Raw genomic sequence first — 203,764 nt, 5'->3', positions numbered from 1 at the left:
AACATTTCACTAGAGGGACTGCTCATTGTTATTAATAAAACCTCAGAGTAAAAAACATAGATAGAGGGAGCATTTGTCGTTTTCAGTAAGCAAGTTTTGTCCCCAACATGAACTATCAAATTTGACATAAAGCGCCGAAAATGAAAACATATCAGTCATACGATATTTCACTCAATTCGCGAGTTTCTCCACAAAAAACTCACTTTTTATATCCCATAATGAATCAACATTTCATATCAACTCAAAATATATTGAGTTGAGATGAATACCTAAATATTTCAGAAAACAAACTTCAAGCGCGCCAAATGACGTGAAACAACGAATGACACTAGGAGAGCAATAGTTGCCAGACCTTGGATTTCAGCAGGTAGATACAGAAAATAATAAATATTCTGCATATTATAAATTGAACAATTAGGAAAAATATCGGATTCCAAATATTCAAATTGGCATATTCAATTCAGAATCTTTCAAATAAATATATTTCATTCAATATAATATAACGATATAGTAAAATTGTGGATTTGAAAATATATCACAATCCGACAACGTAATCTAACCATGTTGGGGACATGTAAAAATTGCGTATACTCTATCTATGTTTATTATACTCTATAAATGAAACCTTACCTAACGTCATTAGAGAAAATAAAGTCTGATCATGGCGATCAATTAAAAAGTTTTAATTTCATTTCATCAAATATGTTGAAAAAGTATTCCTGGTCTTAATGAGGTATTTTATTGATATAAAAAACTTTTTAGAATATAGGACATTTGAAAGATATATATGAAATCTGTCGCAAAAGATCAAAATAGGTAATTTAAATAAATAAGAAAAATTATGGGTTTGCAAATTCTGATAATATTAAAGATTTTCGTGGACTGAATATCCCATCGAACGTGGATGATAAATTCTGAATAAACAGTCCATACCTGATTATACAGACAATCATTGTCGTAATTTCTTCATCCGAGCTATTTTTATTTTAGAGGACTATATTTCTTGATTGGGTTATGAAACATGATATTTTATTCTGCATTCGTCCCTTCCCTATATCATTAAAATGAATAATTCGATTCCAAGAAATTCGACGATTAAATATGAAAGATGCGGATAGCTCAATTCCATTCTTTAAAGCCATCAATGAAAAAAATTATCATTTATTTCGTAGCATTCTCATTTTGCTCGAAATCGATCATAACTATATTTTTATTACGAGTGACATTCTCGGGGTAGTCAAGAATGAAATACAGGGTTAGAACTATTTGGAGGGCCACTACAGGGATATCGAAAACCGTAAGAAATACAGGGTTCCAGGGTGTGAACAGTTTCGAAATATCTCCATTGGTTCCCGACTTCCCGAGATATTTCGAAAAAACAGAACATCGCTATTTTTTTTATAACCTATTCGTTTTTGGGGATAACTTCTCGTTTGGTTTGTAGCCATTATCCACTAAAGAAATTCTAATGGTGACGTCAGATTTTTTTTTCCATTGTTTCAGAGACGCGACAGTCAAGTGATGATTTCACATAACGACTCTTCAAATTTGACTCGATATTTTTGTAGAGTGTGATACATTGTTGGATTCGTAATTTTTTTCTGGATTTTCAGTTTTTTCCAGATATCTCGGGAACCACTGGAAATATTTTGGATCTGTAAACACCAAATCACTTATCCCTAAATAACGCATTTTTTTGTAATTCAAGCCACCCTATATCTATAACGGTTTTCAATATCCCTGTTGTGCCCCTCCAAACATTTCTAACCCTGTATAATGATTCAAATTAATCTTGGATCTTTTGACTATGTTGGTAGCAAGCCTGAACCATAAGGAATCAAAACTAGACGCTGCATCAACGAAAATCGCCAGAGGTGTACAATACCGGTAGAATCTTATAAACTTTTATAAGATGTATTGATTTATCCAAAATCACCAAGGCTAAGCTCACAAGTAGGTACCAGTTCAATTCAAAAGTAGATCTGGAAGGTAGGTTTTATTTGGGTTATAGTGCTATTAGAGGATTCAATTGAAACTAGAATCGGAAGCATTCGCTTATGTCTATGTTTCAGTTGGTATCTAAGAATATTAGCTATTTTCTTGATTTTTGAGGGGATATTCATCCCCTTTGGAAGTCATCACGTATTTTGTTATGTAGAAGTATGGAGGTGTATAAGACAGGGAGTACTGATTAGCACTACCAAATTTTCTTTCAGATGTCTCAAAATGAAATAGAAGTAAGTGAGAATATTGGTTGAGAACTCCTCGAAGGATAATTGTTGTCTTGATATTGATGATGGACTATATGTTAGATAGTTATTTGGGCTGTTTCCATCATCTGTGCGGTTGGATGTTTCCGACGTTTCGGCAAGCATTCGCCTGCCGTCCTCAGGGTGGATAGATAGAATAGCTGCTAAGGGGACTTCAACGCTTCCTATGACTGAAATTTGTTTCTAATAAGTCAGACTACTAACAACTAATTCAAATCAGTGCAACCCGTCCAATGGGATCTGCGTATATTTAACTTTACCCCAGCAGTTGATCGGACTATAAAGTACTGACATTATTCAGCATAAGAAAAACTTATCACTTCAATCTACCTACTTTTCTGTCTTACTCTTATAGAGTAAGATCCCTTTCATCAGAACTATCAAAATTTAGTGTGTTTACAAGTGTTTTGCCCAATATTTGGCAGATTTAAGTTAAATCACATCCGATGGCTATTTTCATAACTTCTTTAAAGTACCATAACCTGTATTTCTATTACTAAAGTGAAAAGTCTGCTCATTTTGAACTGTCCACAAAATACTGAAATATGTGCCCATTGTGAAAATATTAACGGACCCACAAGAACGACCAAAAAATAATTAATATTCTGCCGTTAAGGATGTTCATGTTAGCACAACCTGTATATTTGTTTTTCTAAAAAAAATGAGGAATTATAAAATTGGAGTGAGTCAATCTTGAACAAGGGATATTTCAATTAGCTCATATAAACGTTGATATATGATTTTCTCTACAGCAAAATCAGGTTTTCCTGGTTTTCACCGGAAAACGTATTTTATTTAAATTAATTACACATTGAATGCTCGAATGCATATCAGGGCAACATTAAAGCTTTTATGAATGATTGAAAAATGAAACATTAACAGCATCAAATTTTTCGTAGGCATGGAAATCATTTATCTTCGTTATATTTGAACCAGTTACAACCCAAATTTGATTTATGTTCTATTATTTGTATACATCTGACACCAAGATGTTGTCTGGAAGAATTTCCTTCACTTAATGGCATGAAAGGAAAATTGGGGTGGTATTTCATCAGTTTAAATAGACATTGTGTAAAATACTGGAAGTACGTTTTCGAGATATATAGCTTAGGTAGAGAGCGAAATTTTCACTAACCAGAATGTCATAACAGACTCAAATTGCTTTTTTGTGATATTTTTCATTTTTTTTTATTTTTTTCGCTCAAATAATTCGAAGATTTTTATCAAGGATAGGTAGGTTATATTCGTTTATGAGGAATTCAATTAATATAGGACATATTGTTTACTATCAAATAGTAGGTACCTAATTAAATTGTATGTAGAATGAATATACCCATAGTTTGTCAAGCGATGAGCAAAATGCTACAGAATTCTGGAATTGAGGATTCATTTTAATCGATTTGATTTCAATTTTCTCCATTATAAGCTTTTGGAGTCGTTCAAGGTAAATTTTGTTTTCAAGAAATTTTAATAATTTTATGTCTTGGGAAGTGTATAGAATCCAAAAATTCCAATCCAATGTATATTCACAAACATAACAATCCAAGAAATAAAACGTTTAAAAGTAAAAAAGTGACCTCCAACAGGTTATAAAGGTTTTTAATAGTAGAAATGTTGAATGTCCAAAAAAGCTAGCATTATGAAATTTCCATGAAATTCTTCTAGCCTTTGCGAAAAGAAAAAGAAAAAAACAGGTAAAGTAGTTCTAAAAAAATTGACTAGAAATTATTGATTGGATCGCTTATGCCCGTTGATTATATGATTAGTGAGGTAAAACAATCGAATCTTACATTCTAGTGATTATTTTACATCAACACACTGAACTTCGACATAGTCATTTCCAATTCCAAGGAAATATATTGTGAGATTTTTTCATTTTCTGCTTGAATCTTCTATGGTTCTGGTAACGTGATCAACACAAAATTTTGCATTGTGATTGAAATTAATATTGTAACTCCTCAAAGTTTGAACGCAGTCGCCTCTGAAATATCACGTATTTTACTCGATATTCTGTTTCTGTAAAAATTAATTTTCTATGGCGTGATGAAACGGAAAATTTTCAACGAATCTTGAACTTATCATTTATCATTCAAATACGAAATTTTATTTCAATCAAATCCTTATTTTTCAAAATTATCTGAAAACACTATTTGTATTCACGGAAATATTTTTTATTTAGTATTTTTTTCCAATAATTTTTTATGGATCCGATGAAGTGATCAACTTTTAAATATTATTTCAACATCCAAAATCTTAATTTCGTCAGTTTTGTGATCACGGAAATAAAAGGTGATTTTCTTTCGATATTCTTCTTCTATGGTTCTGGTTACGCGATCAACATGAAATTTATTATGCTATTACACACGAAGCTTTAAATTGCAATTCAACTTCCAAACCCAAACCTCGATAGAACTTGCAGATTTGAATTGTCATTAACACAAAATTTCAAAAAGGCTTATTCACGTATATCCCAATCTCATTTTGCCTACGCACCTCGAAAATTTGAAATTTCTATATTTTTCCCTTCGAGATTTATCGTGTTTACGGCCGGACGATCATAATGGAATTTGAAATGGATTCGCAATGAGGCCATACTCCGCTTAAAATTGAAAAAAACCAGAGATCTTGAAGAACATTTATAGCTCTCTGTTCAGGAAACGAGAGCTCAAAAATAGATATAAACAATCAGAAAGTATGGACAGTTATTCTACTTCTAGAAAACTTACAGGGCCTTCTTCCTCTCCAAACAATTTAGACCTAATCGTCCCACATGTTAATACCACCTCACTGATGCAAAAAATTATTTAGCTTATCACGTGTATCCATCCCCAAAACGCAGACTCCAAACGTTTCTATTCATCCCCCTTCAATTGGAGCATGTGGGGCGCTTAATTGGATCACGAAACATTCCTCATTGAGCGAAAGAAAAGGATAATTTTGTTGAGGAAATCAGGAAATAGGAATATCAATTAATTGAAAATTTATTAATAGTAGGCTGAAGGACCTTAGGTCGATGGCCATTTGTTTGTTTATGAACAATAAAGTACTGTTACTACTACTATTAAAAGTAATAACTCAGGTCAAGATGATATAATATAATAATAACTTAATGAAGATATACAGGGTGTCCCGGGAAGAATGCGACAAACGAATATCATAAATTAGAACTGAAAATATTTTATATTTGATTGATTGTTTCAAGATCAAATATTTTCAATTTTTTCTGTGTTTGTTCTATTCTTTATGAAGCTTGTTGATTGAAAGTTTTCCTAAATAATTTGAGGAAAATTTATAGGTGAGACATTCGTGAAGGGTGAAACAACTTCAATTTTCGAGATAATTCTACCGATAAATTCAAGATATCTTGAACAATGAAAATTTTTTCATGAAGAAATGTTTATTGATCACCCTGAATAATGGCGCCAAGCAGGAATTTGAAATCTTTATTATGAATTAATTCTTTGTGATTACGAAAACGAAAAAAAAACATGATATCAACATACATGGTGATTCAATATTCAAGAAAATAAAAAAGGTCTTAAATTTTCCTAGTTCTGATCTGATTTACTCGATTTCAGAAATATTGAAGGAAGGCGATAGTAAAGGGCGACAAAACTTCAAAAATTGAAATTATTCGGTGGATTTCTTGAAGAGTTATTGAACTAAAAAAGTTTCACTCATAAGGGAATTTTTATTGATCACCCTGTATGACCGTGCCAAGCCGAGATTTAGAATTTTTGTAATGAATTGATTCTTTGTGGTTCCGAAAACGGAAAAAAATCAAAATGTTCACGTACAGGGTGATCCAATATTCACGAAAATGGGAAAAGTCTGAAATTTTCCTAGTCCGGATCTGATTTACTCGAATTCAGAAATATTGAAGGAAGGCGATAGGAAAGGGTGACAAAACTTCAAAATTTGAAATTATTCGGTAGATTAGTTAAAGAGTTATTCAACAGTGAAATTTCACTCATAAGATGATCATCACCCTGTATATCCCAAACGAAGGCACTCAGGCGATTGAAACCTCTTGATACGGGTCCTCCTTGATGACTTTAATTCATGGTATTGGTTTGTCGCATTCTTCCCGGGACACCCTGTATAATTAGGCAGTTGATGAACAGAAGACAAAATAACAAACTAAGAAGGTTTTCAATTATTGGGAAAACAAAATATCGGTGATCCCCCCCTCCCAAAATTTAAGGCTAGGGCCACCCTTGATTAATATCCATAATGAAATAGAAATCAAGAGAAGAATATAAATAAAAAAATATATATATAAATACTACTTCGTTCACCAAATGGAAATGGAAAAAGTGGGTTTATACTCGTTCTTCTGATAGCAGCTATTTCCAAGATTAAAATGACATATCTTAACCTTGGAAAAACATCAGTATCCTTATTTCCGAATCGGAAAAATTGTAAAAGAAAAAAATATTGTTTTTTTGTCAACAATACAGTATGGTCCAACGAAAGCTTAACACCTTAACACGATTGATATTTTGAAGCGACATTTTTGGGTCAGATAGTACTCGATACGATCTTCAAAATTAGTATCGCAACACCCCTTTCCCTATTCGTTGGACCACCCTGTATGTACCTACAAGTCAAAGACTCACTCTGTAAGCATTTATTAAGGGTTTATTTTCAATTTTAGTTTCTTGTTACTATGAAATAAATTATAAGAAACTTTTGGTCACTACAGATGAAAACATCCTTGTCGAAACGTTTATTGAATGCTTATAAAGACTGTGGGTTAGATTGTGGCTACTACAACTTCAGCAATGATTTATTACATTACAATATGGCTATCTTCGTAAGAAATCGAAAAAATATAACACGTGTAAACTGAAACACTTTTCTGTTGTATTGATTTATTCAAGATACGTCTTATATCGGTTTCAGGTGCCCTTACACTCCAACTATGACACTTGACCTAAAACCAAACTTCTTTCTCTGATCCATCAAAGTTTTTGCCAGGGTCCTTTTGAAAGGGGGACACAAGAGGATGTATATAAATAAATTGGCTAGGCTGTTTAATGCCGGAACAAAACGGAAAATCTGAATAATAAAATCCACCATCTTCAACTCATTTGCATCCATATTTGAGGGTGCCATGCTGATAAAGTGAGATCTCACCGCGATGTAACCTGGAATTTGGACAACCACAAAAGTTAAAATAATAACGGTGGCTGTTATAGTGAGTGTGAAGTTCTTCTGAAAAAAAAAGCAGAAATGAAAAGAAACCCAAGTGATGTTTATTCATAGAATATACAAATTTGTATAACTTCATAGATACAGGATGGCGCAGTTAAGCCCAACGGGTTTTAAATGGTCGCCAAATCGTCAATTTCCAAGATATCGGTTCGAAATAAATTTTCTCTATTTCAGTATCGTAATGAGTTCATAACTGTTCTAAAAACTGCTGTATGAACTCATCACAGCATTGTATTCAGTTATATTTTTGGTTTTGTGGTTGTCTACACTGACTTCCGATCCTATCAAATTTCAACACACGTCAATTGTCAATATAATATAATTTGGATGTAGTGAAATGATTTGCAACATTATTCGCAATCTGTCTAAATTCTGGTGGTGTTAAATAGATTTCATCAGACATAATTCACGAATTTGATACGTAATTATAAATCATTTCAAAATTCGGAACCTACGATTCAAATTCCGTATCTAATCTGTCAATTTTACTGAGAATCACACCAACTGCCAAGATACAATAGAAAAGTCACTAGGATGTAAAATCTGAATTTTTCATTGAATTTCGATATATTTCACAAAAATGAAATAGAGAAAATATCGTCCAATACTCGTTGCAGAAGGCAATTCCAACACTCATTTTTTCGTAAATGGTGCTTCTAAAGTCTGAGATAATATTTAGAAACTCATCATAATTTATGCTTGATATTCCATTTTTGAATTCATATACAGGATGTAACATTGAACAAGTGTAACTTTGGTCTATATCTTTGTTTTCGAACACCCTGTATATATGAAGATAGTGTTCAATTGTGCGTCTACCCTATACACATCGTAAAAAAACAAATTATTATGAATTGCAGGCTAATTTCACAATTGACATTATGACAAGTAATCAATTGACTCACCCTCCTTGTCGCTTTGCCTTTAAGATGTTCTCTCTGCAGAGCACGCCTGAGCAATATTATCAACACCATGTTTCCAATTATAAGAAAAAAGCTAGGTATGAGATAAAATAAAGGGAAGTAAATCCAGTTGTAGGAAAAATAAAATCTGAAATAAATGTAGGGATGTAAATCAGATATGCAATTTATTTATCTTCCCAAACAAAGGTCTCTATAATATAAAACATTTGACTCACTGAGAATGCAAAAAAGAGATATCTGGGTCCAAAAATACATCCCCGCATTTGTACATCAACAAGTTCGGTAAATTGGCACAAATACACAGCACGAAAGTGATAATCATCACCACTCTTGCTCGCTTTTGGGAACTATGCTTTTTTGAATTGCGTAGCCCAAGTATCATCTCCAGATGAACTATACGATCTGAAAAAAAAATTAAAAAATTACAATATCCTCAGATTAGGTTCTGAATTCAACAAAAGGTTGAATAAGCTGGAGAATTACGCGATCCTCCCAACTATATTCTCATCAGGTCTTCAAAACAAAATAGTTATTTATAATACAAGTGCAGAAGGCATTGATATTCTTCCACGAGTTCAAAATTCAAAAACGAGCCACGAAGTGGCGAGTTTTGGAATGAACGAGTGGTAGAATGAGCCTTCTGTACGAGTATTATACATTATTTTCTCTAATTCATTGCATTTTCATTGAAATTAATGAAATATTTCCATAAATATATTTTAGTAATTTTTGCTATGTTGGTTGGCAGAACTGATTTCTTTAAGGCAAATTGATGATGAATTGACAGATCTTTATCTGTCCGTGGCGGAAAGTTCGGAGTACCAACATAGAATAATAAAATATAACCATGAAAACTGTGCGTTTCTGATATATTCTCGCAAGATTTTGTTCTACAAGATGTGGAAGAATGAACGGAATAACCACAGAATTAGAGAAATATATGTATACTATCATCTGGCAGAGAAACTGCAACACCCGGAAAGAGCTGTTTAAATTTTCTTTTTTTTTTTCTTTTGATAAAACAAAGATAGTATAGCAAGGAGTAAATAATTGAAATTTGGAGAAAAAACGAAGGGTTTACAATTTTTTTATTGAATTTGTGAATAATGTGTTTGTCCACCGCGATTATCTATATACTTTCCAATACATCCCGGCATTGATGCAATAAGATGGTCTATTTCATCTTAAGGTATAGGTATACTATCCCAAGCTACCTGTACTTCATGTCCCAGAGCCGCCAAAGTCTGTGGAGGCTGAGGTAAATTTCCAAGCCTTCTATCCATGATGTCTAAAACTAGCTCTATGGACGAAAGATCGGGGGATCTGGGCAGCCCTGGCAAAAGATTCAAATGGGTCGCTTTAAAAAAGTTTGAACTAATTCTGACAACATAAGGTCGGGCATTGTCTTGCTGAAATATTGGATTCTCTTAATAAGGGAGAACATATGGCTCCACTATTTCTTGAAGGTAACGCAGCATTGTCATGTTACCTCGAATAAAAATTAAAGATGACTTACTTGCATGTGCAATAGCACCCCATACCATAACTCCTACTGTCCGGTGTAGATGACTCTCAACATCAAACTGAGGTTTACGTCTTTCTTCCCGAGGTTGTCTAACCCTTCTTCGGAAATCATGTGCACCCAAGGAGAATCGAGATTCATCAGAAAAGATGACCTGATGCCATTCCACATCCAATGGTGACGTTCTCTGCACCACTGTAATCGTTGCCGGCGATGCTCAACCTTCAGAGGTAACACAAGTTGGGGTCGATAATGCTGCAGTCCAAAAGACCTTATCCGGCGGCAAACCGTTCGGACTAGGGCTGGGACTTTTTTACCTTTTTGTATTCGAATATTCATCCATAAATTTATTCGATTATTCGAATAATTCATTCAAACAACTATTCATGCTTGATTATTCATGAGTAGTCATGAATATTCAACTATTCGTTGATTATTCAGTGATTATTCAATGATTATTCAGTGATCATTCAATGAATATTCAGTCAATATTCAGTGATTGAACTCATGTTTTAATGAATCAATAAAATCCGACCGTTTTGATGAGTGAATATACCCTTTGCGACGTGGTATAATCGTTTTGGTGTTTTGCCTCTCGCCACATACGATCTATTAGTGTGACGTCACACACCGCCATTTTTGGTTCTCCTGTCAGTGTTCGGAATACAAACAAATAAATTGTCATTCAAATTAGTACGGTCTCGTTGAAGGAATTGGCTTATTTTCATAAATAAGAGTATTTGGGGAACGATTTCAGTATTAATTGATAGATCGAAGGAACGAGGTTAATACCAGTAACTTTGAATCCTGTATCATTCCCCAGATTTTGTAAAAAGCCGTGTTCATTAGTTGAACCTCAATTTCGAACTTACGGCATTGATCTCGTTTCTTCTGTCTATCAATTAATAGTAAAATCGTTCCTCAAATAATCTTATTTATCAAAATTAGCCAATTTCTTCAACGACAACGTTTAATTTGAATGACAATTTGTTTGTTTGGATTCCGAACACTGACAGGAGTTTATTTATAATTTTAATTCAATTGTATCTATCAATTTCAATATTATGTAATTTCCAGTAATTTTAATATTAATAAAACGATTTGTCCGTAGTGAATCACAAAACCTTGTTTTAATCATTCCTGAATAGTGAGTCAAGTGATCATTCAAACTTTCATTCGTAACTTCATAAATATCCAATTACTCACTGAATAGAAAACTATTCACTGAATAATCAGTGAATACTCAACTATTCACTGATTATTCATGAATAGAAAAGTAGTCATTGATTATTCAACTATTCAGTGAATACTCGACTATTCACTGATTATTCATGAATAGAAAAGTAGTCATTGATTATTCAACTATTCAGTGAATATTCATGATTATTCGAATAATGCAAAATGCAATTATTCGAATAATTATTCAATGATTATTCGAATATTCAAATCATTCATTCATGATTCCCAGCCCTAGTTCGGACCTCAGAGATTCGGGCAGTTACAGGATGGCCTTGTTCTCCTAACCACTCATCATCAGCCAAAGATCGAGTTGTCGCAAATCGGTTTCTAATGGCCATAACCACTTAACACTTAATATGCGTTTCAAGCAGACAATAGCAATGTACGAAATGGTCCCATCAAAAACCTTAAAGCCCATAACGGTGACCCCCCCTTAAAATTTAAGGCTAGGACCGCCCTTGCTTGTCTTCTTCGATTTTGGACATTATCAAACCACGCTTGACAACATCTCATAACTGTAGCTGGATTTCTGTTCGTACGTTTAGCGATTTCTCGAATTGACAAACGGGCCTCCCGTAAACCAATAATTCGACCTCTTTCAAATTCACTTAGATGGCGATAAATTCCGCGTACACGTGCTCTAGGCAACAACTGAACATCGACTTTGGATCTTCTCGAACAGCTGGTTTTTTATAAGATTTAAAAAACGACTACAATGTTTAAGTAACAAAAATTGTTCACATGAAAAAACCTTCACGATTTTTTTCTCCAAATTCAATCATTTACTGCTTGCTATACTATCTATGTTTTACCAAAAAATTAAAATTTGAACAACTCATTATGGGTGTTGCCGTTTTTTTGTAGGTCAGCACCTATTATTTAAAACTTGATTCAAAAGAAAACAATTTGTGCTTGATTATGATCGTGAAAAAAATAAATGAATATTGAAAGCCTTTGGAAATTATTGAAAAATTTGATAGCCTAGCTACTAGTGGAAAATGTGGTAGGTACCTATAACTGGCCACTGATCAGACTTGAATTGGACACAAACATTGAAAAACTCACCTAATGTGATGGAAAGCATCGCTATGATTCTTATTGTATTCAGTACCTCAGTGCAAAAGTTTTCTAATAATTCAACCAACCTGAATAATGATGTGTCTCTCAAATAAATGTAAACTATGACATAGAGACACAGGATTATGGTGTGCAGCAAATCCATCGCAGTATAAACTGAAAAAAAACACTGCCAGTCTTTACATTATAGTTTATTTCATTTTTTCCTGATAATAGTTATTTATAATACAAGTGCAGAAGGCATTGATATTCTTCCACGAGTTCAAAATTCAAAAACGAGCCACGAAGTGGCGAGTTTTGGAATGAACGAGTGGTAGAATGAGCCTTCTGTACGAGTATTATACATTATTTTCTCTAATTCATTGCATTTTCATTGAAATTAATGAAATATTTCCATAAATATAATTTAGTGATTTTTGCATTGAAAAATGTTGGTTGGCAGAACTGATTTCTTTAAGGCAAATTGATGAATTGACCATATTCAGCGTCGCCATATTGAATTGCGACAATACCAACTACCCAGGGTTCCCAACGGAGAAATATTGAGTTTACTAGAAAAATACCGTACCGATTATCAGTATGGTATGAGAGGTTATAAAAATTGGTGGTAAACTTTGGTTAAGTATTTTGTGTGTGTTTTTTTCAGAAAAATTGAACTGAAGATAAAATCCAGGAAATATGGGTAGATATCAATATAGTGGAGGCAGTCGTTGTTGTGTCAGTAATTGTTCAGCAAGAAATAGATGTAAAAATGAAAAAACTGACACCAAAATATTCTCTACAAAATGTAATGGCAAAATACTAAAATTCTGTCTGAAACATCTCCAAGGTAAGTGTGATCACATCTTCAGTATTGTGGGTGATTATTCCGGATAATTTCAGATTATCAGGCTCTAAAAAAAGAAGAGGTCAATTCATCCAATGATTCGACCAATGCTAGCTACAAGGTTGGAGGTAAATCCGTAGAAAACTCTTTTCAATAAGTACTTTTGACATATTGTCACCCCCAGTAAAACAATTGTAGCACCAATTATAAGGAATGAAATATGGAACTTCTGAGAGAGAAATAATTTTAAATAGTGGCTTACTGGAAAAGCTGGAACCAGGGGACTCAGTAATGGCTGATAAGGGGTTCATATTTCCAAAGAACTTGCAGATATTGATGTTGATTTGAATATACCACCATTTTCATATGGCAATAATCAACAATTCACTGACGCAGATGAAACTCTGACTAGGGATATTGCAAGTAAGGAGTGAGTTTTTTTAATATACATTTTATCAAATGATTGCAATTTTTAGGTGTTCGTGTTCATGTTGAGAGAATTATAAGAAATGTGAAATTAAACAGAATATTGCGCTGTAGCATTCCAAATACTATGGCTGACCAATTGAACCAAATTTGGGTGGTGTGTTGCCATCTGACAAATTTTAGAAAAAAACCCCTGTTGGATATAAAAATCAAGAAAAAATAGAAGAACAGGAGATTATAAGTTCATTTCAGATGTATATTATTTGTATTTTTGTTATAAAATATTTATGAAAATTCCTTTTTTTTTTTGGGTGTACATTCTTCATTATATCAATAAATTCATTTTTTATGATCATAAATAAAGCGAGTCTTTATTCATCAATTTTGAATTCAAAAAGTTGTTGTTTATTGCTGCAACCTCTTAAAACAGTTCTTAGTCTTGTGCAATGAACATTTTCATTGTACATTATAAATGTATATGTATAAAGATAAAATGAAATGAAACATCCTACTAAAAAAATCAAAACTTTAATCCCTCTCAAACAAAAACTCAACACTTTCTAACTAGTAATATTATTAAATAGAATTAATAAAAAAAATAAACAAAAACAATATGAAATAAATAAATAATTTTTCAGTCTTCTCATAAAATAAAATAAAAAGATATTCATAAAGTGAGGCAAACTAGAAAATGTGTATCAGCAGATATTTAGATAGATGCTTTAAAGTAAGTAAAATAAAATCTTATTAATTTTGGTAAATGTTCGTTAGCCCATAAATAATATATTAATAGTGATAATAATATTACTAAAATAATATATTAATAGTGATAATAATATTATTGAAAAATATAATTCAACTTATTCCCTCTCATCTGACATTTTTTCAGTTAACGACTTTGGAATGCATTTTACAAATATTCTCATTTAAACTTTCGCGGGGCTGAGAAATTTCTCTCAACATCGAATAACGAAAGTTACTAATTAGTAACTTTCGTTATTCGATGTTGAGAACCCTGGGTAGTTGGTATTGTCGCATTTCAATATGGCGACGCTGAATATGGTCAATTGACAGATAAAGCCGTGGCGGAAAGTTCGGAGTACCAACATTGAATAATAAAATATAACCATGAAAACTGTGCGTTTCTAATATATTCTCGCACGATTTTGTTCTACAAGATGTGGAAGAATGAACGGAATAACCACAGAATTAGAGAATAGTTATTTATAATACAAGTGCAGAAGGCATTGATATTCTTCCACGAGTTCAAAATTCAAAAACGAGCCACGAAGTGGCGAGTTTTGGAATGAACGAGTGGTAGAATGAGCCTTCTGTACGAGTATTATACATTATTTTCTCTAATTCATTGCATTTTCATTGAAATTAATGAAATATTTCCATTAATATAATTCAGTGATTTTTGTATTGAAAAATGTTGGTTGGCAGAACTGATTTCTTTAAGGCAAATTGATGAATTGACAGATAAAGCCGTGGCGGAAAGTTCAGAGAACCAACATAGAATAATAAAATATAACCATGAAAACTGTGCGTTTCTGATATATTCTCGCACGATTTTGTTCTACAAGATGTGGAAGAATGAACGGAATAACCACAGAATTAGAGAAATTATCTTACATCATTGAAAACGCGGTTATCAGAAAAAAAGTGAATACACTTTTTTTTGTAATTATTGTGATGATCATAATGGCCAAAAAAATGTCCGATTGAAATTTTAATAATTGAAATCCGAAAGTTTCAATGCTTATAGCATTCAATGTGTTCAATCTTCAATAGTTGAAGATTTCTGTTGATTCTACAGATTGTTTAAAGGGTGGCCCATCGATATACATATGCATGCAAGGAACGTACCTGTCAAATAAGTAAACACTGCTAATTTATGTTCCTTATCTATCAAAATCAGCAAAGACATCCAATTAAAAATTATACCAAAAAAACAAAAAACCAAAAACGTGCTATTGTAAAGGGCACCTAAAAAGATGAAACGTTAAAGTTTATTTTTAATTCAATCATAAGTTGTCTCACCATTATCATGAATTGAAGAACAAGTACATTCCGATGATTTTCCATTTCCTACAAAAAATAAAACGTTTTCGATTGGAAACATTTTTATTATTCCCTAAAAATGAAATGAAAGAAATAATATATTTTTGATGTGATACAGCGTATCATTTTGTAACGATACTATTACGAGAAAGCTCATATTAAGTGAAAATCATTGTTTTCGTGTTATTGATAATGTTCTTATTGGATGTTATGATAAGGACTTTCCCAACATTACTTTTTATCAAACTAACACAACTCCAAGTTATACAGGGTGTAATCATGAGTGGTTGGCCATAGGCTAGTGGTGAATGCAGGCCATCCAGACCTATCAGAAAAGTGGCTTGTATATCCTAAGACTGTTAGTTTCGGAGATACAGGGTGATTTATGAAAGTTGGCAACCATTTCTGATAATGATAACTTGGGAATAAGCAGTCCGACTTTGTTCAAATTTCCTGGGTTTTTTCATTTCATACAACCATTAAAAACGTTTCATGTTTCATGTGATTTTAATATATTCAGGACAGTACTCAGATCATTGAGTTTTTTCTTTTAGACTTCGTAATCTTTATTTTTCAGACGTTTTAGAGGAATAAATAAGAGAGATTTAAGAGAGATGTAAGAGAGATGATGAGTAGCAACCGAAGGAATTCATGTTTTATGTAACTTTTTCAAAATACGGGATTGTTTTTACTTCTGTGATAATATTTTGATGTTATCAGCTGAGATTTTTTATTTCATGGTTTCCTTATCAAATTTTCTTCATTATAGAACCCTCAGCTCCTACTGAGTGTTTTAACACGCTGTGCTTCATAAAATATTACTAAGTACTATGCATGATCTAACTTTGAATTCTTTTGAAACTGGAAATCAAATCGAAAATACAGAATGACTCAACTATCTCGGAAAATGTCAACTGTGTATTAGGGGTGTACTTGCTTCACAGCTAAAATAATGAAACACATTTTTTTGCTATTCAGCACATATATGTCGCTCAAATGGGTTAAGAGAAGAAATGATGGAAGAGGGGGTTCTGGAATTGGATGGAAAAAAATTCACATAATTGAGGGTTAAATCAATTTATGTTTTAGTCTTCGAGTTATCACTAATTTTTGTGTCTTTTGGTTTGTTAAGTATACTTACTACTGCCGGAACTTATATTCTCAAATGCTTATTATTTTTTAAGAACAACCATGATCTGTTTCGGGAATATGAGAATTCCAATAGAACAAGGCGCATCCACCCGTTTCACTTTCCCAGATATTCACTTTCACTGACGCAGAGAAATGTGGAATATATGTGCTTGAAGCTGTTTGACAAGCTCCCGAGGAGTTATCAAATACTAACAGGAAACTTTTTCAAACATCAAATCAAAAAATTATTGATAAATCTAGAACCATACAATGTCGAGGAGTACTTAATTTCTATTTTTCAAATCTGAACGTTTTAGTTTTGCATAGTTTCTTTAGTTTTATTGACGTATTTTCTTCTCAATGTATGTTTTTATTATGGAAATAAATATATTATTATTATTATTAATTCTTAGGTATTTGTTTTGAATTCGTTGAAGTTCATCATAGTTGGGAAATTTTACTCCAAATAGGATTAAAATGAAGGAGTAGTGGCCTTATATTTTGTATGAGTTTTGAGTTTTGCTTTATGGCTGAGAATGCTTTGTCCACAAATTAATGGGAAGACGCTATTAATCTGAGAAACACTTTCTCGGTAGATTTTATGGATTGAAGTTTAAATTTTTGTCAATAATTACACCTAAATATTTCAATTCATTTTTTTCCTTCATTGTTTGATTGTAGAATGTTACAATTTTGTAAATGATTACTCGACGTTTATCAGTGAAGTAGATTAGATTTTTTTTGGATGCATGCATTTTCTATAGGTGATATTTTTTTTACAAAAGGATAACATGTTTTATTTGAAGATATTTCGTGGTCTAAGGTTTGAACCAGAATTCAGAGGTATATACGTATCATCCGCGTAAAGGTAAATTTTGTGTCCTGCTATTTTGGTATAGGTATTATTTATATAATAATACAAACTTAACTTTGAACAAGTTTGGAGATAATAATCCTGGTTGGGGAAATCCAGTTGTTATTGGAATTTTCTTGGAAAAGATGTTTTCTACCTCTACTTGAAAGGTTAAAAAATAAAATGTCTGGGAGCAGTACCAAGCGGTACCGTTCTTTCGAGAGATGATGTGTCCACCACGCCATCTCATGGTCTAGAAGAGTGTCTCTTCCTATTAATCATTTTCTTTTCACAAGACTCAAATCTGATATTGCTTAAATCTACATTTCTTCTAGCCACTACATTTAAGAATATCACCACCTTCATTGCGAATTTCAGCTGAAGGCAAACTAAGTGAATCATTATATACCTGCTCTATACATGTTTTAAACTTCGGTTTGCCATGACACTGGGACTCTTATAATCCTTTGTAATATACACATATGATATAATATTTGAATTTTTTTTTTCGTAAACAAATTTGTATGAATTCGAATCTTCAAAACGTTCTATTGTAATATATCTCATCCTTTTCACAACGAGTTCGTGCGACCTCCGCCAGGAGGTTGATATCAAGAGTATGAAAAGGCATTATACCACATTCAAATTAAGTTTGGTTATTATATAATAACCAAACTTAATTTGAATGTGGTATAATGCAAAATCGGGCTGTAACCATTTTGTTGGCTCATTCAGTATATTTATGGAAAATTGGACTACTCTATGGTCGTTCCGGCTTACCACAGATTTGCCTAGTCATTGATGTGTAGAAGGATTCAATTCGAGGTTATATTATCATACTCTATGGTGTTTATGTTTGTCGGGATTCGGGCAATCCTACTACTACTCAAACGTCAAAAGTCATAACCGTTCATTACAAAGCACTTTTGAATAGTTTTTGAAATATAGTTGTATTTTACATTCAAAAGAAAATGGAATGTCTTATAGGAATAAGATGTAGAGATTTTGTCATGCTAGCTGCTGATATGACTAATGCTCATAGCATTATGGTAATGAAGACAGGTAAGCTGTCCCATGTATATCATATATGAATAGATTTCACACTCATGTTTTATAGATGAAAATAAATTGTTCAAACTATCGAACAAATTGGCATTAGCAGTATCGGGAGAACAAGGAGACTGTGTTCAATTCGCAGAATATATAGCTAAAAATATTCAGCTCTACAAAATGAGAAATACTCATGAACTGAGTCCCAAAGAAGCTGCTAATTTCACACGTAGAACAATGGCAGAAACCCTGAGAAGCAGGGTAAGCTAAAAACTGTTCATTTATTAATTCATAAAAAAGTAACGTTTTCACTTGTAGAGTCCCTATCATGTTAATCTACTAATGGGAGGATATGATGACGAAAAAGGAACTCAACTTTTCTATATGGATTATCTTGCATCCTGCTCTTCCTTGGATTATGCTGCTCATGGGTATGGTGGCTATTTCTCTATAGCAATTTTGGATAGGAACTATAAAGAAAATATGACCAAGGAAGAAGCCTATGATCTAATGAAGAAGTGTGTACAGGAAGTTCATAAAAGGTTAATCATTAACTTGCCCAACTTCAAGGTCCAAATTATCAATCAAAATGGAATTCAGGATTTACCTAATATCACCCCAAACAACCATAGTCTGAAGCGCAAGACAAAAACATATTTCCATGCCACCTGTTTCGCCTATTTTGTGGGATTAATGGCAACCATATTTGTAATGCACATTTTCAAGCATGCACAACCTGCCTTATTATATTTAGTACCAGCTTGTCTTGGAACGCCCATATTACTTGCGATTGTTAAAGGTGACCTGAAGACATTATTCAAGTATGTATTACAAATATTAATTCTTTAATTTTTTTTAATTTGTTTTATAATCTGCTTCTTATTCTTTCAGATATGAAGATACACCTGAGAATGAAAAGTCTGAACAAGATGATAAACAAGTAAAATCTGAAGTGAAAAAAGTAAAATAAAATGTCTATAGTTTGTATGAGGAACAAAATGCTTCTTCCTTAAAAATAAACTGTTCCATTTCGATCCTGATTAGCACAAACTTAATTTTATTTATTCTGTTAAAAGTAATTTGGATATATATATACATATAGGTATACACTCGATATGTGAAGGAATTATATACATTGTTTTATATATTTATTCAGGAACCATCTTTTTATTATATTTTTTTTAGATAAATGCAGAAATTCTTGTTATTAAACAGACAATTTGAAATTGTTTTCTATAATTTGCAAACCAATTGAATTGATTTCTCTTCTTATTGAAAATTTAAAGTGAACTAAAATCAAATCATTGAGATCTTATCACTTACGAAGCTTCGGATTTTTTCTTTAATTCGTTTCCATCCATCAAGTTGTCTTTATATTTCAACTCTTCGTTTTTTTCAATGTCTAGTTATTTTCTACAGAAGTTGTTCTTATCTTCGTGCAAAATAGAAAGTTGTCGCGTGTATTTCAATATTTCATGTGTCTTTAGGTTTCTTCAATTATACAGAAAAGAATTTTTTTAGCTGGATATTTATTGGAAATCGATTGTTGTAATGTATTGATAGTCTGAAAAATCGTATCATGAAAGTGCAAATAAATATTTATTAAAAGATGAGGATATCACTACTGAAAAACCGTGAGCCTTTTCTTATTCATGAAATTCGCATTTAGAATTTTCCCCCAATATTAGCCATTCAGTATTCTTAACATCAATTGTAAAAACTTCCTGATTTACGTCAAGTCATGAAAACACTCATTATACTGATGATTAAAAAGTAAAATAACTTATTTCCACTTTATATATTTATTTTCACAACAATTGTTTCGTCATAACATGACTTCGTCAGGTGAGCATGGTAACTAACTACATTAAGTGATACAGTTCTTTAAATAGTTGAAAAAATATGGTTTTTTCAACTATTTAAAGAACTGTATCCCAAATATGTAGTTAGTTACCATGCTCACTTGACGAAGTCATGTTATCATGACGAAACAATTGTTGTGAAAATAAATATATAAAGCGGAAATAAGTTATTTTACTTTTTAATCATCAAGATGAATTTCCGACAAGTAAAGACTAAGACAATCACACACTTATTATACTGTTTTGAAAAAAATATTCAAGGAAATGAAAATTATTCAAAATAATGAAACATGACTGGAAAGTTCGATTTTTCCCTTTAAATAATCTTCCATTGATACTATTTTCATTTTTGATTGATGATAAACACTATCAAATATTTAGGTTGTTAGAATTTATTAGATACATCTCAGAGATTTCATTGTGAATCTTCTTTCTTTTATTTGTCCAATTAATGAATCTTCACAATTAGAAAAAAGGTGATGAACTACTAATTTCGCATTGTGGTTAATTATATTCTTCAATATTTCAATTTGAAAAAATCTTATAAGAAACTGTGGTTTCTTATAAGACAAAGATTGTGATCTTTGATATATCCGTTTGGAATATCCCAGAAGGATGTCATTTTTACATGTTAGTAGTTTTATTATTGAAAATTATGCAGAAATATAGCCTTGTTTATATTTCCAAGAAAATTGTAACAGGATTTTTAATCATTTGAGAAAAGTTCTTCCATCTTTTTATACTTCTCACTTATTTCAATTCGTATCCATTATTAAATATCCTAAGAGAGCAGAGTACTCAATTATTTCAAAGTTTTATATGAAAAATACTAAAAATAATTGTATGTACAATTGGCTGGGAAAAAGTGATGAGTTTTTTGTTTTAATTATTGATTCATAACATTATCACGAAAGTAACACACTTTCAAACTAGAAATTAAATGAAAAATGGACCATATTAGCAAACGAAATTTTATTTTTCCAACTCATAATTATGAATTAATTCTATATAAATTTAGTTGTTTGGGGTGATATTAGGTAAATCCTGAATTCCATTTTGATTGATAATTTGGACCTTGAAGTTGGGCAAGTTAATGATTAACCTTTTATGAACTTCCTGTACACACTTCTTCATTAGATCATAGGCTTCTTCCTTGGTCATATTTTCTTTATAGTTCCTATCCAAAATTGCTATAGAGAAATAGCCACCATACCCATGAGCAGCATAATCCAAGGAAGAGCAGGATGCAAGATAATCCATATAGAAAAGTTGAGTTCCTTTTTCGTCATCATATCCTCCCATTAGTAGATTAACATGATAGGGACTCTACAAGTGAAAACGTTACTTTTTTATGAATTAATAAATGAACAGTTTTTAGCTTACCCTGCTTCTCAGGGTTTCTGCCATTGTTCTACGTGTGAAATTAGCAGCTTCTTTGGGACTCAGTTCATAAGTATTTCTCATTTTGTAGAGCTGAATATTTTTAGCTATATATTCTGCGAATTGAACACAGTCTCCTTGTTCTCCCGATACTGCTAATGCCAATTTGTTCGATAGTTTGAACAATTTATTTTCATCTATAAAACATGAGTGTGAAATCTATTCATATATGATATACATGGGACAGCTTACCTGTCTTCATTACCATAATGCTATGAGCATTAGTCATATCAGCAGCTAGCATGACAAAATCTCTACATCTTATTCCTATAAGACATTCCATTTTCTTTTGAATGTAAAATACAACTATATTTCAAAAACTATTCAAAAGTGCTTTGTAATGAACGGTTATGACTTTTGACGTTTGAGTAGTAGTAGGATTGCCCGAATCCCGACAAACATAAACACCATAGAGTATGATAATATAACCTCGAATTGAATCCTTCTACACATCAATGACTAGGCAAATCTGTGGTAAGCCGGAACGACCATAGAGTAGTCCAATTTTCCATAAATATACTGAATGAGCCAACAAAATGGTTACAGCCCGATTTTGCATTATACCACATTCAAATTAAGTTTGGTTATTATATAATAACCAAACTTAATTTGAATGTGGTATAATGCAAAATCGGGCTGTAACCATTTTGTTGGCTCATTCAGTATATTTATGGAAAATTGGACTACTCTATGGTCGTTCCGGCTTACCACAGATTTGCCTAGTCATTGATGTGTAGAAGGATTCAATTCGAGGTTATATTATCATACTCTATGGTGTTTATGTTTGTCGGGATTCGGGCAATCCTACTACTACTCAAACGTCAAAAGTCATAACCGTTCATTACAAAGCACTTTTGAATAGTTTTTGAAATATAGTTGTATTTTACATTCAAAAGAAAATGGAATGTCTTATAGGAATAAGATGTAGAGATTTTGTCATGCTAGCTGCTGATATGACTAATGCTCATAGCATTATGGTAATGAAGACAGGTAAGCTGTCCCATGTATATCATATATGAATAGATTTCACACTCATGTTTTATAGATGAAAATAAATTGTTCAAACTATCGAACAAATTGGCATTAGCAGTATCGGGAGAACAAGGAGACTGTGTTCAATTCGCAGAATATATAGCTAAAAATATTCAGCTCTACAAAATGAGAAATACTTATGAACTGAGTCCCAAAGAAGCTGCTAATTTCACACGTAGAACAATGGCAGAAACCCTGAGAAGCAGGGTAAGCTAAAAACTGTTCATTTATTAATTCATAAAAAAGTAACGTTTTCACTTGTAGAGTCCCTATCATGTTAATCTACTAATGGGAGGATATGATGACGAAAAAGGAACTCAACTTTTCTATATGGATTATCTTGCATCCTGCTCTTCCTTGGATTATGCTGCTCATGGGTATGGTGGCTATTTCTCTATAGCAATTTTGGATAGGAACTATAAAGAAAATATGACCAAGGAAGAAGCCTATGATCTAATGAAGAAGTGTGTACAGGAAGTTCATAAAAGGTTAATCATTAACTTGCCCAACTTCAAGGTCCAAATTATCAATCAAAATGGAATTCAGGATTTACCTAATATCACCCCAAACAACTAAATTTATATAGAATTAATTCATAATTATGAGTTGGAAAAATAAAATTTCGTTTGCTAATATGGTCCATTTTTCATTTAATTTCTAGTTTGAAAGTGTGTTACTTTCGTGATAATGTTATGAATCAATAATTAAAACAAAAAACTCATCACTTTTTCCCAGCCAATTGTACATACAATTATTTTTAGTATTTTTCATATAAAACTTTGAAATAATTGAGTACTCTGCTCTCTTAGGATATTTAATAATGGATACGAATTGAAATAAGTGAGAAGTATAAAAAGATGGAAGAACTTTTCTCAAATGATTAAAAATCCTGTTACAATTTTCTTGGAAATATAAACAAGGCTATATTTCTGCATAATTTTCAATAATAAAACTACTAACATGTAAAAATGACATCCTTCTGGGATATTCCAAACGGATATATCAAAGATCACAATCTTTGTCTTATAAGAAACCACAGTTTCTTATAAGATTTTTTCAAATTGAAATATTGAAGAATATAATTAACCACAATGCGAAATTAGTAGTTCATCACCTTTTTTCTAATTGTGAAGATTCATTAATTGGACAAATAAAAGAAAGAAGATTCACAATGAAATCTCTGAGATGTATCTAATAAATTCTAACAACCTAAATATTTGATAGTGTTTATCATCAATCAAAAATGAAAATAGTATCAATGGAAGATTATTTAAAGGGAAAAATCGAACTTTCCAGTCATGTTTCATTATTTTGAATAATTTTCATTTCCTTGAATATTTTTTTCAAAACAGTATAATAAGTGTGTGATTGTCTTAGTCTTTACTTGTCGGAAATTCATCTTGATGATTAAAAAGTAAAATAACTTATTTCCGCTTTATATATTTATTTTCACAACAATTGTTTCGTCATGATAACATGACTTCGTCAAGTGAGCATGGTAACTAACTACATATTTGGGATACAGTTCTTTAAATAGTTGAAAAAACCATATTTTTTCAACTATTTAAAGAACTGTATCACTTAATGTAGTTAGTTACCATGCTCACCTGACGAAGTCATGTTATGACGAAACAATTGTTGTGAAAATAAATATATAAAGTGGAAATAAGTTATTTTACTTTTTAATCATCAGTATAATGAGTGTTTTCATGACTTGACGTAAATCAGGAAGTTTTTACAATTGATGTTAAGAATACTGAATGGCTAATATTGGGGGAAAATTCTAAATGCGAATTTCATGAATAAGAAAAGGCTCACGGTTTTTCAGTAGTGATATCCTCATCTTTTAATAAATATTTATTTGCACTTTCATGATACGATTTTTCAGACTATCAATACATTACAACAATCGATTTCCAATAAATATCCAGCTAAAAAAATTCTTTTCTGTATAATTGAAGAAACCTAAAGACACATGAAATATTGAAATACACGCGACAACTTTCTATTTTGCACGAAGATAAGAACAATTTCTGTAGAAAATAACTAGACATTGAAAAAAACGAAGAGTTGAAATATAAAGACAACTTGATGGATGGAAACGAATTAAAGAAAAAATCCGAAGCTTCGTAAGTGATAAGATCTCAATGATTTGATTTTAGTTCACTTTAAATTTTCAATAAGAAGAGAAATCAATTCAATTGGTTTGCAAATTATAGAAAACAATTTCAAATTGTCTGTTTAATAACAAGAATTTCTGCATTTATCTAAAAAAAATATAATAAAAAGATGGTTCCTGAATAAATATATAAAACAATGTATATAATTCCTTCACATATCGAGTGTATACCTATATGTATATATATATCCAAATTACTTTTAACAGAATAAATAAAATTAAGTTTGTGCTAATCAGGATCGAAATGGAACAGTTTATTTTTAAGGAAGAAGCATTTTGTTCCTCATACAAACTATAGACATTTTATTTTACTTTTTTCACTTCAGATTTTACTTGTTTATCATCTTGTTCAGACTTTTCATTCTCAGGTGTATCTTCATATCTGAAAGAATAAGAAGCAGATTATAAAACAAATTAAAAAAAATTAAAGAATTAATATTTGTAATACATACTTGAATAATGTCTTCAGGTCACCTTTAACAATCGCAAGTAATATGGGCGTTCCAAGACAAGCTGGTACTAAATATAATAAGGCAGGTTGTGCATGCTTGAAAATGTGCATTACAAATATGGTTGCCATTAATCCCACAAAATAGGCGAAACAGGTGGCATGGAAATATGTTTTTGTCTTGCGCTTCAGACTATGGTCAAATCTGAGAAGTAGGGCGATAAAAATACCAGGTATTACAATATCACCTAATCCAAGCATGGCGAAATTATTAGCAGAAAAACCATTAGACAGAAGATCTTGGGGAAATACAACTGAAAAAAAAAAAACATCTTATTACTTCCAATATTTTTTGTGACATATATTTTTAAATCGTTGAGATGAAAAACTGCTTAGATATAATAATACTACATAAGTCATGAACATCTAGTGACAAATAAAGAACTAATAATTTACTGCAATTAACCATTGACAATTTGAAAATGTAAGACATTTTGTAGAATCAAATGTAAAAGTTCCATTCCATGTATTTAGAGAAATGTGATTTATCTTTATAAGCATACTTACGTTTGATTGGAGCTTCAAAGCTTTTAGCAACGGTGACCATAACATCTGTTCCGAATACCCAAAATATGTCATAAAAGAACAATCCACACAACAATATACATCCAGTAGCTACATTATTTATATGAAGTAGCTCTACAGCATTGACAGAAAATGCAAGACCAAATAGATTATTTGCAACCCAATGTTTCTGTAGTAGGTACCACGCTCCAACTAAAGAGCATGCAGATAAAGAGACTACATCGTAAGAACTAAATCTGTAATTAATTAAGTATTGCGTTGCGTCTCCATCACCTTGCTTGAACATTATATGGTATGGAATGTTTGGAATTGCTGCTGGAACTAATTTACTTACAACAGGACTGGAAATAAATGAATTTTCGTTATAAAATTGTAAGGAAAAATTTTTTCAATTCAAAGACTAGTTTCCTCTGATAATGGTTCGAACTACACAATTAGTTACCTCAATAGGTGCGTCAATGCAAGAACGCCCAGGAAGAAGAAATATCCAGTTAGAAGTAAGTTGATATATTCTTTTGAGAATAATTTGAACACAATATAAAGTACAAAAAGTGCCGCGGAAGCCATAATTGGGAACATTGCAGCTTCTTTTTTGGTCATTTTTTCTGATTTCTGAAATGAGAATAAGTTTCATTTAATATATCATCATTATAAGCTGTTTCCATCTGTTTTACCTGTTCCTTATGGTAGTTGACAGACCGATATGAACCAAAGAAAATTGGTAAAATAGCCATTATAACTAAACTTCCATAAGCCACTGCCATACCCTCTGGAGTACCTGGGGGTTTCCCTGTTGAATTTGTGGCATTTTCTGTTATATTCTCACTTGCCTGAGCCACGACTACATTTAACAGGTCTGCCATGTTTTGAATTTGAAAGAATGACTGTAACCTGCAACTTGTCATCAATTAAACCTTGTCTGACGCAGACACTTCTTGTCAGAACACTTTTCTTCTTGAGAAATATTTTTCCGGACCTAGTATTATTTTTTATTCAATTATAAAAAAATTACTTAATTATTGATTAAATTTGAGCAGATCACATATTCCATTCTTCTCAAAGCAGTGTACAGTGTTGGCACTAAATCGTAGAGGAAAACATATCAGATGAATTTATCATAGAATTTATTTAACAAGAGATATATCGTAATTCTATATCGTTTTTCAGAATCAAAAACCGAAAAGAGTTGGAAAATGTATCTTTATGCATATTAATAAATAATAATAAACACCTATTATTATTATTATGAAGCAGAAGTATGCCGGTTTCCACCTCTCACCAAAAACCAAAAAAACCAAGAAGACAATATTTAAATTCACAACAATCAATACCATTTTGGAGAGGCGTTCTGAGGCAGTTTCAAAGGAGTTCTCTCTATCACAGGATTGCGGTCTCGTATCTGGGGAACATTGACTGAATCATCAGTATGACATTCAGTGTTCCCTGCCATATACACCTTGCACATCTTCTGAGCGGAGCATGGTGACTTTGCCGTCCTCAGATCTTCTTTTTGTTCAATGATTTGAATTTTATTCCCTACGCCTCTACTTTAATTTCTCCTATTTCCTTCTGTTGACTGATCGGGAGACTTTCCTCCCTACTGCATGTCACTTTTTTTCTTCTATTTGGTTCTTTGAAAGAGGTATTTCCTCTTATCTGTCATTCTTATTTTGATTTGTAGTACTTTCTTAATTCCTTATTCTCATGCTCTTTCAGCATTTCCATTGTCTTCTATCTTTGTTAGTTGTTAACTATTTCCTCAATAGTTTCAATTTTCAGTTCTTCTCTGATTTGTTGGTTTGTTATATACCATACCATGGGGCGCCAACCGCTGTTCTGATTACTGTATTTAGCCTACTTTGCAACTGATCCTTACTATTGTCTTTCGTATTACCAGAGGTTAGTCCTGTATACGTAATGCTTGGTATTAGCACTATTTTTATTATCTTCAACTTGTTTTCTAGGGAAAGTTTTTTTATATTGCACCAGTATCTGTGGAGAGGTTCATTTGCTCCTTAATTTTTTCCGTTAGTCTTACCATTGATAGATCGTTGAATGCTCTTTGCGAAACCCACACTGGTGATCTGGAATAATTTTTTGTCTTTTACGAAATCTATTATTCTTCTGTGAATTAATTTCTCTACTACTTTACTGATTGCCGATAATAGGCTTATGGGTCGATAATTCTTTGGGTCATTTTTTTCTTTTCCTTCCTTCCAAAGTAAGATTGTATCCGCCATTTTTCATTTGTTTGGATAATAATTTTTAGTATGAATCTGGCTATTTCAACGTTTTTATCTCAGCAGAATTTTAGGGAGGTCCGGACCATTTGGGGGGAATGTCCTCCCAGTTCCTGGATCCATATAGGTACAGTTTTGTGGCCTCCAATAGAAAAGCTCAATTGGTTCATGAATTAACGAGTGCTCAGCAGCCCTGACGCCAAGTCAGAGGTTTATCGATTTTTTTTATTCCCCAATATAAGGGGCCTGTAGCGATCCTGGTACACCTGAGGATTCGAAAAATTTGGAGCAAATTTGGTACTTTTTAATTGAATATTGAAGGGATTTCTAAGGACAGGAGTGATTTATTTTGTCGACATTGGCCAAAGTCAATGAAGCGGTGGTCATCCTTCTTCAATAAACCCGCAAGGCAACTGAACAACAACTCCGTGCCTATTGAGTTATGTTGGTGCTCGGTCTTATTATGTTGGAAAATCATTACTTAGTTTTTGGCCTATAAATTTCGATATGATACTTTCTTATCCTTCAATTTATTGTGGTGATTTCAATTGTCATCATTCAATGTCTTATATGATAGAAACTATAACATTTATATTGCTCCTTTCTGGTTCTTTTCTTTTTTGTTTTCAGATTTAATCGTAATATATGCGTTGTCAACTTCTGGCGAAGAGGAAGGATGAAATGGTTTTATTTGGATGAAGAAGGAGCCCTTCAATATAAATATGTCAGCTTATTTTGTAAACAAATACATAAACCAATCACTACACCTATACGGGGAGGCAGAGTTTTTGTTCAGGTTTTTAACAGTTCTCATGCTTCATTGTTTGAAATTAACAATTTTATTGTATTTGTATTGTATTGTATTCCTCTACCTTCGCTAGACTGGAAAGCAAAGCAAACCAACATGTAGCAATACTCATAATGCCCAGATATCGTGATAAATTATAATGTTCAAATAATTATTAATCATACTGACAGATTTGATCGGACATTAATTATAATGATCTAGAATGAAGTGAGGAATTAGCCTGCTTGAAGCCATTCCAGATATTGGAGTTCATCAGAACTCTGAAACTGGAAGGCGGGCTGTAGATCATGTTATGGAGAGAATAGCTTTGATGGGGGGCACAATAGTCCATTAGGTCGCAGTAAAACGAAATCTCCAATTGAATCTGATCTAATCTAGAATTATGAAAATCACTTTGCCAATAGTGATGGCAAAGTGATTTTCACTTTGCCATCAATGATGGCAATTTGCATAACAAATTTAAAAGAAATGAATAATAAACCATATGTAATGACTCTCTGGTTTGCCTGACCTGCGCATTTATCGGAAGATCAGATCAGAAGATCAGGATATAAACCCTACCTTTGAATGGCAAAGTAACCGTGCTCCTATATGGAGATTAAAGGTGGCAAGGATCACTTACAGTGACTTGATGAAACACAGGCGATACAGTGGTCCTATTTTTGATCGACTACAGGCTCAGCCACCATTATTAGTATTAGGCTCAATTTCCTTGTTTACTTTCTCCGTTTACCTGCTTTTGGGGTATCTTTCAAAAAAAGTATAAGGCCCGAACAAGGTAGAAAGTTTGGGCATTGCAGGAGCGCCAGAGAGGAAATGAATGGGTACCAAAGTTACCCGCGTTACTGCGTATCATTGAAAATGATGGAATTTTACATTAAGTTTAAAATAAAAATTTTTCCATAAACCTTTTACCTAACAAAAAAAAACTGTTTCGAAAAACTTTTTCTTTTTGAAATTGTATCAAGAAATGTATGCCAAAACTTCTGAAACATACGTTATTTTATCCGTTCAACTTCGATTATTTATGCAGGCATTTCCTACAGTGTTGTTTAATAAACGACTTACGAAAAGAATTGTTTAGATCCATGATGAATTCGCCTTCTAATCTACAGGAAATGTGTCATCCGAAAAGGAAAACCTCATATTTGATACGCATCTCTTGTGGAGATATGGGGAAAAAGCTTTTTTGATGATAACTTTAGTGTGATGTTGAATGTGCAAAAGAAATATGTATTTTTTAAAGTGAGTATCATTAAATAACTAATTTAAGATTCCTTGTTATTGTCATTCTGTATAGCTTCTGTTCACGTCATAAATAGCACAAGATTAATATTATTTAGGAAACAGGTACCTAGGTACATACTACATACTAAGTGGACTGAATTCAAGATACGCTCGTATATTTCATTGACTGAAAGTGAAAATTTTATCCAACGATATAGGTATTATTCATTCTATGAAATTGTGCAAAAAATATTCATTTGGCGCGTTTGTACCAAAGAATCTGATAGATATCATTACGTATGTCAAAATGTGAGTACATGATTTTAGAATTTTGAGTGGATAATGATTTTGATTGATTGGTTCGACTCATTGATAAGAGATTCAATGTAAAAACCAATTCTGTTCGTCCGTGCGGCCGACTGGACGGTAGCTCTCAAACGGAATGTGGTTCCGTTATCTCGGTTGAAATCATTTATGGGCAAAACCAGAAGACGGCTCCAAAGTCATATCCATTTAACATTTTGTTTCCTCAGTAATAGAAAAATATAAATGATCACGCAAAATTTCGCAAGGATTATTATTATTTCATAAAATCTCGATATATCAGAACTCATCCGTAAGATAACCATGACATTTTGTATGTTTATAAGTTCAAAGATAAAATGAGTTAGGTATCCAAATATAAGGTGTAACTAGTAAAAAGAAATCCTTTATTTTTGCATGAAAAACAAGGCTTTAATTGCCATAATTAGAATGATTCGATTTAGGTCGCTGTTTTTTTCGATATTTTGTTGCCATTTTGAAGGTAATTAAGCCTAGAGAGGCTCAATTTTTGCCAAAAGGGACGAGGGCATCTATGAGCGCATAGAATTTTTCCATGAGCAGGAACAGATGCTAATCACTCGATGCCAGGTCCGGACTATGAGGTGGATGCATAAGAACCTCCCGAATAAGCTCCATGAGCTTCTGACGAGTCACTATCGATATGCGTATTCCTCTGCTATTGGCCAAAGCTGGCCCCTTCTGAGCGATTGCTTCCTTCAGATGGTCCATTTGTTGGCAGAACAGTTCCGAGTTAACAGTTGTGCCGTAGTGGAGCAGGTAATAGTAGATATCTCTAGAGATGAGCGATACCGTGATTTCTAGATCATGTTGTGAAACGTGAACGTTACTTTATAATATCAGTGAAATTAAAGTGTGACGTGATCACTGTTTAGGTTGCTTGTTATTAATATTTGTATGAAAACCTTAGTTCGTTTATCTTTGCAAGTCGAATTGGTCACTCTCTATAATTCAAAGCAAAGCAAAATTAATTAAAAATTATTATGAAAACATCCATTTTTCTTACATTTTCAACTCTTTTCCTTGTTTCAGCTTTAGTTAGGAACGTAACAGAAGAATATCGATTTTTCAAATGTTTCCTCAAATTTGAAGTGGTGGTTTTGAAAGATAATTTCAGCTTGCATAAATTACAAGTACCATAATTTATATCAACTTCTGTGAAGAAAGATTGCTGGTCTTTCGCCTGTTATTATTCTTTCGCCTGTTATTATTATGTCTCTGACGTGTTTTCGTTTATTTTTTATAATACAGTACCATTTATTGCTTCGGTCGGCAACTTCAATATAGAAAGAATTTCTTTGGGGTTGTTTATCAAAGATAAGCATAAAAATAGAATGTTATTGGCACCACCAATTATGCAGTAATTCAGTAGTTATTATTTGTTTGTAGCGAGTATTTATTGTTTACCTAGTCCTACAAATATACTTCCTAAAGCAGGCGAAGTTGCCTACGTTGCTGGGATTGTCTAAAAAATATGCAATTATGTTAGTCGAAAAAGGTTCCGAACCAATAAAAATATCAGGCTGCCTTCACAATTTACGATTGCAACGGACGATGATATGCCCTGAAAAGATCTGTGAAATGTGATCCCGTCACGCTCTGTATTCGTTTTTCGGAACCGTGACTACCTGTGACATTCTGATATCGCTGAAATATCGCTCATCTCTAGATGATTCCCTGCCAATCGCACCAAACAAACAGCAAAATCTTCGTGGTCGTCAATCTTAGCTTGGATGCAGTTTCCGCCGGCTCCCCGCGTTTCGACCTCGATCGTTTTCGCTTGACGTTGTCGTAAGATAGCCACTTTCCATCAACAGTTACCAATCTCTTCAAAAATGGATCGATTTTGTTGCGATTCAATAGCGATTGGCGGATAGACACGTGGTTTTTTTCGTTAACTCTTGTGTTACACATACTTCGAGCTTCTTCTTCAGACCAGCCTTATGAAAATGAAAATCAAACGGATTTTTGTGCAATCTTTAGCTCTTGGGCAGTCGAAACAGTGCTCACTTATCGGTAGGACTGGACTATGTCCATGACTTTATCGACATTTTCGACAATTGGCCTTCCAGTGCGTTGTGCATCTTTGACATCGAAATTACTGAAAGGGAATCGACGAAACCAAATTTGCGCGTGATTGGCTATTATAGGTCAATCCATAAACACTATTTACGTTTTCAGCTGGCTGGCTTGCATTCTTCCTTTTATCGAAGAGAAAATGTAGAATAAAGAGTATTTTCTCTTTGCTAGTGTCTATCTTTGACGCGCGCTCAAACTAAACTCAGTCAACTAATCACAAAACTATCATTGAAGTTTTTGTAGTATGAAATCCCATCTTTCTAACGTGATCTAGTGAAACCCGATTGGACTTATACAATGAGAGATACAGATAACTAAAGCCATTATTGGCAAAAAAAATTGAATTCTCTTTACCACACCTAATATTCAGCTATGTGGCTGCCATAAAGGTAAACTTAATCTAGTTTTATGATAATCCTTTGAGCCATGAAATGATGAAATGATACAATATAAGGGCATATATCGAAAGGGAAAAAATCGAACCTTTCGAGCATGCATTAATTGTTTTTGAATACTTTTTGTTTCCTCAAAGAATTCTTACAAGAAATTATACAATGACATTTGGATTTGAGGGATCGTTGCCCGAACAGATCAAGTTTCGGTCACCAAGGACTTCGGATTTAACCCCGTTAATTTTTATTTTTGTCACATTAAAGAACAACATTTATCAACAGTAAAAACACAAGAGCTTTTTTTTATCGAATAAATTTCTCTTTGCAACGAAACAGTTTTGCCAATCACTAATTTTACGAGAAAAACTGACATGATAAAATCGCGACACCGAAGGTGGGGAGATTTTATCTAATGTCAGTTTTTCGAGCAAATTTAGTGATTGGCAAGACTTTGAGTTAAAGAGAAATTTATCTGATAAAAGGAGAGCTTGAGTGTTTTTTGGCAAGATAAATTAACGACAGAATATATGGATGAACAACAACAATAATTATCTTTATTATTACATGAAAATTCGATTATTTGAAAGCACTATATGTTTAAAATTAAAAAATCTGACAGACTAATTGACAGATTTACTTGATATTGAGGAAGAGAAGATTTTATCCGATAAAAAAGGATGCACCTTTTTTATCGATGTCAAAGTGACAATAACATTCCCATTTCAACATTGGAGTTAATTTATCAATTTTAAAATATTTGAATGTTGAAAAAATCGAAATGTTTGAAAATCGAAGACCTTGGCGGCCACAGAATATTTTGAATATTTTGATCATCTGAAGTTTACAGATTATCATTGATAAGCACTTGGGTTGATTTCCGTGTAAATCTGATACTTTTGAAGATTTTCATAGTTTGATAAGAAATTTGTATATATGAAAAGGAAAATAAAATAAGCGATTTTATTTTTCACTGCAATTCGTATGATTTACATTTTGAAAAACACAAGTTAGTATTATAACTTCAAAATTGATGTAATAAAAAACAAATGATTACACCAATGGATTCTACTGAAAAAAGTGCATGTGAATGCTTTTAGTTTACCTTGATAGCACCAGTAATAGAAATGTTATGAGAACTTTTCATTTCACGCCATGTTCCAATTTTTTTTTAAAACTCGAAAACAGTTGAATTTATGAAGTTGTGGTTCCATTCTTTCAAAAATCGTGCCCCAAAATGTGACATTCATTTTTTTTTCTAGCTCAAAGGGATTCTGAGATCCCCTTACTAGAAAACGAATTTGGGATACCCAAGACTTCCTCGATAACTTCACGAATTCCATCTTTAAGGTCTTGTGGTGTATTATCAATGTGGACCTCTTGTTTCACGTAGTCCCGAAAAAAGTCTTAAGGTATTGAACCACAAGATCTCAGTGGCCAATTGTGATCATCTCTTCGAAAAATAACAGGGCCAGGAAACTTTTCTTGCAAAAATGCAATTTTTCCTTTGTTGGAGGACACGTAGCTCCGTCTTGTCTAGAGTAAACATCGTTCACATCGATATCCTCTAGTTCCATGAAAAATCATTAATCATAGCTCGGTAGATCAATTCATTGCCTAATTTCAAGATCTACACGACAATAAGTATTTTTGATAATATTGTTAATTTAACTAATAAACAATGTTACGCGTTACTTTATGAGCACACACAATTTTTGTCCACCCTGTACCAATTAGAAAGAACATGTGATACATTTTTGGAATCAGCTCAGCTAGAGTAATCGGAAAATTGAGACGAAATGGGGGTGTTCCATTAAAAAAAAAATGACGGTGACGTAATAACTCGAAAGTAATTCACCCTGTATATTAAATTATTATTTTAAAATACGGTAAATTAAAATAAAAAATCGACATGTTTCAGGATTATTTCATAAAATGGTCTGTTTAGCTAAAAATGAATTTGTTCCATACTTTACGGACACAGTGTATAGTCTAAGGTTTTCACCAAGACTACAGGTTACAGCAGCAATATTCTCAGTTGTTCTTGAACGATGCAAACGATCTTGATTCTTAATATGACTAACTTGTCCCAATCGATCAAATTTTCCCACCAGTTTAACTATTGCCGGCCAAGAAGGAGCTGCTTCATGACGAACCAAAAGTGCTTTAGTTTTGCGAACTGCGACTGCAAAATTTTCACCATTTTCGTGGTGAAATTGAACAATTTCATTACCGTATTGAAGCGTATACCGTTAAATTTTTAGTGATGGCGTAGTTTTTACTAGTCAAATGTCGAAAGATGACAGCTTTTATATAATATATATAATTTTTAATCGATGATATTTATTCCAGATGGTTGGCATCATTCCTCATCATTATATCATTCAAACCAGTAAAGAATAGTGACTTTATATCACTGATAAGTATCGAAAATGATAATTTCTGCATAACGAACAGTTCTTCTGCAATGATTTACAAAAGAAATAATAATATTCAAGAAAAAGGTAGGTTTCAGAGAATTATAGTTATTTCAATATTTCATGAGATATAATAACACAAAGAAATGAAATTTTTTGACGCTATGGCTTTCCTCATTATACCATAATGTCAGTGCTAAATGTCAATTCATAAGGCTACTAATGAGAAGGCGAAACAATATGTTGTTCTTTTGAAATGAGAATCCATCAGTTCAAAATTTATTTATGTAAACCTATTCATGTTAACCTATTTATGTAAAACGATTCAAGTAAAAAATTAATCTTCAAAACAAATCAATTCAACTTTAACGTGAATAACCTGAAGCATAGTTCTTTTTTTTTAATTCAGGTTTATATTTTGTATTACCCCCTGTAGCTCTTATAAATGCCTACATACATTGGTTCATACTGTCGATTAGTTTTCGAATAGCATCTTGAGGAAAATTTGTAAACCGTTGAGGCAAGTTCATTTCTCACTTAAAAATGAACTTGTAGGATTTCACATATGCCTACTTATGCGTTTCGTCCCTGGCACACACACCGGACTCATCAGTGTGACTTTGGTATATTTGTGTGTGCCGTGTCACAGACGCTTGGGGAATTTATTATTATCGGGAGCCGCCGGGATTCGAACCCGGCACCTTGTCGCATCTCGGTGGGGGTCTACAGTCTTTGCCACTAGGCTACCGAGTGCTGTGTTTATTGTTGCTATGTGGGCTTTATGAGAAGCCGCCACAAACTAGTACACTTAAGGCCATGAACCAAAAAACAAAATGTTGAAAAAAAAAAGGTTTTTGATGAAAATTGGTAATTTGAAAAAAATTGACCACGAAATTATTCCGCAGGATGTTACAAAATTAGGGTTTTACCTACAACAAACTTCTGATATGACTGTATGGTGACCAATAAGCCAGCATTTAGCAAATATGCAAGTTGAAATTAATAATTTTATCTACAATTAATACGAATAAATGATCGTTTCAACAAAAAATAAACTTGAGTGAACAGAATTTTATTTTCAATTGCAGAGACTGCCTTCCTTCCTAGAATTGGATATTTTTGTGATTTTGAAAATAACGATAATGGAAATTGCATTAATTCTTTCAAAGTGCATCCTTGGAATTTGGTAAATTATTTGAATTATGAAAGCACATTTCTCTTGGACCTTCGCTGGGAACGTAAGTAGTTGATGATCTTTTCCTCCTTATCTACTTTATATATAACAGAATATGTCCCAAAAGTGTTGACACAAATTTCAATTGTATAAAAAATTTTAAAAATTAAAATTGTCGAGTCGGCTTTGACAAGAACAGTTATTGAATGAATTGTCATTTTAATGACACCTCAGTTATCGCAACCTATTGCATCGTGAAGGATAATAAATTGGAGCTTAGAAAAAGTGTTGTCATTTCATTTAGGCAGATGCCTAAAGATCTTACAATAGCAGAATGTGAGGAAGGTTCACCATGCCTAAATCTTCCGAAAAGTGGAAAATTTAGACTTATTTTGTTCTGCATTACCACCAGGCTAGTGATAGTATGAGATGGTGAGGCACGTCAGAAAAAAAATGTAGTATTGTTGTAATATACTCACATATATATTTTAAGTTTACGGACAATAGTTATTTATGCAACAAGTGCAAAAAGTGAATGTTGTATGCAACTCGTGCAAAAATTGTTTGTTGCACTCGACGTGAAATTGTCACAATTGACAACACGTCGAGTGTTGCATAAAACATTTTTCCTACGTTCATGCAAAAAGCAAAAAAAATGATTTATTGAGTTGCGGCAGTTTGCTCTATGGAGGTAGACGGTTACAAATCGGATCAGTTTTGATTGAGGAATTGTTCTCGGGAAGGCATTGTTTGTTTATCTCTGGCTGCTAACATTAATACAAAATAATATAAAATATGTAACTGTTTAAAACGTATTGCCAATCTCACAGCATATCTGATAAATATGTAGTGGGTTTGAACGTTTATGTTTGTCATGATGACAGCACGTTGAAGTGAATGACAGATGAGTGCAATAAAAACTTTATTGCACTAGTGCAATAAAGAACTTCTTTTTTCACTAAATATAGTTCAATAAAATTTTGCTTTTTGCATGAATGTAGAAAAAGTTACATTACGAATTAATTTTGAATGCAAGGTGTCTCTAGTTCGAGTGCCTATTAGACTAGAGAACAGGGTTTATTTGAAATATGAAAACTGAAATTACGATATTATTCGATATTCTCTACTAAGTTGAAATATTTTACGACCTACATACTTTGAGTTATACAGAGAATGAAAACAATTTCTCAGAAAAAAAGTTTTCATTCTGAAATATTGTTTCAACTGTTACGTTATTCCAAATAGTTTTAAAAAAATCAATTGAAAAAACTGAAAAAAATGCGAAGCCAGTATTTTGTTCATTAGAATTATTCGTAATATCCTATACTTGATTAATTCGTAATATCCTAGACTTGAACCGTCTTGTAAATTTAAGAAGAATTTATAAATGTGGAATTTTTTAATACAAGAAATATCATCATTAGGCATTTCAAATATTGTCTAAAAAATTGTGAAAAAAATTCCACCATAACTTTTGTTTTTAAAGAAAAACATGTCGACTCATCAGTCAAAATTTAACCTGATGAAGTCAGTGTCGGCGAAACATTTGTCGCAAACATTAAAAGTTCACTTTGTTTTATTATTTTATCTATAACGAATATCCATCGAATTCGATACTTAGAATTCATCAAAAAAAATTTCATTTATAAAGATGCAGTGGCGTATCCAAGGGGGGGTATGGGGGATATATTCCCCAAGAAGGAATATGTATATATGTAACAACGTTATATATCACAATATTATTATGAGTAAGCACACTTCTTTGGGAAACTTCTTGAAAAGAAGGAACCTTTGATTTTTTTTTCTTTATTCCCCCTCAAGGCTTATGTCTGGGTACGCCACTGTAATAACGCATAGTGACCTCTAGCGATAAGGATTCGCGATCCCCTAGAGTTCACGTGGTACTGATATATCTACTAGCAGTCTAACATTTCAAAAGTATTATGAATTATTTTTCATAGAAAGATTCAAATTCCGTGGCTGAATATTTCATATGAGATTTTCAAACTCGTTTTGAAATGAATTGGTATGTTTTATGTGGTAGTAAATTTAAGACAAAAATACCAAAATGTAAAGTGGAAAAATTCATTTTTTCTCAAAAAGTTTATTATTGAAGATATAATTGTGATCAGGGCCGGCGCGAGCAATTTTGGCGCCCCGGCTAAAAAAGTTTCAATAACATGACCTCCTTCATTTCAGAAGTTTTTATTTTTGAATTTCTTTGAAATCACAATAATTGTACCTTTCTGGATTTAATTCTAGCCAAATCATCAATGATATCTTCAAAATCAATTTAGCTACTAATTACGAGATCAATAGAGATTATTGCCAGCCCAGAAAGTCTCCTCTGGTGCATCGCAGAGCGCAAATAATTTTTTATAATTTTTAATTTCAAAAAAGAACGTCCTCCGCCGCTAGCTACAGTTAACGGCATTATATAATTATAGTATCCGAAGAACAATAGCAATGTCAGGATAATTTTCTTAAGTAATTGCACAAGTGCATCAAAATTACCGATAATTTTGCATGACAGCGTGTTGTCATAAAAACTGCATGAGTTCATTTCCATTTTTGGAGAAAAATGAAAATGACCGAATGCAGTTTTTCAAAGAAAACTCGCTGGAATGCTGAATTATCCGGTCATTTTGATGCACGAGTGTAATTCGGGGGAATTTTTCCCGAATAAACTGTTACATTACTTGTCAAACTGATTTAGAATGGAATTGCCATAGATTCGAATTGTGTAAGATGCATAGAAACTGTGCATCTATGAACAGAACAATTATCGCAGTGCTGCTTCGCTTTCTAAAATGCAATTATCGCTGTAATTTTCGATAATTGTTCTCCATATACATAGAATTTTTGACAGGAGGGAAATATTCGCTGTAATTTTCGATAATTGTTCTCCATATACATATAATTTTTGACAGGGGGGAAATATTCAGATAAATTACCCGCCTCTAAACAATTCAGCAACTGGAAAATTGACATTTTGGATTCCAGCGTGCGGTTCAAAAGAAGCAATTCCGTGCTGAGATTTCTGGGCTCAATATCATTTCCTAATCGGTCGAAGAGTTCATTGCAATTATGCATTATAAACTCTGAAGATTTTGTATAATGCCTTTACGTCGTATATGAATTCAAATAATGAGCTATGTTCTTTCAATTGGAGGCAGCGTTAATTCAAAGAATTAACTTAAATGTCCAATAAATAATTGAAAAAATCAATCTGATTTTTTTTGAGTATGAGTTATCGGTGTATCCCTTCCTTCATATTGAAAAAGTCTTGTTTTTTTACGAATTCGTACTTCTCGCTCAGATTGGAATTCGGGTTCAATTTCCATATTTTCTACCATTTCTTCAGAAGAGCAAACCATTAGTTCTCAAATTTGTCAAATATTTTCTCAGCTCGCTAACACACATCAATTATCATACCGGGACTTCGCAACTCCTTAGTAACGTTATTGATGTGAACTAAAACCTTATACTAAGTGTCTATAAAACAAATGAATTTGAAGCATGAAATTTTCAAAGCTAAATTTTTGCTCTTACTTCTAGTATCATCTTCGTTCTCATCATTCGCTGCGATTTCACCAAGAGCATCATACATTTCTCTCAATTGTTACCGTAGCGGCGCCATAGCTTCAATTCTACTTTTCCATCTAGTGGTACTAATACCTTTGAGAGTTAGTGGAAAATTGTTTTTTTTCAAAACTTCCACCGATTAGTTGAACTTGAAATACGAAAAGATCTTGACCAAAAAAAATTGGATACCAGCTGCATCGTTAATTAATGATTTCAGCGAATGACAAGAACAAAGTACTAAGAAAGCTTCCGGGTTTTCATCAAGACTATTGGAGAAAAGTCAAATCGAATAAAACAAAATGTATGTCTATGTGTCTATTTACCTTATATTATCTACACTGTAGGTATTTTGATTAATTCCTGGATTTCTTCGATGCCGATGAATAATGCGTAAGTAATATATATCTGACTTTCACATTCACAAGACACTGCTTACGATCGATGAAATTTTACCTACACACCACAAGTTACAAAGGGCGGTAGGGCCTGCAAAGCTTCGGAAACTAAATGAGATTAAAAACATGTATTCCGCTGAAAACATTTGGCATTTTACGGAAACTAGTTCTGAATGCAAAATCGTAGGAATTTTCCAAATGTTGAATGTGTAAGCAACTTCCATATAATTCGAAACCGAAGGTAGTGTTGTTTTTCGTCTTTGTGAAATACATTTCATCGCTCTTTCAATTAGGGTAATAGGAAATGCTGTTTATATTGGTTGGGTTGTCATGTGTTATTTATTATATGAATCAAATAATTTGACAACTTTTTGTCTAATCCTTCACAATAATATATCTGTATGATATAATTAGTTTATTTTTGTCTTGGAATATATTCCAATTCCAAAAATGACAAATTTGATAATCAACCAAAAGTAAATTCAAAATAACTAAAACTATACAAATTGAGTAAACGGTTAACCAATTGAACAACTAAATTAACATAAAGACAGACGTACGTTTCGGAATTTTTGTATTTAATAATACAATTTTTCTTCATCAGTGCCTTATAGTTCAACGAAATTATTGAATTTACAAACTCACCACGTGTATATCCACTTCACCAAAATTTCAAGTAAGAAACTACAAACTAACTAAACGTACCGGTTGCTCTAGTAAGGATTCACAGAGCAAGCCATTACTGAAGGTAGTCACAGATTTCTTTCTTGTTATTCTTTTGAAATACATATACAAATCGACATTTACAATTGAATAACAATTTCAGAAATTTTAAATTTATCAATTGGTTGATACTGACTCTCTAATCAATAAATGATTACTTCTAATTATAAAAGTTTAATGAGTCTTCTTGATAAAGGATATTTAATATATAAATCAAATAATTCAACAACTATTTGTCTAATCCTTCACAATAATATATCTGTATGATATATTTAGTTTATTTTTGTCTTGGAATAGGTATATTCCAATTCTAAAAATGACAATTTTAATAATCAACCAAAAGTAAATTCAAAATGACTAAAACTGTACAAATTGGGTAAACGGTTAACCAATTGAACAACTAAATTAACATAGAGACAGACATACGTTTCGGAATTTTTGTATTTAATAATACAATTTTTCTTCATCAGTGCCTTATAGTACAACGAAATTATTGAATTTACAAACTACAAAATTGCAAGTAAGAACCTACAAACTAACTAAACGTACCGGTTGCTCTAGTAAGGATTCACAGATGTTATTTATTGTTATTTATTGAACATGCGGCTTAGTAAAGACGGTTTGGACATTTTTGTTGCAGGGAATATTGATAAACGCGGCGGAGCGGGCCAACCTCATGTTGCTTTTAAGAATCAAGGCCATATTTTTTTTTAGAAATATGAAAAGGCGGCCACAAACTGGGCTAATTCGCCGCCCTCGAATGGAGGCGCCTGAAACAGTCGCTTCACTGTTTCCCCCCTAATGCCGGCCCTGATTGCGATACAACATTGACGTTGATTCTTAATCCATTACTATTGAGCAAAATCAATATGGGAATATGCATCATAATGCATCTTTGTAAAATATCCCTTTTTTCTCAGGTTTGCCAGTACAAAAACTTCCTTTTAAAGACGATAATTATTTATCATTTCTCACTCTAGTAAAGTTGGGAGGATTGAGGGATTTCAAGGTGCCGATTTCTTTGAAAGGCGAAGAAATCCATCTACTTTTGTGTGATAAAGAAAAGGTTGAGGAAGCAAATTGCTATTGGTTCATACTCCAAGGCTGGTCCCGGAAGTATACAGTAATGAGAAAATGTAAAGTTGGCGGGATCCTCCCATGGAATCCTTATCCTAAAGGTGAAGATTGTGTCAAGAGGAAGGTGGAAAAAGTGGTGAGTTATTCAGTGAAATTATACAAAAACAGTATTGCAAATGAAAATATTCAATATTCGAAGGAAATCGAAGGCAGGTATATACATGGTGTTTCATTATAAACTGGACACTGGGAGCATCATTTATGACATATAGTCTATGAGCCAGTGGACAGCAGACCACACATATTTTAGGAAAGCCTAAAATTTCCTCAGTGAGTCTGTTGTACCTACCGACCATGATATGGGGGCTAGCAGTTGCGGTGGCTATTCTTCTATTCCATTATTTTTAAAGAAATAAAATACAGTGTGATTCACCGGGATGGCCTATTAGACGTTTATGGAAAACTGATCATAATTTTGAGATGAAAATTTGGATATTGGGGTTTTAGACAATGATCTTCCTCCCTAAAATATTTTCAGATTTCAAAACTGCCGATTATACCGGAAACAGACTACTACTTCCTCAAATGGCACACCTAGTATATTATTGCACCATTAGTTAGCTTTTTTGAAGACAATTTCGGCAAAATGCTATACCTTGGGTAAAAACTCGACGGTTCATGAGTTATTGGGATTCTTATAAAAAAAATGATGGCGATGAGGAATCACATTTTTTGGAATATTCCAGCAGAAAAAGCTTTTTTCGAAAAAATTTTTTTTTTCGATTCTGCAAATACGTAGTATTATAAGACTGTTTGCGGCTTGGTTTATAAGAAGATCATGAACTTGGACAACTCAAATCCATCAATACTCAAGATTTTCAAATTGGAACCTATATATTTTATTATTTTATTATTATTATTATTATTATTATAACGTGATACAGAGTTGAGGCTTAGCCTATAAACTCTAAAATATGTTAAAATAAGTAATGTTGTCACAAATTACAAGCTTACAAAAATACTGAAAAAAAATTATAAGAAGAAAGGGATGAAAACAAAATTCGTGCTATTGAATGAAAAAAGATCACAAAAAAAAAACAATTCAATTTCACAAACACAGGGCATTCTGTGAGGCCCACAAGTCAAGTTTGTTCTTGAAACTGTTCACACTAGGCGCACAAACTATCTCGGTCGGCAATCTGTTCCAAACCTCGAATACTCTGTTGGAGATGAAGTACTGCCTGGTGGTGGTAAAGAATCTCTCACGTGAGAGTTTGAACATATGTCCTCTGAGATTATTTGAGTTGAGCACAAAAAGATGACTGAGGTCACAACCGAAGAGACTATGTAGCGATCTATAAGTTATTATGAGATCGCCCCTCAACCTCCTCAACGAGAACCTGGAGATATTCATTAGGGCTAACCTACTTTCATAATCTGGACGCACAAAGCCATAGGGTATTCGGGTGGCCCTCCGCTGAACCGATTCTAGTAGAGTAGCATCCCTGATGAGGCAGGGATACCAGACAGGACCGGCGAACTCCAGAACTGGACGAATGTATGTCTTGTACAATTGCGCTGCAGTCATAGGATCGCAACCAGCAAAGGACCTCCCGAAGAGATAGAGAAGCTTTCTTGCTCTGCTCGTGCAGTGTGCTATATGCCGACTCCATGACAGATCCTCCGTCACAATCACACCCAGATCATTGTGAGCGGATACATTTTCAATCAGCTGCCCCTCAACATAATAAGAAAGTCTTGGATTCTTCTTTCCTAAATGTAACACCTTACACTTTTGAACATTTAACGGAAGCAGCCAGTCATCACACCACCTCGCCAGGGTGTTGAGATCCTCCTGTAGGACAGAACGATGGGTTGGACAACTGAACAGCTTTGTATCGTCCGCGTATGAACAACACTGAGAACTCATAGATGCCGGCAGATCCGAAATATATACAAGGAACAGAATGGGGCCCAGTACTGAACCCTGAGGCACGCCACTCAAAACATCCCTCATTGTAGACCTAGCTGAGCCCACTCTGACCAAAATCTTCCTGGTATTTCTTTCAATTCGACGTACAAAAATAGTGGGGGTTACTTAATCATACCCTATACCTGAAATGAATACTTTAAGAGTTATCGAGGAAAAACTTTTAATGAGGAAAAACCGCTATTTATAACTGTGTGGAGTAGTCTGTGACTTCCGAAAAACACAAAAAAAAAACTAAAATTCGATGTTTCCATAACAAAATTTTAGATATCAAGAATTGTAATGAATTATTCGTAATAGAAAATTGTATTGGTTAATTGGTTTATGGATTTCTTAACAATCCCAACGAAAAATCAATTAAAATTCATTAAATCATCGAATTTTAGTTTTTTTCTGTGTTTTCCGGTAACAGACAGTTATTCACACATTATAAATAGCGGTTTTTACTCATTTGAAGTTCTTCCTCGAAAACTATAAAAGTATTCATTTTATGTGAAGGGTTTGTTTGAGTAACCCCCACTATTTTTGTACATAGAATCGACTGAAATAATAAAAAATATAGGCTTTAATTTGAAAATCTTGCGTTTTGATGAATTTGAGTTGTCCAAGTTCATGATCTTCTTGTAAACACCCTGTACATTTTTGGTCCAAGCCGCAAGCAGTCTTATAATACTACCTATTTTCAGAATCGAAAAAAAAATTGTTTTCGAAAAAAGGTTTTTCTGCTGAAATATTCAAAGAAATGTGAGTCCTCATCGCCACCATTTTTGTTATAAGAATCCCAATTACTCATGAATCGTTGAGTTTTTATCCAAGGTATGGCATATTGCAGAAATTGCCATCGAAAGAACTATCTAATGCTGCAATAATATAATGAGTGTGCCATTTGAAATAAGGAAGTAGTAGTCTGTTTCCGGTATAACCGGAAGTTGTAGAGATCTGAAAATATTTTAGAGAGAAAGATAATTGTCTCAAATCCCAATATCCAAATTTTCAGCTCAACATTATGATTAGTTTTCCATAAACGTCTAATAGGCCATCCCGGTGAATCACCCTGTATATGAATATCATACTTTTGAAAAATTAAACAATCAACAATTTTTTTTACTGACTACGTCAGTTTGAGAGATTAATTCATTGGCCGGGGTTGGCTTGAGTGTAATTATTCTTTATATCGAATATAATAATAATAATAACAGTACTTTATTGCATATGCAATTGGCCATCGACCAAGGGTCCTTCAGCCTTCGAATATATATTTGGTGAATGTTTGAATAATTGAGAAATGTGTAGGAGAAGTGTCAGTATTAATTGTTGAATTCAACGAAAGAAACTTTAGGTAGATCCTTGATTCATTCGATGAGCAGCCAATTTTTAGTGACTGCCTTAATACTTCAGCCAGTTCTTTTTGTCATCTGCTATTCACGAAAAATGTAACCATAGAGCTTTAACATTTGTTTGATAATTTTGGAAATATACTTACATAGGTAAATCAAAAGTCGTGTTAATGTGATAATAACATTCCAAGAATTTTCAGAATTGAAATTGGATATTTTGTCTGTAAATATAATTGTTTATGTTTTTCAGCATTCGAAGAAATTCCCTCTTTATTCAAGTAAGGAGAAATGGAGTCATATAATGATAGAGAAAAAAGCAAATACAATATCTTTAAAACTTTACAATGAAAGGAAAGAAGAGGACATCATCGACTATACCGAGAAAGATGCGAAAATGTTTGAATTGAATTATATTTTAGGACATAGAAAGGATGAGGAAGTACTTTGCAAAGTACATGAGAGTAAGTTTATATCTTCTTTTTTAATTGGATAAGAATATGTTTTCGCAACGATGTTACAAGTTCGAATATAAATCGAACAACAACAAACTCGAATATACACAGGGTGTCCCAAAAAGACCATGTCAAACAAAAACGGAATGTAGATCAGAATGTGCTCTACCTGATGAGAAAAAATCGTTTCATCGAAAAGTCTCGCAGTTTTCGAGATATTTGATGTTTTACGAAAATGTTGAATTTTTTCACTTCAAATACTTCCTCTCATGTCATATTTCATCATTTTCTTATTGATGTGACACTACACGAAAAAACTGCTAAAAATCAAGTAGCTTGATATGATTCAAGTACTTGATAAATAAATACTTGACATGACTTGAGATGAAAAACTACTACTTGACTTGAGCTTGTCTCCAAATCAAGTCAAGCTCAAGCCAAGTAGCTTGAAAATCAAGCCTTGAATCCCCAAGCCCACTATCCACAGCATTTCCATGAGAATTCCATAGTTTTTTTTAGAGTGGTTGATATTTGCTCCAAATCATATATTTTACCTAGATTTTTCTAGAGAATCCTTAATGGTTTGGTCTTATTTTCACAAGCTCCAAACCTCTTTAACATTTTCTAGTTTGTATATTTTATGAGAAAATTTAAAAGTGTACTGAATATAAACATAATATTATGTATTGTTATATATTATACATATAACAAAAAAAATATGAGTTGAATTTTTGTTGTTCTTTGTTTTTATGAGGGTTTATTTTATACGATGTATAGTATGAATTATTTATCTCTAAACTATGTTTTGTTATGTTTCCACAAATCCAAAAATAAAGTTTGAATTTTCATTGAATCAATGAAATTATCTACTATACTATCATAATTTTGCAAGAAGTATAGGAAATGGCCGTCAAAGGTTCCTACTACTTTTATTTTGGATAAAATTATAAACCAACAATTTTATTAAAAATAAAGGAGTATGAACCTTTGATGACGATTTTCTCATCTTCTTGCAAAACCGAATAGTATTGATTCAATGAATACGTACGTCGAATTAAAGTACAAAGTTAGTTAATCCAATGAACTAATTTCATTCGGACAACGAAACTCATTCATTGGGCCAACGACCTCGTTCATTCCAATAATAAATATCGTACATTGATTCAACGAATTCGTACGTTGAATTAACGTACAACGTTCGTTAATCAAACGAACAAATTTCATTTCGACAACGGAACTGATTCATTCGGTCGACGAATTATTTATCATACGTTGCCGTGATGTATCATAGTACTAATATTTACGCACATTCGGTACAAACGATAATTCGTTAGGCCAATGGACGCGTCCACTGGCTTTATTTTGATGAATAAATAAATTGGCCCAATGTACTTTTTCTTTGTATTTACGTACTCTTTTCGTTCAGTGTAGGTATAATTGAATACTTTTCGAATCAGTTTTTTTCCTTGAATATTGTTAATGATTACTTTAATTTATGCACTGGAAAATAGAAAACATATTACACAGGAAATCTGAAAAAAATCTTTAAAATTCACGTTTTGGAACAAGTGTTTTTTTTGTACCGAATTCGATCTGAGATGGTGTAAAAAAACACTAGATCTTTTCTGCATATTAAGTTGAAAAATCCTGCCAATCCTGCTAGGATTTCGAAAAGGTAAACATTTCTATGATACACTGTTTTTGTCACTTTTTCCACAAAATCTTTCAGTTTGCACAACCTATTGAAAATAATCAATTAATCCATCAATGAAATGTTATTTAGGTGCCAATTCATTCACTGAGTTGATAATAACGGAGATTTTATTTACTACTTGTGATGAGCTGTCAAAAAAGAAATTAACCTTTTTTTTTTATCTCGCATTCTCGTTCACAAGTTTCAGTTGGAAATTAAGAAATGCGCAACAGATGTGTATTGTCTCTTACCATTTTTCCTTCTTTTTGTTCAGTTTTTTTTTCACTTACACTCTCGAACAGTAATATGATGTGATGCGATTCGATGGTTTAAAATCAAGTTATCTATGGAAACGTTCACTTTCATTGTTCTGATATTTATAAAGTGACTTTACATTCTTTACAAGAGACTTATTGATATTGAAGCTCCTGTGCGCATATCATTGCAATTAATGAATAATTTTACTTTATCATTAATTTAAGGAGTAACTATCATTTTTCAATGAAATTGATCAATAAGTTACAGAAAAATGTGCAAAATGGAAGGTTTTTTGGAAAAAGCGGCAAAATTAGATTTTCATAGAAATGTTCCATTATCGATAAACATTTGAATATCTTTTTTTCTGAAGAAGATTATACCTGTATTTTACTTTTTCAAAATCCTCACAGAATAGTCAACTCTTCAACTTGATATACAGAAAAGGTCCAGTGCTTTTTTTACACCACCCCAGATCGAATTCGGTACAAAAAAACACTTTCTCCTAAACGTGAACATTTTTTTCAGAATCCCTCTATAATATCCCTGTATGCTATTTTTTAACGCATAAATTGAAGCAATCGTCTAACAATATTCACGGAAAAAACTGATTCGAAAAGTATTTAATTTTACCAATGGCATGAGAGAAAGTATTCAAAGTGAAAATATTCAACATTTTCATAAAACATCAAATATCTCGAAAACTGTGAGACGTGGTCTTTTTGGGACACCGTACTTATATATAATATTTTGATGAAGGTACATTTAGTTGAAATCATATATGGAATGTCTATTAACCAAAGTAATTTTGGCCGAAAAAAACATGCATGATGGACATTCAATGTTTCTTGAAAGATTTAATAATTGTCTCTGATTTCAGATAATTACATGCGAAGCACTACGGTTTCTGAATTCAATCTGAAATATGCATTCTCTGGAAGTGAATCTTGTATTTCTTTTATCTTGAATACATGTTCATACTGTTCAACTACAGTAATATTTCTGAATGAAGGAAAAACAAAAGTGCTTTTGGAAAAGATTTTTCCACCGACTAATGTAAGTTGAGGAGATATTTTTCATAAAAACCAGATGAAAGGACTGTTTTTCAATATTTTGCTTAACATTAAAACATTAAAAACTACATCGATATCAACATAAATTTTCCAAAAGTTTATTTCTTTTAGTTCCGATAGTTCTCGAGATATTCATTTTTCATAAATAATTATCAAATTTAAATATATGTATTTGCAACTACTGTTTCTCGATTATTTTATGTCTATAATGTCTCTTTTAAAATAATGTTGGTTGCTCAAGCCTATAACAATTTTAAATATAGGTACCTAGTGTTGTTTTCATTTACTATAATTGTTTCATGAACAAGCTTCATTGATAGTTGATTTTTAGGGCATTTGGGAACACCACAAATCGGTTACGAATATTTCCAGCAGTGATTTTTTTTGGGTTAAATTGAAAACTATGTTAACTGATGGTTCATCTTCAACAGGATCTGAATTCTGGTCATTCGATGATTTCCGAATATGCCATAATGAAGGTAAGTTCATTGTATTTCGATATTGAATAATCCTCCAAGCCTTTTCAGTTTATGAATGAAATTTTTTCACGACAGAAAAAAAATTGAATCATTTTTGAACTCGTATAATCTATCACATAATTTGATTTCTCGGCAGCTGAATGAAAGAAGATTTCTTCATTCTAATAAGAAATTTTCAAACTTTTATATTATTGTTGGATTCATATCAAAACTTTCAATACTACCAAGAATTCTAAATAAAATTTTTCCATTTTCAGAATACAGAATAACACAAAAAGGAAGTTCGGATGATATTTCCGAATGTCAATTGCTCGAAGATAATAAGAAAGTGAAAAAGGGCGAAACTATCGATTCTGTAACAGGTAAGATATGAAATAGAAATCGTTCAGATGACTCGATTACCTGATCTATAAACAGTCATTGTGGGCATGAAAAATTCATTATTTCCCTGATTTTTACATTATATTCCAAAAAATTGAACAGTCTAATTGTGTTTTATGGAATTTATTCAATATTAGAAGTTTATTATTCATTAGAGTTTATGCAATTTATTATGTATTTATTATGTTGAATAAACTTATATTAGGACCTGCACAGGACAAAACTAAATCTCTCAACGAGTACAAGTTCCAAGCTCCTGAGAGGTGTCACAGTGGCCTAGGAGTGTCGTACTATGAAAAAACATTGAATATTGAACAAACATTGGTAGTGAGTAGTTGGTAGCTTACTTATAGGCATAATACTTATTATTATTATTGAAGAAATTACAGAGTAGAGGTAAAAGCCTATGAACTCAAAGAAAGGTGAAAAAAATAGTTGAACATACTATATATACAGACAACAGTAATAGAACTAAGAAACAGCAACAAACACAAAAATAAGAGCTTAAACATAATGTTCAGATGCGGAACCCATTTTCAAATCATCAAGTCTGTTCTTGAAGGTATTTACGAAAGGTGCATTCACGACGTCACCGGGGAGTCTATTCCATACACTGAACACTATAAGAAATGAAATATTCGCGGGACTTAGCTCGAAAACTTTCACGCTTGAGTTTTAAACTGAGACCACGTAGATTGTTTGTGTTCAGTTGGTATAAATGCGAGATATCGGTACCAAACATTCCATGGAGCACACGAAAGGTGATGATCAAATCCCTGCGCAGCCGTCGATCCTCCAGTGAAGACAGCCCCATCCTCTCCAACCTCTCCGGATACGATGGTCTTAAGACACCATAAGGCAGACGAGTCACTCTGCGCTGAAACCCCTCCAAGAGCATCAGATCGCCTCTGAGCCAAGGGTGCCAAACAGGACCGGCAAATTTTGAATCTGGCCTACGGTAGCGACATCACATCCCTGGAAAGATCTCTATATAATAAAGAGGAGTCTTCTCGCTTTATTCAGCGTTTTGGTTATGTGGCTTGACCAGGAGAGATCACTGGTGATGGTCACACCCAAGTCAACGTGCGTGGTACAACCCTCCACTCCAAGGCCATCAGTACAATAAGTGTGTCGGGGATTGTTTGCACCCAGATAGAGAACACGACACTTTGAATGGTTAAGAGGTATTAGCCAATGAGATGACCAGAGGGAAACTCTATTAAGATCCTCTTGGAGTTGTCTATAGCAAGTCTCAGCCTCTCCGAAAAACTTGATATCGTCTGCATAGGATGCACTTGGTGAGACAATAGAAGAAGTCAGATCACTTACAATAATTCCTAGTAAAGACACGTTTTCTTATGAAAAATTCGACTGTCTCCGTAGACATAGGCATCTTCAAGAGTGATGTATGTACTCCAATCAGATCTTCTAACTTTTCAATACCTTTTATGCAAAAACATTAGTCTTTACTGTCGAAATAGGCTTCAACCTCGGCAATCACTTCTTCATTATAGCCAATTATTCCCTGGAGCACGTTTTTAACGTTGTTCCCGATGCAGTCTGAATATCACTTTTCAAGATGTAACTTTGCTCGCACAGTGGGGTTTTCCATCAAAAAATACTCCCTCAATCTTCGATATCTCGATTCAGACTTAACTGTATGTTGATTTCTGCACTCAATCGATCCAATAACGTTATGAAATATTTGCTGGTGATAGTTTCACTTTTGTGAATGAAAAATATACCATGCACGTCCCAAAACACGGATGTCATAACCTTGCCAGCTAATGTTTGAGATTTTGTTGGCTTAGGACTGCTTTTCACTCAGCTGACGTTGTCTTTGACTCGGAAATGTAGTTATGAAGTTATGAATCGAGGGAAACAATCCTCTCTATTCCGCATAAACAGCTTCAAACAGTGGAACTTTGGATCAACTGTGAGCAATATCTACATTTTGAGCATTTCGAGCAAAGTTTTCTAATGGACAAATGTTCACGTAAAGAAGTGGAAACAAAGCTTTCTGATATTTTCAGCTCCACCGCCATCTCATCCAACTTCAATTTTACGATTGCTCAACACCATTTCGTTTTTTTTTTCGAATTTCCTAAAATAGCAGTCGAATTCGGGCGACCAGGGTCCGTATGGTTGACAAGTGTTCTTTTTGACGTACACGTTTCAGGAACCAGTTGTACACGTGCGAGCGGTTTTCCAAAATGGTATTCTTGACAACCGTTCGTTCCATTAAACGTACACTTTCAAAAACGTGTACTCCCAAGAGCCGGCATCATTGTAAAATTTCACAGATGAGATGAAATGTCATCAATTTATGTTCCGTCAATTCAAATTGAAAAAAATTTCGAAGAGAAATTGTTCACTAATATATTTAAACATGTTCAGCTAACAAACAACAAATCAAAAGAAGAATTCAAATAACTGATAGTCAAAAAATATTGTCTGATTGAGTTTAAAAAAAAAAACGTGGATCTTCAAGAGGGTAAATTGTCTAATCAATTCACTTACAAAGATGCATAAAGAAAATGGGCAGAAATTGGTAACATACTTGTATGCCGGGTGCATCTAGAGATTGGAAGAAGAGAAACAAGCTGCGGGCCTCCTATGTAAATCGAATTATCCAAAATAGAAGTGAATATAATTGATATTTTTGAAAAAGTATCTATTGAGAGACATAAAGGGACTTAATTCTTCTTTTCTTTATTAAATGTTCATATTATCAGCAGAAAACTGTTGTTCATGTTGTGCATTTGGTTGATTTACTTGTTATTTATTAGAATGTTTTTTACATAAATTTTCATACGAATTTGTTCATGTTAATTGGAACAAACGAAATAGTAATAATTTTTTAAGGATTTACAAGTTACATTTTACATCGAAGGATTCATATAAATCATTAAATTATATATTGATAAATTGTTTAACAAATTTTCAAATCACTCGGCTTGATGATTGCGAATAAAATAATGCATCTCAATTTTCGACCTACTGCCAATTCCGGATTTATCCTTTGCTTATTCACTTCTACTCGATCTCTACTATCGATGAGGAAGTCATATATTCCCAAATATATTTTTCGAGATGTCGAACGGTGCGGAAGTGTGTAGGAGTTGCTCCGATAACTTTATTGTAAATTCTAAATCAGTTAAATGTGACTTATGTAATGATAATTATCATGCAGCTCGTGTGTCGATTAAGGACACGTGTGTAAAAATAATTTTGGAAAACCCAAATTTAAGGTGGTTTTGTGATACCTGTAATAATAAATTAAACACGGTATTAAGTAATGCACCGGTGTTTTCCACCACGAAGGCCGATGTAACTATTCAAAAAACTGAAATAGAATGCCTTAATCGGGAGATTTCTCTGATGAAAAAATCAGTAGTAGATCTTGATTATACTGTAAGTTTGCAGAAATCATTGATTAAAAATTACGAGACTCAGCTCTCTTCAATTAATAAATATGTACCAGATGTTAATACTGCTATCAACCATCCTGATACAAAAAGTGCAAAACATAAAGATGCAAACAATCTGAATTTGAATGAAGAAGATGCTGGGTTGCCGGCTTGTGCTAACTTTCCTGCTCCTGAGCCTACTAAGGGTTTTCAACAACATAATCCCTCTAATGTGACTTTGAAGTACAGTGTTGCAAAAATACCATCTAATATACATCAAACTAATATTTCTCTCTGTGATAAAAACACTTCGAAGACTCATTTAAGTAAAGGTAGCTCTAAAAATGGAAAAATTATTGATAAAAAAATGGTGAATTCTGCAATAGAGTTTGCTCAACAAGCAACAATTAAACAGCTTCAAACTATTGATGTGGATAGTCAAAACAATGCGCCATCTGAGTTCAAATGGCAGCATGTCAAGAAACGAAGCAGACAAAGAAATAAAAATATTGTCATGGGTAATGCTTCATTCAGTTCAGGAGTAAAAACTGTTCCTAAGATCAGTTATCTACATGTGTCTAGGCTTCATCCAACAACTAAGCCAGATGATCTGAAGAATTTGCTTTTCAAGTCATTTCCTGAGGTTGAAGTTGAGCCCCTTCAATCTGAACATCCTCAAATCTACTCTTCTATGAAAGTTGCTATATATCAGGAACATTTCAAGGATGCCTGGCGTAAAGAAATCTGGCCCCAAGGGTCTCTAGTGTCTAAATATTTTTTATTCAAGAAGAAGGCACCCCCAGTAGAAGTAGGTGCTCCTCAAGAAAGAAGGGACTAAACCTATCAAGTTCTTTATCGCTTGTTTTGCAGAATGTGCAGTGTCTTCGCACCGCATTTAATAAATTGAATTTATTAGCTTCTGAACATGAAGTCGATATCCTAATGATTGTTGAACACTGGAAATCCTTAGATGAAATAAAATTATATCAGATTGAGGGCTATAAATTGGTTTCCCAATTTTGTCGTCAACATGGAAGGCATGGAGGTAGCGCCATTTATTGTCGTAAGTCCTTGAATGCTTTTGAAAGAACAGACTATGTGAAACTGAGTGTAGTTAACGTGATCGAGTGCTCAGCTATCCAAATAAACCTCAGTAAAAGTAGGTTAGTAATTGTTTGTATTTATAGACCAAATTCAAAACCATTAGCTGATATGGATATTTTTCTTGAAAAATGTAACAGTATACTTGTAAAATGTCGATCTGAAAATTGTAAGTTTATAATTGCTGGTGACTTCAATATTGACGTTCTGTCATACTCCCGCGACTCTAGAGAATTTTTTTCTTTAATTGAAATGTTTAATGTTAGCTTAAGTTTTGCATGTGTTACTCGTCCTGTATCAGGCTCATGCTTGGATAATATGTTATCCGATGTTAGCGGTATCTGTGAAACATTGCAGTACCATATCTCGGATCATGTTGCCTTGAAATTGACAGTTCCTGATATCTTAGTTGATAAGTGTCAGGTGCAAAAGTTTTCTATAAGACAAATGAATGAAGAAGTTGTAAATGACTTTCTTGAAGCATTGTCAACTGTTTCATGGGATAACATCTATGATTTATCAAAAGATGTCAATACGAAGTGGTCCTCTTTCATCTCTACTTTTCAGTTCATTTTTAATACTTATTGTCCCCTGAAGGAAGTCAAATACAGATCACGGAGTGATATTTGCAAATTAAGTCCGCATATTGTCGGGAAAAAGAAAATACTGGATAACCTTCTTGTTATTTCTGAATCACGACCAGAGTTCAGAAATCTATACCGATCTTTTAAGAGACAATATGACAACTCAATTATCCAAGCAATCAAATCTTATAACAGCAACTTCATAGTAAACTCTCAGAACAAATCAAAGGCGGCATGGAAGGTGATTCATTCACTATCAGGTAAAAGCACTGAAAAAAACTTGCCTTTTCAGTCAGGAAATCCTGTTGATCTTTGCAACAGTTTCAATGATATGTTCGTGGGAGATGTTGCCAACCAAACCAATATTAAGATTTCTGGAGCAATCTCATCCTTAAAAACTTCTCACGTTATGAGCAAGTCTTTTTATTTCTTTGATGTCACAGAGAGAGATGTAAGTGATGCCGTTAAGATGCTGAAAACCTCTAACTCTTCAGGTCATGATGGAATTCCGATTTCTATAATAAAAAAATCCATCCATATAATAGGAGGCCCTCTTGCTCATCTTATTAATTGCGCTTTCCGAGAGGGTTGTTTTCCTGACGAGCTGAAGGTTGCTCTGGTCAAACCACTCTTCAAGAAGGGAAATACCTGTGAGCTCAGTAGCTATCGACCTATAAGTATTTTATCTAGTTTTTCTAAGATATTTGAGAAGGTTTTTGCCGTCAGACTCATCAGTTTTTTTCGAAAATTCAATGTTCTTGCTGATAGTCAGCATGGTTTCACGAAAGATAAATATACCGAGACTGCTATATTTGAGTTGCTAAATTCTGTTCTTTTGGCGCTTGAGAATGATGAAGTTCCATTGGCTTTGATGTTCGATTTGACCAAGGCTTTTGATTCCATCGAGCATAGAACCTTATTGGCTAGACTGGAGTTATGTGGGATTAGGGATATCTCTTTGAAATTTATTGAGAGCTACCTAAGTAATCGACGTCAGAGGGTTGCCCTCACTCTAGATGGTGCAGTCCACTTCTCTGGGGAACGATCTCTTACTAGGGGCGTTCCTCAGGGAAGTGTACTGGGCCCTTTGCTTTTTATTGTTTTTGTGAATTCCCTTTGTTATATTAAGACCTCTGCTAATTGTAAGTCGATTCTTTATGCTGATGACAGCAATTTTTTGATTATATCAGGTGATGTCGAGTCCTGTAGAAGGGCTGGAATGGATACGGTTTTGTCTGTTGATAGATGGTGTAATGAGAGTGGTCTCATTCTAAATCATGGCAAGACTCAGGGTATTTTCTTTTATGACAGCCTGTCGGTGAAGAACTATCCACCTTTTTTGTGTCATGGTAACGGTCAAATTAAATTGGAGGATTCTGTTAATTTTCTGGGAGTTGCTCTAGATAAACACCTGCGGTGGGATCATCAGGTGTCTAAGTTGGGAAAGTCTCTCAACTCTTCGGCTTACTTGATTTTCATGATCAGGGACAAATTGGAGAGTGCAGTGTTGAGAGCTCTCTACTTTGCTAGTTTCCAGTCTGTGCTGGCATATGGAATTATTTTTTGGGGCAGTTCGTCTGGTGCTGATGAAATTTTTCTCATTCAGAAAAGAGTGATGAGAATAATGAGTAGGTTGGGCTTTCGTGAGTCCTGTCGCGGAGTTTTCAGATCCAATGGAATTCAAACCGTCTTTGATCTTTATATTTATCGCCTATTTATCTTTCTCAAGTTACGGAAAAGCTATTTTTTGCCATATGTCAATAAAAATAATACTCGGCAAGTTCATCCTTTCCTTCTTCCTATTCACAGTACTGCTAGGTTTGAAAGGGGACCACTTTATATGGCCATGCGTTTATTTAATTTGCTTCCTAAGCAATTACAGGTTGTTGAAGATATAACCTTGTTTAGAAGGCGCATTTACAATTTTATTTTGGATTGTGAACCTTATTCAGTTGATGAGTTTATTTCATTTTGTAGAAAATAAGCTCTTTTATGACTTGTCTCTATTTTATTCGTTTGCATTGATTTTGATGTTGTGAATAATTTTTGAGATCAATAAATATTATTGTTATTATTATTGTTATATTGTTAATCAACTTGTGATGTACCATCGTTCCGCTACATTATATTTTCAATGCAAATATTATGGAGCACTACACAAGCATTGACAATGTTACTTGCTGTCTATGAAGCATTTAGTATTTATTATTTATTTATTGTATAAATATTTTGGAACCTTCCACTGGTTCATTATCCAGAGGTGTCATCATCCATATTCTTTAAGGATTTCCAGAAACATTTAAACGAATTGTTTCTCACTCAAAACATTGAATCTCCGCTGATCCATTTGTTCCACATCATCCAATAGATCCATTAATAACAATTGTAATTACATTATCTTAAAAGAATAAATATGACTTATGAATATATCTCTATGGCATTCAGATTGTCAAAGAATCAAAACGAATGCCAAAAAGCGCTCGCAGTAAGCATTCACACTGAAAACGTGTACGTTTTCAAGTTCAGTAGTCAAGAATACCAAAACGTGTGACTTTTGGAAAGTACGTATACGTTTTGAAACATCACTTGTCGAGAATAGGGTCCCAGAGCTTTCAACTTCGTCGGTGGTTCTTCGACCACGTCTTAAACTGGCATAACAAGTTTTAACACATTTTCAACCATTGTGTTCGATGGAGCAGAGTCTGAACAACACTCATCAAGCCATTGCTTTGCTTGCACGAAACTCGTTTTTTAGATTTTCCGAACCACTGCAAATGTACCATTCAATATCTTGACCCAGACTTGACTCTATATATGTTTCGAAATTTCAATACGCATCTTTTGATGCTTGGTACTTTGAAAAAAAGAATGGCACTGGCTTTGTCACCTGTGTGTCAGGTCCAAAACTCATTTGGTAAAATGTGAAAATCTAAAATTGTTTGAAGATTGAAATATCATATTGTTATGCACCATGTAAAATTTAAATCCCAATTCTTTCAGATGACATAATATGTTCATATCCTGATGCCATAGGAAGTGCATGTATTTCATGCGATCTATTGAAGGAACGAATCAACAACAAAAAATGTGAAAAGTTGCAAATATGCGAAGAAAAAAATGGCGACACTCAATGTTTTTGCTCTTCGGGATATATGGGATCACAATGTAATAAAGGTAATGTATTAATTTCATGCAGGACTCGTTGAACATAAAAATCGTTTGATCGGATGATCAAATTATTCAAATTATACTATCTAGGTACCTGATCATTTTGCATGACAATTCATTTCATTCATAGATGTCGCAGAAAACTTTTATTGCTTTTATGGTGTCAACCATAGACTTATTATCCTATTATTTGATACGTCTATGGTGTCAACGCACTGGCGATTTATTAATAGCAGAAAAGAAACTATGACCATTACATCAAATGTGTGAGGGTAATCATTTGTGCAATGTTTATTCAGTATTTTTTTACATATACGTACAACTTTGCTTCCTCTGTTTTTTTCCAAAATTCGAATCTTTATTGTGAAAAACTGGTTATACATTTATTATTATTGTTTTTCATTTTTCCAGATATATGGTTATAACAATCAATTAATATATATTTTATTGTCCATCGCTGGCCACTAATTTCTCTCATCTTCCGGGCTCACGAATCCCGCGTTGAAAAAACTTGCAATCTTTTGAAGCGATCCACCAATCGATCCAAGTTTTTACTTCTTTATAAGGCCGGAAGTGTTGATCAGGCAGGTCGTGGAGAAAACGTTTTGAAATGTTTTTACGTCACTCCCAATGATCCTGCCAATTCTTATTGCGTTTGACACGAATCTTGTTCAAGTAATGCTTACAATTCTTCATCTTCAAAAACTTTCTCTCTTCCACCACCATGCTGGTCTTTGACTTCAAGATCGCCGTTCTTGAAGCGTTGAAACCTCACTCGGCACGTTCTTTTACTAATAGCGTCCTCATCATAGGTATTTGAGAGCATTCTATGAGCCTCAGCCGCAGATTTCTTCATATTAGAGCAGAAAATTGAAACCTACCGCGAATGACGAGAATTTGGCTAGTAAGCTGACATATTTAATCGAGATTTTATGACGCAGACATAAATCGACTAATATTTCGATGGCGTTTACAAATACCTAAGCTTGTTGTATGACATCTACGCGATCTATTTATTTCGACTACCACTTACCGCTACAGCCATCCATTGCAAAACGGCGGCAGCAAAGTTGTACACCTAATATTTCATGGCATCAATTAATTTCAAGAAGTACATAAATCATGTATTATTGAACAGCTATTATCCATAAACGATAAATGAAATTGGCATATAGTTTCAAAGTTATGTTGGTCCTTATTAACAAAAAATGTTTTTTCAGTGTGCCCAAAAGGAACGTATGGATACTTTTGTCAAAAACAATGCGCATTTTGCGATCCAGCGGGTCAATGTGATGCGATAAATGGCAACTGTGAATGCCATAATTTATTTGAAGGTCCAACATGTCAAGTTCGTAAGTAAAAAAATATTTATATGAATTATTGTCAATGTGTTGAACTGTCATACAAACGAAAAGAATGACTTTAAATGTATCTTTAAATTTCTCACACATCATTTTAATATATTGAATGAACAAAGCAACAAAAAAATATTGAAAAAAGCTACGCGTCATTAGCTTTTGGCCGCCTGTCCATTTATGCTCCAATTGGTTCTTTAGAGATCGTCAGTGTTGTCGGTTAGTTCAACTAGATGAAGTTTTTTTGTGATACTGTCCTCTCAAATTCAGCATGAACACTCGAGTAGTTATTATACATATACAAACGAAATTTCAACCATCTCAGAATCTTTGTCACGGAAATATTGGTAACCTATTATTTTTTGTTGATCCAAGTAGGTTATTTCGCTTCTGAGGAATAAGTACCTTCTCGATCGGGAATCGAACCCGCAACCTCCGAATTATTCAATTCTCGCCCGGAATTGAAAACTGTCAGTCATGCCAATATACAGGGTGTTCCAAATTAAGTCGGCACCATTGCCAACTCCGTTATTATTGATGCTACGATGTTGGTTAAATGGGCAAACTAGTATCACTTTTAGTGGTCTTCTCGATGCCGAAAACAAACAAAAAATTGACAGTCGCGTTGTCATAATATTTATTGCCATAACATCATTTATTACATTGTGTGTTTTATTTCATAAAATGATATTTTTTTCAATGGAACACAATGAACAACAAAGCTCATTTGAGTTTTTTTCGTAAAGGTGAAAATAAGACAGTCGTATTAATAGAAAACATTTATAACAAACAGATTTGATAAAGCGCTATAAAATAGCGAGTAAATGTTCGAAAACACCGCCTTCTTGTTGAACACATATTTGGGCCCTTCCATTGACACTATTGATTCACAAAATGAATGCAGATAGCGGAATGGCTTTAAGATAGAAATGATCGTTTTTGTATATCAATTCCAAATAGCTTAGTGGTGTCAATTGGGCGTTGCGACATGATGATCACGGGTTTCACGAGTTCACATCCCTGTGTACTTTTTTCTTTTTACTGTCTTATTTTGCTATTAGTAACAAAATACTGTCATTCGTATAAGTACCAAAATGGTTGTTTGGACAATCATGAGGTTTTATTCGCCAAAACAAATACATTTTTTGTACTAGTGAAAGAAATAAATATTTCAAAATAAGTCGCTCATTTTAGGAAGAAAGATGATATGAGCTTTGTTGTTGAGAATGCTATTACGAATCGAAATACATGAAAAAATATAAGGTGTTCCATTGAAAAAAATATCATTTCATGAAATATTATGACAACGCGACTGTCAATTTTTTTTTGATTTCTGCATCGAGAAGACCACTAAAAGTGCTACTAGTTTGCCCATTTAACCGACATCGTAGCATCAATAATAACGGAGTTGCAATGGTGCCGACTTAATTTGGAACAACCTGTATATTATTATTTTCATACGAAGAATCATTATTTCAAATTAATCTTGTCGCTATATGCCGACGACGACTAAGAGGAAAAGTGAAGTGAATCGTGATGATCACCGATAGTGAATAAGTTTCCTTTCAACATTAACTTTCTACTAACATTTGATTCTGGGGGGAGAAGCGGTTCCTCGATATGCGGTTGGAATTTTCCTCGGTAGCTCAGTTGATGAGAGCGTTGGACTCGTGGTTCGGAGGTTGAGGGTTCGGTTCCTGCTCTGTCATGCCAATATATATATTGTCTCAAATATTTCCAGACGAAAAATCATTATTTCATTACACTATAGTTCACCTAATAGGTGAACCTAGCCTCAAAACTGATTACATATAAACTGCTTCACAAGAGTTAGGGATATCGTATTCAATCTTTTTGAAAAGTATGTTATCGTCGAGAAAATCGCTGTAAAATCATTTAAAACTCAATAACAACTTGAATCGATCCAATGAAAATCAGTATGAGACATTTCGTCAATCTGGTCGCCTTTTTTCTGAAGTTTTGTTTCTTTGCATGTGCTTCATGAATGTTCTTATTTCGAAATGGAGTCAGTTTATCAACGGCTTCTATTTGAAATGAGTTTTCTGAAAATGCCAAGACGTAAATTAACAAATGCTGAGGCTAATAGGGCTATCGGAATGCAACAGGGTGGCCTAACTCAGGATGTTGTAGCGGAAAGGCTCCAAGTCAGCCAAAGTGTGATATCTCGACTTTGGAATAGGTTCCGTGTTGGAAAGACCAATGCTTGGTGGGCGACGAAAAACAACACCTGCTCAGGATCGTTTCATCACCGTTTCGGCGAGAAAAAACCCTTCATCTACGTGTAGAATACTCTTCAAAGTGCAGATGGGGTCCAAGTTTCCATCGAAATCAAAACAGAGAACAGATTATGGATTGATAAATTCAGCTTCTGGGGTAGCTACAAGTAGTGTGAAAGAACGTTTGGCTAAGTTGATGACACCACAATTGGCAACGCATAAGAAAAGATTTTTACATAGGAAGAAACCACCTTCAAAGGAAGGTGCGAGTGGGATGAAACTTCGGCAGAAGTCAACATTAGATAAGTGAAATTTCATTATGTAAAAAAAAAAAAAAAAAAAAAAAAGAAAAAATATATATATATACAAATAATAAACAATATATGTGTATTGAATTATATAATCAAAATTAGTTGTATTTGGGGTTTACATAGGAGTTTTTCTTTCCTTTTTTTGTGGGTATATCCAATTCGTCAAAGTTTGAATTATGGATGATTTCATCAGAAACTATCAAAATGAAGACTATCAAACTATCAACATTGATGGTATGAGGGAACTAGATAAGATGAATTTAATTGGTGAATTGAAGATTATAACGATGAACATACGGAGCATACAAAAAAATTTCGATGAATTCAGATTGTTACTTGAAATGTTTCCTGCAGATTTTGACATTGTTATACTAACTGAGACATACAAAGTAGAGGATCCGAAACTATTTAAGATGAGAGGGTACGCCCATATTTACAGTGAGGGTAAATATAACAAGAACGATGGGATAATTGTATACGTCAAAGAAGGTTTTGTTTTCGATCACAAAAATATCACACTGGGAAAGATAACAGCATTGGAATTGAATATTCAGAGTCAAGAGAAAAACTTAAAACTCACTGCGATATATAAGTCGCCACATTATCCTATCATGGAATTTAATAAAGAATTAACAGATTATCTAGAAAAACAGAAACATTGCTCCGATCATATTATTAGTGGTGATATAAATATAAATTTATTATCTCATGAATTTCTTGTGGAAGAATATAAAAATATATTGTGTACATATGGATTCATATCACTTATTAACGATGTCACACGGCCAGACAGCCGATCCTGCTTGGATCATTATTTTGTGAAAGGTATTATGCATCCAGAAAATTTAAATGTTAGTGGCATCATATTTCGCAATCTTATTACCGACCATTATCCTGTATTATTATATGCAAATAGAAAACTAAAAGAACATCACATTGGAAAAGAACCTATTAAAAAATATATTAATTACGACAAACTAAGAAATTTTTTGATTAATGAGGAATGGAATACGGTTTACGGTTGTGATGATGTCAATAGAATGATGGAAAACTTTATCAATATCTTGAAAGAATATATAGAAAAATGCACAAGCGTGATATCCGCGAAAAAGAAAAATCAGATCAGAAGGGATTATGTTACTCCAAGTATCATGAAAGTTATAGATGAAAAACAAAAATTGTTTAATAGGGTTAAAAGAGAACCAAACAATTCACAACTGAAGAGCGAGTATTCTAAATTAAAAAATAAATTACAAAGGCTCATAAAAGAAGCCAAAACGCATTTTTTTGAAAAGTGCATAAAAAATAATGAAAAAGACTCCAAGGCTTTATGGGACTGTGTGAAAAGGATTACCAATTACGAAAAACCGGATACAAATATAAAACACATAAAAAATGACGATGACGAAATCATAGAGAGCGGACAAGAAATGTGCGATCTTTTCAATGACTATTATAGTCGACTAGGGGAAAGTTATGCAAATGAAATAATTGCTCCTGCTGACTTCACAGAGGAGAGTGAACATTTTGATAAGTCTTTTTTTCTTTTTCCAACTGATTCTGAAGAAATAAAAAAAATTATTAATAGTTTGAAATCGAAAAAATCAGCTGGATATGACGGAATACGCGCAGAACATTTGAAGGAGATACGGCAGGAGATATCTAATCCTCTCACTTATATTATGAATAACTGCTTCGAAAAAGCCTGTTTTCCAGAAATATTAAAAGTACGAATAGTGAAACCACTCTATAAAGGAGGAGACAGGAGTCGCATGCAGAACTATAGACCGATAACTTTAGTTTCAAATCTGGGAAAGATCCTCGAAAAGTTGATTAAAGTTCGTATGGAGACATTTATAAATAAACATAAGATTATATCAGATAATCAGTTTGGTTTTCGAAAAGGCATGTCGACAGAAAATGCCATAAAAAAAGTCACAGACATCATATATAAAAATATTGACCGTAAAATTCCAACTTTGGCGGTAGTTGTCGATCTTGCAAAAGCTTTTGATACTGTCTGTCATGATCGTCTACTAGAAAAGCTTGAAAATTTTGGTTTCCGCGGCAAAGTGTTAAATCTGCTACGAAGCTATCTGTCAGATAGAATACAAATTGTACACCTAAATGGAAAATATAGTGAAAGTAATCAAATAAATTTCGGAGTACCACAGGGTACAGTTCTTGGGCCTCTTCTGTTCATATTGTATATAAACAGTCTCTTCAGGGTTAATAACAAAGGTGAAATTATCGGTTTCGCGGACGATACCATGATACTTTTTCATGATGTTACATGGAAGAATCTGAAAAAACAAGTATGCCAAGAATTTGAGACTCTGACAAAATGGTTTAGATTGAATAAACTTACGATAAATATCAGTAAGACCAAATATATAACCTTCGCCTCAAATAAAAAGGGAATTCCAGATTTAGGAGACTTGAATTTCGATGACCAGTTATATGTAGCGAAAACACATTCAACAAGGTATCTTGGCGTAGTCATCGATGAACATTTGAAGTGGGATGAACACATAACGTATGTTTCGAGAAAACTTAGAGGTATCTTATATAGATTTAAATATATAATGAATTATGTTAATTCTCCAAAACATCTACAGATGCTCTATGAGTCGCTGGTGCAGCCACAGCTTTCGTATGGTATAATAGGATGGGGAGGTGTTTTTGACACACACAAGAGAATCATTGATGTTCTCCAAAGAAATATCCTCAAAGTGATGTACAAAAAAAAAATTACATTCTCTAGTGACAGTATATACAGTTTAGCTAAAGTATTAGATATAAGACAAATTTTTGCTCAAAGGATTATCTCGCATATCAAACAAAATAAAATTTCCATCATACAAAAAGAACACAAATACCCTACGAGAGCTGGAGACGATAACGAAAATTATGAGAGACCCAGAGCAGAAAAAAGAATTGGACAGAGATGTAGTGAATATATAGCTGCAAGACTATACCCGATCGTACCAAAAGAAATAAAAGAAATTAATAATAAAAATAAATTCAACAAAGAACTAAAGAGATGGCTGATTGAACAAGACCGAACTGAGATACATAAGATTATAAATTCCACTTAAAGAAAAGAGAAAAAGATAGGGGAGAAAGGATGAGGAGAAAAAAATACACGCTAAAAAGGACAGGGGGGAAAGATCCGAAAAGGAAGAGTAACCGATGAAGACGAAATAAAAACTGATGAAGAGACGTACCTATACCGGCTGAGACAGGGATAACTTAGAGTTGGAACTTATTTATCATTTATTGTGTATAGTTGCTAGTTTTTTATTTTTTTTTGTTACCGTAAAATAAGGAATAAATAATAATTTGAATGCTGTACGCAGTTGTTACCTCAGGGTGAATAACTCACAGCTTTATTTTTCTGTAGTTTATTTTGTAATTTGTACTAAATAAACTCTATTCTATTCTATTCTATTCTTCTATTCTATCAGACGACGTTTGAGAGAGGTGAATCTAGGTTCTAGACGTCCATTAAGGGAGTGCCATAAACACGTGACCATAAGCGTCAAAGACTGGAAAGGGCAATTGGAACGATCATTATTCATTGGCTTAGTGTCCTTTTCACTGATGAATTCAGATATGGACGATTTTCAGATTCTCGAAGAATAAGGGTATGGACAATCCCAGGCATAACCCGTAATCGTCGCTATGTGCAAGTCCATCCATTGTGTTATGGTATGGGCCGGGATATGTTTCAACGGGCGCACAGATCTACACATTTGTCCTGGGAATATGACCGCCTTACACTATAGGGAGCATGTCATTGACAATGTTGAGCCAAATTTTCACACTGCTGTTGGTGAAACTTTTCAATTTCTAGACGATAACGCTAGACCGCACCGTGCAGCCATAGTTGAGAATTCGCGCGAGGAGCTTGGTATTCCACATTAACCAATACATCCGCACTCACCAGATTTGAATTACATAGAACATGCATGGGATATGCTCCAAAGAAGATTAGATAATCATCAACCTACCCCAGAATCCTTAAATGATCTGAGAAAGCTTCTGCCCCGTTTATGGAACCAAATTCATCAAGAAATGTTCAACAAGCTCGTGTGTAGTATGCAGAGAAGATGTCAAGCTGTTATTGATGCCCGTGGAGGCCAAACATTGTATTGATAGTCTTAAAATGCTTGAATTCTCTCAGAATGAAATTTCGTTATTTTACTCGATTTTTCTTAACCACCCTCACTCTGTATACGTTGCAGACCTACAGGCTAAAATGAATTTTATTTCCTGCAACTTGAAATCATATTAATATGAATTTTCATCACAATAATCTCATTTAAACTATATTTTATATCCCTAACTCATGTGGAGCAGTTTATTTTTTGATGTTAATGAATTTTCATTTAGCAGTGTTACCACAAAACCTAGTCGAGATTTTAAATAACCATGTAAAATAACAAGCTGATCAAAAAAGGAAAACCGAAGAAATTCAGGAACAATATTGGTAAAAAACTCAATATTTCTGTGACACTAGATCAGAGCTGTGCCAAAGTATTGTGCTTAGTGCTTTCGAAAGCAGTTGAAGCCTTTTTGTGCTCCCGAGCACTTTTTGAAATCAATGCTTAGTGCTTAGTAATCGAAGCACTTTCACAAAAGGCTTAGTGCTTAGTAATCCCAAAAGGGCTCCCGAGCACTGCAGTGCTCGCGAGCACTTTGGCGGATTACTAAGCACTAAGCACTTCCGAATTTTTGTCATAACACAAATATGCGCCGACGCTTTGGTAGCCTTTAATCGTTTTACATCAAATTCAATACAGTAACAAACATCTGACGCTGGCACTTCTGTGTGAATTTAATGCACAGTTGTATAGATCAGATCAGTTTTATTATGTACCTTGAAACATATAAATAAATAAATAAATACGTATTATGTTCATATTCATTCAGTTCTATGAAAAATTAATACATCTTTTAGAAAAAAGAGAATATGAAATTGAATTTTAGATCATTATTATCAAGATTTTGAAAATTAACATCTGATTACAATAATCTTAAAGGAAATGGAGGGACGACATGTTTCTGATAGAAAAATATCAAAAAGAATTTTAATATTTGCATGGTTGAGGGAAGTCTATTAGATTTCGATCAATACAGCGTAGTTAGCCAGAATGCAAACTATAAATGTTTCGGGAATTATATCTATAATACTTGGTCACAATTCCTTTATCTGAATCATATTCTTTTTATGGTTGCGTTGTATTAAACAATGAAACATAATACCTATATTCTACAATTTCAAGTTTCGTGCAAAATTTCGTTTCGACAGTAAAAACCATAGATAATTCATGTAGAATTGAGTAAAAAGTCAGTCAGCAGCTTTTGAGCGCTTGTTTATTCCTGCTCTATATATCCAAGCAATTAGAGCATGCATGAATGGTCGCACAAAATCTCTAAATTTCACGTCTGTGCTTTCGTGATTAAGACAATAAAATGATATTAAATATAAATTGGATGGACCAATCACTTTTCTTCCCTTAAGAAGGTTGAATATAGCAGTGGAAATGGTAAGAATTATTTGCATCCATGATGAGAATATCCTCCTGAGTATTGATCTATTTATAAATTCAAAATCAATTCAATTCAAACCGCTATTTCAGCTAAGAAAGGTCAATATTTGGAAATTGCACCAAAAGTGGTAGATCGAAAAGCAGACTCCTGTGAGATACAATGGGATAGTGAAAATTACATCGGAAAAAACAAGCCAAAATATTATCTGGTACAATATTCAGTAAGTGATATCATGTTTCTTCATTTAACTAGGTACAACAATAAGAGCAAGCTAACATATGAAGAAATTTTGTAATAAAAATATTTCTCCTCACATTATCATAATTAGTATCTGAATCCTAATTGATATTATATTCTATTGGAGTTGGTTTCTCTGATCCCTCTTGCTTGTGAACAATTCAAAGAGATCAATAGAGAAGATATCCGGATAAACGTTTTTCTTTCAAAGTCAAATAATTTGATAATTATTAACTAGTTTTTTATATTATTTTACCATAGAAATAAGGCCATTTCCTCTTAGAATTCTATATCAGAGTTTACACTTGATTGATCCCCATCAACATATAGAAGAATCTTCTAGGTTGACCAAATGGCTCTATTGCAAATAAGAGGAAGATCAGCCGATGAAATAATGCGTTTCAAGTGGGGCTATTGTGCTGAGTTGTTTGAGCCATTTGGTAGTCGATCATCTATACTTAATGATGATATTCGAACGCAACTATTTTTCCAATATTAATTTTTTAGAATGCCCGTTCTCAATGGTGGAATGATTATGGAGAAGTAGAAAATTTGGAAAAGAATGGAAATGTAGTAGTCGGAAATTTCGAATCAAACAAACAATATGCAATCAGAGTTCTTTTGAGTGATGAGAAAAGTGAAATAAAGAAATTACATTACACGAATCTTCCTGCTGCAATATGTATAACGACATGCAATGGTAAATATTTTTTCACCTCCTTTTTATGATTTCAAAATTTTGAAATTACTCCAAAATATCTATCGCACCAATTAATGCTTAATTAGTGCTAATTAGTGCTTTTACAACTATTCGAAAAAAATTAACCATCTTCAAAATATTATTGATCAGGTAGGGGGGGGCGGATTCCGATTTTTGAATAATACGAATTTTCATCATGATAATGAAGGATTTCATTTTCAACTTGAGATAATATCGAACGGATATTTATCCTGTTTGGAAATCTTTTAGTCGTTTTTACTGATATTGCAATAGTTTTTTTTAACAGAAGTCTGTAAAATTTCAGAGCGGAACAATCAACCCCGCTTTGGGGCGAGTTGTTCCTCTAAAATTCTGACAATATTTTGTTGAAATAATGAAGTTTTGTTTTTCAATCCTATATTTCTAGTTATTGCAATAATACTCCCATTTTGGTGCTAAATACTAACTTTGGTTAATTGTTTTTAAGTATTATAACCTGAAAATTGAATTGAACTTCAAAAATAAAAGAATAAGAAATTATTTTGACTTCTAACAAAATCCATTTTGTCCGAATACTAAGGACAAAATGACATACTAATAATAGACATAATGACAAACATACTATTTGAATGCAGAATTCGAAAATATGTAGGTTTTAGTTCTCGAGACAGTAGCATACGATTTATGAGCCCAGTGAAAACACTGCAAGCAACGCAGCCACTGCTCACCAGATATGAAACGAAAAAAAACGTCATTGCAATAAATGCAGGGGCAGTCATCGTCATCTTCATTTTTATTTTTGGTTTGAAACGGTTCAGTGTCAAATTCTTCTTTTTTATTATGCAACGGCCTTGTTTTTTACCAAAAGGTTTTTTTTATCATTTAATAATGTTTCAGTATTTCTTCTTGAGTGGATTGGTCGCAGCAGATTTAGCCTTTGTTTTGTCAAAATAAGGCGTTAACATTAAGTGACAATTGCAATTTTGAGCTTTTGGCTTTCCTATGCCTTGTCACTGAGGAAGTGGTGAAAGAATTTCAATAGGAAAGGATATCGTATTTTGTACAAGATACATACCAGAAATTCACGTAATATGAGTACAAAACAACAAGAAAATGAGCTCATTAGTTTCACGTGAAAATAAATCAACAAAATTTCATATTATTTACAAAAATATACTTTCTTGACATGTATCGGACAAAATGACATACTATGTCGTTTTGTCCATCAGGATAGTATGTCATTTTGTCCGATACATATCTTTTATGATATTTCAATTTCAAAACAAAACTAATATTCATCTTTAAACTTATACATATTATTACGTCATAACAGTACCAACAAGAATACATTAAAAAAACAAGGAATATTGTAATGACACTCTCCAAAAGCAAGTCAGAAATCAAGTGAACAAAAAAAATGCAACCGACCTAAACACATTTGTAGCTATTGCGCCAGTGAAACAGACAGTAGGATGTCAATTTCTTCGCAAGATTGCCATCAAAATTAGAATACGCGTCTATAATATGGTCTCCTTGCTACCAGGTCCATATTGAGAGAGTTGAGTCTGTGCAGCGGCGTTGTCTAAAACTTTTTTCATATAGAGCAGATGGTGTCTACCCGCCTATCGGTTTTCCTCAGAACCTGCTTTTGAGCAGACACTGCATGAGTAGTTTGAAATGTCGACGAGAATGTCATTCAGTTGTATTTACTCACAAACTAATAAACGGTGTCATTAAAGATCCTTGCATTCTCGAAAAACTCAATTTTGCTATGCCAAGACCAGCCTCTAGAGTTAGAAATACATTTTATATGCCGACACCTCGAACGAATACATTGAAGTATTCACCACTTTATAATTTGTGTGATGCCTGTAATACTATAAGTTCTCACTTGGATATTTTTAATTGTTCCATTTTAAATATCAGATCACATTATTTTGACTGACTGAGCATTTTTGTTATCGTTTTTTTTTTCTCAGAATATGTAATATTAGTGTATACTTTATTTTCATATGTTCCTTGTTCTGTAGTTGGGTTTAAACCTGTAGAACATTGTATATATATTAAATAAATAAATCACCACTAGCAGAAACTGAATCACTGTGAAACCCCGAACTATATGGCGCCACTTTTGAAAAAATCTAAAAGTTCATTTTGTACGCATATGTCGTTTGGTCTGCATTTCCCCTAATTAATTAATTTCGTTTCAGACCATACCAAGGATCCAAAATTTCTAAAATTGACAATTTTCTATAGCAAGTATCGAATAATTTTGTCGAATTTATGTATAGTGTGTATATGCAAAATATTGAATTTGTGTTTTTCTTTACTAAATTCTGCAACGTTGAATATATTATGCGGATAGTAATGAATGACGCCCTTATTGATGTGACGGAAGAACTTGAAGGATCATACTTACTTCATGATGTGGTTGGCCTGACCATATTGAATGTTGTTTACAGATTGTACTATTGAATCAATATCGATCGAAATTGAAAATAAACTGAATTGAATTTGGTTAAGGAACATTAAATCTATTTAAATGAGATATGGATATATTGAACAAGCGATTATTTCATTGAAATGAAAAATTTCCCAATTGAAATGTTTTTGAAAATTTATTTTGTTTGTTTGTTTTTTTTTAATATCAAACATTTTTATTTACTACGTTTGATCAGAACAGTTGGTTCAGTGCAAATTTAATGTAATTTCAAACTCGGTTCGAAATGAATTAAACAATGGTTATAAGGTATCAGTTATTCTCCTTCGCAAACATTACTAGGTACACTATATAGGAATCGAGTATTCGACAGGAAAAATAAAACTTCAATTGATCTTTATGATATATAATGTTAAAAAATTAAGTTCAGTTTATGATATGAATGACCAAATCAGGAAACAATCAAATATACCTACCCATCGACTTCATATACTTCAGACATTTAAATAAACAGCAATATTCATTTAATGGAAAATTTATATTCTTGATATTATATTTTAGATCCTTGATCCTGATTTAAATCTGCTTCTACTTACAGATTGGATTGAAGATGATATAGTAATCAAAACAACATCAATCCGAGTAGAAATTCATCTCAATGTAAGTATCGAAGCCTTCTTTTCATGATATTCCTGATATTTCATGTTATGTTATAAACAAAAAAATAAATAAATATTGCTTTTCTCGCCAATCCTTCAAAAATTAAGCGGAGGGTCAAGTTTTTGTTCTGAAACAAATGAAATGTGAAATATAAGTATCTAATTTGTTCTGAATAATCCTCAAGATTTTAACAGATTTTTTTAATGTGATTACGAACGAATATAATGATCGTCTTACAAAGACTGTGATTATCAACATCTCATGAAAATCTCCACACAAAAACAGTAAAAATCCTTTTTTTTTTCAGTTAACCCAAGATAAATGCCCATTTTCATCATACCAATATTTCATTGAAGATCAAAATAAGACTATCTCAAATGGAAGTGCACTTATTGATATCTCTCGAGGAAACCTATCTCCTTTCGAAAATTACAGTGTTACATTCAAATCCAAAACCCAGACAATAACAAAGGAGTTCAGAACTAAAGAAGGAGGTAAAATAATCTTTTTTTCTTCACCCGTACTATAATAATATACTAACTGACAGAGAAACTGCAACACCCAGAAGGAGCTGTTTAAATTGAAATTTTTTTTGGTAAAACATAGTTATTGTAGCAAGGAGAAAATGATTGAAATTTGGAGCAAAAAACGGAGGGTTTACAATTTTTTTTTAATAAATTTGTTAATAATGTGTTTTTCCACCGCCATTATCTACGCACTCCCCAACACGTCTCGGCATTGATGTAAAAAGATGGTCTATTTCTTCTTGAGGGATACTATTCCAGCCTACCTGTACTTCATGTCTCAGAGCCGCCAAAGTTCATGGGAGGCTGGAGTAAATTTCCAAGCCTTCTACCCATGATGTCCCAAACACTCTTTATGGGCGGAAGATCGGGGGATCTGGGCTGCCATGGCAAAAGATTCACATAGGTCGCTTCGAAAAAGTTTAAACTAACTCTGGCAACATGAGGTCGGGCATTATTTTGCTGAAATATTGGATTCTCGAGCCGGTTAAGGTAAAGGAGAACATATGGCTCCACTCTTTCTTGAAGGAAACGCAGCGCTATCATATTACCTCGAATAAAGACTAAAGGTGACCTACTTGCATGTGCAATAGCACCCCATACCATAACGCCTACTGTCCGGTGTACATGACGCTCAACATCAAGCTGAGGTTGCTGAATATGATTCTATCTGAACATATTGAGTATGATTTCACTCGGAATAATTCAATAAATTCCGAGAGAGGTTGAGGATTTTCAATTTTAAATTATTGTAATTGAAATTATTTTGAAAAGAGCAAGATCTTGCGAAAAATATTTTGATACCTAGTTTCACCTATTTATATTCAAAGGTGTAGTCATGGAAGGGTAGATCATGAATTTTAAGATTTTTCGATATTTCGAAAATCATTTGGGACTATCTACAATCAAAATAGGATAACCTATAACAAATTTCATTAAAATCGGCAAGAAATTGACTCTACGCGTATAGTATAACATAAATTCATGGAATCTCGAATTACTTTTTAATTATTGATTTTGGTAGCATAATCATGTTTGAACACTGCCCTTATTTTTCTCCGTAGAATCCAACGCAATCATAAAAAATAGGTTTCTAATTTGAAAATAGAAAGTTATGATGAAATTTTGATCACAATTTTTGGCATAATAGTTTGAACAGTGTGTGATGATATTTTTTCCAGATTCAAGAGATGCAAGATATTGCTCCATCATTTTACTTTGAGAATGTGAATCGAGTTCAGATATAGGATATTTCTGTTTCAAATATTTCGCTATATCTTGGTTTGTGGAAGAGATGTTCGAAAAATTCTAAAACGTTTTTTTCTGTAATTTTTATGGTTCATGTGATACTCATAACTGATCATAGAAATCAATTATCGTTGTACAGATGTAGATGAGGGTTGTTGTTTCTTAAATGGGACACCCTATATATTTTTCGACGCAGTTTTTTAGCAGCAGATTTGTCGAAAAGCATCTCGTTATCGGTTTTTCAAAAAACTCTCCTCGATATCCCTAAAACGCTAGGTAAATTATTTCTTTGATCTGTTATGAGTATCTATAATGAAAATCATATAAACGGTCTGTAACTCGACGAATTAAGATATCTAGGATCTGCTTTCTGATGTCTTATTATTCCGAAAATAGAGATCAGGGGTCCTTGAAGATTTTTCTCTAAGTCCGATAGTTCTCCAGATACTTTCAGTGAGCATCGAATTTGGGACACGCTGTACTTATTGTGGAATTTAATTTTGTTCTAAGGTGCAGCCTGTTTTTCCTTATGAGTTTTTCGGTTATTTTTGTGAAATTAGTAACCTAACTAAAAATGAAGAGTTCTTGGAAATGGACAAAACATTCTATGAAATAGTAATTTACGTAACAAGTCCGGAAAATAGGGTTTTTTTGGACGAATAGACAAGTCTGTGAGTCCAAAAAAACCATTTTCGGGCGTGTTGCGTACAATATTTTTTCGGCAACCATGTAAAATAACACTATCGCTGCTGCTTTCCATATTTTATTGCGATTGCGATCAAAAAACATGCAAATTTTTGACAACTAATTTCATATGAACTGTCAGCCGTTATTTCGGTTGCTATGGATTCTATGATTCTTTTCCGGCCTAGTCCGGGAAGTACGTACTTTCCGGACTAGGCCGGGAAATGCTACTTTCCCAGAGAAAAAGCGGCCGGGAAGTGAGCACTTCCCGGACGGTTGCCGAAAATAGTAATTTACGTAACAAGTCCGGAAAATAGGGTTTTTTTGGACGAATAGACAAAATTCCAGTCTGTGAGTCCAAAAAAACCATTTTCGGGCGTGTTGCGTACAATATTTTTTCGGCAACCATGTAGAATAACACTATCGCTGCTGCTTTCCATATTTTATTGCGATTGCGATCAAAAAACATGCAAATTTTTGACAACTAATTTCATATGAACTGTCAGCCGTTATCTCGGTTGCTATGGATTCTATGATTCTTTTCCGGCCTAGTCCGGGAAATGCTACTTTCTCAGAGAAAAAGCTTCCGGGAAGTGAGCACTTCCCGGACGGTTGCCGAAAAAAATTATTACGTACTGATTATCATACTGAAAATAAACTGCTCCACATGAGTTAGGGATATTGACTTAAATTGCAAAAAAATTTAGTTTAATTGAGATGTTTGTGATGAAAATCCATATTAATATGATTTCAAGAGTTGCAGGAAATAAAATTAATTTTAGCCTATAGGTCTGCAGCGTATACAGGGTGGTTAAGATAAATCGAGTAAAATAACGAAATTTTATTCTGAGAGAATTCAAGCATTTTAAGACTATCAATACAATGTTTGGCCTTCACGGGCATCAATAACAGCTTGACATCTTCGTTGCATACTACACACGAGGTTGTTGAACATTTATTGAGGAATTTGGTTCCATAAACGGGGCAGAAGCTCTCTCAGATCATTTAAGGATTCTGGGGTATGTTGATGATTATCTAATCTTCTTTGGAGCATATTCCATGCATGTTCTATGCCATTCAAATCTGGTGAGTGCGGAGGTACTGGTTAATGTGGAATACCAAGCTTCTCGCGCGCATTCTCAACTATGGCTCCACGGTGCGGTCTAGCGTTATCGTCTAGAAATTGAAAATTTTCACCAATAGCAGCGTGAAAATTTGGCACAACATTGTCAATGACATGCTTCCTATAGTGTAAGGCGGTCATATTCCCAGGACAAATATCCCGGCCCATACCATAACACTACCCCCTTGGAATGGATTGACTTCTTGGACATAGCGACGATTACGGGGTATGCGTGGGATTGTCCATACCCTTTTTCTTCGAGAATCTGAAAAATCGTCCATATCTGGATTCATCACTGAAAAGGACACTACGCCAATGATCGTTCCAATTGATATGATGCCTTGCCCATTCTAGTCTTTGACGCTTATGGTCACGTGTTAATGAAACTTCTCTTAATGGACGTATAGAACCTAGATTCACCTCTCAAACATCCTCTGATGGAAACTTGGACCCCATCTGCATTTTGAAGAGTAATCCGTAGCATTCTACACGTAGATGTAGGGTTTCTTCTCGCTGGAACGTTGATGAAACGATCCTGAGCAGGTGTTGTTTTTCGTCGCCCACCAAGCCTTGGTCTTTCCAACACGAAACCTGTCTCCCTGAACCTATTCCAAAGTCGAGATATCACACTTTGGCTGACTTGGAGCCTTTCCGCTACAACAACCTAAGTCAGGCCAACATGTAGCATTCCGATAGCCCTATTAGCTTCAGCGTTTGTTAATTTACGTCTTGGCATTCCCAGAAAATTCGTTTCAAATAGAAGCCGTTGATAAACTGACTCCATTTCAAAATAAGAACATTCATGAAGCACATGCAAAGAAACAAAACTTCAGAAAAAAGGCGACCAGATTGACGAAATGGCTCATACTGATTTTTATTGGATCGATTCAAATTGATATTGAGTTTTAAATGATTTTACAGCGATTTTCTCGAATATTATGATTGAATACGATATCCCTAACTCTTGTGGAGCAGTATATATACTTACTTACATATATTACTTATTTGAAGATGCTTAAAGTTGTTTCAAATATCGAACACCATTTAGGTAATCGTTAAATCATATATAAATGTCTCTCTTTTATTTTTCCAGTTCCTAGTGAAGTGAAAGACATACAAATGGACGAATCCACTCCAAATTCCACGAAAATACATTGGAAACAACCAGATTTTCCGAATGGTAATATTGTAGGATACAAAGTAACATATAAGGTGAGCTTCGATATCTGTTTTTGCTGATATTGTAATAGTCTTTCGCAATGGCGCAGCCAGGATTTTGTTGTGGGGGGCTCAACATCAAACGAAATATGTTTCTATTGCTTCGGAACGTTTTTCGAGAAGCACAAATACCTTTTTTTTTATGAGCTACCAATCCCAGCAACCGTCGGCTACTTCGTTGCCTTCAGGAAGTAATTTTGTGAGACGTTTTCAACCATGATACTTGATACAAAGAATAGTACATTGTGCAACAAGTGGAGAAAGTCCAACTTTTCTCGCGAGTGTGGAAGTTTGTGGTAAGAGCCTGAAAGGTGAATGCCGCAAACACACGAGCGAGAAAAGGACTTTCTCCACATGTTGCACACTATACTTTTTCTATAACTGCACAAATTTCAATAATTCAAGCAATGGACTTGATTCGAATCAAAATGGCCTTCGTTGACAGTATGTGCTATTTTATTGCGTTTCCATAGAAACGGCTCAAAAGCCCAATTTCATTGGTCTACCAAGCGAAGTGTGGACAAAGTGCCGTGCGGAATAATATTTCTCTAATTCTATGGTTATTCCCTTCATTCTTCCACATCTTGTAGAACAAAATCGTGCGAGAATATATCAGAAACGCACAGTTTTCATGGTTATATTTTCTTATTATATGTTGGTACTCCGAACTTTCCGCCACGGCTTTATCTGTCAATTCATCAATTTGCCTTAAAGAAATCAGTTCTGCCAACCAAAATTTTTCAATACGAAAATCACTAAAATATATTTATGGAAATATTTCATTAATTTCAATAAGAATGCAATGAATTAGAGAAAATAATGTATAATACTCGTACAGAAGGCTCATTCTACCACTCGTTCATTCAAAAACTTGCCACTTCGTGGCTCGTTTTTGAATTTTGAACTCGTGGAAGAATACCAATGTCTTCTGCACTTGTATTATAAATAAATATTCTCACAGTGTCAGCAATACATAGTTTTGAAGTTGAGTATGCTATGAAGAATACGCTACTTTCCATAGCAGTTGTATGAAAATAATAATTCTTTGTATCATGGTGTTCAACTACTCACCTACTACCTAGTGGCATTAAAATTTTAATTTTATGGTTATATCTTTGAGAAGAAAATCCCCAAAAAATGTTTTCTATATTGAAGTTGCCGATCGAAGCATCAAATGATTGATTTTAAATAATACACGAAAATCCATTGAAGACCTAATTTCCATTGGAAACTTTCTTTGAATTGTTATTTTTGGGGGCTGCAACCCCTTTCCTAGCTGCGCTAGTTGTCCTCCGTGAAAAGTGTTATAGATATTTTACAATATTTACACCATTTCCAATTTTGGCAGAAAGTTCGAAGAATTGCCTGTAAAATAAATATCAAGCCAATTCTCCAAACAGAATTAGAAATGAATACGACAATCAACAACATTGAACTGACCTCTTTGGAACCCTATTCTGAGTATCAAGTAAAAATATATGCCTTCAATGAGGTGAAAGTTGGCAAGGGAGCACAAGTATCCCTTCAAACTGAAGGAATAGGTGAGTATTTTATCAGCTAGAACCGTCTTTGAGAATACCTTAAATGAATTAAAAAAAAAAAAAGAATTATATATGTAAGTTAAAAGCTTGACGAAACCGTTATAAAGGTTTTTCCAATAGGAATGATATAGCTTAAAGTGTGTAGTATTTTTGACATTTGTTTTCTTATTCGTATTCGGTAGATTATGTCATTTAATCTTGGAATAATATACGCTTCAAGAACTTGCTCATTTGTGAATACATATAGAAATTTAAGAAAAATTAATTCAGTTGATGGACTCATTATTTGTCTACAATACAACGAACATTGAGTCGATTAACTGAAAATGTCGTCGTTGATGAAACACTTCAACAATTTCTTAACGTTGAAGAGTGTATCTTTCCATGAGAAAATAGCATAACCTACTGAACATAAATGACGTAAGAAATATAAAAAAAATGATACAGTGTTGCCATTATTACCTTTTGCAATTGTTATCATTCCAATCGGAAAACTCTATATAAAATTGTGGATATCTCGAAATTTTCGAGATACAAAATTTCATGTTGAACGTATGCCAGTAGGTACCATAGAAAATTAGACTAGAATATCAAAAAAATTTATATAATATTTCCGTCATGGCAGAACCGACGCAGTTGAGATTGCTTACATTTATATGAAATAACAATCTCAAACCCCGTGCAAAATTTTATGCAGATCACAAAATCACAATCAGGGAAAATTCGAGAATAATCGTTTCATACCGAAGAGAATTCAAGCACAATATCAATACGAAAAGATCATATTTATTTTAGTTACAGTACATTCGAGCTAGAAATTCTGCATGTATATAGATATAGAGTAAAAATTGCAAGCCTTGAGCTAAATTATTTGTTGTAGCGGCGTCAAAACCGTCGAATATCTTTGACAAAATTAGATCACTAAGTAGCTTTTGAGCGCTCGTTCATTCATGCGCCAATTGATCCTTGGAAACCACATAGTTCTATGGCCTTGAAGGGCGCAATAGGCTCATGAATAAACGAATGCTTTCACTATTGCATATTTAATGTTAATTTAATTTTTATGAATATAAAATAAAATATATTATAAATAAAATGAAAACAATATAATTTCACAAATATTTCAGTGGAAATCGCTCTTTTTAAATTTTATTTCAGTATTGAAATGAAATCACTAAATCTTCTGAAAACTTTTTTTCTTCAGAACTAAACCAATTTTTTTCGCTTTCCTAGATCGCATAATGATGTAGATAATTATGACTATATTTATGTAGTGCCTTATAATTCATAGATCATTTCGACGATTCGGAAGATTTCAAACAAGTGAAGATAACTCACGAAACAGTGGAAAAATCAGCCAACTTCAAATTCGAAAAGATAAAATGTCAGATGCTTCTTGGAGCCTTAAATTACAAAGTGAAATTTCGATGTATAAGCGAATGGTGTTTGGAAACTGAAGAGCGTAATGAAACTTCAACATTCTTGGTTGGAACCCTGGTATTGGGATCGTTGCAGGCCTATTGTAAATACAAATCTGAAATATACTTTTGTAGAAACGAGGAATGTAAATTAAAAGAAGAAAGGATGTTTGAAACGAAACCTTCAGGTAAAAACAGGGATTTTTTCCATTGGAGATTCAAATGTTGAAATCATTATTATTATTATAGTTCCAAATAAACTGAAGGAGATCATTGTGATAGCATCTGGATATGCTTTCATTTGGGTACGTTGGCTCCCACCTTATCCACCTACAGGAGAGATTTTTAATTATAAAATAACTTCTGTGTATTCAAGTCCGTTCAATACTTATGAAGAAGGAACAAGCACTTTTTACCCTCAAAATTGTGAAATCTGGCCAGAGTATCACTGTTATATAATTAAAGGAAAAGGAATATATTATGGTGAAAAAACAGCATTAGAGGTAAGTAATGTATTAGGCTAACTGAAAAGTCTCTGGTCTGATGCACAGATGGCGGTGCTAGTATTAAATCCATATGATTTTTAGTTGGTTCTAACCTTCAAACGATACGTATCAAAATTTGACAGCTGTCCGACCATTAGTTTGTGAGCTATTGCGTTGTGAGTGTAGCTACTTTTGTTATTTGAAAAAAGATGAAAAAAAAAATTTCGTGTGCTGATATAATATTGCTTTTTGAAGGGAAAAAATACAGTTTAAGCAAAATCTTGGCTTGATGAAGAGTATCCGGGGTCTGCACCAGGAAAATCAACCATCATTGATTGGTGTGCTGAGTTAAAACGTGGTGACATGAGCATCGAAGACGGCGAATGCAGTGGACGAACAGAAGAATCTGTTACTGACGAAAACATCAAAAAAGTTTTTTTTTTTTGAATGACCGTGAAGTAAAGTTGATCGAGATAGCAGACATTGCGAAGATATATTCTGAACGTGTACATCATATTATTCACGAATATTTGTACATAAGAAAGCTGTGTGCTAAATGGATGCCGCGCGAGCTCACAATCGATCAAAATCAACAACGTGTTAATGATTCTGAGCAGTGTTTAAAGCTGTTCAAGTGCAATGAACCTGAATTTTTGCGTCGATATGTACAATGGATGAAATATGGCTCCATAAATTTACCTCGGAGTCCTATCGATGGTCAGCTCATTGGACTGCACACGATGAACCGAATCCAAAGCGAGGAAAAACACAACAGCCAGCTAACAAGTTTAAGGCATCAGTATTCTGGGACGCGCAAGGTATAATATTCATTGATTACCTCCAAAAGGACCAGACCATCAACAGCGATTATTATATAGCGTTATTGAATCGTTTGAAGGATGAAATCGTTAAAAAACGGCCCCATTTGAAGAAAAAAAGGTGCTGTTTCATCAAGACAATGCGCCGTGTCACAAATCAATGAAAACAATGGCAGAATTTCATGAATTGGGCTTCAAATTGCTTCTGCATCCACTATATTCGCCAGAGACTTCTTCCTGTTCTCAGGTTTTTTTTGATATTAGGGGAAAAAGTTCGATCAAATTTTCACCCAGATATTCATGCACAATGTCCATCTTGTATGATGCCTTATGCCCTTATATGCGATGTACATCTATGAATCCACAAATCTGGCTCAACTGAATCATTCACAACTAAAGTCAAAACCGATTTTCCATTAGATATCCAACCATTGTGAAAATTGAAAAACGCTTTTGTTGAGATAAGTTTACGAAATTGAGCACAATAAACGAATAAATAAGATATATGGCGTTAATACTTTACATGCGTATAGATATAGTAGAGTACCTACTGCAAACTAAATTTGATCAATTTTCGGTACTTTTTTGATAGAATTCATACTATGTACTTGCATTCCATCGAATTCGTAAACAAAGAATAATAAATATCTGTGATAAAATATTTGTGTAGAACTTTGCTTCCGCTGTTTTGCAATAGATGGCTGTAGCGGTAAATGGTAGTAGAAAGAAATAGATTGTAAATGTCATACAATGAGCTTAGGTATTTTTAACATAACGTCATCGAAATAGTAGTCGACTTGTGTCTGCGTCATAAAATCTCGATTAAACATGTCAGCCTACGAGCCAAATTCTCGTCATTTACGGAAGGTTTTAATTTTCTGCTTTAATATGATGAAATCTGCAGCTGAGGCTCATCGAATGCTCCCAAAGACCTATGGCGAGGCCGCTATTAGTGGAAGAACGTGCCGAGAGTGGTTTCATCGCCTTCAAGGCTTCAAGAACGGTGATTTCGACGAAGAAGATCAGCATGACGGTGGAAGAGAGAAAGTTTTAGATGATTCAGAAATCAACGCAACAAGAATTGGCAGGATCATTGCGAGTGACGCAACAAGCCATTTCAAAACGCCTGAAAGTCATGGGAATGATTCAGAAACAAGGAAATTGGGCGCCGTACGAGTTGAAGCCGAGAGATGTTAAATAGCGTTTGTTTGCTTGTGAACAGCTGCTTGCAAGGCTCATACGGAAGGAATTTCTGCATCGCATTCTGACTGAAGACGAAAAATAAGTTCATTACTATAATCCCAAGCAAATAAAATTATGGGGATATCCCGGTTTCAAGGTCATGCTCAGTATTTAGTGAGACCAGCTCGGCGTAATGTATTATGAGAAAACAGACTGAAGCAATCACAAGCGATCGTTTCGAATGCAATTAATGCGTTTGAGCCGAGCATTGAAAGATAAACGGCTGAAATACAACGAGAGACATGATAAAGTGATTATAAAGCATGACAATGCTCGACCCCATGTTGTGAAAATGGTCAAGACATACTTGGAAACGTTGAAATGGGAAGTCCTACCCCACCCGCCGTATTCTCCAGACGTTTCTCCCTCGGTCTATCACTTGTTTCGATCAATGGCACACGACTTGGCTGAACAGCACTTTCGGTCTGAAGAAGAAAAAAATTGGGTCGATTCGTGGATGGCTTCAAAAGATGACCAGTTTTTTCAACACGGGATTGGAACGCTGCCCGAAAGATGGGAGAAAGTAGTGGCCAGCGATGGACTTTCATAAATCATAAATGCATAACCAGTTCTTTACAATAAAGTCTCGAAATTCGGAAAAAACGGCGAAAGCAAAGTTCTACGCCTATGTAATTCCCTATATATTTGAAAAGAAACCAGTGCCGGCACGATAATATTTACAAGGGTTCATTTATAATTTCTGCAAGTATCCATTTCACCATAAGTTAAGGGCGTTAAGGCATCTTTGTTGTAAGTATAATATCTGCAGTGCGATAAAAATTTCAAAACCTCCCTTAAAGATGTTCTCCAGAAATTAACAATGTCATAAAACTAATTTCTAAATACTAGGTACTTTGAAAATAATGCGAGACGAATTTTCAAGAATGAAATTCACCTCATTTATGATGAAGAATATTCATATGCCCAAACAGGCTGCTGATTTTAATTGGTATACTTATTTTTTTCACTTCAAGTTTTATAAACCATTCTGTGTAATTCATGAAAATATTCGAAAGATCCAAAACCAGTTTTTACGATTTCAGTGTATCATAGAATGAAAAGAATATCTATTTTCGTTAAATACGTTATATAAATTTCAAATTTTATTATTTTTATTTATTCAATATCAATAATTGATGATTCTGATTTTCAGATTGAAGCCACAAATAAGGAAAAATTTAAATATGTCAATATTGGTAGGGTGAACGATATTTTAGTTCAAGAGACAGGTGAGTAGATATAATTAATATTCAAAACCAACAACTACAACATTCTTCAAAATTTCAATAAGAATTAATCTTAAATTTTGTTTCCCTAAATTATTCAATAGAAGTTTTTATTCGATTACTTGATTACTATATCATTCACCAGGGCCGGCGTTAGGGGCGAAACAGTGAAGCGACTGTTTCAGGCGCCTCTATTCGAGGGGCGGCAATTAAGCCCAGTTTGTTGCCTCCTTTTCATATCTCTAAAAAAATATAGTCTTGATCCTCAAAAACAACATGATGTTGATCCGCTTCGCTGAGTTTATCAACATTCCCTGCAATAAAAATCTCCAAACCGTCTTTACTAAGCCGCATGTTCAATAAATAACTCGTGGCAACCCAACCAAAATCAGCAGCATTGCCTATTACCCTAATTGAAAGAGGGATGAAATGTATTTCACAAAGACGAAAAAAAAACACTATCTTCGCTTTCGAACTATTTTGAAGTTGTTTACACATTCAACATATGGAAAATTCCTACGATTCTGCATTCGAAACTAGTTACTGTTAAATGCCAAATGTTTTCAGCGGAACTAATTTTTTTAATCCCATTTATGTTTCGAAGCTTTGCATGCCCTACCACCCTTTATATCTTGTAATATGATAGGCAATCTTTCATCGATCGTACGCTGTGTATTGTGAGAGTAAATATCAGGTATATTACTCACGCAATTTTCATCGGCGTCGTAGAAATCCAGGAATAATTCAAGATACCTACAGCGTAATTAGCTGTTTTATTTCATTGGAGAGCCTCGAGAAACCCGGCATAATATTATACAGGGTGGCCATTTGAAAACGAAACAGACGAGATTACAGACGAAATAAAGTTTTTCGATAGGAATGCTCGGACAGGTCGATTTCTGTTTCGAGGGGGACAACTCAAGATGTAGGTTACGGACGCATAGCGCTTCAACCCTTGCTGCTACAACCCCCACCCCAATTTTTGAATAGGGAAGATGGGGTGAGTGATACCTCAATTTGAAGGTAATTTTATACTGATTTCAGCACAGTAATTGTTTTTTCATTTTATGCATTAGTTCTCGAAATATTCATGCGTTAGTTAGTTAGGAAGGAATCCACAGTCATGGTTGTTTTGAAGCTCAAAATGTCGATTTTTCACAAAACACTACAAGTGCCATGAAAACACTACTTCATTTTCAAATACTTAATTAAGAATATTTCGAGAACTAATGCATAAAATGAAAAAACAATGACTGTGCTGAAATCAGTATAAAAATACCTTTCAAATGAGGTATCACTCACCCCATCTTCCCTATTCAAAATTTGGGGGTGAGGGTTGTAGTAGCAAGGGTTGAAGCGCTATGCGTCCGTAACCTACATCTTAAGTTGTCCCCCTCGAAACAGAAATCGACCTGTCCGAGCATTTCTATCGAAAAACTTTATTTCGTCTGTAATCTCGTCTGTTTCGTTTTCAAATGGCCACCCTGTATATTGAAATATTTCAATGTTCTTCATTCACTAGACTTTAATATTCTTAAGCACGATTACTAGATTCTTCATCGGAAGTAGAAAGTTCTGTATTTTCATCGGAGCAGGTGATGTTTTTTTGGTAGGGGGGTTATGAAGGTGGTCAGGCTGGGGCGCCAAAAAATTCTTTGCTTCAGGCGCCAAAATTGCTCGCGCCGTCCCTGTCATTCACTTGCAATCAAACATAATATTCTCCATGAGTTGACCTAGCACTCAAATGCTCCCGGCATCTGATCAGTGTTTTCCTCATTTTTCAATATTGATTTCTATTAATTAAAAACAGTGAAAAAGAGGAATTAAGTATTTGTTGCAAACAAAAAATATATTCATTTGAAAGTGTGATATAATTATGGATTATGTGGCACTCAGGAAAACCGCGGATTATTATCAATTAATTTTTTTACAACTGTCAGTTTATTCATACTTCCGCATAGCTTTTAAATTTCTTATAATTTATTTTTTCTTATAGCTTCAGAACCCCCATACAACTTGTTCGTCAATTGGAATAATTTTACATCCATGGATGTGTTCTGGAATCATCCCAATAGGACAAATGGAATTCTACAATATTTCAAGATATCAATTACTTCTAATAATGGATTTTCCACGTATAAGTATCCACCACATAAATGGAATCTTACTTATAGTTTTAAGGTATACTAAAAGTAAAGTTATATTGAGCCAATTGTAAAGTCCTCGGTCTGATCCACAGAAGGCGGTGCTAGTATCAAATCCATATGATTTTTTTTTAGTTAGTACCAACTTCAAACGATGCGTGTCAAAATTTGACAGTAGTCTGACCATTAGTTTGTGAGATATTGCGTTGTGAGTGTAGCTACTTCTGTTATTTGAAAAGAGATGGAAAAAAAATAATTTCGTGTGCTGATAAAATATTGCTTTTTGAAAGGAAAAATGAGTTTGAAGCAAAATCCTGGCATGATGAAGAGTTTCCGGGGTTTGCACCAGGAAAATCAACCATCATTGATTGGTATGCTAAGTATGAACGTGGTGAAATGAGCACCGAAGACGGTGAATGCAGTGGACGTTCAAAAGAGGCTGTCACCGACGAAAAAATCAAAAAAGTTCACAAAATAATTTTGAATGACCGTAAAGTGAAGTTGATCGAGATAGCAGACATTGTGCAGATATCATCTGAACGTGTACATCATATCATTCAGGAATATTTGTACAGGGTGGGCAAATTTCGATGTTTTAGCACTACAACTTTTAAACCAGATGAAATAGACAAAATCTGATACCCCATTCTCGGTCTCTTTTTCTGAGAATCTAACAAGGGTAGTATTCATTTTTGGCCACCTTCTTTTGTTGTCGAGTTATAAGCGAAAATTGGAAAAATGGCGATATCGAAAAACATGTATATCTCCGCTAATACTGATGATAGAGCTCTGAAATTAAAACATTATCGAGGCACTTTTTTACGAAAAATCCAGTGGCGTGCTCATACTTTCGAAAGGGTTTCTAATTACGAAGCTATGATCCAAAGTTATGTTTTTTCAAATAGGAACACTCAATTTTTGTGCCATTTTCTGAAAGCTTAATTTTTCCTGATTTCAAAAATGTATAACATCGTATGATTTGAATTAATATAAATAATAGAAAATGGCCAAAAACCTCTTTTCACCTAAGAGTCTCAATATTTCTATGGTTTCAACTGTTGATGAACACAGAAAAATTGAGCTTTCTATAACAAGAGCAGTGTCCTTCCGTCAGTCTGATTATTTCTATGCTTTTCACTTATTTCTACAAAATTCGAATCTGGATTCTACGTAAAAAAGTGCCTGTATAATGTTTTAATGTCAGAGCTCTATCATCACTTTTTCCTGTTCTCAGACCTCGAATGCTCGCTGGAAAGGAATTCAGCGCCAGTGAAAAAGTAATCGCCGAAACTGAGGCCTATTTTCAAGCGAAAGACAAATAGTACTACAAAAATGGTATCGAAAATTTGGAAGATCGGTATAATCGCTGTATCGCCCTCGAAGGCAACTAGGTTGAATAATGAAATAGAATTTTGCCAAAAAAATGTGTTTTACTATGGTAGACCGGGGACTTTTCAATTGGCCTATCAATTCTTATTCTTATTGATTCTATTGAGTTTGCATCCATCATTTCTTAAACAAGAGATGACTCTGTATAGAAACACTCGATAAGGGATTTTATTCCCTATCCGGCAGAAACACTAAGTTACTAGGTACATTACATGTAGGAGGTGACTGAAAATTTATTTTAATGAAGCTGTAAGGTTATTATTCCTAGAGCCTTCACTTTTGTTCTTATGCATTTCAGGAACCTGACTATTATTTCTATGTTACATGATACATTTATTTTTCACAACATAGATCTTTTCTACCAAAGTTATCTTAAAATTAGTTGAAATTACTCAAAATTCAGCGAATTCTATAGGTGAAGGGTGAAGGTCGCAAAAAAAAAATTGTTGTATAATGTATGATATGATGAAACATATTGATAATCTAATAATGATACAAGGCGATTTTTCTTTGGCGAGTCTTTCTCGAGCCAAGTTACGAGGTGCGACCTCTCCCAGGGGTTTGGTATTTCGTCCCGAGATCGCTGGTGGACACTTCAGTTAGGCTTTCCAGCGATCTCTGCCTAAGACACACCCTGTCTCATCAACAAGTAGAGGTGACACTGTTGCGTTGCAACGACCCCTTCAAATCCGCAGGGGCCGAAGTGTGTGACATAGAGTAAGTATATATATACTTGTTCTATGGTGTGTGTGACGCGAAAATGCACAGCGTCATCTGCGAGCAGACAGAGTCACTACATTTCAATGGAAGGACCAATCGTTGAGAAATGGCTACTAAACAAAGGTCATTTTTCCTACAACTGCTATGAAAAGTAGCGTATTCTTCATAGCTTACTCAATTACAAAACTATGTATTACTCATACTGTGAGAAATATTATTTCTTACGGCACTTTGCCCACATCTCGCTTGGTCGACCAATGAAATTGGGCTTTTGAGCCGTTTTTATGAAAACGCAATAAATTAGCACATACTGTCAAGTGTTTTAGTATGTAGCCGTAACCCATATCCGGATGCTTCACTCAAATTGAACTGAAATCCCATTGAAAGGGTAAACCAATTCCTTTATTTGGGGTCTATAATTACAGACCAGCTGGATCCGGATATGGAGATTAAACGTAGAATAGCAATGGCCAAGACCACTTTTGTAAAAATGAAGACCTTTTTATGTAATGACCACCTTAACCTAGACTTGAGGCAGAGAATGGTCAAGTGTAATGTTTGCCCGGTGCTTTTGTATGGTGTCGAAACATGGACCTTCAAGCTGTCAACATTGAACCGCATTGAAGCATTCGAAATGTGGATACACAGACGTCTGCTCAAAATTCCCTGGACAGCACACAAAACAAATGAAGAAGTGTTAAGAAGAGCCAACAAGAATAGAGAATTGCTTAATGTCATCAAGCGTAGGAAGATATCCTATCTGGGCCATGTGATGACGGGAAGTCGCTATCGAATTCTGCAATTGATAATCAGCGGCAAAATAGAAGGAAAGAGGGGTGTAGGAATAAGGCAAGCCTCCTGGCTCGGAAATATTCAAGAATGGACCGGAATAAGAAATGCAGGTCATCTTTTGCATATGGCACAGGATCGAGAAGCATTCTCAATGGTGATCGCCAACGTCGGACAAAACTGACAGGGCACATGAAGAAGAAGAAGTCAACGAAGGCCATTTTGATTTGAATCAAGTCCATTACTTGAATTATTGAAATTTGTGCAGTTGTAGGAAAAGTATAGTGCGCAACAAGTGGAGAAAGTCCTTTTCTCGCTCGTTTGTGTTTGTCTCGCTCGTGTCGTGCTGCACGGACCCTAAGCGAGAGAAGGACTTTCTCTACTTGTTGCACACTATACTTTTCCTACAACTGCACAAATTTCAATAATTCAAGTAATGGACTTGATTCAAATCAAAATGGCCTTTGTTGACAGTATGTGCTAATTTATTGCGTTTTCATAAAAACGGCTCAAAAGCCCAATTTCATTAGTCTACCAAGTGAGGTGTGGGCAAAGTGCCGTAAAACATAATATTTCCCACAGTATGAGCAATACATAGTTTTGAGATTGAGTAAGCTATGAAGAATACTTTTCATAGCAGTTGTAGGAAAATTCCTTTTCTCGCTCGTGTATTTGCGGCACTCGCCTCTCTTGCTCGTGCCACAAACTTCCTCACTCGCGAGAAAAGTTGGTCTTTCCCCACTTGTTGCACAATATGCTATTATTTCATGTTGTCATGATAAGTCGCTTTCTTCCCTTATAAAAATTATAACTTCTTTTCCCAGTTCACAATCATGATTAACATTGGAGAATAGACTGAAAAGAATAATCGGAATTTTTTCTTTATCGATTTTCAGATTGCAAAAATTCCCGCTGCTGAGGATTTTACAATAAAAATTGTTGCAGTCAACAATATGTACGACAGTTATCCGGCAGTATTGAAAGACAGTTCTTACCCACCAAGTCCAGAATTGGATAATTCTACAATTTTTGTAACGAATTATACAAAGACAACAGTGAGCATAGCATTGTATACAAGCCAAACTGAAGTCAGTCATTCAAGTAATGTTGAGAAATATGTGTTAATTATTATCAATGACCAAGCTTCAGAGACAACAGATCCAAATCTAGTGAAACTTGAACAAATAGTGAACACAACGTTAGAATCAAGATCTCGTCTTAGAATTGTGGCAGCATTAGATGTAAAAAAAAATTCATCGAATATTCTGAATTTTACAATTGGAAATGGGGATGAGATAAAAAATAATTCAATTCTGAAAGTTGACATCGTCAACAAACCTTTGAAAGAAGCAGAATATTATAATGTTTTTATTGTTATGTTGAATAAGTATAGGACGAAATATCGACATTCAATATACAATATTTCAAATTTGACCCTAGGGGACCCAACAATGACTCCTCCTCCCACTAATTCTGGAAAAACAATTGAAGAAGACGATTCATCTGGAGGAAATGCCTTGTATGCCTTGTTCTTGCTTTTACTACTAATACCAATAATTGTGGGAATCATAATTAAGTGAGTATTCTATTTGATGTTTTCAAATAATTCTTGTCAACATTCTGGCCACTTAGAGCAAGTATGTCCATTGTAAAATGTAAACTTTATTCCATAATGATTCCATAATATGGAACGAAGAAAGTTTGTATTAACTATTTTTGTCTTATAATTAATAACAAAGAACAATTGAAATCGTTGGGAGAAAAGTATTAAGGAGATATAAATGAATAACAAAAAATAGTAATATATATGATATAAAATAATAATATAAATAATACATTAATCATGGTTTTCACGGCTGTGTGTTAAGACGTGAGAGTAATTTCATAACAAAAAAATAATGATATAAACAATATAAAAATAATAGAAGAAGAATATTGTCAGAAATAACGCCCAATCAATTCACCGATGTATCTGTTCGCAGCAGTAAAAATTTCAAATATCAGCATGCGGTGAGATTTTATTATCGCACTGTCAACTCATGTATGCGATAGAAAAAAATCAGAAAACAAACTAGTTTTCATTTCTGAGCAAGGTCATGTAACGGAACACAAAAACAAATGATTCAATGAGGAGTAACTTTGAGTACTTCAGGACCATCTTGTTAAATTATTCTGGTGTGTTGACGTGGACTGACGCGTCGACTGGGACGAATCGACGCGTCGATCGAATCTAGCCAACGTTGCGTTGCATCGACTGTAGTATGTTTCTATCTTCCGCTTTTTACTTATTGATTAATCCTAATTGCCATTTACTGATTTAAATATTGTTGTGTGTGTTCAACTGCATTACTTTTCTACTCATATTCAAATCTTTTATTGTTTCAGGCGGAAAAATATAGTGTTCATTAGACCTTCGACGTCCTTAGAGAAGATTGTGGATACCAGTTCTGGAAGTAAGAATTTTCACTAAATTGAAGAAAATCAATTAAGAAAATACCGAGAATTGAACAAAAACGATGTTTTAATATAAACTTGAAGCTTTCACTACACGCCACATAGAGTTAAAAAATTTCGATTCTTCTAGCCTTGCTCTAGTAGGCTTTTCATCCGACGTTTTGTCTACAACTGCGGTACGCATCTTCAGATTTTTATTGGTCGTCAATTATTTTCCGAAAATGAATGTCTCCGCACTGATTATTGCTAACCGGATACGGTGTTTAGACTTCTTCATTGGGTGGAGTGAGGTTATGTGATCCCCTCCTGTTTCGACTGGTTGAGTACAAGTACGATTTATTGCTGCTAACCAATTGCGAACAAGTTGTGTATCTTTCCTTCTATTTATGATGTTGAAACTTTTAATATTTCACTCCATATTCATTCTTGAGTAGCATCTCACGATGATTAAGAAAATTTCTGTCTGAAAAGATGTTGTTTGATTTAATCGGCAAAACGGTTCAATCGACGACAGCGCAAGTTTTTTCAATGTCTGCAGTTGTAGGTGAAACGAGGTAAAAAATGAGTATACTTTCACGAATGATCACTCCATAGTGCAATATAATACTTAAGTTATCAAAGATCCAAACAAAATATTCTGGAAATACCATATTCTGGTATAATTATACAGCTATATATACAGGGTGTCCCGTAAAGACCACGTCAAACCGAGGGAGAATGTAGATCAAAGGATAACCCACCTGCTATGACAAAATTCCCATTATAAAAGTCTTTCGAGATATATATTTTTTTTTAAATAATTAATTCTTGCCTCTTTCAATAGTTTTGCCCTTACGGTTGGTAAAATTTTACATCTTTCTGGTTAGTTTTTTCTGTGAAATATTGCTTGTTTTAGCCGTTTTTAAGTAATTATGATGTTTAGTTTTGGCAACGTCGCGCATTCTGGGAAATCGAGACGTATGTATTGTCAGATGAAAAAGATGTATCGGCGGTCGGAAAGAAAAGTTAAAGGTTGTTAGTATAAAGTTTTCGGTGTTTAATATAACGGTTTTGGTTTAATTGACGTACATTTTAAATATATTAGGATTACAGTCCATTAGAAGGTCAGTTTGCATTGTATAAGTCCCATTTTGTTCCATTTCAATCCTTATACCCTGTTCCTTTACATCCTTATACAGTGCGGTGCTGTGTGGACGCAGAGAGCAGTTTATATTGGTAAGATTATTTATTATAACATCATTTTATTGGTTCAAATATAGGGAAAATGCAACATTTTTTGGTTCTTCGAGCACGGGTTTTTTGAACTTTAATTCAAGTTTCGGTTACATTTATTTAGGTTTCAATCGGTATACAGAGTTTCGGAACTCATTTTCATTTCATTCCTAATTGTATTCGGAAATATTAATTCAGTTTATTTTGTTCGTTCATACGGTATTGAGCGAAGTAAAAACGTGCGGTAGTTTTTGTATTTTTTCAGCGGTTATCAAATACGATTCGAGTCCCAGAGTAAGCCTTGTTGCCAAGCGTACACAAAGGTATTCAATTCACAGTTTAGACTCGCGGGGTTAGTTTTCGAGTATTCTGCGCACTTGACTTTCAACACAATGGGTGGAACGTCAACTGAACGGAAAATTAAGATGCTTATTGCTAAGAAAGAATCTTTATTTTCGATACTGCAGAATTCATTGGATTTGTCAAAATCATTAACAAGTGAAGTAGCTAAAACTAAATTTTTAACAATGGTCAGTTCAATCAATTCAACAAAGAATGACCTACTGAAAATAATAGACGATATAACAGAGCTCAGTTTTGAAATTAATGATGAGTTCGAACCAGACTTTAATATATTTAGAACTATTGATGAAATGTGTTGTCACATTCAATTTTCAGCGGCTAAATTGGAACGAGAACAAATTCAGAAAGATGTTTCTTCGGTTAATGTTGAACCTCAGGGATTGATACGTAATCTTCCTACACTACCGAAGATTGAATTGCCGGAATTTTCGGGAAATATTAGAGAATGGGAAACCTTTTATTCAATATTCAAGAGTTTGATACATGAAAATAAGTTACTTACGGATACTGATAAAGTGAATTATTTGGTAGGTCGTTTGAAAGGATCTGCGTTGACTATTTGTTCTTCATTAGCTCCTACTGGAGAAAATTATGAAATCATTTGGAATTCGCTTGTGGAAAAATATCAGGATAAGCGCGCTCTTGCAACTAATTATCTACGCCAAATTTTAGAGTTCAAATCGATACAGGGTGAGTCATCTAAGGGTCTCAATATATTTTTGGAAAAATTTGATTGTGCGGTACAGGCTTTGAAAAAGCTTAAATTAGATGATATGTCGGACTTCATTTTAATGCATCAGGCCCTTTCTAAGCTTGATTCTGATACGGTGAGATCGTTTGAAATGACTATTAGGGGTAATGGAATACCTACCTATGAAAATTTGATTAAGTTTGTGAAGGAACAATCGAAAATTTTGGCTCTAAATCAGCAATCAACCACTAGTAGAGGTGATAGCTATAAAACTCGTAATTCGAAATCCTTTTTTGTACATCAAAATAATTCTTGCGTAGGAATGGATCGGTCGGATATATGTATTTTTTGTAATCGGAAAAATCATTCGTTGAGTAGATGTGATAAATTCAAACAACTATCGCCATCTAAACGATATGCTACAGTACGGGATAACAAATGGTGCTACAATTGCTTATCGCAAAATCACGGGGTAAGAGACTGTCCTTCAGAGAAATTATGTTCAGAGTGTTCCAGAAAACACCACTTCCTATTACATTTAGGACGTATACGGGGTGAACTGGAAAAATATCCAAATTCGAAATCGGATTCGAATACAAATACGTTGGTTTCAACAAATAACAATTTTTGTGCTACTGCTATGGGTGATCGGGATACTCATACGGTTTTATTGTCGACGGTTGTGGTAAATGTTTTGAACGGTTCGGGTAGTTTGAAGAAAGCTAGGTTTTTAGTAGATAGTGGCAGTCAAGTTAACTTACTTACTTATAGGTGTTGTAAGAAATTAGGATTGAAGTTTTCACAATGTTCAACGTCAATTCATGGGGTTGGATTCAGTTCAAATTCAATTAAAGGTTTTACAAGTATTATTGTTTCGTCTAGGTATGATCTTAATAAGAAATATTCTATTGAGGCATTTTTAGTAGATAAAATCACGGATAAACTTCCAATAGCCAAAATTGATCGCGGTGTTTTTAAAGAATTTTGGAAATATACAATTGGCAGATGAAAAATTTGACGAACCGGCTGAAGTTGATGGCATTATGGGGGCGGATCTTTTCTCGATTATTGTGGGTAATTCGGTACCATCAGCATCGGGATCTCCAGTGGCGGTACAAACGGTATTTGGTCATATGATTATGGGAAAGGTTCGTAAGTTAGAGTCAAAGGGAGAGTTCGGTGTATTCTTCAGTTTAAGGGAGGAGTGTCGGTTAAATGACTTGGTTAATAAATTTTGGGAGATGGAACAAGTTCCAAAGAATATTTTGCCGGACCCAGCAGAAGTAATATGCGAAAATTTGTTTTCTACATCTTTTAGTAGAGATTATGAGGGACGTTTCACGGTAGCGCTTCCTTTTAAGAATTCTCCGAATACTTTGGGTAATTCTAAGACAACGGCATTGATTCGGCTCTATTCATTAGAAAGAAGGTTGGCGAAATTTCCGGAGTTTCGTTTGAGTTATAATGAGATAATGAAAAAAGCAATTCAGTTAGGTTATATGCATTTGGTTGAGGATGAATATTTAAAAGATTCGGAACCTGCGTATTACATTCCTCATCATGCCATTGTTAAGCAAAGTAGTTCGAGTACACCAATTCGTGTAGTTTTAGATGCTAGTACATCATCCGATAATGATGTTTCGTTGAACGACATTTTACATGGTGGTCCAAAACTACAAACCGATTTATTTTCTTTATTGCTGAATTTTAGGTTGTTTCGAATAGCGATTACAGCGGATATTCGACGAATGTATCATCAAATAAAATTAGTTGATCATCAATGGAGGTTTCAAAGATTGCTTTGGCGTTTCAGTCCTGATGATCCGGTTCAGGTATTTGAATTTAATCGTTTAGCATTTGGGGTGAAATCAAGTCCATATTTAGCTCTTCGTACTATAAAGCAATTGATAAAAGAAAATGGATGTAGTTATCCTTTAGCAACGAAAATAGTTTCGACAGATGTTTACATAGATGATTTGGTTTGCAGCATTCCTTCGGAAGAGGAAGCATTCAATTTGTATTCACAATCAGTGTCATTATTCGCAGAAGGAAAATTCGAGTTAGTTAAGTGGTCTTCTAATTCTCTCGATCTATTGAAGTTGATTCCAAATGATCAACAACTTGTAAATTCGGTGACATTTATAACGGACACAAAAATTTTGGGTATGTACTGGAACCCGGAGACGGATTATTTAAAATTTTTCTTTCAAGTTCCAGATTCAAAATGTACGAAGCGTATAATATTGTCCACGGTGGCTCGATGTTATGATCCATTGGGACTTCTTGCACCATTTATATTACACTTAAAACTTTTGATAAAGCAATTGTGGAAACGGACTTTGGGTTGGGATGATGATGTAACGGAGGATATATCGAAAAGTTGGTCAATATTAAGAAAAGAATGGCCGATACTTGAGCATTTTCAGTTTGCACGACATTCTGGTGTTGTGACAACATCTCCGATTATGTTGATTGCTTTTGCAGATGCGAGTAAAGATGGATACGGTGCAGTTGTTTACGTGAGAACAATCGGAAATGATGGTAAAATCGTTGTCAATTTATTATGTGCAAAATCTAAAGTATCCCCGACTAAATTAATTACAATTCCTAGATTGGAATTAGCTGCGGCTGTACTTTTATCCCAATTAGTAAAACGTGTTACAGAAGAGTATGAAAAACGAATTATCATCTCGAAAATAATAGCCTTTTCAGATTCTTCGACGGTTATTCAATGGTTGAATACTGTATTTCTAAAAGACATATATGTGGCGAATCGGGTATGCCAAATAAAAGAAAATTGTCCAAAAGCACAATGGTTTCACATCTCCGGAGTAACAAATCCCGCTGATATTTTGTCTAGAGGTTGTATTCCCTCACAATTAATTGATAATCCTTTATGGATGTCCGGTCCAATTTGGTTACAATCTTCAGACAGAGATTGGCCTATCACTAGGGAGACTTGTTTAAGAGATTCTGAAGAAGAAATAGAGCAAACTGGGTGTTATGTATCTATTCAAAATGAAGCGAATGAGTCGTTTTATACAATGTTTTCGAGAGTTTCGTCGTGGATTTCTGTTTTGCGGATTACGGTTTGGGTACTTAGATTTTTGAAGAAGATTCCCAAGAGAAAATTTATTATAGCAGATGATTTGAAAAAAGCGGAGATCGTATTGATAAAAATTGTTCAGAATAAAGCATTCGGATCGGAAATAAGGTTATTGAATTTAGAAAAAGAGATCTATGGAAAATTACGCAAATTGACACCTTTCATCCAAGATGGAGTTCTCAGGGTGGGGGGGCGATTAGAAAATTCTTCACTCAAGTTTACTAGCCAACACCCTATTCTACTTCCAGGCAAAGATCCTTTTACGGTAAAATTAATTCAATACTATCATAAAATAAATCTCCATACAGGTTCATTTCTTTTAGAAGCGTTGTTGAGACAAAAATATTGGATAGTGGGTGGTCGTAATGTTATACGACAGCAAATACATGCCTGTAATCATTGTTTTAGGTTAAAGCCCAGAAATAATTATCCTCTGATGGCGAATTTGCCTGCTTCAAGAGTGAATCCTACAAAAGTGTTTTCTCAAACGGGGGTAGATTACTTTGGACCGTTCGAAATATCACTCGGTAAGAATAGGAAAACTCAAGTATATAAGGGATATGTTTGTTTGTTTATATGTATGAGCGTTAAAGCAGTTCATTTGGAACTCGTCAGTTCATTATCTACGGATCATTTTTTGCAAGCCTTCAAACGGTTTATATCTCGAAGGGGTACTTGTAATGTTCTGTATTCAGATAGGGGCACTAACTTTGTGGGTGCTAAAAAAGTTCTTCGCGAAATTAATGAGTTTATTAGTTCGGATCAATTCATAACTTCTTTTCAAAATGAATTAGCTTTGAATGGTATTGAGTGGAAATTTAATACAGCCGGGGCACCCCACATGGGCGGTTTGTGGGAGAGCAACGTTAAATCGGCTAAGAATCTGATCTATAAGGTAATAGGTACTCAGATACTAACTTTTGAAGAGTTCAGCACTCTTCTTACGCAGGTTGAAGCTTTATTGAATTCACGTCCGCTTTGTCGTCTGTCATCAGATTCAAGTGCAACGGAAGCATTAACACCTTCACATTTTTTGACAATGTCACCATTGAAATATATTCCATCGCATGATTTGTCGGATATCAAGTTGAATAGGCTTGATCGTTTTCAACTGATTGACCGGATGGTTCAGGATTTCTGGAAGCGCTGGAAATTAGAGTATCTAACGACCTTACAAACGCGGGAGAAATGGCATTTGAAATGTTCAAATATTGAAGTTGGCACGGTAGCCATATTAAAGTGTGAAAATTCGCCACCACTGCATTGGCCATTGGCGTTGGTCACAGCGGTCCATCCCGGAAAAGATGGTATAGTCCGTAATGTAACGCTGAAAACGAGTAAAGGTACCTATACACGACCTGTAGTAAAGGTATGTCCTTTACCGACCCAGTAGTCAGAAGAGTTGACTACTATATATATATTTTTTTTGGTAGGTTAGTTTTTGTTTCTTTTTTGGTGAATTTTTTTTAACAGTGGATGATTTTGACAAGTTCATTCATGATAGGTATTTGATTTCAAAGTGACTGAAATTGAGTTTTCAGGGCGGGGGGTATGTTTTAGCCCTTTTTAAGTAATTATGATGTTTAGTTTTGGCAACGTCGCGCATTCTGGGAAATCGAGACGTATGTATTGTCAGATGAAAAAGATGTATCGGCGGTCGGAAAGAAAAGTTAAAGGTTGTTAGTATAAAGTTTTCGGTGTTTAATATAACGGTTTTGGTTTAATTGACGGACATTTTAAATATATTAGGATTACAGTCCATTAGAAGGTCAGTTTGCATTGTATAAGTCCCATTTTGTTCCATTTCAATCCTTATACCCTGTTCCTTTACATCCTTATACAGTGCGGTGCTGTGTGGACGCAGAGAGCAGTTTATATTGGTAAGATTATTTATTATAACATCATTTTATTGGTTCAAATATAGGGAAAATGCAACATTGCTGAAGAATGATTTTAACGTTTCCATTGAAAACATCCTCCGAAAATTTTAAAGGGGGGCTATGAGAAATATTTTTATTGGAAATTTTGGTAGTGGATTATTTTGTTCATGACGTTTAGCCTATCGCAGTGGAAAAAAAAAGTACCGAGCTACTGCTGCACACTACACCAATAAATTGTCTATTTTATAGTGATTTCAAAGAGGTATCACACAAGTCATTTGTTATTCAAAGAAAAAAGATATGGCTGTTTTTATCCAAATGGGTACGTTTCTGACAAAATCAAGTTTGTCAATTTTGTCAAGAAATCTACGATGTTGTATTACTTAGTGAACAATGGCAATTGTTTACGTGCGAAAATATTACTCGCATAATTATTCACCTCAACTAAATTCAATTTTGCCGGTAAATTTTGGAAAACATCATGCAGATCCAGATTTTTTTAATAAGATCATTTGGAGCGACGAGTCTTCCTGTACCAAGGATGGGTACATGAATCTCCACAATTTGCATAGCTGAAATATCATAAACTACACGAGGTGAGAGAAGATAGATCACAGTATCGATTCAAGATCAATTTATGGACTGGAATATTTAATGGTGCAATTTTGGGCCCGATCGAACTGCCACCATCACTGGACGCAAACAATTATTTGGAATTTTTAACCAACCAGCCGCCATTTTATTGGAAGATGTGCCACTGGCGCTGCGACGTAGTCTTCAACATGATGGATGCCCAGGACATTACGGACTCGAAGTTACCGCACATTTGAATAGAACTTATCCCCACCGGTGGATTGGAAGAGAAGGTGAAATTTTGTGGCCTCCTCGCTCACCTGACCTAAATCCTATGGACTTTTATTATTGGGGCTCCTGAAAGACAAAGCATACGCAACACCCATACGTGATGAAGCCGAATTGAGAGAACGCATCCGCAATTCGGCTTCATCACGTATGAGTGTTGCGTATACTTTGTCTTTTAGGCAGCCCCGATATTAAAAGTCAAGAGGATTTAGGTCTTCATGTACCCATTCTTAGTACAGGCAAAATTGAATTTCGTTGAGGTGAATAATTATGCGAGTAATATTTTCGCACGTAAACAATTGCCATTGTTCACTAAGTAATGCAACATCGAAGATTTCTTAACAGAATTGACAAATTTGATTTTGTCAGAAACGTACCCATTTGGATAAAAACAGCCATATCTTTTTTCTTTGAATAACAAGTGACTTGTGTGATACCTCTTTGAAATCACTATAAAATAGACAATTTATTGGTGTAATGTGCAGCAGTAGCTCGGTACTTTTTTTTTCCACTACGATGGGCTAAACTTCATGAACAAAATAATCCACTACCAAAATTTCCAATAAAAAGATTTCTCATAGCCCCCCTCTAAAATTTACGGAGGATGTTTTTAATGTAAACGTTAAAATCATTCTTCAGCAATATTTTACAGAAAAAATTAACCAGAAAGATGTAAAATTGTACCAACCGTAAGGGCAAAACTATTGAAATGGGCAAAAATTCATTATTTTCAACAAAAAAAAAAATATCTCGAAAACGGTAAGACTTTTATAATGGGAATTTAGTCATAGCAGGTGGGTTATCCTTTGATCTACATTCTTCCTCGGTTTGACGTGGTCTTTACGGGATTCCCTGTATATAAGCTGGAAGGTGCCATTCCTAAGCTTTGTATGTTAAAATGGACCCATATGATCGATCACCTCTGGAAATACGTATTTTGAGTATGGGCCAAAACAAATTATGTTCGGGATATCGTTCAGTAACAAAGTTTCTCTCGTCTTTTATCTACCCTAAAAGTGATAAATGTAAATTTTTGTAGATTATATTTTCTTGATACCAAAAAGCTCGATTAACGTAAGTTAAGGAACGTCTATATAGGGTCGAATCTCTGGTCGACAAGGATCTATCACTATTTTTTGGCTGCACTCAATGCTTGATGCACAAATATCAATATTCGCACGCGAAAAAAAGCATAACGCTTCTTCCTTACGTAACTGTTTCTGCGATTCCTTCGAATTATCAATTCTCGATATTTTGCTTTGAATGTAAAGTAATGAAAATTAAGTCGCTGTACGAAGTACCTGTATGTTTATGAGATCTATTGTTTTTGCAGATTCGTCACCTAAAAATGTTGATGTCGAAGAAACTATTCCTCTGGGAATGAAGGAAACCGTCACTATATCTGCAAAACCCTCTATGAAAGTGAAAAATAAGTTATCGGTAAGCAAAAAAAAAATATGGCAAAATTTCACTATTTGGTATACCTTTTTGATAAACAGGGTGTAACATGAGTGACTGGCTATAGCCTTGTGGCGAACGCAGGTCATCCAGGCCTTTCAGAAAAGTAGCTTGTTTTGTATCCTAAGACTGTTAGTTTCGGAGATACAGGGTGATTCATGCAAATTGGCCCAAATTTCTAATCTCCATAACTTGGGAATCAGCAGTCCGATTTTGTTAAAATTTAGTGGATTTATTAACTTCATGCAACCCTTCAAAACGATTAATGTGATTTCAATATTTTCAAGGCAGTACTCAGATTATCGAGTTTTTTCCTTTAAACTTCGAAATCTGACCTGAATAACTTGCATTCACCACTAGGCTATGGCCAGTCACTCATGTTACACCCTGTACACTTTTTTGTCTAGAAATACAATTCCAACTGACAAAATATTCAAACCAACGAAAATAAAAATAAATTATCCAAAACTGTACAAATTGAGTAAACGGTTGTTAATAAATTAAATAATTGAATTAATATAATAGGCGATAGGATTATTCCTTATCAGTGTGTTATAGTTCGAAAAAATTACCTTATTCACAAATTTACAATATGTATATTCATTTCACAACCTAACTTCTCTAAAATTGATATTTTAATTATAAATCTTGATTTGTATATCCATTTCACAGAAGAGTAAGAGAAAGCATTTATGACTACCTATTGATATATACAGACCTGGTGTCCTTAAATGCAAGTTACTGAAAGGAATATACAAGTTGTAAGTTTGGAAATTCAGTATATTTTTGCAACTAAGGGACACTGATGAGGAAAAATTGTATTGAAAAATACAAAAATTCCTAAACGTTTGTCTGACCTTATATTAATTTATTCATTCAATCAATTAACCGTTCGCTCAATTTATTGTTTCGAATAATTCATTTTTCTTTTCGTTTTGATCAAGGGTGTAGATATTTTTTTTTGTTGGGGGTGCGTAATCGAAACAATTATTTTGACGACATTGTTCACTCATATCTATAATGTCAGAAAAGAGGTTTGATAACGAAGTTTGAACCAAATTACTGGTAATATTTTTTTTATTACAAAATCGATTGTTCTTATCATATACTGGGTGTTCCTAAATTGGAGTTAAGAAGGAAAATGAGAGATTCCTTGGATGATTTTGAAAGTAAAATGGCTCATAAACATGAGCCCGCAAACGCTTTGTTTTCGAGATACACGGTGTTTCTTGTAGTCTTACTGTTATGTGATGCTTAATCAGTTTATCGAATATTTATTAATCTTCGCTACAGAGTTGGTAAATGAGTACCAAAACTTATAATTAATTTATTCATCAAAGCAAGCTAACTGGCTCTTTATAATGATTTGGATTTTCCTGAGAATTACTATAGAGAGCTGTTTGAATTTTTTTCTCAAAATCGATTGCAGATACGACAAAACTGCAACAAACCAAAAAGTGCGGTACTGAACCAAAGTTTCTTATTAATTTTTCCTGAACTACCAGTGGTTCACAAAAAAATATATTGGAAGAAAGAAGCGAGCACCCTTCCACAAAAAATTCACCCTGTAGATTTTGAATCAAAATTAGGATATCACTTGATGAAAACTTTAAATTGAAATATTTGGAATATCTATGCCAATTTAAGTTAAATATCTTGTGAAGGCAAGCTGCTATGAGAAAAAAAACTTGAAATTTAACACCTGTATCTCAAAAACAAAGCGTTTGCGGACTCCTGTTATAGAACTTCTTTTTTTGAAACTATCCGACAAATATATCATTATCATTTGTACCTCCAATTTAGAAACACCCTGTAGATAAAGTCAATTCAAAGCTGATCCCTTCACAAATGAATTGCAATTTGAATGAAACACAATAAATTGTACAACACAGCCCAGACAATGTTTCGATGCGAATTACTGTTCAGTTCTTTGATAATTATTTATTGAAATTTTAGGACGAGAATGATACAAAACACTGAAAACAACCGATGACAAATTCAAAAATAACAGATGGCAAGTGAGGGGCGATGCCGAGAAAACAGATAGATAAAGGAAAACAATAAACTTCGGACAAAGACGAGCTCGTAGTTCAATGAATTAATCTTGAAAGCGAATATAAACTCTTATAAACCGCAAAGGGGTCCGATTTTTTACTGACGTGTCGATTTTAAAAGAAAGTAAAATTATTGGTTCATTTTATGGTGAAATTTTCGTTCTTTGTTTTTGCGAGTTTTCTGAAATTTTATATTTTGAAGATCTTGCGGGGGGGGGTGTAATTACCCCCAGTAGCCACCCTTTCTACGTCCTTGGTTTTGATACTTTGTCAGTTGAAAGTGAATTTCTAGACAAAATCGTATATATCACAAAAATATATCAGATAGTGATAGTTTTGATAAAATGATTCATAAGTTTCCCGAAATTTAAAATCATGAAAAAATCTAGTGAAAAGATCTTTACCTATAATAAAAATCCAAAAGATCGAGTGAAGATTCTGCCTAACTTCTTTCAATTATTCAATTCTTGATAACCCTTCTTAATTGCTGCTGTTCGTCAACATAAATATTTTCAGATAAGGAAATCAACCAATCCTCCAAACACACCCTCTGAATTATACTCGAGACCAGTAAAATTAGCAGACTTCGAAGAATACGTGAAGACATCTATAGAAAGCGGAGAACTAGAAAGACAACATGCAGTGAGTACTTTCAACTATTTTAATACGGGGTGAAATTTTCAGGGTTGAATATAAAAGTGTTTTGCAATGTCCATCAAATGTTGATAGTTATTGTTGTGTTTGATTTCATTACATTTTTCACTTTTCTCAAAAAAACAACAAAGTCTGAGGTTTTTTCACCTCATAAAATTTGACCCTACAGAGTGGACTATATAGAATAGTCTGGGTGAATATTTCCGGAAGCGTTTTTCCGAGAAACGCCAAGAAACATCCATTTTCATTATTTTATCTGGCCATCCGATATACATGATGGTGCACAGGGATCGGGTGTTTTTGAAACGGAGAGTGGAGAGGACTACAATGTCACTGACCTCATTCCCTTGAAGGGAGGATCAGAAGTTTCAGTCCTCATGACAACCTGTTCTGTTGAACATCGTGTTTCCGCCTTAGAGTCTATTGTTGCGGTCATGTATGCCTTCCGCCGTTATATCAACATCCCTCCACGTGATGTTGTTCACGTGTTTATGTGTTCCGACTTGACTCTGAAATGAACCACCAAAAGAAGAACACCAGAGAACGTGGAACAGAATTGTTGCTAGCACTCGTTGCTCAATCAAACGTCAGTTCCAAAACTCCCAACTCAGAATGGAAAATCCATTCCTACAAAATCATGGTGGCAGGACCGGCGCGAGCAATTTTGGCGCCTGAAGCAAAGAATTTTTTGCGCCCACCAACCGAAAAACATCATCTGCTCCGATGATAATACCGAACATTCTACCTCAGATCAAGAATTAAATTCTAGTGAATGAAGAACATTGGAATTGAATAAAACAGCTACTTACGTTGTAGGTATCTTGATTTATTCCTGGATTTCTTCGACGCCGATGAACAATGCGTAAGTAATATATCTGATTTTCACATTCACAAGACACAGCGTACGATAGATGAAAGATTTTCTATCACAATACAAGATACAGAAGGCGGTAGGCCATGCAAGGCTTCGAAAACTAAATGAGATTAAAAACATGTGTTTCGCTGTAAACATTTGGCATTTAACAGTAAATAGTTTCGAATGCAAAATCGTAAAAATTTTCCATATGTTGAATGTGTAAACAACTTCAAAATAGTTCGAAAGCGAAGATAGTGTTGTTTTTCGTCTTTGTGAAATACATTTCATCCCTCTTTCAATTAGGGTAATAGGCAATGCTGCTTATATTGGTTGGGTTGCCATATGTTATTTATTGAACATGCGGCTTAGTAAAGACGATTTGGAGATTTTTATTGCAGGGAATGTTGATAAACGCAGTGGAGCGGACCAACCTCATGTTGTTTTTAAGAATCAAGACTATATTTTATCATGAATTATGAAAAGGAGGCCACAAACTGGGCTAAATTACCGCCCCTCGAATAGAGACGCCTGAAACAGTCGCTTCACTGTTTCAACCCTAACGCTGGCCCAGCATGGTGGTTCAGAAACATTTGCCAACACTATCAAAAAAGAGTTCAGTTGAGCCATCGCATGTTGTTGAAACTACCAAAATCTACCAATAGATTTCATAGAAATGTGAGAAAACTACTGATAAAGTTACACTGGCGAATGCTTCAGTCTCTCACGGCGCTCGAGGAATCCCCTTATTTAGTCTAAGGGCGCACGAGATTGCAAAAATAAATGTCGTGCGATGCGTGCATATCAAGCTCAAGTAATATCAAGTAGCTTGATATCACGTGAAGCAATAAATATCTTAAATCAAGTCAAGCTCAGGTATGTAATTTTTCAGTAAGATGAAACACACAACAATAACATTCATGAAGGCTCTAAGCACTCTGTTCCCAGAGCATCTGATTTCTCGTAACTGAGATGTAGAATGGCCCTCCCGCTTGCCGGACCTCACAGTGTGTGATTATTATGATATTTTATGAGGAGTTTAAGGCTTCAATTGAGACGGAAATTCGATCCATTCCAACCGATTTGCTTGAGTGGGCGTGAGTAACGTGACTCAACATTTTTTATCGATTTGGGGACTAGTCGAAATTCACCAGACTAATCTGCGCCACCCTGTAGCTCAAATAAAAATAATGAAAATATTAATTTTTAGGGGTATATTTTAAATATAATCGAAATGAACCAACGTGCAAAAATCCAATAGGTTCATTGGGGAAGTATGTATTCAAGACTGGAAAAGAAGTCGATAAATTGTTTAAGGAAATAATATAAAAATATGTGAATTTTATTGAATGAATGAATGATCTCTTTATTCAGAGAAATGTATCGGATTTTATCCATTGATATATTTATTTATAGCATTTCCCCAGAGGCCAGAACCAACCTTGTCAATATGGATCCAGTAAAGTTAATAAGCCTAAAAACCGTTACAACAATCTTATAGCATGTAAGTTCTTCTCCCATGCTTGTTTTACAATTTCGAACAGCATTTTTCCTGGACTTGCACGGTTCATACTCTGGCCGCCAAGGTCACTGGATTTAATCCCAATCGCCTTTTTTTATTGTTACTCTGCTCAAAAATTAACATGAGTGGCCTGAAAATTCGGAACTCAAAATAAAGATATTCCATATAGCAAGATTGCTAACACCTGCAGAATGGTCGAACGTGAAGGCGGGGTCTTATGATCGTCTCAGTTATTGGGATGCTCACGCGGGACATGTTTTTGACCATATTCTTTGTTCAGATTATTCTAACTGATTTATTTATAATTTTCAAATTATGTTTGTTATGATGTGTTCGATTTCTAGAATAAAAATTTTAGGCTTACGGCTTAATTAATATTAAAATTTCAAATTTTGTTGGAAAGTATACTCGAATCAATATGATGGAATTACGATCATGATATCATCGTTAAAATACAAGAATACGTCATTCTCGTTTCCTACAAAATCCTTACACACAATGGACTAGTTTAGTGATATTGATAATACTATATTTGACACGATAGAATTAAAATATAGAGCAAAACTGATAAATCAGTGAAAACATTTTGAAAATCCATTAATAAATGACTGAGTAATAGATTATTCAAATTTACGTATTTTAGCGGGGAACGTCTTTGGTCTCCGACTCGTCTGTGACGTCACGCCACTTGCCTGTGATCTCTACACCATAAATTACGTTTAAATACTTAGCCGCGCCAAGTCTCTCACGCCGTTTGTAGTTGTACAGGGTAGTTTTAACTCGAGTTTTTATGTCACCATAATGAAAGAAGGCTTCGTGAAAGGACAAAGTGACAATTTCCCTAAAATAGATATATTCGCAGTGATGGAGTTTTTTCTTCAAATCCATCCTATGTCAGTGCAGAAATAAAAGGAGTTAAACTTTTCAAGTGAGTATCTACTTTTGAGTTTGCTTCATCATGGTTCAACTTATAACGATGATTTATTTGAAAAACGTTTCATAAACAGTTTGTAGTTGAGTACTGATTGTTGAAGTCTATCAATGGCAAAATATATTTATCTGAGGAGTAAAAAGTAAAAAGATGTATATAGTAAGTTATTTCAGCCATCGTGTAACGAACAAAACACGACACGAACGGCACAAGTGATTGTACACCAATGAATTCGTAAGCACTCTGCGAATACCAGTCGTCTTGTGTGTGACGTCACGACACTTACACGTACTATGAAATTATTCTTCCAAGCGCAACTTCAAAGTCCCATAACTTTTTCATTTCTAGAGATATTTCGAAGATTCTTCCACATTTTTGTTTCATTTTACTCAAATTTTTAGAATTAATCATTAACAAAAAAATGAAAACTAGTCCATTCAGATAATCTAGACCGAATCATCACGTCTACTCAGAGCCGCCGCCAGAAACTTTGGCGCGAAGAAAACTCAATGAAATAGGCAAAAATAACAAGGTCTTTTTAGTTTGGCTTCCTAAGGTCACTCGGGAATCAGGGGGAATGAAGAGGCAAACACACTTGGCGGACAAGGAGCACAAACTGCTTTCATCGACCCGGAATCTTTCTGTGGCGTAGACAAATGTACCTAGAAAGAAAGAGTTTCAGGTGAAGGAAAAACTGAAAGAGAAACACTGTGGCGGAATCTTCCTGGGTTGGATCACTCCAAAAAGTTTCTTCGAAACTTTGAAACTGCGAGATCCGACAAGTATCTGGATCTTAGCAAAAATATACTACACCTCCTCACTGGATTCCTTACAGGGCATTGTCGCCTTAGGAAACACCTCATGCTGATGAGTCTAACAGAAAATGACGAGTGCAGATTCTGTGGGGAGGAGGAAGAAACTCCGGACCACCTGGTGACGGAATGCCTCTCCATTACTAGCCAACATAAAATCTGCTTTGCAGACGAAACCTGTGGAAGTGAGGAATTAGCCTGCTTGAAGTCATCTCAGATACTGGAGTTCATTTGAACACTGGAACTGGAAGGCGAGCTATAGATCAAATATATAGCTAGCTATTGGAGGGCACAATAGACCGTTAGGTCGCAGTGAAACGGAACCTCCTTAATTGAATCTAAATCTAATACTAACAACATGGAGTTCTTAAAGGTGCATTTCTGTTCCTATTTGTATCCTATCAACTAATTGCGGGCGTCTATTCAATTTCAATTGAATTGGCGCTTGGCATTTTTGTTAATTTTTCTACAGAGAGTGGTATTTTCAAATTAAAAAAATATTTTGTATGAAAAAGTAGGTCTTGTTTTATTAATTGGCGGCCCTGCGTATAAAGCCTCTCTACCCTCAAAGCGATGTTGGAAAGGGAATTGTTCAAATAAGCGCATCCTACTAATATAAATTTATCATTGTTCCTCGCATTAGATATCTACTCAACATAGACTTATCTTTGCTAATACTGTATAAGAAACGAAGCCATAGTTAAAATCGAACTTATAAATATTGTAAACCAAATAATAATAGAGTAAACGGCATTAACGCACGGTCGTAGAGAAGAACGATTCCATAAAACGATTTCATATTTGGTTATCGAATTTCCTTTATCGATATTCATTCTATAATTTTGTTATTAATTTAAAATTCTTGATTTTAGGGATTATCTTCGATGTATTGAAAATATGTTTATGGGATAAGAAAAATCCTTTTGTTTATCAATATCTTAACTGCACATTAATATATCACAGCAAAATATAATTTGGAACACAAAATTACATCACAATAATTCTAGGAATGTTTGTTATAAGCTGTATAAACTAACAACTCTGTATAAACGTAGTCAAATTATTAAAATTTTTTGTTAAACCTCTTAGCTTAGTTTTTACGATTTTCCAGACGACCATTCCAGAGTTATATTGGAGAAAATTGAGGGAGACGAACACTCTGATTACATCAACGCTAATTATATTCATGTAAGTTTCTGTAAGATGTAAATAACTTCAGCATCTATCAGGAAGTAAATTTTGTAGGGATATAATCTGGAAAAGGCCTATATAGCAACTCAAGGACCAAAATCAACCACTCTTTTCGATTTCTGGAGAATGATATGGCAAGAAAATGTGAGACATATTGTGATGCTTGCAAATGTTTATGAAGGTGGAAAGGTAATAAATGTAAAATATTAAGATGAATAACATTTCAAGAGAAAAACTGAAGTGAAGTCTGGAACTTTTGTGCACTTGTCTATTCGCTCCTTTCTAGCAGATAAATCAAAAGAATAATTTCGATCAGAATGCTTTTGAATAACTCCTGTTAACGATGTTCTATATCTATTATATTTTATAGAATAAGAACAGCAATATCGTGGAATCAGGATATTTTGTCATTTTCTGAAAAAATTCGCATTCAGATTTTTGCTTCAATATTTTCCTATGGGAATGATACAATGAAAATGGTTACTATGGCAACACTGTGTATTTTTTTGAGATTTCGTCATTGGTGTTCAATAGGTTATGTCATTTAATCTTCGAAAGATACACGTTTCAACAACGTTCAGAAATTGTTCTATCAAAATCAGTTCTCATTTGTGATTATTGAAAAAATTTGAGAAGAATTCATGGAAGACATTATTCCATCAATCGACTCACTCTTTGACGTATTGTGGACACATTTGAGATTTTGTGACATGCCTTGATAACAGAATGACCCGATTCGTTAACATAGTGTCGTATATTTCTTTTTAAATTAATTTTCTCGACGAAAAAGTGTGGAAGTGAGCCCCCCAACCAGACAATAGCTTTCTATTCTTGTACCTAAGACTGTCGCAAAAGAGGTCTGAAAGAAGCACGTTTCACAGCATTACGGACAGTAGGCCAAGCTGAGATTCCTTGCCTGAGATCATACATCCAGGGGTCTCAACTGACATGAGAGTACCGTAATATCATAAAACAACTGGCCAAAGAGAATAAAGTAACTCTACTATGATAACTGGGGCATTGTGGTTTTGAAGGAAATGAAAAATCCGATGAACTTGCAGAAAGGGCATCAAGGTTGACACATGTTGGTCGTGAGCCCTTCTGTGGGCTTGGAACAGACCAATATAAAGCAGCGGTACAACAATAGGAGTGGGACAATAGAAAAACCTTCTGGAGTAACACTCCGGGTCTTGCTCAGGCAAAGAAATTTGTAGTGCTTTCACCGAACTATACCAGGAAGCTTCTGAAACCACCACGAGCAGAACTTCTGGTGGGACTGCTGACAGGACACTGTCGGTGCAAATATCTTTTGTATCGCATGGAAGGTCAGCAGATGAGATCTGCAGGCTCTGTGGAAAGAAGGTAGAAACAGCCGAACACATAGTGTGCAAATGTCCAGGGCTGACTGGCCTAAGAGCCTCTCACATGGGAAAGTCAGTTCAGGATACTCACGAAGTAATAGCTAAGGCTCCTAAGGATGTCATCGGTTTCATTAACAGTATCGACGGCCCCCCTTGGTTTGTATGAGTAACTAGGGTTAAGAAAAAAAGATCACATTGGTCGCAGTTCCCGGAAGGCTAACATAGCCGCAACGACCCCTGTATTCATAGGATATTATTGATAATAATAAGGAACTACTTAGCAGAATTTTTGAATACTTTCTTTATAGAGAACTAGACAAGTAATAATCACAAAATATTGCGACATCTGACTAATTTTTTTTTTTAATCTTTCAATGAAAGGATCATGATGAATATTTACATCATCCATTATGGAATTGAATTTTCATAAACTTAAATATGTTCTGATGTTTATTTTCTCATTTATTGAAAAATCAAATTTGTTGTGGGTTTAATTGAGAAACCATCAATGGATCCATTAACTATCGTATCCGAGATATTCGGACCCTCAAACTATCTGAAGCATTCTGTTCGAGATTTTTTTGGGCATGAATTTTTCATCAGTGAGTCAAACCCAATCGTTCGAAACTATTTTCGGCTGAATATTCGAATACTGTAGACAATTGAGCGCTCTGGAATAAGTGCACAAAAAGAAAATAAAGATTAAATGCGTTCCCAGCTGAATTTGCATGACATTGTAAATGAATGAATGAAAATCATATCAGTTCAATTTTCATTGCAGAAAAAAGTTGAGCAGTATTGGCCTAACATAAATGAAGAGCTCACCTTCCAAGATATAGTTGTGCAATATCATTCAATGGAATTATTCGCCAATTTTGAGTATAGAATTTTCCACGTAACAAGAGGAAATGAAAAGAGAGAGGTAATTTATGTTCATTATTTTAGGATTAATTTTTAAGGCAAAGTTTCAACTAAAGGTGCCCACCCAAATGAAAACTAATAAAAAAAAAATAATAAATATGCTGCACCTGAATCTGACAACTGAGAACTGACAATTGAAGAATTATGAATTTCCATATCCAACAAATCTCGTCCTTGCATTCAACTCAGGAAATAGGGATCTTGGCTTCAGGACTGCTAATAGGGTGAATAATACACTCAGTTTCAACTGTCAACGTTTCGATCCTATTTGGGATCTTCTTCAGGACTGTAAAAGTATTTATTAAGAATTATTGGACAAATGAACAATCTGGTTACAACAATATGAAAAACAATACACAAAATCATTAAAAAAAAAACGGTCTTATAAGCTTATACTATACTTCTATATACAATCATCAATAATAGTGAAAGACAAGAAATGACTAGGATTCAGGTGGAATTACGTTATTTTCTTTTCGATTTTTTATTATATTATTATTATGAAATGAATCATACTTTTTCCTCTACGGTACGAATAAATATAAACACTCACCAATTTAGTCGTATGTATTACGATGCGGGTGAAGTTGTTGAATTCCATTAGACCTATGTTGAGGTTTTTCAATTTCGTCAATTATCTTTTTTTTAATAGTTGGTTTTTGTCACGGAACTTATGCGGTTGTTCTCTTTGCTTGGCTGATATGATACTGGACGGTGGTGTTTTGTATTCGAGTCTAAATATCATTTATCAAATATCATAAGTTATCATTGTATGTATATCATTGTTATGTAGGATTATAGATTTTATTTTCGAATCGAGTTACTTTGTGTTTAATGGACAAATATATTTACAAGTTGAGGGCTCTGCGATGGGTAACCCAGCGAGTCCTACTTTAGCAAACATAGTGATGAATTACCTTATTTCTAAATGCGTTAAAAAACTTGCATTTGTGATACCAGTGTTGAAGTTATACGTAGATGACACGTTCATAGCTGTTCCAAATGACAAAATTGATGAATTTCTCGAGACATTCAATGCTTTCCATCCACGCATTCAATTCACTTTAGAAAAGGAAGTAGATAATTCAATAGCATTTTTAGATGTCCAGCTTATCAGAAAAAACGATGGAACAATCTTGACCAATTGGCATACCAAAGCAACCGAGTTCTCAATTACTTTTCACACCACCCACAAATACACAAAAACAATACCATGAAGAACCTATTTTTTAGATGTTACAGTCTCAGCAGTAAAGAATTTTGGCCAGTTAATGAGATGAAAATAAAAAATATTCTAAGAGAGAACAATTACCCCAGAAAGCTAATAAATAAAATTATGCATTCCTATAAACACAAATTTGTTGAGACCACAAGAATTAATACAGAAAGGAGGGAAAAAGATGGAATCATCTATTATAAATTTCCATACATTGAAGGTTTATCGGAAAAAGTTGGTAATTTGATAAAAAATCAAGCATCTAACATCAAGCTTGCTTTCTATCCACTCACAAAACTAGAGAACATATACACAAAATTAAAAGACTCTGTTCCGAAATTAATGACATCTAATTTGGTTTACCAAATTCCTTGTAAAGATTGCAACCTATCGTATATGGGCATGACTAAACAGTACCTAAAAAATCGTAAACGTCAACATAAGTACGATTGCCAGGGAAAGAATATAGACAAAAATGAGAAAACCGCTCTAGCTGTGCACCACTTCCAAGAAAATCATAATTTGGACTTTGATGAAGTGAAAATTTTGGATAAAGAATGCAATTATCATAAAAGATGTATCAGTGAAATGATACACATTTCCATACATGACACAATGAATATTAGAACAGATACTCAAAAATTAAGTATAATTTACAACAATTTATTAAGAGAAATCAAATAAATATAATGAATTCGTGTCAGTAAGAATATCATCAGAACATGTTTGAAAATCCAATGATAACATATTTATACTCGAATACAAAACACCACCGTCCAGTATCATATCAGCCAAGCAAAGAGAACAACCGCATAAGTTTCGTGACAAAAACCAACTATTAAAATAAAGATTATTGACGAAATTGAAAAACCTCAACATAGGTCTAATGGAATTCAACAACTTCACCCGCATCGTAATACATATGACTAAATTGGTGAGTGTTTATATTTATTCGTACCGTGGAGGAAAAAGTATGATTCATTTCATAATAATAATATAATAAAAAATCGAAAAGAAAATAACGTAATTCCACCTGAATCCTAGTCATTTCTTGTCTTTCACTATTATTGATGATTGTATATAGAAGTATAGTATAAGCTTATAAGACCGTTTTTTTTTAAATGATTTTGTGTATTGTTTTTCGTATTGTTGTAACCAGATTGTTCATTTGTCCAATAATTCTTAATAAATACTTTTACAGTCCTGAAGAAGATCCCAAATAGGATCGAAACGTTGACAGTTGAAACTGAGTGTATTATTCACCCTATTAGCAGTCCTGAAGCCAAGATCCCTATTTCCTGAGAATTATGAATGTCCCGTTCAGATATTGATGTTAAGTGAGGGATTTCTACCAGATCTGTCGCTATTCATCTAGCTACATGTATTCGAAGCAAACTTCGATCCAGACTAAAAAACACAACCTGACGATCATAGTAGCCAGTGGCGTACCCAGACATAAGTTTTGGGGGGGATAAAGAAAACAAATTTTCCTTCTTTTGAAGAAGTTTTCCAAAGAATTTTGCTTACTCATAATAAGATTGTGATATATAAGGTTGTTACAAATAATGGATATTACTTCTGGGGAGGGATATATCCCCCTTATCCCCTCCCTTGGGTACGCCACTGATAGTAGCGTGAGTAGTGCAGAAAAACTGACGATCTGTAATGTAAATCGAGATCTTTGATCGATAGCTATCCGGTAGGTGGGTAGGCAATATCTACGTCATACATGTGCGTACAACTTAGCTTCCGCCATTGTTTCCGAAATTCGAGGCTTTACTGTGAAAAACTGGATATACACTTATGATTCAAAGCATTGTCCATCGCTTTCTTCCATCTTTCGGACAGCGTACGAATCCCGTAGAAAAAACTGGTCATCTTTTGAAGCAATCCACGAATCGATGAAATTTTTACGTCTTGATAAGACCGGAAGTGCTGGGCATCCAGGCCATGTGCCATTGAGCGAAATAAGTGATGGTCCGAGGAGGCAACGTCTGGAGAATACGGCGGGTGGGATAGGACTGCCCATTTCAACATTTCCAAGTATGTCTTGACTACTTTCGCAACATGGGGTCGAGCATTGTCATGCTCTATAATCAATTCATCTTTTCTCTCGTTGTATTGCGACCGTTTGTCTTTCATCGCTTGGCTCGAACGCATTAATTGCGTTCGATAACGATCATCTGTGATAGTTTCAGTTGGTGTTAACAACTCAAATCACACTACGCCGAGCTGGTCCCATAAAATACTGAGCATGACCTTGGAACCGTGGATATTCGGTTTGGCCCACGACGTGGAAGCATGGACGGAATATACCCATGATTTTCTGCGCTTGGGACTATACATATTTTTCGTCTCCAGTCACAATGCGATGCAGATATCCCTTCCGTCTTTGCCTTGCAAGCAAACAAACGCCGTTCAACATCTTTCGGCTTCAACTCGTACGGCATCCAATTTTCTTGTTTCTTAATCATTGCCATGACTTTCAGGCGTTTTGAAATGGCTTGTTGCGTCACTCCTAATTATCCTGTCAATTCTTGTTGCGTTTGACAAGAGTCTTAATCAAGTTATGCCTCCAATTCTGCATCTTCAAAAACCTTCTCTCTTTCACCGCCATGCCGGTCTTCGACGTCAAAATCACCGTTCTTGAAGCGTTGAAACCACTTTTGACACATTATTTAACTAATTTCTTCATATTTAAGCTGAAAATTAAAACCTACCGCAAATGACGAGAATTTGGCTCCTAAGCTGACATGTTTAATCGAGAATAACTTCATGATGCAGGCACAAATCGACAAATATTTCGATGGTGCTAAGCGTATTCGTATGACATCTATGATTTATTCATTTCCACTAGGTACTCTTAACTCTACAGCCATCTATTGCGAAACTGCGGAACCAAAGTAGTACACAACTTAACAACAGTAATTTATACAAAAATCTGTCCTATTTTAACGTTACAATAGATCTTTTTGTAAATCAATTGTATTTTCTTCCAGATTGAACAACTTCACTTCACAACTTGGCCAGACCATGGTGTTCCGCTATATCCACAAAGCTTGGTACCATTCCTTCGTAAGCTTTTGAAAATTTCACTGTCATCATCTTCACCAGTCGTTGTTCATTGTAGGTCAGTTGTATTCTAGAATTTTTCAAAATATATTCAATATTCAAGAATAATATAAGAACTCGTCAGTGAGAGATTCACAAACGTTTTTCAATTTTGAAAAAAATGAAATATTAAAAAATGAAACTGGAATTAAAAGTACATAATAGGATTTTTATTTAGGCATGAAATGACGATTTCCAGTGTAGTTGTTAGATCATGAATTTTTTTTCAAATTCAACGTCATCAATTGGTTGTGGAAATATTTTCATGCTTTGATTTTTTAATTTTATATTTATAAATTTGCATGAAATTGTATACTGTTATATTATTCAAATCACCAAAATTAACCAAATTAAAAAAAAAGAAATGAAAATGTAAAATTTGAATTTCAAACAGAACGGCAACATCGGGAAATGATGGCAACAGTTGACTGAGCAAATATCCCCATATTTGTGAACACTTCAGCAGTATTTGGTTTATACCAAAATATCACTAAGAGTAACGCCATTTTATACTTAAGAAGGAATACCACCACATGGCTGCCCAGTTCAAAATCAAATTAGTGATATTTCTTCTTACAAATCACCGATTTTTATAGGGTTTTCACATAATTTTCTCAAACAGTAATTCACATTATAAAAAGTAAATTTAATTTGCTAATGAAAAAAAAATTGGTAACTTTTGGTTTTTAGCAAAAGTTATGATAATATGTATAATGTATAAAGCAGTGATATGTTTTTGAATATTCATGAAAAAACCTACCAAAAATCATTACAAAAAAATTAAAACTATAATTTCCTAAAAAAATAATCGACAGTCGAACATTGCTGCCCTCTACTTATTTGCTTCGGAAAGAGAAAGAAGATAAGGTGAATGTACAACTTCGTACATCGTACAAAGTTAGGTCATCGCAGGAGCGCCAGAGGAGAAATTAATGCGTACCAAAGTTTTACTGATACACGAAAAGCCACGATGGTGGTGATCCCCCTCAAAATGAAATAGTCTATAAGCTGGATTTAATTGGGACAATTTAACTATAGTGCTTCAGACTGAAAAATACCATAGCAACGGCTAATTTTCTAAAGAACATTTAATTCCCCTCATTTTTAATGAGATTTTTATATGAGGAAGGAAAACGGCGATAACTATAAAGAATCCAAAGTGAAATATACTAACTAACAAATAAACGGCAATATCCTGAAGAAGCTGTTTAAATTTCATTTTTTTTTCGATGAAACATAAATAGTTTAGCAAGGAGTAAATGATTGAATTTGAAGAAGGAATTCTTGAAGGTTTTTTCATGTAAACAATTTTTGTTACTTAAATATTGTAGTCCTTCCAGATCTCCCGATCTTTCGCCCATAAAGCATGTTTGGAATTGTATGTTTTACCAAAAACAAAATCAAATTTAAACAGCTTCTTCTGGGTGTTGCAGTTCCTTTGTTAGTTAGTATATTTATCTACTCCTATTGAATTATATATTCATTATTCAACTGCTTTTGAGCAATTAATAGTATCTATTAACAAACATCGTGAGTAATAACTCACTACTATAACTCACTATAATAAATCGGAAAATATGGATCTGTGCTGCTATACTTCTCTGCTTCTATTCGATTGGCCGAAAGGGAACATTCCATTATTGTTATTGAGGGGAGGAATGTCCGAGGGAATGTCACTTTAATAATTTTGACGTTTTCAAATTGAGTTGGTATCTAATTATTGTGAATATTTTGCTGAAAACGATCAATTCAGATAGTGAAGATGAAATATTATATAGGTATACATTTCCAAAAGACAAACAGCTAATGTTACCATACAGAATTACTTGCCCGAAAAAAATATAAAGGAGTTTGTAGCAGTAAGGTCATTAAGGGAATGTTTTTTGGTATATTTTAATGCATTTTTATAGGCAACTATTAAGGGTTTTCAATATAGTTCTATGTCTGTACACTGTACTGGATTCGAGTTAGCCGAAGCTAGTTCGATCTCTCTTGTAGTCGGGATCGAGCACATATGTTTATTTCCCGTTCTTTCTGTCTATATTCTAAGTCTGTATTTTTTTTCTTAGTATTTATTGATATAGTTGTAGATAAAGTATAGTATTCAACTTGCGGTAATGGTCATAACTCATTTGATGAATTACAGCACTCGCCTGCGGCTCGTGCTGCAAACTTCATCTGCGTGAGTTATGACCTACATTACCGCTCGTGGAATAATATACTATTATCCAAACAAAATATCGGAAAAATGTCTGTAACAGATCGAACCAGATTTGAATTTAGATTGTAAATGTCAAATTAACTCGCCATTTTGATGTGATAACTGACAACAATAACATCATAATTAATTTATTTATTTTTTTTATTTATTTATTTATTTATCTGATAATAATTAATTAATTATTAATTAATTAATAATTTAATAATGATTTAAGTTATATAATTCACAATTGTGTTTTACAATAGCCGCATGAATAAACAAAAAAAATCTCCTGACAGTGGATTTTGCATCAAACTTCTTGTGTTATTGTATCGTAGATTTCTTCATTTATTTTATTCGATGAAATTCCACTATCCATGTAAGATAAAATACTTACATATACGATTTTCTATTAAAAATTGCAGTGCAGGGGTCGGTAGAACCGGGACGGTATTGTTAGCGGACATCAGTTTAAGAATGGCCGCTAAGCAAGGTGTTGTTGATATGTTGAATGATCTTCAGAAATTGAGAGAACAGAGATCAAATATGGTGGACAACATCGAGCAGTACAAGTTGGCCCATCTGGTTGTCCTAGAATGCTTGATGGGTCTTCGAACCAGTATACCATGTAACGAGGAGATGGACAAAAATGTGCAGAGACTCATAGGTAACGGAGACTACAAAGTTCAAATGAATTACCTGAAGGAAGCAGAATGGCAAGATCAGGCGATGAAGAGTATTGCAGAAGTTGATGAGATGTTACCCAACTATCCAGAGAAAAATAGGATACAAGAAATAATTCCAGGTAATTATGAATAGTTTTTTGTTTTTTCTATATGTGGTGACTCCTTCATCATTATCTTTATCATAGCTAGGTCAATTGACTTGCAATAAAGCCTTCAATAACTGCAACCAATTCGATATGTTGTTCCTATACTATACTAACTACAAAGTACGATTTGTCTTTCGCTTCAAAATAGGCCTCAGTTTCGGTGACTATTTCTTCATTGGCGCTAAATTTCTTTCCAGCGAGCATTCTTTCGAGGTCTGAGAACAGGAAAAAGTCGCTGGGGGCCAGATCCGGCGAATACGGTGGATGCAGAAGCAATTCGAAGCCTAATTAATGCAAAATTGCACAATTTTGCCATTGTTTTCATTGATTTGTGACACGACGAATTTTATCTTCAAATGGGGCCGTTTCTTAACGATTTCATCCATATTGCGCATCCCAGAATACTGATGACATAAACTTGTCAGCTGGCTGTTGTGTTTTTCTTCGCTTTGGATTCGGTTCATCGTGTGCAGTCCACTCAGCTGACTGTCGATTGGACTCCGAGGCGAATTTATGGAGCCATGTTTCATCCATTGTCACATATCGACGCAAAAATTCAGGTTTATTGCACTCAAACAGCTTGAAACTGCTCATAATCATTAACACGTTGTTGCTTTCGATCGATTGTGAGCTCGCACGGCACCCATTTTGCACACAGCTTTCTCATGTACAAATATTCGTGAATTATATGATGTACACGTTCAGATGACATCTTCACAATATCTGCTACCTCGATCAACTTCAATTGACGGTCATTCAAAATTATTTTGTGAACTTTGTTGATTTTTTCGTCGGTGACAGCCTCTTTTGGACGAACACGTTCGCCGCCTTCGGTGCTCATTTCATCACGTTTAAACTTAACATTCATCATTATTCAATGATGGTTAATTTTCCTGGTGCAGACCCCCGAAACTCTCCATCAAGCCAAGATTTTGCGTTAAGGTTTTTTTTTTCCGTTCAAAGAGCAATATTTTATCAGCACACGAAATTCTTTTTTTTTCCATCATAACAAAAGTAGCTACACTCAAAACGCAATATCTCACAAACTTATGGTCGGACTGCTGTCAAATTTTGACACATATCATTTAAAGGTTGGTACTAACTAAAAATCATATGGATTTAATACTAGCACCGCCATCTGTGCATCAGACCGGGGACTTTTCAATTGGCATAGAAAACTTGAACTTTGAACTCTCCAGAACGTACGTAAATAATTAGATTTTAGTAAAAGTTCCACAGTTGGTTTATGAATAGGAGTTATCAGAGATTCCCTCAAATTTTGTGGTCCGAATGTTCCGAATTTTTTCTAACCTCTGTGAGAACTGATCTATTTCTCATGAACAGTACAAGAAAATGAGTTTCTCATTCCAGAAAACCAAGGACGCATTTTTATTTCAAGATATCCGCACGATGACGAATCTTCTTCTTATATAAATGCTGTCAGGGTTGATGGATTCAGATGTCCTGGCCGTTTCTTTGTAACCCAACAACCCATGCCCAATACTCTAGGAGATTTTTGGAGATTGGTGACAGAAAATAAAATTAAGGTTATTTTATCTTTGAACACAGTCAATGTTCAAGAAAAGGTAAGAAATCATAACAATACATCTGAATTATATTCCATCAACTACATTCTAAGAAATAATTTTGATTTAACAGTCTGTGTGTTCAGGTGATCTGTTGTGGTTTCAATTGTAATATCGAAAAATATTCGCCTTCTCCACATTATGGAATGTTGTTTATTTAATGTTAAGTCGATCACCTAAAACGTTTTCATTTATTTCCAAATGAGAAGAATGCCTGGCGCATCATTTAAGTGATGGAAACCTCGAATATTGATGACATTGTATCATGTTGTAGTCGCAGAATTACGATTTCTATAAAATTCATCCCGAAAACGCTCCATAATGACTAGATTTCTAAAGGTCGATTGACATATCCCTAACGCTTCTTAGAATCGTTGTTTTCACACAGTAAGCTAAATGGATATTTTACTTTTATTGAAATTCTTCTATTTTGGGATTGATACCATTCTTAATCTTGTTATTGAATAATAAATGTAAATATAAAACTGTAGCACAATAGTACTATTATTATTGGTGTACAACTTTGCTTCCGCCGTTCTGCACTAGATAGCTGTAGAGGTAAGTGGTGGTCGAAATAAATAGGTCGTAGATGTCATACAATAAGCTTAGGTATTTGTAAACATAACGCCATCGAAATAAGGTCGATTTGTGTCTGTATCATAAAGTTATCCTCGATAAAACATATCAGCTAACGGGCCAAATTCTCGTCATTTGCGGAAGGTTTTAATTTTCCTCTTTAATATAATTATGATTATCGATCCACGAAATTTGTTTTTAAAAAGAATTTTATTCTTTCAAATTACAAATCACAATCTTACGATTAAAGGATTTTTCCTACAACTGCTATGAAAAGTAGCGTATTCTCCACAGCTTACTCAATTCCAAAACTTTGTATTGTTCATACTGTGGGAAATATTATTCCCCACGGCACTTTGCCAACACCTCGCTTGGTAGACCAATGAAATTGGTCATTTGAGTCGTTTCTATAGAAACGCAATAAATTAGCACATACTGTCAACGAAGGCCATTTTGATTTGAATCAAGTCCATTACTTGAATTATTGAAATTTGTGCAGTTGTAGAAAAAGTATAGTGTACAACATGTGGAGAAAGTCCTTTTCTCTAATTCTGTGGTTATTCCGTTCATTCTTCCACATCTTGTAGAACAAAATCGTGCGAGAATATGTCAGAAACGCACAGTTTTCATGGTTATATTTTATTATTCTATGTTGGCACTCCGAACTTTCCGCTACGGCTTTATCTGTCAATTCATCAAATTGCCTTAAAGAAATCAGTTCTGCCAACCAACATTTTTCAATGCAAAAATCACTAAATTATATTTATGGAAATATTTCATTAATTTCAATGAAAATGCAATGAATTAGAGAAAATAATGTAAAATACTCGTACAGAAGGCTCATTCTACCACTCGTTCATTCCAAAACTCGCCACTTCGTGGCTCGTTTTTGAATTTTGAACTCGTGGAAGAATATCATTACCTTCTGCACTTGTATTATAAATAACTATTCTCGCTCGTGTGTTTGCGGCACTCGCCTTTCAGGCTCGTGCCACAAACTTCCACACTGGCGAGAAAAGTTGGACTTTCCCCACTTGTTGCACAATATACTATTATAATTTTGAACAAGGTGGAACGGAGTCCGAAAAGATTTATCTAACATATGTGTATGACTAAGGTCTAAACGAAACTTATAGCTAGATTGTGTCTATTTCACAAGTCACCTCGGATTCTGGAAAGAATCCATATCATCACATTTCGAACATTGCACTTTCCACGAACTTATTACGCTGTGTCAACTGCTCTGCACGAAGATGGTCTCGTAACAATATGAAAAAATTTTGAGGCCGCTTTTAGTGAAAGAACGTGCCGAGAGTGGTTTCAACGCTTCAAGAACGGTGATTTTGACGTCGAAGACCAGCCTGGCGGTGGAAGAGAGAAGGTTTTCGAAGATGCAGAATTAGAGGCATAACTTAATCAAGACTCATGTCAACGAAACAAGAATTGGCAGGATCATTGGAAGTGACGCAACAAGCCTTTTCAAACGCACGATAAGATAACCTTTAAAGTTTTGAATTTTTCAATATTTCCCTGTGGTAGTTGGCTTAAACTTTATTCTCGATCACTCTCTCACAGCCTAGTGTAATCTCGTTGCCACAAGATCTATTCCGAAGAGCAAGAATACTTTCTTAATAAGTAGCTTATCTTTGAAAAATCTTTGGAATTCGAATATTGCCCTACTTACAATCTGCAGCACTGCTTCTTACACACTTCAGAAGTAGGCACTGATATGAAATTTTTAAAATTTTCCATATTAAAACGAATAATACCAGATTTTGGTAACTAAAAAAAAATTCAGTAACTTGAAATTCAATTTAAAATTGATTGTAACTGTTCATAAAATTATAATAATCATTGTTGAACATTTTTCAGACATGTTGCCAATTTTGGCCAACAGCTGAAGAGCCTGAACTTCACCCAGTCGATTTTCTTCTAGTTAAGTTTGGTGATGTAACTGAATTAGAGTATTACGATATATTTTCTATACACGTGTGGACAAGAAACAAACGTCAGGTGAGTGTACTTGCCTAACCTTATTATTATTATATCATTCTATCTTCAGAAATAAAATTCAATCTTAAGAGCCATGTCACATTCTCGTGATATGTCGACATATTTCTCAGAGGAAAAAGGACAAAAATAATGTGCGGTGTTGCCAGAACAATTGAATGATCTTTAGAAGCTATGAATATTACATTAGTTCCAACTTTCCACGAAAGTTTTACGAGTCTTTTTTATAAATGTTCACAATGATGACATCAGTCAAAAAGCACCAGACACTATCTCTCGGCCAAGGAAAGAGGCACTACTATTAAATGCTTTTCTTCGTGTCATTACATAAAAACTGCACTCAGCTTTAATCAACTTCTTTACATTATTTGCAGAAGGAGAAACATGATGTTGAGATTGTTGCTTTCAAAAGTTGGCCTTCAAAAGCTATGCTACCATCTTGTTGTGAAGAACTTTTATCATTCTACGAAGAAGCCGATGCTATTTCTAGAGGTTCATCAAACGTAATTGTAACATGCTTGTGAGTCAATCACTTCTTCCGTGAGTTTGATAATTCTCCAAAATTTATTTTCAGCGACGGGGTGACTGCATCTGGTGTATATGTTGCTTTGTCTTTCATAATAGAACAAATGAAACTGGAACACGAATGTGATGTCTGCCTTGCTGTGAGCACCATCCGGCACAACAGAAAACAATTTGTAACTGATGAGGTAATTTGAGAATATATTAGCATCAATACAGGGTGAAAACCCTGAAAACTTCGTTTCATCATTCCTTATTTGGAATGGTTATCGCGAATCATTGAAATTTACAGGGAATATTGTGTTGAGTATCGAAGTATGGGAATCAACATATTCATAATTGTGAACATTCAAGTCCGGTTCTTAACATTTTCGTGATAAGTGTCGAAAATTTCACCCTGTGTAAGGTTTTTCTAAGATGTCTAAAAATATGGTGTATGTACTCGTCAATTTTTGAATGCAATGACATTCGACCAAACTTTATACATCAGATACAATATGTAACAAACAGAGCGTTCAAAATGCTCGGATTCGTGAAAAGAACAATGAAACATTTCAAAAATTTAAATGTTTTGAAAACAGTTTACTGTAGCAATGTCAGGAGTGTTCTAGAATATTCCACAATCGTTTGGTCACCGGCTTATGCTGTACACAGACAAAGTATCGAACGTGTTCAAAGAAAATTTTTAAAATGGATAGCCTTCAAATTAGATCTTCCCCTATCAACGGAGAGTTACGAAATTGTCCAAATCGAACTGAACTTAAGAACACTAGAAATGAGGCGAAAAAACTTCGACATAATGTTTGTATACAAAATGCTGAACAATTTTCTCGAAAGTAAATACCTATTGAATCAAATAGGACTAAACTGTAAGCCAACATCTTTGAGATCCACAGAAACGTTTCACGTAAGGTTCAACCCAACCAACTACACGATGAATGGTCCAATCGATAGAGCAGTTCGTTCAGCGAATGGTTGTGACATGGATCTATTCTCTACAACAATTTTTTCACTAAAACGATACTTCGAGTCCCAAGGCTTGATCGGTAGATGAAAATTCAAAGCTTGTAAAAAGTCATGTTTATTTTTGATATTATATTTTGAACACTGTTTCTTTTTATTGGAATTTGTTTTTATTGGTTTTTTAATATTATGTAAAATGGCTTGTCCGTATAAATAAATAAATAAATTGAGAATAGTTTTATTTCGTGGCGCCGCCGCAATGTCAAAACAGGCCAATTGAAAAGTCCCCGGTCGGCCCGGTCTACCACAGTACTATAGTTGCCTTCGAGGGCGACACAGCGATTATAGCGATCTTCCAACTTTTCGATACCATTTTTGTAGTACGATTTGTCTTTCGCTTCAAAATAGGCCTCAGTTACAGCGATTACTTCGTCATTGGCGCTAAATTTATTCCCAACGAGCATTTTTTTAGGTCTGAGAACAGGAAAAAGTCGCTGGGGGCCAGATATGGCGAATACAGTGGATGAAGGAGCTATTCGAAGCCCAACTCCTGCAATTTTGCCATTGTTTTTATTGATTTGTGACACGGCGCATTGTCTTGATGAAACGGCACCTTTTTTTCTTCAAATGGGGCCGTTTTTTAAAGATTTCATCCTTTAAACGATCCAATAACGCTATACAGGGTGTTTCATTGGAAAACGGAAATACTTCACAGGTGCATAGGTGGCACCAAGGCTGTTCTGGAGATACCCCATTTATTGATACTTACTGTCTTCGTAGCCGAGATACAGGGTGTTTTATGAATTTTGCCCGTTTCTTTCTGAGGCCATATTAAACGAACCACCAGTTATATTCTCTTCATATTTGGCAAATATGTTCCTAATTGCAAGCCCAAACATATCATGCAATAACCGCCTTGAAAATCCAGGTCCGGGTTAACAAAAAATTATGGATCGTTTGAATCTTAGAAACAACACCCTGTACATCGGAATTTTGAAAATCTGTTTCAATGTTCGGAAACACCACTAAAAACTTAACTGAGACGTGTACTTCAAATTTTCGCGCAGACAGTTTTACTCCACAAATTTTCAACGTAAAAGTGAAGTTTTTAAGAACTTGGATACCCGAAAGTGGTTTGAAGTGATTTTTAACAATGAATTATCCAAAAAAATGGAATCCATAATTATTTTATTATTAGATTACTTTGTAATTCATTTTTACATTGGTTTTCCTTTTTATAGCTGAATACTATTTCAGTTTCTATTTATTGAGAATTGAATTGCATTAGGTTGATATCGTATATTTTGAAATAATCATGAACAAAAAAATATAATAACAAAATAATTAATTAATCTGAATTATTTCAAACAACAATGGTCTTCTGTCATAGTGATGGTTGTCGAAATACTTGAATTGAATACGAAATTTTATGATTATTCGCAGTAGTGAAAAGCTCTGCTGAAAGAATCAATAGACTTCACACACGAAAGAGGACTATGATCTCAATAACTAACTCATAGATTAATCACTAAAAGTTACTTTAAACCACTTCCAGCAAACCAAATTATCAAAATCTCTCAATTAAGAACATATTTGCCAAATATGAAGAAAATATAACGGGTGGTTCGTTTGATATGGCCTCAGAAAGAAACGGGCAAAATTCATAAAAAAACCCTGTATCTTGGCTACGAAGACAGTAAGACCCAATAAGAAGGGTATCTCCAGAACTGCCTTGGTGCCACCTATGCACCTGTGAAGTATTTCCGTTTCCCAATGAAACACCCTGTATAATAATCGCTGTTGATGGTCTGACCCTTTTGGAGGTAATCAATGAATATTATACCTTGCGCATCCCAGAATACTGATGCCATAACCTTGCCAGCTGACTCTTGTGTTTATCTTCGCTTTGGATTCGATTCATCGTGTGCAGTCCACTCAGCTGACTGTCGATTGGACTCTGGAGTGAGATATTTCATCCATTATCACATATCGATTCAAAAATTCAGGTTCATTGCACCCAAACAGCTTCAAATACTGCTCAGAATCATTGGCACGTTGATACTTTAGATCAATTGTGAGCTCGCGCAGCACCCATTTTGCACACACTTTCTTATGTACAAATATTAGTGAATGATATGATGTACACGTTCAGATGATATCTTCACAATGTCTACTACCTCGATCAACTTCACTTTACGGTCATTCAAAATTATTTTGTGAACTTTTTTTATTTTTTCGCCGGTGACAGCCTCTTTTGGGCATTCATTGCGTTCGCCGTCTGAAGCAAATGTCATTCAATAAAATGAGTAGTGAAATTTTTCCATATACATATTTTTGAATAAACAAAAAAATTCATAAGTCAAAACTGTATTTGAATGTATCTAATATTAATTTTTTTTTTCCAGAACCAGTTCCTTTTCCTGTACGAGTGTGCTGTCAAATTCATAAACGGATTTCAGTCATATGCTAATTTTCAGAATCAAGCTTCTTAGCTCAAAGGAGGAGAAGAATGCATAAAAAACACAGTATTAAATAAATTAAATAACTTGTAGTTTTTATTTCAAATAAAAGATAATTAATAGAAGTTAGACTTCATTGAATATATGAAATTTCTTAAATGATTCGAAATTCAATTTTCATCATTAAAGTTGTTTGAAGGCAGGCCCTTATGCAAATGAAGCCTTGGTATGATTGATATAAAAATGAAAAATCTTAAAAACATACTAACATTTTATGCAGGTAACTTCGGAAAAGAAGCCATACTGAAGATAGTAAGAAGCAGCTGAAGAATTATATGATAAGTTGTTGAGGTGAAAAATTTGAATATTCTTCCAATAAGGTAGAACAAAAGTTCTAAGGCCATCAATCTTTCATTTGATATTATGTAGCATAGTAACCCAACACTATATTCGCATACAGGATGTTCCAAAAAAAAGTTTTGTAGAAACTTGGCTGTCGAAACTTTTTGTAATTGATATTGTTTGTTGGTGATTATCTCAATGAAAGAATCGACATCGAATTTCATTTTTTTCTTGAATAAACCGTCAAACAAATTTTTTCGATAAGGAATGAACCAATTTAGAATAAAATTCAAATATCAAAACTGATTTTATTGGATCTCTCATTCAATTATAATTATAGAAATTTTATATATTTTTTTCTTGGTTTATTCAATATATACAAGTAGAATATCAATTTAATGCTTCATGCCTAATTTTGAATAAGAATCATTGTCAGAATAATTGGAAATTCATGCAGAATATAAAAAAAAAATTACGGAAGCACTGCCGTGACATCAGGAGCTTTTGAGCTCTTATCCTTTCATGCGCCAATTACGACCTGGACAATTACATGCGTATATTCAATTGTGTGGTCTACAAGGGAGTAATTGGTAGGTGAATGACGGTCCCCCTGGTTCTCGTCGAACTTTGGTCCTCTCACACGCGATCCTTGGACCTGTCCGTCGCTTGCTAGGAATTTTCTCACGGACCTTGCAGTACCTAAAAGAACAGCTTTTTGCATTGTATCATATATACTCACTAAGTCCTAGTTGCGTAATATTTCTCTTTAGATGTTTGGATACTATTCCTATTGTTGAGATGATAATTGGAATAGTTCTCGTTTATATCATTCCCCACTGCTGCTTTATCTGAAATTCGAGATCCCTATATTTTGAAATTTTTTCGACCTCCTTTTGACGCATGTTGTTGTTATTTGGTATTGCTACATCGATGAGTATTGCTGTCTTTTGATGTTTATCGACTAGCAGTATATCTGACCTGTTGTGAGGGACTATTTTATCAGTCAAAACTGTACGATCCCAGTCCAGTTTATAGCGTTTGTGTTCCAGGATGGTTTCCGGTTGGTACTTGTAGTGTAGTATGGCACTTTTTGAGAATGAATAAGTTGCAATATGGTTGCCAATTCTTGGTGTATCTTTCCTACTGCATCGTCTCTCTTCATGTTCATTTCCTGAAACATTCGACATCCTCCCGTGATATGTTGGACTGTCTCATTCGTTGGACACCCATATCGGCATCGATCATCAGTAATAGTTCGATCATTTATGATATGTCTGCAGTAATTCTTCGTTGAGATCACTTGGTCTTGGATGGCTAAAAAAAAACCTTCCTTTTCTTGATACATTGCACCTGATGCGATTCAATAGTTCGAAGCTTCAATGTGGACATGATCATGGTTCACCTCATTGAAATGTCTTCTCTCTCTTCTTTTCAGTTTTTCTTGGTTTGTCTGGTGATTGTATAATAGTTGCTCCTTGTGAAGTTGTAATAGTGTTGATTCGTCTGCTCCACACAGTATTTTGTAGAACTCTGATGCTCTTGCTCGATCTCTGAAGTAATCCTATCTGCTCATTAGCAAGTTACATGATGTCCGTCAGACCCCTGACTTCTTTATTTCTCGGCAGTGTAGTCTTCTCAATGCTGCTTTTCGGATGGTGCATGTTTGCTTTTGCCATCAGCGTTCTCATTTTACGTTGCAAGTTTTTGATGCCTGTTCTGCTCCATGGAACTATTCTGAATGAGTATGTTAGAATTGAACATGCATATGTGTATCCGAATTCCATACCTACATCTTTTGAGGAACTTTCCACTAGTTTGACCTTATAAGCTTAGATTATGTGAAATTCTACAGCCTGAATTTTATCGTTTGACTCAAAGTAAACTATCAAATAAATTTATTTCAAGAGAGAGTATATGTATTCGAAAGTTGAAGTGAGTTCTCCAATAAATGAGTAGAACTATTAAATCGGTTCAGGTCACAGATAGTATTTCAATCGCTTTGTTGTTATTTCAATCATTTGACGGAATTGACAGTCAAAATTGATACGAGATGATATGGAATTAATGTTTCATATCTAGATATTATTTATTTCGTTGTAACTTAATATGAGAAAATAATGCTCTTCAAAGACTTCTCTTGCTCAAAGGTTGATTCAAAATTGAGCTGTAGTTTGGAGAATTTTTGACTGTTCATATCATTCCACCATTCAACATTAATATCTGTGTTATGAAGAAAGATAAGGAAAAGTTTGATTTTTTAAATGGGTAGTGTTGGGTTTCAGAAAACTTTTATCGTGGTAATTTACTCGTTCAAAACATTTCTGTGTTCAATTTCAGTTCATTTTAGACACTTTAATAGATTTAAAACTATAATCAACGAGTTGATCGATCAATCAATGTTTTATGAAACCCGTTGTATGTGTATAAGTTAAAGGAAACATTACACTAAAATGTATTTTATTCTGAATAATCATGAGGAAGCTACAAAGAATAGCTAAATTTCATTTCAAACTTCATCCGTCAGTATCTTTCAATCTTTCAACAATGATAAATTGAAAAAGTAATTTATTTGATGTTTCAATTCCATGTGAAGATTTAGCATGTATAGGTAGGTACACTGTGTCCTTAAAGTATGGAAAAAATTCATTTTTAGCTAAACAGACCATTTCAAGAAATAATCCTGAAACACGTCGATTTTTTATTTCAATTTACCGTATTTTAAAATAATAATCTAATATACAGGGTGAATTACTTTCGAGTAATGATGTCACCGTCATTTTTTTTAATGAAAAACCCCCATTTTGTCCCAATTTTCCGATAACTCTAGCTGAGCTGATTCCAAAAATGTATCACATGTTGATTACAATCGGTACATCAGGGTGGACAAAAATACAATAGTTTTGTGTGCTCATAAAGTAAAGCGTAACATTCTCTATTAGTTAAATTAACAATATTATCAAAAATACTTATTGTCTAGCAGCAATAAACAATAATCAGATTTCACAAAAAACTAGACGACTATGTTTTTTTTTAAATTGATAAGAAATAATTTCTTTCATATTCTGTCTGCTAGACTACAAGTACCAAACATGTTTGGAAACAGCTCATTTTCATTAATCTAAAAATGTAACAAACTACATTCAATTGCCGCTAGACAATAAGTATTTTTGATAATATTGTTAATTTAACTAATAAAGAATTTTACTTATTACTTTATGAGCACATACATTTTTCTTAAAATGGTCTGTTTAGCTAAAAATTAATTTGGTCCATAATTTACGGACACAGTGTATATTAAAGGATTTGTTTCATTTGGAAGAGAATCTCCTTTCATTTCAAGGGGTATCTCTTTATCAAAACTATGAAACAAGAAATTATAGTGCTGTTATTATTTGCAAACATTATTTTTGCTACACTTTGGGTAATTATTTCCTCGTATATTCATGATTTGCCTTGACTTGTTCTACACTGATCAACAATTGCTAGGGATCACTTATGAACTTCTCTTCATTTGAATTTTTTTCAAGTTATCTCGTGAATATCTGTACATTATATGTTGTCTAAGGAAAAAGTAAGATGTTTTGAGTTGATTATATCAAAGTCTTCCTCACTTCATCAGCTCATAATCGGACAATAATTGAAGAAATGAGAACAATATCAGCTTATCAGTCATGCCGAGAAGACGTTTGGCTCCTGTGCAACTGGACCAAATCATACGGTGGATACAGGAAGGTTTGTCCCAGCGAGAAGTGTCCCGGCGGTTGAATGTTTCGCAAAGTGTCGTGAGTCGGGCTTGGAATAGGTTCATCCAAAACGACTCAGTAGCTTATGTTCATGGGGGAGGTCGGCAGCGCAGTACAACAGCTGCCCAAGATCGTCTTTTGATCCTCAATGCTAGGAGAAATCCCACTTACCCGGCGTCGCGGCTCAATAGATCACTGAGAGTTGCAACAGGAGTTCTAATTTCGAACCAGACTGTAAGACGACGACTACATGTTCGTGGTTTGAGAGCACGTAGGAGGGTACAACATTCCCGTTTGAATAGGGAACACCGGGTTGATCGACGGCAATGGGCTGAGGAGCACCGCAATTGGACACTTGAAGATTGGAGCCGATGTTTATTTACGGATGAGTCTATATTTCGTTTGGTCAACTCCGATGGACGTATTCTTGCTTGGAGGGAAAGAGGTCGAAGGTATGCAGAACAGTTTATGGTACCCACAACAGCTTTTGGCGGAGGTTCTATATGTGTATGGGGAGGCATTTGTTTGAACCAACGCACAGAGTTGGTTGTTCTGCAGAACACCACCATGACCAGCCAGAGATATCACGATATGATTATTGAACCCATAATTGTTCCGTTTGCGGCTGCCATGGGCGAGAATTTCATTTTAATTGACGAAAATGCCCGTCCACACCGTAGTCGTCTGGTTAATGAAGCGCTAGAAACTCATGCTATTGTTAGGATGGACTGGCCAGCTCGCTCTCCAGACATGAATTGCATCGAACATGTCTGGTCTGAGATATCTAGACAATTGTCAACCTTAGAACAACCGATCAATAACCTGGAGGACCTTTCTAACGCTTTACGGGATATTTGGACGAATTTGCCCCGAAATTTTATAAATCGTTTGATTGATAGTATCCTCGTAGGGTAGAATGCTTGAAACGAGCTCGTGGGGGACCAACTAGGTACTAGCTTAACCGAAACTTCAGCCTTCTTGTGGTTTCATCATAAAATGTTTATGTTATTCAAACACAGAATTTTGAGTGTTCCTAATAAAGTCTTTTTTTCTCTCCAACTTTCCATTTTTTCATTCTTTTCTCAAGTGAACCATATTATCAACTGAAAATACTCTGATATCTGACTAAATTCATAATCTTGGAGCGAATATTTCAGAAATAAATTCAGAACAAGTAAGTGATCCCTATCAATTGTTGAGCAGTGTATTTGACTTATATTACCACAAGGATAAATGGAATTCATTTGTATGGTGATTCTATCTCAAATTCATAGATTTCTACAATGAGTTTCTTTTAAGCAACATATCATCTATGGTTTTCAGTGAATTTTTATGATTTGTTATCAACTCTTTGAGATGTTGAATTACTTGATCGTTACTTGGTGGAAATTCATTTAATTCATATTGAATTCGACTAAATCGAGTTAGTTAGATTTACTTGTATTCGATATCAAGAAATATAAAAAGTGGGTTTTTATATCACACAGTTTTGTAATCTTAATTTCTCCATCCTGACTTCCTTTTTTCCTGTCTTCCGAAACCTAAAGTGATGCAACATAATTTATTATACAACTATTTGATTGTTGTTCACTCTGGAAAAGTTCGAATTTAAAGTTAACGAATACGCTTGTTGTGAAACAAAGTGGTTAAATCTATGACAATATGTTTCTATAATCTTTGCATAGGAGAAACTCTTTCGTTTATACAAAAACTTTCAGCTTTTCAGTGACAACAAAAAAGTCTATAAGGTGTTTTAAAGTTGAAATATGTATTATGCTAAGTAAGTATTATTCTCTATTGATTATTGATCAATTACGATTTCCCTTTCTCAATTAATTTCTTAAATTAAAAAAGATAACCAAAATTAAAATCATCGTATTTTCCAAAGCCTATTCATCAAAGAGATAAGATTTGAAAATTCAAAATCCCGAATATGACTCCAAAGTCATATTGAATTTTTATTGTATTTTTTTGGAAAAATACCTATGATATATTTTTGGAATGGTTATTTTAAGCTCTATCGAAATATGTAGAAATATACATTTATAAAATGTTTCTTCGATAACTCTAAAACTATTCTTTTTATTGAAGGATTTGCTTATGTAACCCCTCTTGAATTGAATTGACTGGAATAATAAAAAATATTGATTCTAATTTGAAAATCTTGGGTTTTGATGAATTTGAGTTGTCCAAATTCAAGATCTTTTGATAAACACGCTGTTTATTTTTAGTCCAAACTGCAAACAGTCCTATAATACAAGATATTTGCAAAATCGAAGGTGAAAATACTTTTTCTGCAGAAATATTTCAGAAAATTTGGAGTTCTTGTCGTCGCCATTTTTTTCATAAGAACCCCATTAACTCATGAACCCTTGAGTTTTTGTCCAAGGTATGGCATATTGCTGAAATGGTCATCAAAAAAGCTTTATAAGGATGCAATCATATACCGGGTGTGTCATTTGAAATAAGGAAGTAGTAGTCTGTTTCCGGTATGCACCAACATGCAAATTTTCAGCACAAAATTATGATTTGTTTTCCATAGACGTCTAATAGGCTATCACGGTAAATCACCCTTTATAATTCCTATTGCAAAAATATATACACTCATCAGTTCTGTGGTCTCCAAAAGGCGTATGTATTGGCTGAATATGAATTGAAAGTTTTAGTTCTCAACCTGAGATACCTTCAATGCTTTTTTCAGATGGGTCATATATTTCCTCATTCTCATGCTGTACTTCTGGGAACCAGTAAAAAATAATGAATTGGTATCACTGATAAGCAATGGAAAAAACGATTACTGCATAACAAATAGTACTTCTGCAATGTATTTCAATAGTGGTCATAATAAAGGGGAAACAGAAGGTAGGTACTCAGACATAACATTTCAGTACTACATGTGTAAGTTTGAATATTGATGTCAAACTTAATCATGATGAGTCATGATTGGGATGTCATATTTAATTCAATTTATTTATGAAATATCGACATTTGTATCGATTTATAAGTCTCGAATTCAGAGACTCACAATTTGGAGATGATATCCAGATTCAAACAACATGTATCGATGTAGTTTTAATAACTGAAATGGAATAAGTATTTACAATAATTAACAATTAATAACTCTAACAAACTTCAAACCTGAATCGATACAGATGTCGATATTCCAAAAAAAAATTAAATCAAATATGATATTTCAATCATGACTTTTCATGATTAAGTTTAACATCAATATACAAACTTACACATGTTACACATACTTCGAATTATAATCTGAAATTCTTTGATACGTGTCTGGATGAATGTTTTTAGTTAATTTATTAATATTCATATTCATTAATAATTTGTATCACCGGGATCATAATAAAACGTACCTATGTATCAAAAGATTTGGCACAAATTTCAAATGAATGAAATTTTTTTGAGAACGCAAAATGTCGAGTCGGTTTTTTAAGAATAATCATTCAATGATTTGTCATTTTAATGACAGTTCACGAAACCGATTGTGTCGTAATTGCATATAATTTGCAGCTTAGAAATAGTATATTGTTCAACAAGGGGGGAAAGTCCAACTTTTCTCGCGAGTGTGGAAGTTTGCCTGAAAGGCGAGTGCCGCAAACACACGAGCGAGAAAATGACTTTCTCCTCATGTTACACTGTTACACACTATACTTTTCCTACAACTGCACAAATTTCAATAATTCAAGTAATGGATTTGATTCAAATCAAATTGGCCTTCGTTGATAGTATGTGCTAATGTATTGCGTTTCCAAAGAAACGAGTCAAAAGTCGAATTACATTGGTCCACCAAGCAAGGTGTGGGCAAAGTACCGTGAGAAATAATATTTCCCACAGTATGAGCAATACCTAGATTTGATATTGATTAAGCTATGAAGAATACGCTACTTTTCATAGCAGTTGTAGGAAAAAGTAATCATAATTCAGTTGGGCAGATGCCTAAAGCTCGAATAGTTTGAATCAAAATGCTACACTAATAACAATATGTCGAGCAATAGCAGAATGAGAGGAAGGTTTACTATGCCTCAATTTTCTGAAAAGTGGAAGACCTGGACTGTCAATTCGTCATAGGGTAAATCGAAAGTGCCAAGAATAAAATTGAAACGTTCTTGAGTGACGGCGTTACAATGTTCCTAAGGATACAATTGCTAGAGAACAGAAGATAAGATATGTAGAAAATCGTGAGGGTGCTTTAAGGCTCATTCAATCAAGTCATCATCGACGAAAAGTCCAAAATTGAAGAAAACGACGAATTTCCAACTGACAATATCGAAAATTATCCAGAAAATATAAAATTCAAGCAAAAATCTGAATTCGCTGATAAAGTTTTAGTTTTAGTGCGCAATATAAACTGGTGGGATTTTCAGGCCTTTTAAGCTGTTAGAGGCGAAACTATGAACAGTCAAAGGAACACTCACAAATGCTTAAAAGTGAAATATACTGCACCACAGGAGTTGGGGATATCGTATTCAAACGTTTTGAAAAGTATGTAATCTTCGAGAAAATCGCTGTAAATTCATTTAAAACTCAATAACAACTTGAATGGATCCAATAAAATCAGTATGAGACATTTCGTCAATCTGGTTGCCTTTTTTCTGAAGTTTGGTTCTTTGCATATGCTTCACGAATGTTCTTATTTTGAAATGGAGTCAGTTTATCAACGGCTTCTATTTGAAACGAGTTTTCTGAAAATGCCAAGACGTAAATTAACAAACGCTGAGGCTAATAGGGCTATCGGAATGCTACAGGGTGGCCTAACTCAGGTTGTTGTAGCGGAAAGGCTCCAAGTCAGCTAAAGTGTGATATCTCGACTTTGGAATAGGTTCAGGGAGACAGGTTCCATGTTGGAAACACCAAGGCTTGGTCGGTAACGAAAAACAACCATCAGACGACGTTTGAGAGAGGTTAGTCTAGATTCTAGACGTCCATTGAGAGGAGTTCCATCAACACGTGATCATTAGCGTCAAAGACTAGAATGGGCAAGGCAACATATCAATTGGAACTATCATTGGCGTAGTGTCCTTTTCACTGATGAATCCAGACATGGACGATTTTCAGATTATCGAAGAATAAGGGTATGGACAATCCCACGCATACCCGGTAATCGTCGCTATGTCCAAGAAGTACATCCATTCCGAGGGGGTAGTGTTATGGTATGGGCCGGGATATGTTTCAACGGGCGCACAGATCTACACATTTGTCCTGGGAATATGACTGCCTTACATTATAGGGAGCATGTCATTGACAATGTTGTGCCAAATTTTCACGCTGCTATTGGTGAAACTTTTCAATTTCTATAGACGATAACGCTAGACCGCAACGTGGAGCCATAGTGGAGAATGCGCGCGAGGAGCTTAGTATTCCACATTTACCAGTACCTCCGCACTCACCAGATTTGAATTGCATAGAACATGCATGGAATATGCTCCAAAGAAGATTAGATCAACCTACCCCAGAATCCTTAAATAACCTGAGAGAGCTTCTGCCCCGTTTATGGAACCAAATTCCTCAAGAAATGTTAAACAACCTCGTGTTTAGTATGCAAAGAAGATGTCAAGCTGTTATTGATGCCCGTGGAGGCCATACATTGTATTGATAGTCTTGAAATGCTTGAATTCTCCGAGAATAAAATTCCATTATTTTACTCGATTTTTCTTAACCACCCTGTACAGCTGCAGAGCTACAGGCTAAAATTAATTTTATTTCCTGCAATCCAAAATCATATTAATATGAATTTTCATCACAAAAATCTCATTTAAACTATATTTTGGAGCAGTATTTTTTAAATCACAAAACAAAATTTACTTTAACTTTTTCCCAAAAAAATTGATATGTACTTTGTACAAAGCACTGATATATTTTCAAAATATTCATGAAAAGAACCTACCAAAAATTATAACAAAAGAAGTAAAATTAAAATTTCGTTAAAAAAATAATCGACCGTCGTGCAGTGCAGATCCCTACTAATTTTCTTCGAAAGAAAAAAAAATTACGTTTTTCTACGAAAGTTTCATGAAATCGACTAGTGTTTCTTAAAATGATTCCACAAAACGAAATATATACAGAGTGAGCTATATATTGATTGCAACTTCATTTTTTAAAATGGAACACCCTGTATATTTTCTATATTTGACTAGCTCTTTTCCCCCTGATTTCGAACTGTTTATTATTATCCAATAAAAACCTTGATTAAGATAATAATATTATGTTTTGGCCGGACTTAGCTTCGTTTCATTATGCACGAGATGTTTATACAGGGTGGCCACTTTTTCAATGGGATTGTATTGGTAACTTTTGAACCATAAGAGTTAGAAGGTCGGTCAAATGGAGAAAAAGTTGCATGCATAGAAGCATTATCAAGCAGTTCAAACAAATCGAGATTATCAGGGCCGGTTATTGAAATATCATAAGAAAAGTAAATTCTGTCATTTTGATTTTTCATTTTTCCCACTTTATTTCAAATATTATCAAAAAATGTTACAGGATTTTTTTATTCGACAGTAAATTGTTCTCAATTTGACGTAATCAGATTTCGTATCCAACGTTTCGTGCTCTCTGGGCCACCCTCAACCTCATTTTTTTCGATACGGACCTGTATATTTCATGACACTTTTCGAAATAACTTTTAACGCTGAATTCAACGTTATATCATACAATGTCAGTAGGTGATTTTGACCCTTATCCAATTTTCTTTGGGTCGGATCTGTAGTGAATGCAATTTATCAAAAACTGCTGTTAATAAAATAGTCAAGAGACGCGAATACAATGATTTTAAATTTGAATACCAAGCCTTGCAAATCTTATATCGTAATGATATCAAAATAAAGTTCGATTCTGTAATTTGTTGAGCAAATGTATAAGAAGTATGGGTTCCAGAACCGTTAAGTGCATTTTACAAAATGGTGGACATTTCGAACACTTACTTCATTCATTTTCATTTACTTTCGAATAATCATTCGATTTTTCTTTCATTAAATGATAATACGTTTAATTATTATGAATTGAAATATGTAAATAATAATTACTTGTTTCTTGATTTGATTCTGATATGTTCCATTTAGTTCAAGATGAGTAAGTTGATTTTCTCATCGAAATGTATTGCATGTTGTTAATTAAACTAAAGGTACCTGAATGTAATACAGATCCGACCCAAAGAAATTTGGATAAGGTTCAAAATCACCTGAAAATCAACTTTGAATGACATTGTATGATATATCGTTGAATTCAGCGTTAAAAGTTATTTCGAAAAGTGTCATAAAATATACAGGTCCGTATTGAAAAAAATGATGCCCAGAGAGCACTAAACGTTGGATACGAAATCTGATTACGTCAAATTGAGAACAATTACTTTCGAACAAAAAATTCCTGTAACATTTTTTGATAATATTTGAAATAAAGTGGGAAAAAAGGAAAATCAAAATGACAGAATTTACTTTTCTTATGATATCTCAATAATCGGCCCTGATAATCTCGATTTGTTTGAACTGCTTGATAATGCTTCTATGCATGCAACTTTTTCTCCATTTGACCGACCTTCTTACTCTTATGGTTTAAAAGTTACCAATACAATCCCATTGAAAAAGTGGCCACCCTGTATCTACAGTTTCTTTCCTCAAGAAAGTAATATTATTATACACAAATTCGATACAAATCTAGATGCTCAGAATTCCACATCCAGCGTTCTACTAGACCGTATCGATGAATTTCAGTGTTTATATTCAGATCGAGTGCCGAATCTGTTTGAATTACAGTGACTACCTTCCTTCCTCCTCATGGATATGATTGTGACTTTGAAGATAACAAAAATAAACGTTGTAGAGACCACTTCAAGAAATATCCTTGGATCTTGTCGAATTCGATATCCAATGAGGGCACATTACTCCTGGATTATCGGTGGGAAGGTTAGTTCTTTTTTTTTCTGTTCTTTGCCTTCAAGACTACAAGTACAAATATTGCTTCATATAAGGTGTCCCCTTTCCCCCCTTGTATCAGGTGTGAATAAGTCTTTCCCGTTTTTTTTTCAAATTTTGAGCCTTTATTGTGAAAAAATGGTTACAAATGAATCATTGAAAGTATTGGCCATCGCTAGCTACAACTTTTCCCCATCTTTCTGGCAACATACGAATCCCGTTGCGAAAAAATTCGACCGGTTTGGCCTCTATCCAGTCATCCACCCATTTTTTGGCTTCCTCGTAGGAATGGAAGTGCTGGTCAGCCAGGCCATGCGTCATCGATCTGAAGAGATGGTAATCAGACGGAGCAATGTCTGGACTATACGGCGGGTGGGGTAGGACTTTCCATTTGAGCGTTTCTAAGTATGTTTTCACCGGCTGTGCAACATGTGGGCGAGCATTGTCATGTTGCAAAATAACTTTGTCGTGCCTGTCGGAGTATTGTGGCCGTTTTTCTCGCAGTGCGCGGCTCAAACGCATCAATTGTCGTCGATAGACCTCGCCTGTGATCCTTTCATTCGGTTTCAGAAGCTCATAGTAAACCACACCTAGCTGGTCCCACCATATACAGAGCATGAGCTTGGCGCCATGAATATTTGGCTTGGCCGTCGATGATGATGCATGGCCGGGTAGTCCCCATGATTTTCTTCGCTTCGGATTATCGTAACGGATCCACTTTTCATCGCCAGTCACGATACGATGCAGAAAACCCTTTCTTTTATGTCGCTGAAGCAGCTGTTCGCAAGTGAAAAAACGCCGTTCGACGTCTCTCAGCTTCAGTTCGTACGGCACCCAATTTCCTTGCTTTTGGATCATTCCCATGGCTTTCAAACGCTTGGAAATGGTTGTTCGGTCAACTCCCAATGCTTCAGCAAGTTCTTCTTGCGTTTGACACGAATCTTCATCAAGCAAAGTCGCCAATTCTTGATCTTCAAAGATTTGCGGCCGCCCGGAACGCTCCTTGTCTTCCACGTCGAAATCGCCACTTTTGAAGCGTCGAAACCATCCGCGAACACTTGAATCATCGACACAACCTTCTCCATAAGCTTCCTGAAGCAACCGATGCGCCTCGGCAGCAGATTTCTTCAAATTGAACCAATAAAGTGAAACTTCCCGCAAATGACGTCGACTCGGCTCAAATTTCGACATTTTCACGATTTCAAAAATTTATGATGCGAAAAAATTTCAACTAATGTGTTAGTGTGGAATTGTTGACAGATGAATAAGCTTTGATTATGACATATGTAACCATTAAATACTCGCACAGTATTGGTGGCGCCATCTCTTACAAAAAATGGGAAAGACTTATTCACACACCTGATAGTATTTCAGGTTCCGATTCACCAAGCTCACCCCCATCTTATTATTGAATCGGTGGCGCCCTTTCAGATCTCTCCCCAGCTATCCAGCGGTCTCAGTTGGGTCTGAAAAGAAGGAAGGTGATATAAGAACCAGTGTGACCAGATTTAGTAGAAAACTACTTTTTTAGTAGATTTTTCGCATTTTCATGGAGTTTTTAGTAGGAAGAAATCCTTTGGTAGATTTTAGTAGATTTTGGTAGTTTTAAAAAATATAACCGAGACGATTGGGAATATGGAAATTCGGATGTCTAGACTGTTTCTATGAATCAATTCATTGTTCATTCTCATTGAGGTTCTACGTTCTACGTGTTTCTAGAAGAACGTACCTACTTAAACATAATAAAATCATAAAACTTCTGTCGGCTGAGAATAAATACGAAGAATGATGGAATATCCGAAGGCTGCCTCATTGAAAACAGATGGTGTGTAAACTTCCGTTTACACGAAAACTTCCGTTATACGAAAATATACCATTATCTCACATTTGGTATTCTATTCAGTGGAAAAAAATATGTCTAACTGGAATTTCATCGACAAATTTGGGTGGCTGCATATTTCAGATTTCGAATGCCAAATGCAAGAGAATATTTTCGGCTATTAACCGCATCAAAACAAAAAATAGAAACAGATTTCTAAATAAAAATATAGCATTATTATAACATGCTAAAGAAGGACTTAAAGAGATAGGTGATTGTTGTCGTCTTCAACCTACAAAAAATATGCTCGATTCGATGGATAGTGAAAATTCATGTATGGATGTTAAAGACGATGATTTGACTGCAGATTGATACTGATTTTTCAATTATTTTTTTTATGTTCAACTGTAGTATTTCATTTCTTTATTTGATGTTATTTTTATCCGAAAGATTTTAGTTTTTTTTCTATTTATATCCTTTTGTTTATTTAAATATATAAATTTGTTTGTTTATATTTGCTATTTTGATCCTATTTATTTTTGTTCGGTTTTTTCCCCTTTTTTTTTTGTCGTTCAAGTTTTGAAATAAAATCTTGTTTTATTTTCGAATCTGAACACATCTGTACTGTATATCCTATTCATGAAGTAAAATTTAACCATAAGAGACATTAGAATAAAGTGTATTCTGAATAATGTTAAAATCTAATGCAGCGGCATCTGTGAAATTTTGTCAAAAAATATGTAGATTTTTAGTAGATTTCTGAACGGTGTTGGTAGATTTTTAGTAGATTTGCGGCAAGTTTAGTGGATTGACTATATTTCAACCTGGTCACGCTGATAAGAACAACTAACTTTAACTGAGCAGTAGAACGAACGGTAAATATCGGGCCTGACCAATACCTCCTAGACTAGGAGGTATTGGCCTGACGAGACAGAAACCGGGAGATCGGGACAGGGGCGGATCCAGGCGATGTTTGAGGGGGGGGGGCATAGAAAGTCACGGCTCATATAGATTAGCAAAATAGCGGAAATTTTTGTTGGTACCTACTGGGTCAAGTGTTTTTTTATAGAAAAATGGATTTTAGTAAATCATATCATATTCAGTTTCCAAAATGTTTGTAGGACTGAAACAAGTTCAAAAAATTTCCCATATTTCAAAAATGTGTGAATTTATTCCATTAGAAAACTCAGGCGCAAGAAAGTATAAGGTGTAGTAAAAATAAAACCATTATTTTTGCATGAAGAACAAGGCGTCAATTACCATAGAATGATCCAATTTAACAAGTTAACAATTGTGCCTTAGGGGAGCAGCTCTTCGTAGATAATTCCCTGCCAATCTCACTAAACACGCAGCCAAACCTTCCTGGCCGTTTCTGACGGCTCACCGCGTTTCGACCACGACCGTTTTTGCTTGACGTTGTCGTAAATGATCCACTTTTCATCACCAGTTGCCAATCGTTTCGAAAATGGGTCGATATGGTTGCGATTCTGCAGTGATTCGCATTGGAAATTAGGTCCATGCGGTTTTTTGCGTTAACTCGTGTGGTTCCCATACATCTGGAATCTTCTTGAGATCAGCCTTATGCTAACGGTTTACTGTGCAATTTTAAGCTCTTGAGCTATCGAAATAGGACTCGACAATGTCCATGATTCTGTCGATATTTTCGACAATCGTCCTTCCAGTGGTATATATGGTGTATATTTGACATTGAAACTACCCGAACGGAATCGACTGAACCAAAATTGCACGTGATTGGCTATTACAGTATCAAGTCCATAAACGCTGTTTACATTTTCAACCGCCTGGCTTGTTCTTTTGCCTTCAACTAAGAAAAACTATAAAATACTTTGTTTATCTTTTTGCTAGTGTCCATCTTTGTGGCGCACTGAAATTTGACTGAGTCAACTCATCACAAAACTTTTAGGAGGTTTTTGTAGTGCAAAATCTCATCTTACGCCATAGTGGAACCCGATCGGACTTGTACAACGCGAGATACAGATAACTAAAGCCATCTATTGGAAAAATAATGGATTCCTTTTCACTACAACTATTGAATGATCCAATATTAAACTTAATAATAAATTCTGGTCTCCTATTTTCTTGATTAGCTTATCTTTGGACATAGTATAAGGAAAGCCAGTGTAGTGCTTTTTTCAATTTTGTTTATGTTGAGCGCCATCTAGTTGTACTCACGTTTTACTCGAATTTTACTGTCAAAAATTGGTCCGTAAAGTGGAGCCCTCTGAAAAAATCGGTGTTATTTTGTAGAACTAAAATATTTGAAATAGAGTGGTCAGAAGATTTCTATATTTTGATATTTTTTCTGCTCTGTAATAAGCATTCACGCCAGTGGCGTGTATCTGTGATAACTTAATAATAACATAAAAATTGTTGGCAATGTCATGCGACCCCTTTTCAACCACGCCACTGAATGAATTATCGTATTATTTCTACGCCATCTATAGCTCATGATTCAGCGCTATCTATTATCGAGTTACCTCTCCAAATCCAACTACAGTAGCGACACCTGGTGACTATTTCCTTGCCGTCAAACGGCGGTTGGCTTACTATCCTTTCCTTATACTATGCTTTGGATAATGTTTTCAATATTAAGACAGCTGCAATTGGTCCTATGTTTAGATATGCATTAATGCCAATCCATTCAGCCTGTCTTCAACTATTAATAATAATAATAATAATACTCTTTATTTCATAGTATGTCTGTACAGTGTACATAAAAGAAATAGTGTCAAATTGCCAAAATCCACAAAAATACTAAAATTAACTCAAATAATCATAAAGAGAATAATATGGTTCCAAACAAATTAAATATTCTCTGACATTTTTCTTAAAATTCTTAAAATCATTCAACTGTTTAATCATATCAGGTAGTTCATTGTACAATTTAATACCCATCTAAGATGGGTGCTTTTCTGATAGAGATAACCTAGCACCATCTAGCGTCACAAAGGAAAACCAGACGGTAAACAGAAATCTACAAAAAACAGAAATCACAAATATAAACAATACTAACAGAACTACTCATAACAACATGGATTCTGTGGCAGCGATTCATAGACAGGGAACATCTAGAAATAACCTCCAAATCAGGGGAACAAACGAAAACATAAACAGCGCACTTCAATCAGCGGAACAAAAAGCATGGCTATATGTAGGGAAAATTAATATGAAATGTACAACAGAGGACGTCATGAAGTTCCTCTCGGATAAATTTCCAGGGAAAAAGTCACAGGTGGAATTAATTTCGAACGAAGGAAGTTCAAGCAGAGCCTTCAAAGTAGGAATAGATTATAAACTACTTGAAGAAGTTAGTAAGCCTGAGTTTTGGCCTCAAGGAGTGACTGTCAGAAGATACCGATTTTTTCGTGGACAGAGAAAACATCAAGGATAAGACATACAACATTTTAAACTTGAACATAAGATCAATCACAAATAAAGTTGAACTCCTAGAAAAGGTCTTGGAAGAGGAAGATATACATGTTGCTGTGTTGACTGAACACTGGTTGAAGGAAAATCATACTGAACAACTAATAGTGCAGAACTTTGTCTTGGGTGCCCATTATTCTAGACCAAATGGATATGGTGGAGTTCTGATCCTTCACAGAGATGACTCGAAAATGTTGCCACTGGAGTGTGTGAGGAAATACTCTGTGGAAAATCACATTGAATTGGCAGGAGTTTATGAGAGACTACATAGAAAAATTATAATTGGGGTATACAGACCACCACAAGGAGATTTTGAGGTGTTTCTGACAAATTTTCGGTCGTGTTTGGATGAGTTGGGGTGCATGAATCTGGGTTATGAAGAAATCTATGTTGCTGGAGACTTCAACAGTGACTTAATAAGATGCAATACAAATGGAAGAAACCTGCAGAATCTAATGGGTGAGTTCAATCTCCAAGCTAAATTTAACGAACCTTCCAGAGTATCAATTGAAACTACATCTTTAATTGATAATATATATTCAAATAGTGATACAGACTCTGATCCATGTACGATAGAACCACATATTTCGGACCATAGAGGACAGGTGTTACGATGTTCTGGTATGTTAATGAAACCTAAGAAAAGAAAAAGTAAATCAGTAAGAAATCGGGGTAAACAAAATATAGATCGATTCATTGAGGTACTCTCAGGTCAGTGATAACATGATATCTTGCTGCAGAAGTTGGAGAGCTATGGCATTAGAGGTGTCCCGCTGAAGTTGATCAGTAGTTACTTGCAAGGTAGATATCAAAGAGTTTGTATTCAGGATAGGTACTCGGACTGGGGATGTGTGGAGTGTGGAGTTCCTCAAGGGTCCATACTGGGGCCTCTATTATTTTTGATATACATGAATGACCTACCTCCAAATGTTAAATCACACAGCACAGTGCTCTTTGTTGATGACACTTCATTCCTCACAATTGGTACTACAGAAGAAGAGCTCAATGATATTTCATCAAAGATCCTCGAACAGGCTGAACTATGGTTTAGTGCAAATAAGTTCAAAATAAACAGGGAAAAGACACAATATCTCACCTTTGAAACTAAACCCGCGACTGAGATGAACCTGAAATTCCTGGGTATATATCTGGAACCGAATTTGAAGTTCTGGAAACACATAGAAGAATTAGAAAAGAAATTGTCAGTAGCTACTTACCTCATTAGAAGATCTAAACAATTGGCAGGAAAGCAAGCAGCCAAAATCGCTTATTATGGATATTTCAGTAGTGTTTTGAATTATGGGTTGCTGTTTTGGGGTGGTGGACCTGAAATGAAGAAGATTTTTACAAAACAAAAAAATGCAATTCGTATATTGTGTGGATTGGGGAGTGCTGAAAGCTGTAGGAGTCACTTCCAAGAGGAGAACATACTCACACTCACCTGTTTGTACATACTTTCCTGCATCCTATACATCCACGACAACAAGGAAAAACTGACGCGAAATGGAGAGTTCCACAATTACACCACAAGGAATGCGAGGAACTTTTCAACACCATATCATAGGGTCGCGGCGACTCAGCTAAGCATTAACCATGAGGCCATACAAGTATATAATAAGATCCCTGAAGCTTTCAAAGTTATGAACAAAAATAAGTTGAAACATGAAATAAAGAAAATTCTGTACAAAAAAGCCTTCTACACAATGAATGAGTTTTGGATTAGCCATTTTGAATAGTTTGTCATGTATGTATAATGTTTGTCTTATACTCGATTATTGACTATCAATGTCTAAAGATTTAACCTGTTTTGAATGTTAATTTATTGATTTTATTTAATTTATTTCAATGTTAATTTATTTTAAATTTTGACTTTATTTATATTTACATTTGATTATTACAGATTTATTTTAAATTTTGACTTTATTTATATTTACATTTGATTATTATAGATTTGATGAAACTTATTTAACTACTTTGAACTAGAATTTATTGATGTATTGACGCCCCATGGAATATGTTGATGGGTTAAAATTATTCACTTGTATATTATTGTGAATAAATAAATAAATAAATAAATAAAACCTATGTATAGGATAATGTAAGTTCTGCGATATTAAAGGGTAATTACTTTTAATTGTGTGAACTGAAAAAATATCTTTGTTCTTGAAAAAGAAAAGCAAACATTCTAATACATAAATACCAAAAATTGTTAACAGTTTATTTCTCTTAAATAATCCCCTACATGATTGAATTGAAGTCATTTTAAAAATATACCTCATCACCCTTTTTTGTAACACAAACAATTTATTGACCTCTGAGCTTGATCCCCAAAATATAATTCCATATCTTAAAAGGCATTCAAAATTTGCAAAATAAACTGTTTTTAAAATTATTTAGACTCAAATACTTTGATAATATTCTGATTCCAAATCCTACACGACATAGCTTCCCTGACAGGTAATCTATGTGATATGACCATTTAAGGAAACCATCCAAATATACCCCCAAAAATTTAACTGACTCTTCAATCTTGACATTACAACCATTTGAATCCAACACATTTTCCCTCATTTTCTGCGATCTGCTTGTGCTAAATAGCACAGCTGATGTTCTACTTTCATTCATAAATAATTTGCTCTTTGTAAACCACGATTTTAATTATTATATACTGAGAGTGTTTTTGCCTTGATATCATCAAAATCATTTTCACCAATCATCAAATTTGTGTCATCAACAAAAGAAGTTAACAATTTTAGGATGTCTTCAATAACATCACATATATCTATTATAAAAATTATGAATAGGATGGGTCCTATAACACTGCCTTGAGGTACCCCATACTTTGATTCAATTATATCTGATTTTACATCTTTGCCATTTTTAACATTTCTAGACCATATCCAATTCTCACCTTTCAGAGTGCTTACGCATATTTTTCGATAATGAAGGATACATTTTTATATTCTTAAAGTCCACGAGGGGCCCCCTGTAACGTTTTACTGCAAATGGTTTTAGGTATTCGCAAAGTTCTGAGAATGGCGCTGGGTTCAGAGCACGACTTCTTAAAAAATAAGAACAGCACTGACGCGATGTCTGGAGCTTTCACTTGCTTGTTCAAATTCGTATTCGTGTAATTTTGTCATTGAATTTGGCATGAGCTTTTTGTAAATTCTGAATGAGGGCTCAAAACATACATGTCAATGCTTTCCTAATTTTGATTGATTTAGCTTCGATATTGTTGAAGTTGATGATTTCAAAATCCAAATCTATTATTTTTCTAACTTCATATTCTCCTTTTCTCTTGCCTCTGGTGATTTACCCTCCCCCTGGCGTGAGGCCAAGGTCAAACCAATTTTTAAGAAGGGTGACAGGCACAACCCTGACAATTATCGGCCAATTAGTCTAACTTCAATAGTTTTTGAAATTCTTGAGCGAGTTATTTCTGAGCAGCTAACATCTTTCCTCTTGAATCACAGACTAATTCCTGATTCACAGCATGGATTTGTCCCTGGTCGATCTATAATCACTAATTTATTATTTTGTTTGGATAAATGGACGTCAGCCTTGAATAGAAAGATACCTATTGATGTTATTTATTTGGATTTCTCCAAGTCCTTTGATAAGGTTCCAATATCTCTTTTGCTGTACAAATTGGAAAGTTTTGGCATTCGTGGCATTCTCAACTGGATCAGAGAATTTTTAACCAAACGAACATTCTCAGTGAATGTCGGACAATCGTATTCGGAGCCCAGGGAGGTGCTTAGCGGTGTACCTCAGGGGTCGGTACTTGGCCCACTTCTATTTATAGCATATGTAAGTGATCTGACTTCTTCTATTGTCTCACCAAGTGCATCCTATGCGGACGATGTCAAGTTTTTCGGAGAGGCTGAGACTTGCTATAGACAACTCCAAGAGGATCTTAATCTCATTGGCTAATACCTCTTAACCATTCAAAGTGTCGTTTTCTCTATCTGGGTGCAAACAATCCCCGACACACTTTTTGTACTGATGACCTTGGAGTGGAGGGTTGTACCACGCACGTTGACTTGGGTGTGACCATCACCAGTGATCTCTCCTGGTCAAGCCACATAACAAGAACGCTGAACAAAGCAAGGAGACTCCTCTTTATTTTACAGAAATCTTTCCAGGGATGTGATGTCGTTATCATAGGCCAGATTTATAAAACATACCTGAGGCCAATTTTAGAATTTTCCGGTCCTGTTTGGCACCCTTGGCTCAGAGGCGATCTGATGCTCTTGGAGGGGTTTCAGCGCAGAGTGACTCGTCTGCCTTATGGTGTCTTGAGAACATCGTATCCGGATAGGTTGGAGAGGATGGGGCTGTCTTCACTGGAAGATCGACGGCTGCGCGGGGATTTGATCATCACCTTTCGTGCGCTCCATGGAATGTTTGGTACCGATATATCGCATTTATACCAACTGAACACAAACAATCTACGTGGTCACAGTTTAAAACTCAAGCGTGAAAGTTTTCGTGCAAAGTGCCGCGAATATTTCATTTCTAATAGTGTTCAGTGTATGGAATGGACGGTGACGTCGTGAATGCACCTTCCGTAAATACCTTCAAGAACAGACTTGATGCCTGGTTTGAAAATGGGTTTCGCATCTGAACATTCTGTTTATGCTCTCAATTTTGTGTTTGTTACTGGTTCTTGGTTCTATTACTGTTGTCTGTATATATAGTATGTTCAACTATTTTTTCACCTTTTTTTGAGTTCATAGTCTTTTGCCTCTACTCTGTAATTTCTTTAATGATAATAGTAATAATAATATTGTTTCAGCTGGCTAATAACATCTCATAGTAGGTACCTACTAGATATTTAAAAACTACCATTCAAGAAACAAATTAAAATTCCTGTATCGCACATTGACTTTCCTTCCTGTCTATAATTTTCAGTAAGAAAAATGTTCAAAATAATTTTTTTATCAGGTTTACAAGAACAAAATCTCACTGATAAGGTTTCATCATTTGTCACATTACTGAAACTGGAAGAAATGCAGGATTTCAGGATACCGATTTCGTTTATGGGTCAGGAAGCCCATTTACTCTTATGTGATCAAAACAACCTTCATGTAGCAAACTGCTATTGGTTCAAAATCCACAGGCTGAACAAGGTGTATGTCGAACTGAGGAAATGTAAAACTGGTGAAGTAACTAGAAAAAATTGCACTTTAGAAAAAGAAGTGAGTTATTTATTGTAATTTTACCAATTTCATTACTTCGTTAATCATGTTTCAATTTGTCAAGATCTTTGAGTATATTTATTAAAAATCGGGGGTTTGTATTTATTGAGTTAATTATTCAGATGATCTATGCCAAACTATGAATTTTCAATTCAATTCAAGTGATCATTCGAATAGGAATTGTTCATAAAATAATTATACAGGATGAGTCACGAGAAACTGTATACAGGGTGAGTCTTTGACTTGTACATATATTTTAACCGAAAATTCTTGAGGTCAAAAGAAATACTTTTTTCATTTACCATTTTTTCTGATTCGGCCTGGTTACAAAGATATAGCCATTTTAAATTTTCATAATGAGCTAATTCACCCCTGGGAACCGGAACACTGAAGTTTTTGCAAGTATAAGATATACCATTTGAACCTTGGAAATAAGCTACTAAATAAGAAAAACTATCATAAACTCACTTTTAACATTCCATTCGTTGAACAAAGTAGTATTTATAATACAATAAATGAGTTATTCCAATTTCATTGACGATAAAGATTAAATATTTTCTCTTGATTTTCTATTTCATTTTCGATAATCATAACAAATTGAGCTCGCTACCACCCAAATAAGCTTAGTTCTGATATTCATAAGTCATATCCATTCATTTATTATATCGCATTTATAATATATCGTTGTTTAGTTCATTTCGTACAAAATTGTCATTTAACCTCACATTCTCAATTAAATAATATTCATCTGTGAAAGTTCTAACACAGACTAGTAATCTGTGGTTTTAAGTTTGAACTTCAAATTTCGAGTGTTGCAAATTCAAACACAGCTGTTCTAATAATCTATGTTCTAACCTAAAATATTCATTTACAGTTTACACTGTTGTTATTATGATATTTGATAACATGTATTATGTTAGCATGCAATGAAAATCATCGAAGATTTGAAGAATCCCAACAGAATATTGAAGTTCCATACATATTTTCGAGAAATTTAAAAACAATTTGCAAAATAATTGTGTGGATACTGAGTAAATCACTGTGCATTCTGATAGAAAGCAATTTCTTTATGGAATTTGATTTGTTCCAACTATCTCATAAAAATATTGAACTGCATCAATATTTTTGAAACCATCAGTATGAAAATATTGGAATGAAATATTCTGGATCTGTAATCAATGGAAAATGTTAGACTCCACTTGTAATCAAATTTGTTCTATAATATGTACCTACATTATAACCAACTCTACTACTTGATTCATCTTGATTTTGCCATTGACAATAAATGAGAAGTATTCAATATAAATATCCATAATTGAATATCCTGTTGCTTTCAACTCACTTAATTTGTTTTCACATTGAAACAATTATGGCACTCTTGGAAGTATGTCAATCATATGCTCTAGGATGAATTTATGGAATAGCAAAAGAATAAAAGTATTCAATCTCAATCACATGAATATTTGTCTAGTATGTACCTAGTGGTATGTTTCGATGTGAGTTTGAATTACCTGAAGAAGAATACAGTAATGTTCGATAGCAGCTGTCTTTAGTGGGATATTGATTGTTGTCATTATAATGGAACTATTTTGTAAAAACTTTTTTAAACATGGGCTTTATGGGTGATCTGGACTTTTCAAAATAGAATGTTTATTTTAATGAAGTATCTTATTATCAGAGCTGTGCCAAAGCTCAGTAATTTGTAATCAAATAAAGGAATTGAGGTGAGCTTATTCAAATAACTTCATTTTCAAACTAAGTTGGCTAGTACTTCAATTCTAAAATCTGAGACATGACATCATGGTGAATATTCATTTCTGTGGTTTTTTTTCCACAACAGAACAGAGTTGCATTCAGCCAAAGTACCCAATTTTTTGAATTTCACAGATAATTTTTTTTAAAATCAAGTTACTCGAAAACGGCGCTTTGTAGGAGGAAATATGAAGAATACTTTTATTTTTCAAATTAGCCAAATATTCTTGAATAAACGTTCAAATTACTTTTAAAAGTTGGGTTCTTCGAATTTCTGGTATTTTTATGGTGTGGTATGCTCATAATGAAGAAACTGAAATATGTGTATGGAATCTTGTGTTCGGAGAAGATGTGTCATGACAAGGAAGAGCTATATTCCAAAAATCATTTCCTTCAATAGAACCATTTACGAGATATAGCCGAAAATCACATTTTTTTATCGATTTTCAACAGCCTGTATCTTTTTAACCGGGCCGAATCGGAAAAAACGGTAAAGGAAAAAAGTGTTTCTTTTGACCTCAGGAATTTTCGGTTGAAATATAAGTACTCACCCTGTATATGCCTACCATTTAAAAGTGCATTCTCCCCTTCATAAGTTTTATAGAGGATGATTTCGGTTTCCACCGAAAATTTCGATTCGTGCTAACTCTTGAACAATTATCGCGAATTGAAATATTCACAAAATATTGTCAAAAGTACCTCTATTCACCAACATATTCACAATTTTGAAAATCCTATTTCGCCTCTGATAATTTGGGTGAGGTTATCCTTGCGCGAAAATTTCACCCTGTGTATGGTTTTTTCAGTGTTTGATAAGAAATACTAATGATCATTTCCCTATTTATTTTAGTATAAAAAACATCATACGGCATTTTCTTAATTTCCTGCCTTATCAAGGACCTGTCTATGAAATTTTTCATTGTTGAATTTTTTCTTAGGATTATAACACCATGTTTGGCGTTTTATTGAAATGGATCCGTCTGAGCTGTGGAATACACAAAATGTCCTCAACTTACAATAGATTGTTCTATACCATCTAAATTCACAAGGTTATATTAGCTAATGTTGATGTCCAAGGGCTCTACTTTTAGCAAGATTTTTCGGTTGCCATTTGCCAACATCTGAATGAAACAAACGCTCCTGGATGTTTCACAGTTTTCTAAGGAAAATTTCTGTTCAATTTTGTGTATTGAGATTTTCTGAAACTATTCATTGGAAGTACAGTAAATTTGTGAAAATTCCAACTCAGAACTGATGTGTGTTCCAGTCCTGTGAACAAATTCAATGAGGAAATATCCACAAGCCGAACCTGGAAACGACAAGCTATTACGAAAATTCTGACACTTTAGCTTTTTATATTGCAGTTTAAGAGAAAATCATCATTTTATGCTAAGCGAATAAAAACTGAAATTATAGAAAAACTAACAATAATGTTGAGAGAAGTCTTCTTGGTAGTTTTCCTCCTCAATTACTACGGTTTGGATAATAGACACCAAACATTAAAAAAAACATACACAGGGGGGAAAATATTGCGTTCATAACTTTTGAAGGGTTATCGCGAATCATATGAAATGTTCAGGGAATATTGTCTTCAGTTTCTTTCAATATATTCAGATTTCTGAATATCTAGGTTCGGCTCTAAAGATTTTCGTGGATCGAAATTTCCGATTTGGCTTGAAATTTTAGAAGAATAACTGATAGTAATTAAAGTTAATGTTCTTTATTGTAATCACTCTTTTTAGCTACCGGCTAAACTTCCATATACGAATGATGAAAAATGGAATCATTTAATTATCGAAAAAAAGTCGAAAAATTTGTCGCTGCAGTTTCATGAAGAAGGAAATGATACCACCATAAATTATTTCGAGAGAGATCCTAAAATGTTTGAATTGAATTATCTTATTGGACATCGCGAAGAAAGCAATATATATTACAAAGTACATGAAAGTAAGTAGCTATCTGTATTCTTCATTAACCTTATCATTATTTCACTGAATCGAGGTCATAACGGCTCTGTTAGCCTTCCGGGAACAGCGACCGAATTGATATTTTGTTCTTGACTCTACCTATTCATACAAATCCAGGGAGGCCGTCGATACTGTTAACGAAACCAATGACATCCTTAGGAGCCTTAGCTATTACTTCGTGAGCATCCAGAACTGACTTTCCTATGTGAGTGGTTCTTAGGTCAGCCAGCACCGGGCATTTGCACACTATGTATTCGACTGTTTCTACCTCCATTCCACAGAGCCTGAAGATCTCATCAGCTGACTTACCCATGCTGTACAACAAGTATTTGCACCGACAGTGCCCTGTGAGCAGTCCCACCATTACCCGATGCTCACCTCATAGCAGCTTCAAGAGCTTCCTAGTATAGGTCGGTGAAAGCACCACAAATTTCTTTGCCTGAACAAGACCCTAAGTAATCCTTCAGAGGGTTTTTTATTGTCCCACTCCCATTGTTGCACCGCTGCCTCATAATGGCCTGTCCAAGCCTATAGAGGGACTCAGGAGTCAGGACCATGCCCTTTTTGCAAGTTCATCGGCTTTTTCGTTTCTTTAAATACCACAATGCCCCGATACCCATAGTAGAGTTACTTTTTTTCTCTGGTCAGTTGCTTTATGGTATTACGGCACTTCCATGTCAATTGAGATCACTGGCTATATGATTCTAGGAACCTCAGCGTGCCTGGCTGTCCGTAGTGATGTAGATACTTGAGTTTTCTTTTGAGATACTCTTGGGCGCAAATATAGACAGCTAGTGTCACGGTTTGAAAGTTAAAGGGCTCACTTCCCAGGCATCTATAGATCGTCGTTTGAGTCCCATATACCCCAATACCTGTGCCTTTCTCTGATTTTGATCCATCGATATACGATATGGAGAACTTTTTGTCCAAGAGATTTACGAAGTTCATTGCACTGAGACGGCCATTAATGACCGCTTGAAAGGTTCTTCGAAATCTCGAAGATAGTTGGTATCACATCCGAAGGTTTTTTTAAGAAATTTGAATCTAATTGATCCAATATCCCCATATGTCCAATCCAGTTTTCAAGAGGGAGATTTCGATTGCTGAATATTCTTATTGCCTATTGCTTAAAGCTACATTTCCTCATATATGAGTGTAAGGGAGATAGATCGAGTATAACCTCAAGCGCTGCTGTGGGATTTCTGTGAATAGATCCCGTGACATCAATACATGCCAGCTTCTGCAATTTCTGCAGCCTTCTACGTGTGGTGACCTCTTCGGTTTTTGTTCACCATGCTAAAGACGCATAGGTGATAATGGGGCGTACAACTGCTGTGTCTAACCATAGTACCATATCCGATGTCATGCTCCATGTCTTTCTGTAGAGTCTTTTGCAGGTCCACATGGCTGCAGTGGCTCTGAAAAGAGTCTTGTCTATATGTTTCTTCCAGTTGAGCTTACTATCCAGAGTAACACTCAGATATTTACATTCACAGGAAAAGTTCAAAGTATGACCATTCAGAACCGGTGCTCTGAGATTAAGATTCGTTCTTAGTGAATAGAATCAGTGTTTTCTTTGAGGGATTGACAGTTAGTTCTTCTTCATTGTTAATCTCACTCACAGTTAACTGTTTATCCAAGCGCAAAACCATGAAACATACCCTAACAGACTTGCCCAAAAGTCTGTTATTTGGAAAATTATTAAATGAAATTTAATGTGATGCAACCACAGAAATTGAAATTTGGCACAACTCTCCGTTCGGGGACTGGGATCATTAGTGCAAAGTTTCATCACAATCGGATGAGTACTTGCGGAGATTCAGGCCATTTTGTATCAAAATCGGGTAATTTTTCGATTCGACTCAAGACCTACTCATAAATATCTCAGTTGACGTGTAATTATAGCATTTTCACGGGTTATCGACGCTAAAACTAATGCAGTCATCAGGCTTGTCGGCATTCTCTCTGAACAACTGTGAATACATTTATTCCGTTTGTGGGTCGGCTCTTTGATGTTTCAATTTTTAAATTTAATTCTCCAAGCGGAATGTGGATTCCTCCAGAGGAATGCAAAATATCGAAGAAACGATTCTTTTTCACCAATACCATTCCCCTCCTATCATTCTCAATAAATATGAGAAGTGTTTTCATTTCATACCACAATCAATTATAATATTTTTTATTCATTTAATTTTAATGTATATACAAAGTGAGTCTCAAAGCGAATTCAAGCGAATAACCTGTTCAACCTGCTTGTATTATATTCATTAGTTCTTGTTTGAAACCGGAAAATGAATATAATGATTTTTTTTTCATTTACTTTGATTTCAGATCGGTATATGCGAAGTCAAAATGCATCTGAAATTATTGTGGAAAATCCGTTCCGCCAAGAAGAGTTATGTATTTCTATCTTCTTGAATACATGTTCGGATTGTCAAACTATAGTGATATTTATGAATGAAAATAAAAATATGGATTTATGGACACAGAGTATTCCACCTACCAATGTGAGTAGGATTATAAACAAAATTTTATGTGGACTGGTATTTTTTAAATGAAACATCCTGTATTTTATTTTTTCCCTGAATATATATACACTCTGGAGATTATCTTCGTTAGTTTTCAAAAAATATACACTGCGCAAAAGAATTAACGCACATTATGGAAATCTCAAATTTATTATACAACTGAAGGTGTTCTCAATGATAATGATTTTTATCAGAATTATGCATGCATGTGTTATCCACTTTCAATGTTTTTCTTCAATACAGATGTTTTTTCCCAGCAGGAATAAAAAAAAGATGAGATTATCAGATTTCGAATGTATTGGCTCCATTCTGAAATCAGTTGTTCTCGATCAATTCTAGTGATCAATAGTTTTTCTTTCGTTTGATTTTCTACACTCGATCGCTATGCAACGCTAAACACGCAATTCGACCCAAGAGGAATGTGCCCAAGTGGTAGTTTTGCGAGAAGAAGGGTGGACACTGGACATACACAAGAATTGCAGAAAGGTTTGGAGTTTCCTATACAAGTGTGTCCAGAATGTTGCAGCGATTCAGGTATGAATGTCCGAAAACCAGAACAGGGTAAACCACGGGTAACAACTGCCATTCAAGAACGTTACTTGAGAGTTTCTTCGTTGAGACAACGGTTTGCAACCGCTCCCCTCCTTCAAAATCAGATTGAGCAAACTCATGGGGTGCAAATTAGCACTGAGACAATAAGAAATCGCCTCAGGGAATATGATTTAAGGCCTCGTGTCGCGGCAAGAGGCCCAGCTCTTACCCCAGCCCATCGAAGGGCGCGTTTGGATTTTGCGAGAGAGCCATTGGGAAGGGGCTGATTGGGAAAGAGTTCTCTTCACAGATGAGTCTAAATTATGCCTCTACCATTGTGATCGACGTTCCCTTGTATACAGACGTCCACATGACAGATATGCTCAGTGCACTCTTTCCCAATCAGCCTCTTCCCAATGGATATGCTCTCTCGCAAAATCCAAACGCGCCCTTCGATGGGCTGGGGTAAGAGCTGGGCCTCTTGCCGCGATACGAGGCCTTAAATCATATTCTCTGAGGCGATTTCTTATTGTCTGAGTGCTAATTTGCACCCCATGAGTTTGCTCAATCTGATTTTGAAGGAGGGGAGCGGTTGCAAACCGTTGTCTCAACGAAGAAACTCTCAAGTAACGTTCTTGAATGGCAGTTGTTACCCGTGGTCTACCCTGTTCTGGTTTTCGGACATTCATACCTGAATCGCTGCAACATTCTGGACACACTTGTATAGGAAACTCCAAACCTTTCTGCAATTCTTGTGTATGTCCAGTGTCCACCCTTCTTCTCGCAAAACTACCACTTGGGCACATTCCTCTTGGGTCGAATTGCGTGTTTAGCGTTGCATAGCGATCGAGTGTAGAAAATCAAACGAAAGAAAAACTATTGATCACTAGAATTGATCGAGAACAACTGATTTCAGAATGGAGCCAATACATTCAAAATCTGATAATCTCATCTTTTTTTTATTCCTGCTGGGAAAAAACATCTGTATTGAAGAAAAACGTTGAAAGTGGATAACATATGCATGCATAATTCTGATAAAAATAATTATCATTGAGAACACCTTCAGTAGTAGAATAAATTTGAGATTTCCATAATGTGCGTTAATTCTTTTGCGCAGTGTAGATCTTTTCGTCTAAATTTAAGGTAGCAGTAGAACGCCACATGACAATGCGATTACTAACTCGAACATAGGCAATATATTTCGATTATACACCTTTTCACTTGACGATTTCGCGAAATACCACTCGTTCGTGTCTCGGATCATAATCGAATATTTTTCATGCTCTTGTCATATTATAACCATATATATATATATTTATGAATTTTCAGGGTGCTTGGGTGGAACATAAGATCTTTATGTTGAAAAAAACCACTGAAGTATTTATTTACGTTAAATTGAAAACATATGTGGGTTCAGGGCCAACTGGAGGAGAATTCTGGTCATTCGATAATTTCCGACAGTGTCATAGAGAAGGTCAGTTCCAATAATAATGAAAATAATTAAAAAGTTTTCCAACGAATTTAGAAAATTTTCGAATAATGATTTATTATTGTATCGCGATTGAGTAATCAACTTTTGAATATTGATTTCATAGCCTTGTGCGAGGGGGTTGAAATTTTTTTTTCTTTTCGAAAATTTAAAAGTTTATGACGCCATCGCGAGGCAATAATAAAGCATTATTCAAAAATGTTTTTGTTTCGTGATTCAGACAAATGAACCACTATCTGTAAGGCTATGGAGATAGATTGTGAGACCAAAAAATCGTTTGCAACCATATGCATAAGGCAGGTCTCAAGAAGAAGCTAACACACGAGTTAGCACAAACAACCTCATGGACCGAATTTCCATCAGCGAATCGCTGCTGAATCGCAAAAAAATCGACACATTTTCGAAACGGTAGGTGACCAGTGATTAAGAGTGGATCACTTGATAACGTCAATCAAAAACGGTCGTGGTCGAAACTAGCGATGGGCAACTCGAGCTGTTCAACTCGATTAACTCGATTTGCAATCTCAATGAGTCAGCTCGATTTACCATTGCGTTTATTCGAGTCAACTCGGAACTCGGAAGAAACCATACGATTCGGTAAATCGTGAATTCCCGTTCGTTGCCGTTGCAGTTCGAGCTGTGGCTGGCCCGAGTTTGGCCAATACCTCCTAGAAAACTAGTAGTCTAGGAGGTATTGGTTTGGCTCGATCTTACGAGTTACGTTACGACTATACGCCGTAAACTAGGGCTGGGAATAATGAATGAATGATTTGAATATTCAAATAATTATTCGAATAATTGCATTTTGCATTATTCGAATAATCATGAATATTCACTGAATAGTTGAATAATCAATGACTACTTTTCTATTCATGAATAATCAGTGAATAGTCGAGTATTCACTGAATAGTTGAATAATCAATGACTACTTTTCTATTCATGAATAATCAGTGAATAGTCGAGTATTCACTGAATAGTTGAATAATCAATGACTACTTTTCTATTCATGAATAATCAGTGAATAGTTGAGTATTCACTGATTATTCATTGAATAGTTTTCTATTCAGTGAGTAGTTGGATATTTATGAAGTTACGAATGAAAGTTTGAATGATCACTTGACTCACTATTCAGGAATGATTAAAACAAGGTTTTGTGATTCACTACGGACAAATCGTTTTATTAATATTAAAATTACTGGAAATTACATAATATTGAAATTGATAGATACAATTGAAATAAAATTATAAATAAACTCCTGTCAGTGTTCGGAATCCAAACAAACAAATTGTCATTCAAATTAGTACGTTGTCGTTGAAGAAATTGGCTAATTTTGATAAATAAAATTATTTGAGGAACGATTTTACTATTAATTGATAGACAGAAGAAACGAGACTAATGCCGTAAGTTCGAACTTGAGGTTCAACTAATAAACACGGCTTTTTAGAAAATCTGGGGAATGATACAGGATTCAAAGTTACTGGTATTAACCTCGTTCCTTCTGTCTATCAATTAATACTGATATTGTTCCTCAAATACTCTTATTTATGAAAATAAGCCAATTCCTTCAACGAGACCGTAATAATTTGAATGACAATTTATTTGTTTGGATTCCGAACACTGACAGAAGAACCAAAAATGGCGGTGTGTGACGTCACACTAATAGAGCGTATATGGCGAGAGGCAAAACACCAAAACGATTATACCACGTCGCAAAGGGTATATTCACTCATCAAAACGCTCGGATTTTATTGGTTCATTAAAACATGAGTTCAATCACAGAATATTGACTGAATATTCATTGAATAATCACTGAATAATCATTGAATAATCACTGAATAATCAACGAATAGTTGAATATTGTTGACTACTCATGAATAATCAAGCATGAATAGTTGTTTGAATGAATTATTCGAATAATCGAATAAATTTATGGATGAATACTCGAATACAAAAAGACGAAAGAGTCCCAGCCCTACCTTAAACCGAATCAAGCCGTCGTGTGGGGTGGTAGGATGAAGCGACCACCGAGTTAAACATTTCAACCGAGTTGAACTCGGTCAACGGCGGCAGTCGAAGTCGACGCGATGAACCTTCACTCGGTGCGGTGAACGCATCGAGTTATTCGGTCGGTTGCGGCCGACTCGAGTCAACTCGACTTTCAAACCGAGTTGGCCATCGATTCAACTCGAGTAGATCGAGTTGAGAATTATTGTCGAAACGCGCTGAGCCGGCGAAAACAGTGGCCAAGCTAGGATTGACAGCCAGGCAGGTTTTGCTGTGTGTTTGGTGGGCTTGGCAGGTAATTATCAACTTCGAGCTCTACGGCACAACTGTTAATTCATAACTGTACTGTCAACAATTGAACCTTCTGAATAAAGCAATCGCCCAGAAGTAGCCAGCTTTGGCCAATAGGAGAGGAATTGTATTCCATCAGGACAACGCCAGAAGCTCCAGGAGCTTAGTTGGGAACTTCTTATGCATCCACCTTTATGGGCTGGTGGAATCATTGGTCCGTACTTCTTCAAAAACAATGATGGCCAGACCGTTACAGTCAATGGTGATTGGTATAGAGCCATGATTACTGACTTTTTCAACAACCATGGACAACCATGATGTCCAGGAGCTGTGGTTCCAACAAGACGGCGCAACATGTCACACATCTCGTGCCACAATCGATTTATTGAAAGACACGTTTGATGACCGCCTAATTTCACGTTTTGAACCTGTGAATTGGCCTCCAAGATCTTGTGATTTAACACCGCTAGACTACTTTCTGTGGGGCTATGTTAAGTCATTGGTCTATGCGGATAAGCCACAAACCCTTGACCATTTGGAAGACAACATTCGCCGTGTTATTGCCGATATACGGCCATAAATGTTGGAAAAAGTCATCGAAAATTGGACGTCCAGATTGGACTACATCCGAGCCAGCCGTGGCGGTCATATGCCAGAAATCATATTCAAAATGTAATACCACAAGATTATCTTGCGGATAAATAAAATTCATGTCAATCGAATAATCCACCGTTGTTTTATTGCAATTCATATATATTCAGTTCTATAGCTCTAAAAAAAAAACACCCTTTATAATATCAATGGTCATTTCTTGATTTTTGAAATTTTCCATCCTGTCACTTCTGCACAGGATGAGAACTAAATTTCTTTGAACAAATATTGATGTACATATTTAGGTATATCAATCAGATGTTTCTCTGAAGTTTCATTCGCGAGTGAGAAAATTTATTGAATCATTAAAGTCAACAACATATTAATACAATCGAACAGAAACAAGAATTCTTTTTTTCATTTTCAGAATATCGAATAACTCAAAAAACCATTGGAAGAAAAATTACGGAATGTGGTTTGATTGCTAATGGTAGAGGAGTGATCAAATATGAAAAAGGTGAGAAACAAAATAACAAGTAGTATCTACGAAATGTCTCAAAAGAAACTTATAACTATAAAAAGCGATTGAAACTAACATAAGCCGTTTGTAGAAAAAATGTTTATAAATTATGACATTACACTGTGTGAGAATTTATTTCTCAACAAGAATGTCATCCAAATGTCTAACTCTAAAAATCTAGATGACATCTTGTCAAGTATGGTTCGTGATAGCTTCCATTTCATAGCGAATATTTTGTTTTAACTGTGGCCAGGGAAGTGAACTTTGGAATTAGGGAAACCCCACCCGTATATGTCCATAAGCCTCTAGATTATTCATGTATGAAAATTATTGTCTCTATCTCTAACGGTTTTCGAGTAATTAATTGACCTATTTATTGTTGTGGAAAAAATAACTTCAATTTGAAATTCATCACTACCAATATCTTGTGAATCATTAATTAATTGAAATAAGTCCTTACAACTATCGCAAAAAACACTGTGGAGATAAAACTTATATAGAACCACTGCCATCTAAGTATTTGGAATATGGATAATAGAAATAGCAATCTTAGGCATATTCCTTTGAAATGGGGAATACTATACAGGGTGGCCATTTGAAAACGACACAGACGAGATTACAGACGAAATAAAGTTTTTCGATAGAAATGCTCGGACAGGTCGATTTCTGTTTCGAGGGGGACAACTTAAGATGTAGGATACGGACGCATAGCGCTTCAACCCTTGCTACTACAACCCTCACCCCCAAATTTTGAATAGGGAAGATGGGGTGAGTGATACCTCATTTGAAAGGTATTTTTATACTGATTTCAGCACAGTAATTGTTTTTTCATTTTATGCATTAGTTCTCGAAATATTCTTAACTAAGTATTTGAAAATGAAGTGGTGTTTTCATGGCACTTGTAGTAATCGACATTTTGAGCTTCAAAACAACCATGACTGTGGCTTCCTTCCTAACTAACTAACGCATGAATATTTCGAGAACTAATGCATAAAATGAAGAAACAATTACTGTGCTGAAATCAGTATAAAAATACCTTTAAATTGAGGTATCACTCACCCCATCTTCCCTATTCAAAAATTGGATGTGGGGGTTGTAGCAGCAAGGATTGAAGCGCTATGCGTCCGTAACCTACATCTTAAGTTGTCCCCCTCGAAATAGAAATCGACCTGTCCGAGCATTTCTATCGAAAAACTTTATTTCCTCTGTAATCTCGTCTGTTTCGTTTTCAAATGGCCACCCTGTATAATCATCTCTGATGATTGATTTCGTTATTATAGAATATCTAAATTTTCCTGAAACACTTCTTGATGCCGATTTCCATTTATCGCTTCCTTATTTGGTAATATTTGCATTTATTGATATTCTGATTTTCTAATTGAAATACACGAGAACGTATGATTTTTTCTCAAAAAACTCTCCGTAGATTGAATGTATTTTATTAATGTAAGAAAAAAACTCTCAATTTTCAGAATGATATAAAATAAAAACTATAAAATTAGTGAGTTCATTTTGAACTGTCATACGAAGGTTTCATCAAAAAATTGAAAAAATCGATCAAGTGATTTCCGCACAGAATCAAAATGAATCTGCACTGAAGAAATTTCAGATAAATCAGTTACTTACTTAGTGTATCTGTACTCCGGCACTGTACTCACGGAAATATCTGAGCCACTGTGAAGTATTGTGTTGCCACTAAATAAATTTCGACAATCGCTTAGATTTCTCAAATTATTAATTCCTTGTTATTTATATCCAACAAAAATTCTATATTTTTCAGATAACAACTGCTCCTCTACGGGTAGAGGAAACTCAAAAATTCGATGCAAACTATTGGAAAATCAGTTTTCTGAATGTGGTGATATAAAAATATATGAGGAAATCAATGGTGAGAATAATTTTTATCGAGCTTCAGGTTATAGCGAATTGAATTATTATAAAACCCTAAAGCACTGACGTGAAGTTAGGAACTTTAAAGCCCTCGTTCTTCCATGCGCCAATTGCACCTTTGGATAACACAGAACTTAGGAGACTCAGTTTTTCTCCTGAATACGCTCAAACCGCTCGTTTGCTGTTGAAGCAATTTCCTTATAAAATTGTAGTTGTGAATTTCCTTAAAATGATTGATTTCTTCCGAAATACGAGTAGATGAATTTGAGATACATCATGTTCTTTTCAAATAATTTATTGCTGATATACTGTAATTTCTTCTATTTCTTCCGAAATAGATGAATTTGAGAGCATGATGTTCTTCTTAAATGCCGATTTATTTATTGCCGATATATAGGGTCTTTCTACATGAATACAGGGGTGATATCATGAAAGGTAAGGAGGGGCTCCACATCATTTTGGTTCTTAGCTTCTTTCCTTTCAAATTACTGCTTATAAAATAGGAAAAAAACTCCGTTTTAACTGAATAACGTCTGTATTGGACAATTTGAAAGAATGAAAAAGGCCCTCAGCTAGCTCCAATCAAATATCGCTTTCAGACCGTTTCACACACTCAGGTATATTTATTTTAGATATAATTGCCTTTTTCAGTTCCTTCTCAGGTGAAGGATTTACATATGGAATCATCAACCGCCCACTCTTTGAAACTATTTTGGAGAAGTCCTGATTGTCCATTTGTTAAGGTTGGACAATATAAGGTAGAGTACGAGGTGAGTTTTTTTGAATTTTGTTTTTATTTTCACTAGAACAGTATTGTGTTCTACAAATTATGATATTCGATCTTACAGAAAATTGAAAGAATTGCCTGTAAGACGAAGACCAAGAATCCACAAAAGTCGATAGAAACCTTTACTGAACATAATAGCATTGAACTGAAGAATTTGGAACCTTACTCTGAATATCGGGTGACAGTGTACGCCCTCAACGGTCCGCATATCGGCAAAGGTTTAGTGGAATATTACCAAACTAAGGAACTAGGTGAGCTTCTCCAACTATCCAACCAATTTCAATTTTATTTTCAAATATACTGCTCCACAAAAGTTAGGGATTTCGTATTCAAACGTTTTGAAAAGTATGTAATCTTCGAGAAAATCACTGTAAAATCATTTAAAACTCAATAACAACTTGAATCGATCCAATAGAAATCAGTATGAGACATTTCGTCAATCTGGTCGCCTTTTTTCTGAAGTTTGGTTCTTTGCATATGCTTCATGAATGTTCTTATTTTGAAATGGAGTCAGTTTATCACCGGCTTCGATTGGAATCGAGTTTTCTGAAAATACCAAGGCGTAAATTAACAAACACTGAGGCTAATAGGGCTATCGGAATGCTACAGGGTGGCCTAACTCAGGTTGTTGTAGTGGAAAGGCTCCAAGTCAGCCAAAGTGTGATATCTCGACTCTGGAATAGGTTCAGGGAGACAGGTTCCGTGTTGGAAAGACCAAGGCTTGGTGGGCTAAGAAAAAAAACACCAGCTCAGGATCGTTTCATCACCGTTTCGGAGAGAAGAAACCTTACATCTACGTGTAGAATGCAATGGAATACTCTTCAAAGTGCAGATGGGGTACAAGTTTCCATCGAAACCATCAGACGACGTTTGTGAAAGGTGAATCTAGGTTCTAGACGTCCATTAAGAGGAGTTCCATTAACACGTGACCATAAGGGTCAAAGACTGGAATGGGCAAGGCAACATATAAATTGGAACGATCATTGGCGTAGTATCCTTTTCACTGATGAATCCAGATATGGACGATTTTCAGATACTCGAAGAATAAGGGTATGGACAATCCCACGCATACCCAGTAACGATAACGCTAGACCGCACCGTGCAGCCATAGTTGAGAATGCTCGCGAGGAGCTTGGTATTCCACATTAACCAATACCTCCGCACTCACCAGATTTGAATTGCATAGAACATGCATGTGATATGCTCCAAAGAAGATTAGATAATCATCAACCTACCCCAGAATCCTTAAATGATCTGAGAAAGCTTCTGCCCCGTTTATGGACCAAATTCATCAAGAAATGTTCAACAACCTCGTGTGTAGTATGCAAAGAAGATGTCAAGCTGTTATTGATGCCAGTGGAGGCCATACATTGTATTGATAGTCTTTAAATGCTTGAATTCTCTGAGAATAAAATTTCGTTATTTTACTCGATTTTTCTTAACCACCCTGTATACGCTTGCAGACTTACAGGCTGAAATTAATTTTATTTCCTGCAACTTGAAATCATATTAATATGAATTTTCATCACAAAAATCTCATTTAAACTATTTTTTTTTTGCAATTTAAGTCAATATCCCTAATTCATGTGGAGCAGTATAGTTAATTAAAGTACAATATTTCCCCTTATACATGGAACATGGAATTTCTCCTGACAAAAATGTAATTATCCAAAAATTAGAGAGTTATTTGCACTGCAAATTAGGGATTCACGGCTTGGCTTGATTTTCAAGCTACTTGGCTTGTCAAGTAGTAGTTTTCCAATCTCAAGTCAAGTCAAGTATTATTTTATCAAGTTATTGAATCATATCAAACTTCACGATTTTTATCAGTTTTATTGTGGAACCTTGCAAACAAGAAAATTTTTCAATTCAATCTCAATGTACGATTTGTCTGAGAAGTAAGTGAAATTCCACTATTGAACTTGATTTTGGCCGAAATTTTCAATGAGTTGAATGACGTGCGCTGATACCCATTGAAAAATTTTAGCTCTTTTCAAATATTTCCATCAGATTCCAATATTCCACTATACAGGCTGTTGAATCTCAGCTTGTGAAATGTCCCATGTTTTTCTAATACGGACCTGATTTTTTCAATTAGTCTAAAGATCAATCGAAGGATCTAATGGAATGAATTTCGAGTTCCAAATATCAATCAATTATACTGAGTGGTTCAAAAGTTGTAAGTAATTGAAAATATTGGTGAATTCATTAACCATCCTGTACCTCGGCTATAGGAATGATCAGACCTATCATACGAGGTTTTTTGGAATCTTCTAGGGTAGCTCTACCTCAGGTTAATGTATGTACATTTAACAACGAAACACCCTGTATAATATATTTATTCATCAATAAAAAAGTCATCTAATTGTTTTTGATTTCATTTCAAAAGAATTAATTCCGCAATTACGTACTCTTGAAAATGAATACTTAATAGTGAAAATCTCATATAAATCGATGGTCTTTAGCGAAAATAAATTTACTAATTTTTGAAATTATTGCTGAAAAGGTATAAACCCCTCTCAAGTGAGTTTCTAATTGTAGATTATTTCGACGATTCCGAAGGCTTAGAACAAATAATCATAACAAATAAAACATTAGAAAGATCAGCTTACCTGACATTTTCACATATCAAATGTGAGAAACTTCATGGACCCTTGAAATTCAAAGTGAAATTTCGATGCATAAGCGAATGGTGTTTGCAAACTGAAGAACGTAATGAAACTTCAACATTCTTGATTGGAACCCTGTATTTGGGGACGTTGCAACCCTTTTGTAAATACAAATCTGAAATATACTTTTGTAGACACGAGGAATGTAAAGTACAAGAAAAAAAGATGTTTGAAACGAAACCATCAGGTATAAACGGAGATTTTTACATTCAAAACTTGGATTTTAAAATCATTATTATTATAGTTCCTGATAAACTGAAGGAGATTGTTGTAATACCAAATGGAGATGGTTTCATTTGGATACGTTGGCTTCCACCTTATCCTCCTACAGGAGAGATTTCTTCTTATAAAATAAAAATATCTGCGCCTCGGATTATAAGTGGAACATATGAAAGAAAACCTGAGAAATGTTTATTATGGCCAGAGTATCACTGTTACATAATTGAAGGAAAACAAATCTATGATAGAAATATTACAGTAGTGGTAAGTTATTTTAACCGGTCACTAAAAATCAGTAGAACCCAAAAATCTTCAACCTTTCACAATTGAAGTACCTAGATATATTATTTTACAGATTGAAGCTGAAATTAGGGGACTGGATGGATATTTCAACATTGGTGAACAGGAAGGTATTTTGGTGAAAGAGGGACGTGAGTATACTGCTAAAATTAAAAATTTCAAACATGCAGCATTTTGCCTATCTACTAAGAACTTTATATTGCATTCTCCAAAGCTGAATAGTCATATTCTGAAGAGTTTCTTGAAACATTGAGAATATTCTGAAATTGAGAGAGAAAATTACTCGCAGTCGCCTTTTTACGGCCTGTTAAGGTGCATTCACATTAGGTCGGTCGGAGTATTCCGGATTTCGATACTTCCACACTAGAGCGATGGCAATTTAGTTTTGGATTCCAATATAGTATAGCAAATTGCCGACGGCAACAAGCTCATGGTAATAAATATGATTTTTCTCTAATTCTGTGGTTATTCAGTTCATTCTTCCACATCTTGTAGAACAAAATCGTGCGAGAATATATCAGAAACGCAGAGTTTTCATGGTTATATTTCATTATTATATGTTGGTACTCCGAACTTTCCGCCACGGCTTTATCTGTCAATTCATCAATTTGCCTTAAAAAAAATCAGTTCTGCCAACCAACATTTTCCAATGTAAAAATCACTAAATGATATTTATGGAAATATTTTATTAATTTCAATAAAAATGCAATGAATTAGAGAAAATAATGTTTAATACTCGTACAGAAGGCTCATTCTATCACTCGTTCATTCAAAAACTCGCCACTTCGTGGCTCGTTTTTGAATTTTGAACTCGTGGAAGAATATCAATGCCTTCTGCACTTGTATTATAAATAACTATTTTCAAACGTACAATAACAACGTCATATTTTGACTGACAGGACATCGAAAAGTTCTACTTTTAGGTATTTGTTTTACTAGGCTGCAAAGTCTTAGATTGACTGTCGGCGACTGATAAAATTCATAGCCGAGCGTAGCGTGGCTAGGACTCTGCAACCGAGTTGAACATTTAATTTTTTTCTCGGATTGTTTTAAATAATACCATAATATTTGATGGCTGACAAACAATTGTTTAATTCCGGAAAAAATACCTCCTCAAGCGGGACTCGAACCCGCAACCTCCAAATCACTAGTCCAGCGCTCCACCACTAAGCCACCAAGGAAGTTGAAAGCTCCAACCGCTAGATGAGGGTTCGAGTCTCGTTCGAGGAGGTACCGGGTTTTTCACCATAATTTGACCCCCCCTTTAACTTTGTTACTAAAAGAGGTACAAAAAAATGTTTTGCACAAAAGTTTCACGAAATCGAATAATGTTTTTAAAATGATTTCACAAAACGAAATATATACAGAGAGGGCCACATATTGATACTTTACTTTTACTTTTGCTGATTTATATCAATATTTGCTATCGATCGGAGAAAACAGTGTTGTTATGTCAACGATGAATTACTTTGCCGAATGACGTTCCGAAATTCTGTACTTATGACACTGAATTGTGAGCGAATAAGGTTCATTCAATGTTGGAGAGCGCTGCTGGATTTCTATCATCTTGAAAAAATGGAAATGTTACTCCAAATAAGGACAACATGGTTTATGAATAATAGTGGAACCATATTATTTATTCAGTAGATAAATACATTTTACCAGTAAAAATTCCGAACTTAATGAAACTTCTACAGGTTGCTCGGGGGTGCTGTGGCATGACTCTGTCAAGTTATCCAACACTAGGACCCAGTGCTTGAGGAGGGCCGAAGAACCTCAACATTTTCGGACTTTTTTCAGTTTTTTACTCATAACTTCTATACTAAGTAGTTTTCGACCAGAACGTTCATTTTCGAAATTGTAGACCTTTAAATTCTCTACAATTTAGCTTTGAATATAAAAGCCTATTTTTATGTGAAGAGTAGATATTTCAATGTTATCGTGGCATGTCATCAACTGTGAATTCCTATAAACCCATAATTATTTTGAACCTCAATAATCAGATCAACTGGGTAAAATCAAAAAATAATAATCAAGAATTAATTGAAAATAATGATAGTGTATAACCCGCGAAAACTTCAAAAATATTGGGGTTCTTCGGCCCTCCTCAAGTTAGCACAGGGTCCTCGTTTTGGATAACTCGACAAAGTCATCCTACAACACCCCCGAACAACCTGTAGAATCAAGTTCGGAATTTTTTCCAGCAGACTCCACTTCTTTTGCTTTGACTATAGGACTATACATTTGATGGACTATATCTCAGTTGATATTAGTTCTACGAAGATGTTTGTGAATACAATACAATTTTAGAAAATTTAATGATCTACAACTTTGAAAATGAACGTTATGGTCGAAAAATACTTAGTTTAGAGGTTATGAACAAAAAACTGAAAAAAATCCGGAAATGTTGAGGTTCTTCGGCCGCCCGAAGTTAGCAGAGGGTCCTCGTATTGGATTACTTGACAGAGTAATCCCACAACACCCCCGAATAACCTGTAATTAGTAGTGTAGTAAGTGTAGTAAGCTGGAATTTTTTCCAGCAGACCCACCTTTTTTGTATTTGTCTACTGGACTTATTCTATAAATTATAAAGAAATAAATATTGTCTTTTACAGCTTCAGAAAAACCGAACAATTTGATGGCAATTTGGAAAAGGAACAATACAATGGAATTATTTTGGAATCATCCGAACAAAACGAATGGAATATTACAATATTTCTCAATAAAATTGAACAGTGGTACTGAGTATAAGTTCATAGCAAACTATACTCCAAAGAGCTGGAATTTGACTTACAACTATACGGTATACCAACAAATATGCTATAATTATGAACTTATTCCGATCATCCCATAGTATCGCAAATTTCATCGATACCTACAATTTCACTCGAATGTCAAAATACCATTGGTGATTGTGAAATTTTCAGTTTACATTGCACACTTTAGTTTCCTCGTAGAATGACTCGAATCATTAAAAAAAATTCAAAATTGCACTGACGTTCATTTGCTTTCTTGTTCATTTTTGTGTCCTATCACTTTCTAGATGATTTTTCAGAGAAGAATTTTACGTTTTATGTTCAATCACGACATATCTCAGTCCTGTTCATGTAAATCAACAAAAAAAGAATGTTAAATGTGTAAACTTTGATTTATACCGCGTATTGAAGCTGAATTCATTCTCGATTTAGAAATCTAAACAATGATTTCAATTTCGGAACACAAAGTGTCATTCTCAACCTATACACTTCAAATGAGGAATAATGAGTCCGGTCCTGGAAAATTGAATTAATTAATATCCCTCTGACTCGACCTCCGCTTGTGTCAATAACACTCCAAGTTTCAATAAATTCTGCCGATGAGGTTGGTTCTGATGGTAGTTGACCAATTGAAAAGTCTCCGGTCTACCACACATTTTTTTGGCAGAATTCGATTTTATTATTCAACATAGTTGCCTTCGAAGGCGATAAAGCGATTATAGCGATCTTCCAACTTTTCGATAACATTGTTGTAGTACGATTTGTCTTTCGCTTCAAAATAGGCCTCAGTTTCGGCGATTACTTCTTCATTGGCGCTAAATTTCTTTCCAGCGAGCATTCTTTTGAGGTCTGAGAACAGAAAAAATGTCGCTGGGGGGCAGATATGGCGAATACAGCCCAATTCATGCAATTTTGCCATTGTTTTCATTGATTTGTGACACGACGCATTGTCTTGATGAAACAGCATTTTTTTTCTTCAAATGGAGCCCGTTTTTTAACTAATTCATCCTTTAAATGATTCAATAAACTATATTTTAATCGCTGTTGATGATCTGGAATTTTGGAGGTAATCAATGAATATTATATCTTGCGCATTCCAGAATACGGATGCCATAACCTTGCAAGCTGACTGTTGTGTTTTCCTCGCTTTGGATTCGGTTCATCGTATCTATGCACTCCACTCAGCTGATTGTCGATTGAACTCCGGAGTGAAATGATGGAGTCATGTTTCATCCATTTTCACATTGACAAATATTCGTGAATTATATGATGTACACGTACAGATGATATCTTCACAATGTCTGCTATCTCGATAACTATTCATGAAGTTATTGAATTCGTAATTTTTTTCTATATCATTAGGAGAACCAATATGTGGCCCATAAGAAAAAAAAGACTATCGCGTCTCTGAAACAATGAGAAAAATAAAAAACCTGACAACACCATTAGAATCTCTATATTGAATAAGGGCTACAAACCGAATTTCGGTTTCCAAAAACAAATGAGTTATATTAGAAAAATATTAAATCTCGATTATCAGTTTTTTCTCGAGAACCATTGGATATATATATATATATATATATATATATATATATATATATATATCTTGGTTAACACCAACACACTAATCCCTAAATAACGCAACTTTTTTGGAATTCAAGCAAACCTTGTATCTCTAACGGTTTTCGATATCCCTGTAGTGCCCCTCTAAATAGTTCTAACCCTGTATATATAGTATATATGTAATACAATAATATTTAACAGTTTATTGTAACAATAAAAAAATACACAATATTTCGATTTACAGATAGAAAACATCCCTCAGGCTGTTGATTTAAACATTGAGATAATTGCAGTCAACAATAAATTTCAAGGTGCTCCTGCAGTATTGGTAGACAGTTCTTACCCGCCAAGTCCAGAATTGGAGAATTCTACAATTTTAGTGACGAATCATACAAAGAAAACCTTGAGCATAGCTTTGTCTACAAACCAAACTGAAGCCAGTGATTCAAATGTTGAGAAATATGTGTTAATTATTATCGATGACCAAGCTTCAAAGACAAAAGATCAAAATCTAGAGAAACTTGAGAAAATATTGAATACAACATTAGAATCAAGATCTGGTCTCAGAATTGTGGCAGCCTTAGATGTAACAAAAATACCATCGAATATTCTGAATTTTACAATTGGAAATGGAAATGTGATGAAGAATAATTCAATTCTGCAAGTTGACATCATCAATGAACCTTTGAAAGAAGCAGAATATGGTGTAGTCGTTATTATGCTGAATAAGTATAAGACGAAATATCGATATTCAATATACAATATTACAACTTCGACCGTTGGTGACCCGAAAATGACTCCTTTCCCCACCATTTCAGAAAAAAAAAGTGGAGAAGAAAATTCATCTGGAGGAAATGCCTTGTATGCCTTGTTATTGCTTCTGCTTCTCATTCCCATAACAATAGGTATCCTTATGAAGTAAGTATTCCAATAATTTATACATTTTGAATATTCATTAATTCATTTTTATATCCAATTACTTTCACTTTTCTTCTGTATCAAAATTCTCGACAATTGGTTTTCGAAATTCCATAACAAAAAATTAGAGATATGGAGTGATTTGGGACTTGAGATTTTGCGTCTACACTTCATTATACATATTATACAGGGTGACTGGGTAACGTAAGGAATAACAACTCAGAGGAGATGGAGGACCGCAAACTGAATGAGGATTGTGTTTTTAAAATGTCCCATAAGGATCTTGGTTTCGGAGATAAAGGGTGATTCATGAAGACTATGAACTCCCACATCTTCGTTGAAATGGCAAATTTTTCATTGATATTTTACAGGATTGGGAGTTATTGTGTTTACGGTAGGACGGATGGACAGAAACGAATTTGAGAACTGGTTCGTCATCAGTTAGTTGATCTTCATAGTTTGAGAACATTCCCTGCTCATAACTCGAAGAATTGCAGACATAATAAATGCATGTTTGTAAAATATAACTTTTCCTCCTTGGATATAATCATGCCATTATAAATAAGGCACCAAATCATGCCTTTAAATTTTTAGTGTAAACACAAACATTTTGTGTTGTGTTTTATAGCATCTTCTTTTAATTAGTTCTGTATTTTGTTTCAGGTGGAGGAATAAATTTTTCGATAAATCAACGATGTCCATGGAAAACATTTTGGATAACGCTTTTGAAAGTAAGATGATTATTTTTTGTGCCTAATTTTTTTTTCCAGTTAAGGGTATGAGCGAAGTACTTCAGAAGGTCATACTCATTTTGAAAGTAATAAATTGGGAAATGATCTACCTCATTGCCAAACCAAAGCAATTTGATGGAGCAAATCCAGAATAGTTATTTATAATACAAGTGCAGAAGGCATTGGTATTCTTCCACGAGTTCAAAATTCAAAAACGAGCCACGAAGTGGCGAGTTTTGGAATGAACGAGTGGTAGAATGAGCCTTCTGTACGAGTATTATACATTATTTTCTCTAATTCATTGCATTTTCATTGAAATAAATGAAATATTTCCATAAATATAATTTAGTGATTTTTGCATTGAAAAATGTTGGTTGGCAGAACTGATTTCTTTAAGGCAAATTGATGAATTGACAGATAAAGCCGTGGCGGAAAGTTCGGAGTACCAACATAGAATAATAAAATATAACCATGAAAACTGTGCGTTTCTGATATATTCTCGCACGATTTTGTTCTACAAGATGTGGAAGAATGAACGGAATAACCACAGAATTGGAGAAATGATTTTTTGCAACCCTTCATCGTAACAGTTGACCATTTAAAAAAAAATGAGAAATCCTTGGAACTTGATTTTCTTTTTCTGGTAAAGTCGGTACGACAGTGCCCTGTCAGCAGTCCCACAATAAGCCAATGATCTACATTTTTTTGATATTTAAGTGCAACACAATGATTTACACACATCTATATTTATAAGATTCAATTTGACATTATTTAAAATAGGATTTTACTGATGATTAAAAAAGTAAAATAACTTATTTCCGCTTTATAAAGCGGAAATAAGGTATTTTACTTTTTTAATCATCAAGATGAATTTCCGACAAATAAAGACTGAGACAATCAAACATAGGATTTTACTCTTTTGTAGGTTCGTCCGCCATTCAGAATGATGATGAATCTTTTCCTATTTCGGAAAATATAGAGATGGTTGATAGTCCTGATATGAGAAAAAACACAAAATTACTGGTAAGCCAATTAAATCCAAATCCTTATGCTCAATAGACTATTATAAAAAGAAGTTCGAGAATCCCATATTTTCAAAAACAGCACACAGTGGTGAACAACGCACCACTGATTCGAAATGATTGACATCGAATGAAGGGTCTGTGGATCAGTGTCCAATACGTCTCTTGCAAAAATTGTTGAGCAAAAAAATCACAAATAATCGTCTTTTTCAACACTTAATATCGATTGGCAGAAAACAGAAAAATGGTTCCTACAGAAATTGCCTTCTATAAGGTGTAAATCAGTTGAGTAAATGGACACGTACAGCCCTGACTCCGCTGTGAGTATCTTGTCAAACTCGCGGGTAGCCAAATCACAAGAAATTACTAAGGAGCAGTAGCACTCATGCTCTGAATCTCCGAAACCTTATTCGAAACTTATTGAGGTACACCATATAAGAATAACTGAAAAAAAATAGTAAAATAAATCATTTTTTATGCACCACCAGCATCACCAACAGTAACAACATACAAATATTTATCATAATTGTACCTCCAATATCATTATTAGTCAATCAATATGAAATTATAAATATTATTCGTTATACGGGATGTCCCAACGAAAATTTGACACCCCCCCTATCAGAAATCAGAAACGAAGGATTTTCGAATATAAAAAAAAACGAACTGTTTTGAGGAAGACGAATTTCCATCATGAGTTGAGTTTGTTCCGAGAAAACCACCCCCATGAAGGTGGCATCAACCCCTCAAAATTTTCTGAATAAGAAAGAGATGTCGAGTGTTTGTTAGTTTGAATGTTATTTATGTTCTGTACAAAACCCAGTTGAAATTTTCAAAATCGGTCCATCATTCACGAAAGAATCCAAAAATTAAGTTCTGTATTAAGGAGAAAGATTTCCTATGACGACATTGTTCCAAAAAAACCACCTGAGGGTGGCAACAACCCCTAACATTTTTTCAATAGAGAGGAGATGTTAGATGTAGCTTAGTTCAGAAGTTTTTTTTCCAATTGGGATGTTTAGAGAATAGAAAAAACTCAACTATACCACATTCAACATCTCCTCCCTATTTCGGTAAGGGAAAGTGAGGGGTATCGATTATTAACGTATCAATTGATAACAAATTAGTAGGACCTTTGCCCTTTTTAATGCGGCCCGAGCAACATCCTAGTCCAGTATTACAATTTTCACAATAGTATCACAAATAAAGTTTCGAAATAACGCAAAAATAACGGTATCAATATTCACTCATTTACCTTTGTTTTCTCTTTTATTGCGTACACACAGAACACTATATCCATAACAGAGGGTGTTTTTTTTAGAGCTATAGAACTTTAAATTGCAATAAAACAACGATGGATTATTCGATTGACATGAATTTCATTCATCCACAAGATAATCTTGTGGCATTACATTTTAAATATGATTTCTGGCATATGACCGCCACGGCTAGCTAGGATGTAGTCTAATTTGGACGTCCAATTTTCGATGACTTTTTCCAACATTTGTGGCCGTATATCGGCAATATCACGGCGAATGTTGTCTTCCAAATGGTCAAGGGTTTGTGGCTTATCCGCATAGCCCCATAGCGGTGTTAAATCACAAGATCTTGGAGGCCAATTCACAGGTCCAAAATGTGAAATTAGGCGGTCACCAAACGTGTCTTTCAATAAATCGATTGTGGCACGAGCTGTGTGACATGATGCGGCGTCTTGTTCGAACCACAGCTCCTGGACATCATGGTTGTTCAATTCAGGAATGAAAAAGTTAGTAATCACGGCTCTATACCGATCACCATTGACTGTAACGTTCTGGCCATCATCGTTTTTGAAGAAGTACGGACCAATGGACCAATGATTCCACCAGCCCATAAAGCGCACCAAACAGTCAGTTTTTCTGGATGTAACCGGTTTTCGACATACACTTGAGGATTGGCTTCACTTCAAATGCGGCAGTTTTGTTTGTTGACGTAGCCATTCAACCAGAAGTGCGCTTCATCGCTAATGGACGTAGTGCGCGATACGTATTCCGCACAGAACCATTCTTTTCGAAATAAAATTGCACTATTTGCAAGCGTTATTCAGACGTGAGTCTATTCATGATGAATTGCCAAACCAAACTGAAAATAAATCACTTGACAGCTGTTAAATCGGTGGCCATTTTGAACAGTAATGCCAACTTAAAGTTATATACCTCGAAAAAAACACCCGTTATAAACAATGGATTCTTTATGTACATGCTATAGGTATACCCTATACCTAATCTTCTTAGCGAGAATACCTTATCTCGTGTTTTTTGCTCTTGTAGTTTTCATTTCTATAGATTCTAAGGTGCGTTTTTTTAGCTGATTATACGGTGGTAATTGACATATTATTGTGTAATTTTTTTTCTGGTCAGTACCATGATTTTTAAAACCTCTTATTAGCATTATTGCGTGAATTATGCTAATAAAAGGGTTTAGAAATCATGGTACCTACCAAAATAAAATATTGCTATAACAAAAATTATTCCATTTTTCCTAAAATCGTCAATAGTACTTCCCTACTAATATTACAAATGCAAAAAACGTGATCTGCCTGTCTGTTACGCTTTGACGCATAAACCACTGAATCGATTTTGATAAAATTTGGTTCACAGACAGGAACTACTAGTGCTCAGGAAATGACTAAGGCTACTTTGTAACCGATTTAAAAAAAAAGTTTTGATTATGCGCAACAAACGAAAACCGCGCGGGCTAAAGCTAGTTTTACAACTAGGTAAATTACTGCGGCCCGCAAGAATGAACAGTAGCAATTATGCGGCCCGAGGTGAAAAAAGGTTGAGTATGGCTGATTTAGAGTGTCAAATGCCTTCGAAAAATCTAAGATTGAAGGAAGGACAAAACAACCAAGATCTATATCTCAAAATACCTTATAACCAACGATTCCAAGATACTCGTATTACTATGATTTTTATGGACATTTTTTATAATATGGATTCGTAAATGGAAGCGTGACTCACCTGAGAAAAGTATTATTGGATTTTGGAAACCACTTCATCATCACATGCTTCCCTCTTTAGTCTATTGGAAATAAACAGATTATGAATAAAATAAATTCAAGAGGGGTCTATACCGTTTCAGCGATCAGTTCAAATACTAGTACGCTTCATTTCACACTAGAGACCATCGACTTTATATGAGATTTTCACAGTTATTCATTTTGAAGAGTACGTCATTGCGGAAAGTCCTTATTTATAATATTTTTTTTTAATGAAAACAGAAACAATCAGATGATTTTTTTTATTGAAAAATATTAGGCCAATTGGCAAGTACCGGGTCTGATGCACATATGCGGTGCTAGTATTAAATCCATATGATTTTTAGTTAGCACCAACCTTCAAACGATACGTGTCAAAATTTGACAGCAGTCCGACCATCAGTTTGTGGGATATTGCGTTGTGAGTGTAGCTACTTTTGTTATTTGAAAAGAGATGGAAAAAAAGAATTTCGTGTGCTGATAAAATATTGCTTCTCGAAGGGAAATAATACAGTTGAAGCAAAATCTTGGCTTGATGAAGAGTTTCCGGGGTCTGCACCAGGAACAACAACCATCATTGATTGGTATGCTGATTTTAAACGTAGTGAAATGAGCAACGAAGACGACGAACGCAGTGGACGTTCAAAAGAGGCTGTCACCGATGAAAAAATCAAAAAAATTCATAGAATAATTATGAATGACCGTAACGTGGAGTTGATCGAGATAGCAGACATTGTGAAGATATCGTCTGAACGTCTACATCATATCATTCATTTGTACATGAGAAAGCTGTGTGGAAAATGAGTACTGCGCGATCAAAAGCTATAACGTCTTAATGATTCTGAGCATTTTTTGAAGCTGTTTCAGTGCAATAAACCTGAATTTTTTGTCGATATTTGATAATAGATGAAACATGGCTCCATCATTTCACTCCGGAGTCCAATCGACAGTGAGCTGAGTGGATTGCATACGATGAACCGCATCCAAAGCGAGGACAAACACAACAGTCATCTCGCAAGGTTATGACATCAGTATTTTGGGATGTTCAAGGTATAATATTCATTGATTACCTCCAAAAGGACCAGACCATCAACAGCGATTATTATATAGTGTTATTAATAAAAATAAATAATAAATAAAATAATTTATTCGACCTTAGGTTTTGAATAAACAATAATCACAGAGACATATTATGTCTGTTCGTGATGATTCAACTTAGTACTAATCCTACAACCTAAAACAAAAATCATTCTAAATTTCTTAAATAACCTTCATTGCCAGGTTAAACGTCTTGATCGGGAGTAAAGTGTCACTGTCGGGAGTAATGTCTGTCACATCCGGTGTTATGTCTCTTCCATTTCCATCATTTTTCACTATCTCATCTATGAGCTATTTATTATTCTGAAATTGACTTCTCTGCCTGTCTCGAATATCCACTGCTTTGTCTGCTTCTTGAAAGTACTAAAATTCTTTATTTTTCTGATGTTCTCTGGTAATGTTGCATATATCCGTGGAGCCAAGTATGCACCACTTCGCTGGCCAACTCTTTTAGAGGCTATGGAACTCTCAAACTGTGACGTCTTTTCTCTTGTTGAATAGGGATGGTTCCTCAAATTAACAGGAAGCTTTCCGCTGAAAATGTTTGTAAGAATTTCCATTGTGAATAATTGATAAGGTTCCAGCATTCCTGATAATTGATAGATCTCATTGCTTGGGAAGATCAGTGGTTTACCATACATAATTTTCAAAATCCACTTCTGCAGAGTTTCGACTTTATTCATGTGGGTGTCATACGCGCCTCCCCATCCTATTATACCATATGTTAACTGAGACTGCACCAGCGAAAAGTATAGTTGTCGTAAGTGGGGAATGTCTAGATATTTTTTTAGATATCTGAATTTATACAATAGGCCTCTTAGTTTCTTAACAACGTTGTTGATATGTTTATCCCATCTCAGATTTTGATCAATGGTAATACCCAAGTATTTGATCTCCGTTGCTTCCGGTATACAAGTTTCCTCATCAACTCGCAGACATCCAAAATTGGGAGCGCCAGATCTGTAAGACACGAACGTAATGTACGTTGTTTTCTCTATGTTAAGTGTCAGTTTATTGTATTTGAACCAGTTTTTAATTTTTTTAAACTCCATCTCTACCATCCGCTTTAGCCCCTTCCAAGTGCCGTTCGTGTAGAGGATCGCAGTATCATCCGCAAAACTGATGATTTTTCCATTCTGTCGCATCAACAAAAGGCTGTTCATGTACACCAAGAAGAGGACAGGTCCGAGAACGGTGCCCTGGGGTACTCCAAATGTCACAGACCTAGATTTGCTTTGATACCCTTCTATTTCTACTATTTGCTTCCTGTTTTTTAAATAACTCTCAAACAGGTCGTATGATTTACCTCGAAACCCACACACGTACAATTTTCTGAGCAGCTCTTCATGAGAGACAGTATCAAATGCCTTTGCCAGGTCAATAAATATGCATAATGCGGCCCTCTTTTGATCCAACAACTTGGATCGTTTAAAGGATGAAATCGTTAAAAACGTCCCCATTTGAAGCAGCAAAAAGTGCTGTTTCATGCGCCGTGTCACAAATCAATGAAAACAATGGCAAAATTACATGAATTGGGCTTCGAATTGCTTCTGCATCCACCGTATTCGCCACTTCTGGCCCTCGGGGCCTTTTTCCTGTTTTCAGACCTCAAGAGAATGCTCGCTGGAAAGAAATTTAGCGCCAGCCTGAAGCCTATTTTGAAGCGAAAGACAAAAATGATATCGAAAAGTTGCAAGATTGCTATAATCGCTGTATCGCCCTCGAAGGCAACTATGTTGAATAATAAAATCGAATTTTTCCAAAAAAATGTGTTTCAATATGGGAGTACCGAGGACTTATCAATTGGCCTGTTATATGCATGATATAAGATATAACCGAGGATATAACTTCCCGAACAAACATTTATTTTTTTATGAATTTTCACATGAAAATATTATACAAAAAGTCTTGTCAAAGGCTGAAAAAACGGTTCTTCTTGAATTAAAAATGAAGACTTAGAAACGTTTTTTGAATTCTTGCATTTGGTAAAAAGGACGTTAAATCAGAGGAAAGTTTGAGGTTACTTCACTCGTCCTGAAATGTGGTGGAACCTCAAAAACGCTACGGAGAGAGGAGTAATTAAACTTTGGAAGATCACCAGAGAGCCACGTGGTATAAACCCTCTTAATGTTCTCATTTCATTATTCAAGATTCAAAAACCAATTCATAACTCAGCATCTATGATACTTATTGATTATTTCCATTCGAATACACGAACCATTTTCAGATAGAAAAATCAACCAATTCACCGAACTGTTCCTCTGACTTATACTCGAGACCAGTAACACTAGCGGACTTGGAAGAATACGTGAAGACATCAATAAAAAACGGAGAACTAGAGAGACAACATGCGGTGAGTACCTCCATTTGTTTTTGGTTGATTATTTATGTTCTAACAGAATGGATTGGTTGCATTTATCATTCAATAAAAATTAGAAAAGCACTTACTTGAAGTTAACAGTCTTTTTTGGCTTGTTTAAATTCGAATTGTATTATCCGTCATACAAATACATTGCTTCCGCCGTTTTGCAATAGATGGCTGTAGCGGTAAGTGGTAGTCGAAATAAATAGATCGTAGATGTCAGATGTCATACAAAGTAAGCTTAGGTATTTGTTAACATAACGCCATCGAAATATTAGTCGATTTGTGTCTGCATCATAAGGTTATTAACGATTAAACATGTCAGCTTACGTGCCAATTTCTCTTTGAATGGTGATTTTGACATCGAAGACCAGCATGGCGGTGAAAGATAGAAGGTTCATGGGGATATCCCGGCCATGATTCCACGTCGATGGTCAAACCGAATATTTACGGTTCCAAGGTCATGCTCAATATTTGGGGGTGCCAGCTCGGTGTAGTGTATTATGAGTTGTCAAAACCGACTGCATGACAATGGCCGACCCCATGTTGCGAAAGTGGTCAATACATACTTGGAAACCTTGAAATGGGAAGTCCTACCACGCCCGCAGGATTTTCCAGACGTTGCTCTTCCGGACTATCACTTGTTTTGATCAGTGGCACACAGTATGGCTGAAGAAGTAAAAAATTGGATCGATTCGTGAATCTCTTCAAAAGATGACCAGTTTTTTCAACGCGGGATTCGTACGATGCCCGAAAGATGGGAGAAAGTAGTGGCCAGCGATGGGCCATACTTTGAATCATAAATGTATAACCAGTTTTTCACAATAAAGCCTCGAATTTCGGGAAAACGTCTGAAGCAAAGTTGTACGGCTATGTATATTATTTTGCAAAGAGGATATATACTTGATAATATGAATTTGGATGAATAATTGAATAATAGCATAGTATAAGGAGTTATCGCAGCCTACCACTTGAAAACTGATTACTGAGCATGCCAGGTGGTTCTTGAAATTTGAAACTGAATTTGACTAGCTCTTTTTCCCCTGATTTTAAATATATAACATATGTTTGGCCTATCTCTCTTATTCTGAGTACCACAGAGTTTCAAATTTCAAGAACCACCTGGCATGCTCAGTAATCAGTTTTCAAGTGGTAGGCTGCGATAACTCAAAATGCTCTTTTTTGAGTTATCTCATTGGCAACGATATGACATATAGTCAAATTGCCAACTAGATAACCCAAAAAAGAGCATTTTGAGTTATCGCAGCCTACCACTTGAAAACTGCCAGCTTGCATGCCAGGTGGTTCTTAAAATTTGAAACTCTGTGGTATTCAGAATAAGAGAGATAGGCCAAACATATGTTATATATTCGAAATCAGGGGAAAAAGAGCTAGTCAAATATAGAAAAATATACAGGGTGTTCCATTTGAAAAAATGAAGTTGCTATCAATATGTTGCCCACTCTGTATATATTTCGTTTTGTGAAATCATTTTAAAAAACTCTAGTCTATTTCGAGAAACTTTTGTAGAAAACATTTTTTTGTACCTCTTTTAGTAACAAAGTTAGAGGGGGGGTCAAATTATGGTGAAAAACCCGGTACCTATACTATTGTGTTTCATTGACCGATTCTTATTACATTTCAACAGAATTTTAATTGTGCTCTAATATATGTTTATATTTTCAGCTCTTTCTTAGAGATTCACCAAGACCTTCGGAATACGGTTCCAACAAAATTAATAAGTCTAAAAATCGCTATAAGAACCTTGTTGCATGTAAGTTGTTCCAAATCATTGTTACATATCGAGCGTTTCTTGGAAATATTACAAAATTTCTTATTGAAATAATGAAATAATAAAAATTCGATACCCTTGTTCAATAATGGACTAGTTTTCATTTTTTTGTAAAGGGTTAATTCAAAAGATTTGAGGAAAATGAAACGAAAATGTGGAAGAATCATTGAAATATCTCTAGAAATGAAAAAGTTATGGGACTTTGAAGTTGCGCTTGGAAGAATAATTTCATAGTACGTGTAAGTGCCGTGACGTCATACACTAGACGACTGGTATACGCAGAGTGCTTACGAATTTATTGGTGTACAATCACTTGTGCCGTTCGTGTCGTGTTTTGTTCGTTACACGATGGCTGAAATAACTTACTATATACATACATATAAATTACATTTTTCTCTTTTTACTTTTTACTCCTCACATAAATATGTTTTGCCATTTATAGACTTCAACAACCAGTACTCAACTACAAACTGTTTATGAAACGTTTTTTAAATGAATCATCGTTATAAGTTGAACCATGATGAAGCAAACTCAAAAGTAGATACTTATTTGAAAAGTTTAACTCCTTTTATTTCTGCACTGACATAAGATGGATTTGAAGAAAAAACTTCATCACTGCGAAGCCTTCTTCCATTATGGTGACATAAAAACAAAACTCGAGTTAAAACTACACTGTACAACTACAAACGGCGCTAGAGCCTTGGCGCGGCTAAGTATTTAAACGTAATTTATGGTGTAGCGATCACAGGCAAGAGCCGTGACGTCACAGACAAAAGACGTTCCGCGCTAAAATACGTAAATTTAAATAATCTATTTCTCAGTCATTTATTGATGGATTTTTAAAAATTTTTCACTGATTTATCAGTTTTGCTCTATATTTTGATTCTATCGTGTCAAATATAGTATTATCAATATCACTAAACTAGTCAATTGCTGAATTGATTCAATAAATCTCTTTATTACAAGGTTTCCAGAAAACGTAGTTGCTCTCAACTCAAATACTTTTGGTGAGACCGCTATCATTAAAGAACTTGCCGAGAGAATATCAACGCTTCAAGAACGGTGATTTTGACGTCGAAAATCAGCATGGCGGTGGAAGGTAGAAGGTTTTCGAAGATACAGAATTGGAGGGATTGGGAGTGACGCAACAAGCCATTTCAAAACGCCTGAAAGTCATGGGAATGATTCAGAAACAAGGAAATTGGGTACCGTATGAGTTGAACCCGAAATATGTTGAACGGCTTTTGTTTGCTTGTGAACAGCTGGTTGCAAGGCAAAGACGGAAGGGATTTCTGCATCGCATTGCGACTGAAGACGAAAAATGGGTTCATTACGATAATCCCAAGCGCTGAAAATCATGGGTATATCCCAGCCATGCCTCCACTTCGACGGTCAAACCGAATATTCACGGTTCATGCTCAGTATTTGGGGGACCAGCTCGGCGTAGTGTATTAACAGTTGTTGAAACCGACTGAAACAATCACAGGCGATCGTTATCGAACGCAATTAATGCGTTTGAGTCGAACATTGAAAGACGATCGGCCGCAATACAATGAGAGACATGATAAAGTGATTTTACAGCATGACAATGCTCGACCTCATATTGCGGAAGTGGTCAAGACATACTTGGAAATTCGAACTGAAATTCGCCTATACCTAGACGATATACTAAAAGTACCTACTTTCAATATGTTTGAGCTCAATAAAAGTCGTGTATCATTATTGTTAATGTCTATGTTTTATACTTGCTTAAGTGTTCACTTGTATTGCCGTCACTAAGTAACTGAAAATTGTTTTGTTTTTGTTGAAGCATAGGCTTTCATGAATTGTTTAATTTTTCAGTTGATCATTCGAGGGTTATATTAGAGAAAATAAATGAAGATGAATACTCAGATTACATCAATGCTAACTATATTCATGTAAGTTTGCTACAAAAATTGCTCAAGTTTGCGGAAAATGAAAAATGAATTTTATAGGGTTATAATATGCAGGGAGCATATATAGCAACTCAAGGACCAAAATCAAACACACTCCTGGATTTCTGGAGAATGATATGGCAAGAAAATGTAAAATATATAATAATGCTCGCGAATATATACGAAGATAGAAAGGTTAAAAATATACGTGGATTAAAAAAATTGAATATATATCAACTTTATTACTGTTGCAGAAAAAAGTCGAGAAGTATTGGCCCAACATAAATGAAATGTTCACTTTTCAAGATATAAGTGTGCAATTGGAAGCTATTGAATTATTCTCTCACTACGAGTGCAGAAATCTACATGTGACGAAAGCAGGCGAAACAAGAAAGGAAAGTATCGCTTAATGAAATAAGTGGACACGTCTACAGCATTATCGCGAAAATTCAATCACTAGCTTTTTTTTCTTAAAATTCAAAATCTAAAGCGTGGCGGGATCAAAAAAATTTTATGGCATTTGATACGTTTTTATTTCTCAGTACCTTGGATTCGTCAAGATCATTACAGCCCCTTTCAGAAGATTCTTCATCAATAATATTGCAAAGATTTTTCATTCAACTCGTGTCGATCTACACAATTCGCTTTATCATATGAATGCAGCTTAACACTTTGAATCAAATGATGAATATTCCAAATAATTTCTTCAAAATGATATCTAATACATATTAGATATCATATCTTCATTGTTAGATGAATGAAGTTATTATTTTAAGTATTATATATTATAGTTAGCATTTTCTCGTTGCAGATTGAACAACTCCATTTCACAAGTTGGCCTGATAATGGGGTTCCACTATATACTGATAGTTTGACAGCATTTCTTCGAAAAGTTTTGAAGATTCCACTGTCCTCGTCCTCGCCAGTCGTTGTACATTGCAGGTTTGTCAAATCCGAATTAATGAAAAGGCCCTGATTATCTCGGAAAGATTGAAGTCAACATCAACCAAAATATAATATTGAATTTTCTAAAATAGTCCATTGAATTGAGAATGATGATTTGCATATCCATTTCACAGGAGAGTAAGAGAGGAGCTCATTCACCTTAATAATCTCTAACTCTCCCTATAGGGAATATCGCATAAAGTCTAACATTCAGATTTTATCCTATGACGTAGGTTTGACGTCCAGGGCCGTATCTAGGGCGTGGCAAATGTGGCACTTGCATGGGCGTAGGTCCGTAGGGGCACCCAAAAATATAAAAAAAAATACTGGAGCACCAGGCGAAATAATTCGAAAGATCACAACTCGGTTTTCATGTATACGGGGTGTTTCACTAATGATTGTACAGGCTTCCAGGGCAGACATTTTGTCGAGTCTGAATCAGTGTTCGAAATATGTCCTATTCGTTTAAGAGATACAGTCTGGTTTATGTATTTTATCAAAAACTTTCAATCGGTAAACTTTTGATCGCTCGCATGGATCTCCATGAGAATCTGAGGGAATTAGTATAGGCCTGTATCTACCCATTCCCTTAAATATTCATGAAGATCCATGCAGGCGTTCAAAATTAATGCTGATTGAAAATTATGGGATGATTGCTTGTCAATAATAGCCTCCTAAAGGAATCGCGCAAAAGACAGTTTTTAATTTTTTCTTGAAAACCAAAATATTCACAAAAATGAAATTAAGCTGACATTTTATGCGGGCGAGAAGGCATTTGAAAAAATTGTTGTTGGTGTTCTTCTATGATTCCAAGGGGTAGAAGAAGCCACCCCTCAAGCTTGTTTCGCAATAACTTTTTCTTTTTCCATATTTTATAATGAGAAAATCAATTTTGTATAGACTGATCCATTCTTAACGAATAATGTATTTCGCAATTTTTTGCTAAAATTCACGGTTTTTGAGAAAAAAAAATCAACATATAATACGCCTAAATTGTGGAGGTCGGAACTATTTTCGACCTCAACTTTATCCAATAGATAGATTTCAAAACGATATTTACTTATATTGAGAACTGGTACAAATATAAAATAAATGTAAAAAAAAATTAAAAACTTTTAACAGTCATCTGGAGACTCAAAAAACTATTCACATATTCCCGAATAATATTGTGTACCTATTATTTTAAAACTTTAACGGAAATATATGACTTAAATTATGAACAAAAAATACTATAAGACGATATAATGGAAGAAAAAAAATTTTCGAAAATGGGGGGGCGCTGTCTAATAAATTGCCACAGGTGCAATAGTACCTAGATACGGCTCTGTTGAAGTCTACTATTACTATGATTGTGTCATTTCAATAATTAAAATTACAGTGCTGGGGTTGGCAGAACAGGCACAATACTGTTAGCAGACATTACTTTGAGAATGGCTGCTGGAAAGGGAGTTGTGAATATATTGAGCAATCTTCGAAATCTCAGAGATCAGAGGGCAAATATGGTCGACAACATTGAGCAATACAAATTGGCACATTTGATTGTCTTAGAATGCTTGATGGGACCCCGAACCAGCATACCATGCAACGACTTGAACAGAAAAGTGGAAAAACTAATAAGGAATGGACAATACAAAGTTCAAATGAACTTTCTTAAGGATTCAGAATGGCAAGATCAGGCAATGAGGACTATAGCAGTTGATGATAAGTTATTAACCAACTATCCAGAGAAAAATAGAATTCAAGAAATAATTCCAGGTAAAGAAAACTGTGGTCTATTATCATATTATTCACTTCGTTTCTTTGGAATGTTTTTTTGCTCTGAGAAATCAAAAATTGAATGAAAAAATATTAAAACATCTATATTAGTACCTACTGGTTTAAATGTAATAAACTCACTTTCAGGAGTTCATTAGAAAAGCAGCTTTCAACTGACCAAAGAAATGATATAATTCTTTCCTCCATAAGAGAGAAAAATAGACAGGTTATTTTTGTTTTCCTGTTGTTGGATTAATTTTTTTGAATCATAAAATTTTGAATTACGTATATTGAAAACAAAACTTCACAAACAATAACACAAAACAAACAAAATTTTATTATAGGTATGAATAAACAAATGGTCTACCCCACTATACATATTTAAATCATGCACTATGCATTTCGGCAAGGTAACTTGCCATTATCAGGTGCTCGAGACAGTTGTTAAGATGTCGACGATGTAACATGAGCTCATGTTGAACGGCGTTTGTTTGCTTGTGAACAACTGCTTGCAGGGCAAAGACAGAAGGGATTTCTCAATCAATTGTTACTGGAGACGAAAAATGGGTTCATTACGATAATTCCAAGCGCAAAAAATCATGGAGATATCCCGACCATGCTCCTATGTCGACGGTCAAACCGAATACTCACGGTTCTAAGGTCATGCTCAGTATTTGATTTGACCAGTTCAGCGTAGTATATTATGAGTTGTTAAAACCGACTGAAACAATCGCAGGCGTTCATTATCGAATGAAATTAATGCGTTTGAGCCGAGCAGAGAAAGTCACTTGGCCGCAATACAACGAGAGATATGATGTGTGATTTTACAGCATGACAGTGCTCGACCCCATGTTGCGAAAGTGGTCAAGAAACATTGAAATGAGAAGTCCTACCCCACCCGCCGTATTCTGCAGACGTTGCTTCCTCGGACTACCAATTGTTTCGGTCCGGCTGACCGGCACTTCCGGTCTTATAAAGAAGTAAATCTTGGATCCATCCGTGGATCGCTTTCAAAGATGACCAGTTTTTTCAATGCGAGATTCGTACTCTGCTCGAAAGATGGTAGAAAGTAGTGCCCTGCGATGGAAAATACTTTGAATCATAAATGTATAACCAGTTTTTACAATAAAGCCTCGAATTTCGGAAAAGTTCAATATTTAATTACAAATCGTACAATAGTGTGATAAGTAAATTAAGTTATTATAAAAATCTTTTTGGCAGTTTTCCTACTTAATGCTAAGGTTAGGTTCCCCAAAGGGCATAAACCGATATCAATTTTATTAAGCTTATTCATGCAAAATTTTATGTGAATAGCTTTGCATAAAATTATTGATCATGGTAATATAGGTATGTATTGCATGTAGGTATCTAAATTGTTTCCTGAACCGATGTCAAAGATTTATTATTGAAAAAAATCAACCAGAATAATTTGATAACTTGTCTCTATAGGGAAAAATGAGTATTTGTTGAAATTAATGGTAACTGAAGTTTATCAATACAGAAATTATAAGAGATGCGCTGAAAATAATTTATTTCGGAAAAATTATCTCACGCTGTCTCAGAGAAATGTAGAGTATATGTGCCTCAAGCTTTATAACAAACTACCAAGAGATATCCAGTCGATATCTGACATAAAGAAGTACAAAGATGCTCTAAGGACTTTCTTGATAAGAATTGAACCATACTCGATAACATACCCTTTCGGTCATTTCTCATTTTCATATCTGTATTTAGTTTGACGTGTTAAATTATATTATTATTACAGAACATCACGGACGAATTATCCTCTCCAAATATCCAGAAGAGGACGAGACATCTTCCTACATAAACGCAGTCTACGTAGATGGCTTTAGATGTCCTGGTCGTTTCTTTGTAACTCAACAACCCATGCCCAACACTTTAGGAGATTTTTGGAGATTAGTAACCGAGAAGAAAGTTAAGGTTATATTGTCTCTGAACGCAGTTGATTTGCAGAATACGGTGAGATGAAATTATTTGAATTTGTTCCCATAAATAAGCATACATACACAGTACTAGTCGAAAATGATCTGCAATATCTCTCTTGAAATAAGGTTGATCTAAAAATAATGACATATACGAGGAAGTAACTGATCAGGTGTAGGTTTGTTAACTATAGTTCTAAGAGGTGTAGTGTCGTCATGGATGACGTCACATGGCCACCATCACATTAAATTTCAAATAGACACCTATTTATAGTAAATTTTTCCTATAATTTCAGACGTGTTGTAAATTTTGGCCAACAGTTGATGACCCTGAACTTCGACCCATCGATTATTTAGTGGTTAAATTCGTCGATGTCATGGAATTAGAGTGTTACGATCAGTTTTCTCTGAACGTATGGATAAGAAACAAAGTACAGGTAAAATATTTACGTTTTAATCCCACTCATATAACACATCCTTGAACACGCAGAGCCTTCATGTTTTAAAGTCAGAAAGAAAAGCACACCAATAGTTCATATGTGGTTATATTATTTCTCTAATTATGTGGAAAATCCGTTCATTCTACCATACATTGTAGAACATAATCGTGAGGTAATATTTCAATTTCATACAGATTTCATGGTTATATTTCATTATTATTGTGTTGGCACTCTGAACTCTCCTATAACGGAATAATTTATTATGTGTCAAATTTTACATAATTACATTTAAGTACATTACTAGGCCAATCGGGTCTAGTCACCGCTGCGTGGCGTCGACTGTAGCGTTTTTTCCGAGGGAACACAACCACGTGGTTGCTCAGTTCAAAACGAAATAAGAAATATTTCTTCTTACAAATCACCGGTTTTCATGAGGTTATCACTTAATCTACGTGGAAGAAAGTAAATATTTTTTTCGGCAATCGTCCGGGAAGTGCTTTTTCTCTGAGAAAGTAGCATTTCCCGGCCAAGTCCAGAAAGTACGTACTTCCCGGACTAGACCGGAAAAGAATCACGTCGACGTTATTTGCTGACAATGGTGGAAACATCACAAATTTGAAGAGACACGGTGGCTGCAAGTCTACTAATGTGGCTGAAGGATAATAAAAATTCCAAGACCATTCAAAAATCATCTGAAGAAAACAATCAATGTGAAACGGAAACTTTGCCGTCTCATTTTGGCTTCAACAAAAGGAATTTAAATATACCAGGCATTTCAAACAAATTGAATCCTTTCAATATTAGTAATTGCTCGAATTTTAATATAAATATTAATATAAATAAGAGTTAAAATGTTTCTGCTAATATGTGGTATTTTCTGTTCTGTTTAATTTGAATAAGAATTAAAATGTATATAAAAGAAATGTGTCGTCTCATTGATTTGTTATTCTATACGGTTGCCAAAAAAATATTGTACGCAACACGCCCGAAAATGGTTTTTTTGGACTCAAAGACTTCCAGGACGGGCGTCCTGGAATTTTGTCTATTCGTCAAAAAAAAACTATTTTCCGGACTTGTTACGTAAATTACTATTGATTTGCGAATGAAAAAAATATATTTTTGTTACTTTTCGTTTTTCGCGGAAAAATTGATGATATGTACTTTTTTAAAAACACTGATATAAATTTGAAATATTCGTGAAAAAAAATTTACTGAAAATCATTATGTACAAAAGAGATAAAATTATTTTATCCTCAAATTCGTCGTACAATGCTGTCCTCTATTTATTTGCTTCGATAAGAACACCGTACGAAGTTTGGACATCGCAGGATCACCAGAGGGGAAATGAAAAGGTACCAAAGTTTGACTGATACGCGAAAAACCACGTGGTGGTCATCCCTCTTAATTTTCAATACGAATTTTGCTTAGTATTGCACAGAATTGAGCGGATGTCCATTCCTTCACTCTCCTGTTCCCTATTAGTCAGTATAATTCATTCTGAATATTATAAAATCCTTATTGTTGTCCCCAGACGGAAAAGCTTGAAGTTGTACTTGTTGCCTTCAAATCTTGGCCTTCGAATGCCATGCTTCATAACTGTTGTGAAGAGCTGTTATCGTTCTACGAAGAAGCATACACTATTTCCAGAGGTTTTTCAAACATACTAGTGACATGCTTGTAAGTCAATCATTCCTTCAGAGAGTTTGATAATTCTACAATATTTATTTTCAGCGACGGGGTGACTGCATCTGGTGTATATGTTGCTATGTCTTTCATAATAGAGCAAATGAAACTGGAACACGAATGTGATGTCTGCCTTGCTGTGAGGACTATCCGTCACAACCGAAAACAATTTATAACTGATGAGGTAAGTTGGGTAAAGAGTAAAACTAAAATAATTTTTTTGAATGATCGTTTGCCTGAACGGATGGCTCTTTAATTTCGTCACGGATGTAATTCTCAAATTCGGGACGTGAATGCCCTCAAACGATAAGGTTCGACTCACTAAGTGCTTTCCAGTCACCGTTTGGAGCTCCGCGGTATAGCCTACTCTGTTATCTGTGGGTATAGCTCAGAAGTCAGAACCGTATCAGTCCACATTCTTACTGTTCCAGTAAACAGAGCGTCAATCCCTCGCACTACCTTCTCCTTTCCCTTGATGCACCCCCGAATTTGAGGGGCGGCAAGCACTAACAGCTGTGAGAGAGAAACAAACCGTTACTTCGCATAAAGTACGAGACAGCTGTAGAACACTGGTTTGTTTACGTTTAACTTGACAGTTTGGTGCTTAGAACATTCTATACTCTATGGTTTGGAGTGCTCCAGCCATAGCGGGGGCGTGAGGCTCTAGTGCGCCAAACCCCGGAGTGAGAAAACACTTTTAGATGAAGAATTGACCAATTTCTCAATTCACAGATATAATTAGCAATAACGCACTCGTCAGCTAGTGTTAAGCGCAGCAAAATGCCCCTAGCTCAAAATTATAACTTTGTCAGGGTTTTTTCGAAACGTCGTTACGCCGTACTTTGGAGACTCACTATACACTTATTTGTATTGTAACGTTTTTCGGTTAATTAAATCGGTATTTCTGGCTAACACTAATTTATTTCAGGTACACAACTATAAATAACTATTTACAGATGATTTATTTCAACTATTACACTAATTTATTTCTAGAACTTATATCTAATTGAGTGTACGGCACTGAGCGCCGTTTTCCGTCGCACTGCCATGCTCTGCGGCATCGATTGGTTATATACCGCCCGCATCTCTCTCTAGAAGCGTCTTGATCTTTCTATCGAGCTCTCGGTGCCTCCGGTACCTTCTAGAAAGAGGCAGTGGCGTAGGGCTTGCGAATTCGTTATAGTATCATAATTCAGATACCTTGTTATAGTTATTTATAGAATGCACTGTACTACAAAAATTTGTTTTTCAGAACCAGTTCCTATTCCTCTACGAGTGTGCTGTCAAATTTATGAATGGATTCAAAATTGAGAATAGCAGATAGAAAGCTTCATGATCTCCGAGATCCTCTCTCAATTATTAACAATAAATGTCAAATAATAAAAGCCCAGGCTAAATAATTAGTTATGAAACAAATAAAAGTGAATGTTCAATGTATCGTCAACAGAATAAAGAGTATTTGATTTTTCTCAATTCGATTATTTCTGATAACCTCAGTTTGGTGGAGCATTTCTTTTCACTAAAGAGTATCCACTTTATGAATCAGGCTATTTATATAAATGCTGCGTTTCGAGAGAAGTCGAAGCTTATAAATCGTAATCCCGGGAAAATCAGAAGAACAGTCAACTCGCACCTATAAATGTAGTTACATGTGGATTTATACTTTATTTTCAATAAAAAGTTCAACGAGGTACTGAAACTCGGCGATAAATCAATTCAACTTCCCAAACAAGAGTATTTGCAGACTTGTATATCGATTAAGAAAATTTTGTAAACTCAGTAGATATTTTGAAGTCAAAAACAACAAAATAATAAGAGGGAACATCTTCGAAATGCGAGGAGAGATATTATCTATCCTACGGTGATAAGTTGAAGTCAGTTAATAATATTTCGCCAAACAGTTGATTTCATCAGTGGTCCTGTTTTCGGTACAGAAAGTGCCATTGGGGGGGAGGCGTTCCCCCAGTCCCAAGATCCTCTGGATCTGCGCTTGTTACACTTGTAACTGCCCAGCAAACACTGGGAGGTAACTGTGAAGTACCATGGAAGTAACTTTGCAACTAAAAGCTCGCATGCGATGTATTAAAAACATTGCCTCCCGCTCGCATTTGCAGCGAAATGTCCGCGACATCATGTACGCATTTCAAGTCGTTGTGTTGTTCAAATTGAGACATGAAAAAATATCCCCAAAAAAACATCCATTTGTTGTCACTTTTATGGAAGTTTTTGAGTCAATAAATGTCTTTTTAATAACCACATTGGGTCGTTTCATGCGAGGTCTCTTTGATATCTCTATATTCCATTCCCTTTTTCACCACACATAGAGAACATTATATCAATTTCAATAGGAAGTTCGATTATGATTTCATTAGGATATCATTATTAGACTTCTCAATACTATTCTTTTTTTCACTACACATAGAGTACACATACTGACTTCCATATAAGATAAAATTTTGAATTTAATATAACTTTTGGGACAGCGTGACGACTTGGTCGATGGTGGGGTTTAATCAGGCCTCAATCTGCCTACTCCTGATTTACCTCGGGATAACAATAACGGGACATCCGCTAACTAGATCTCAATCTGCCTACTCCTAGTTATCGGGAAAAATTAATGGTTTTCTAACTAGGCCTCTACCTGCCTATCCTCGGCTTATCTCCGTTTAAGATGCTTACTTCGAGGCTTAAGTAGATTGTTGCGCCCTCTGTTGGGGGAAGCGTTAACCTGGTTGGCAGCGCCACCATGACCGTAACGCAGGAATCTGTAATCCCCACAAAACATTACTTTTGTGATATTCATAAAAAAGTCCCTTTGGCACTATACAGTGTGTTTCCAAATTGTATGTATGACTTTGTACAAGATATTCTACCCATTGAATAAATGATATTTAATATAGGTCAAATGCCTTGTATTGTTCAAATTCGGACAAGGATTCCTATATAGAATATCATTTATTTGATGTGTAGAATATCTTGTACAAAGTCATACATACAATTTGGAAACACACTGTATAGTGCCAAAGGGACTATTTTATGAATATCACAAAAGTAATCCTGTAGAAATTTGTACATACAATTTGGAAATGGAAAATGAAGTAATGAAACATCCATATAATAAATAATTATTCAATCTAATATAAAAAAACAAACGTCACAAAAAAGTGAAATTATCTCTCATAAAATAATAAAATTAACAAACAGAGCCGGTCTTCATTTGACCCCTTATAAAAAAATACTATATATATTTTAATTTATTGGTTTTTTGGTGATATAGCTATATCACCAGCCACATGGCAGACACCAACGCACAAATAAAACTGAAAAAACGGGAAGCCTATAGCTATTGTAGTTTTCGAAATATCGCTCGATCAGCCAGAAAACGGACCAAGTGAATACGTAATCTGTATTTTGTTGCAAAAATGCTCCTATTAGGATCACTTTCTGGTTTCACCGACGACCTCTCGGATTGCTCTGAATCGTTTGTTTTTGTTTATTACATCCAGATGAAGGAGAATAAATAAATATTCGTCGGACTCTTTGAGGGCTGGATATTTCAGTGCCACAGATGGATAATTGAAAATAATAATTATTATTTTCAACAATCCAATCAATTTGCACATTAATGTGCAAAGTATTACTATTACATTCACCAGAATAAACAGCCACATTGGGAACATAACGTGACCCACTCAAAAAGGATTTGAAATATCATCCAATTCATGTTAACATTGTGTAGTTCTCAAAAAGACTTCGTTGCGAAGTCGCTCGATGGTAAACTTTTTAACTACTAATTTACCACTTTCTATGGGGATGGCATTGTGGTTATTTATTAATATCCTCAAATTATTATTACTGCATCTTCGAATTGTTGTTAACAAAGCAATGTCGCAAAATAAATATGTTTAGAACAAGTATGCGTAATCGCAATGAAGATATCTGTCAATGTGCAATTTGAGACTTCGCGAAACTGCCAAGTGATGTAACGTGTTTGCTGGGTGTAGTAAGAAATTCACGCTTAAAGCTAACTCACATCAAGAACATACATTTATTGAATATATATTTTATACATGTATTATGTAGATAGATACATACAGTGCTGGCAAGTTATTTTGGGATGTAATATCAATATATTGGCGAGACGTTCTCGAGCCAAGTTTGGGTAGGTGCGCCCTCTCTCAAGGGATCACGGTGTTTCTGTTTATTCCCAAGTTCGCTGGTGGATTCTTCAGTTAGGCAATCCAGCGATCTCTGCCCAAGACACCCTCTCACACTATCGTGGAGAGGTGACTCTGATGCAACGCAGCGGCTCCCTTAAACCAGCCGGGGTCGCATTCAAGTGTAGCACGACGCCCATAACGCCACCTCTCGGGCTGACAGATTCACTACACACTCATCCACCAACACCGACGACCTACCAGAGGAGGAGGTGCGCAGGTATATTTAGGGGGGAGATAGCGCTAGCGAACTGAGGGTGGAAATGCAAGGCTCAGCCTAAGCGTGCAATGGGCGCTTGTGTCCGATGAACATGCCAGAAACCGTGACGTTGAGCGGTGCATTGAGTCGCCTCAGCGCTCCAACGTTGCAGCTTTCCGCCCCACATCGTTTCCTTTTCAAATATTTAAAGAAAAATTGGTAACTTTTAAAATTTTTCGAACGGCATGCAACTTATTTTCTTCAAAGTGGCATAATATAAGTTTTGTTTACTAGAAATTATCTTGCTTGTTCGTTTTGCTATCAGGTATTCGGATCAAAAGCTTAGAAAACTGGGACATGCCTCGTGTTTTTGTGTTCGGGTGCTTGGGTAATAAATGCCTTGATTTGTTCATCAGACAAAATGTTTGTTTTTTTCAATGTATATTCATGATTCTAGTCAAAGAAGCACTTAGGTAATTTAGAATATTCTGGAATATCAACATTTTTCTGTATTGAGTGTAATTTGACCTTATGGTAGATGCTTTCAACTTCGCAGACAATTATTGAATAAATTTTTTGAAATGTTGAACTTTCGCATATTGGGTAGAGGTATATGTGAAACCTTCACATTGAAACCAGAATAGACTAAAAAATAATTAAAATTTATTATGTTCTCTTACAGATAATAACTTTCTTCATAACATTCCTTAAAATTATTTAAATTGTGTACAGTATCCATAAAAGAATCTTTGTCAACACCAAGATCAGAGAAATGATGAAATCTGGATATATTTATTCTTTTTGTCTCATTGAGGAGAGTCTCTAACATTTCGCCTAAACCTGAACCACTATGCAATCCTGTTAAAACTGGTACACTTTGAACATCTGAAATGATTATTTTATTAATGAAATGGTACTTCAAAACACACATGGAGAAGTTCACTAGAGCACAGATACGTTGAAATTCGTTTTGAACTCATTTTCATGGTGAATCAAGTGGACATTGATATCGACTAACACACCTGATATCCCCGAATTATCATTATCATGGTGATTGCAAACACATACAGGCCCTTCCAACAAAAAAAATTGACATCCCCTGTAAGCCAGTAGCAGACGTGTTATCAAAAATTTCAAAGAACATGTCAGTTTGTGTTTCTAAAGGGGTGTACCTTGTTGGAACGTTCTATATAATGAAACATATGAACTTTGGTACAGCATATTGTATGATACAATAAAAAACTGATTGTAGAAGAAAAAGAAGGGCAAAGATCACAAACAATTTTTCTGTCAGTCTGTATGTATGTTCTAATTTCCTAAATTATGCTCAGATTGTGAAAACATTTGATTTTGTTTAATTAAATAAAAAGTTGGATAAAAGTTGAAAAGGTATTCATAATAGTTGCAGACAATGTTCAATGTTTTCAATCCCTACTCTCCTAAAACTATCAAATTTCTATAGCAATTAAAGCAGATATTTCGAAATCAAAGAGCAAACCTTTGTCATCACAAAACTTCCTCTACCATAGAAATGCTTACCAATGTAAGAAGATCTTGGGTTTCCTAAAATACTTCCATCAGATCCAACAAATTCATCAAATATTTTAGGGTATGGTTCCCCCACATTCAAGCTATTGGTAACTGTTGTCACGTCATTCAGTGATAAAGATGTTGTACAAGATAAATAAAACTTTAACATTTCCTCAACATTCTTGCATTTATAGGCAGGAAGATCTTTTTGTGGTCCTGCTTTTGATAAAGGTTTTTTCAGTCTTTCTTCTTTTATACCTCTCAAAGTGTACAGCTGTACCATTCTTTCAGAACCTATTTGAAGAGAATATTGGACTTGAGAACATTACACTCAAGACTTTGAATAAAGGTCAAAATAAAATAGCTCAAGGAATAATCCTATTTGATTCCCAATATTTTCAAAACAAAATGATCGAATAAATAAAAAAATTATTATATATAGTGACTTCTTATTAAAGCATGCTTGATTTCAATACAACACTAGATATTTTTAGGAAGACTAATAAAAACATATATAAAATGAGAAAAGCACATCAACAAGTCAGAAACCGTTCCACTTTTATTCAAACTTGTATTCTTGTAACTTTTTCACAAAATTCCATATGAAGATTTAGTCAAAACTTCCTGGCTTGTAACATACTATGAAAACTTAGAACGGCGTAATACTTTCAACAATATATTATTCAATACTTTTATGGAGAAATTTTATTTGGGAAATGAAAGGTCATACTATAAATGTATAAGATTTATCCCTGCTTGAGGGGTCCATTCTCTGAAAGATATCCTGTGTTCAGGTGATAACAAATTGAAAAACTGATTATTTTATTTATCAATGAACTTCAAATATACACTCAATTCCAATTAAATCTGATGGATAAATTTGGAGATATCGAAATTTTACAATAATATTTATTTACAATCACAAGATGATAAGATCCTCCAATTTTGCAAGAAAGTCTGTTTCATCAATTATTTACTTCTGATTTCTGATTTACAGTTCAGTCTGATGGATATTTTTTTAATTGAGAAAATGAAATTTCATTCAGATGTATGTAGATAGATACAAGTTTATTCAATATAAACAAAAATTGACGTAAAAAAATGTGAATTGAGCTCATAACTGCTTATAGTTATGAAAAAATAATTGAATAATAATAATAATTGAGGAGTTATTCTGTACATGGTGCCTGGACAGACAGAATAGATTTTGACCTCAAAATCTTCATTAGGGCCATTTAAGACCAATTTTGACTCAGAATTAAACAAAAACAGATATTTGAGCCAGTTGTTTCCTTAAATAAGAAAGCAAAAATTCAAAAGTATATCTCACCAAGAGTGCAATTAGGTGTAATGCATCGAGTAAGAGGGCCTTCCCAGTTGTCCAAACATTGTATCAAGTCGGAATCACTATTCAAAGAGAATGGAAGAGTCAAGCTAGCTGCCGCAGCTATCCTGTTGTTATGACTCAGATCCTTGCACAAATCTTTGAGAGTATAATTTCCAGATTTCAGCCTATATTTTAAACTGATGGTGTCCAGAGCAGCAGCTAATATAGCTCCTGAATGATAATACAATTCTGGCTGAAAAAAAAAAATATATATATATATATATATATATATATGTATATATCAACCTCCTAGATCACTTCAAACTAATATCGAACTATAATAGTTTGATAGATTCAAAGATAGTTCGATTCTAATATGAAACTATTTATAGATAATAAGAAGAATAAAAGTGAAATGTCATTATAATTTCAAAAGTTACTTCAATGTATTGTAGTTGAATAAAATGTTATAATTATTTCCTGATAGAAGACAAAAATGGCTTAAGTTATTGGCATTTTGCTTATAAGCACTAAAGTTTTGTTATAGTATTATTTACATACATTGTATTGTATATGATTAAACTCTCGCTCATTTCCTGGCTGCCTCCAACCTTTTTCACCTGTACACAAGGGTACAAATAGGGAACTTACTTCCCTCAAGGTATCAAAACAGAAAGCAAAGTTCAAAACTCTGTTACTATCATATTTTATTGACTGCATTCTTTGTTCTTCATTTTTATGATTGTAATCTTCATAGAAAGAGGGAATTAAAGGAAAAGCAATAATAGATCTTCCATATTCATCATGCAAATCCTCAATGCAAGATGTTGCCAGTCCTGAAAATCCATCAAATGCATCTAGCAAAACTTGACATCCCTATAAAGAAATTATTTCAGAGGTTATTATCTGGGGTCCCAATTTGAATAGCATTATTAACAAATATTGATCTACATTTTAATCTATAATCTATAAATCTATAAATGGTTTGGTTGTGGATAGAGATATCAACGAAAAACTCTTTTCAAGTCGTTATTGAAAATCATTATAATTGAAACAAAATGAATCAATTCAGTACTCACGGAAATTTGGTGCAAATAATTTAAGAGATAATTTTGGTACATAAGAAAAGAAATAGGAAAATGTTTCCTAGATTTAATGGTAATTTTCTAAATATTTATTGTTAATTAAAATAATGAATCAAAAACGAAAATATTTTCTACACTATTAGGAAAAATATACATCTAGAATAGATATCTTGCACTATCTATATTCCAAAATTGCACTTATCTTACCTGAAAATAATCACATTCTTCAACATAATTTCTTATTTTATCCATAAATTCATCCTGAAATTGGTCAGTATGCCATAACTTATTTCCCATATGAAATGAGTTGAATGAATTACTATTATGTTGATAATCCTTGACCAAATTTAATGTTCTTGGATGGAATCTGCTATATAGGTAGTCCGACCATACTTTCACATTTTTATCAAAATCAAATTCAGTTTGTTCATTATTGGGATCTGGATTATCTAACTTTTCTTGAAACTTATTTTTTTCCAATTTTTCTTCGGATTTTACTTCAACTCTATCGGCATCCCATTGGACATCATCCGTTTGAAATTCTGAAGTATCATCATATAAATCAGAAGCAGCTGGCAATACTCCGGAACTGCCTTTCAAATCCACTAATAATAGACGAGGAGTATATGTTTCTAGGCCCTATATGGTGAAAATATTAGTTTTTACTTGAAAAAAAAAAGAATTTTCTTCAAATTCCACTTTTTTTTGCTTAACTTCAACAAATCGCATTAAAGAAGTGTTGTATATAGCAGGGGGAAATTAATTTGTGTTACTAACAAATTTTCAAAGAATTTTACTAGATATTGATATGTGAAATAGTTGAATCAATATCAATCTACTAAAAAAAATATTACCTTAGCATTGATACCATCGCGAAAAAGAACATCGTGATTTATATCTTGCTTGGAATCAACTGAATACTGAAATGACTTTTCTTGAACATTCCACCAATGAGTTCCTACAAAATTTGAATAATGGCCAAACTGAAGGGTTAATAATTTGCCAGTTGAATTGGAATTCATTTTATTACTCCCTGTCTCCCTAGTCTAAGGTAAAAGGTAAGAGCTAAGCTGATAATTAATTCTGCAGTTTAAATTTAAAAACAAAATACATAACCTCAACAAACGAGAATTCTGACAATTGGTGTGTTACAATCTATGATTATTGATTATAGTAGATAAATAATTCTTCTTCTACCTTACATATATCATCGCAATTCGAAGGAATTAAAGATCTCTGAATTGTTTGTTTTGTTTCATTATAGAAAGCTCCTGTGTAAGTAAATAATGATCAAGCGACTGAAACGTTCACGTGCTAAAGAAAAATAAATGAAAAAGCACTGAAGCTGAAGGAGCTTATGAGCCCTCGTTCATTCAGGCGCCAAAAGGCACACTTGCCGACCGCATAACTGTATATAGGTTTATATGTGGAGTCCAAGGGCGCAACCGGCGCACGAATGTCGAACGCTCGACTGCTCCTGACTTCCCGTCCGTTCTTTCTTCTTTTTTTTCGATTTTCCAGTTGAGATTATGATGCAGCTCAAGTGAGGTTAGGTTATGTCGCAGTCACTACCACAATTTTGAAACTATGAGATCTTAAATATAAAGAATAAAAATCAACGAGTACAGTGTTTCTTTTAGGTTTCTTTACGGGGTGGCAGTGCCCCACTAAACCAAAGTGGTGACCCAGACGTGGAGCAGAAAGCTGCTGTGTTGAAGCGCTAAGGCGATTCAGTGCCCCGTTCAGTGTCAAGGCTTCTGGCGTGTTCATCGAACACAAGCACTTATTCACCCTCACAGCTCGCTTGGTCTATGTGGATAAGCCACAAACCCTTGACCATTTGGAAGACAACATTCGCCGTGTTATTGCCGATATACGGCCACAAATGTTGGAAAAAGTAATCGAAAATTGGACGTCCAGATTGGACTACATCCGAGCCAGCCGTGGCGGTCATATGCCTGAAATCATAAGTAAATTGTAATTCCTCAAGATTATCTTGCGGATAAATAATATTCATGTCAATCGAATAATCCATCGTTGTGTTATTGCAATTTAAAGTTCTATAGCTCTAAAAAAAACACCCTTCAGATATCAATCAATCAATCAATCAATGTTAATTATTTTACCAAATTTAGTACAATAATTTTCAAGAAATACTGTCAATTAAACCAATGGTTTGTGCCTGACAGTAACAATCATTACATCTAAACAGTTTCAAAATCAACAAATATACATGAACCCATTTTAGTATTTTCATTTCACTAGCTTATAATTATACACACATATTCTCTTATTTATTATTTCCTTTTTTTATTATTTTCTCCCCATTTTATTGATTCCCCCCCTATTTTTGTTCTTCCCCCTATCGACAGAGATGAATGCAGCACAGTACAACTCAAGAATTAAGAATTGTGTTTTTTATTTTTCTGACAAAATGTCTGAGGTCACTTACACGCTTTATCTCCTGAGGTAAGGCGTTGTATAATCGTATACCTACGTGTGAGGCATGTTTTTGAGAAATTGTTTTCTGTATTTTCGGCGTTTTTATTTGATTTTGGGATTGACTTCTTGTGCTATAAGTATGCTCATACCTTACATAATCTACACGGTGTTTATATATCATCAACAGAGCATTTTTGTGGAATAATTGTCCAATTGTGTACACTTAGCTTCATTGAATAGAGAGTGAGAGGGGTATAAACGATCTTTTTTCATTATTATCCTCAGAATGAATTTCTGAGTGGTTTCCAAACTTTCGAGATGAGTTCTATAAGCTGCCCCCCAACCAACTATACCATATTCCAAAATTGACTGCGCTAACGCAAAATAAATTGTAAATATTGTTCGTTGTGATAATATATTGACTAACAGTTTGAATTTTGGTAATGTACACCTAAGTTATTTTACTATATGTTTAATATGCTCATCCCATCGTAGCAATCGGTCTATGTACACGCCCAAGTATTTTATCTTACTGGCTTCTTCGATAAAATTCCGACAATCGCAATTATGGTCACAGTTCTTTTTCTTATGTATTTTAATGGTTTTTATATTTGGATAAGTAGACTCCGTCAACGTAAAAGTGATAAATTTCGTTTTCTGAATATTTAAAGTTAACAAAATATAGTCGAAAGTCTTGGCCCTCCTCTCAACTCTCAACTTGTTGAATGTAACATGACAGTTTTTTTGTATGTGGAATCTTCATTTTCATTCACTATCTTATCACTTAATTGAATACAATAAATCAGCAAAAAATGTTTCTTGTTCGGGAGAATACAGGTGAATTCGAAGTTAATCTGTTTTCAGCGAATAACGAGAGTTGTAATATTGAAGATATTCTGTGGAAAATGCCGGGACATCCAATTTCTCAGTTTGACCTGGCAAGAATAGTAGCCCTACATCAAGAAACTCTGTCTAACCACCAAATTGTGCATCGTGTGAATATTCCACGGACTTCAATAAGGCGCATAGTGGCCCTTTTCCTGAAAACCGGCAGCTTTGCCCGGAGATCGGTGCCTGGTCGATCCAGAGTAACATCTGCAAGGGGAGACCATTATATCGGAAAATTTACTCGAAGGAGTCGAACGGTATTCGCTCGGGTATCTGCAACAGCCCTTCGAAGTCATTTTTTGAGGATCGTCTCAACCAATACTTTAAGGAGAAGGTTATACTCCTCGAATTTAAGGACAAGGATACCTCGGCTACCACCTAGACATAAAGCTACCCATCGGCAATGGGCAGAGCACCACCAAGGCTTTCACCACAATGGCGCAACGTACTTTTTTCAGACGAGTCACGATTCGGTTTATAAAGTGATAGTCGAGGAGAAAGGGTTTGGAGAGGTCCAGGCAGACTAGAGCGACTCAATTTCTCCCGGGAAGTTGTGCTCTTTCAAGGTCAATAATGTGCTGGGGAGTATAATGTTCGGTCTTTGTAGCCCTCTTCCTCTTATCGTTGAACGAACAATGACTAGTGCCATCTACGTAGAAAACCTCATTGAACCAATCATTGTTCCTCTGCACACGAAGTGTTCAAAACATTCTTCAAGAGAACAATATGCAGTAGTAGGGGAGCACGGTACGCAAAATTTTCAGTTACTAAAGCGTCATAGGGACCGATTAGATTGTGAAGATTTGGGCCTAAAACGAAAAATAATTTATGTTCATTTTGCCATTTTAGTGAGAAGGAGAGCGTGTGCTAATTTTCAAAAATGTTAAAAAAAATCATTCACATAAAAATACTCGAGCGCCTCAGACATTCAAGGTGTTTACCTGCTTTGTTTTTCTAACAACCGATAGATATTATTCTGTAATTAGAGAGGAAGGCTGTAGAAAAAAAATAAAAAGTTATTCGACCGTGTCAGATATTCGAAGGGAATATTCAGAAAACTCAAAAAAGTGTCCTATTAAAATATCTGACGATTTGGATGTGATCAAAAGTCATGGTAGATTTTTGAAAATGTAAAAAAGTGACCTTGAAATACTCGAGCGCATCAGATTTTTACACAAATGGTTTAACTTGATGTTCTAGTCGTCCCAAATGATAATCTGACAAATATATGGAGGAATATTCTTAATCTGGAAATTTGAAAGAAAGTGTGGTGCTGTACGCACCACACTTCATTTATGCTTTAAGCTACATCGCCCCATGAAAATCGTCAGATTATTTTTATTCTGATATTCGTACAGGATTTCCTTCAAATTAAAAAAAAAATTAATAGCGCTCGAGTATTTCACAGTGACTTTTTTTTCAATAATTTGCCACTCACCCATTTCCTTATGCCACGCTTAAATCATCAGATTATTGAAATATATTCTGTTCTGTATGTATTTAACTTACCTAGCCTTAATTTGTCGCGCTCGAGTTTTTCTGAGAATTGATTTTTTTTTACTAATCTGACAGGCTGTCCTCGGAGCACGCCCTTATATGAAGAGTTTATATATGGTAGGGGTACAATACAAGGAATAAGGTTTCTCCTCATAGTTTTCTGACGCGCTCGAGTAACTCTTCAAATCCCCTCTTGGGCTCCCCTACCACAGAGAATGAACTGGCCATCAAAC

The 203,764-nt window shown here is 34.6% G+C and overlaps 8 protein-coding genes and 2 long non-coding RNA genes across 14 annotated transcripts; 5 read left to right on the top strand and 5 right to left on the bottom strand.

Moving 5' to 3' along the window:
• Positions 1 to 6,487: 6,487 nt before the first annotated feature.
• LOC123670587 lies at positions 6,488 to 16,133 on the bottom strand. The gene is made up of 6 exons (XM_045604092.1): positions 15,544 to 16,133; positions 15,370 to 15,489; positions 12,237 to 12,404; positions 8,626 to 8,812; positions 8,393 to 8,537; positions 6,488 to 7,487 (listed from the first exon to the last, which is right to left on the bottom strand). The coding sequence occupies exons 1-6, from the start codon at positions 15,623 to 15,625 to the stop codon at positions 7,182 to 7,184; spliced, it is 1,008 nt and encodes a 335-aa protein (XP_045460048.1). The 5' UTR covers positions 15,626 to 16,133; the 3' UTR covers positions 6,488 to 7,181.
• LOC123670588 lies at positions 12,764 to 13,794 on the top strand. 3 transcript variants are annotated; one of them, XR_006745933.1, is made up of 4 exons: positions 12,764 to 12,830; positions 12,895 to 13,077; positions 13,131 to 13,497; positions 13,551 to 13,794. It is a non-coding gene; the product is annotated as an uncharacterized LOC123670588 (long non-coding RNA). The 3 variants fall into 3 exon arrangements; XR_006745934.1 differs by having other exon boundaries at positions 12,824 to 12,839; XR_006745932.1 differs by lacking the exon at positions 12,764 to 12,830 and having other exon boundaries at positions 12,837 to 13,077.
• A 2,256-nt stretch (positions 16,134 to 18,389) lies between the features above and the next one.
• Positions 18,390 to 19,824, top strand: LOC123681261 (proteasome subunit beta type-2-like). The gene is made up of 4 exons (XM_045619563.1): positions 18,390 to 18,610; positions 18,666 to 18,859; positions 18,917 to 19,419; positions 19,490 to 19,824. Exons 1-4 carry the CDS (start codon positions 18,520 to 18,522, stop codon positions 19,566 to 19,568), a joined length of 867 nt encoding a protein of 288 aa, XP_045475519.1. The 5' UTR covers positions 18,390 to 18,519; the 3' UTR covers positions 19,569 to 19,824.
• On the bottom strand, positions 18,987 to 23,579 carry LOC123681281. Its single transcript, XR_006747678.1, has 2 exons — positions 23,486 to 23,579; positions 18,987 to 19,205 (listed from the first exon to the last, which is right to left on the bottom strand). It is a non-coding gene; the product is annotated as an uncharacterized LOC123681281 (long non-coding RNA).
• Positions 21,416 to 22,311, bottom strand: LOC123681267 (proteasome subunit beta type-2-like). Its single transcript, XM_045619573.1, has 3 exons — positions 22,093 to 22,311; positions 21,844 to 22,037; positions 21,416 to 21,786 (listed from the first exon to the last, which is right to left on the bottom strand). Exons 1-3 carry the CDS (start codon positions 22,181 to 22,183, stop codon positions 21,475 to 21,477), a joined length of 597 nt encoding a protein of 198 aa, XP_045475529.1. The 5' UTR covers positions 22,184 to 22,311; the 3' UTR covers positions 21,416 to 21,474.
• LOC123681273 (proteasome subunit beta type-2-like) lies at positions 22,672 to 23,567 on the top strand. The gene is made up of 3 exons (XM_045619585.1): positions 22,672 to 22,890; positions 22,946 to 23,139; positions 23,197 to 23,567. The coding sequence occupies exons 1-3, from the start codon at positions 22,800 to 22,802 to the stop codon at positions 23,506 to 23,508; spliced, it is 597 nt and encodes a 198-aa protein (XP_045475541.1). The 5' UTR covers positions 22,672 to 22,799; the 3' UTR covers positions 23,509 to 23,567.
• A 1,579-nt stretch (positions 23,580 to 25,158) lies between the features above and the next one.
• LOC123688688 (minor histocompatibility antigen H13) lies at positions 25,159 to 27,060 on the bottom strand. The gene is made up of 5 exons (XM_045627312.1): positions 26,819 to 27,060; positions 26,587 to 26,756; positions 26,127 to 26,485; positions 25,564 to 25,873; positions 25,159 to 25,493 (listed from the first exon to the last, which is right to left on the bottom strand). Exons 1-5 carry the CDS (start codon positions 27,047 to 27,049, stop codon positions 25,415 to 25,417), a joined length of 1,149 nt encoding a protein of 382 aa, XP_045483268.1. The 5' UTR covers positions 27,050 to 27,060; the 3' UTR covers positions 25,159 to 25,414.
• A 3,247-nt stretch (positions 27,061 to 30,307) lies between these two features.
• On the top strand, positions 30,308 to 126,512 carry LOC123682596. The gene is made up of 35 exons (XM_045621326.1): positions 30,308 to 30,437; positions 35,582 to 35,733; positions 36,735 to 36,884; positions 42,444 to 42,736; positions 46,178 to 46,388; positions 49,208 to 49,383; positions 49,732 to 49,879; positions 50,137 to 50,241; positions 58,356 to 58,529; positions 59,744 to 59,875; positions 68,072 to 68,202; positions 68,727 to 68,919; positions 71,958 to 72,019; positions 72,327 to 72,513; positions 76,692 to 76,810; positions 78,165 to 78,357; positions 79,649 to 79,963; positions 80,025 to 80,278; positions 83,474 to 83,549; positions 85,543 to 85,727; positions 89,485 to 90,164; positions 90,974 to 91,041; positions 100,489 to 100,595; positions 103,184 to 103,309; positions 105,591 to 105,678; positions 108,551 to 108,627; positions 108,685 to 108,819; positions 110,773 to 110,913; positions 115,128 to 115,258; positions 117,865 to 118,244; positions 119,643 to 119,857; positions 122,306 to 122,446; positions 122,818 to 122,963; positions 123,018 to 123,153; positions 126,334 to 126,512. The coding sequence occupies exons 1-35, from the start codon at positions 30,409 to 30,411 to the stop codon at positions 126,418 to 126,420; spliced, it is 5,943 nt and encodes a 1,980-aa protein (XP_045477282.1). The 5' UTR covers positions 30,308 to 30,408; the 3' UTR covers positions 126,421 to 126,512.
• Positions 126,513 to 131,849: 5,337 nt separating this feature from the next.
• On the top strand, positions 131,850 to 191,814 carry LOC123682604 (receptor-type tyrosine-protein phosphatase mu-like). Of its 3 annotated transcripts, XM_045621338.1 has the most exons (30): positions 131,850 to 132,252; positions 133,174 to 133,334; positions 138,239 to 138,388; positions 148,614 to 148,867; positions 152,362 to 152,566; positions 154,918 to 155,093; positions 156,975 to 157,119; positions 160,449 to 160,538; positions 162,322 to 162,429; positions 163,083 to 163,201; positions 163,280 to 163,469; positions 165,760 to 166,074; positions 166,132 to 166,370; positions 166,462 to 166,537; positions 169,022 to 169,209; positions 170,970 to 171,643; positions 172,307 to 172,374; positions 173,300 to 173,397; positions 179,738 to 179,863; positions 181,559 to 181,646; positions 183,507 to 183,583; positions 183,641 to 183,775; positions 183,835 to 183,975; positions 184,392 to 184,522; positions 185,904 to 186,280; positions 188,046 to 188,260; positions 188,520 to 188,660; positions 190,195 to 190,340; positions 190,395 to 190,530; positions 191,599 to 191,814. In XM_045621338.1, exons 1-30 carry the CDS (start codon positions 132,239 to 132,241, stop codon positions 191,668 to 191,670), a joined length of 5,055 nt encoding a protein of 1,684 aa, XP_045477294.1. In that variant the 5' UTR covers positions 131,850 to 132,238; the 3' UTR covers positions 191,671 to 191,814. The 3 variants fall into 3 exon arrangements, with proteins under 3 accessions (XP_045477294.1, XP_045477301.1, XP_045477310.1); XM_045621345.1 differs by lacking the exon at positions 138,239 to 138,388; XM_045621354.1 differs by lacking the exons at positions 148,614 to 148,867; positions 152,362 to 152,566; positions 154,918 to 155,093; positions 156,975 to 157,119 and having other exon boundaries at positions 131,851 to 132,252.
• A 3,591-nt stretch (positions 191,815 to 195,405) lies between these two features.
• Positions 195,406 to 200,916, bottom strand: LOC123682666 (protein misato). The gene is made up of 6 exons (XM_045621417.1): positions 199,559 to 200,916; positions 198,912 to 199,343; positions 198,181 to 198,495; positions 197,623 to 197,872; positions 196,302 to 196,586; positions 195,406 to 195,647 (listed from the first exon to the last, which is right to left on the bottom strand). Exons 1-6 carry the CDS (start codon positions 199,724 to 199,726, stop codon positions 195,439 to 195,441), a joined length of 1,659 nt encoding a protein of 552 aa, XP_045477373.1. The 5' UTR covers positions 199,727 to 200,916; the 3' UTR covers positions 195,406 to 195,438.
• Between the last annotated feature and the right edge of the window lie 2,848 nt (positions 200,917 to 203,764).

The sequence above is a fragment of the Harmonia axyridis genome, chromosome 1 (genome assembly GCF_914767665.1).
Source record: "Harmonia axyridis chromosome 1, icHarAxyr1.1, whole genome shotgun sequence".
Lineage (NCBI taxonomy): Eukaryota > Metazoa > Arthropoda > Insecta > Coleoptera > Coccinellidae > Harmonia > Harmonia axyridis.
The sequence above is the reverse complement of the archived record's forward strand: the minus strand, read 5'-3'. Positions and strand labels throughout refer to the sequence as shown.

Coding starts and splice junctions, on each gene's coding strand:
- LOC123670587 (XM_045604092.1), bottom strand. CDS start 15,625: ATGTTTCCAATCGAAAACGTTTTATTTTTTGTAGGAAATGGAAAATCA. Junction 15,490..15,543: donor TTCTTCAATTCATGATAATG/GTGAGACAACTT, acceptor TCATCTTTTTAG/GTGCCCTTTACAATAGCACG. Junction 8,538..8,625: donor ATCTCTTTTTTGCATTCTCA/GTGAGTCAAATG, acceptor CATTTATTTCAG/ATTTTATTTTTCCTACAACT.
- LOC123681261 (XM_045619563.1), top strand. CDS start 18,520: ATGGAATGTCTTATAGGAATAAGATGTAGAGATTTTGTCATGCTAGCT. Junction 18,611..18,665: donor CATTATGGTAATGAAGACAG/GTAAGCTGTCCC, acceptor CATGTTTTATAG/ATGAAAATAAATTGTTCAAA. Junction 18,860..18,916: donor CAGAAACCCTGAGAAGCAGG/GTAAGCTAAAAA, acceptor TTTCACTTGTAG/AGTCCCTATCATGTTAATCT.
- LOC123681267 (XM_045619573.1), bottom strand. CDS start 22,183: ATGGAATGTCTTATAGGAATAAGATGTAGAGATTTTGTCATGCTAGCT. Junction 22,038..22,092: donor CATTATGGTAATGAAGACAG/GTAAGCTGTCCC, acceptor CATGTTTTATAG/ATGAAAATAAATTGTTCAAA. Junction 21,787..21,843: donor CAGAAACCCTGAGAAGCAGG/GTAAGCTAAAAA, acceptor TTTCACTTGTAG/AGTCCCTATCATGTTAATCT.
- LOC123681273 (XM_045619585.1), top strand. CDS start 22,800: ATGGAATGTCTTATAGGAATAAGATGTAGAGATTTTGTCATGCTAGCT. Junction 22,891..22,945: donor CATTATGGTAATGAAGACAG/GTAAGCTGTCCC, acceptor CATGTTTTATAG/ATGAAAATAAATTGTTCAAA. Junction 23,140..23,196: donor CAGAAACCCTGAGAAGCAGG/GTAAGCTAAAAA, acceptor TTTCACTTGTAG/AGTCCCTATCATGTTAATCT.
- LOC123688688 (XM_045627312.1), bottom strand. CDS start 27,049: ATGACAAGTTGCAGGTTACAGTCATTCTTTCAAATTCAAAACATGGCA. Junction 26,757..26,818: donor TCAACTACCATAAGGAACAG/GTAAAACAGATG, acceptor TTCTCATTTCAG/AAATCAGAAAAAATGACCAA. Junction 25,494..25,563: donor GACCTGAAGACATTATTCAA/GTATGTATTACA, acceptor TTATTCTTTCAG/ATATGAAGATACACCTGAGA.
- LOC123682596 (XM_045621326.1), top strand. CDS start 30,409: ATGTGCAAAAGAAATATGTATTTTTTAAA. Junction 50,242..58,355: donor AACTATCGATTCTGTAACAG/GTAAGATATGAA, acceptor CAATTCTTTCAG/ATGACATAATATGTTCATAT. Junction 108,820..110,772: donor ATGTTTATGAAGGTGGAAAG/GTAATAAATGTA, acceptor TTTTCATTGCAG/AAAAAAGTTGAGCAGTATTG.
- LOC123682604 (XM_045621338.1), top strand. Junction 172,375..173,299: donor TTTGGATAACGCTTTTGAAA/GTAAGATGATTA, acceptor ACTCTTTTGTAG/GTTCGTCCGCCATTCAGAAT. Junction 184,523..185,903: donor CCAGTCGTTGTACATTGCAG/GTTTGTCAAATC, acceptor TTAAAATTACAG/TGCTGGGGTTGGCAGAACAG.
- LOC123682666 (XM_045621417.1), bottom strand. CDS start 199,726: ATGAATTCCAATTCAACTGGCAAATTATTAACCCTTCAGTTTGGCCAT. Junction 198,496..198,911: donor AAGAATGTGATTATTTTCAG/GTAAGATAAGTG, acceptor ATTTCTTTATAG/GGATGTCAAGTTTTGCTAGA. Junction 195,648..196,301: donor CCCAAGATCTTCTTACATTG/GTAAGCATTTCT, acceptor TAATCATTTCAG/ATGTTCAAAGTGTACCAGTT.